The sequence below is a fragment of the Eretmochelys imbricata genome, chromosome 1, assembly GCF_965152235.1.
Source record: "Eretmochelys imbricata isolate rEreImb1 chromosome 1, rEreImb1.hap1, whole genome shotgun sequence".
Classification (NCBI taxonomy): Eukaryota; Metazoa; Chordata; order Testudines; family Cheloniidae; genus Eretmochelys; species Eretmochelys imbricata.
The window spans coordinates 133,880,464-134,168,821 of record NC_135572.1 but is presented as its reverse complement, the minus strand read 5'-3'; the positions used below and the strand labels follow the sequence as shown (position 1 = coordinate 134,168,821).

At 42.3% G+C, this 288,358-nt stretch overlaps 2 protein-coding genes across 3 annotated transcripts; both read right to left on the bottom strand.

Moving 5' to 3' along the window:
* Nucleotides 1-55,117: 55,117 nt before the first annotated feature.
* CLCN4 (chloride voltage-gated channel 4) lies at nt 55,118-86,615 on the bottom strand. 2 transcript variants are annotated; one of them, XM_077807164.1, is made up of 11 exons: nt 86,472-86,615; nt 83,347-83,446; nt 78,292-78,479; nt 72,567-72,689; nt 70,879-71,085; nt 70,705-70,785; nt 68,944-69,489; nt 66,926-67,112; nt 64,184-64,582; nt 56,954-57,170; nt 55,118-55,208 (listed from the first exon to the last, which is right to left on the bottom strand). In XM_077807164.1, the coding sequence occupies exons 1-11, from the start codon at nt 86,613-86,615 to the stop codon at nt 55,118-55,120; spliced, it is 2,283 nt and encodes a 760-aa protein (XP_077663290.1). The 2 variants fall into 2 exon arrangements, with proteins under 2 accessions (XP_077663290.1, XP_077663291.1); XM_077807165.1 differs by lacking the exon at nt 70,705-70,785 and having other exon boundaries at nt 86,472-86,597.
* Nucleotides 86,616-111,026: 24,411 nt separating this feature from the next.
* WWC3 (WWC family member 3) lies at nt 111,027-278,625 on the bottom strand. Its single transcript, XM_077807163.1, has 23 exons — nt 278,423-278,625; nt 234,680-234,789; nt 230,022-230,225; nt 207,951-208,027; nt 205,349-205,428; nt 189,666-189,795; nt 185,344-185,493; nt 182,944-183,017; nt 151,847-152,089; nt 148,529-148,618; nt 145,726-146,300; nt 137,865-137,985; nt 136,586-136,663; nt 135,202-135,288; nt 133,573-133,765; nt 129,907-130,074; nt 128,839-128,990; nt 121,609-121,765; nt 120,275-120,439; nt 117,307-117,399; nt 116,044-116,274; nt 115,124-115,251; nt 111,027-113,384 (listed from the first exon to the last, which is right to left on the bottom strand). Exons 1-23 carry the CDS (start codon nt 278,623-278,625, stop codon nt 113,318-113,320), a joined length of 3,576 nt encoding a protein of 1,191 aa, XP_077663289.1. The 3' UTR covers nt 111,027-113,317.
* Nucleotides 278,626-288,358: the final 9,733 nt, after the last annotated feature.

Below are 288,358 nucleotides of genomic sequence, written 5' to 3'. Positions count from 1 at the left end.
TTAGCTGTTTGGGGTTTTTTGGAGAAAATATCAACATTTTTCTGATGAAACCACTTTTTTTAAAAAAAACTTTTATTTTGTCAAAACCTCAATTTTCCAATGAAATATAGTTTTGATGGAAAAATTTTACAAGCCTGACTATTCACTTTCTGTAAGTTAACAGCCCTTTTGGAAAGCTTCAGCAATTTCTGTAGAATTTTCCATTCTTTTTACTCTCCCATGACTAGCTACTTTGAGCTGAAAGAGTTACATGGCCACAGAGTAGCCACATAATTCCCACACAACTCTTTGAAGATGAGAGGACTATGTTGTCCTAGGCAGGAAAGTAAGAGTATGACAGGTTGAAATAGAAGAGTCTATTCATGGGCTGAGATTTACTTCTGGAAAACAAAGGTAGTGTACACTTGATGTGACAACTGAAACATGTCTGATTTCTCAAGAGATTTTGGTGCCACCATGTTGCTTCCGCTTCAGATCACAGAGCTTGCACCTGTGCAATCTCATTGGCTGTTTATGTAACACCGACAGACCCCTCATCATCAGTGGGCAGGATTGAACCTGCAATTTCTGGAGCTAAAGATATGAGCCTCTACTGCATGAGCTAAAAGCCACATGGTTGCTAGCTAAGGCTGTAGCAGACTCATCAATCTCTAAGTGGTCTTGGTGCCAGTAGATGGGACAGAGCACCACACCCAGGAGGTGTGTGGGTTACATATGTATGAAACCGAGAGTCCATAATGTCTACATTTTCATAAAGTATTCCTGAAACATCACAGCCCAGTTCAGATGCCTGATGAGATGTCAAGGGCAGTGTACATCTTGGACTATTGGGTCCCGGTGCTTATGGACAACTGGGCCAGTGATAATGAGACTGGGTTTTAGTTCAGCTCATGGTCCAAGATGGGTCACAACATGTACAAATGAAAAGGATAAAGATTATGGTAAAACTAGAGAGTCCAGACTACCAGGCACAATCTCTGATGTACCAGAGCTGCAAGGCTTCCAGTCTTTCAGAAGACCTTCTTATTATTTGTTGTATTTTATGAACTCAAACTCTGGGATGGGACCCACACTCAGCTATCCCTTGGCCAAATGCAAGGGATGCTCAGAGAGAATAAAAGAACAAAAATGGTATTTTTCCTCATCAAAAACAAAGCAAAAATGAAATTCAGTCCATTAATAATTTCCTTGTCTTTCAGTTCTGTGTCTCCAGCTTGAGTCAGAGATCTAGGGTGTGGGCAGCCTACCTAGTGGGTAGGACCTTGCCTGGTGGTTGCAGTGGCAGTTTGGAGTAATGGTAGGTCCAGATCCAGGAGTCAGGTACTGGGCTCAGGGTGAAGCCAGAGTCAGGGTCAAGGAACCAAGCCAAAGCTCAGAACCAAACTCTGAACTGGGGCAGGGCTGCAAGGCAAAGACGGGAACAAGGGGCTGAAAACAAGAGCAGGGCAAGCACAGCTGCAGGCATGGGACACGGTCAGGTGATGCTGTGCTGCGGCCACTGCAAGGCTCAAGTAGCTGTCTGTGGCTTCCTTTCCCAAACGGGAGACACAAGCATTTGGAGAAGGTCTCACTGAGCCCAGCTGAGCTTGCTGGGTCACCTAGTGGATCACCCAGGCTCAGGCCAGCTCTGTTCCTGATACTACATGGTTATAGTTGTGGATCTGTCCAAGCTGCCGACCCTCCTTCCTTTCAGTCAGAAATCTTCATTAGCTATTCACCTGATCACAAACAAGCATACAAGATAAAATAAGCTTAAAAAAACAGCCTCCAACATACCAAGCCTGAGCTAGAGAGCAGTGATGGATGAACCTACAAAGTGTCAGAGGTCCAGTTTGGCTTGGACATTTTCCTGGAGCTTATTTGGCCAGGGAGTCAGGTTAAAAATCCAAGGACAGGCTTTTGTGTAAAATTTCTAGGTCTTCCTGACATTAGCTGTTTCTGATTTTTAATGTGAGGATAACTTTTCTTGTGGTATTTTGATATTTCTGCCTCTGGTCTTAGCCAAACCAGAGTCATTGAAAACAGCCCAAGCCTCATGGTTTTGAATTTCAAAAACTCCCATTAAGTCCCTTTTACTGAATGTGCACTCTTCCCCCATCTATAATTGAACTGGCTGCAAGTTGTCGCCTAATCATACAGGCTCAATGCTTCAGAGGCTTACTGGGGCATCAAAATCCCCATTCAGGTGCTTAGTTTGAATCCATGTGTGCTCCTGTCCCACTCCCAGTTTTCAAAGTAGGTGTATGGGATTGCACAGTCAGTTTGTGCTGGAAGAGGTATGTGAGAAAATGAGCTGGGCTGTGAAGATGGCCATGGTAATAGATGTGCATGAACTATGTTTTCAGACTTGTGCAGACAGGCCCATTCAGGTTGATTTAGACATGTGCAAATGGCTCAAGCAAAGGAGTAAGTAAGGAGATTCGGGCAAGGTGGATTCCAAGCAGCTCTCTGACCACAGCTCCAAAGATGCAGCAAATGACGCTGAGTAACAAGCAGCACCAACAGACATGGCCAAGTTATCAGGCATGTGTAATAGATTTATACCTAGTTCTGCTACACTGCTGTCATGAGGGTAAAGTGCTTTCCAATCTACTCCTCCAGATTAGCCATGAGATTAATGAACACGGGCCCTTGCCATGGCACTGGTGTAGCTCCCACTGCCTCTCCACAGCTCCATGGTATCAGCTGGCAAGATCTGTTTCAAAAGTTCCATGACAAATTTATCTGCAGACCATCAAGTGGCACAGTTTGCTGACTGAGAATGGCACATTCAAAATGGTGGTATCTGGTAGTGCGTTCTCATTCAGGGCATGATACCCCCATCGTTTGTCTGGCCCTGACCTGATCCATATTCATATCTATCATGCCCTTCCCTCCACCACGGAATGGACACTAAGTACTCTTAAAAGGTTGGAGGGGGAATAAATTTTAGGGGACTATATTTTACTGAGCTCCCTGGCCAAAGATATTTTATGTCTGGTGTGAAGTCCAAGAATGAGTGTATCTGTTCTACAGACAATCAAGAGTCAGTGCACGTATGTGAGGTGTGTGGTGTTACTTTTCAAAGGTACTGGACTACCCACATTGGTTATCTCTACACATATGAAAACTTGCAACATTTGACCTTTATGTGATGAAAACTGTCTCCAGTATCTCACTGTTATCATCCACTTGTGCCGTGTAGTAAGGTGCCCTCTTGTCCCGCTACAGTATCTGTTGCAAGCAGCTGCAAAATGAGGTGATGCAGATAGTCTTATTCTTAGCTGTAACTGTCCTGGAGATACTGGGGGGAAGTGTGGGCAGTAGTGCCAAATGGCACACAGGAGCTCATTTTCAAAATCCCAGTGTGGTGCATGCAGCCAGGATCTGTATGAGCAACCACATACATTTTGATCCATTGTGTCCTCTTTTTTCAGACTGCCCAAACCTGCATGTTTCTTTTTGAAAAGAATCCCTCTCCTAGGCTGCAGAAAGGAAATAAAAGTTCAGGACTCAAACTTATTCTGGTGCCCATGGGCACCCATGTGAGATTCTTTGAAATTCTGAAGTGGAGGCTTCTGCAGCATTTTGGCTGCTGTTCAGAAGTGTGTGAGTGTGTGTGTGTTAAAAATACCCCAGAAGGAAGTTCCTTCAAATACAATTCTGTTGTGAAAGGAAATATATATACACACACATACACTATCTCTCTCATATATAAATAATATGTACACGTACACGTACACACATACACACACTTCCTTTCACATAAGAATTGTATTTGAAGGAACTGCCTGCTGGTGCATTAGAGGGTAGAGGAAATCTTGATCAGAGGCTTAAAAACTCATAACACAGGGTTTTTTTCGTCTCTTTTTTAAAATATGATACTGAAAGAACTTCCTAGACTTTCCTGTGAGGTTTAGTGAAACATATTCTGGCACTGAAAATGGTTTATGGATTCCCGCAACTTCTGTAATATCTTTGATCTGGAATTGGGACTATTCCAATAAATACATTCTCTGTGTATGATGCATTGTATTTCTTTTTCACCTGGTCATTTTCCTTCAACTCTTTCTCCCTTTAGACAATAGTTTTTATTTAACTCATGGATAACTTTATTCTGGTCATCTTGAAATGTTTTGCAGCCAACAATTTCTTTCATGCCTTGCTTCTCTTGTCTTATCGAATGCAAGAAATTAAATCCAAAACTTGGTAGATAGGGGCACAAAACAGAGAGGTTTGGAATATTTATTGCTATTGTCTGTTGAGTTGGGGATGAGGAGGAGAGCAATGGGTATAAGCCTTAGGGCATGTCTACACTGGCAGAGTTACAGCACCGGGAGTTACAGCGCCGCTCAGAGAGCACTGAAGGGAAAATGCTGTTGTGTGTTCACACTGTCAGCTGCCTGAGTAATAGCGTGTTCACACTTGCGGCATTTGCAGCATTATTCAGAGTGGTGCATTCTGGGGAGCTGTCCCACAGAGCAGTTCTTCCTCTTCTGCCACTAAGAGTTGTGGGAAGATGGAGGGGGGGTCGCAGGGCATCATGGGTACTGGCCCAATGCCCCGTGATGCATTGCTTTGCATCCCAGAAATCCTTGTGCTTCCATCCACATTTTGTGCCATCTTTCAACAGTTCGTGTACTGCGCACCCTGCCTCTTCGGGCTGCAGGAACGGATCCCAAACTGTTGACCAGTATGCTGCTCGCCCTGACCAACAGGTCACAAGTGGCAGTGGAGTTATTCCTTAAACTACAAAGGTAAGGTGAGTGTGACCACGCGTAGTAGCTATGACACGAGATTGCTTGTGGCATTCATGGAGGTGCTGACTACAGTGGAATGCCTTTTGGGCTTGGGAGAACAAGCACTGAGTGGTGGGATCACATCGTCATGCACGTCTGGGATCATGAGCAGTGGCTGCATAGGCGATGACTTCTAATGGCGCCAGTGGGTGCTTGACCCCCTCTGCCCCCGACCCCACCGTGATTCTGCCCCTTCCCCTCCAATCCCTTCCCTGAAGTGCCCACCCCAACTCCACTCCCTCCCTGCTCCTCTTCTGACTCCTTGCCCAAATCCCCACCCCAGCCCTGCCTCTTCCCCGCCTCCTCCCCTGAGCGTGCCACGTTCCTGCTCCTACCTCTTCCTCCTGGAGCTTGCTACAGCTGTTTGGCAGCAGCAAGCGCTGGGAGGTAGGTGGAGGAGCAGGGACGTGGCATGCTCAGGAGAGGAGACGGAGGCGGGGGTGAGGTGGGGTGTGGCGGGGAGCTTGGCTGCTGGTGGGTGCAGAGCACCCATTAGTTTTTCCACGTGGAGTCGGCGCCTATGAGTGGCTGCAGAACTTTCGGATGAGAAAAGCTACATTCATGGGACTACGTGATGAGGTCACCCCATCCCTGCGGTGCAAGGTCATGAGAATGAGAGCTGTCCTGCCTTTGAAGAAGCGCGTGGCGATTGCACTGTGGAAGCTGGCTACTCCAGACTGCTACCAATGGGTCGCTAACCAGTTCGGAGTGGGAAAGTTGACCATTGGACTCATGTTGATGGAAGTGTGCAGGGCCATTAACCGCATCCTCCTCCGAAAGACCGTGACTCTGGGCAACATGTGTGACATTGTGGATGGCTTTGCACAAATAGGCTTCCATAACTGCAGAGGGGCGATAGGTGGCACACACATTCCAATTCTGGCACCAGACCACCTAGCCACCGAGTACATTAATCGCAAGGGGTATTTCTCTATGGTTCTCCAGGTGCTTGTGGATGACCGTGGGCATTTCACAGACATTAGTGCAGGCTGGTCCAGAAAGGTGCATGACGCACGTTTCGGAACACTGCCCTGTTCAGGAAGCTGAAAGCTGCAAGATCTTCTCGAAGCAGAAGATCACCATAGGGGAAGTCAAAATACCCATTGTGATCCTGGGAGACCCTGCCTACCCCTTAATGCTGTGGCTTATGAAGCCATACATGGGGCAACTTGACAGCAGAAAGGAGCAGTTCAACAACAGGCTGAGCAAGTGCAGAATGACTGTTGAGTGTGCTTTTGGCCATTTAAAGGCCCACTGGCGCTGCCTCTATGAGAAGCTGGACCTGGCCAATGACAATATTCCCTATGCTTATACTGTACTCTCCATAATATTTGTGAAGGGAAGGGTGAAAGTTTCACTCAGGGATGTACCAGAGGCTCAGTGCTTGGAGGCTGAGTTTGAACAGCCAGAGATCAGGGCTATTAGAGGGGCACAGCATGGGTTCCCTAAGGATCAGGGATGCCTCTAGGCAGCAATTTGAAGCTGAAAGCCACGAATATTTGTTGCTATGCTTGGGACTGCAGTACTTGTAATGCTAGAAGGTGATTGTGATTGGTGCAGATGATGCAATATGAAGGTTTAACTTAATTATCTGTTGCTTTGCAGGGCTCTGTTTGCTTTCAATTAAGTGAATAAAGATTGCTTTCAAACCCACACAATTCTTTTATTAAAAAACAACAACTGCAGCAGAGAGTCAAACAAAAAAACCCATCAGCAGTGAGGGGCATGGGGGAAGGGAAACTCCCAGGAGGAGGTGGAGTCCCAGGATGGCTAAAGATTTGTGTATGTCCTGGAATCATATCTAGCCTTCTCCTTTGGAGTACAATGCAGTGGGTACTGTACTTCAACAAGGCTAAACTGCAGAAGGACAGGTGTTGAGTGCAGTGGGTAATGGGAGTCTGCAGGGCTGGACTGTGATGGGGCAGGAGTGGAATGCAGGGATACAGACTGGAGCCAGGAGGTTGATAAGAGTGTGTTGGCAGTGTCTGGGGGGGCGGGGAGCATGGGAAAGAGTTTTGTGACAGTGGCTGCAGGGGAGAGCAGGTGTGGAGTTGCTCAGTTTGCAGAGCTAGTATCTCCTGGAGCATGTCTGCTTGGCGCTCCATAACCTTTAAGAGCCACTCCATGGCTTCACTCTGGCATGCTGCATTCTCCTTTTGGTCCCTCTTCTTGCTGTCCTGCCACTCCTTCAATTCCTGTTTCTCGGCGGCGGAGTGCATCATAATATCACACAGAAAGTCCTTAGTTCTTCTTGGCTGCTTTCTAATTCTGTGCAACTGTTCATCTGCCAGTAAGAAAGAGGGAGGCTGGGCTCCCAAGGTAATCTCTGTGAAGTTTAAATGCAACATTTTACAGAAGCAGTGTTGTTTGCAACACACAGAACACTGAAGGAAAATAAGATATGGGGATGACGGTTGGTCATCTGAGGGCAGGGCAGTAGAGGTCAAACTGATGACCAGAGAGGCGAGAACAGGCATTGTGGGACACCTCCTGGAGGCCAATGGCAGTGCTGTAATCGACCAGGGTGTCTACACTGGCACTGCAGCACTGTAGCCCTGGCGCAGAAAGCTCTACGCCTCCCGTTGGGGTGGGTTTTTTAAGTGCTGCCACTGTGCAGTTTCTGCGCACGAAGTGGCTTGGCAGTGTGTACGCCTCGGGAGTTACAGCGCAGAGAGCTGCTTTACTGCGCAGAAACTTGCCAGTGTAGACAGGGCCTTAGAATCTGCTTTAAAGATGTTAGCACACATTGTTTAATAACAATTACTATGTTACTAAAACAGTGTATCTCAACAACAATACAGGATGCTGTTTTAGTGATCATTATACACCCATAGTCTGTGTAAGGCCCTTAGGAATGTCCCCTAGCAGTATAAGGGCAATCAATGTAGCTTTAGAATACAAAGCTGTATTCTAAATGTAAAAAGAAATATTCCATGCCCAAAATGGTGTCTAATGTATCTAGCAAGTGACCTTCTTTTACACCAGACATTCCCCTACCATATTCAAATGCAGGGCTTTAAAATTAGATTTAATAGAAATGGCAGTTTAGATCATAAAAGAGCAAGCACAGAATGGCATAGAACTGCAGGAACATAACAAACATTAGGTGGGATTTTGATAGGTGCCTACTGTGACTTGGGAGCACAAGTCCTATTGATTTAGTGTTTCTAGCTTATTTGAGCTGAAAAGGATTTTCCTCTCAGGGCCTGCCACAAAGGATTAGATGTTCACCTGGATAATGAGAATGCTCACAGTTAGGGTAAAAGAAAATAAGAAAGGATATTAACCTCATGCTTAGGGGCATAAGACTTGATTTCAACATGACGTGTGCTCCTAAGGGCTTGTCCACATGAACACTTAGTTCGTAGCAAGCTGAGGTGTAAATCTACCTTGCACTAGCTTGCCACGCAAAGTGTTCGACAAGGCTCTTAAGCAAAGTAAGCGGTTATGGGTAAGACGGAAGGTTCTCACATGGATCAGTAACTGGTTAAGAGACAGGAAAAAAGGGTAGGAATAAATGGTTAATTTTCAGAATTGAGAGAGGTGGTATCCCCCAGGGATCTGTATTGGAACCAATGCTGTTCAACATAGTCATAAATGATCCGGAAAAAGGGGTAAACTGAGGTGGCAAAATTTTCAGATAATACAAAATTACTCAAGATAGTTAAGTCTAAAGCTGACTGCAAAAAGTTACAAAGGGATCTCACAAAACTAGGTAACTGGGCAACAAAATGGCAGATGAAATTCAATGTTGAAAAATGCCAGGTAATGAACATTGGAAAACAGAATCCCAGCTGTACATACAAAATGATGGGATCTTAAATAAGTGTTATCGCTCAAGAAAGAGATCTTGGAGTCATTCTGGATAGTTCTCTGAAAACATCTGCTCAATATGCAGCGGCAGTCAAAAAGGGTAACAGAATGTTAGGACCCATTAGGAAAGGAATAGATGAGACAGAAAATATCATAAGACCACTCTATAAATCTGTGGTATGTCCACATCTTGAATACTGCATGTGGGTCTGGGTGCCCCATTTAAAAAAAAAATATTGGAATTGGAAAAGATAAAGGGGCAACAAAATGATTAAGTATATGGAACAACTTCCATATGAGGAGAGATTAAAAAGATTTGGAGTTTTCATCCTGGAAAAGAGATGACTAAGAGGGCACATGATAGAGGTCTATAAAATCATGAGTGGTGTGGAAAACGTGAATAAAGAAGTGTTATTTATTCCTTCACATAACAAAAGAACCAAGGGCCACCACATGAAATCAATAGGCAGCAGGTTCAATATAAACATAAGGCAGTACTTCACACACCACACAGTCAATCTGTGGAACTCATTGCCACGGGATGTTGTGAAGGCCAAAAGTATAAGTGGGTTCAAAAAAGAATTAGATAAGTTCACGGATGCTAGGTCCATCAATGTTTATTAACCTAGATGGTCAGGATGAAACCCCATGGGTGTTCCTAGTTTCTGATTGCCAAAAGCTGGGAGTGGATGATAGGGGATGGATCTCCAAGGATTGTTCTGTTCATTCCCTTCCACTGGAAGACAAGAAACTGGGCTAAATAGAGCACTGGTCTGACCCAGTATGGCCATTCTTACATTTTGCATTTTTGTGGGTTCAGCTAAATGGAAAGAAAAGGGAAGGGAAAGGGGTGAGAGGCACAGAACAGGGGAGAAGAAGATAAGGGGACAGGTGTCAAGTAAAGCTAAGGTGAAGAGACAATATGGGAGAGTTTGGAGAAAACAGCCACCATATAAAATACATTGAACTAAAACTTATTTTAGAGGGTGGGGATGAGGGGAAAATGGTAAATATATTGTTTATTTAAAAACAGGGATTGTCCTTTGAACACAGTCAGTTGATATGGATGCTTAATACATTTAAATCACATTTAATTCTGAGTCAGGGTTTAGCAATTTCATTGATTTTTGCTCTTTTATCAAGTATGGATAAAATAATCCAAATGCAATTTTTTTACATTCTAAATTTAATAAAAATTAAGCTCTTTCCAGAGGGTATACCATGGCTATTTACTAAACCACTACCATAATAATTTTCTTCATTTTTTGTTTAGCTCTATTTTAAATGGGAATAATAGTTTTTCTAATCTGAAGGGTACCAAAATAATTATGCAGGTCTCAAAATACCACAATATTGGCTTAAATGTTTAAATATTTTTCCCAAAAATAATAGGTCTGGTGTTCTTTTTATTTGCCTTCTAGTTTCTGAGCCTTTCAAGCGCAGTTCAGTCATACCTTCAGATTTTTTTTCTCTCTGCAACCATGAGGGTGAAAAACTTTTTTTTAAATGAAAGCTGAGTTTTTTCCCATAATCACATGGTCCCCAAGAGCTGGGTCTTTAAGAAAAAACAAACATCACAAGCCTCACTATAAAATTGTGGGAGATAGCACTACTATTGGGAGGGATAGCTCAGTGGTTTGAGCTTTGGCTTGCTAAACCCAGGGTTGTGAGTTCAACCCTTGAGGGGGCTATTTAGGAATATGGGGCAAAAATTGGGGATTGGTCCCGCTTTGAGCAGCGGGTTGGACTAGGTGACGTCTTGACATCCCTGATAATCTAGATTTACAGGTGATAAAAAAATTTGCTAGTGAAACCTGCACTAGCATCAGACATAGAGGACTCCCTCTGTCTCTTGGTTTCAGTTGGGATGAGAAAAAGGTTGAGCTGGATTTTTTTGGTTTGCTAGAATGGACTTTATTTTAGTGGCTTGTCCTGTGCATTGTGTTGTCTTGACCTATTCTCTGTAATGTTTTGGTGGGTTTCTTATTCCTTGTGTTTGTGTCTTGCTGATTGAGTGAGTATTTCTGTGTTGGAGTACAGGGTTTCAGAAGACAAGAGGAGATAAAGGACACTCTTGGCCCTGTTTAGACTAATGGCTGTAAACCGGTTATGAACTGGAGCCTTTGCTTAGATACTGTGTGGTCAGTAGCGGGATCAGAAACCACTGTTTAACCAGAAAAACTACTACAATCATTCATCCAGGCTGTCACCAGTCAAAGTGCTAGGAATCCTATATTCCAAGGTATGCTAAGTTTGAAAACTTCAAAAGGAGCTTCTTCCTTGCCTAGACTTCAGCAAAAATTCAGGTCAGAGGTTGAGGGTTTGTAAACTAATAATCCCTAGATGACACAGGAAGAGCCTTTACCAAAATTCATTTTTCCATCTTCTCTTCGTTAGGAATATGTTGAAAAGTGGTTTGGAAAAGAAATTGTTTTTAAACATGAACAACAATTCTGGGAATATACTGACTGAGCGACAAGGGCCCAGAGAGAGCTCTGAAAACTATACATTTTCACTTAGCTGATACAAAAATAAGAGTGTGCATGAACTCGGTCATGACTCAAAGCACCATGCACTATGCAACATATCAGACCTAAAAACTGCAACAAGGTTCCCTATTCCCCCTCACCACACTTACTCATGAGCTGCCCTGAATTCTGCAGCATGCTGGAAATTATTGGAACATGACTGGACGTCATATGATAACCCTCAGTTTTAACGAGCTTGTGATGCTGGCTGATCAGGTCATGCTACAGTGTATTCAGGCCAATTCATAGAATCATAGAACTGGAAGGGACCTCGAGATGTCTTCTAGCTCAGTTCCATGCATTCAAGGCAGGACCAAGTATTACTAGACCATCCTGACAAGTGTTTGTCTAACCTGCTCTTAAAAATCCAGTGACAGATTTCACAGTCTCCCTAGGCTATTTATTCCAGTGCTTAACTACCCTGACAGGAAGTTTTTCCTAATGTCCAACCTAACCCTCCTATGCTGCAATTTAAGCCCATTCTTGTCCTACCCTCAGAGATTAAAGAGAACCATTTTTCCTCCGTCCTCCTTGTAACAATCTTTTATGTATTTGAAAACTGTTATCATGTCTCCGTTCAGTCTTCTCTTCTCCAGACTAAACAAACCCAATAGATCACTTTTTCTAGACCTTTAATCATTTTTGTTGCTCTTCTCTGGACTTTCTCAAATTTGTCCACGTCTTTCCTGAAATGTGGTGCCCAGAACTGAACACAATACTCCAATTCAGGCCTAATCAGCCTCAAGTAGAGTGGAAGAATTACTTCTGGTGTCTTGCTTACAACACTCTTGCTAATACATCTGTAATGGGGTCAGCACCAACCTCTTGCAAGTGTTCCCCCAGTCTGCCGATATGTGCCTGCAATCACTCAGTTTTGAACAGAGTGACATCCACCTCTTGCGGGCACCTCCTTTCTGGCCAGGTGTGAGTTTGTTTTTCTTTCAGTTCTTACACTGGGGTGGCACCCACCTCTTGCAAGTGATCCCCTGGCCAATGGTTGTTTGGTGGGTCTTCAGCGACTCAACCCTCTGGCCAAGTCACACATGCTGTCCCCCATTCCAGATATACAGTCTCTAGTTCCTTCTCATAGTCCTGGTATGGGGCCATTGCATCAAGGCTTCCTCCCTGGAGGCACTACCTACTTTAACAGCCCAACAGAGGCCCATCTCAGTACCCTTGGTCGGTGTCCTTTCAGCAGCCCTCCCTGGGTGCAGTCTTCACCTACACCAGCATGGCCCATCATGGTACCCTCACCCGGTCTGGCTAGGTTCTGGGTTCAGTCCCCTGTGCTCAGCCTGCCTGCACTGACCTGTCCATGGTCCTGCTGCTCTTCCAGCCAGCCAGGCACCCAGTTCTCCCTCTTTGAGCTCCAGGGAGCAACTGATTGTTCTGCCTTTTCTGCTTGCTTTTCTATGGCCCTGATTGGTCACTCCAGCAGCCCATCTGATTAGCTGCTCCCTGGAGGACTTCTCCTCCCCTCTAGGCTACCTTGAGGAATTCTCCTCTGTGTTTTTTTTTTGGGCGGGGAGGGGGTCAGGCCAGGCCATGAGGCCTCCAGAAGGGGGCCTCCAGACCTAGTCCACCCCGTCACAACATCCCAGAATGAGGTTTGCTTTTTTTGCAACAGTGTTACACTCTTGAGTCATATTCAGCTTGTGTTACACAATGACCCCGGCCCCCTGATCCCTTCCCGCAGCACTGCTTCCTAGGCAGTCATTTCCCATTTTGTATGTGTGCAACTGATTGTTCCTTCCTAAATGGAGAACTTTGCATTCGTCCTTATTGAATTTCATCCTGTTTACTTCAGACCATGTCCCCAGTTTGTCCAGATCATTTTGTATTTTAATCCTATCCTCCAAAGCACTTGCAAACCTCCCAGCTTGGTATCATTCACAAACTTTATAAGTGTACTCTCTATGCCATTCCCTAAATTATCGATGAAGAGATTGAACAGTACCAGATCCAGAACTTATCCTTGTGGGACCCCACTTGATATGCCCTTCCAGCTTGACTGTGAACCACTGATAACTACTCTCTGGGAATGGTTTTCAAACCAGTTATGCACCCACCTTACAGTAGCTCCATCTAGGTTGTATTTCCATAGTTTGTTTATGAGGTCATGCAAGACAATATCAAAAGCCTTACAAAAGTCAAGATATATCACATCTACTGCTCCCCCCCCCTCCACAAGGTTTGTTACCCTGTGAAAGAAAGCTATTCAGTAGGTTTGATACAATTTGTTCTTGACAAATCCATGCTGATTGTTACTTAATACTTTATTATCTTTTAGGTGTTCGCAACTTGATTGCTTAATTATTTGCTCCATTATCTTTTTGGATACTGAAGTTAAGATGACTGGTCTGTAATTCATCAGGTTGTCCTTATTCCTATTTTTATAGATTGGCACTATAATTGCCCTTTTCGAGTCCTCTGGAATCTCTCGTCTTCCATGACTTTTCAAAAATAATCACTAATGGCTCAGATATTTTCTCAGTCAGCTCCTTGAGTATTCTAACTTGTTCTTTCCCTATTTTAGTCTCTGATTCTATCTCATTTTCACTGACATTCATTAAGTTAGATGTCCAATTGCTACTAAATGTTTTGGTGAAAACTGAAACAAGAAAGTCATGCAGCATTTCTGCCATTTCCACATTTTCTGTTATTGTTTTCCCCCGCCCAGTTGAGTAATGGGCCTACTCTGTCCTTGGTTTTCCTCTTGCTTTTAATGTATTAGTAGAATGTTTTCTTATTACCCTCTATATCTCTAGCTAGTTTGTGCCTTGGCCTTTCTAATTTTGTCCCTATGTGCTTGCATTGTTTGTTTGTATTCATCCTTTGTAATTTGACCTAGTTTCAACTTTTTGTAGGACTTTTTTTTGAGTTTCAGATCCTTGAGGAACTCCTGCTTAAAACAGGGTGGTCTCTTGTCATACTTCCTATCTTTCCTACTCAGTGGGATAGTTTGCTCTTGCGCCTTTAATAATGTCTCCTTGAAAAACTGCCAAGTATCTTGAACTGTTTTTTCTCTTAAACTTGCTTCCCATGGGATCTTACATACATTCTAATTGCCACCCCAAGCACCTGCTTGGAAAGCTGGTGCCTGGAGCCGGCCCTGCATACATACCAACTCCCTGAGTTTGCTAAAATCTGCCTTCTTGACATCCATTATCTTTATCGTGTTATTTTTCCCACCTACCATTCCTTATAATCATGAACTCTACCATTTCATGATCACTTTCACCCAACTTGCCTTCCATGGGAGGCAGATATAATAGGCCAGGGAAAGCTGAACCTTTCCTGGTGCTTCCACCCACCCGCCGCCAGACACCTGGGCCACGGTGGCCCCACCCCTTCCCCAACTCCCCCACTACCTGCTGCTGCTCCTGCTGCCTGCCTGCCATGTCTCCTCCACTACACCATCCTTCTGGAGGTCCCCATTGCTCACCACATCCCCCTTCCTCAGGGACGGGGGCGTGAGGAGGTTCGGCCAGGTGGGTTCAGTGCTTGGAGGGCTGGCCAGGCACTCGGGGGGATGGTGGCTCAGCCCAGTGCTGGGGGTGGGGCATCAGTGGCTCAGCCAAGGGAGGGCCTTCAGGGGCAGGGCGGGGGCCGGCAGCTTGGCCCAGCTGGCCTGGCACTGGGGATGGCCCGACAGCTCGCCTGGGTGCTGGGGCTGGCCCAGCACTGGCAGTGGGGGCCAGCCACTCGACCAGGGGCTGGCTTTCGCAGGGGGGGGAGAGGCTGGCGACACGACCTGGCACTGGGGCTGAGCCAGTGCTCAGGGGTTGGGGGGGTAGCGGGTTCTGGAAGCTCAGCCCAAGTGTGGCTGGGGCAGGCAGGGTGGGGCTCCTCCGGCTCCGGGGAGGCCCTCAGGGCTTCTCCTGTTGGGATGGGGTTCAGGGCTCTGCCGTGTGGGGGCGGGGCCATAGGCAGAAGGGGCGTGGCTGGCAGGCTAGCCTCTCCAAAGCAGGGGTTCACCCACCGCCCATGATGCCTTCCACTTTCAAATTCTCAACCAGTTCTTCCAATTCATCTAAATCAAATCTAGAACAGCCTCTCCCCTAGTGGCTTTCTCCACCTTTTGAAATAAAAAATTGTCTCCAATACATTCACTTGTGTATTAGATCAAAGCAATTGTAAATAAGTAAGTGTTTTGGGTGTTTACATTTCATAAAACTATGAGATGTTACATGCCTTGTTTTCACTTATCTGTTCCTGTCATAATGTAATAGCAAACATTTACATAGTAAATACCCTTGTAACTGAATTACACATAAAAGAAATCTTGTGAAATGCTAATGAAGGATTTAAGGACTTTAACAGAGCAGTTCTAATTTCAAAGTGAGTGGTCAATGTGTTTGATGATCGGAGGTCAAAGACAAAACTGAAGGGGAAGATGGAGATCTCCAGAGTTATTCTGGGTAGCCCTGAAGACCTTCGGGAAACTGGCAATTTATTATACTACTGCCACCATTTGGAGTTATAAACTGATTTGCCTGTTATTAATGTTTTACCGGCTTTAACCTCTCAATAACACTCATTCTTTTTCTTAGCTAATAAATCTTTGATTAGTTTACTATACAATTGGCTGCCAGTATTGTCTTTGGTGTAAGATCTGGAGTATCAATTCATCTGGGGTAAGTGACTGGTCTTTGGGACTGGGGGACATTTGATGTGGTGTGATTTTTTGTTTTAATAACCTCTTGTCACAAAGTCCAGTTTGTGTGGGGCTAACGGGACTGTCTGTGACAGCCTGGTAAGACTGTTACGGTGATCCAGGAGTTCACATTTGTTACTGGATTGGTGAAATCTAATTATAGAACATACCACCAGTTTGGGGTGTCTGCCAAGTTTTATGACAGTCTGCCCTGGGGTGGGCACTCACAGTTGTGAGCCACTCCAGAGAGTGTGAGAGAGCTAATCCAAAAAAAAAAGCATCACAAGGGGACAAGACATAATCAGTGCACATTATCTGTTCGCACTGTAACAGAGAGCACAGCAGCAGTCTGTTCCCTGCGTGGCTGGCTCGGGGAGTGAAAGACCTGGAGTTACATGAGGTGCTGAATATGAGTTAACAGTAAGAAGCATTCACCATCCAGCAATCCTAGACTGCACAGGAACAGAACTCCACTCCAGCAGGGCTCAAGTATGCCAGATGGCTTCCCTGATATGCAATTCTTAAACTGTTCAGGGCTCCAGCATGAATTAGGAGTGTTGGGTGGCATTCACTTCCTCCTGCAAGCTTCCCCTCCGATCTCTGAGAAAATGTCAGGTAGGGCAGTTTGCTCTTTGAGCTGTCCTTGTTTACATGAACTGCAAAGGAGTTCCCTCTCAGGGCCATGCACAAAGGATCTGATGTTTGCCTGGATAATGAGAACATCCATTGTTACATTAGGTAGGGGAATAAGAAAAACAGGAAGGGTTAAAAAAGAAAAGGAGTACTTGTGGCACCTTAGAAACTTAGAGAGGAAGGGTTATATATCCTTATGCTTCAGGGCATAAGCCAGACACTCAGGTTTGTTTAACAGTAGGAACTTATGTGCGTACAACTACATCACTCAGGGGTCTGAAAATCCACACCCCTGAGTGACATAGTCATATTGACCTGACCCTGGGTGTAGACAGTGCTGTGTTGACAGGAGGGCTTCTCCCATCAACTTAGCAACTGCCTTTCAGGGAGGTGGAGTATCTATGTTGATGGGAGAAGCTCTCCTGTTGGTGTAGTAGCGTCTTCACTAAGTGTTAAGAGTTAAAAAGACCTCTTTGACATCATATGAAGCATCTGATACTTGAAACTGACTAGGTGGATCAATGGGCTGATCTGCTATGGCAATTACTATATTCTTAGGTATGATAAATCCAAAGAACTCAGGGGGAAACAGAAAAAAACAGATGTGGAGAAGGAAGGCAAAAATGGTGGGAGGAGAAGCTGAAGAGCTGAAAGAAAAAGGCATAAAATGTATTTTATTCTATAGCTCAAGTAGATTTGTGCTATATCTGGAAAAAGTAAAGTATGTATCCACTTGTATGCATCAGACACAACATTGTTGTTTCTGTTGGAGTACCCTTTATTCATTATAAAAAGAGTGCTATTTTACCCTAGAACAAATCACACGTCTTTTATTCCAAGCAAAATATGTTTCATTTTTGCAGAAAAATAGTTTCGCCTGCAAAAAAATCCCTTTTTGTTTCTTGTGAAAAAATGCCAAAAAGAGTGGAAAGCAAAGCCACAGAGTGTGTTTTATTTTTGTCTTCTCCCACCCCCAACAAAAACCCCAACAAAAAATATGGTTTTCCTTGAGCTGCACAAATTTTGTCACATAGCTCTAGTTATTCTCTACACATGCTCCATGTTGCCTGTCAGTGACTCTGCCAAAAAGGAATGAAGGGAAAAGAACTAAAGTGCTTAGTATTACCAAATCAGCGGACCTTTGTTTCTGAATCACTTAAGCAGTTTATTTCCTCATCTAAAATTGTATCCTTCTGCATGAATATATACAACAAACCTCTTTGTGGGATGAGAAAGAAGCCGATATTCTTTGCTGGTAGGTTCTAGGAAAAAGCCTGTAATCAAGTACAACCCTGGTCTCCTCCAGTGACATCAACATTCATGTTGTTTAGTATGAAGGTAATTTTACCTCACAGAGTGGATTCTTTTTCTTAAGGTAGATAGTTTAGCTTCTGTAGCTAGGACAATAGACACCAGCCCATCTTCAATCCATCTTTGCATAGTGTTAACAGTACAGTTATTTTTTGTGGATTTGGGGTGTGATTTCTTGTAACTTTAGGAAGCTTTTTATGAGAAATTGGATGACTTGATTGAAAAGTAATTTTAGTTTTGGTTTGACTGGTTTCTATGGAAGAAACAAACGAAATTCCCATCTCTTAAACTGATCAATTATATTACTGCTTGGATTTAAGGCACCCAATATTTGATATAGCTATTATCGCCGATTATTTTTCACAATATATCAGTCTAAAAATCTTCTCTGTTTGTTTTTCTTTCACGAGTATATGAGAGAAAAATCCCATTTTGTGTGAATGCAGCTGCTGCTAAATTCAAACATAACTGAACAACCTACGCTTGATTTATTTTTTTAAATGTTCCCACTAAGGTTCCAATCCTGCCTCTTGTAGCATGCAGGTGGACTTCAGTGAGGCTCAGTGTGAGACCAAGGGCTTGTCTACATTACCTGCTGGATTGATGGACAGCGATCAATCCAGTGGGGATCGATTTATCGCGTCTAGTCTAGACATGATAAATCGACCGCCAAGTGCTCTCCCATTGACTCCTGTACTCCACTGGAGCGAGAGGCGCAGGTGGAGTCGATGGGGGAGCATCAGCAGTCGATTCACTGCAGTGAAGATGCCACGGTGAGTAGATCTAAGTACGTCAACTTCAGCTACGTTATTCACATAGCTGAAGTTGCGTAACTTAGATCGATCCCCTCTCCCAGTGTAGACCAGACCCAATAGTCCATCGGTGCACTATACACTGCAGGATTGAGGAATAAAGCAACATCAGAGATAATGCAATATGTCTTTGGGGGATTTTTCCACCATTGACAAATTTACAGTCTTAGATTAAGGACAAAAATCTGCTCTTACATACAGTCAACCAATCCACTTGAAGTTAGCTGAAACCAAAGGGTTGACACAGATATAAGCAAAGGTAGAATTTTCCTCTAAGGATGGGATCCACAAAGTGATTTAAGAGCCTACATTCCTGTTTTAGGCACTTAAATTCCAGTTCTGGCTCCACTGCAATTCACAAAACTTTCACTGAACTCTGTAAGCACCTAAATTCACTCAGTGCCTAAGTCTTTTCAACATAAAAGTTCCTGCGGCAGCTATGTTTCTGCCTCTGAGCGTGTGCACTGCTGCCTAACTCTAGGAGTCGGGTGTGACCCCTGGGGTGCCACCTGGAACTGGGGTACCACTGATCCCCCTGAGTCACCAGCCTGGGCTCCCTCTCACACTGTACTGCTGTGACAACCTGAAAAGCCCTCAAGCCTGCACCTTCACCAGCATACATACAGGTAGGACACACCCAGCTGCAGTTATATGCAGGCTCTCTGACCAGCCCTTGCATAGGAAGGCTACAGCCAAGGCAACTCCCAGCTCCTCAGGCATGTACCTTCTCCAGAGTATAAACCCAAAATTATACTGTCTTGTGCTGCACAGAAACTGTACAGCGTAAGCTCATAAAATTCACCCTCTCCCTCAATGTGGAAGGAATATGCAACAGCCTTTTGACCCCTGAGCTAAGATTCCCATACACTTCACTCCAACTCACTGATTTCGATAAAGCAAAAACAAGTTTATTATCTACAAAAGATAGACTTTAAGTGATTATAAGGGATAGCAAACAGATCAAAGCAGATTACCTAGCAAATAAACAAAAAATACAAACTAAGCTTAAGACACTAAATAAATTAGATATGAATAGCAGATTTTCACCCTAAGAGATTATACAAGCAGGTTGCAGATTCTTAAGGGGCAAACTGCACTTGCTTTACAGCTTGGACTCCCCAGGTGTCTCATTCACAGGCTAGAAATCCCTTTAGCCTGGGTCCAGCACTTACCCCAGTTCAGTCTTTGTTCCTCAGGTGTTTCTAGGAGTCTTCTTCTGTGGGGAGCTAAGAATGCCAGATGGTGTTACTCCCCGCCTTATATAACTTTTACATATGGAGGGAACCCTTTGTTCCCAAAGCTTGGTTCCCAGACCACTCTGTGGAAAAATACTGACATCCCAAGATGGAGTCTAGAGACATGTGGTCTTATCACATGTCCTTTTAGAGTCATAGCAACCACTATTTGGAGCCTGTCTGTAGCGTTCTCAGAAAGGCTCATCAGGTGGGGGATAAGCTTCTCCTAAGGCCTATTGTTTTTTCCTAATGGCCCATTGCCCTAAATAGACTGATAGTACCCACTGTCTAGACTGAAAGCAACTTGTCTAGTGGGGGTAACTACATTTGAACCCAGGTGTAACTACATTTGAAATACAGATACATAGTCAATATTCATAATTTCAGATACAAAAATAATACATGCACACAAATAGGATAATCATATGCAGCAAATCATAACTTTTCCAATGACACCCCACATGACTTATCTTGCATAAAACGCATCATAATGGTGCCATACTCATATCATAATAATATCACTGTGAGGACGATGGAGTGCAATGTCACATCATGCCCATCTCCATGAACCCGTTGAAGCTATTTCACTGTGGTTAAAGTTTTCCATCTCCCTTTCCGTCCATCTTTCAAAGTGATCTTCTAAACTGGTGCTACCGTTGCATAGGCAATTGCTAACTACAGCTGGTCAGAAAATTTCAGACAAAATGTTTTTTGCTGGAAAATTCAGGTTTGATGAAACCAAAACTATTGTGGGGAAGGGTCAGTTTTGCCAAATCTCCCAATTAAAAACAATGAATTTTTTTTGACATTGTTGAAATCGTCCATTTTTAGATATTTTTGTGGCTGAAAAGTTTTGGTTTTCATTTTGATATTACTTTTCATTTCAAGAATTTAATTTGTACTAAAAATAAAAAATAATTTAATATGTCCATTTTAATGTGACATTTTGAAGTTACAGAAACAAAATGTTTTAACCTGATCTGAATTTTCTTCTTACTATTATTATCTGTTTACAAAAACTTTTCAGATTTCAACTTTTTGTCCCAATTCAGGACAGGAAAAACTTTTGAAATATCAAGTTCTCACAGGACAACTTCCCAGCTCTATTACTAACATATATATTTGAGGGAAACTCGGTGAAATTCTGGCTCCACTGAAGTCAATGGCAAAACTCCAATGAGTTCAATGCGGTTGGTATTTCATCCATTGCCTACACACACACTGAGTCTGTTCGGGAAGCTAATTCTCCACTACCCAGTATTAGATGGGATGGTCCATCCTATAGTGGGTCGCGGCATACACTGTTTATGTTGGTACCGCTCAGGAACAAACTGCATTGCAAATATGCAACAGCCAATGTACTGGGCCATGCATAGTTGCCAACTAGAACAAAATTTCAAATGCCAATTCTCCAAATAAATCTGGGGATGCTGGGTGCTACTAGGCCCCGGGTATTGTAGAGCTTGAGTGCATTCTTGTGAATTTTATCACACCTATAGTAGAGGTTGTGACTTCCCTAAAGCCAGAGGGAGCCAGCATTGTAGGTAGGACTGAAATGCAAGAATCCCTTGCTGTCAATTCCATACTTAGTCCACTACACCACCCTGTCTTCCCATTATTGAGGTGCCTCTCCTAATGGCTAGAGACTACACTGGGTGATCAGCAGAGGAGTATTCTTGGTTGCAATCTGCTTTAACAGCTGCAAGGGATCTGGCACACATCTAGCATCTTGGTTTGAAGCACATAATAAAATCAAGACCTCTGTGGCTGAGGATTTCAAGGGCCCCAAAGGCCAACTCTGTGGTATTGTAAGAGATGCATGAACAGTGCATGTATATTAGGAAGAATCACAGAGACAAACTTTTTTTTTATACTAGTTGACATTCTCAGTTTACTGCTGCAATGAAAAGGACTAGAAATTCTTTACGTGCCTGATGCAAGATCCACACAAAAAAGGTAAGCTGACTCAACAGAGAGTCCAGTAATAATTATACACAAAGTGAAAGATGAGAGAAAAAATATTTTTCTGTTTCCTCAGTTATACTCTTAAGAGTAACTTACAATGGTAAATTTAAAAAAGTTCAGAAAGAAGTATCATCTTTTTTAAGTTGATGGTGTCCCTTTTAAATCAAGTCCAATGACCTTTAGGTGATTGCATTGAACTCTGCTTATTCTGTTATAGGTCACTATAACCACCATAAAAAGAAATACACCACCACATGTTATTATCTATGGTGACACATTTATAATCCAACTCTTTTGAGGCTGATCTTACCAATAATTGTGTAGCTTGTCTTGCTAATAAATGTATTACAGTTGAATCAAACTGGAAAGTGACATTATGCTCCACGCAGCCATACATCAATGTTTGCTCTGAGGCTCTTTCACTATGAGGCAGAATAAAACCATACAAATCCTTTGCCCTGTAATAGCTTAAGTATTTTCACAGGACTATAAATCCTCAGATTTAGTGGCAGATACATAGAATTCAATTATCAGTTCTTGGTGACCAGGTAAAGACCCTGATCCTGTAAACACTTAAGTACATGCTTAGCTTTAAGCATGTGAGCATAATTCCATTGATTTCAACAGGACTACTCATGAGTTTCATGTTAAGCGTGTATGTTTGCGGAATCAAGGCCACAATGAGCCAAGGAAAAATGTAGATATGTCTTCTAACCTTCCTTTAGTCATTCAGCTCCTACAAAGATAAATATCTGCCTACCCATGGTGTACAAAACAAAACAAAAATGCTTTGGCTGGACATTCAGGTAAGTTTTATTACTGGAAAATGAAATACAAGGGTTGAATGGCATCAATAGGAAGGAGACAGAAATACTAGAAAGCCTGTTGTGGTTAAGAGAAGAGTGAATTTTCACTTGGTCTTGACTTGCAGCAGTGTAAAGACAAGGCTGACCTCTCCTAGTTCCCAAAAGGCTTCACTTATAGCTAAATAGATCCTCAGGGCACTGCGCTCTCATCGTCCTTTTCTGTATAAACAAAAATGAGAGTGGATGAGCACCAAATTGCTCCCTCTACATTTCTGTTAGTCACCGTTGTTACTGTCCCTCTGGTCAAAATCTGGAATCAATAACCTTTTAATGGAACCACCAGGGGGTGAAGGATATGCTGGGCATGTGTCCTCCATTGGCCCAGTTGGAGTTGAGCCTATTGAGTTTAAAAATTTACACAAATGAGTCATATCAAAAGACAACCCCCCTGGAGGGCTATATCAGCCAGGAGTGTAATTGCATGCCTAAGTGAGAAGCTTTCATTCTTTGCCTACCCTGTGGTGTGCTGTGCTCAAGCTAATTGTGTTCTTTAGAATGAGGGTAAGCATTTGAAACATTATCTTGAGCTTGTTAAAAATGCCCTCCTGTTGTACCTTTTTTTGCATAAATAAACTGTGTTTACCTGCCATTCATCTACAAAACAAGGCTGATATCTAGGCATCTGGTAATTCCCTCAGGGTATTTATTTTAATATACTGGCCTTTCACTGCTGAAGATTATGGATTCCTCTGGGGGCAAAAGAACCTTAACAGTGAAATTCAAAGGGACTTAAAATGTGTTTAGCATGGATTCATTAAATACCTTGTGAAAGGGTTCTTTTCTGTTCAACCTCTGTTCATTTTTCTAGTAATATAAATACAAAATTCTGTATTTCTAAACAATATGAGAACCGATACATTTGACATGTTAAATGTACAGTTCAATCACATTAAGATGTGTGATTGAGCAGATCAGCCACATTAGAAAATGCAAACAGGACATAATTAAGTCTCATTTGATTCGCCGTTTCACCTGCTTAATGCAGAGTTTGATGTTTGCAGAAGGGGAACCGAGTTAGTATTAATTAGGGTTAGTTTAGGCAATGCTGTGTGTGTAACATACTGGAGAAGCATCTCTTTCCTCTCTAATAGCTGGAATGTTAAAGGATAACAGCATAATATCCCATCAGCATTTTCTTAGGATTTACTTCGGTTGTACGAGACCCTACCACCATCACCATTGAGGGAGAGGTTTGGGGACAGCCAAGGATTTGGGTTTAATTGACACAGTAGTAAAAACGCTGGCTGCTATGGGAACCTTATGCACACTGAGCTACCAGGGTTAGCACAGGGCAGGATTTTTTTGCTCAAATTCTCTACTGTAAAATGTCCAAGTATTGACAAATATTATTGAAAGAAAGCACTATGAAGAACTCTGAATAAATGATACAATTCATTCAGCATCTGTAGTTACTATCTTCAGAAATTAAGGCAGCAACTGCCACTGATAGGCTACCAAGTTGGTCTTGAGCAGGTTTAGTCACATATAGAGGTTCCGTTACCCAAAGAAGGGAACACACGTTGTCCCCAGGATTCAATAGATATATGTTAAGAGTTACAGGTAAAAATAACAAAAAAACAAACAAACAAAAATCTAAGAGCTAAACATTTAAAATGTCTGTTCCCTAATTCTTACCTAATTCTAGAGACCTCAAACATTTCTTGCAAATCTAATTTATTTTCTTCTTCAGTGAAAAAATGAAGACTTTCCCCCTCCTCTCTTAGCTGTACATTTTCCTTGTCACTTAAGGCACCTATTAAAATGACCTTTAAAAAAAAAGTGATCTTTAAGAAATTAGAGTCAAGATGTAGACACCCATTTAATTTATTTATTGACAATTTTGGTTTAGATAATAGTAAACACCAAAAAAATAGTTTGGCTGGTTGTTTGCATGGGTGAAAAACAGCTATTTTAGAACCACTTTGATTGTATTTTTTTACAATGGAAATGGTTTTATGGATTAAAATTCAGAGTGAAATGTAAAGGATTGCATTGCATTGTCTATTGTGAATGGCTACTTTCCCCTCAGTTCAGGTTAGTGCCAAGTCACACTAGATTGATGAAAAGCGCCCTGAGCAATCTTTTATTATGCAGGCTGCGCAGGATCTCATGAGAGGAAATTGAAGGTATGGGACAACAGCATAGCCACACTTTGCACTGGAGGAGGGAAGAGAAGGGGAATGTACAACAGGCACAACTTGCTTTTGGTACTCTGATTTCAATTGGGATAGTTGACTAGGTCACTTGCTAATACTCAGCTGCTGTTGGCTGAGAGAAATTTAGCAAGGCAACAAGGGACAAACAGAAGGAGAGTTGTGTGTTTCTTTCCAGCCAACCATATTGACTGCAAAGAGATATACTAATAGGGTGACCAGATGTCCCAATTTTATAGGGACAGTCCTGTTGTTTGGGTCTTTGTCTTATATAAGTGCCTATATTACCTCCCACTCCCCGTCCTGATTTTTCACACTTACTATCTGGTTACCCTATATACTAATATTCTAAGAAAAAGCAATGTTCTTCTTTCTATTGAAGGAAGGAAGGAAATTCTGCTATCATTTTGTCAACAATTGTGTTTTGCTGAGTGGTAATTGCAGAGGGTTCTCCCAACTCATTTTTCATCCTTTCTTTGAAGAGTATCCCTAATACACAGCACAAGGATTTTGCTTTCCTTTTCAGTTTCCATCTGTTTTTAAGATAGAGAAGAAAATGGTGATGCCTCCATCTCTTATTTATCTGGAGGGCTTTGACATCCTTTTGATATCTTGTGAGCAGCAGAAGCTCAGAAGAAAAGAGCTCACATCCAGTCTAAATTTGGACAGAGGCACAAAGCCAGGAGAAAAATGCAGAACTTCTCCAGGAACTATGGCTGCTTAGAAGTGTCATTTCAAAGAATTTGTTCAGGAGAGAATAAGCTAAATTCATCCCTGGGGTAGTTCCACTGAAGTCAAGAGTAACACAAGGGATGAGTTGAACCAATTGTCTTTGCTATGAGCTTTGACCATGCAGGGAGGATAGGGGGGAAAATTTTCCTTTTTCACATCTGTTTGAAGCATTTCTATTTAGCTGTTGGATAACATGCGGCCCAACCTAAAGGGCTCAGTGCTGATGCCCAATGGGAGTTTTGCCCAAATAAGACACTGGAGATCAGGCTCAGTGTTACCAGCTCTTTTCATAGGAACAGGCCACTTTCAGAACAGATTGAGGGGTGGACTTTGTGGTAAGAAACACAAGCAGAATTCTTGTTTCCTCAGTAGTGGCATAACACAACAAATTAAACCCAGTTTTCATTTTCTAGAATAGCACTAGAGCCTATGAAGAAATGAATTGTTCAGCTGGCCACTTAATCTAGATGACAGTTTTATTACAATTAAATATCACCCCAAGGATGCCCTTTGTTTGCATTGGACAGATTTTATTGTGTTTATATGGACTAATGAAGCAGAATGAAATTATACAGTTTATATTAAATTTAAATGACTGATTTATTGTATTTAAAGCCCAAAATTATCATCTATACTCTTTAATGCCGCACAAACCAAATTATTACTTCTGCTGTTTTTTATTTTATTTTACTAAGTTGCCCGGTGGAATAAAAGTGACTTTCTGGATGCACTAACATTAGGTTATTTCATGTTCCTAATATTTAAAACTACTACTTTCAAACATCATAACTGTAGAAATGCTTTGATTTCCATCATCTGTCCTGTACTTCAAGTAGGTGGGTCTAATTTCCTAAGAGTAAAATTGCATTTCATATGTTTTTGTCGATGACTCTGAGGAAAACTTTAGAGTTGGGCCCCAGGGCATCAATGGGCTGCACGTGGTCAGACCTCTGTGGTTAAGCGGGGCCTCTTTGAAGTCAAATGGGTCACACAAAACAGCTTGCAGGAACGGAGTTAATATCGCCCCTCTCTTCACTTTCTATCTTTTCTTTTTTTGTTCTTTATCTGTATTGTGGTAGTACCAAGAGGTACCAGTACTAGGCACTGTACAAACATAACAGAGATGGTCCCTGCCCCCAAAGAGTTTACAGTCTAAGTAAACTTACAGTGTGGGTATATAGTTTTACGTGTAAATATTAATCTGGCTGCTTCTTGTTCACATGCTCAGGGTCTAACTGATTACCATATGTGGGGTCGGGAAGGAATTTTTTGTTTCTCACTGCACAGACCCTTGATTTCTGAGCCATTGCTGAGTTTCAATGGCTTCTGCAGTCCAATGCAATGAATGGATTTGTCTGCTCAAGTGATGGAACCTGACAGTTTAGCAACAGCATGCTTCAATGAGTTTCCAGGATTCAGCTCTGCCAATATCAGTTTCTGTTGGGGATAAGTAACTGTCAAAAGAAGCAGTAGTTTGGATGCCTCCCCAAACCCTATTTGAACTGTAATAATGCAAGCCTGAGGTGGAAATAATGTGAGGTTTTTGTCAGATCTCTTCTACTTGCAGGGCCAGATTTAGGGGCAGGCAACTCAGGCTTAGGGGGCACCAGGCTCAGGGAGTTGTCAGGGAGTTGTTCAAAAGTTTAACAGTGGAGTGGAGGGGTGGCACCAAAGATGCTCCTCACCTCGGGTGCCATTTGGTCTAGAGTTGGACCTGTCTACTTGTGGCATCCAGATGGTTCAGCACTAGGAAGCGCAGAGGCACTCCCTGCAAGATTCACTGATAAGGTACCTGCCGCTCATTAGAGCTGAGACAGTGAATAGTTCAGCAACGCAGTTGTCTGATTCCACTCAGGAAAGTGATTCTCCTTTCAAATGCCAAGCCTCTGATTCTGGATGAGTAAACTTTTACATGTGAGGAACAGCTACCTCTTTTCTATCTTTACACCTCCACACCAGTGTTCCTTTGCATGGGCCACTTGGGGGAATATCACTTCTCTCACTGAATTTTCAATCAGAGAAAAAAACACAATAATTTAAAACACTGAGGCCCAGATCCACAAATAAGTCTCTGCTTTAGACACCACTGCAATCCACAGAACCCCCAGTTGGCTGATACCAAATCCTGTAGGCACCTAAACTCACTCAATGCTTAAATTCCAGAAGGGTAGCCATGTTAGTCTGGATCTGTAAAAGCGGCAAAGAGTCCTGTGGCACCTTATAGATTAACAGATGTATTGGAGCATGAGCTTTCATGGGTGAATACCCACTTCATCAGATGCATGTATCCTACATAAAGAGATAAATGGACACAAATCAGATATTAAGAATGGCAATATACAAAAACCTGTAGGAGAACACTTCAACCTCACGGGACACACAATAGCAGATTTAAAAGTAGCCATCCTGCAGCAAAAACACTTCAGGACCAGACTTCAAAGAGAAACTGCTGAGCTTCAGTTCATTTGCAAATTTCACACTATCAGCTCAGGATTAAACAAAGACTGTAATGGCTAGCCAACTACAAAAGCAGTTTCTCCTCCCTTGGTGTTCACACTTCAACTGCTAAAAGAGGGCCTCATCCTCCCTGATTGAACTAACCTCGTTATCCCTAGCCTGATTCTTGCTTGCATATTTATACCTGCCTCTGGAAATTTCCACTACATGCATCTGATGAAGTGGGTATTCATCCACTAAAGCTCATGCTCCAATACGTCTGTTCGTCTACAAGGTGCCACAGGACTCTTTGCTTCTTTAATGCTTAAATTGCTGTTGTAAAAGTTCTCTAGGCACCTATGTTTCTGCCTCTGGGTAGATGCCTAATTCCAGACAGCCAGGTGTTTATCTCACACCTGAGCCCCAGAGCAATTCACAAACCAAGGAAAGATAGGCATTCCAGCTATGAGGGAGGAATACCACCACATCTTCCATCTACAAAGGAGGCACCATCTCCTCCAGCCATGTTGTGTCGAGTGAGGCAGGTGCCTAACTCATTCTTGCAAGAAACAGCTTAGAGTCCATCTATATTATAATTAAACACACACAGCTGGCCCATGTCAGCTTACTTGGCTTGCAAGGCTCAGGCTCGTGGGGCTCAGGCTATGGGTCTGTTTAACTACGGGGTAGATGTTTGGGCTCGGGCTAGAGCTTAGAGTCTGGGACCCTAGGATGGGGGAGGATCCCAGAGCGTGGGCTCCAGCGCGAGCCCGAATGTCTAAACTAGTGGTTCTCAACCAGGTATCTGGGGTCACCTGGGGGCCAGAAGCAGGGGTAGCATTAGCCTTGCTGGGGCCCAGAAGAGAAAGCCAAACCCCTACTGCATGAGGCTGAAACCCGGAGCCCAAAGCCCCACCACATCCAAGGCTGAAGCCAAAGCCTGAGCAAAGTAGTTTTGTGGGGACCCCCTCTGGCCTGGGGCCCCAGGCAATTGCCCTGCATGCTACTCCCTAACGCTGGTTATGTGCAGAAAACCAGTTATTGTAGCACAGCTGGGCCATGGCGTTTTGATAGCATGTTGGGCAAGCTTCAGAAAGAAAAAGGTTGAGACCCCCCTGATCTAAACCATAATTAAACACCCCTGTAGCCAGAGCCCCACAAACCTGAATCAGCTGACACTTGCCAGCTGCAGGTATTTAATTGCAATGTATAGATACCCTTAGGCACGTTAGTTGCCTGACTCCAGAAGCGGGACTCCTAGTTTGTGGATAGCAAGCAGCAATAGGCACATCCCTGCAGCTCAGAGTTAAGTGCCTAACTCTGGGGGGTTGGGGCTTAGAACATACCCCTCATGTCAGCATCCCCCATTGCTAGGTTAGGCAACTTCCTGCTGGCTTTTGGGACGCCCAGTCTTAGGCACCTCTCTCTCTCAAATCATTATGTAGGTGCCTAGCTCAGGCTTTGTGGATCCCATTGTTATTCCAATGATGTTCTAGGTGCCTAAAAGTTAGGCATTTTGCCTCTCAGTGTTTCAATGCATAAGTCCTTTTGTGGATCTGGGCCTTAGGGCCTGATACTGCTGATCCTTGTTACATCTGTATACCAGGAGGACTCTCTTTGAAGTCAATGGGCCAGATTGTGCCTCATCCTGAAGTACAGACTAACAAGGGAGGACAATTCCATGAGACTCCCCACCTCACAGAATTCCTCCCAGATGTTTCCATCCTTGGATGGAACAGGCTCTGTCCACAAACCTCAGGAAGTGACCATGTGCACCAGCAGCTCTAGAAACCCCACTAGTCAATTGCCACTTGCCACAGCTACTTTTAAAAGGGGAGAGAAGATACTGCAGTGGACATGAGGACAATATGCTTGCTCCCACCCAGGGGAGGACTGCCCATTCCTCGCTCTCCAGCCTGTCCAATCCTTGTCCCTTCCTCTGCGTGGATCTCAGCCACACAGGTAGTGCTGCCCAGATTTATGCACAATCTGGCGCACTGGAAAAGTCACGCGTGAAGTTACTCCTGTACATTAATTTGCAGCCTGGGCTCTTGAACTGGAAGATGTCATAAGAAATTATATATAAAACTTATTTTGCTGAAGCTAAGCACTATTTTCACGTGTGTCCACCTCTTTACCCAGCTGCCTGACTGTTGGATAGTCCCATAGCATATGTATCGGGGTTCTTTTTTCTTTGTCCTAGTGCCAACCAACTACAGAGGATAAAGCCTTCATTGTGTGCAACCACTTTTGTGTCCAAAATTATATCCCAGGTTATTTACCTGCTCCGTTTGGTTTAAGTCCCCCACAAAGACTGGTTCTTGAGGACTGTAGTGATCTCCAAATGCATGATTTAACAAAAATGGAAGAGCAGGCTTATGCCCAGAACTGAGCAGTGATATTCAGACCTGTCTGAGTTAGCAGCCAAAGAAAAAATAGCTTATTGATATTGAGACCAAGTACATGAATTCAAAGAAATGTGGCCCCCCATTTCTAGATACAGTTGAATAAAATATGTTGTGATGGCTCAAAGAATGGCAGGCCTCAATTCCGCCTAACCCCTCATCTTTTTTCCCTCCCGTCCTTCCCTAGTGCCCTCCTTCCCTGTTCTGCCTATTCATGTCTTCTCCTATTTTATTACTGTTACCACCACCCGAATGATATATTTGTGTTGTATTGTCTGGTTTTGTATTGTCTGGTCTTTCAGCTTTCACAAGTTGTAAAACTGCGTAATTCTATGGATAGCCTATGAAACATGCAGGTTTTGGAAGTATATTCAGGTTGTAAGTTATTTACCTTTTTGTACTTTCATTATCTTATTTCTTCACGAAAATCAATTAAAAATTAATCACAAAGAATAAAAATGGTTTTGCCAGAGATTTATTACAAAATATGTATCAATTGATCATCAAGAACAATCAGTAACAACCAACCTTAAAACAAGTGACAATGAGTGACTGCAACTTTTTTGTGAGCTTAGATAAAAAGTATCTTATCTCCTGGTATCAGTTACATAGTTGGTACTGCATTTTGATCAGGTGAAAATGGTGTACCTCCAAAGGAATAGAATTCTTTACTGAGGGTGACCTATTCAAAGTGGCCTGCAAGGCCGCATGATTCATTTGGTGATATGGCTGTTCTGTTGTCACATTTGGCTATGTTATGTTCAGGGAATCCACAGAAAGGTTAGATAAACGCATAAAATACTCTTGCTGGGAAGATGCAATGCAAATACCCAGTACTAGAAAGTGTTGTTTACCATAAGTAAATAAATAATGGGTCATTATTAAGGTCCTACTCGAATCATGGGATGACTGTCAAATAATTGCAGCAGAGTTGCGGACAAGACATGGAAAATTATGGAAAAGTAATAATGGACCGTTATTAACTGCAGTCATTTGGAAATGCTGGCTGCGTGAGGGGCTGTTGGCCGGCGTCCCAGCCACACGTGGGGCTGTCAGCCAAAGCCAACTGTTAAAATGTAACATACATACACAGCATCAAAATGGCAGTGGAAGCCTAATATTGTGGGAGCCACAATTTCCACAATATTGCAAATGAGGTAGGGCCTTAGTTATTATTCCTTGCCAGATTAAAAACTACTTTAAAAATGAAAAACTCTTAGAATTCAGAACCCTAACACACGTAAGCACCAAAACAAAAGATAGACAAAGCAGGCTGCTCCGTAAAGCAGAGAAGAACAACTCATCCTACCTTACTCTAGGCCAGAGAGGGGGGCAAACTATGGCCCCTGGGCCACATCCGGCCCGCGGGACCGTCCTGCCTGGCTCTTGAGCTCCCAGCTGGGGAGGCTAGCCCCCGGCCCCTCCCCTGCTGTCCCCCTGCCCCCTCAGCCATGCCACCGCACGGGCAGCCTGGCTGGCTCTGGCCGGTGGGGCTGCGAGCTCCTGCTGCTCTGAGCGGCATGGTAAGGGGGCAGGGAGTGGGGGCGGGGGGGTTGGATAAGGGGCAGGGGTTCCCAGGGGGCCAGGGAGCAGAAGGTGGTTGGCTGGAGAGGAAGTTCAGGGTAGTCAGGGGACAAGGAGAAGGGGGGCTGGTTGGATAGGCGTGGGAGTCTGGGGGGGCCTCTCAGGGGGTGGGGGTGGGGGTAGGGGTCGGGGGGCACTCAAGGGACAGGGGGGATTGGATAGGGGGTGGAGTCCCAGGGGGCAGTTAGGGGTGGGGGGTCCTGGGAATGGGAGATCAGGGGACAAGGAGTGTGGAGGGGGAGGGTTTGGATGGGTCAGGGGTTCTGAGTGGAGCAGTCAAGTGGTGGGAAGTGGGAGGGGGCAGATAGGGGATGGGAGCCAGACTGGGGAGGAACAGCCTTCCCTACGTGGCCCTCCATACAGTTGCGCAACCCCGATGTAGCCCTCAGGCCAAAAAGTTTGCCCACCCCTGCTCTAGGCTCTCTCTCTGCAGACTGACTCTGCTAGACCCAAATTAATGTTTCCTTATGCTGTTTCCTAGGCTGCAAGCAGGAGCAGGAAAAACTCCTTAGCATTTGAAGTGATAGTTTACAGTTTTCAATACACCACTGGCTAGGATTAATAATATCTGGGGTGGGGTTCTGTACTGTGTTTAGCAGGTTTTTTCCATGTCTCTGGGGTGTATAGTATGTGGCTATCTAATTTTTTTTCCATTATGAAGACCCTTTTGGGGGATAAGAAGAATCTCCCCTCATCCCGCCCCCCAGCAAAATCCCTCACTGCTTACTTATCCAAAGTGGTTCAGAGCATAAATCACTAAAAGCACCTCTATGAACCATTGGTAGTCCATGGACCATAGTTTGAGGGTAATTTAATGGGCTGTGGAGCCCAGTGTAGAAAAAAGAGCCTTTAGGGTTTGTGATATTACACCCCATAGTCTTCATAGAAATATGGTTATGATATGAATATGGAATAACTAAGATATTTTATGCAAGATGGCTCATGTAAGGTTCCACTGTAAAGGTTCTGATTTACTGAATGTGATTCCTAAAATTAGGAATATTGACTATGTAATAATTACAGCTGTGTGTGTATTGGGAAACGCCCACCAAACACTAAGCAATGAGCCTTAATGGGCCATTAGAAAAAGACAATGAATCTTTGAAGATGTGGATCTCTCATCTGCCTGGAGTTCCTGCCTTTGGACATAGCAAATAAACCTGGTTTCATAGTTGCTTTGACACTGCAAGGTCAGGTGATAAGATCACCTGATACAAAATACCATCTTGGACACTGCTGGTACTTTTCCTCTGTAGGGGGAGGGAGATCAAACAAAGGTTTCCCACCTTAGGTAAACCCTTTTTAAGGCTGCAGAGGGGGTTAATCTGGACTCTCCTCCATTGCTTACCCAAGAAGAAAGACCGCTGAAAGTATGAGGAGGGACAAAGGAACTAACCTGAGGGGAAAGGCAGGAGTGAATCCAGACTGAGACAGGGGTCCAGTCTGTAAGAAGAAATAACTGGAACTCTAAGCTACAGAAACTCTGTAACTTGCCTAAAATAACATTTAGGGTGAGAAATTACTTCTTGAAACTAGTCTCTTTAAGATCTTAAGCTTAGTATGTGTGTTTTGTTTTATTTGCTCAGTAATCTGCTTTGTTCTGTTTGCTATCCCTTATAATCACTTAAAATCTGCCTTTTATAGTTAATAAATTTGTTTTGTTTATTATTAAATCCAGTTTGTGCAATTTCTAACTGGGGGGACAATAAGTTGTGCATATCTCTCTTCACACTGGGGGAGAGGGCAAATTTGTATGAGCTTGCACTGTGCGGATCTTTCTATGCAGCGCAATACAGTATCATTTTGGGTTTATTCCCCAAAGGGGCGTGCATGTGAATGCTGGAGGAGTCCTCTCACACAGAGTTCACTTCAGTCTGTGTCTGCAGCTGGGTGTGGCCCTACCTGTGTGTGTGTGTGTGTGTGTGTGTGCTGCAAGAGGCAAGAGAGCCAGATTCAGCAAAACAGGGAGAGGGAATCCAGGCTGGTGGAACAGGGGGGACTCAGTGAAACCCCAGTACAGTAGGTGGCATCCCAGAAGGGGGGGGGTCCAACCTGTCACAGTTTGGGGGCCATTTAAGAGGTTATGGAGCCTTGTGTAGAAAAAAGAGCCTTTAGGGTTCTGAATTTTTGCTAGCTGGTGAAACTCAAGCTGGCAGTGATCCAATCCTTCTATTTTTGGTTACAGATGGATTGGGTCTGGGGAGAAGAGGGTTACAGGCGTCGGTTTATTTACAGAGCTCTGCTATAAAAGAGGAGTGATTTGAATGTACAGTATTTTGGGGTGCTCAGAATACAATCAAGACAGTATATGTTAAGCCTGTATGGAATGGAAGCGAATCCATGTGAGGCTCCTGTTTGAAGAGCAAAGTCAGCTGAGGGAGGAGGTGTTAACATTTCTTCCATTCTAGTAAAAGCTCTCTGGGATATGCGAAGCACATTCATTAAGCACTGCTGAAGAGTGACAGATGCTGACACATAATTTGACAGCTGCAAATACCAGGTACTAGGAAGTGTCATTTCCCATAAGTAAAAAATAATGGGTCATTATTTCTTGACAGATTAAAAGCCAGCTACCATGAATGTATGCATTGGTAATCCTGTTTAAATAACACATTCTTTTCTCACTCAGAGGTAAAGGTGATTCCTTTTGTCTTTGCCCTACCGGGCACACACGTGTGCATATGTGTCTGCACGGGCTACAGGTCCCCATCTGTGCCTGTCCACAGACGATGTGATTTGATTACATCTCCAGGTCTGGAGGCTTGGCTGTAGCAGCTCATGAGTTTAGCTCTGGAGGCCTTAGGTTCAATCCCTGGTATATTGGCCAAGAGGGCAGCTGTCACCGCTCCATTTGATGCTTAGGATACTTTGAGATGTCTGAACCCATGATGTAGATATTGTCGCCCCTTTTTGACCTGAGCGGCTAGTCAAAGTTAGGGGCCATGGGAATGCTCCAGTTGGAAGTAGAAATTGATGGAGTCTGGTATTTTCTTTGATGCAATCTTGTTTATTTACAAGGAATGTTCAAAGTCCTGCTTCTCTGAATGCAGGAGGAATTAACAACAAAATGACCCGTTTCTTAGCTTACAGTTCCAAGCACCTTTAGCTAACAGACTCAAAAATTCTTACCCTAGCTTTTCCCAGGGCTCGTGCTTGGCTTTCTTGCTTTTTACTTTCTTGTCTTTTTTAGTCTTTTGTCTCTTCTGCACGTGCACGTGTATGCACACACGCATGCATGCTCACTCCTCGGCAGGTTCATTCCTTTTCTCTTCGGTGGGCATCTTATGCTTACAGTCATGTTAACTGAAAGGTGAGTTCACATCTATCAATCTCAATAGGGTTTTAACTCAATCCATAGCAAGATTTAACCCAGCTCATACCAACATGTATGTCTGTTCCTTTAGTATTCTATAAGGATGTGTGTCATGGGTTTTTAAATCTTATGACTACAGCTGGTCAGACAAATTCCAACTGAACAGTTTTTCAGCAGAATTTGCCTGTTCATGCAAATCAAAACATTCTGTGGCAGGTTTGATTCAATCAAGTTCTGCTGGAAACCAGGCAGCTTTTGAAACCTAACTCCCAGAGCACGTTTCCTGCCAGAAAGGCTACCAAGTAGCCTAGACTTCCAGAGTCCACCAGTCAGGGGCAGCCCACCAGACTGACTGTTTCTCTGAGTTTCTCTACAGACTAGGGACCGAATGGCTACAGACTAGGGACCGAATGGCTAGGCAGCAGTTCTGCAGAGAAGGACCTAGGGGTGACAGTGGACAAGAACCTGGATATGAGTCAACAGTGTGCCCTTGTTGCCAAGAAGGCCAATGGCATTTTGGGCTGTATAAGTAGGGGCATTGCCAGCAGATCAAGGGATGTGATCGTTCCCCTCTATTTGACACTGGTGAGGCCTCATCTGGAGTACTGTGTCCAGTTTTGGACCCCACACTACAAGAAGGATGTGGATGAATTGGAGAGAGTCCAGCGAAGGGCAACAAAAATGATTAGGGGTCTGGAACACATGACTTATGAGGAGAGGCTGAGGGAACTGGGATTGCTTAGTCTACAGAAGAGAAGAATGAGGGGGGATTTGATAGCTGCTTTTAACTACCTGAAAGGTGGATCCAAAGAGGATGGATCTAGACTATTCTCAGTGATAGCAGATGACAGGACAAGGAGTAATGGTCTCAAGTTGCAGTGGGGGAGATTTAGGTTGGATATTAGGAAAAACTTTTTCACTAGGAGGGTGGTGAAACACTGGAATGCGTTACCTAGGGAGGTGGTGGAATCCCCTTCCGTAGAAGTTTTTAAGGTCCAGCTTGACAAAGCCCTGGCTGGGATGATTTAGTTGGGATTGGTCCTGCTCTGGGCAGGGGATTGGACTAGATGGCCTCCAGAGGTCCCTTCCAACCCTGATATTCTATGATTCTATGATTCTATAAGTTGGGAGGTTCTAGAACTTTCCCTTCTATGGAGAATTTCAAAAATTTGAATCAGAATGAAACCAAATTTCAAAATATAGAAATTCTCTGTACAGCTCTATCTTCTCTTTCTCAAGAAGAGAACATGGACTGAGTGAGACAATTTACATGTTCAAAACAATCAAATTAACTTACACCACCAAGTCAACTTACCATGTGAACTTACTGCTGTTACCCTTCTTCTCCTTCCCTCTTTTCTCCTATAGTTATACTCGCTCATTTGTGTCTTGTTTCAAAGTAGATGATCAAATCCTTGGGGCGGGGACTGTGTCTTCCTGTGTGTCTGAACAGGGCCTAGTGCAAAGTGGTCCACATCCTGAATGGAGCTTCTAGGTACTACTGCAATATAAATACAACCAAGGAGCTAACTGATCTCAAGATAAATCTATTCCATAACAAGTTGCTTGCGATATGGAGGCTCAGATCTTGAGCTGTGCTCAGCGTAGCTCAAGATAGGGAGGAAAGAGAGAGAATGGTGTAAGTATGGCTATAAACCAGCACCACCACCAAGCTGGTCAGTTTGTGAGGCCTGTCCCCACAATAAATTAATTTACACCAGATACTCATGGTACCAAGGAGCTGTTCTCATAGTGAATGTACAGACACAATCCAACCACCCTAGCTTTTCAATGGCCACACCCCACTGCACCAGCATCTGGGAAGGGGGCAGTGTAGGAGCTTATTACATTTAAGGATTCCCCTGAACAAAGTGAATCCTCTGGCGGCCAGGTAGGCAGGCATTGGCACTGTTTTATATCAGCAGAGCAGTGCAAAGCAGCCTTAGTGCACCGAAGAATCTAATCCTTGTAGACTTTTCCTGTATGCATAATATACTTACAGAAAGAAGCATTATATATTTACTTATTTCTGTTATTTTTAAATCTGCATGTATCTGTAGCTATAGATTAGATTTATATCACCAACCCTCCTGCATAACACAGGCTATAGAATATCACCCAGTAATTCTATAATGGTGGGGTATATGCCTTCTGTTTTACACAAGTGCAATTGCATGCATTAAAGTTGCATGCCATCCATGAAAGTATAATATTTACCGAAGCATAAACTGTATCCACAAAATCTTAAACATTTCTACTGCATATTTTAATCATAATTATCTTTTATGCTACATTAATAAAGAGATATGTAGCTTTAGATATTTTAGCATCCTTGCTATGCTTAAATTCTGTTAGCATTTACCTTTAACAAATGATGTTTGTTACTGTCTTTGTAAATTGTAGATAATTAGAGACTCAATAAGATGAACAAACAAAACAATCTCATTGGACAAACCACCAGTGAGATCATTATAGGATCTTTGGGGCAGGGACCATATCTTTGTTCCGTTTGTACAGCATCTAGCACAATGAGGTCCTGGTCCATGACTTGAGCAGGTAGGCCCTGTACAAATGTAAATAATGATAATTGGATACATGTTAAAGGCTGTACTACCACTCCAGGGTATTGATCAGTCGAAAGGAGAGGAGCCTGAAATGTTGTAATGATCATTTGTTTACTTCCCATAGGGAAAAAAAAACCACACGGCGCGGTGGGGGGGGGGAATGTAAATTAAATGTTCAATTTAAAATATCTCATTACACAGCTAATTATCAAATCAACGGATATATTAAGAAAACTTTCCACTCCAATCTGCCAGTTTCTTCTCCCCCATTTTGTAACTGGTGGTTGTTCAGCAATTTGCAGCTTTTTCTGTCTATCAGTGGGAGAAGATTACCTCCTCAGGATGACTATCAAAGGTTGTCAAACAGGTAGCCCTATAATCTCAGGCACCTGGCATCAGCTGGGAGCTTAGTTTTTGTGAATTCAGTGTCATGCTATCCAGTCTTCTAACAGTCTAGGTCTAGATACAAGTCTTCTAACAGTGCTAGGTCTGTTTAAAAACAAATTCTCCTCTGGCTGCCCACCAAGATTTTGACATAATCTCAATCACAATGGCCATTCAGGACAAGAAGCTGAAAAGCATTGAATCAAGACTACAGGTGGAATAATAGACCACTGAGACGGGATATGTGATTCGCAAGAGGTAAACTGGTGCAGATAAAATGAGTGAACAAGCCTTCACCAGTGCCTCTTAAACTCCACCCTAACCAAGTCTAGTGTGATAGAATTATTAAATATTTATAAGGCACATACTATTATTTATTATCATTATTTATTTACATAATGCCAAAACTTCTCTAGACACGTTACTGCACATCAGAGGCATAGTCCCTGCCATGAAAAGCAGACAGGCTAAATAATTTGTCAGTGTGTCTTGAGAATATAAGTCTCATTTTTCAAAATCAGCCATATCATAGAAAGATAGTGTATGCATCCCTTTCCTGCATAGGGCCATGTTTGTCCAAAAAAAAGGAGCCCAGTGTTAGGCTCCTAAATCCATTTAGGCACCTGCCTGATTTCCAAAATTGCTGGTGACCCAAAAATCCCAAAATTGTCTAAATATGGATTTGGGAACCTAACGTTAAGTGGCTGTATTTGAAAGTTAAGCACATGCATAAGCCTTAGTTTTCAGTTTCACTTTGACCTTTAATGTTCTGGATAGAACTGAGTGAAAATTTTTGTCAAATAATACATTTTTCAGAAAATGTAGATTTGGAGCAATCAAAACTATCCCCAAATTCACGTCAAATTTGGCCGATAGTTTGAGCCAAATAAAAAATGAGGAAAATAATTTCAAAAAAGTCAAAAGGGTTCATTTTGATACTTTCACCATGAACAGTTTCATTTCAAAAATGTAAATTTGAATTGACCCAAACAGAAACGTGTTTTGTTTTGTTTTTTGTTTCAGCAAGAAAAAAATCATTCATTTTTGGTTTGAAACAAAGCACGTTTGGGATTTTTTTTTTTTCAGATTTTTCATGTCAGCCACCAAAAAAATAATTATTCACTCAGCTCTTACGGATCAGGAACCCAGGTTTACTTTTATACATTAATAAACTTCTCAAATGAGAAATAATCTGATGGTTATTTCTCAGCTCTTGTGTTCAACAGCCGTCTAGTGCTGGTTTTATCAGTAAGTCAGAAAGAGGTTACAAAGGCAGTTAGTGAGGAAGTGTTACAGAACACCAGTAAAGAGGCTGACGGACTATTGGCAGCAGGAGCCTACTAGGAGACAATCATATCAGAATGAAAACAGCTGTCTGCCAGCACCATAAACCTTTAGGAAATGTTATGGGTGATTAGTTGTTACACTTAACGTGTGAAAGTTGGCTTCTGTCTGACTATGGACAAAGTAAACCCCTCCTTTTTTTCTACTTACTTCTACTCCTCTAGAGAAACAACAGGACATGATGGGATGTTTTAAAACTCATAAAAGCCAGGACATTCAGAGTTAGAGCTCAAACCATGGCAATGACTGTCTCTTTCTAGTTGGGTACCTTTGTGTGAGCAGGTCAAGTGAAATGAAAAAGACCAGGAGGCAAACTGAAAATGGGTCAAAACTCTAATGGGAAAAGCATCTCAGTCAGGAAGGAACACTCAAGCATACATTATACAGCACCTGTCCTCTTTGAGATTTGGCTGAACTTGCTTTTCTTTTCAATAGTTTTTAAAACCTTGCTGGCTGCTGAACAGTGACAAAGGAATGGTCCTATGAACAGACATTCTGATACATGCTATATTGTCTTCTTCCCATGCAGATGTGTCGGATTGATTTCCCTGCCCCCGCCTTCGCTGAACATTTCAGGGTGCTTTATAGTGTCATGTTAAACAAAAAAAGAGCGCTGAATAGTAGCTAAGATGACATTCTGACTTCCTGATCTTGAAACACTTAGTTCATATGCACCCAGAACCAGGTGTTCAAGGTAGGCATTTGAAACCAAATCAACTGTGACTGTAAATGTGGGTGTTCAACATGGATTAAACCATCCTCATTCTGTTTAGTAGAGTAGTCTCAAAGCTGGCTTTGTGGGAAGGATTTTACCCGATGCATTGACTGAAATGGATTTGAAAATTAGGTGTTTTGCTTAATGTTTTAAATTGAGCCTACTGCTTTCAGCAATCATATCAATGATTAATGTTTACATAGAACCTTTCAACCAAAGATCCAAAAGCACTCAGCATATGCATACCGATGAATACTTTGCACAACACTGGAAAAAATAGATCGTTCTAGGGTGAAAGGTAGCTGCTAGCCTATTGCAATGCTGCAAAACTGTTCAGAGCAGAGAATAATGATTTTGGCGACGACACCAGAGTTAATATTGCTGCTGTTGAAAAATATGCTATAGGACTTCTACGGACCAATTTTGCAAGCCCTCAACTTCCAGGATGGAAATCCTCATCCAATTGGAGACAATGGAAGATTTGCCCATTTACTTCAATGGGGTCCAGATTTCATCACCAGAATTCAATGGGATTTATACTCAGAGAACTTGTAAGATCTGACTCTAATTAACCACAAGTAGTTAAGACCTCCTGGTTTGTATCTTATTCAAGAGAGAGCTTGCCAGCAACACAGTTCCCATAACATGACGCAGGGACATTGGTTTAGTACTGACATATAGATGGAAATGTATCAACTGCTGAGCCTCTAACATCAAGTAGCCTGATGGTTTTTCCCTGAATGTTTCCCACTCATGTATGGATCAGGCTTGCTAAAGTATCATTATTTGTGATGGCAGCAGTATAGGAAGAACAATCCAGCTTCTGTCCTCCTTTAAATTTGATTTAACATCAGAGGAGGAACTTCCTTTTGCAAACATAAGACATTTCTTGGAGTTTTAATCTAGAATTAAATTAAAGCAGAACTTCTCTCTTTTCACCTAAGAATCCTTTGCTTCAGCTGCATTGGAATCTAGAGATCCCAAAGACTCTCTATTGTAAACAGTAGCATGCATGGTGTACTGTAGAGATTCCCTAACCTTAAACTTTGAAGATGTTATCAGCTCTTCCACTTCAATACAAAAGCTATTGAATAAAAATTGTTACAGATTTGTATGGTATGGTCCACTCCTCTTTACCCTTTTCTCAGAGTTATTTAGCGTATTACAATACAAGGCTTTTAATTCAACGCTCTCTGACCATGTTGATGCTGCAAAATAGCAGGATCTTCTAGGATCATGATGCATTTATCACATAGATTTTGAAGCTCTAGGGAAAATGAAGCACTGAGAAAGAAGTTAAGTTGAAGAACATAAAGAGAAAAATAGAAACAAGTCTCCAAATGTTGAAAATATAACTCCATTTTTTCTAACTTCATCAGCTGGGGGTGTTTCCTTCTGATAGCCACTTTGAAATGGCAAAGAAATGCTTTCTTCAGACTCTTGGGGTGGGATTCTAAAGGGGGGCTTAGGCACTGCAATACTGAGAGTTGCAGCACCTAACTTTTAGGTGCCCAGAAGCCAAGTGGAATGCACAGCCCTGAGTTAGGCACCGTGGCTACCCATGCCCCAGTGTGCACTGTTGCAACACTCACACTTCGAAAAATCCTTCTGTATTTGGAATAGTTTTATTAATACAGTTAGCAAAATCACCAACACTGTAACTCAGCAAGGTAGCTAGAATGCAGAATGCACAGTCGAACAGTCATATACTCACACCATCCCACTTATAGCAACCTGAAATGTTAGCCATGATCTTCCTCATCACCACCGCCAGTGACCATTGTCCTGATACCTCTCAAGGGCTACATTTCTCTCTTCCCAAGTACACAGGCTGAGATACAACTTTTATAATATGTTATGCTGACACCACTATGCCTAATGCATATTCAGTAGAAGTCTCTCCCTTCTTCCTTATTTGTATTTCTTCACCCTACTAACATTGGGGTGTCTTTATCCTATAGGTTAGTATATTACTGACCTCAACTTATCATATATGTCAATTCGTTGCCAAGGCACTCTTGTGGTCACATGTATGTGGATGTTCCTATCCTAAAAATATGCAAAACCTGGTATCAGTTCAAGGTTTTTGTCGTTAAGTCATATAAACTTCCCCCTTAAACACAACTTCTACTCTTTCCCAAAATTCAGGGTGACTGTCAGGCCATTTATCTGTGTCAAAGTTTGCAGGCCTCAAAGCCTTATGCTAACTGCTTACGTCAATGTCTTACAGGACACAGGCCTGTAGGCTCATTGCTCTACTCCCTTAACTTATGCCTATGGCTTACCTAGCAAATTCCTATACCTCTAGGCCACAGGATGCGCATTCCAAACCAGCAGGTGCTGCCATCCAAATATAATTTTGTGAATTGAGACTCTGTAGCCAAATTCACTGACAAGTTGCCTGAATCCTTTAGGGAAGAGTTCAGGGCATTTATCGTGGGAGTCCATCTGGTTGCCAAGGCATCATTACAATAAGCACTGGGCATAACTGATACAGCTGACAGAGTTATGGCATCAGTGGTTATCATGAGAAGGGCATCATGGTTGCAAAACTCTGGAATAGCACAAGGCATCCAAAGAGTGTGGGAGACCTGATAAAATGGATAAGACTTTATATTCGTTGAAAACTCACAAGCAACCCTGCACTCTTTGGGGATTTATACCCCAGCCATGAAAAGGGGTCCCTTCACAGGTCAGCAACAACAGCAGCAATACTGGCCCCAATGGTATTTTAGACAGGTACCATACCATTTGAGGCACCAGACTACTTCAGAAAGAGGAATAAGTCCCATAGGAGGAGGTCTTCTGGATCTACTTTCACTCAGCGAGCCCATTCCCCTTCCACCTTCAGCCAGACTTGTACATTGATCTTAATACTATGCTGGCTGTCCTTGTGAGTCCTCTGTTTGAGCCCAGAGCAATCTGCTCACTCTCTCTCCTCTCCCAAAACACAACTTTTCATCATCTTGACATTCTGTCTCCTATGCAGATTGGATGAAAACTCAGCCAATCACCACACAGATGGTCTCCAGGTGGATACCACAGCTTATATACGGTAGCTTAGACTATGCCTCTGCAGGCATTATGGGCCCATTCCACAAGAGCTCAAGCAATATCAATCACATTTCTCAGTGATGTCTTGATGTTGGACATTTGCAGGGCTGCTACCTGGCCTTCTGTATGCATTTTTGCTAGACAATATGCTGTTACCATGGCATCTAGATCAGATGCAAAATTTGGGAAGATTGTTCTGCAGTCACTGTTTAAATGGACTCCAAGCCCTACTGCCTAGCAAAGCTGCCTGGGAGTCGCCTGAGTGGAATACATCTGCGCCCACCTGAAGAAGAAAAGTTGGATACTTTCCTGCTACTGTAACTGTTCTTTGAGAGGTGGGTAAAGCCATGGATTCCACCACCCACCCACCACACCTTCTGCATTGGAGTCCCGAGCCTTGGATTTTGTTGTGAAGGAACTGGGGAGAAGGGCCAGGGTGGCATCACCCTTATGTAGCCATGGGAGAGGCCAGGGCCATAGAGCATGAGCACCATGCCTGTGGGTACTGCTAGGCAAAGTTCTCCAGCTTCCTTATGCTGGGTGCACACACGCACGCACGGGGACATACACACACACGCCCCTGAGTGGAATACGCATCTGCGCCTACATCTTGGAGAACAACAGTTACAGTAAAGGTAATGACAAGTTTCAGAGTAGCAGCCGTGTTAGTCTGTATTCGCAAAAAGAACAGGAGTACTTGTGGCACCTTAGAGACTAACCAATTTATCTGAGCATAAGCTTTCGTGAGCTACAGCTCACTTATGCTCAAATACATTTGTTAGTAAAGGTAAGTAACCATCTTTGACTGGGGGAACGCAACCATCTTTTGTGTGGATTTTGATATGCTCTCAGCACACCTTGAAAGCAAGATAGGCGGGGAATGCCTCATTTGTTAATCCTGCTGAAGCTTAGGTGTTACACAGGTGCTCAGCTTCTGGATAGGGTCAGACTTAGGTGTCTGTGCACATGCTCAGCTACTGAACTTTAGATGCTTCAGAGACTTTAAAAGTGGAAACACAGGCATGGAGAGAGGTTAGGTTCCTACAGGCTTAGGCAGGGGCTGAGCAAGGGGGTTTATGAATTCCATCATCTCTGTGAACTGAATGCACGACTAATGGAAATGCATTGGTTGCGTGAACCGCCTCAGAAACACCACCAGGAAGGAGGTTGCAGATTATTTTTTCCTCTTTTTTGCCACTATGTTTTCACAGCTGTGACGTGTGGATGAACAAGCCAAAGCCAATAGACATGCTTTGCTCCTGCCCCAATAGTCCAAACAATGCAGAGATTTCCCCCCACCCCCCTCCACAAAGATCTTTGGCAAACCTCAGTCTTTAGAAATAAATAAATAAATAAATGAAAATGACAAATATTGAGTGTATCTAAGGCAAATCAAGGATACAATTTCAGAGTTAAAAAAATAAAACAAAATCCCTTACAAATGTTAAAAGGGAAAAAAACAGTACAGGCATGACTTGCAGGCATTCTGAGGCTGGAGACTTTCCTATAGTGGGTATTTGAATGCCACCTAGTGGGCCTATGTAACTTATAGCCAGTGGAACAAAGAAGTTAACTCATGCTCCCTAAATTGACACCATTGCATCCTACCGTGCCTGTGGCATTTTATATGCTGCGTCACAAGGAGTGCCATAGTATGTGCAATAGTGTATACATAACAAGGTATATTCTGCATCCCTAGCAAGCTCCATTAATGTTAATTGGAGTTACACAAGAAGAATGCACCCCAGTGTGTTGCTAATAAGTCATTTGCTAACTCAGTACTAGCTAAGAATATTGCACTGATGTAAGTCCTATATGCTTAAATGCAGAAGAGGACATTGGCCAGGACACCCTTTCTGGTACAGTACTTGAATGCTCTTATGAGAACGTAACAGGGAAAGATTAGATCTCTCTTTGAAGCTCACAGAATATATAACTATGAGGTCAAACACTCGGCCTTCTTTGGGCTGCTGTACAGAAATAAGAACAGATTAATGCTGACTGCTCTGACAAGTTGTAGTTTGCCGTGCTTTATGCAGACAGAGCAGTACTAGCTGCAATAACAGATTTGGTTTCCATTGTAAGGCAGATTGTGTTTATATGTGGGAAAATAAACTGATGGCAATTCCTACTACAGATGCGTATATGGCAATTTAGTGATGACTCACTAAGTCCATACTCCTCCCCTGGCATGTCATAAAGGGTACAGGATGAAATGACAGGAAGGAAATGGCACTTGGCCAATCAGTTCACCTGAGGACCTTTTAAAAGGTCAGTCCCCAAAGGGAGGATTTGCAGCCAAATATCACTGTTCCTCACCTTTTTCTCTTGGCACATCTGGTCCCATGAAGCTTCAGAAAAACCTAAGGTAATAGAAGGAGGAATGGAGTCACTTGGTGAATGTCTTGAGGGACTGGGGTGTGGGAGGGAGGCCAAGGATGATGTTAGGAAAGCAGTGCATTGAGAGGCTGAGATTAGAGGAGAAGGGTAAAGGGGTTACAGGGGGATAATTACTATTTTTGTCCATCCTGCCCTTTCCTATATAGTATTGCAGTATTTCATTCATGGATGAGCAACTGGATCTAGGAGGAGCAGAGGGGTAGGCTTTCTTTACACATCCCCACCACCTTACACTCATACTCTGCCCGCCCCACAATGCATTCCTTTGATGTTTTCTCCCCCTTCACTTTCCCTCAGGATCTCCAGTGTTGGCCCAGCTTGTCTCTTTGGAACATATGATCAACCCCCCATTGCAGAGGGGGAAGGGTTAGGGATGCAGTAGAAATGGAGTTAGGCAGCTTGTGACCGCTTATTTGGGCAGCAGCTGCCACTGCACAGGCCCCTGTGTGTTAATTCTAATTCTTACTAAAAATAAATACTTTCAGAATTATTTAGACCGCTTGTATTTTGAGGTGTGTGCTAGAAAGGCAGAGTAGCCTGGGAGGCAAGAGCCCTAAGGGACATTCCTGGATTTGTCACTGGCTTGCCGTCTTATAATTATTTGTATTATGGTGGCCCTCTACAATGTCTGTGGTATCCATGAGATTGGACTACAGGGTCATAGTCGTCCCTTGAGACCTTAAAAATATATGACATCACAGTCCCTAAGCCCAGATTTTCAAGGTATTTAGGCACCTCAGGCTAGATGCCAAAAGAAACTGAGGATGATGACCACCACCCTCATCAATTTTAGCCTACTGGTTAGGGCATTTCCCCTGGGATACGGGAGATCCCCCAGTTCATGTCCCCTTCTGCCTGGTGGTGGGAGGCAATGGGATTTAAACAGGGATCTGCCACCTCTCAGGTGTGTGCCCTACCCACTAGGGGATGGGCAATTATGATGTGGGGTTCCCTCATGCTCACCTGCTGATGCTGTTCCACTGTGGCTAAATAATGAAAGGCTCATATTAGGTATATGAGAAAGAGAAAAAGCATTAAAATAAGGATATAGCCTTGGGGTTCGAGCACTCCCTTGGGAGGTGGCCAAGAGCCAGTCTTCCTGCTCCAATGACTTCTTTAATTATTTCTCCATAGTGGAACAGCTTAACAGGAGATCCTGAGGGTGCCCCACATCAACATATCCCATCGCCCAATGTGGGGAGGAGGATGAGATCTCAGTTAAAACCTTGAGCTCATGGGTTAAGGAATCCCTTGTCCTCATCAGGCAAAGCAGAGAATTAAATCACAGTCTCCCACATCTAGGGTGAGTGCTCTAACTATTGGGCTAGAAGTGAGGCTGCTGTTACTCCTTGCCCAGCCATTGTCTGTGGTGTTAGGTATGCTTTGAGACTTTATTGGATAAAGCCCTGTGGGGGAAGGCCTATCTTTACCTAGTTTGAGGCTCATGCTGGGCTGAGCTATGAGAGTGGCACCTAACATGAGGCATTGTACACATGTCCAGCAGCAGAAACTTTAGGGGACTTTTATAAGGGAAAGTTAGGCAGTGAGGGATTTTAAACACCTCCAGAATTGGCAGCAGCTGAACAGGGGTTTTGACAATCTCAAACTCCCAATATGGGAGTTAGGTGCCTAAGTCAGTCTTTTTGTGGATTTATACTCTAAAAATGCAAAACAAAGGGGGTGACAGGACAGTAGGAAAAGATACAACACACAAGACAAAACATGACCAGAGTGGTACCAAGCACAGGGGGTTTTTTTAAGTTACAGATGATAATATATTAGTTTTATTTCTGTTACAAAAACTTGGATGGGTATTTCTGTGGGGTACACGCGGTTAAAGTCAGCAAAAGGAAAAGCCTGATGGTTTAAGGCAGGGGAGTGGACAAAGGGAGAGGTAGGCAGGTAATTGGGCTATTGCTGCAGTTCATGTGGAAGAAGGATGGCATGTCCTGAACTGGCCTTTCTGAGTCTGGAAAGGGGGCACATGACTGCTGTGACTTATCTGCTGGTGCCCTAAGACTCTAGGGACTGCTATAGTCCAACCCCTGAAACCTCTTCCAGGCAGAGAAGAAAGGGAGGCTTTGGGGCCTGGTGTCCTAGGCAGATTCCTCTGGGTTTGGAATGGAGAGGCATAGGCCAGGATTGCATGGCACTGACTTACTTCCCAGGCCCTTGTAACTAGTGATTTGTGATGGCATTACTTAAAAGTTGATATGTGTCTAAACCATAACCCAGATCCTCAAATATGTGGGGCATTCAAAATCTGCAACCACGTCTCTTGACTTTGTGTCTACCTCTAATTACAATTTCACTTGAAGGGTGGGGGAGAGAGAGAGAGAATGTAACTAAATGGTTGCTTAGCAGCTCCATTGTGCACTCCTGGGATAGAGACACAAATCATGGATTAACATGATCAGGTCTGAGTCAGATGAGAGACGATGCAATAGTATAGTCAATAACAGCCGGTGTTTTTTCCTGCTATGACTATTTGAGCATTCAGTGTCAGAGAGGTGCCTTGAGATTCCCAAGGCTGCAGACCTATTTAGCAAGCTGGATCTAAATGCCCTTTATAGTGGGGAATGGTATAGAGGAGGCAAATGCAGCCTCTGGTTTTTTCAGTCTGCTCTCCTAATGGCTTCAGATAAATAACGATGAACTTTGTGAGATACTGAGGGCTGTGAAGCTGGAACAGCTAGTCGTCCGGGTTCTATGCCACCTCTGCCACACACAGCCTTTCTATGCTGTTTATAACATAAGATTGATAATACTTAGTATCCCTAGTACTATATGTGAGTTCGTAGTACTACTGTATATCTGAAGCTTAATTTATTAGCATGCTCCTTCTGATGGAAGTCGCTATGGAAGTGCAATGTATAATTGCCTGTGCTGTGTTAGCCTCCTCTTATTTTAGAAGCATGACAAATTATCTAAAAATATACAAAAATGGGAAGTTTGTACTTGGTTTTCTAAAGCACAAGGCTTCATCACATAATCCAAGTACCATCCGGAAATGCCTTATCCAGTGCCTGGAAAACTTTCTGTGGCTGACCTCAAAAATATGAAATTACAGCCATATTCAGCCAAAAGCCTTCATCCCCCTAATTATTTGGGATGGTCTCATTCCATGGTACAGTTACTCCAGTCAGTCCACTAATTTCTAGTCTTTCTCAAAAAGAATTCCTTACCACTTAATCAGTTGACGCTAGCATCCTACAGTACTGCACGTCAGCACTTTGTTAATGACCCAGTCCATAACCCAATCCAGCCTACTAACTGTTTAGGGAAAGGATTCATTCTTGATGGAAATATGTTGTCGTTTAGGAAACAGCAGGAAAGGAAAACAACAGTGGCTATGTTACCTGCCACTCCCCACAAAAGAATTTCAGATTTCCTTAGGGGAGCAATATGGGACTCATTCTTAGGAATGAAGGTAGCCAGCATTGAACAGGTGACATTCCTGTTGGGCTTTACGTGCATTTCTGTATAAATAAATGCACTTGACACAACAAAGCATTGTTCACTATATAAAGCAGTTGACTCTGCCTAGCCCACTAAGCAATCTGAGAAAAGTGAATTTAGTTAGATTTTTTTCTCTCCTTACTGAATCTGTTTGGATTAAGAAAAGCTGTTTAATCACTAAAATATGTGTTCCATAACAAAGTCTGGATTGTGCATAAATTGTTCATCTCACTGTGCAAGCCTGGAACTGACTCCTGAGGCTTTTGGAAATCCCCACAAGGTGCTGCGCGCTTATTGTTTCTTCTGCAGAATTATTTCTCTAATGAAACCTAACATTGAAGAGATGCCAAAAACTGGCTATCCCCGATCTGCCTTCACATATGGCAGTGTCTTTCCAGCCAGTTAACCACCTCTGGACTGGGAAAGAATTGTAACAGCATGAATTCTCTATTTTCTTTGTTCTTGGCTATATATACTTTGGTCCAGATCCTCTGCCTTGGCTAAACTGTACATCGTACAAGCTGGATTGGAGGAGGCAGGCAAAGATGACCAACAGCTGCAGCTCAGGCTACTGCCCCTGCACTGAAAGCTGCCTAACTTATGCTAGCTGCTAATGGCCCCAAGAGGCCAAAGCAGAGCTAGGAATCAGTGCAATATAAGAATGCTCAGGCACACCCCCTTTCTTTTAGCCAAATCCCCCTCCCCTTGCTGTGCCAGCAGCAGGAAATGATGCAAGACTCTATAGCCCCCCAAAGGCTCTTCATTACCCTGGAATAATTTTCCTTGGGCAGGATATCCTGTCTTTAAGACTGTGCTTGGATGGAACCTGCCCCAGCATGGGTAGAGCAGACCTGGGAAGATACCACCCCCGTTCTCTGTTTGGAGCTAAGCCAAGAAATCTGGGCAGGAGAGGGAAGTAGTGGTGTCTGGAGATTAAAGAAGAGGTTGAAAGGGTGAACAATAGGGAATGGGGCTGTCACCAGGCCATGTGGCAGCTGGCTCGTCTGGGCCTTGAACCAGGGCAGGCAAGGTTCAGGGAAGGAGGAGAGAACCTGGCCCAGGGCTGGTGACGCACAGGTGTGAGAGGAGAGTACCAGATCTCTCACACATACCTTGTGCATTACCTTTCAAGAAAGGCTCTGCTCTCACAAGTGGTGACTGACAGCTTCTGGCACTAAGACTGCCACCGTACCTGGAGGTAGCTCCAAGGCTCTATGATGGCCAGTTTCCGTTTACGGGTCCTGCTGTAATTTTTTATAGTCTCCTGGAGTCTTCTGCTATGATGATTCTTCCTCTCAGCTTCTGGACACCAGTGTAAGCATGGGAAGAGCCAGCAACACCAAATGGGTTGGCAGCAATTTATGGTCCACTTACAAAGTCTCCAGGGACTTCGTCGTCTGCTTCTGAAATACAACCATCTCTCAAAGGTGTTTAACAATACACAGCTCAGCTGCACAAAAAAGGAGGAGGAAATGAAGAATACTGTATCCAATGGAGACTGCAGGGAAACACTTAGGCCAGGCACACAGCAATTAGTTTAATTGGAATATTGCCAAGATGTCAGGGTTAACACACTTACTTTCTGGAAAAGTGCCATGGTATCTTTAAAGCCTTTTGTGGTCAACCCCTTGATTTAGTGTCACATCAGCATAAAAACATAGTGAAATATCTACCACTGTGTGGGATATTAACCAGGAAGAGCCCAATCCTACATTCTTTCTCCTCACTGAAATCAATTCTCAGGCACAGAATTAATGGGAGTTTTTGCCTGAGTTACATATGCAGGATTAAGTCTACCATTTTCATTCATTGAGCTAGCTCCAATCCAAAAAAGTAATCATGATCCACAACCAAAAACTGAACTTGCCCAGAAATTTGAATGAGCAGCCTTAAACTAGCTTAAGGAAGACAGCAAACAGAACAGACTTGAGGGAGAATAAATTATCTTCTTTCTTTAATTGTTTTTTAAAAATAAATTAAGAGTTCATGTTATCAAGACAATGTACTGCAATGTTGATCTCCAAATACAGTATAAGACTATTTGTCTGAAGTTCATTGTTTGGGGTTGACTAACTCAATATGTAACTTTAGCAATCACGAAACTGAATTAGAGATATCCCAACTCATCCAACAAACTTGAGTGGTCGTATGTGGTGAAATCTAAAGTCATACTGGTACACATGATATAAATGCTTCTTCTCTTACTTAACAATATGTTCATCTTTGTGGGTAGAACTGTAAGCTTGTTTTATTTAAAAATAAACTCCAACATAACTTTTTAATAAGGTGCAACATATAGACTGCTTTCTACAATTAAAAAACAAAGCAAAACAATATTCATTAGTATGTAGTCATTCCAACATGGAATTAAATGGGATCTTCTACAATGCTTGAATGGTCTTATTTTCTGCTTCACGAAAACAAAAAGCAGTTATTATTACAGTGACAGTCAAATAAGGGATTGGGGCATGTTAGCTTTGTCCTGTTCTTTAACAGAAGGCCTCCTGGTGCAGAACACTTCACATACATGTCAGAAGCTAAGCCTAACTCAACACAGTCCATGCATAACAAATTTGTAATACTGAACTTGCATCATTCATCATCAAAGGTTTTATTCACCCATTTGGTTTGACATCAGCCTCAGAGGTCCAACAGCTTGAAAGCAAGTATTGAACTGTAGTTGCATTCATTGAGTTATATACTACAGTAACTTCCTCACTCTTAAATTAACCAAGCTCTGTGAAACTTTTTAGGTTCTGCCGAATTAATTAAGGTTGGGATCTATACTTCAGGGTTTGTCCAGTAACTTCTGAGATCCATGTTGATAAATGCAAAGTAATGCACATTGGAAAACATAATCCCAACTAGAAAAGGAGTACTTGTGGCACCTTAGAGACTAACCAATTTATTTGAGCATAAGCTTTCGTGAGCTACAGCTCACTTCATTGGATGCATACTGTCTGCATCTGATGAAGTGAGCTGTAGCTCACGAAAGCTTATGCTCAGATAAATTGGTTAGTCTCTAAGGTGCCACAAGTACTCCTTTTCTTTTTGCGAATACAGACTAACATGGCTGTTACTCTGAAACCTGTCATAATCCCAACTATATCTATAAAATGATGGGGTCTAAATTAGCTGTTACCACTCAAGAAAGAGATCTTGGAGTCATTGTGGATAGTTCTCTGAAATCATCCACTCAATGTGCAGTGGCAGTCAAAAAAGCAAACAGAATGTTGGGCATCATTAAGAAAGGGATAGATAAGAAGACAAAAAATATCATATTGCCTCTATATAAATCCAGGGTTTGCCCACATCTTGAATACTGCGTGCAGATGTGGTCACCCCATCTCAAAAAAGATATATTGGAATTGGGAAAGATTCAGAAAAGGGAAACAAAAATTATTAGGGGTATGGAATGGCTTCCATATGAAGAGAGATTAATGAGACTGGGACTTTTCAGACTGAAAAGCGACAACTGATGGGGGATATGACTGAGGGCTATAAAAACATGAGTGGTGTGGAGAAAGTAAATAAGGAAGTGTTATTTACTCCTTCTCATAACACAAGAACTAGGGGTCACCAAATGAAATTAATAGGCAGCAGGTTTAAAACAAACAAATGGAAGTATTTTTTCACACAGCACACAGTCAGTCGGTGGAACTCCTTGCTAGAGGATGTTGGGAAGGCCCAGACTATAACAGCATTCAAAAAAGAACCAGATAAGTTCATGGAGGATAGGTCCATCAATGGATATTAGCCAGGATGGGCAGGAATGGTATCCCTAGTCTCTGTTTTCCAGAAGCTAGGAATGGGTGACAGGGAATGGATCACTTGATGATTACCGGTTCTGTTCATTCTCTCAGGGGCACCTGGCATTGGCCACAGTTGGAAGACAGGATACTGGGCTAGATAGAACTTTGGTCTGTCCAAGTATGGCCGTTCTTATGCCTTTTGGGAATACTGTATGGACATAAAACACTGATGATACCATAAAGTGCTTGTGCTATGGGCATTACGTAAGACATATTTTATAGCTGTGATAATCACACTGGGTGCCTAATGTTATCGGTGACAGTCTTCAGAGGCAGTCCTTGCCATGGACTGAAATTCTAATAAGACTCTAAAAATAGCCTCCTCTCTTTCAGAGATAGAGGGTGTAACTGATGACAGCATTTGGCCTTCTGCATTCAGACTATTACAGTCTACTAAAACAAAAAATACCTACATTCTGCATCCCACAGAGCACCTGAATAGGAAGGCTTTAGGACCAGGTTAGCATCATTACCCCAACATACCTGGAGTTGTTTCCTTTTAAACTTCACATTCTGGGGACATAAGTGACACAAGGTAACAACAACAATTGCTTTCTTGCACCCTTGTCCAAGCTTGGTGCTATGGAGGGTTGCAGCATGAATCCTGTACATGGTACAAGCAGCTTAAAGAATGAGAAGCTCTGCTAGAAAATAAATATTTCAGCCATTCTATTGTAGCCCACATACCTCCTGGGTGTGGTGTTCTGTCTCATTTAATGGCACCGAGACCACTTAGAGATTAATAAGTCTGTCACAGCCATAGCTAATAGCCATGTGGCTTTTAGCTCATGCACTAGAGGCTCATGCATTTAGCTCCAGAGATCCCAGGTTCGATCCTGCCTCCTGGGCCAGGGTCTGTCAGTGTTACAAGTGAGGGATCATCCAGGATTTCAACTGGGAAGTCTCTGAAGCTCAGAATGCGCTTCCTCAGCTAAGGGAAGTATGTAACCCACACAACCCCTGGGTGTGGTGCTTTTTCCCATCTAATGGCACCAAGACCATTACGGAGAGATTCATGAGTCTGCCCTACAGCCTTAGCTAAAGGCCATGTGACTTTTGGCTCAGGCATTAAGCTCCAGAGGTCCCAGGTTCAATCCTGCCTGCCGATGACTGGGGTCTGTCAGTGTTACACTATGTTAATTTAAGTGATTTCTTAGAAAGTGCAAACCATTGCCAGGGAGGAATAAGGAATAAACTGGAGCAGGGAAGAAATCACTGCAGAGCTTCATTTGTCTGTTTTTCTATTTACATGGTGGGAGATTGGTGCCCATTGATTTTCAGTGAGAGTTGGGCACCTAATTGTCCTTTGTGCCTTTGAAAATCTTCCCCGAGCTTTTTACGGTTTTTCCATAGTTATAGCAAACTACATCATACTAAATATTACAGTACCAATTTGCCAATTTTTGCACAGAGAAATAAAGAATCCTTACAAATCAGTCTCTTCATTTTAAAAATAACAGAAGAGAGCTGATTGACAAAACTGCTAAACTGAGTAAACCTGAATGGCTTAAAGCAGGAAACAAAGGACAGGATGTTTAAAGTCAACAAAAGTGTATTCTACAGCTTTAGTTCCACTCCAGTCTCAATTAACTTTTACAAAAATAAATGAAGATGACAAACTTCTCAGTAAATAGGACAATTTTTTTCCATGAAAATATTTTAGTATAATTCAGTAGCAAATAAATAACCATGACATCAGTAACAAGTAAATCAATGTGAATCATACATGCTCGGTTATCTAGTTTGGAACACAAAGGTTTACAGTTGGTACTAACTTATTTATAAATATCTGCTAGTCTTCGCACCTGTCTAATAAGTTAGTGTGAATGTTGGTGTGTTCTCCAGTACTCCTGGCTCCTTGTCTTCAAACCATATCATTTAAACCTATATCACTTCAAACCATATCACATATACCAGCAGAGCTGTTAGGAAACTCACTGAAGAAATATAGCTTGATGTTTGCAGCTATAGACAGCGTCTAACCTGACTACCTGATTAAATAAGTCTCATCCTGCATCCAATCCTCTCTGTTGTAGCTTAGTTTTGGGCCACTCCTCATCACTGTATTTTTCTCTTTAAACAAAACAAAATACTGTATGCAGCCTTTGTGTTAATCTAGGAGAGATTCCTTCAAGGTTATTTCTTCCCATCTTCTGTTACCAGTCTAGTTAAACATGATAGATTCAGGGTCCTGATTTGCCATTTGAGCCATATGTCTTAACACATCCTTTTTAGTTATGATGCCCAGCAGCCTTCTAGAAGAGAAAAAGAAAGCAAAGGTGAATCATCTTATCTCTCATCTATTTTTCCTGTTCTGCTGCAGGGTCCTGTTTCGAAAGCTTCCATATGCAGCTGTAGATCTCCAGTTTGTTTTTAATCATCATTTTGGAAACTAAGCAAAACAAAAAAACTATTCCCACCTCATGACCACCACCAAGACAATAAAAATCATGTCCATTATAAAAATGAAGTGCTTTGGTTCTCTCTCTCCTTTTGTGGAGAATCTATTCCACACTGTGTTCAAGTGAGAACTGTAATTAATACAACACCATTTTGTTTGAGAAAATAATTAAATTCTATCAGAATAAAATTCACTCCCAAGCAGAGGGCCACCAGTATAAGATCTAGGCAACACAAAACCATTTAAACCATCTAATCAGGGGCTAAGTGCGGCCTATGACTTGTCCTGGCATTCTGCACAAGGCTGAATTTCAGGGAGTGTGTTCTTTTTAAAAATTCTGATGCCCTTATTCATCACCGCACAGCGCCTTACTCCCATTGACTTTAATGGAACTAAACAAGAAGTTACCATCCAACGGGAGTGAGAGTTTTGGAATCTGCCCCTTATTAAGCTATAACTAGCAATGCAAGTGCTGGTTGTGAGACATTTTTAATATCCAATATCTCACGACTCCTCAGGGGCCAGAATACTTCCCTTTCCAACTCTTGAAAATAGTTAGATACTGGACTTTGGAACCCCATCATTCTTAGAACCATTTGCCTTTCAATTCAGTTGTAAAATGATATTTGTGGCTGATGCTTCAAGAACTGCTAGAGGTAGAAACCAAAACCAAAAGGTTCCAAGACAGAGTGCCTAATAGTAGGCACCTAAATCCATATTTCAAATCAGAGGCTTTATTTTCACAGATGTTGAGCACCCAGAACTGAAATTGACTGTGGATACTCAGCACCTGTGAAAAAGCAAGCAGGTTTTATTTAGGTGCCAAAACTTTAGGCACCCAGATTTATCAGGAATTGGGCCACTATATTATTCTGTTTATTCCGGTCACTAAAGCCCACGCTAGACTGTGTTTCCAAAAGGTTTTAAAATCAGTTTGAGCTGTTAGGAAAATTTCCCCAGTGCAGACAAAACTGTTGTTTCACACTTTTGATTCAGTTTCTGTTCCTGATCATTTTTTGTCATCTGGCTCTCATAGAGTTTTAACTCACTTTTCCTTGCTTTCAGACAAAACTGAGCAGATTTATTTTCCTCAGTTGTCATCCATATCATGCTTTTCATGAGCACTTCAGTCTGGCTGGAAGCCTAGGAACAAGCAAACCCTTTACAAACAGTGATATTTTGCCAACTCTGCATTTGCGCTTGCTTAAAAACAAAATATATTGGGACATCAGCCTGATAGTATTTGTATTTTATTGTCCCCTATCCTAGATATGGCACCTAAATTACAATACACTACAGAGAAGGGAACATGGTCTGAGCATGAACTCAATGGCAGCCAATACATCTTTGCTTCTAATTCAAGCTCTGCCACTGATTTTTTCTGTTGCCTTGGGCAGCCACTTGACCTGTCTATCTTAGTTTTAGAGAAAATAATAATACTTATCCAGCTGACTTCATAGGCTGTTGAGAGTTAGCTACTGTTTATAAATTCGTTTGAATAGCAAAAGTGCTATATATATTACAGCCACAGCAAAGCTGGTGTGGCACTTTCCTTCCCTTTAAGTACGTAATCGCGTTGGTTCATCTATATATACCTACCCACTGCGTGTGACAAGACATTGTCTGAGTCCAAGTTTCCGAAAGATGTCTACCACCGTCTCCATTGGTGTGTGGTCAGTTACTGTGAAAGGGCTCAAATTGAGAATGCGCCGTAGCTTCAGTGGGTGAGGGCTGTTGGCTGGGAGCTCTGGTGGATCTTCAGTGAAATACATGATAGAATTGCTCACCACCCCATCCTGACGCTGCCTTGCGTTCTCTGGAGGACAAGGAGATCAGACAAATGGCAGACCAAACTCATGTACATCCCTACTTGGAAATGAACGGTTACATTTGCTTTTAATATGCCAAGATATCAGAACATGGGATTACAGAGCAAATCATTTGCATTTCACAGGGCCACCACAGTCATTCAAAGAATCCTATCCCAAATCAAATATAAAGACAGTCCCCGACCCTTTTATTTTGCTTAACATATCTTTACGAACATGCTATTTCTTGTATTGGGATGTTCATTGTCGTCATTCTCCTTAAATTCAAATGTTTTACACTATTGGTTTTAGCAGGTAGCACAATGCAGTCTCTGTATGAAATTCACCCAGGGCATCGAGGTATGGAAGACCTCCAAGATAATGGAAATGTGGAACTTCTGCAGTACATGTGCACCTGGATTTGGACATTGTGACTTCTACACCACCACAGAGGGGCAGTCTATGGGCATGGTTACTCGGTCTGTGCTCTGATCCAGTGACAAACTCCCATTCAGGGTGTGTGTAGGAGACATAGCCATTATTTCAGGATTGCTGAGCCACCACATGCCCTGCCCAGAGGTGGGGGGGGCAGATTCGGTCTCCTGAGCCTCTGGATACTTCTTCATATAAAGCTTGTTTACCTAGGCTTCATGTTGGAAGGAGATGTGGTTTTGTCTTTAAGGAAAAGGAGCTATAGCGGGGGAAAAAGTGCTGAGCTAAATGAATTTGATCACCTCAGTTTTCTCAACTGTGCATATTTGCCCATGTTTCAAATCAAAACCTCTCACTGGCACCTTGATCAAGCTGCGAAGTGAAGTTTACTCCTTGCTTTTATGACTATTATTACAAGCCTGTCACTTAACGTGTACCCCTAGCCATTTGCTTTACAGTTATTGTTAAAGTGGAAATGGCTGGTTTCCTTTGCACTTTTCTCTTCACTGGCTGTTCGTTTGTACTCTGCAGTGTATGTTGCTAACAACAGATGAGGTGAAATCTCAAGAATGATGATAGACACATCCCTTCTCCCTAGTACAAACACATCTTGGGTTTTTGTGGGTTTGGTTTTGTTTTTTGTTTTTTTAAAGAAATCATAGTTAATTCTAGCCATTTTCCTTTTTGATTGATTCAGGTTGCTTCTGTTCTTGAGAGGCACAGGAAATTGGAGACAGTCAGTGCAAATATATATATTCTTGGAGCTCATTTCCATCAATCAAATCGCAGAAACCTGCTCTGTGACTTGTAATGTGCATACAGTAATGATTTCCAACACATTCCCACCACATTACTTTTCTCTTAAAGATCATTTTGTTGTAATATCACTGAAATCAGAACGCTCCAGTTCACACCTAATATTACCTTGTCATGTGACTTTCAACCATCTCACCCCATATATTACACATCCTCCTGAAATTTACAGGAATTATGCTAATCTTGTCTTTTCTTGTCTTGATTTATACATCTGACTTTCAAAAATGAATGTGCGTGCACAGGTCTTTGATATATTATGCTATGGGTTTACATCATCTAGCTGAAGGTGGTTCATTTAGTCTGACCCAGGTCAAGAAATGTTCCTCACATAACTAGCTGATTTATTCATGGTTCTTTATTTTCCCTCCTTTATCTACACAGGAAGCAACAGGCAATGACATTTTGGTTACTATTTTTCCAAAAGTACTACTCACCCCAAAATGACAATGACACTGGACAACACTGATAAGCCCATGCTATTATTTTACTCCTGGATGTAAAATTTGTGTCTCTAGAGACAGTACTTTTGCAAACGGTACATTAATATTGATCTAAATTCAGTAGTACCATAAATAGGGTGAAATTTATACATAGGGTATAAATGGGTTGGGAAGTTTGAGAGATGATAAAATATAGTAATTGCACAGATATATTTCAGTCAGTGAGTGTACAAAACTTAGTCCAAGGAGCAAAGCAGCCCCAAAGGAAGGGTGACTATATTTGCTGACTCCCCTGAACCAGAGTAATCCACAGAAGACGACTCCTGTCAGATTTAAAGGTGAATTAATCCCTCCAGATATGGACATGGCCTCTCAGATCCAAGTTACGCACATGAGCTTCAAATCCCAGCTTGTCTAACCTAGGTGGCGCTTAAATCCCATACTGAGGATTTCGCTGTAGTGGAAAAGTGCACTGAGTTAGCCAACCTGTTAGTTATCTTGTTTGAACTAATATGGTGTTCAACATTGTTTGCCCTGGTCCACAAGAATGGTTTAAAAACTTGTTAGCTAGTCACGGCTAGCCTTAGGTAATGCAAAATCAATCTGATTATACCATTTTTACATTAAAAGTGTGCATTTGTCTCCTTAGCTAGACAGACTAATTTGCCTCTCCTTCATCTTTTGCTACCAGAAGAGAAGCATTATTTCTTCAGGGTATAGCTACACTGGAGAAATGCGTCCCACGATAAAATAAGTTAACTGTTTTAACTAACATGATGTGAAACACAACTGTTGCTGTAGGTGTGGACAAGGTCAGTCGTATTTAAACGTGTATTAGGAGGCGGCCGCTGACGTGGATAATGAGATATTGCCTGAGGGAAGTCCAGGGGACTGCACTAACATGGCTTTAGTCCTTTCTGCAGGAACACTCTCAAAGTGCAGTGACAAGCACCAACACCCTCTGCCACCAGTATCCTCACTTGGAGGCTCAGTTCTCTTGCCATCCTTATTCATATGCAGCCTAGCAGAATTAGTAAGACATTACATGCTCAAATGTCAACAGTATGCAGATGACATACAACTCTATCTATCCTTTGTACTGTCATTAAGTTAGCTCAGTACTTGGCTGAGATCAGTTCATGGACAAAGAACATCTGGTTGAAGTTAAATCGATGAAGAAGATGGAGGTTATGTTGGTTGGCAGAGGAGTTTACAGCCACAGTGAAGTCTCCTGTGGTTGACAAAACACACCCAACAAGGGTTAAGCTCTTGGAGTTTAGGAGTGCTCTTGGATTCCTTACTGACATTAAGCTTTCACATAGTAGTGTTCACAATTGTCTTCTACAGCTGGCTAGAAGACTCCATCCAATCCTGCTGGCTGAAGACCTGGCCTCAGTAATATCTACTTTTGTTACTTCCAAATGGATTTCAGCAATGCAATATTCCTGGCATACAACCATAAGTGCTCAGTATAGAACACAGCAAAACATCTCTTCAGTATCATGGGCCACCATGAACTCATCCAACCAGTCCTCTGCTCACTACACTACATTCCCATTGAATACTGATTTATGTTCACAATCTCTAATCTTACCCTCAATGCGCTCATGGGCTCAGTTTACTTAAAAAAAACAACAAAAAACCCCAATCTGTCTGTAGCTCCAGAACGTGAACCACCGCAAACCTCATCACCTTCCCTTCCAAGTGCAAGGTGCAATTCTTCAGCCTTGCCTTCACTAATAGGCAGACATGGCACAGTGTATATGTGTATATACATAAAAATATGGAAAAATAAAATAAAATTAATAAAAAATGCCAGAAAACATGCAATTTTTTCCCTGTGGGGAAGAAGAGATAAAGAAGGAGAAAAGACACACATGATGTTTGTTATAGCACTTCATGCCCTCTGGAAGGCTCTCCTATACCATGGTGCAGGGCCTGAATAGAATAGAATAGAATCCTATTGAGCTATAAAATTTAAATCAGGATTTTGATTTATAAAAGACACACATTAAATCATATAGAATCACCATGTACCATGAAAATTAACAAGAGAGACAGTTTATTGCAAAACTGGTGTAATATGAGATCAGAATCAGTCATATGGTTTCCAAACAGTTGCCATTACTCCCAATTGCAGCCCACTCTCAGCGGAAATGGGTGGAAGCAGAGTCCTATATAGCCAACGAGTCCTGGCTGATTTTTAATTCTTGATTCGCCCCAGGCCTACGAGAAGAGATTTTAATTAGAGCTCCCCGGAAACCACACATTTTTTCCTGTGGAAAATTTGGATTTCACAGAAACCATTTTATGAGAGGAAAATATTTCAGTTGAAAAATGTGGACCAGCTTTAATTCTTAATTAACTCTGCACTAGTAATAAAAAGCTTAGAGACAGGACCACACATCCATGTGCCTCCCTGTGAACAAACCAGCCTTGTTGCTGTTTAGCAGGATCATCAAAAAGTATAATTCTCAGCTTTTTATACCAATTTCAGCTGGTGTCTGATGTCTCTACCTTTAAATTAACGGGTCTGATCCTTTCCTGTTTGCAGCTTGCTGGTCACTGATGTTGGGGTCACATTAGTGCAACAGGCCTGAAATCCAGCATTGTAACTTGCTGTACACTCACTGCATGACAACATAAGGTACAAGACAGACAAGGGTCTGGCCCAGTGTATCTAATTTGTATTTTCAAGTTCTCACAAGGGAATTTAGGGAGTTGGGGATGGACGGCACCTTAAAAATAGTTAGAAAGAAAATTATATAAACTGCAAACTTCGTACATTTTCTAAAAAGTACCAACTCTTGGCCTTTATATCTTTTGTCAACTCTCTAACAGCTGGTGTATTTTGCCCTTCTGACCCTACCATATAGTGTACCTTTTGTATCTGCCGGAGGAAGTGACAGGCTGGAGGTAAAACGAAGATTTAAAGGGACACTGTCACAGTTGTTGGCTTAATTATCCTGTAAATGACTTAACCATTGTCTCATATTGAAGTTATTACTTTGAGGATTCCTTCCTCCTGATTTTTTAAGGGGTAGGGAAGAGAAGGGGTAGTGGGGGGGCTATTGAGTTGATGCTATACAAAAAAGCAGATTCCCTTGAACTACTTGATTGTCTTTTACAGTTAGATGAGCCAGGTACCTTATAGTTTGAGGTGTGTGCACTTGCCTATTTTTGATCATTGCAAAACTAGTCTGAATTCACAAATAGAGTTCCCAGGCATCTGGTTTTCGACAGGAACACCCAGTCGAAAAGAGACCCTGGCGGCTCTGGTCGGCGGCACAGCGGGGGCCCGGAGCTAAGGCAGGCTCCCTGCCTGTCCTAGCTCTGCACAGCTCCCAGAAGTGGCTGCTAAATCCTTGCGACAACTAGATGCATGGGTGGCTAGGGAGGCTCTGCGCAATGCCCCCACTGCCAGTGCCAACTTCACAGCTCCCATTGGCCAGGAGCTGTGACCAATGGGAGCTGCGGGGGTGGTGCCTGCAGGCACGAGGCAGCGCAGAGCCACCCTGGCCACCCATGCGCCTCCAGGCTGCAGGGACCCGGCAGCCACTTCCTGGGAGCCATTGTAAGTGCTACCAGGACCCCGCACCTCCCATACCCCAACCCCTTGCCCCAGCCCAGAGTCCCCTCCTACACCCAAACTCCCTCCTGGAGCCTGCACACACACCCCAACACCGTGCCCCAGCCCAGAACCCCATCCTGCACCCAAACCCCTCATCCCCAGCCCCACCCTAGAGCCTGCACCGCCAGCCAGAGTCTGAACCCTCTCCAGCACTCCGAACCCCTTGGCCCCAGCCGGGAGCCCCCTCCCAAACCTCTTATTTCTGGCCCTGCCTGGAGCCTGTACACCCATCCCAGAGTCCATCCCTTGCCCTGCACTCCAGCCTACTGCCCCAGCCCAGAGCCCCCTCCCGCACCCCAAACCCCTCATCCCCAGCCCCACCCCAGAGCCCACACCCGCAGCCACAGTCCTCACTCATCTCCCACACCCCAACTCCCTGCCCCAGCCTGGTGAAAGTGAGTGGGGCAGAGAGCGAGCGACGGAGGGAGGGGAAATGGAGCGAGTGGCGGCAGGCCTTCAGAGAAGGCGCGGGGCCTTGGGGAAGGAGCGGGGCAGGGGTGTTCGGCTTTGCGTGATTAGAAAGTTGGCAATCCTATTCACAAACCATTTAAACCACCCACCTCTCAGTCATGCAGTTAAAAACAAACATACTTGTAACTTAAGGGAAGGCTGCAATATGTATTATAGCTAGAAAACCGGGCTCTAGAATTATTCTCTCATCTGCTCCTCAACACCCCCTCCCTATGCAGACCATGAATCCGATACCTTTTGAGTCTATGGCACTCTGTTAAACCTACAATGATGAAGTGGATTCCAAAGTAGGCACAAAGAGTTTTTCCATCCCTTCTGCTTAACCTATATAACATGACGCCAACTATCAGTTTTGGAAGAAGGGAGATGGGAAATTAAATCATAGACTGACACCTGATGGGAACAAGTAATTTAATTTTAGGTCTAATTTTACTTAGGGATAGATCCACAAAAGGATAAATTGAGAGGCAAGGCTCTGAGAAATTAGGTATTACAAAGTTCAGCATTGCAGCACTTACTTCCCTTTGTAAATCTAGGCTTTAGGTAGTATCCTTTTAAGTAGAGCAGCTTAAAATGTAAAGAGTACATGGTTTACAGAGCAATTTTTGCTTCATGAAAAAGTCCCTGTAAGCAGGAGAGGCTGTCACCAAAATAACTGTTATTTTTTATTTATAAATTTTATTTTCCAAAGAACTCAGGAGCTTCCCCTCCTCCAATCACCTGAAAAATCATACCACTGATCTTTCAGGTCACCAAGGTCTGCAAGATTTAAATGCTTACAAATTAGAACAACTATGATGCGATAACAGAAACTAACACAGTGTGGCACCAGCACTTTGCACGTTGTTATGTAGTGGCTGGGGTTTACAGATATCTCTGGACTTTTACTGCTGAGAGTGACAAGAGATTTGGTTGGAGACTAGAAATGCTACTGACCATGGTCTGATATGACTTTCACCAATTTGAAACTGGTTTAACTCCAACGGCTTTAACAGAGTTACTTCAGATTCACCTCAGCATAACTGAGTGAGGAATTAAACCCCAGAGGTTGGCCGAAGGTATGTTGCAGTGGGGAGGTTGCTTGGTTCTCAGAAAGGGTAGAAACAGCCTTCCACATCCTTTGGAGTAAACATTCAGTTTTGTTCTTATTTACCTATTCGTACATGCTTCACAGTATCACTCTAATACCCTTTATGTTCCCATTAAAATCTATATTGTACTCTTTACTCACTTATTGCAAGAATCAGTTCCCGTCTCTGTGCAAAACCAATGAGACGCTCCGAGTCTTTGGAAACCACCACCGGAAAACCATTGTAATCGGTCTCTTTGATTAATGTCTCCACATCTTCCACTGTCATACTATCCTGTGTCAGAACAGAGAGTGGAGGCTCACCACGCCTAGGCCTCATGACATCTGTTGCTAGTGTTCGGTGTGTGAACTCGTCCTTAGCATCCAGAAATGGGTAACCATTCAAGTGGATGTGTGCCTCGTAGATCCCTTCTTTCCCAAAGGCATCTGCTACCCACTTGCTGGTCACAGCTGCAGCCATTAGAGGTACAATATACTCCAAGCCTCCGGTTAACTCAAACATAATAACCACCAGGGAGACAGTCATTCTGGTAACTCCACCTGCCAAGAAAAAGATCATTCAGGTTCCCCCCTAAAAAAAAAACAACAACAACAAAAATCTATAAATGTACCAACTCTTTGGACTTTCTAGTATCTTATATGCATAAAGGCATGAAATTATTCAAACCCCTCACTGTCTGTCGTTCACTGAAATTACAGGCTTCCATTTCATCTGCTGTAATTTTGAACAGAAAAGGTTACAGTGACACGCTCAACCCAAGTTTATTAGCATGTGAAAAGCAGATAATTACGGACTCTGGTACCTGCATGCTTGGAGATTACCTTAATTAAATAATCTGGCACAACAGTAAAGCCCACACACGTCTGAACTATATTTGATACATGACATACCAAAACTCAATGGATTGGGGTCAATCTAAATGCCTAGGCCCGTATTTCTGGGAAAATCAGTGCTAAAGTGTAGGCGTAACTACTGCAGACATGTTTAATTTCATTATTGACGTCTTCATTTATATAAAATTGATCATATTGAAGGTTTAATTTGAAAACATACTTGATTAAGGATTACACTCTTAAAGAAAAAGAAGCATTAAGGGAACTGTATTAAATGTAGCCCGCTCCTTGATCAACCTCTGTAAATTGCTTGTCATAATGTAAGCAGCTTCCATGAAATGTGTTCTTGTAGCTTGGTTGTGATGCCTTCTGTGCATAAATCAGTTCTAGTATCAACATTCTCCACTGTAGTTTCTTTGTGCCATTTTATAATCAGTTTACTGCTGCAGTTTACATTACAGGATATAAAGAATCATATAATCACAGTATAACGATTGTATGTGTTTCTCCGGGTAATATGTCTGAAAAATAATTGTGAGAATTTGATATTCTTAGATCTCCAAATACAGTGCCATTGTTTAGATTAGAGAAATAAGAAAATAGGTTATTAAAAATTTGTTTTTATGTAATGGCATGGGTAATGCTATGCAGTTACAATTATTACATAGCTAACTGTGGCTGTAAAAACAGAATAGGATTGCCTGCTAATGGATGCACAGTAAAGAACTTTTTTTTAATATAAAGGAAAAATGTCTGCACTGATAAATTCTGTTTTGGAATGCTAAAAAAAGCATAAAAAAGGACAACTGAGGCTGGTTTACTATTTCTGACATTAGGTTCCTACCATGACTGGTCTCACAAATCATCCTACTTATCTGCCAGTGCTCCTCTGGATGCAGCTTTCATTGGAAGCCTAGTCAATTACACTAAGGCCTGGTCTACACTTAAAATTTGTGGGCATAGCTATGAACATAGGGGTGTGAAAAATCATACCCTAACTGACATATCCATGCCAGCAAAAGCCTGAGTGCTAGACGCAGTTATACTGACACAGGAGTCCTTTTGCCAGAATAGCTTATTTCGTTCGGAGCGCTGGTATAAGCTATATCGGCAAAAGCACTCTTTTGCTTGTACAAGATACAGCTACATGAGAAGGTTTCGTTGTAGACAAGGCCTAATTTTGTGAGATATGTCCATTACTGCATAGTCCAAATACCAAGCAGCACTGGAAATTATGTAAGATACAGGTCAAATAAAAAATGAAAGAAGAAATAACATGCTTGGAGTTGATGTTTTCACATTTCATTTCCATGTACAACTTGGCATTTGATGTATGAGATTTAGTTTATATCAATGGCCTTGCTTTAACAATTAGCATTTAGGACTGAATGGCAGTCCAATTGAAGTCAATAGCAAAATTCACGTTGAATTCAAAGGAACCAGGCTTTGACCTATACTCAGGGATGAAAGACTGAATATAGCCTGTGTGACTGGTAATGGGATACAGACCTTTCACGTCCAGATCAATGATTTCAATTTGGGCAAAACTGGTAGTGATCAAAGATTGTTTTCCTTGGCTTAACAGTAGAATATTTTAAATCAGTGGGTAATTCCAGTTCAATTAGGGTGGAAATCACAGCCATCACAAATGAGCAAGCCTCTTGGGAGGGATACCATTTTCCTGCTCTTTATAAAAAAAACCCTCATGTTCTTTTTATAACTCTCCCCCCACCCACCCCCCTATGGTTTGCAATTGACATCCTTTTTGGCAGATTCGACAGAGAGGACCAAGTGTAACTGGGCAGGGACAACTAGCTACCCCTCTCCTCTAGACCATGTTTACGGTGGAGCAACGTAAGGAAGAGTTTAGTGTTACTGCCTGTGCTGTGCCCGGTGGAACAATTTGTTCCCAGGATTGTCAAAGCGGCAATCTCGCCTGCTTCCACGAGCCTGAAATTCTCTTAACAATTTAAAAAACCCCACAGTACATCTGGAAAACATCTTGTAGCACACACACGCACAAAGAATAAAGACCGCCGCTTACTGTACCGAGACATGCTGCAGCTCCCACCATAGCATAAAGCCCTGGAGTGACACAGTCTGCTCCTGGTCTACACCAGTTCCTGAAGATGATCCAGTCATGATGATGGTAGGCCAGCTGCTCTACTCCAATTCCAACCATTCTACCAGCCATGGCTCCCACAGCCATGCTGGGAATAAAGAGACCTGAAGGGATCTTAAATGAAAACAGACAAGTGACTGTTTTGACCAAAAGGTCTCCACTATGCATGTAAGAAATATGGTACCAGAGTACCAACATCCCCTATCGGAGCCAGTGCCAGACCCCACAACTCTCTGGAAGTCTCAGTGGATCTTCTCCTTGGTCTGAGATGGTCCTCTGCAAATACTGGAACTATACAGGAACTTAAAAAGTGATATATAATTTAAATACATGCGTATCTATTTTACCTAATCCTAGTTCCTGAATTCACACCAACTTTATTTCTCAATATTGGTATGAGCAATCTTCTTTTTTAAATTCAAAATTTGCACATTGCATAGTTTTAATTTCTCCTCTTCTGAAGGTGTAGCTTTTGTGTGTGTCATAAGCAGGGCTTTGGAGCTGTGCTCTGGCTCCACTCCAGCTCCAGGCAAAAACCTGCAGCTCCACTGCCCTGGAGCTGCTCCGCGCTCCAGCTCCAGGCTCCGCTCCAAAGCTGGATCTTCAGTTCAAGCTTATTTTGCAAGATAGACTTAAACGGTTGTTGCTTAGCATATAGCACTAATACCATATTAAAGTCAGTGGCTCATTAGAACTTGATTCATTCTGCTATGGACAGGTCCTAAATTAGACATTGAGAAAATAGCAGTTGGTTAGGTTAGCAAAATAATCAAACTGTTGGGTTTATTTCAATAGTTTCACTTTTTGGAATAAAACCATGAATTTATTTATGTGAATGCGAGCTACTAGTTTGTACAGACAAATGTATGTTTACAAATGGACTCCACCAACAACCATATAGCTACAACTTGCCTCTGCCCACTTTGTGTAGTTTGGGCTTGGATAAAATGGAATCTGGACCACAAAACCCCTATTTGTTTGGGGTGGAGGGGTGTTAAACCAAAATAACCCTTGCTTGATGTAGGTTCACCTTCAGACAGCACTTTTTTTCTTTTAGCCATTTGGTCTGATGTACTGAACTCTATTTCCCCTTTCTTTCTAAAAAGCAAAACTTGACAAACACAATGAGGGGAAAAAATAAAACAAGCCAATAAAACCTGCACGGATGGAATCTTACAGCTGAGCTTTTATTTCAAATGTTGCATATTTGCATAATCTCGTGATCTTTTAAATTAATAAATAGTCAGTAAATTCAAACGTATGGTTCCCACAATCAGTGCAACTTGGCTACACTGCACTGTATTAAGACAAGAATATACAGCAATATAAAATACTCCATATTTCCAAGGGAGCTGAATTTCATTTGAAGTGGGAATCATGCTTTATTGACTTACTGGCAATAGTGAATGTAAATGCTCAACAACAATACTGTATCTTTTTTTTTAAACCAAGAAAAATCAAAGAAACCTAGCAGATACAACAAGGGGGCTCAATCCAATACGGTCGTCTTTGTATCCAATGCAAGTTGATGAGAAGCAGGGGAAGTGAGACATACAAAAACAGATAGCATGCTACAGCTAAATTGAGTTACTCTGTATATTACTACGAAATACAAACGCTGAATGAAAGACCATGAGATGGTTCTGTGATAGCATCTTACAATTCACCCTGATACCAGGAGTGTCTGTGGAACTCTTGCTAATTTCTGAATCTTTAGATGAATCTGTTGCCATCAAAGCAGAATCCTAATTAAGCCCTAATTTTCTATTGCCTTGTGCTTCAGAATTTGCATGTTCTCACACACATCCCTGGTATTATGCTAGACGTATGTAACCTGAACATGACACTCTAAGCTCTGATATTAACCTGGTCTTGTCATGCAAAAGTCTAGCTTCAACACACAATATGGATTGCAGCAATGAACTTTACACACCCTCCAACTTACCTTCATGCCAAAAGTAAATATTGTGATAATAATTTTAAAAATCAGAGCCAGGGCCAGCTGCCACATTGCAGTGTAGACTCCAAAGCCAGCAGGTCTGTCAGGGATGTCATCTACGGGCCTGGTCATGTTTGGGTCATTAATATAGTCACAGAGTTGTGAGGACTCCAGAGCGCCACAGTCATTGAAAAGCTCAGAGATCAGCTCACTGGTGCTCCTCCGAGTGTATGGATTAGGATAGGCAATGATGGCAGTGATAGCAGTTACCACAATGACCTCTAGGACCGGATACTTCCCAAGCCTGGTTGTTTTGCGCCTCCGGCACCAGGCAATGTTGCAACGGATAAAGAGCGTCCCCCACAGACCTCCAAAGACCCCAAGCAGAATGAATGGGAAAAGTTCAGCCATATACCAGGGGGTGTGGTACTCCACATAAAAAAGAACCAGTCGGCTGTTTCCAAACGGATTGATGGACCTCAGAGTAAAGGCAGCCACAAGAGCAGCAAAAAATGACCTCCAGAGGGTTTTCAGGGGAAAATAATAACTAACCTAAAACAAACAGAAACAGTGAATGCTTAACTGAGTGGGAGGTAAGGTGTTTTGATTTAGTTACTCTCTTTTTTGTTGCACCACAGGCCCTACTGCAGAGGTGGGAAAAGTACAGCCCACGGGCCACATCTGGCCTGCGGAACCATCCTGCCCAGCCCTTGAGCTCCCAGTCCCTCCCCTGTTGTCCCCCTTCCCCTGCAGCCTCAGCTTGCCATGCTGCGAGCTCCTGCCGGGCAGCACTGCAGTGTGGCTGGCTCCGGCCATGCGGCACAGCTGCCAGTCTTGCTGCTCGGAGTGGCATAGTAAGGGGGCGGGGAGTGGGGGGGGTTGGATAAGGGGCAGAAGGTCCCGGGGGGCAGTCAGGGGACAAGGAGCAGGGGGCAGTTAGATGGGGTAGAGGTTCGGGGGGGGGTGGTCAGGGGACAGGGAACGGGGGGGGGGCTTGGATAGGGGTTCTGAGGGGGGCAGTCAGGGGGCAGGAAGTGGGAGGGGGTGGATAGGGGGTGAGGGCCAGGCTGTTTGGGGAGGCACAACCTTCCCTACCTGGCCCTTCCTACAGTTTCGGAACTTTGCTGTGGCCCTCAGGCCAAAAAGTTTGCCCACCCCTGCCCTACTGCATTCCCTCTGTTGGTTATTGTGACTTTACATACATGGGTGTGTCTGTGACCAGAACATGGTCACACATCTGTAAGGAAAGGCATTTTCAGACTTGAGGAGGAAATTGCGAACAATGGAAAATGAACATCAGATGAATCATAAAGGAAGCTGTTGAACCGTGATGTTTTAAACAGACACACTGGAGTTATGATCTCTAGACATGCTGTAGTAAGTTTCTGTAATCTTTTGTTAGAATGCTCAAGGCATACACCTTTTCTGTATGGAGTCAAATGCTGAACACACACACACAGCACAATCACACCTTTGGTTATCTCCAGGAGACTATTACTCCTCTTCTGCCAACATTATGCTAATCTACAGGGTAACTTCTCATTGGTAACAATTACAGATTATATATGCTTATATATGGCATAACAATATTGGGAAAATAAAAAGGATTCGTAAGGAAGGAATGAAGAGAAAGTATTGTTACTGATGCAAATGAATTCTGGATTCGTAAGGAAGGAATCAAGGGAAAGTATTGTTACTGATGCAAATGAAATTCTGCAAACATATATCATGAAAGTGAAACACAGCTGATTCACTGGTAGCTCTTACCTCTTCCAGGCTAAAAAGTACACCACCAATTGGAGCACCAAAAGCAACAGAGACTCCTGCAGCAGCTGCAGCTGAAAGCACCTGCAACACAAAGATTTGCATACAAGGCATGAGCCCTTTGAGTTGTTGTCATTTCGTTCCCCTTAAATATAGTCAATCTGAGTCCAAGCTCACCTCTCTCCTCTTTCCTTCATTCTTGCTGTACTTTGAGAAGAGGCTGCTGAAGAAGTTACCACAGCAACAAGCCACATGCACTAAAGGACCTTCTTTGCCGAGGCTGAGGCCCGAAGACACCACGAGAACCAAGGTGACTGTTTTGATTAAGAGTGTCCACTTCCCCAGGTAGCCCCTAATAATGAAACCACTCAGGATGGTTTTTATCTGGAAGGCAGGAAGAATAGGTTGAAGAACTAAATAAACTTCTGCAACTTCAATTTTGCAAAAATGACTTAACGACTATAGTAGACAAATCATTGCTTGAAAGAAGCCACTGATGCACTCAGCGAAAGATTAAGACAACTCTTCTACAGTGATATCGTACTAGTGGTTAACATGAGTAGTGGGTAGACATGGCAACAATTTTGCAAATTCAAAGTTTTTCATCCAAAAGTGGCCTTTTTTGACTTCTGACTTCATTATCAGAATTTTTATCCAAAATGTTATCAAAACCAGTAGACATTTTCATTTATTAAAATCCAGGTTTTCTGTAAGTCAAAATGTTTGATAATATTTTTATTTAAAAAATTAAAAAGTTATAACAAAAATTGAAAAAATAAAATAAAAAATAGCTTCATATTGACACCTGAGCAATGGAAACAATGTCAATATTTCAGGAGGGTTTTGCAATTATTTTTTCCAACCAGTTCCAGATTTTTGGTTAATCAGTTTTAGATTTCTTGGGTTGCTCTCCTAGGGGTGACGAAAGGAGCAAACAGATCTGTACAATGAATTAAATTTGAAGGACAAGGATCAGACTTTCAAAGACTGAAGCTTAAATTTAGACTCCACAATCCATATGGAGGCTCTTAATAATACCCAGCTGTTATTTAGCCTCCCCCCCCCTTTTTTTTTTTAGCGTCTGACATGTTTTATTAAAGTATTAAGTAACCTGTAGCTCTTCTTGATTTCAAGGTCACTAATTTAAGAACCCAAAGATGGATTTAGGGCCAAATTTTCAAAAGTGACTGGTGACTTTGGTTGCCTGAATTTTGGGCACCCAGCTTGACACACCTGGTTTTCAGAAAATCAGATCTTTTAAAGGAATTCCAAATGGTGGGCCCCCCAAAATTGAGGAGCTCAAACTCACTAGTTACTTTGGAAAGCTTGGTCTTGAATCTTCCTCCCTTCCCTTTTTTTGCGCCCCCCAACCCTTAAATCTTGGCCTAAACTTTTATCTTCTCCCTTATAACTGGAACATGTAATTGTATCTGGTGGACTTCCAGGCAAATATTCATGTGTAACCCACTGATGAGTATGCACTATGGCTCCCCCTCTGTGTCCAATCCACAGAGAATATGAATTGTTACAGCCCAGTTAGGGAGCCTTGGATCTTTAACTCAGGTTCTAGCAGTTCATGCTTTTAGCTCTGGAAGTGTCCAGTTCAGTCCTTGGGTTGTTGACCAAAACAGCAGCCATTGCATATGCCTTTGAGTGGAGTCTAAGATGAAGAATTTAGACAGGAAACATGAACACAGCTTAGGCAAAAGGCATAATATAAAGACATGTCAGGTGAAAAAAAAAATATTAAAATGCCTTGCTTCTGCTTGTTCATATGCCAAAGGCATAGCTATATGATGGCACAGGTCTAGAACATGAAATGACTTTTCAGGTTTTAAATATGCATCCATCTGGAAGAAACTCACCTCTGGAATCCCAGAACCACAGGCGTAAGGAGCAAACACCCTGACCAGGGAGACTGCCAGGAAAGCAAAAGATAGAGCCCACATAATGTACAGAAAATAGTTTAGAATGTAAGCACTTGCACCCTGGAAAAACAACAGCAAAAACACTGTTAGACAAATGCAATGAAATAACCTTATGTTCCTATTAGGATTTGGAGTGGGGTGGAGCAGGTTCTGTTCAATTACTGCAACACTAGTGGTATGATTGAAGCTGCTTCTGCCTCAGTAAGTGTGAATGTTTGCACATTTTTGTGCTCCGCAAAGATACATAGATGCAGCATCTTAGTTTATTTAAACCAATCTACATGGTGCCTTTTGTAAGCTTCTCACGCACTATACAAAATACCAAACTAAACACTTAAACAGTTGAAAGAAAAGCTGAGCACATATACACAGTCCAAACAACATCAAGCAAACCTAGCACCGGGGCAAACCCAGTTACAGCCAGAAAAAAAATACCCCAAAGGAGGGATTTGCAATGTACTTTAAAGCCAGCCAACGAGAGACGGCGGTGGGCCTCTCTGGGGATGCTGGCTGAGATTTTCAAAGCCGGGGATTTAGCAACACTTCTCCATTAATTTTAATAGAAAGGGCAAGACCAGAATCACCCCGGCTAATTGTAATGATCAGGCAGGAACGTAGGATGCGAAGTGATCAGTCCAGTTCTGAGGGTTTAGATTATGAAGAGGCTCTCCATGCTAACTCTGATACCTTAAATTATATTCTTTGGTGTATTAACAGCCAGTGCACTTCACAGAAGATGGGTATAACTGAATTCCTCACTCCTATCTGAAGGTATAAGGTACAGGACACATTCTGCAGTGGTTGCGGCCTCCAAAGCAATTTGAAAGGATGCCCAATTATGAATGTATTACAGTCGTTTACCCTGGATATGACAAAAGCATAAGCAATCATGCTGAGGCCTGTACTCAAGATAAAGAGATGGGCTTTCCCGACAGGATGCAGATGGTAATGGTAATAGACACTCTAAATCACTGTTGTAACTACGGAGTGAGCAGTCAGTGGTTACCTCCAAGTTCCACACCCATCTCTAGTGATGCCATTCTCCCTGGAATGGACATACAAAAACTGCCCAAGTTTTCCTCAAGACACTCTTCCCTACCCACAAGCATGACCTTGACCTTTTTGGGGTTGAGTTACCATTGGATGTGTCCCCTCCAAATAATAAAGCCACTTAGACAGTCCAATAGCCAAAAAAGAGCCCATAATGGACTGATCCAATCGGAGGCATGGAGCTGTGATTTATCAGTCTAAAGATGACAATATGATGCATACCTTTGAAGGTTCTCCCTCCACTGCCTGATGGTCCAGAACAGAGACAAGGGAAGCCTCAGTGAAGACTAGTAGTGTCCATAACCTGTATTTGAAGCACTGAGAGTGCTTTTTCAGATGGCAGAGGATTAAGAGAACACCATGCTGTATGTGTGACCATCAAGGAAGTCTGTGTCAACTACTCCTATTCTGTTCCAGTTCTCAATGCTAAAAACCCTATTTTCCAATCTTATGAATGACAAAGCAGGCAAGGTCAATGTGATGGTCCCCGTTTGCCAAACATGCCATAACAATAACTAACTCTAGCATATCCCTAGATATTTCTATCCGAATACGATATCAATGAGTGGCCTTGCTGATAACAGCAGAAGAGCAGAGTCTTATCAACCCCCATGACCCAAGACTTAAGTAATAAATTCCATACTTATCAAGGACACCCATCCATAGTCATAGTGGAGTTTTATTGTTCCAACTGAAGAATGTTTATTTCATTTCCCCATGAATGTCTTCTCCCTAGTGCTTTCAACTAGAGACTCAATGGTAATATTCACTATTCCCTTAGAACAGTGGTTCTCAACCAGCCATCCGGGACCACAAAGGCAGCTGCAAGCAGGTTTCAGGGGGTCTGCTAAGCAGGGCTGGCATGAGATTTGCTGGGGCCCAGGGCAGAAAGCTGAAGCCCTACTACATGCAGCTGAAGCCCAGAGGCCCAAGCCCCTCCACCCTGAGCTGGAGCTGAAGCCTGAGCAACTTAGCTTCATGAGGCCCCCTGTGGCGTGGGGCTCCGGGGAGTTGCCCTGCTTGCTACCCCCTAATGCTTGTCCTTGCTTTTATATACAGAAAAAACAGTTGTTGGAACACAAGGGGGCCATGGAGATTTTTAATAGGACAGTGGGGGGCCTCAGAAAGAAAAATGTTAACCCCTGCCTTAGAGGACAGTCTGCGTTTGCAGTCCCAGGGCTACATTCTGATCTCAGCTACACTAGTGTGAATCTGCAGCAGTTCCAGCTCATCTGGTGAGAATTTGGCTCTAAAACATTGAGCTAAAGCAGCTATTTTGCTTCTTAATTCAATTAAGCTGCACCATATTCATTTCTTTTGACAGACTCCTTTTTCAAATCTCAGATGTAAAGACTGCAGATCTGTTTTAGGTATTTGCTACAGACACACATACTACATCATACTGGGTCAGACTACTGGGATCCCACTTTTTTTGCACAACTATGTCCCTAGGGATAACATTCATCCTCACATTCTCCAAACATTTGACATATGAACATAAGAATGGCCATACGGGGTCAGGCCAAAGGTCCATCTAGCCCAGTATCCTGTCTTCCGACAGTGGCCAATGCCTGGTGCCCCAGAGGGAATGAACAGAACAGGTAATCATCAAGTGATCCATCCCCTGTCGCCCATTCCCAGCTTCTGGCAAACAGAGACTAGGGACACCATTCCTGTCCATCCTGGCTAATAGCCATTGATGGACCTATCCTCCATGAACTAGACACGTGGTCACAGGCAAGATTGAGTTCTTTTTTGAACACTTATAGTCATAAACTTTTGGAACTTTAAATAACAGTTTCTAAAGATTAATAGTCTTTCAGAAGGGAAGTACTAGTGACTCAGCCACACCTTTAGCTGCCATCACCAAGACCCTGATTCAGGAAGGCACTTACTCACATGCTTACATATAAGCCTACAGGTCTACTGTTGGAGTCAACACTCTAGGCCAAAACAGATGGCTCCAGTGTATTACCAGAGGCAAGTTTAGTCTCCACAAGGAGGATGGCGCGTATCCTACTTTTACAGCATCCTCTGCTGGCTGTTTTAAGGAATGGCACTGGAATAGGATAGTGGTTCTCAGCCTGGGGTATGTGTATCTTTGGGGTATGCAGAGGTCTTCCAAGGGGTACATCAACTAATCTAAATATTTGCCTAGTTTTACAACAGGCTACATAAAAAACACTAGCAAAGTCAGTACAAACTAAAATTTCATACAGTGACTTGTTTATACTGCTCTATTTACTGTACACTGAAATGTATATACAATATTTATATTCCAATTGATTTATAATAATATGGTAAAAATAAGGAAGTAAGCAATCTTTCAGTAATAGTGTGCTGTGACACTTTTGTATTTTTATGTCTGATTTTGTAAGCAAGCAGTTTTTAAGTGAGGTTTTTAAGTGAACTTGGGAGTACGCAATACAAATCAGACTCCTGAAAGGGGTACAGTAATCTGGAAAGGTTGAAAGCCACTGGAATAGAAGAAGGAAAGAGCACAGGGTTGAATGGATGGCCAACACAGGTAACCTGTATAATGAGGAATCGGGAAGAAAACATGATCTGATGCATAGACTGATTTATTTTCATGTTTTCTCTAAATCAAATCTGCTTTTTGGGGGGGAGGTTTCATAGAAATACTATAATTAAAAGAATACTGACAGATCCCATAGGATGTGTCAGAATTCATAGTGGCAACATATTTAAGGGGCTGAAAGGAGCCATGATGCCCAAAACCACAGGGAAGAAATGATTTTGCAAACAATATCTATGTACATCTAGGGCTCCAAAATGTCAAATTCAGTTAGACATGATAAGCAGAGCCACAGCTGTGCATAAAATAGAAGAGTCTGAACACATTACATCTGGGAAAAATCCTCCAAGAACTTTTTATGTAAAATGTTCTGTGAACTGTTCCCTCTGCACACTCAAGGCAACCAGTTCTTTTCACTGTGCTTGTGTCTGTTGTTTGGATGTCTTCTGCAAGGTGTAGTAATTTATGAATGGGAACAAAAATCTCTCTGTGTACTGACTGTAATTAAATCAATCTTGATTGTTCTTAGAAATTCTACAAGGCTTTGAGAAGCCTGCAGAGTTTGTACAGAGGTAGGTCTGACTTTCTGATGTATGTGTGTACATTTCCTGTGGGGCCCTGGTGCCTGATTGGGGTCTCTAGATGCTACCATAATATAACAATATTAATACAGTTAGATCTACTGACTGTAGAAGTCAGTGAGACAGGGGAAGACTGCAGATCTTAGAAGCTCCGTTGGTCTGGGGGAGTCGCCAGAATCAAGTCAAACTAATAGTTATTTTCACTGTAATCCTTAAGGATCAGAAACCTAGCTTGAATATGGTGAAAATATTAACTACGTGTGAACTAAAACACCCATCCAGCTGTTATGCTTAATGCAACGCTCCTTCCTTCCCACCTCTTCTCCATCCAGGGATTTTCTAATAATCTACAACTTCACTCCAGTTCAGCAATTTATCCTGGGACAATGTTTATTTAATGTTACTAAGAAACAACTAGTACTTGTGGCATCTCAGAGACTAACAAATTTATTTATTTATTTATTTAGTCCCTAAGGTGCCACAAGTCCTCCTTTTCTTTTTGCGAATACAGACTAACACGGCTGCTACTCTGAAACCTAAGAAACAACTATCAGTCTATAAATACTGACTAAGACAGTTGAAATGCCATGCAAATTGCATTGCATTGTGTACCACCCACTGTACAGGAGAGATTCTTGCTTGGTATCAAACAGCACGGCATGTACACACAAGTGCCAGTGAAGTCAATGAGACATCCCCTCTGGAAAATTAGGCCATGCATGTCCACAGACAGTGCAGTCCAGCTAAAACTAAAACAACAGCTTTGGGGTTACTGTTAAGAATGACCAACCTCTTGTTGTACAGCAACAACAGGGTTCTTAGAGACTGTATGGAGTTCCAGGTTAAAATTCCACTGCCAAATTAAAGTGAAGGTTGTGGCGTTCTCCCTAGTGGAGTCAAACCTTCTGTTTATTCCGCTAAATCCCTTAAACCAAAGATGACTTATCCAGAAGCCCGTAACAGCACATCCAAAACACTTTTTTCCTGAATGGATGAGATTACAGCAAGCATCAGGTGTTTTTTTAAAAATGGCTGGTGGAGGATACTCCCATACTCTGTTCTCCACAGAGAAAGAGAGAGATTGGAGAAAGTTTTTTGAGCCGAAACTAATCAGGTCAAATTTGTTAATAGTTTCAGGTTGACCACAAGCGCATTTTTTAGCAAATAAATAACTTGTCTGAAAATTTTCACCCAGATCTAGTTATGAGGTAATTCTTTTATTCTAGTAAGGATACAAATAAGAGATTTCCCCATTCTCGCAGACTTTGTCTCTGCAGCACACACGCACACACACGAGACCTGGGGCTTATAACAGGCTAAGCAGAAAATGTTTGTGGGAACCCCGGTAACAATATTGGCAGTTCATAACTCTACCTCGGGGGTTGGGGGACAGACTGTTTGAAGAGAATATCACAGAGTAGTGCGGGAAGGGGGGAAGAATAATCTGGGAATGGTTAGTATTTCCCAGTCTACAGCCTAAGCAGGTCTTGCATACCTCAGACCGGTTTACCAGAAGCTCGGACCATTTCTGCCACAGGGGACATTTGTCCCGGTCATCAAATGTGGTTTCATTAGATGTCCAGCAGCACTGCTCATGGCTGTACCAGAATGCAGATAAGCAGACACCCTCTTTCAGATCTGTCATCCAGTCTACAGCTAAATCTATAACTCCAGCTAACGTGCCTTAAAAAAAGATCAGGAAATAAAAAATAATGTTAAGTGGAACACATATTAATCTAATTATATTGAAACAAAACACATGATCTGAAGGACCAGTTACAACAGGAGCATAAAAATGGGCCAAATAATTAGACTGAACAGCTGTGAGTTAGTAGGGAGGAACTGAGCTTCTCCAAAAATGTCCTCTCTTCTTCTACATTTTATTGTGCAATGCTTCTTTTGAACACCATAATTCTCATCTTGGCTCTGCCCCGATAAAATGGGACATCACATTCCAAATACAGACACAGGCCGCAATCCTGCAAGCTGATCCATGTCAGCATGCCATTTGACTGCTGGCATACCAGTGAAGTTAATGGGACTTCACACATGCAGAGAAATCAATGTATACATATCAGACTGCAGGATCAGGGAAATTGTTCCTCATGGTAGATGAGAGGAGGGGCATATGCGTGCACGCACAGACACACGCATTTCTGTTGGTCCCAGTACACAGATCTTTAAAATGAGCAATTTAAGTAATACAAATAATGTAAGGCCCAATCCTGATTTACTGAATTTTATGATAGTTTAGTCATTAAGATCAATGGGACTACCATTTAAACATTGATGTAGATACCTAATAGTAATTCAAGCCTGAGAATAAAAATGTCCTTAAAATACTTTCTTTATGAACTTCATCCTTCATTGCCGGAGCCAGCTTTTTCAAATAATTATACAGAGCAACAGTGACATCCAGTGGCCAAACAATGCTTGAGTATATGCCCTATGCTGTGGATTCCCAGAGAAGATCTTGACCTTCCTGTACAATTCCTAATCAAATATCATAATCTGCCATAGCTCTAGTATTGTGAAAACAGAGAAGTCACCTTAGCACCTGTGCATTTGACTGTGCATAAGACTGTGAAAGCCTGTCCACTGGTGTACAGTAGAAGCTCAAAGTTATGAACACCAGAGTTACGAACTGCCTGGTTAACCACACCCCTCATTTGGAGCCGGAAGGATTCAATCAAGCAACAGCAGAGACGGAGGTGGGGGGGGGAAGCAAACACATTACAGTACTGTGTTAAACATACTAAAAAAATAAAGGGAAAGTTTAAAAAAAGATTTGACAAGGTAAGGAAACTGTTTCCATGTATGTTTCATTTAAATTAAGATGGTTCAAAGCAGCATTTTTCTTCTGCATAGTAAAGTTTCAAAGCTGTATTAAGTCAATGTTCAGTTGTAAACTTTTTGAGAGAAGAACCATAATGTTTTGTTCAGAGTTATGAACATTTCAGAGTTATGAACAACCTCCATTCCCGAGCTGTTCATATCTCTGAAGGTCTATTTTGGACTTATTCTACACTGATGTCTCCAGATGCTGTCATTGACAAACTGTTAAAATCGTATTCAAAAGTTAAATTAGAAACAAACTCTTTAAAGACAACTGAAAGGTTCTGCAATAACTTCATAAGTACATCACATTTATTGTCACATCAGCAAGAGGGATAATACTTGTCACCACTATAAGGCCATATGACAACAATGAAGGATTTCATGTGATATGGGAAGAATCTGTCTCCAAACTGAAGGGGAACACAGATATGCCAATGAGAGGTATGCGAGATCATTAGGGAAGCAAAGGGGAAAGCTGGTGTAGCAATCCAAGTTTTTGCTTTTGTAAAGAGTTAGGTTTTGTTTGTTTGTTTGTTTTGGGTTTTTTTGTGGCTTGTCATTTCTAGTTGCTCAAGTTTCTATAGAAACAGTGGGCCATATCCTGAGTTGGTGTAAATCACCATAACGCTACTGACCTCAATGTGCCTAGCTAAGTGAGTTTCTCTGTAAGCTCTATGATTTTCTGAAAAACCTCCTACTGATCAGAATCTCTAACTGGTTCAAGGAAACACAAGACCTGGGATTGGCCCAAGGAAACCTCTGCCTTGTCCAAAATGTGCAGAGTTCAATCCCTCTCTCATCCTCTGATGGACCTCCATATTTATCGACACTTCCCAAGCTTCGCTTAAGGTACATCTACCCTGCACCCTGCTTTTGGCAGCATGTCGAGTACATACACTATGCACACACCCCAGCATGGGTATAAATAGCAGTGTAGACTAAGGCACCGCTGCCTCCCCCCGCCCCCCAGAGCCTTTCACTGATACATGTAGCTACACATCTCAGTGTGGATGCCGCCTGCTTTTTCACTGAGGCATGTAGTTACACGTACCCTACATGCTGCTGCCCGTGATGTGCCGTATAGACAGATCCTTAGTGAAGCCTTCCACCATGCCCTGTCAGGTAAATCAATACTCATGTCACTTCACAGGTGAAGTAAATAAGGACTATATCGGGGTGGCCAAACTTACTGGCCCTCCAAGCCGCATACGACAAGCTTCAGAAGTTCAAGAGCCGGGGCACACCTGCCTCAGAAGGTACTTGATGACCCCCAGCAGGTGCATCCTGCAGGGCTGAAGCCCCAAGACCCTCCTCCCTGCCGGGCAAAAGCCCCTACCCCATCACCCCGCTGCAAGGCAGAGGCCCTGAGCTTCCCCGCCCCAGTCTGGTAGGTGAAGAATGGGAGGAAGAGGGCTCCGCAAGCCTCACTTAAATGGTAAAAGAGATGCGTGTGGTTTGTGAGCCTCAGTTTGGCCACCCATGGACTATAAGATTGTTTTTAACCTTATAAAGTGACTTGCCCAAGGTCAAGAAAGTTTGAGGCACAGCTGGGGACACACGTCCAGGCCTCTGACGTGATAGGCTCACATTTCATCCATTACACTATGGTGCCTCTGAGGAAACTGCATAGTTATGCCAGCTGTAAAATGAGGCTGCTGGGGCCAAGTGCTTTGAGACCTGCTAACAGATGAAAGTGCTACACACGTAGCACCATTTTTCAGATAAAAAAACAGACGTGGAAAGACTGAATGACCGCCCTGGGCAGTACTATGGGCTAACAGGTTAGGTAGAGACCTGTGAGCCAGAAAACCATAAGTGCTGAAAACTCACCGCTCCAAGAAAGTCAATGGAGATGCAGCTGCTTGGAAACCTCAGAAAGTCAAGCTAGTTTAATTGACTTTCAGTGAGACTTAGGCTCCTAAGTGCCTAAATCGCTTTTGAAAATGGAACTTAGCCATCTAGATCCCTTAGGCCTTGCAATGCTGAGTGAAACAACACCTAAACACCTTTACCAATCAGGGCTCTCCCAAGGTCACACAAGAAGTCTGTGGCAGAGCCTCTTGGGCTCCAGGCTAGTTCCCTAACCACTGGTCTTTTCTTTCTACTACCTCAGGCCACCACCGTGATGAAGAAGTGTGCAGAAGACAATCTTGATGGGTAGTCTGATGTGTTGGGACAGGATTGTTTGGTAAAGGGGATACTGGAAGGCACATTTCCCTAGAGGGGCAGAATTAAACGCGTTGTGTGTTGTCTGTGGTGTACGGTAGTCAAAGAAGTGGTAAGGTGTATGTCTGTGAGTAGTTCATATCTATTAACTAAGCCCAACCTAACTACAACCTTTTCCCTAGCATAGGTGCAGAATAACATATTTTATTTCAATGCAACCAGTTGAGATAAAAGGTATTAACCTTCCTCCACATTAGGGAAAAGGGTAGAGTTAGTTAACATGTTAACTAGCTCCAACCTAACCTCAGCGTACCCATACGACATACCTGAAGGCCAACAATTCCATTTGGCATCAAATTTTGAGGTTTCAAAATATTTTGGTTCCACATTGGCATGAGAGAGTGAACGAGCATATGTTTTCACTGTATAGCTGTGAAATTGGGGTACTGTCTTGGAATGTGGGGGAGACAGGTTCAAGTCCCTGATTCAGAGCAGAGCTATTTCATCCCAACTCAGGCAGAGCACTGACTTGAACATTTCCCAGGCTGGTACTCTAATCCCCAGGGGTGGGTGGGTGTGGGTGTCTCATATCTCATATCTTCCCAACAAAAGTTTTGTGTAAATTTATATGTCTCCATGAAACAGCATATTTTGTCAAAATTTCACTTCAGCAAAAATGCTCCAGATAACTTTAGCCATAATGTTCCAGAACAGCTTCCACTCGCAGTTCTAAACACTGATATTAAATATACTAACTTTACATTTGTTAAACCAGGAGATTCACACTAGTTTTGGTGAGAACATGGTGTGTAAAACTTGGCATCATGCTATTTCCTAGCAGTCATAATCACATTGACATAATCGAGACAGCATAAAAACTATTCAAGGCCGCTGTTTTAGGTTGGTAACATGAGAGCAGCTTTCCAAACTGGAAGACATGCTAAACTGAGCAGGAGACAGGAGCAACTCAGGAAATTAATGAATTTCCCATCTGAGTTTGTTGTTAAATATGTAATGTCTGTCTGGCTTGTGAGCAGATCTGGAAGTCAGTCTGAAATTGGTTGTGTGTCAGGTCTCCCCCCCCCGCCCCGCCTTTTTAGGCATGCATAAAGAGATAACCCCGTCTACAATTAATCTAGTGCATTAGAGAACTATATTTTCATTGTACTCTAATAGTACTCTCCTCCTGCATCAAAATATCTATCCCTGGAATTAAATTCACAAGATCAAGAAAGGAACAAGTGAATCAGAGGCTGAGATAGTCAAAACAGTTCATCAAGGGTAAGGCACTTTCACTCAGAGGCATGTTTTCAAAAGCAATACAAAAATCACATTACTTGTTAATAGCAATTTTTCTAGGTCAGCACTCAGTGTGAGATTTTCCAAGCGAAGCATTAAAGCTGTGTGGGTGCATAACTATCTCTTTATCTCATCCATCTCGAAAAGTTGGGGACCAGACAAAGTAAGTAAAACATAAGCAGCTGGCTCTGCAGGAAGACTGAGAGAGAGAGTTCCTGACGCAGCACTGCTGCTATTATGCACATACCTGCCAGAAGTCCTATGAGAAGCATTACAACCCATCCTGACCAGGCATCCAACAAACTCTTGATGAACTCCCATATGGATTCCTTACTTTTGCTTGTAATCTGAAAAAATACATACCCTGATTCATAAGAGTCGGTTTTGTTGTGTCACATCTACAAGGCAAGACTCTTATTTGAACACAGATGGACTGAACACTAAAAAGACTGATTGTTTTTACAGAGCTCGGGATCAAGTGAATTTGTCCAACCTTAACAGTTTTACTTATTATTTCAGCTCTAATCCACCAGATTCAATACAGTTTTTCTTCTTTTTTTTTCCCCTCATATTGACAGATGAAATCATGAGCAATGAAAGGCAAATTATGACCATCTTTTTGTAGGTCCTGCTCAAGAACCGGGGAGTGCACAATGAGCTGAGATACAACAGTTTTGAAAACGACATTTTCCTGCTTTACGGATGGCTATAACTTGGGCTTTTGTTGATGAGTGCATTTGTGCTTGAGTCTGCATCTCTTACATAAAGTCATACAGTTTTAGGCCAGAAGGCACAGCTAGATCATCTAGTCTGACCTTCTGTATATTACAGGACACCAACGCCACCCACACGCTAAACCCAACAACTGAAATTAAACCAAAGGATGACAGCCCACAGGAGACTAGACTCTTGTGTGCCACCATGAAAGAACAGGAGGGAGTGAGATGGACCAATGCCCAAGGCCTCTGCAATGGCAGGAAATGGATTAAGTGAGATATTTCCAGGTAATTCTGGCAATTGACTTGCACCCCCGTGCTGCAGAGGAAGGTGAAAAAAACCCAATAGGCACTGCCAATCTAGCCTGCAGGGAAACTCCTTTCTAATATCACATATGGCAATCAATTAGACATGCAGCATGTGAGCAAGAACCAGCCAGCTAAGTACAAGAGAGAGAGCATTTTTGGTACCATCTCAGAGCCCTGGCCCATCCCCAGCCAGGCCACCTTCTGATGCTTCAGAGAATGGAGATTAAAAAAAATGCTTCCAAAATACATTTTGGGAGGGCGGAATCTCTTCCTGACCCTTGCCAATGGCTTGCTGAAACCCTGATGCATGAGTAGAAGTGAGCCTCAGGGCTATTGAGCCCTACCCCCCTTCCATCACTCTTAAATTTGTCCATCTCTCTGTTAAGACTAGTTCAGTTGTTTGCCCCCCACAACTCCTACTGGGAGGCTGTTCCAAAGCCTCACCCCACCAATGATTAGAAACCTTCTAATTTCCAGCCTGAATTTGTTCCCGGACAGTTTATATCCATTTGTACTTGTACCAACATTGTCCTTTAGCTTAAATAGCTCTTCACCTTGCCTGGTATTTATCCCCCTAATGAATGTATAGAGAGCAATCATATCCCCTCCTAGCCTTCGTTTTACTAAACAATCCAAGCTCTTCCAGTCTCCTCTCATGAGATAGGCCCTCCATTTCCCTGATCATCCTAGTAGCTCTTCTCTGCACGTCTTTCAATTTAAATTAATCTTTCTTTAACATGGGTAACCAGAATTGTATACAGTATTCCAAGTGACGTCTTAGCAGTGCCTTGTATAATGGCATTCATACCTCTCTATCTCTACTGGAAATGCATTGCCTGATACATCCTAGGATCGCATTTGCCTTTTTTACAGCCTCATCACATTGGTAGGTCATAGTCATCCCGAGATCGACCCACATACCCAAGTCTCTCTCCTCCTCTGTTGCTTCCAACTGATGAGCCATCAACTTGAAGCAGACATTCTTATTATTAGACCCTAAGTGCACTTTGTACTATTGAATTTCATCCCATTTCTATCACTCCAGTCTTCAAGGTCATGCAGATCTTTCTATGTAATATTCTGATCCTCTTCAGTATTGGCAATGCCTCCCAACTTTGTATCATCAGCAAATTTCATTAGCACACTCCTACTTCTTGTGCCAAGGTCATTAATAAAAATATTGAATAAGATTGGACCAAGGCTGATCCTCCAGGAACTCTACTAGTAACCTCCTTTCAGTCCGATAATTCATCTTTTAGCACAACCCATTGCCTGCTCTCCTTTAGCCAATTCTTATCCACCTTACAATGCTTGTATCGATCCCTAATTTAAGAAATAATTTCCCATGTGGCCCAGTGCCAAATGCTTTACTGAAGTCCAAGTACCGGTATATTAGATCTACTGCATTTCCCATAGCTAAAAAGTCAGTTATTCTGTCAAAGGAGGAAATCAGGTTAGTCTGGCGTGATCTACCCTTGGTAAAACCCTGTTACACTGCAGCCCCTTTACTTCTATGACTTTAATTATTCTTTCCTTCATAATTTGTTCTGAAACCTTGTATACTACTGAGGTCAGACTAACAGGTCTGTAATTGCCCAGATCACTGAAAAGATAGATTTATTACAAATCCTTGCAACTGGGCTAGCAATCTCATGTGCTGGTTCTTTCAGTATTCTGAGGTGGGAATTGTCTGGTATGCCTGGATTTGAGCACATTAAGCTCTTTCTGTTTTTCTTCCACCTCAGATGTGGCCGTTTCTATTTCTAGACACTCATTTCCATCAGCCATACTGCATTCATACCCACGTTCCATATTATCATCATCATTGAAACCGAGACAAAGTATTCATTTAGTTTTGGGGCCATACCTTAATTATCTTTCAACTCCTTCCCATCCACACTGCATAGTGGCCCAACTTCAACCTTCCTTAGTCTACTTCTAGTTATATAACTTAAAAACCTCATTATTTATTTTAATTTCCTTGGAAAGAACTCATTTAGCTTGACTTTTAGCAATTCTCTCTTTATTCTGGCATTTTTGAACCTCCGTAGTGTAGTTTTCTTTGTTAACACCTTTTCCAATTCCTTATAGACTGTCTGCTTATTCCTAATAACCTTTTTGAGGGGATTATTTATCCAGGTGGGTCTACAACCTCTCTCCAAGTTTCTCCCCCTTACTTGGGATGCAAATTTCCGATAGTTTTTGTATAGTTGATTTGAAAAAAATTCCAGCCCTCCTCCATATTTAAGCCCTTGAGCTCCTCAGACCAGCTGACATTTTAAAATAATTCCCCAAAGTCTGACCTTTTAAAATTAAAGATCATAGTTGACGACTTGATTTGATTTACCTTCCTATGTCTGTCGGTGTCACGTGATTTCTCTCTCAGCCAATCAATGGTGTGGAAGTCCTCATATGTCCCAACATCAGGGAAAGGCTCATCCAGGAAATCCATCAGATTACCAGAACCATTCATGTCTCCTGCATTAACCATATTAGTACCTGTAGGAGTTAAAAACACAAATTTAGAAAATTCATGCAACATTTCCAGATGTTTCAGAACAAAATTATTCAGAAAACCCTCGAGCTGCCACTACACACACAATGCAAGAATGGTGGGAGCCTAAGACAACAGTTCTTGTTTAAAGGAGCTTAGTATGTATGAAAAGTAATGGTTTCTAAAGCTTGCATCAACAGAAAAAATACATTCACCCTGAGCAAAATGTTTGCATAGAATTCCTAATCCACTAAACCAGGATGGTTTCAGAATTCAATTGAAATGGTGCACATCAGACCATGTCTGAAAAAGCAAGCATAGCCTTACAAACTAGCTGCTTGCAGGACACTTTATAGTCAAAGGGGCCACACTGGAAAATAAGTGGTGGTGCTTACCTAGAATCCCAGCTCTATCTATCCATAATGGCAAAACAAAATGTCACTCAAAGCACATCATACAAATCTTCATAACATGATAATCACTGAAGATCTCGGGGATTTACTAGGATTGCCAGGTATCTGGTTTTCAACTGGAACACCTGATTGAAAAGGGACCTTGGAGGCTCCGGTCAGCACCACTGAACAGGCCGTTAAAAGTCTGGTCGGTGGTGCAGTGGGGCGAAAACAGGGTCCCTACCTGCTGTGGCTCTGCATGGCTCCCAGAAGCAGCAGCATGCCCCTCTCCAGCTCCTAGGTGTAGAGGCAGCCACGGGCTCCGCATGTGGCACAAGCCCCAAGTGCTGGCTCTGCAGCTCCCATTGGGAGCTGCAGGGGCGGTGCCTGTGAACAGGCAGTGCACAGAGCTGCCTGGCTGCGCTTCTGCATAGGAGCTGGAGGGGGAACATGCCACTGCTTCCGGGAGCTGCTTGAGGTAAGTGCCACAAGGAGCCTGCACCCCTGATCTCCTCCCGCACCGCAAGCCTCTGCCCCAGCTCTGATCCCCCTCCCAACTTCAGAACCCCTTGGTTGCAGCCTGGAGCACCCTCCTACACCCCAAACCGCTCATCTCCGGCCCCATCCCAGAGTCTACACCCCCAGATGGAGACCTCACACCCCCCTGCAGCCCAATCCCCTACCCCAGCCCAGAGCCCCCTTCCACACCCTGAACCCCTCATTTCTAGCCCCACCTCTGAACCCACACGCCCAGCCCAGAACCCATAGCCCCCAACCCTCTGCCTCATCCCAGAGGTCCCCCCCATACTCCAACCCTCTTGACTCCACCTTCCAGCCCAGAGCCCCTTCCTGCACCCCAAACCCTCATCCCTGGCCCCACCCCAGAGCCCACACCCCCAGCCAGAGCCCTCACTCCTTCCTGCACCCCAACCCACTGCCTCATCCCAGAGCCCCCTCCTGCACCCTGAACTCCTCATTTCTGGCCCCACCCCGGAGCCCGCGCCACCAGCCAGAGCCCTCAACCTCTCCCACACCCCAACCCCCTGAGCCATCCTGGTGAAAATGAGTGAGTGAGTGAGGGTGGGGAGAGCGAGCAACAAAGGGAGGGGGGGAATGGAGTGAGCGGGGGGTGGGACCTCAGAGAAGGAGTAGGACAGGTGGTAGGGCAAGGGTGTTCGGTTTTGTGTGAGTAGAAAGTTGGCAGCCCTAGGAATTACAGAGGGGCCACCTGACTCCAGGATATAAGTGACAGGACTCACCCAGCCCCGAGAAAACATTTAATGGTAAGTACAGGGCTTGGGAGGAGGCTGCAGGGTAGAGGCTGCCCTGGAGGACTATAAGCAGGGTGGGTGGTTTCTTCAGCCCAGCTCCACAGAACTTTCACAGTTCTGGGCTGATGGTCTCAGTTACCTTCCAAGGCAGGGTTTTGCCATACTCTTTACTACCAAGCCCTCAAACCATATTTGATTCATGTAACCCACACAAGCCAAGCATAAGGTTCACACAGCACTACTGCACATCTCTCTCCCCAAGTACATATAAGATGCAAACTCTGTTGGAAGTGCAGGTTCCTATGTGGCCACTCAGGTGATAGATCAAAAAAGACTGCCCCTGTTCCTGATGAGGTCTGACAAGTGGTGGGGGCGGTACCAATTAAATAAACTGCTGTAGACACCAACTGCAATTTACAAGGAAAAATTGGAGATAAATATGGACTTTAAAGATCCTTAGGTAACCTGACCAAAGCCGTTCTGCAGCATTTAGAATTCCTTAGCAGAAAGAACGTCCTTTTGCTATAGATAGATAAGGTTAATAAAATCCTAAACACCTTGGATCATATTCTGCCATCAGACATCAAATCACAAATCCCACATGTGTGTCAATGAGAGCTACACATGTGCAGGTAAAGACAGAATCTGGCCTCCATGAATTTCTTAGGAAATTTACTGATTCCTTTTATTAAAACAGGCAGAAATGTGGCAGACCTGTCCCTGGTGCTGTGCTCAGCTCCTTCCAGTCCACCTGCTTATATTTTAAACTGTATTATTTTAACCCCTCTTTTTCTATCCCTTTAATTCTTTGTGGTAGGAACATACAGGACATAAGTACCAAAGCTCACTTTTCTGAGTTTCTGTTCCTTTGAGCACTGCCAGTTAGGGACTTTTATACTAGATTGACAATCTGCTCTGATCAGACAACTGAAAAAAAAAAAAAAAAAAGCATAATCTTACAGGGAGTGCAGCAGGTCACCATGACAAATTTATAGAAGGTCTTTTAAGTGCAGTAATTGAATAATCTTCCAAGCACCATGGCATGTTTATCTGAAAATGAATCAACCTAGGGAGTCCAAAGCTTAGGAAGGACATGAAACCCAGACCAGGTGTCCAACATAGCAGTGCAATGCATGAATAATTTGCTGCTGGACTGGCTTTTTTAGTAAAAGTAGCAGTTAAACAGTGACACTGAGAATAATGGCAGATAACCCAGCAGATGGCAAAGACTCTCCTGCACATACTTAACTCTTATCTTAATCTATCTCAGGTACTTATATGCCCCCATCATCATAGTATTAGAGCACCTCACATTTTTTAATGGATTTAGCCTCACTACACCCATTAGGTAATACCACTCTATTATCCCCATTTTACAGCTGGCAACCTGAGGCACAAAGACTAAGTGACTTGCCCAAGGTCACACAGGACCTTGTGGCAGAGCTGGGAACTGAATCCAGTTCTCTAATGTCCCAGGCTAGTGCCCTAATCACTGGACCATCCTTCCACTCCTCATCCAACACTGATCACTTCATAACCAAAGACCATGTGTTTTGTGACTTGGTAATGGCAGAGTACAATTTTGGATGTACATGACCTGCCACAGTTGTAAGGATGATAAACTGGATGTGACTCCAGTTGTAGATTTCAATGTGTTTTTGTTTTGTGATCACATTGTTGGCCATGGTCAAATAGTTCCACGCCATTATTTACTGTTACCTGTAAATGTGTGCCTGGCTGCTAGAGATTCTCAGTGCTGTATGTCAATATCACACTCACAACGAACACACAGCTGTAAGTATTTAAAAAAAAAAACACATTTTGCCCACTGTTTCAGCTAGTTCACCACATATAATCTATTCATAGACAATCAACACTCCATCTAACCTGCATGTTTATTCTCATTGCCTGATTGCTGGCGAGTGTCATGGTTTCAGGTCCAGCTGCACCTCTGTCTCTTCCCTGTCTCTGTGAATGCATCCCCTCAGGAGGCAGGCTTTGTGCTTTTACCTAATCTGAGGGCAGAAGTCCACAGTTCTCTCCCTCTTAGGCTGCACCCTGAGCTACAATGTGTATCAACTGTGCTTGCCCAGCAGGTCTGACTGGAGTTAGTGCCTGTGATTTTTTCTCTCAGGAGTCTGTGTACACAGTGACTCAACCACCTCCTTAAACCAAAGTATTGTTTATTTTGACAGTAGGAACAAAGCATAGACAAAAAGGATTTTAAAACAATAGTCTACATGCACGTATCTTACCTAAAGCCCTATCATCCTGTGATGGCGACCGAGGTAGGCCTAGTTTCTTCAGATACCCTAGCTGGGTCCATATAGTACCTCCAAACAACTGCTCCTCTTGAGTGTGTGTTCCTTTTTAAATTGATATACTCCTTCTGATCTTCTGGTTTTCAGGCCTTTTCTTATCCTGGCATTATCTCTTAACAACCCTTCAGTGTTTGCTTAGGGGTGGCTTATCTTATTCTTTTCCCTCCCTGTTTGTTTTTCCTTACAGCTCTTATTAAACTAAACCAAAATATTTATACACTGAACATCTCAATAATCACGTCAACATACTGTAGTAATAAATTATTACAGCATAGAATCACAGAATATCAGGGTTGGGAGGGACCTCTGGAGGTCATCTAGTCCAGGACCAATCCCCCATTTTTGCCCCAGATCCCTAAATGGACCCCTCAAGGATTGAACTCACAACCCTGGGTTTAGCAGGCCAATGCTCAAACCACTGAGCTATCCCTCCCCCTTAGCTCCACTTCCATCAGAGCGAGACCATCAGACTCCAACAAAATGCTCTTAGATGTTTAGAGAAGAGTGGTGGTCACCCCATTCTCAGCATCACATCTTTCCTAAAGCATGGCACGCAGGATTGAACACAATACTCCAGATGAGGCCTCACCAGTGCCAAATTGAGCGGGAAAATTATCTCCTGTCTCTCATGTATGACACTCCTGTTAACACACCCCAGAATTATATTAGCCTGTTTCACAACTGTATCACGTTGTTGACTCGGATTCAATTTGTGACCCACTCTAACAGCTCCTTTTTAGCAGTACCACTGCACCACTTTCTCTCCATTTTGTAGTTGTGCATTTGGTTTTTTCTTCCTAAGTACTTTGCACTTATTTTTCTTGAATTTCATTTTGCTGATTTCAAACCAATTCTCCTATTTGTAAAGGTCATTTTGAACGCTAATCCTGTCCTCTAAAGTGTTTGCAAACCCTCACAGCTTGGTGTCATTTGCAGATTTTCTTCACTCCATTATCCAAGTCATTAATGAAAATATTAATTGCACCAGACCCAGAACTGAACCCGTGGGACCCAACTAGATACATCCTCCCAGTTTGACAGTGAACCATTGATAACTACTCTTTCAGTACAGTCTTTCAACCACTTGTGAAGTCACCTTACAGAATTTCATGTAGATCATTTGTTTCATTCAGCTCTAAAAACAATCCATGAAGGAAATCTGCATGCTCCGATGAACTTCTGACCTCAATAAGTGCCTACTGTGAATTTGACTGGCAGCATTTCCCTGGGGATGTTCTGATAAACCAGACTATTTTTAATAATTAAAAAAAAATTAAAAAGTCAGAAGGCCCCATTATGTAAAGCTGACAAAGAAGAGGTCAGTGCCTGCAAACAAGCTGACAGAATTCAAGACACCTGCACAGCAATGTTAAAAAGTGCATTCTGGGTGTTGATATGCAAATGAGCACATCAAATTCTGTGTGTATTGTACTCATCATTTGTTAAAATTTTGTTTTATAAAACCACATGGAATTTTTGAGTTTTAAGATGCTTTTCTGCACTCTTAAGTGTGTGAATTCATCTTTCTGTACTCCAGAAAAAGCCAATTGTATACTAAATTGCCATTTGGTTGGAGCAAAGTTTTACAGATGGGTGATAAAATTATGTTTAGAGTGGAAAATACTGACAAACTCTCAGCTTTGTAGCATTGTTACAATATGTGCTAATGTAGAAACAACACACAGCTAGAAGGGACGTATCAGTGAAATATTGTTCTAGGTAGGATGGTGACTGATTTGATGCAAAGTATATTTGCTCTAGCAAGGACAGACTAGTGTCTTGCAGCCCAAAGCAAACTGAAAAGCATATTGACTGGAAACAACTAGTTGAAAAGCCATCAAAGGAAAATGCTTGGCTGTAGCTTATTGCAACTAGACATGTTAGTTCCATGGTACATTCTCTTCATCCTGTTTTCTGTTTTAATTGGCCAAATCAGAGAGAAGCAGACAGTGGTTTTATTAATGAAATTCCAACAAGTTTCGAGTTACTTTCAACATATCACAGTAACTCAATTACTTCTCTACCTACAATATTGCTATCAACTACAGAAAAGTCACCTTTATGCTTTATTGCTTCAATTGTTATCTTATTTGTCTTAAAGATAATAATCTGGTTTTGCTGTATGGAATTTGTGCCCCTTGCAGATTTTGAGTCATTATTATCTTCAGTTAATTTTGTGCTTTAACAAAAGAAATAAATGAGACTGAGGGGAGAAGGGACCTGGCTGGTGAAGACTGAGGTGGCATTGTAAACTCCTGCTGTTTATATTTGTATGGATCTTCTTTTCTAAAGCATCCAGAACCCTATCTTTGCCCTGTGCCAAAGATGGCACTGTACTAGTTGGCTATCATGCAGAGTTTGCCCTGGGATTTCTCCACGGTATGGTACATTGTATTATCGAAGTAGATATTCTTTGAAGTGAGATGGCTTGGCCCTTGGAATGGCCACTACAGCCAGAAATAATTGAGGAGACAGCCTCAATTATTTGGGTCTGTTGACCTAAGATTCTGGAAACATCCAGTGTATGTAACTTCTTTTCTCCCAGTGTAGTGTAGGGCTCCAGGAAAAGAAACAGATAGGATAATGGATTGATTTCGGTAGAATACTGAGACCACACTGGGGATGAACTTGGGGTGAAGTTTCAGCACTACTTCATTCCGTGAAAGGTCATGTTGGGAGGGTCAGCACTTAAGTGCTTAAAGCTCATTCAGTCTCCTTGCTGAAGTGATATCCAGTAGAAAGACAGTGTTCAGCCTGAGATGAAGTAAGGAGCATTCTGAAAGGGATTTGAATGGAGGCCTATGAGTCTCAAGAGGATGATGCTGAGGTTCCAGGAGCATGGTTCTCTAACCAGTGGGTATGTACATAACAGACTCTTGCGGAACTTTGATACTGCCAGTGAGTGAAGATGGAGCATGACTGTACTGGTGGATGGCATCCTAAGATCATTGCGAACTTGATGGAGCAGAATGATTTGCCAGAGTGCTACAGATGCAGCAAGATCCATGGTATCAAAGCATACGTGGCTCTGCTGGGCCAGCCAAATTTAGAACCTCATCCATTTTGATAAATAAATCCCTCTGGTGGATGTCTTCCTGCTCTATAGCAGAATCTCTAGGACTTGCCTATAGCAGTTCCTATCCATGGTAGTTAATGAGCCAACACCCAGAATGTCAGGTGCAGAGACTTCGGCTCTCTATGGAGTATGTGACCATAGTGCTGTGAGATCAAGCCTGTGCAGTGTGAGAACTAGATCAGCTGCTGAACAGACATCTGCATCAGGTCTGTCAGCCAAAACTGTCTTACCTAGGATGGAGCTACACGAAAAATTTCTTTTGATGTTGGAAATCACCCTGGGGATCGGGAATCACAGTGACAAGGCATAAAAGAGGTGTGGGCTCCACTGCAGAACGAAAGTGTTGGGCAATAAGCCTGGGCTCATGCTTCCTTTAGAGCAACAATTCTGCCACTTGGCATTAACCTCAGTGATAAACAGTCTGTCCTGGGAACCCCCAGCCATGGGATATTGGTTCTATGATGGATCTCTGTAGGGACCACTTGTAAGCAGTTACCAGTTGTCAGGTCAGGAGGTCTGCCAGGTTGTTGCTAACTCCTGGGAGGGAAAGAGCATCTCTGCTATCCTGTGTGGTGACACCATATCCATAGCTTGATGGCTTCCAGAGAGAGTGGAGATGAATGTACATTTCCATGCTTGTTTATGTAGTGCATTGCAGACGTGTTGTCTGTCAGGATCTGCACTATGGAGTTTTGAAGAACAGGCATACTAGCCTGATGGCTCTGAATTCCAGGACATTGATATGGACCAGACGTCTTCAGGTCCCTTGCTGGGCTCAGATGCGTCTGTGATTAAAGACATTGAATAGAAAAAAAAGCAGGGAATGGCACACCTTCCACACACATTTTTGGGTTCCTTCCACCATTTCAGTTCTGCAATGATGTAAGGTGTAACCAAAATCTTCTTGCTCATTTGGTGTTTCACAGAGGCATAGATTTGGGGCAGTCTCAGGTGAAGTCTGGCAAGTGGAGTTATGTATGAGCACGCCAACATATGACCTACCAGCCCCAGACATGTCCATGCCATCGTAATCAGGTTTGATTCTAGTCCAAGTAATAGTGACTGCATCAACAGGAACCAGTCTTTGGGGTGGTACGCTCCTGCCACCATGGAGTCAAACAAGGCTCCTATGAACTATCGTCTGTGATAGCATTAGAGACCATTTTTCATAGTTCACCAGGAGCTCTGAGAGAACAGGATTAGGGTATATTCTAGGCTTGTTGCCATCTCCTGCAGGGATCTGCCCTTGATCAGCCAATTGTCCAGGTAAGGATAGATGGGAATGTCTTTCTTCCTGAGTTGTGCTGCTACTTCTTCATGAAGACTTTCCGTGTCATGGAGAGTCTGGATGGCTGTACCTGGTATTGGGAACGATTTGGTCCCACAATGAGCCTTAGGTGCTTCCTGTGGGTCAGGTGGATAGCTTTATGGAAATATGCATTCTCCAGATCAAAAGCCATGAACCACTTAGCTGTAATGGCCAGTCAGGCCTGGTGGAAAGGAACAAGGTGGTTCCCAAATGGGGGTGCAGGTTCCAGATTGACTCCAGTATGACTTGAGTGCTCCAGTCAAATCTGCTGCTTCAGAGGGAGCTGGGTTAGACGAAGAGGCAGAAAACTGGCACTCCCTAGAGTACCTGGGCTTCTTTCTTTGTGGGTACTGTGACTGTCGACTTCAGGAGTAGGAAAGTGTCCTCTGGTAATTCTATGGTTTCCTATAGAGGGCCAATGGGTAAATCCCTGAGGACTGTAGTGTGGCTCTTGAGTCCTTGAGGGAGTAGAGTGCTGTTTGTTTTCTGTCGGAAGAGCTCCATCTCCTGAAGGGCGGTCCTTTGTAATATCCTGTATTTCATATGCCAGATACCTGGTGCCATGAGACCAGTTTCACAGTGACAGCTGTAGCCATCAACCTTGAGAACACATCAGATGCATCAATGGCTGCCCGTAGAGATGTTCTCATGACCAACTAACCCTCCTTCATGATCTCCTTTAACTTACCCCTGTTCCCTTGTAGGATATAAAATAGGAAGCGAGTGATCCTCTCCAAGTGAGGAAATTCTATTTGTTAAACAGAACCTGGTAGTTCACCTACCCAAAGCTACAGTGAGTACGACAAAATGTGCCTTATATCCAAAAAGGTCAAATGTTTTGGGATTTCTGTCTGTACATGTCTCTTGTGTGGGTACTGATTTTTCCTCAGCTGCCAAAATAGTCAGGGAACTTGGGTTTTGGATAGTTGTAAAGTGCCCCTTTGGGGGTGCCTGATCTCTCTTTTCTGTTCCTTTATAAGTGGGAGGAAGAGTAGGGTTTTACATGGTCCTTTGCCCAGTTCCAGGATACACTGTTAATAGGGAGGGCAATTCTGGCCGATGTCATGTAGCACTCAAAATGTCAAAGAGTTGGTGAGGCTTCTCTCATATAAATGTAGTCTCAATATCCAGGGTCTCCATAATATGGGACAGGAAGTCATGAAAAGCTTTCGAGTTGTCCATCCCAGTGTCAGGGATGGTGTCATTGCCTCATCTGGCAGTGAGGACCACTCCTTGGGTGGAGACAAGGTTGATGCAATTCTTCTGTTGCTTCTTGCTCCTGGAGGTCCACATCTGATTTTGGCACGAACAGCCTGGTTAATGATGCCACTGGGGAATGGGATCTCCTCCTCTTTCTGGAAATGTGAGAGGGGTGATCTGCTCCTGGATTCATGAGATGTGGCCAAGATGGCATGCCATATGGGCACTGGCTTGGTTGTGGCTGGCCAACCCAATGCCACTCACATCCCATTTGGGGTGCAGCTGTAAGTAACTGCTCCCTGGTGCTTTCTTTGAGGGCAGAGAAGATAGATTTGTGCTTGACACCAGTAAGAGCGAGTACACTGGTGACAGTGAGGAAGGGTATATCTTCTCTACAAAACAGTGGTGCCATAGGGCGATAAAATATCAAAGGCCATCTCCAGCACCATTCGTCTCTTTGGCATAGGAAACATTTCTGGACATGATCCAGTGTTCTCCAGGTGTATCTCAGAGTCTTGCTGGGTTCCATCACAGATACTGGTACTGAGGTCGGTGCCTGGTCTTTTGTTCTCTGTGGCATTCCTGCTCTGATCAAGAACTCAGAGGCTCTGTACTTTGAGAAGTGATCTTGTGGGTCCTCCTTCGGGGACTTTCCTTCACATTTGATGCTATACTGGGCTCTGCCCAGCTCTGTGAAAGAATGTCAACTTTACGTCTGAGCACAGATGCTGGCTTTACTCTCTGGGATGTTGGTGCCAGGTTCGTCCATACTGAGGTTTCCAGTGCTGAAGATTTCATTGATGTTGAGGTGACTGGTGTTCAAGTCACCAGCACTGGTTCTGCCAGTGCTCTCTTTGCCTTGTTTCCAGTGTCCAATCCTAGAGAATAATGTGTACTCAAAGGAGCACTGGCTGATGCTGATTTATCTCGCCTTGATCAGGAAGCGATGGTCACCTCTGGGTCTGAAGAAATCCAAATGGACTGCACCTGCAGGCGTAGCTTGAGCCAAGCCTCCCCAGATTTGTGGGTCCTGGAACAAAAGAACTTACACAAAGCATATCTGACTGGGCAGAAAAGCCACTGTGCCCATCTTTGACAGGGATCAGTTGACAATAGGACAGGCAGGGTTTGGAGTCCACCATGGGGCATGGTAGCTGGCTTGAAGTGGCTGGACCCCTGTACAGCGGAGTTGCTGATAATGCCCTAATGAAGAGTGAAGGAAGATTTCTTCACAAAATTGGTGAAAAAAATATTTTAAAGACTCTAAGAGTAGTAGCAGGTTGAACACTTTCCAAGTTCTGTCTTGTTGCCATGGGGGAAGGCGGAGGGATTGTGGTGACTCTGTCCTTTATAACCTCACACTGGTGCACAAGGAGGCAGAGGGTGTATGTGCAGCCCTGACAGACACAGCTAGTCAAAAAAACAGACCTTGCATGCATGTGGTGCATATGCACCTACGTTGGAGTACACACTGACATATACTTGACAAAGAAAAAGTCATTTCTATATTTAATTTCTAATATTTTATGAACACCTTTCATACTTGCAGGTAAAGATACTTACTTTACTCTAACCTTCAAGGTATCATGATGATGAATTGGCCCACAACCCTGACACAAGAAATATCTCTTTCCCCTTTTAAAAAAATCTTTCCATATCAACAACAAATATACAGACAGGAAAATGACATTATAACAGCTACATGATGCTGCATCACTGTCAGTGCACCTGAAGGTAATTAAAAGGTTATGGAACATTCTTCTAAATATTAAAGGAAAGGTAGTGAGTGATGATTTACAGGATATGTTTAGCAAAGGCATGATTGAACCATTGGCATGTTAAACTGCATTTTAATCATGTTTAAAAATATTCACAGGCAATTTAAAGCTGTTGCTTCTCAAAGTCATAAATGAGCATATTGATTGATCTATTGACCTTCTGTATAAACTTAAAAAATTTAAAAGGTCATTTAATTAGAAAAGTGCGCCCCCCCCCAAGAAAACAGTACAAGCCTGTTTGGAAGCATGATATAGCATAAGAAAGTAGAGTCCAGTTAGATTGGAACAACCCAGGTTAAAAATAGGAGATTAAAACTAACAGTATTTTTATTATTATGTGTCTGGGACTATCAGATAGACCTCTTTCCTAAGGAGAAAACATACTGCTATATTCTACAGCAGTCACTTAAAACAGCAGCATCTCTACAGAGGGATGAAGCAGTTTGAAACATTACTTTAAAATATGGTGTTACGTTTGCATATGGGCCGGTTACCACATGTAAAGGAGTCTCCTGCTATGATGCTGTGGGTCAGCTAAATGCAGTATATCCTTGATGTATAGTTTTAGCCAGAATAATCTCCATGGAAAAAAATGTGAAGCTGAAGCAGTAATGAAAAAAACATAGGGCATAGCATCACATGGGAGAGATTCTGGAAGAAAGGAAAAACACATGGGATAATCACTGGGAACTTAAGGCACAAAGGGAAAGAACTGCTCCAAATTAAATCATGATCTCCAGCCATTAGCACTCAGGTATTCCACATACGGACAAAAGCATAGTGAGGGTAATAGAGCTGGTCTTAAGAACGAGTGAAGCAAGTATCCACCTGGCACCTCGGAATCCATGGACACTCTGAAACTCACCCGCCAAAACAATCTGCATCTTTGGCAGCATGAATGGATGCGGAGGCGGTCTCTCACTGCCAGGCCTTCACTCCCCTTTGCCAATGGGAATGGAAGCAGCAAGAATTTATGGCCCGATTTCCTGTCTTCTAGCTATATAGTACTCCTCTTGCTAGGCGCCCTTTAAATCATAAGGCTCGCCCTGCTAATGCTAAAACACAGCCTCACCTGCGATGGTAGCACCCACTATATTTAAGGTTGACTTCTAGCTTTTATCCTAAGCTTTCTCCCTGCACCTCCCCCCCTTTCAGTTTAACTGTAGGTCGTCTTTTTTCAAACAAATTCCTTTTGGTCTGAAATGCTGTGTTTGGTCACAGCTTGAGTTTTCTTGGAAAGTTTGAGCAAAATTGGTTCAGCTGTTGAATTATGTCAGAAGAAAAAAAAAACAAAAAAACAAACCACTTTCCCCATATGTTCCACGTGGAATTTTTGCACTCACATAACTCAAAATCAGCTCAAGCTAAAAATGCCAAACTCAGTTTGTTTTGTTGTTCCCAGTGAGACTTAAATATCAGCCCAAGTCTGAAGAAAACTGGTTCTGTAGATCTCAACTTAATGTGCAAAGTCAGCAATTTCATACCCAGATTTTAGAATTATTCTATTTGGGTTTTTCTGGTTGTATTATTCAAGCTTCTTAATAAAGAAGATCTCTCAGTTAACTTTTGTTCAATTCAGGGAAGAGAGCTCTGTAGTTTAGCATTAACTTCCTCCCTTTTGTCTTTTAAAGGAAACAGGGAAATTTAATTAAACAAAATCTGGAGATGATGCAATGTTGTGGTCGAGAAATGAACACTCAAAAGTCAGCTTTCAGAAGCTAGGATTTCTGACACACCATTAACTCTTACACGATACACTTATATTATTTTCTAGTCTTGCTTTCTTCATTAAAATTGATCTTTATTCATTACTGTTTGGAAGAAACCATCAGTTTCAAAAGGTCTGCTTTTGAGCTCATTGATTTATATTGCTTTTAATTTAATACTTCAGTTGGCTCTCTCTGCAAAACTACCTCAGTTTGCATGGAATCCTCAACATCAGGATTCAGACACATGAGCTGAGCACAGTGGAGAAACTCCCACTGCAAATCTCTGTACCATGAGCAGAGAAACTCTGTTTCCAACATTGTTAGCAAGGAACCTTTAATTAAATTGATTCCTCCCTTCCCTATAGGATCTTTCTGAGTGTACTCTGTCTATTGCACATGAGTATCTCTTTATTCTTATGATAGATTTCCCATGTCAACACCCCCCAATCTGTAGCCAAAGAGTACATTCAATGTCATTATTGAATCAGTTCTAAGCATTGTTTTTGAGCTATGTATGATGACCTCTGCCCTACTCAGGCCACTGCTTCTCTCTTTGGACGGAGCTCACTGCTTCCATGAAGCTTTTATCCAAATGAGCAGTGGGTTGCAGTCCACATTCTCACGAGTCACCTGCAAGACAATTGCCTGGAATCCATGCAGTATACAGTAATCAAAATGGGGCTTGAAGAGGAAAGAGTTCCGGTTGACCCTCTTTATGGAAACAGATTTTGGTGTCATCCATCAACAGACTAGTGTGCTGAAGCCAAAGGATATTACTGATGAGAGGTAGAATGACCCCAGGACTCCTGCAGTCCAGAAACATAGGTACTGGAACTAGGAGGGCTGGGGGTGCTGCCGCATCCCCTGACTTGAAGTGGTTTCCATTATTCACAGGGTTTACAGTTTGGTTCAGTGGCTTTCAACACCCCCCCTAAAAAAATTGTTCCAGAGCCCCTGTCCAGAAATATCAAATTTGAAAATCATCCTTTTTTATTTTAAACAAACAAAAAAAAAAATTGGTATCTGAACCTATGGCATGATTCATTTCACTGAACAGCACTACACTTGTGGGTGCCCTACACAATAGCCAGGCTCATTTGAAAGCAAACAAGGATTTTAAGAATTATCATCATACTTAAGCCCTTCAAAATAAAGAGTACAACTGAACTTAGGCAGCAAATATTTTTATCAAAGAGAGGGGACTAATGGATACAGTCACAAAGGAAGTATTTCAAATTTAGCAGAGACATGTTCTGGTGTAGCCCAAGGTCCAGCGTGCTTCAGCAGCAGCAGCCGGGGGAAATACAAGCTGTGGACTACAAACGTTGGCATGTTGGACAGCTTCCTGGTTCCTGGCAGGAAGTCCTCTCTGCCCTCCCAGCAGGAAGTTTCAGGACAGACTGAAACTGGGAGCACAAGGCAGATGAGCAGAGAGGAGGCTGCTGGACTTGAATGCTGTTCTGTGTTTCTTTACAGAATAAAGCCTTGTTCCTGGTGGTTTGTCTGAGTGGGCCTGGTCTGAGGAAAACACACACTGACACACAACGCAGCGCACACTGGGGAGCCTCAGGCCCAGTTTCCCAAAGTTGTGTAAAAAAGGGCACAAGGCCTTTTACTTTATCTTGAACAACCTCCTAGTGAGCCAGTGAATAGGAGGGGGACTACACTGGTCAAGAGACATGTCTCTGGGCAACATACTCGTCTTCATATTAATGCTAAAACAATTGCACCGCTGTGACTTTTTAAAAAGTAAATTTTTACCACCACCACAACCCGCTCCCCCCCACCATGGCTGTGGAGAAATGCTTCAGTATGTGGCCCCTGAAGGCTTGAAAACCCAGAGGCACCCCCACAATATTTATTATTTTAAAAGCTTGTGATTTTCAAACAAATTCATGATTGTTGCACGCTTGGGGATAGCAACGGTAGGTCAGGACTGTAAAACATCTGGGCCCCTGGCTACATCTGGCCCCAAGGACCTTCTCTCCAGTTGGCAGCTCGCCCTGCGCACTTCTAGGGTCCCCAGCTTGCAGCTGCTTGCTTTGCAGCTCACGTGGCTGGAGAGAGTGGGGCTGGAGTGGGCGGAACCGAGGAGGAAGGTCATGCCTGATTGGGCATAGGCAGCTGAGCTGCCGCCCCCTGCTGTTCAGCAGTGGCTCTTTGAGCAGCTGCCACTACTGCCACAGTGCTCCCAAGCCAGGGGTCCCAAGAAGAGGTTGTTTTCCAGCCTCCCCCTCAGGCCCACTCCCACAGGCTCTGCCTGGTCTCTCCTTAAATGCTTGCTGCTGCTGCTTCTCCCTCCCGCATCTGGAATATGCCCAAAGTGAGGGGAGGAGGACAGTGGTAGGGAAGCGGCCAAGGGAGGAGTAGGGGAAATTCCCCAAGTGTTGGGGAAAGAGAAAAAATTCACTATTAGGTTCGGGCGAGAGGTTACCTTATCAATGGACAGAGGAAAGGAGGTTTCATAAATGCATTCACTTTCTAAAAATGCCCTCCTTTAAATGCAACATTTACCGTCACTGCAGGCCGATGGCAAAGTTAGCCTCCCACTAGAGAACTTTTTACCCCCGGCCCAGGAGCTCTGAGTGAAAGGGCTCTTCAGCCCTCAGGTTTGACAGCCCTGCACTAGGTAGGCCACTGCTAGACTGTTCTGTTCTTTCAGCTCTTCTGATTCGAACAGAAACAGAGACAGGGAATGAACAGAGTGTGCAGCAAATCCTTTCTACTCAGTCATGAGGAGACAACATGGGCCAGCGGCATGGCACCAGAGTGGGAGTCAGGGGCCTGGCTTCTATTGCTGCATCTCTCACTGACCTGCTGTATGACCTCAGGCAAGTCACTTCACCTCCTTTTTGGGTTCAGACTCATGATTTTAGAATGCTTAGGGATGACAACACTGAGCACCAGATCAGGGCTGTAAACATACGAGTCATTGGCCACACACAGCCTCTGGGAGCTTACACTCCAGGTTTCTCTTCTTGCACCTGTTCCTTATCTGCAAGCAGAGGGCACTTTCCTTTGTGGAGCACTTTGAGGTTAAGAGGTGAGAACTGCTATATAAGAGCTGAGCTTCATTCTATGGATTTTTTGCCAAGATCTGGAAGTTTTGCATTCGCCGCGAGTCATATCATAGAATCATAGAATATCAGGGTTGGAAGGGACCTCAGGAGGTCATCTAGTCCAACCCCCTGCTCAAAGCAGGACCAATCCCCAATTAAATCATCCCAGCCAGGGCTTTGTCAAGCCTGACCTTAAAAACTTCCAAGGAAGGAGATTCTACCAACTCCATAGGTAACGCATTCCAGTGTTTCACCACCCTCCTAGTGAAAAAGTTTTTCCTAATATCCAACCTAAACCTCCCCCACTGCAACTTGAGACCATTACTCCTTGTCCTGTCCTCTTCTACCACTGAGAATAGTCTAGAACCATCCTCTCTGGAACCACCTCTCAGGTAGTTGAAAGCAGCTATCAAATCCCCCCTCATTCTTCTCTTCTGCAGACTAAACAATCCCAGTTCCCTCAGCTTCTCCTCATAAGTCATGTGTTCCAGACCCCTAATCATTTTTGTTGCCCTTCGCTGGACTCTCTCCAATTTATCCACATCCTTCTTGTAGTGTGGGGCCCAAAACTGGACACAGTACTCCAGATGAGGCCTCACCAATGTCGAATAGAGGGGGACGATCACGTCCCTTGATCTGCTCGCTATGCCCCTACTTATACATCCCAAAATGCCATTGGCCTTCTTGGCAACAAGGGCACACTGCTGACTCATATCCAGCTTCTCGTCCACTGTCACCCCAGGTCCTTTTCTGCAGAACTGCTGCCTAGCCATTCGGTCCCTAGTCTGTAGCTGTGCATTGGGTTCTTCCGTCCTAAGTGCAGGACCCTGCACTTATCCTTATTGAACCTCATCAGATTTCTTTTGGCCCAATCCTCCAATTTGTCTAGGTCCCTCTGTATCCTATCCCTGCCCTCCAGCGTATCTACCACTCCTCCCAGTTTAGTATCATCCGCAAATTTGCTGAGAGTGCAATCCACACCATCCTCCAGATCATTTATGAAGATATTGAACAAAACCGGCCCCAGGACCGACCCCTGGGGCACTCCACTTGACACCGGCTGCCAACTAGACATGGAGCCATTGATCACTACCTGTTGAGCCCGACAATCTAGCCAACTTTCTACCCACAATTTATAGTGCATTCATCCAGCCCATACTTCTTTAACTTGCTGACAAGAATACTGTGGGTGAATTTCCCGGTCTGCAGTCCAGAAACATAGGTGCTGGAACTAGGAGGGTTGGGGGTGCTGCCGCATTCCCTGACTTGAAGTGGTTTCCATCATATCCAGGGTTTACAGTTTGGTTCAATGGCTTTCAGCACCCCCACTATAAAAATTGTTCCAGCGCCCCTGTCCAGAAACACCAAATATGAAAATCTTTTTTCTCAAAATTTTTAACATAAAAATTAATTGGTATCTGAACCTATGGCATGATTCATTTCTCTGAACAACACTACACTCGTGGGTGCCCTTCACAATAGCCAAACAATACAGCACAAGGAGAATCTAAGTGAACGGAAAGTGGAATTTAATGGCAATATTCTGCTTCTGTTATGCACACAAAACATCTGCATGGGTCATTGGAATAAAATGTACTTAGCCTGGTATCTTGTCATTTTGCTGGATGGAAAATGCCTGACTCAGATCAGCCTTGACAGCTTTTGTTTCCACCAGATTTTGTTAATGAATTCCAGTGTTACCACTGGAAAAATAAATTAAAGTTCACCTTTAAAAGATCAGGGATGAAGTCCTTGCGCATTTTTCACACAGGCAAAACTCCACGCTAGTGGGAGCCAAGCACTATGGTCTATATTAAACAGGAACATATTAGCACAGTTTAAGTGTGAGAGAGAATTCATACAACTCTCTTGCTGAGATTTCAAGGAGTTTGGACAGATAAACCCAGTATTGGAAGCAACAGAATGCAGCCCTTAGTGCAATCTCGTTAATATGGCAATTGGAAATGTGTTTGCATTGCTTTTAGTGCCTACGTGCGGAAAAATGAAAGATCTCTGGAGATGCTTTTTCTCTACCAGATTTGATTTTGTCTGAAATGTTTTTTAAAAAAAGGCTTATAGAGCTGAAGTCTCTTTAAGACACATCTGACCACATAGCTTTTAATGCTTTCTGGTATTTTAACCATTAGTGCTAGTGGTATATTAGTTCTTCCTTCACTAGGATGTACCATACATTTAAAAACATGACACAATCAGATTTCGCTCACCGGGACGGACAGATGTAAATGCACACCCACAAACACATTTTTCATGGCATGTCTTTTCTTTCATTTTCAGTAGTGGGAAAAATATGTATGAAGAAAGAGAATTTCAAGCATCAGAAAACTTCCTGCATAATCTGACTAATAATTAATGTGACCATCTCCCTGCTGCTGCTGCTGATTCATCATCCATTCTCTGGCAAAGACAGACAATTATTCATCAAGGTTCTTACAAACGAGTGAAAGCAGAATAAATTCTCTTCTTTCACAGTGATGCTTGTAAGCGATTTTGATGTCTTGTCTCCTAAAATTCCCAGCATTTGCCATTATTTTTAGTTTGCTACCAACAAAATACATTTTTAAAATCAACTAGAAAATAACAGAGTAGCATTTCCCCCCATCCTGAATGATTTTTCTTCACGTATTTTCATTGTGTGCAATTACAGCAGAAGGGGAAAACATTGTGGAATTTAAAGTTTTGCTCTATCGGATGACAAAATCCTTGCAAACAAAAACCGTCTGACATCATGCAAATTAATTATGCAAGAAACTACTATACTAGGTCCTTAAAAATACTGTCAGCAAACAAATAAAAATCCTCTCCATTAAGATCTGCTAACAGCTAGTCCAATTTTCATTTCTTTTAAAAGACTAGAGACATTTCATCTCTATACTAATTTGCTTTGTGCGTGGGGGGAAAACAGGGAACATAACCAAGACAATATTGCTATGCCTCTCTGTATTGATCCAGGCTGATGGCTGCTAATGTAAATACATAATTTGGCACTTACAAGAAGGGCCCATATTAGGATACAGGGCCCATTTCAGGACAATGGGCCTTCTTCAGCTTTAAAGCTCCATCTGCCAGCATTGCTGCTAGAGATGTCAGCCGGAAGAGCTGTAAAGTGCAAGGAAGCAGACCCTGTACCTGCAAATCCTCTGCTTGCACAGAAACTGCTCTGCTCCATTTTCTAGTGTAAGATCTGCCTAATAGAGGTTGAGCTCTAGGATGACAACACAGAAAGAGACTGGCAAATTAGCTTTTGGAGAATTGTCTCTTACCTGCAAAGCAACATTTAGCCCAGTCCCACAGATTTTGATAGCATCCTTTCCTTACTGGTATGGCTGCAAAAGCAATGATGTCATGGGGAGGAAGCAGTTAGTCATGTGACTGCATCCTCCCACTCTAGGGTATCAGCTGGGGGAGAGAGAGAGAGACAGTCTGTAATCCTGCAAGAATCAGTTGAGGCAGTGAAAGCTCGATCACCCTTTTCTACACATATGTTGTGATTTACAAAGCTCTATTAATTAAAATGGATGACTAGCTATTTCATACCCAGGTTGCTTTTCTAAAAAGGATTATGATTTTGTCATAGCAGTAATAAATCATTGTTAATGAAGAAAAGTTAAGTAACTATGAACTCATGTGTCCATATGTTATGAGCAATATTTCTGTATATTTCACAGCAGTGCCCCAAGGCCTCGTTACATATTTCATAAAGATGAAAAGTTACTAATCACAGTAGTTTGAAAATGGCACAAACCACAAATTTCATAATCTCTTGCTATCCTCTGACATGCTTCTCACCTTACCCCTTACCAAGTCTATCAAAAAATGCAGCTGCAAAAAACATCTTTTTCTCCCACCATTTCACACTCTCATTATGTTGGATCATATTAAAGAAGTTCTGTATTAAAATCACAAATGAGTTTGATTCCCCATAGTTTAAATTCCAGGGTATTACTAATTAAGAGGTCTCTTGGTTTTTGGTACTGTTTCTCTCCCTCTCTATGTGAAACTTGCAAGCTGCTAATTCTGTTAGTACATTCTAAGACAGAGTCTGTTCTCAAAGCAATTCTTTGTATCAACAACTGCTCACACAGAGAGACTCAAAGCAATACTCTGTAACAACAGAAACAGCACACAGAGACTCCCCGCCCTTTTGTTGTATTCATCTTGCTTTGTTAACAATTGTGATTAAAATAGAGATAGAGGATGTATGTGGATGGATGCTTGGTGTGCATAATAACTGAATGATCAGGGAGGTGCCAGCCTAAGAATCCAGTGTCCATCGGCTGAAGAAGGCGTCAAGTGGAAATAACCAGAGGACCCCCGGAGGGCATACTGGAATCCACCCAACAGCCTCAAGAATGGGAGAACCAAAGAACAAGGTAACATCTGGCAGCACGGAGCCGTCAGGAATGTGCCATCTGCTGATTGATTCAGCAACAGCATGATGAAGCAATTCCCATAGACTGGCATAGGAAGAAATTCCTATAAAAATGGACTCTAGAAAGTGAGAAATTTGGGGTTGATTCTGCAAACCAACTTCCAGGAGCATCAAGTGTGCACCTGACAAGGCGCTGCTCCCTCCTCATGTCCAGGCCACCTGGCCAGTGGCTCGGCATGAGCGACTCTAAGGCTGGTAACTATGATGATAACCTTGCAGAACCTGTGTGTGTATGAATGAATGTGTGAATATATATGAAATTGAATGGAATGTTATAGCTATAATTAACTGCTTACTATGATTCTTTCTGTTTTGCCTTGTTCCCCTTTAATAAGATCCTGCTGGTTTTTATTTTATTGGTATAAGAGTTGAACCCTTTAACTGCCTCCCTTTATCTTCCGCATCATGTTCAAGCTTCCTATCCTTACCTCCAAAGTTCAATACCTCCCTCCAGCTATGTTCTGATCTCTTATTCCCCCATTTTGCTTGCCCATGCCTAACCTCTCATTTTTGTATTCTTCTCCTACTCATCTTTCTCCCCTCTCTCTTCCATGCTGCCCCTTGTACTTGAAATTGTTCTTTTACTATGTGCCACATGTTTACCCTCTTGTTTGTCAAATTTCTGTTTAATTATTTTCCATGGAATCTTTTACTGACAATTCACTAAAAACACATTAAATAGCTTAAAAAAACCCCAAAACAAAAAAACCCCAAAACCCACAATCTTCATTGCTCCGACTTCCAAATCATTGGTCATCCAGCAGATCACATTTAGAACCATTCTCTAAGGAAAAGTTTGGACTGAGTTTTAGTCTAATTACAGTACTATTCTGAGCACACTGACAGTTCTCTAGTTCTAAATAAACTTTTTTTTGGTAAGAATTGTGTACGCCTCTAGATTTACCTTTCACAGTACATAGTTCCCAATGAAATTTTACAAAATATACTGTATATACATAATTGTGTAGGAGCATGTTACCAAATTTTTTGTTTTATTATAGCATTACGCTCACATTATTCATCCTCCCTTATTTGAATATAGCCTTAATGATCTTCAGTGAAGACTTTTTCAATGCCAAACAGGAGAGTAAACACAGCAACATTTAAGGTGTTGTCTTAAGTATTGCACTTTTATTACAATATTCTCTTTGTATCCTCCACAAGTCTCTCACTCACTTGGAATATGCATTTTGAACTGGTCCTCAAGTCCACTAGTCTCCTCATGGTCAAAGCCTTCCTCAAAATCCACTTCTATTGTGATACCTATGAAAAGTTAGCTACCTAACAATAGGTAGGCTAGAATAGTATGTTTGCTCTCAGGGAATCATTAGCAGGCTATAGGGGGGGCACACAGGGGGATTCCACCCATACCTTTTTGGGTTGACAAAACAGTTCTGCAGCAGTTCTCTTTGCATTCATGTAGAACATCTGAGGCAGGCCAAACAAATAGCCAGCAGGTCCATAACTATGTATACCCAACTGGGCCAAATCCTTAGGTAGGGACTGCATAGCAGGAGTTACTGTAAATAGCAAACTGGATTAGTGACTTCAGAATGGCTACACAGCTGCTCCAAATCTGGGCTCCAGGTTGAAGGAAGTGCCTGTCTCCCTGGTTTCTCATGCAGATCCTCTGACGAAAGTCCATTTACATGGACTTTGCATAAGAGCAGAGCTTGGCACTTAGTCTCCTATGTCTGGGTTTTCTCAAACATTTTCATTGCGTGGACCACATCTTAAGAGAGAGACTGGCTTATGATCCACCTCCCTGCACATGATCAGGCAGATCACCTCTCCCCCATCCTCATTTATAATCATGAAAGAGCCCTGTGCCAATTACAACAATTGTGACCATGGAAAAGTAGCAGTAGGAAAGTTTTTAGGGTAGGACGTTCAAAAGAGCTCAGTGCTATCCTAACTCTGCTCTACCTGGAATCAGGAGTAAAACTCCAATTGATTTCAATGGAAGCAGCTAGGCTGTCCCATCTCTTGAAAAATCCCATGATTAAGGTACCTGGAGTTTCGTTTAATGGAGTTTAGCAGTTCAAAATAAGGAGAGCAGGTACCATGTGACCCATCAGCTCCTTATGGGCCACAGCTGAGGAACATCCTATTACATACAAAATAATCCTAGTACCATAACCCTGGCCATAAGCAAGGGAGTGGATGGCTCCAATCAAATGAGCATACACCAAAGGGCTCTCTGTGTATAGAGAAGCTTCTACATTAATGGTCTGATTCTTCCCTTCTTCTGTATTAGTCTCACTGAACTCATCCCAAAGTTTTATTCTCTGCCTATCACATCCTTGATGTGTATTTTTAGTATGATGGGCTCATTACTAATATGCTGAAGGATTTAAGGGGCAAAATAACTAATTCACCATAAAAAATAAAATTCTACCAGCTAGATGTTTCTGTAGGTTACAAACACACATGCAGCTAAAATATCCTGTAAAAGCTTTAAATAATCTGCTCAATTTATAGTCTCATATTGAATGGTGAAAAAGCAGTAGTACTGTATACATAATGTTTTTTCCTTTTGGGGGTGCGGTAGGGGATAGTTTTGTTTTCCCTAGACCAAAAGTTCTTGAGTATTTTAAACCTTCTACCCGTAACTGGAACCTTTTAAAATCTCTCCAGTCTTCTACTTGTGAGGCTCCTCTACACTTAAAAAGTATACAGGATTCGTAAGGAACATAGTGTTCTTCCCTGGGATAAAATTTGGAATTTTATTATCCTCAACAGGACCTATAGTTAACAACATACATAATCATCTAAGCCTTAGAAGAACCTTGTCATCGTTATTTAACACTTACCTTGAACGATCATCTTGCAATATATTTACCACTGTTTGAGTAAAAGAGATACATAAAACTTTGTTCTCATACCATGTTGCAGTTCCAACATATCCCCTTTAACTTTGTTGTTGATCTTAATGGCAGCAATGAGTGAAGGCTAAAACTTCCAAAGGCTATTTCCAGTAGACAGGTTAAAAATAGTCTAGCTCTATTATACCCATAATGCCTTGTAAACAGTGAACTGAGAACAGCGTACGTCCAGTGCTATAAATCCCCTCTGTGCTTATGCTGCCCATGGTTACACAGATACAATCAGGTCCCCACGCTTCTGCAGCATAGTGATCCACTGTCTTCCATGTGTATTGTATATTCATTTTCAAATTGAATGCATATTCTTCCAAAGAAAATGTCCTAGTGTGGCTTAGTAATAGGTCTGTCAAGCTAGGAATGGAACGCAAAAATTAACTTATCCTGTAAATCTTACTTCTGTTTGAAGTGATTTCCATCTAGGAACTATGATGCTCAATAAGTTGTTAAAGAAGTAAAAGTAGTAGTAAGTAGTATGATGACGCTGTCTGCAGAGCACAAATTAAACCTTAGCAAGGAAATTTTGAACAGCCTTTTCTCTTCAGAGAAATTGCTCATCATAATACAAAAGTAGCAAATAAGCCCAGAAAAGATCTTAACCGTGACCCTCTGATGCAGATGAGAGCTTGTTTTCAAGGGGAGGTATTAGTGCTAAGGCTTCAGGACTTTATTCCCATACATGGCACTCTGGATCCATTTCAAGCCTTCAGGGTAACCTTTCTGGACTGATTGGTTTAACTATTAGATGAAAGTTTATTATAGTGATGTCATCTAAATAATGCTCTACAGCCCACGAAATTGCTTTGTAAAGGTATTATAATGACTTATATGTAATTATTTCAAAAACATCTTATATTGTGGGACATAACAAAGCTCTATTTGTATTTATAGTAAATTATTTTATTCTGTAAAAGAAATACTTTCCAAATAATACAAATGACACAATTGTACAAAACTGTGACAAAAACAAGAGAGATGAATACTGAATATTATAACTGATTACCACATCAAAAGAGTACTCGTTACAGCAGTCAATCTTGGACTCTCAAAACATTCTGGTGATACTATACCATTAAAAAAAACAACAACAGGAACATTCGCCATTAGATACCGCACTGTTATTTCCTAGTCTAGGTATAGGACAAGTCTGTGACATCTCAGATATCACAGTGCATACCTGTTGGTAAATACTGCCTTTTTAATGGCAATCACTGTAAAGGAGACAGATCTATTCCCTCTCACGCACTGGGACATTCAGGTAATGAGCACTTAAAGAGTTGGTGTTCTCAGACTTTCATCCCAACACAGACTAAAACATTGGTTTTTAGTTATTTATTTTAGTAAGTATTTATTTTTGTTGGCTTATATTCTGTTCATTTTTTGAATCTCTCTTATTCAGGCTTGAGACCCTTATCTACAGCTACCAATACCACTGTGAAGAAAAGAGGCTTGAAGGCAGTTAGTATGATAAAGCCAAATATTCTTTTTTCATGCCAAACTGGATGAATAGGAAGCTTACAAACACTATGTCAGGTAAAAAGGAATATAATTTAAAAACACAAATGTCTGTGTTACTAATAATGTTCAATTACTAATCTGTTTGGGTTTTTAATATAACATACTTTTGCTATTTATATTCTGCTTACTTTCCACAGCTTGGACAATGAAAATAGACCCAGTCAGTTTAACTTTTACGTTCTCATACTCTTACATAATGCTACAGTACATGAGTCCTAACACCGCAGGGAATGTTTACTTGTTTCTAAAAATAAATGAAAACAAGCTACTGGTCAGAGATTTTGCAATTTTGTTAGCTTTTTACAAAACCTAAATTTGGGGCCAAATCTGTCCTGACGATGTCCCTTGAACCGAGAGAGACCTTGATTTTCACACTGGATGTTCCAACATTAGGTTAAATAAGTCTTGTGTGGGGTGCCCTTCTCCTTAGGTAATGTACATTAGAAAATATTAGAAACTGCCTATAGTAGCTCAGTAAGAAGCATTTTTACATACTTGCAAGATGCAAGGACACAAAACTGGCATTGTCGGGAATTTAGGGTGACAGTCCTATGTTAAAGCAAATGGTAACAAATAAAATCATTCCTGGCCAAGTTGTAGTTGGCCCAGCTGCCAACCAAGTGAGCTATTTCTTCCAGAGTTATAAGCCCTGTTTCTGAAAAGCATCAGGAAAGCAAAAACTTACACATGTGCCTAACTCAAAGCACCTGCTTAAAAAGCTATGCATGTGTTTAACCCCGCTTCTGAATAGGGATGCTTTCCAGAATATAGGACTTAAGTACTTCCTGAATGGGGCCACAATCTTTAAAACTACTCGGATGCTATATTCTTTTACTGGTTTTATTAATATGGGAAGTCCCGTCCCCCCCCATTTCCATCTTTATTAAATCATAGCAAAACAAAGACCTGCCACCCTTTTCCTTTCCCCCGTTTAAATTGAGAATCTAATTAAAAATATAAAGATACATTAAACACAACTGAAATGAGAACAATCTGTTAGTGCACAGTAAGAACATGCAAATGAGTTCTGCAATGTTGAATGGCATTTTTAATCAGTATTAAAAACATTGCAGGTGATAATATTTTGCTATAACACAGACAGTGCTAAAGAATACAATTTACATGATAGGATACAGATAGTAAAGCTGATAAAAGTGACAAATTTAGAACATAGTATTTTCATTTCAGGTATCAGAAACAAAACCAGCTCAATGGTTCCATTCTACTGTATGACGAATACTGAAGAACAAAATTTCAGTCTTAAAATACATCTTAAAGTAGGTATTTTCCTTCAAGGAAAAATGTGCTATAAATAAATTACAATACAGTGAATTTGCCTGAACTCACTTTGTTTCTGTCTTCCAGCCTTTAAATCAAATAAAACAGCATAAAAACTGTACACACTCTTAACAGGATAGCTGATCTTTTATAAAATAAGTTGTCTTCAGAGATGTCAATTTCACAACAAGGAAAAACCAAGCCTTGTTGCAGTCACTATTATAAAATATATATATGTGTGTGTGTGTGTGTGTGTGTGTGTGTGTGTGTGTGTGTGTATATATATATATATATTTATATATTTTTTTACTTTTACTTTTTTTACGTTTTTATTTTTTACAAAAGGTGTATATTAATAGTATTTTGCACAAACTTTTTAAAAGAAATTTAGCTAGTCTAATAATTTCATTAAAATAAAACAGACAGATAAATACTTCATGTTTACAATGCAACCTGTTACACATCATCAGCTGGCAGAGGAGGTATGTTAATCCTTGGTCTTGTAAAAAATGCTATCTTCTCTCTGTCATTGAAAAAATAGAGATAAAAAGTAGTCAAACAAATGCTTATATACAGACTTCAAGAAACTGAAATTGTTTCAATCTTTATTTAGCTCATTAAATTCTTCAGATCAAATATTTATTGAGGTGTTTATAAACATAGTAAACCAGGCTCATATTGTATAGCTATAATAAATAAATAATAATAAATACCACCTAGCCCTTTATATAGCACTTTTCATCAGTAGCTCTCAGTGCTTTGCAAAGGAGGTCAGCATCATAGAATCAGTCTTTTGGAAGAAAAAAAAAGAACTAGTATCCACTACTAGCTATACACGATTGAACTAAATGGGGAATACAGACAAATTCCTCGACAATATAAACCACAGACACTATTACTTTTTGGATGAAAGCTGCCCCAGAGTACACAGAACCACACAAGGCTCTACACATCAGCTAAGCCTTGCATAGTTCCTCTTCACTGGACAAAACTGCACTGTTTCAGTTTTTACTGACAACTCATACAGAAAGTAACAGACTATTTCTGGATGCATTCATATCTAAAATAAGGAAATTCTTATTCTTTTCACTTTTTTATTGAGCAAACACCACAGACAGCAGATTAAATGCGATTAGAAACTATCCATGGTTTCATCTCTGCATACCAGCCCGTATATTTGATTTATTTCCTCCCTGCCTTGTGTTCCCCAATATGCAGGATTTAAGTTGGCTTCATTATTGCGGGAATTAGAGAGCTATCAAAAACCAACCCTGCAATTTCTGCTCTCCTGAGGTCCTGCCTGTCAGCCTAGGAGAAAGGGATTTTTGACAGCATCTCCCAAATGAAAAATGAAATTAAAGACCTGATTCATTTAATTTTCATTTAAGCCTTCCTGTTACCATTATAGCACAATTTTTCAATAATTACAATCAATAAAAAGAGATTCTAACAACCAAAGTGTTCTGTGAGCATCTGCCTAATATGAAACACTAGCTGTGTTTTCCTACACAGTCATTGCATTGCAAGCATTTACTCTTAAACACTTCATGACATGGAGTACACATATGAATATACAAAACAAACTGCTATTTTAATACTAACAGTCAGAAAAATCATCATCTGAAATGCATGTTAATATTTACCAAAGTCACTGGTAAGCAAAGTTTAAAACTGTATATTTGACATAAGAACTGTAAGCAGAGGAGGAAGGGATGAAGAAGGATACAAAGCACAGAGATTTCTGGAAAGAGCAGTTGGGAAACAGGACTTTGGTTTGAATAGTAAGAACAAACAGTTATGGGGACAATGCTGTTTACTAGAGTACATATAGAACATTAACTAATTGACTGTGCATATAGGGATGCAACTGGTTCCTTGGAGAACTTAAACCATGTTAGCTTGGAGCCCAAAGAATATGGTGGTGTTAGTAGCTGCCCGAATTAGAATTATAGCCTAAAAATGTGTGTACATAAATTTGGACATTCTCTTTTTGTACTACAGCATTTTTTTATTTGCACGTTGGGTGACAGCGCTTCTTCACTTCGGTTTTTAGTCTTTGTACCATGAATTGTTCAAAAGAAAAGCACTCTAATGAAGACAGGCCCACATCAATATATAAGTAAAGGTTATAGATACATAGGACACTGCACAGTGAAGCTAGGTGGTTTGGAGCTACTATAGTAATACATTAGTACATTACAACCAACAGAGACCGGTAAAGATTAAACATGTGCTATTTTCAATACAGATGTTATTGCTTACCTAAAAGTCTGCACCTGAATAGGCTCTTTCTGGTTTTGTCCACGCAGTAGGTATACTTCTTTGGATGCTTTCTTTAGCATTTTTTCAGCTACTTGTTCTTGGTGATGTTCAAATTTGGTCTGTCTTGTCTGAAAAGTATTAAAACCAAACTAAAAACGAATAGCTGGAAACATATGGAAATGAAGACATCTGTTTAAATAATATGCTTTCCCACTTCATCTCAGTGAAACCAGCCAAACACAAGGTCTGAAATAGCTAGACTCCCCAGAGCCACAGGACTGTTTTAGTCCCTAATGCTCCTGAGAAAGATGTGTTAAATTCCACGTAGTTTACTGTATATCGATCTTTCAAATGAGACCATAAACTAGACATTATGTGTGCTCTATGTGGGCACTGAAAATCCAATGGCAATTTTTTGTAGTTTGCCCCAGCATGCTTTGGTACACTTCCCTTTCCCATCAATGGCAATTACAGTATGCATACACAGTAAGAGGAAATTATGCAGAACACTCATTTATGATAAAATATCAAATCAGTGGATATTCATCCAGAGGCCACGTGGGGAAAAATGCATTGCGATTCCCCTACTAAATATCTATAACTTACAGAAATATCAGAAAATGCTTTTAAAAATACCAGAAAAATCAAACTTTTGATGGAGAGTTTTAATGTCTCAGACACATTAAACAGTTCCATCCTCCAGTAATTGTCACCAATGTGGTATTCAATAATAATCAATGAACTGATGTTTTCATGAGGGTAACAACAAGGGCATCTGGGGTGAAATTGTTTATTTGAAATCATGTAACATTATAGAGGTCCATTCATTCAACTTCAGCACTTCCAAGGTATACTTACCATCAGGCAGGCTTTAATCAAGGGTTCTGAGTATGCCCAACATAGAGCCCAAGAAACCATACCTGTCTCTCTGCTTCCTTCAACAAATTTCGGAATCGTTCGTCCCGAAGGACCCAGTGGGGAAGATCAGTTTGCCCTCTGAGTTGGGCATCTTCCAGACGTTGCTTCAACTCTCTCAAAACACATATCTCCTCATTCAGTTGTCTCTGTCTAGTTCTGGATGCCTGGAGATCCAGCTCCAGGTCTAGGGATGTCCTTGCCATAAGCTCAGCCAAAGAAGATCTACAGGACTGCTGGATTATTATAATTCAAATAAAACACACAACAGAGATGTTATTCAGAACATGTTATATTGATATATTCTTAGCTGATTCAGGCAGACATTTCATGCATGTCTTTAACTCTTCTGGCATGGGCATGGAAGTTTTGGAAATAACGTACCAATCTCACTGTGACAAGACTAAACATATTTTGTATTTCAGGTATACTATTTCAATTCGTGTTTGATGGTAGATCCAAATTTTGGTCTCAAAAAACTAACCACCTTTTCCAAGTAAGATGTCTTAGTCCATAAATATGCATAGGGTTGTGAACCAAGTGTTCTTATTTACATACCTTCTGCTGCCATCATGAAATTCTTACTGTTAAATGATGACTTCAGGAATAGCTTTCAGCAAAGGGTGATGTACAAACTACACCACTCAGGAGTAAACTCAAAATGCATTGTGACTCAGGAGACAAATCCTGAGTAAAAATTCCTTCCAAGCTTCCTCCTTGCTCTGAAGGTGGTAGCAATTTGCTACTCATCTCTTCCAGCAATAAGTTACGACACCTGCACTGGCCAGAAAGTATGAGGGATGAAAACAAGGCTCCACACACTCCCTGCCCCCCTACTCTGGTAAGAGACTAAAGGGGCACTTAACCTTGCTTACTTCTGAACACCTAGGACCAAGGTCTAGGTGGACCACATAGGGTTGTGACCGGGATTTCTAATTGGTCTCACCGCACTTTGTGGGTATGCAGCCAAGCACAGTCTTACCGATAGCATTTTAACACACTGTATAATTAAACCAATCCATAATCAGAATTGATTTAAATTGGTCATTAGGTGACAAGCAAGTTTTTGCAGTTGTTTATGACTGTATCTCAAATATCTGTCTCTTCTCCTAAAAAAAACCCAATTAATTTATTACATTACAGTATCAGATGCTTCATAAAAATTGTCTTAAATACACCTTTGAAATCCAGGTCAAAGTACTGCTGCTTCACTTTGTAAAAAAGGTCTCAGCAGAGAAAAATCCACATGCTCATATACTGTAGTATACCTGCTTATAGCGCAAAGTACGCCTTTCCAATGTATTGCGGATGAAGGGTGATTTCCTTGGCAGGGTTGAACTGTCACTGTCACTACGATACAGCTGATTAAAAAAGATATTAAACATAAATGGACATTTATTCATGGTTGCTTTGGAATCACAAATGTTACAAGCTTTTAATTGGAAACAATGCTAGACAACAGAATACTTTTCTAGGACACTTGGGATTTACTTACATTAATGGACAAAAGTTCTCAGACTGCATCATAAATTCATACTTGCCTTCACTTTAAAAAAATTCTGTTGTGCAGTTTCTGAACAATGTTTATTTGTTAAAAGACGGTGCACGTGCTTCACTATGATTCTTTTTAAATTGCCAACAGTTTGTTGTGGTTGGCAACAGTGATCTACCATCAAAAGTGTTTATTGTTGTGTATAACAAGCCAATCTCCTTAGTGTATTTGCAAGAAGGTGGCATGTGACCAGGATTCATCACTGAATTTGGTCCGCTGGTGTCATAAATATAAAGGGAAGGGTAAACCCCTTTGAAATCCCTCCTGGCCAGAGGAAAAATCCTCTCACCTGTAAAGGGTTAAGAAGCTAAAGGTAACCTCGCTGGCACCTGACCAAAATGACCAATGAGGAGACAAGATACTTTCAAAAGCTGGGAGGAGGGAGAAAAACAAAGGGTCTGTGTCTGTCTGTGTGATGCTTTTGCCGGGGACAGAACAGGAATGGAGTCTTAGAACTTAGTAAGTAATCTAGCTAGGTATGTGTTAGATTATGATTTCTTTAAATGGCTAAGAAAATAGCTGTGCTGAATAGAATGAATATTCCTCTCTGTGTGTTTTTTTTGTAACTTAAGGTTTTGCCTAGAGGGATTCTCTATGTTTTGAATCTAATTATCCTATAAGGTATTTACCATCCTGATTTTACAGAGATGATCTTTTTACTTCTATTAAAAGTCTTCTTGTAAGAAAACTGAATACTTTTTCATTGTTCTAAGATCCAAGGGTTTGGATCTGTGGTCACCTATGCAAATTGGTGAGGATTTTTACCAAACCTTCCCCAGGAAGTGGGGTGCAAGGTTGGGAGGATTTTGGGGGGGAAAGACGTTTCCAAACTACGTTTTCTCAGGAACCCAGATAAAGTTTGGTTGTGGCAGTGGAAGTCCAAGGGCAAAGGGTAAAATAGTTTGTACCTTGGGGAAGTTTTAACTTAAGTTGGTAAAAGTAAGCTTAGGAGGTTTTCATGCAGGTCCCCACATCTGTACCCTAGAGTTCAGGGTGGGGAAGGAACCTTGAGAGCTGGTTAGATCATTAGCTTTCCCAGCCAAAGCTGGGTACTGACAGCGAGCGCGACATGAACAGTGATCCATGCCAATGTAAGGGGACTGTTGGCCCCTTACTGAAAGTGGGTTTTTTTGGCCCTCTCCCAGTATCAAAAGAAAGGGCCAATGAGAAATCAAGACCCTGAGACAGACAATCCCCAGGGCCAATGCTCCAGGTCAGTCTGATTGACAGGGCAGGCCAGCCAATGAGGGAGTTGGGAGTCCAGAGTCCCGTCCCTCGGTGTGAGCTTCCAGGAGCAGAGTGGGTTGGAGGTAAGGAAAGAGCAGCAGCCAGAGCCAGAGAGATCCAGAGAAGCAGCCCAGAGAGCAGAGCTGGAGGCAGAACAGCAGCTGTGCTGAGGCAGAGTGGAGCTGCAAGTGGAGCAGTCCGGAGCCGGGTGCAGTGAGCAGCTGGGGAGAGTGAGGGGGGACCCTGGGCAGGGGGCCCAGCGCAGGGAGACACCCGTGGCCAAGAGGCCTTGCAGGCTGGACTTGGGAGGGGATTGTAACCCCGACGGGGGCAACGCTGGGAAGAAGGGTCCTGCCACCTAGAGCCTGAGGGCGTGTGGCCGCTCCAGAGCAAGTGTATCACCACAGCACAGCCACGGCCTGGGAAGGCGGCCTTGGACATGTGAGGAACAGACTGTGAACTTCCCGGACATTCCAGGGATAGCTATTTGTGGTTCCCCCATACTCACAGGGTAGGGTTATAAGTTTTCCTTTAACCTTTCCCATATTTTTCCTAATTTTTTTTAATTAGTTGCTATTTAATAAATTGTATTTGCTTTGAACTATATGCAATGACCAGTGGGTCAGGGAAGCACCCAGTGCAGAGAGAGCACCCCGGTGTGGGGCACTCTATCCCCGGTCCTAAGTGAGCACAACAAGGTGGGGGGGGGGGTTGAGCCCCCCAGGAAACCTTGCCCCGGCCTTGTTGGGGTTATGGGATTCTGCCGCACAGGAGAGTGGAAGCGGAGATAAGGCAGGCCTCTGTATAAAGGGAGTGGGAGCGAGGACTCAGACCTTTTGCTCACCAATTCCATCAGGGTGGTGTATGAGCCAGGAAAGTTCCTCACAATAGTGGGACTATTCCCCCACTTACACCAATGTCACTAAATTACTAGCTTTTCAGATTCAGTGAGGTGCCTGCTTTAAACAGTATATATTAAAATAGTATCTAGCATTACATAGTGCTTCACTTTGGATAGAAATGTGCAGCAATTTTATCTGAGCCTCTTGCAGAATGCGATAACAATGCATTTTCAAGGCGTGTCAAGTGGCTGCTATGTGAGTTATTATTTGTATTATGGTAGCAAGAAGGAATTCTGAACAAGGATCAGAACTCCACGATGTTAGACACCAAATAGACAAAAAACAAAGAAGAGTTATGTTATGGAAGTCAGCAGTATCTAGCATAAGACCCCAAAAGACTATTCTATCATTTAATTCTTAGTATTTTATAGAGAAATAGGTTCCTATCAGTGAACTCTTTCCAGTGATGATAATTTAATGCAGTGTAGAATTTTTGGCTGAACATTAAAAAAAATATAAATCCTAATTCGTGTAAATATTATGTAAGTATTGAAAAAGCACACTTTAATACACTTTCTGCTTCTGAACGTAAAACCACAAAAAATTTCTACTCACTCTGCAAACATACTGACTTCGTGCTCCAGGTGAGAAGGTCTGTGATCGAACAATAGTGCTACTACGAACAAAAGCAGAACCACGGGGCCTTCGGCAGGTTCTCTCTTTTGGAAGAATAGCGACTTCTTCTGGGAAGAGATCTTCTGTGTTAGTTTCTTTATCCACCTAGAATCACAGCCAAAAACAGTACTTTTACTCCACTGACCTCTTCTACAACAAAAGCAGAAAAACTTGTTAGTTATGATCTAGTTGTAATTAATATGTCCAGTGCATGAATCATCTCTCATTTAAGAAACCATAATTCTAAAACCACACAATTCAAAATAGTGGGACTGGTTTGCAAGTGCTAACAGCCTTTCTGCTGGGCCTTAAACCATCAAGAGATTAACATGTAGCATTCTGTAGCCACATCACCAAATCTGCTGGACTGGACAGCTGCCTAAGCTCTTACCTCAATGGACGGAGAGAACTAAATCACTTTTCAGAAAACTGTGCTGATTCTCGGGAAGGGAGCAGCCCCGCCACTAAGTCAGTACAAAGGTAGGGAGAGGAGTCAATCACGAGGAACCCGGAGACTTTGAGGATATCACAGAAAAAATCAAAGCATTTGGAGATTCTGAACATGTAAGTTTTGAACCAAGCCTCCAAACTTTTAGATGGCTCACTTAACTGTTCTGTATTACCCAACCACAATGTGACACTGAATGGTGCACCACACTCTGACAGGACAAGTTTCTCAGTACGTGTAAATAGATGTAGTTCCACTGACTTTCTGTGAGTTTCCAGAAGCTGATTTAAATGACGTACAGCCTTCAACACACCAAATTTGGTCTGAAAACCAGCTACGTTTATTTTAACACAGTGAAAGCAAGGTAACAAACTTAACCTTTCAGTTTTTACATTTTAAAAATCTTCCACGAATGCGACATTGGTATGAGTATTTGCATTTGGGAATGGCCTTCTCCAAAACACTTCTAGGAAACACAGTTACTGAGTGTAAGTCTATACTCACTCATTATGCAGGAGCAAAAATATTTTACCTTACGAGCTGACAAAGTGATTCTGTTCAACAAGAAACTGGACAAGCATCCCATTATAGGAAGTAAAATTAAGAGACAACACGCAGTTTTCCCCCAAAAGTAACTAAAAAGAGTAAGTTTAACAACTCAATATAGATTATGATTTTCAGCATTGCACACAACAATAGGTCAGGGTTCTTGATGCAGCTCTGATTTTATTTTCTGACCAAATGACACAAGTTCAGCTAGTGCCAGTAATGCACAGTGCGCTAGGCATTTGCCAGTCTTCAAGAGTATAGTGTTTTCTCTTCTTACCTTTAGGGGTGGAGGCTGCACTTTACCAGAACTGTATTGACCTGCCTGAACTGCAAACATATGTCCACGTAACGAATCGCCACAACATGCCTCTGGATAAGGTGGGCTGGTCTGAGTGCAATTACATCCACTGTCAACAGATTCTGCTTGCCAACTCCTAAGGACAGAACGTTTCAAGGAACTTTTAAGAAATGTGATGGAACTGTGTAAAAATATATGCTGTGTTAATGAATTTCAACATCCAAATCTTCAAGGATAAGTTGCCTTTTAAAAAATTTTGTTCCTGCCGTTCTGATTCATTCCACTTGAATGAGGTGATTATCCTATTTGGACCTCTAAGGTACACAGACAAACTATTAATTTCAGATCTTTCATGTAAGAACCAGCTTTTCTAGTCCTCCCAGCCAGTCACTTCCCAGCCTTGAAAAGAACATTAAAATAAATAAAAGGACAAAATGCCTCTCAAACAACAAACTAACAACATGAAAAACAGTGACGTATAAAATAAAAGACTGCAAAGGTTGGATTATTTAGCTTGTAAAACAGAAGAGCAAGAGGAGCACTAAGTGAAGGTATTCAAAATTATGAACACCATAAAGAAAGCGGCCAGTTCCTCTTTTTAAAATCTCTCTTATAACATGAAAAGAAAGGAACATTGTGTAATTAAAAGGAAGAAGAATACAGAACTCCTTAGTTATGCAGTTTATGAGGGCATTTTGTGATGTGATATTCAATATCAAGACTCTGTATAAAGTGGGCAGTGGGAGGGTGGTATCAAATCTCGCTGTTTGTTTTCTGAGGGATTCATCACACCATGTGGCTAGCTTTGGGGGAACAAACTTCTTTTTTTTTAAATGGTTCAGGTCCATCTTTCCGGGACCTACCCCTTTTCTTAAATAGATATAGCTGTACCAGATCAGGCTGCTGGTACAGTTAATCTGGTATAATGCCTCCAGCAGCAGATCCTTAGCCAGTTGGAAGTTGGACAATTCTTGACGCTTGCAATGTACACCCGATAGTATGAGATTTGGTTGCACGTGTCATTATCTTACCTTGAATAACTCCAAGTATTGTTACTAGATCTACAACTATGCAGTCACTTTTTAAAGTCCAGCCACAATGTTTTTTGCTGAGAATTTCTGCATCAATAAATACAGGTTGATCATGCACTGTGTAATGAAACAGCCTCCCTCGTGCAACTTTTATCTAAGACAATACAACCCTAACCTAAAAATATCTTTTTAATACAAGCCAAAGCAAAAATAAAAATGGATAAGCAATATTTAAGGGCCTCTACTATCCTTGGCATTGGCAAAAGCTTTCTTTTCTTAAAAGTGGGTCATTCCAGGAGGTGAGACTGAAAAAGTACTTGCTATATGAAAGGAGGTCCTAGTTTTGAAAATAATGTTAAAGACTAACCTTTATGGTTAATTTGTTGGTAGGAAAGGTGAAAAAAATATAAGGTTTCTATAAGACGAAGCTAGTAACCTGCACAACTTTTTGATGGGAAAACAGTAATACTAAAATAAGTTGTTCACTTACTGACTCTTGAGAAGTAAGATTCAGCTTTAAAGTAGCTGCGCTGATCTAACTGGGATTCTCAGCCCATATGTCCCTAAAGCAACTAAAAGGGCAGAGGTCTTACAGACCACTCACATATCTCCTGCTCCCAAGAGGAATTTCAACGTTGTCACAATGTGTTTCAAAAATTGACAACCCTGGAACTCATACCACCTATCAGCTATGTTCTACACTCATATATAAAAGACAAATGTCAAAGCATGTCAACATATTTAAGGTGCTAACTTCTGAAATGCCCTTCTTTCAAAAGCCATGGAAAAATAGCAAAAATCTTCATATAATATAATAGCAATAAAAATAGCAAAAATCTTTGCCCATGGATATGATGCCCCATTCTGCACACCTGATGCAGAATGTTGATACCCATAAATCTGAATGAGAAGCAAATACTGTACCAAGTACTAACAACAGAAAAAGCTGTGTGAGCTTGTGAAACAGAAGCATGATCTCATGAGTTTGCCATTTGAAGTGCATGACCAGATGAGTCACTCAAAACATATCAGACTGCACGTTGCACTTTAATTCTATTAAATTGCTTACCTTCATTTAGCAATGATTTGGGTTATCCAAAAGCTAGCTCTCTATTTTGAGGACAATTAAATGCAGTTTAACTTTACTCCATAACAATCTTCTTGGTATTCCCCTGTTCCCCAAAAAGCATAGTAAATTTTGCCCTCTACTGCAAACAAAATCTTACCACAATTTTTGAGATGTGAGAAGTCCTCAGAACCAGATCTGGATGGATTATCTATTTCTAAAATGAGTTCTCTGGGAATTTCTAGGCTCCACCTCCAGGGTGTACTGATTTAGCAAAGTTGTGGGTGGCAGAGAGTGAAAGGATCCTGCTATAGTAATATATGCCTGGAAAAAGAGTCATGATTTAGCACTTTCTAGCAGCTGGTATCTCATCAGGACCACAAAAGAACTGAACAGATTAGTCTGCAATGATGTAAAAGCAGAATGGAGCTGAAAAATAAAAGAACTAGCAGATGAAGTAGCAATTCTGGTATGAAGGTCCTTAAATCTGAATGGCTGTCTAAGAAACAGAGGATTAAAGTTGGAACAAGTCTGCAGTCAAGAAAAGTGGTAACAATTCAAGAAAAAAGTACTCCTTTTGTTAGAATACAGAATCTCAGAGAAGTAGGACTCCATAGTAGCAAGGAGAATCATAGAATCATAGAATATCAGGGTTGGAAGGGACCTCAGGAGGTCATCTAGTCCAACCCCCTGCTCAAAGCAGGACCAATCCCTAATTAAATCATCCCAGCCAGGGCTTTGTCAAGCCTGACCTTAAAAACTTCTAAGGAAGGAGACTCCACCACCTCCCTAGGCAACGCATTCCAGTGTTTCACCACCCTCCTAGTGAAAAAGCTTTTCCTAATATCCAACCTAAACCTCCCCCACTGCAACTTGAGACTATTACTCCTTGTCCTGTCCTCTTCCACCACTGAGAATAGTCTAGAACCATCCTCTCTGGAACCACCTCTCAGGTAGTTGAAAGCAGCTATCAAATCCCCCCTCATTCTTCTCTTCTGCAGACTAAACAATCCCAGTTCCCTCAGCCTCTCCTCATATGTCATGTGTTCCAGACCCCTAATAATTTTTGTTGCCCTTCGCTGGACTCTTTCCAATTTATCCACATCCTTCTTGTAGTGTGGGGCCCAAAACTGGACACAGTACTCCAGATGAGGCCTCACCAATGTCGAATAGAGGGGGACGATCACGTCCCTCGATGTGCTCGCTATGCCCCTACTTATACATCCCAAAATGCCATTGGCCTTCTTGGCAACAAGGGCACACTGCTGACTCATATCCAGCTTCTCGTCCACTGTCACCCCTAGGTCCTTTTCTGCAGAACTGCTGCCTAGCCATTCGGTCCCTAGTCTGTAGCTGTGCATTGGGTTCTTCCGTCCTAAGTGCAGGACCCTGCACTTATCCTTATTGAACCTCATCAGATTTCTTTTGGGCCAATCCTCCAATTTGTCTAGGTCCCTCTGTATCCTATCCCTGCCCTCCAGCGTATCTACCACTCCTCCCAGTTTAGTATCATCCGCAAATTTGCTGAGAGTGCAATCCACACCATCCTCCAGATCATTTATGAAGATATTGAACAAAACTGGCCCCAGGACCGACCCCTGGGGCACTCCACTTGACACCGGCTGCCAACTAGACATGGAGCCATTGATCACTACCCGTTGAGCCCGACAATCTAGCCAGCTTTCTATCCACCTTATAGTGCATTCATCCAGCCCATACTTCTTTAACTTGCTGGCAAGAATACTGTGGAAGACCATGCCAAAAGCTTTGTTAAAGTCAAGATACAATACATCCACTGCTTTCCCTTCATCCACAGAACCAGTAATCTCATCATAGAAGGCGATTAGATTAGTCAGGCATGACCTTCCCTTGGTGAATCCATGCTGACTGTTCCTGATCACTTTCCTCTCATGTAAGTGCTTCAGGATTGATTCTTTGAGGACCTGCTCCATGATTTTTCCGGGGACTGAAGTGAGGCTCACTGGCCTGTAGTTCCCAGGATCCTCCTTCTTCCCTTTTTTAAAGATTGGCACTATATCAGCCTTTTTCCAGTCATCCGGGACTTCCCCCGTTCGCCACGAGCTTTCAAAGATAATGGCCAATGGCTCTGCAATCACAGCCGCCAGTTCCTTTAGCACTCTCGGATGCAACTCGTCCGGCCCCATGGACTTGTGCATGTCCAGCTTTTCTAAATAGTCCCTAACCACCTCTTTCTCCACAGAGGGCTGGCCATCTATTCCCCATGTTGTGATGCCCAGCGCAGCAGTCTGGGAGCTGACCTTGTTCGTGAAGACAGAGGCAAAAAAAGCATTGAGTACATTAGCTTTTTCCACATCCTCTGTCACTAGGCTGCCTCCCTCATTCATTAAGGGGCCCACACTTTCCTTGGCTTTCTTCTTGTTGCCAACATACCTGAAGAAACCCTTCTTGTTACTCTTAACATCTCTCGCTAGCTGCAGCTCCAGTTGCGATTTGGCCCTCCTAATTTCATTCCTACATGCCCGAGCAATATTTTTATACTCTTCCCTGGTCATATGTCCAACCTTCCACTTCTTGTAAGCTTCTTTTTTATGCTTAAGATCCGCTAGGATTTCACCGTTAAGCCAAGCTGGTCGCCTGCCATACTTACTATTCTTTCAAGAGAGGGTGGGTCATGGAATGCATGTGGACAATGAATCTCAAAGAACCACAATTATCGTAGGGTAAGTAACCGTTATTTGTTCTTTGCGTGATTGTCCATATAGATTCTATTCTTGGTGATTAACAAGTCATTATCTGTTCGTTTGGAGACCTACTTAACAGTGACTGTGAGACAGCCCTTCCAAAAAACATGCATCTGATTTGGAGGCTTCTACCAAAGAATAGTGTCTTGTAGAGGCATGGACCAAGCTCCATATAGTGCTCTACAAATTTCATGTACAGGGACATTGTTCAAACAGGCAGCAGAACGTGCCTGAGCACTAGTGGAATAAACTCTAATATGATCAGGTGGATCCAACCCAGCTAACTCCTAGCATGTCCTTATACAGTTGGAGATCCACTTAGATGACCTCTGTAAGGATATAGGATATCCTTTAGCTCTACTTGCAAAGATGACAAATAGTCTAAGTATGTTCCTGAATGATTTTGTCCTGTCAATATAAAGAGACAGTGCTCTTACTACATCTAGTATGTAAAGGCTGGCTTCCTCCGGGGCTAAGTGAGACTTGGGGGGGAAAATGGGAGGTGAATGGATTGGTTTATATGAAACACGGAGACAACTTTGGGCAGTAACTTGGAATGAGGCCTGGCAGTGACCCTGTCCTTATGAAACACACTGTACAAGGAGAACATGAGGGCCTGAGTCCACCTTACCCTTTGAGCTGAGATAAAGGCTATTAAAAAGGCATTTTTAATTGATAGGTGGTACAGGATAGGATTGATAGGAACAGGTGGGCGGTGCTCCTTTCTGCCTGTCAGAGGATGCCAAGATAGCGATAGACTCATGAAAACTCTGAGAAGATCTGGCCTGAGAGCTCAGGGTGGAATCTTGGCTCTCCAGGCACTAACAGAGAGAGACTGACCGGATGGCTGAGGCCTTACAGTAGTCTTCCACTCAGTGTCTGAAGAGGCTCACATTGATCTCTTGAGGAGTGCACTTGGAGAAAGACTGACAAATGGAACATTGCCACTGGATGTGTCCCTCTCCTCTGCACAGTAGACACTGGGAGTGCCCGTGTCAATAGACATCAAAATATTGTACAAGGGATAGGTCTTGAATCCTAGAGATTTCGCTTCTGCCACATTTCTATTACATATCGCTAGCCTAACTGAAGTTTTCTAGCATATGTGAATCTTATCTAAGAAGTCATTAACTTTTAATAGTATATATATTGCCAACAGGCAATTAACTAAGATAAGTAACACTAGCTCAGTGTGCAGAGAAAAGGGGTTCCATCTCACTGCCACAGGTGATAAGAAAGAACTAAGGGATAGTTGGGCCCACTCTGCCCTTTATATCCTCAGATGGAGGGTGTGAGGACATCTAGGGTTGATACAGCCTGTTTGGACACTGCTGGCAAAAAGAATCCAATCTCATGTACACGGGGTATAAGCGTGTCAACAGTGGAATCCATGTGGACAACATATCTTCAGTAAGAACTTAAGCCCTCAAGTCACTCAGGCACTTCCGAAATGTTACCTTACATATGAATAAATTCAGGATCAGTTGAGTACTTCAAAAAGGAATCATCATAATAAGAAAACTCTCAAAAGCATGATGACTCTCTGCTGAGAATTGTAATCCAGCCATGCTGCATTTTACAAGATAGTTATGGGGTTTTATAAAATTCATTAAAATGTTCCGTGGAATCAGTGTTGTGAATGTCCTTAATTTTTGCACATTTCCCACCCTGTCCAGTTGATAGCACTGTATTGTCTCTAGTGTCCAAACTGGATCTTTTTGCTCTTATTGTAAGTGAGAGTAGTTAGGAAAATAGAAGACTGTGGTATTGTTAATGTATAACAAAATCAATCCCTCCCTCTCCCTTCCACCAGAAAATGCATCCTTTTATAGGATAAACAATTCATTTCTAATTTTTGTACAAGGTCATACATAAACAATTTAAACGTATAAATGTGTATGGCCCAATCCTGAACACACATGTATAGGTGTTTGCAAGGTCAACACATGAACTATCTACATTTCAATTTTGTTTCCTCTGCAACATGCAGTTTTATTTCAACTTTCCTTCATGAATACAACAGAATTTTAATTAAAGTGCAAATTATATTCTAGAAAGTGACTGTAACAATGGCACTACAGGGTTCCCTGCTTTCTGTTTCACAATATCTCCATGTAAAAGGTACTCAGTTTGTAACAGTCATTTTCTACCCCCTTCCTAGCTGCCATCCCTGCAAACTCAACCTGGGATCTGAGAGGTAAGTTGGGTTCCCTTCTACTTGCACTGATGATAGGCTATAATGATCTGATACACTGAATACAGGCAGGGAGCAGAATTCAGAGTAAGATCTGTTGTTTTTACAGTCATATTTGAGGACAGAACCACAGTGTAAACTTCAGCCAAGATCTTACAAATTCTTTTTGATCAGGGTTTAATCTAATATTTTTACCTCTCTGATACAGCTTCTGCCTGATCTTCCTTTCTTTCAATCTCTAGGATTTCCTCCTCTGTGTACTCCAGTTTCACTCTCTCTTCTGCCAGCTCTCTCTCCACTGCTTCCAGCTGAGCTGTGGTCCTAGCTAATAGGGCTGTCACTGCATCCTGAAAGAGAAAACGGGTTTCAAATGAAACAGCTTAAACCAGGACTTAGCTTTTATGGAGTATTCAGAATAAAAGAAATGTGTCCTGAATCATGACTTTATACTCACCAGGTGACCAAAACAAAAATGCTGTTCAGTCACTGGAACGCTCCAGAGAGGTGGCAGCCTTTCATTGGGAAAGGGTGAATGTTTTACATTTATTTTAAATAGCAATAATAGGATTAGGGTTGAGCACTAGCATAAGTGCTTGCAGGATCTCAGCCTTTATTCTAGCAAAGTGTGGAAAACTGGATAAGATTTGTGATTTCTTTTAAAGATACTGCAAAATGTAAGATATTTTCAGATTCTTGAGGAGTATCAGTGTATACAATTGGAACAAAATACAGCCCAATATTAGTTGTCCTTCACAGAGAAAGGAATTAACCAATTACAATGCAGTGTTCCCTACAATGAAAACGTAAGTTTGATACTTCTATTTTATAAAATACTTTCAAAATACTGTTTTTTAAATCATCATCAAATACTGCAATTAACAGAACACAAAGCACTCTCCCATATTAGAAAGCTATATTTTCTACTAAAATTCAGTGGTTCTGAAACTTTGTATGACCACCCATTTTCTGCAGCCTAAATGCTGCAGATTAGTTGAACAATTAAGCGGGGGGGGGGGGGAATAAGACCTCTTTTCAAGACACACATTTCTTCTGCTTTGATTATTCGTGCACATATGATGAGCATTGTATTATAACAGAAGAAACATTCATTTTTTTCTTTTGATGGTAACCCCTCCAACAAAAACAAAGTTAAAATTTCACCTGTGTGTGCAGATAGTATACAAATTCCACACAGGAACAAACAAACAAACTTGTAGAGGATGAGGCTCCACTTTAAGTTAATACCGATTTCACTGGCCATACCGATTTCACTGTAGCTGTATTTCCAGAACTCTGTGGAGTGCTTTCTTCACACTGGTTTTTCTCCTTCACCCTTTGTGGGTCTGAACCAGTGAATATCTGGACAGGATACCAGTGAAGCTGCATCTCAGTGGAACTCTCATGATCAGCCAGGCTAATCTGAGCGATGCCCTGTAAAAACGATAGGCCAAAATGAGCAAAGAATATACTTCCCATTCACAGAACTCTCTCATTTAATAGAAATACTGCATCAAAATAGTACACGTTATGGGTGACCGGCAATGGAAAAAAGTATAAAGTCTCCCTTGTTTTTCTTATTTATGATGTATACCAAAAAAACAAACAAACAAAAACAAAAAACACCTTTCTTCCCACACCCCAACCCCACAAAAGAGAAGTTTGTTTTTTTTTAAATTAAGAATCTAATTGCTAAGTTTGATGTTCCTGAGGTTTACTGGATACTATGTTAGAAAGCTCAGCTCTTTATCTTTTACAAAGACAGCTTTTCGCTCAAGTGTTAATTCATATATTTGAGTTAAATTGTCATTAATGAAAAAAATTAATCTGAATAAAAATCACTACTGTTCTCAGTGAATCGAGTCTTCCAGGGGTGAAAAACAAAAAAAGATAGATAAGACCAGAATTGCTATGTAAAAAACAAGTAGTAAAAGCTTTCAAGCTTTCCTTATACATCATAAAGAAGCCAAATTAGAAATAAACCAAATTTGTTTCCTTTGTAAGTCACCTTTAGAAGTCCCAAAATTCAAGGGGGCAACAAAGAATGAGGGATGAAGTGACCCTAATTAAATGTTAGCCTAATTCACCCATCTGCAACTTATGCCTTTATCTAGCTAGCCATGGGACTTCATATTTCTATGCTATGAACCTACCAGCAGGGGTCTCTTTCATTGAAATGGGTTATGTAAAAAGTATGGCTTAGATCTCTCACAATACAGGTTGGCTGAAGAAGTGTATCTAACAGTACAGTAAGTTAGTAAATGTGTTCAGAAATTGTAATTTAACTTTAAGCAGATTTTAAAAAAAAAGACTTAATTAGAAAATGTGTAAAGTATTTATTTTATTTGTTTCCATGCCAAAAGTTCCCTAAGGCTCTGTTTGAACAGGTGGACAAGGGACAAATGATTGCAATGAACAAAATAAAATAACATATTGGGAAATAAATTATGGAGACTATAACAATTTTATGTCAATATTGCATACCACAAAGTAAGACACGATTCATTTGGTATATTTGTTGCATCATCCAAAAAAAAGGACTGTCTTGTTCCACAGCTGATATTTATTTTGGCTCAATATTAGAGAAAGAAACATCTTTTGCAGATACTGACACTAAACATCAAAAGGTGGAGGGTTCTATTAGAGAGGTTTGTATTTGTTTTTTAAAGACACAAACATTCCTCCAGAGTAAGCTCTGATAGAGACAGATTAGTTAAGTCAAACAAGGACTGCAAGATGGAAGCTATACAATAACTTTCATATCTTTACTCTTTCCTATATCGGTGAAACATAGGGCTACTTGGGAGAACATTTCTTAGATTCTCTCTCTTGCTTAATCAAGGCCCAATTGAGCTTTGAATCTTTTCTGTGGGAAAATCACTAACTGGGGTGGTACAGGTGAAGCGAAGGCAGCCATCAATGGTGGCACAGAAAGATGAATAGGATACATGGATCAAAGGCATGGAGAAGGCTGTAATCTTCTTCTTGGAACAGTTTTCGGAATGATTACACAGGAGATCACCACTATGAGTATGAAGGACCAGTTCACAACGAAAAGAGTATATAAGAAAATCCATTTTCAGGCCACTAAGAAAGGATGACTTGTATGCAACACTTTGAACTGTTCCTTTGTCAATCTTTGGTGGCAGCAGCAACTATAATTCTTTTACTTTTTCCAACACAATAACTTTCTAAGTAATAATATATTATTAGTATTCTTAATCGACCAAGTCTCTCAGGAATCTGTGGACCAGCATTCTATTCATTTTAATAAGGCTCTGCATTGAAAAAGTGATGAAATACAGGCAGTCCTCGGTCTTATGACACAATTGGTTCCTGAACATTGCGTCGTAAGTCAAAACGTCGTAACTCGGAACCGCAATCCACACAATTGCGGGACCAAGTGTTGTAAAGTATTGTCGTAAGTCAAATCAGGGTGTCAATTCAGAAGTATTGTAAGTGCCGTTCGTCGTAAGTCGAATGCTGTGAAGTCAAGGACTGCCTGTAACACCACAAATATACAGCAGGTAATATTAAAATTTTGGCATTCTCCAAGACAGGGGTGGGCAAACTACAGCCTGTGGGCCGGATCTGGCCCATCAGGGCTTTGGATCCGGCCCATGGGATTGCCACCCCATAGCGTCGCGGGCCCCACCACTGTTCCTGGAATCGGCCGGCACCACGTCCCTGCAGTCCCTGGGGGAAGGGAACCAGAGTGCTCCGCGCGCTGCCCTTGCCTGCAGGCACCGCCCACCGCCGCTCCCATTGGCCAGGAACAGGGAACCATGGCCAATAGGAGCTTGGGGGAAGTACGCACAGGTGAGGGCAGCATGTGGAGCCCTCTGCTACTCCCTCCCCCAGGGGCCATAGGGACATGGTGCCAGCGGCTTCCAGGAGCAGAGCAGTGCGGGCCCAGGGCAGGCAGGGAGCCTGCCATGGCCCTGGTGCGCACAGCTGCTACCCCGAAGCTGCTCCAAGTAACCGGCGCTGGGTCGGAACTGCACCCCGAACCCCTGCTGCAGCCGGCATCCCAACACCCTGCCCTGAGCCCCCTGCCACACCCCTCCTACACCCCAACTGCCTGCCTTGAGCCCCCTGCTGCAGCCCACATCCCTGCTGCACCGAACCCCCTGCCGCACTCCTCCCTGCACCCCTGCCCTGAGCCCCTCCCGCACCCTCTCCTGCGCTCCAACCCCTTGCCCTGAGCCCTTTCCTGCGCACTACATCCCAACCCCACATTCATGGCCCTGAATGCAATTTCCTCATGCAGCTGTGGCCCTCGGGCCAAAAAGTTTGCCCACCCCTACTCCAAGATCTGTAACACTCTATTTTTAGCTAATTTCTTTGAACATTTAGAGAGGGATTTTCAAAAGTTCCTAAGTGAATGAGAAGCACGAGCTCATTGACTTTGAAAATGGCTTCTGAAAATCCCATCCTTAAATTATATTTAAATTACAGGCAGTCCTCAACTTTACGACGTTCAGCTTATGACGAACGGCACTTATGACACTTCTGAATTGACACCCTGATTTGACTCATGACAACTGGTTTTGACTTTACAACGCTGGGCCCTGCAATGAAATGGATTGTGGTTCCAAGTTATGATGTTTCGACTTATGACACAATTTTCAGGAACCAATTGTGTCCTAAGTCCAAGGACTGCCTGTATTTCTTGTTAGTTAGACAGACCTCAGGCAGACAATTATACCAGTTATTCTTGTTATCTACATGGAAAAATACCCCTGATGATGACTACTCCAAAGAGATGCTCTGTATCAATACACTCCCTTCAGATTCCAGCTACATTTCTCTTATGCTTCAGAAAAAAATTAGTCCTTTTGGTGTCCTTTGCTGATACGGAAGTGACTTTTATTAAGGAACTTAGAGCACACAATACCATTTTTTTTTTTCCAGGAAAAATGGACCATTTACCAAGAGTTCTTCTTGCTGCTGGTGGTCAACTGAACAAATATACAGCTGCAGCGATTTTAATTTCAATGCACTTGAATGCACCGGGATTCGGAAAACGTCATTAAATATTAACGGGGTTTGGAATTCCAAAGCTCTAGAGCAGTAAGTGGTAGGTGTGCCTGACTCCAGTGGAGGTAAGTAAACTCGAACATGTCTGGGAACAGAAAAACAAGCAAAAACCAGCACAACTGAAATAAAGAAAGCTAGGTTCAAATTATTTTTTAAGTTTCTAAAATTTAAACTGAACAATAAAAATAAATGTAATTTCTACATTACCGACACACGCCTGCAACTCTTCATTAATGGAGTTTAGTCTTGCATTCGTTAAGTGAAAAAAACACAAGGTTGAGCAGTTCTTCCACTTTCCAACTCTACTGATTAACCCGGAGACATTACAATATAGCTCTTGTTATTGTGTCCTGTTGACCCCCCCTCCCTGCCCTCTTGGAGTTTTGCTGGAGAAGTGAGGCAGGAGGGGAAGAAAAGAAAGGTCACGGAGGGTGCCTTACGATTGACAATCCCTTACCTGCTTCTTTCACCGATGAAACTCCAAGCCCAAATTAGTAGTCACTACCTTTTAGGATGACCGTCACTAGAGACTATGAAAATCTCTCTCATTACATAGGAGCATGCGTTAAACAATACAAGATGATCCTTACATCCCCTTCTATTCCCAAGAAAACCAAACCTTTGTATTCTATGTATGGCAGCAGACTAACATTAGGACAGTGACCCAGCTTATTTTGAATTATTTTTAGCTGTAGCTTGGAGGAGAGGGGAAAGAACAAGCTTTATGATCAAGAGGCCTTATGTTAATTTAAGAATCCCATTGGAATGATTTACTTTACAACGCTCATAACAGTTCTACAGTACTTAAACTTTCCAAAGTTTTCAGGCAAGTTCATTGGGCAGAAATAAAAGCAGACACCTAATTTTCATGGTCCCGATCGTTTGTCATTAATTTAGAGATATATTGTCAGCTAAGTTTCATCTGATGTTTAAATACAGAAATATAATTTCTGTAACTTTGGGTAAGAAATATTGTAAATACACCGAATTAGAAATGTAGGTATATGTTCTATATATTGTGGCAAAGAAATGGAAGGGATGAATTGTCATACTATTAGACCAGATGTAGAGAGACTATAATTCCTCATTCTGAGACTCTGTCAGATAATTTCTTTGTTAAAATTAGTTTATCTTTATGGATTCTATCCCAAATGGTCTTTATAGCTGCAAAACCTACAGAAGTACACAGTGCTCCTGGGTTTTACAGCTGGATTATTACAATTAGCTAACGGTCATAAATCATTACTTATGCGAGTAAAGGTTGCCATGACTGGGCCTCTAAGACAACTATTTCCTTAATGGTCACTTGTTAATGTCCCTGAATATTAACACAATGCAACCTGCCCTCCCCACACTCCCCCAACTAGATGGATATAAAATTACCAAAATTTTCACGCTTCCCCAAATATTGTACCATTTTATACAAACAGCATGTAGCCAGATTTATTGCACATTTGTGGTTGGGGCACAAAATAAGCAACGATCTGTAATAATCAGATCTTTAGTGATATTTGAGCTTACATTTTGCAGCCTTCTTTCACAAAGACACCAATAAAGTTCTTCAGCTGTAACACATGGACTAGGAGACATTCACATCCACCATCATGCCTGGAAAAATAAATTACCTGAGTAAGTTAGCAGAACTCAGTGTTTAGCTTGCCAAATTTGGAGGGAAGAATAAAAATGTTACAAGGAAGAAAAACAGCTATGTTCAGAGTAAGATAAATCTTTTCTGTATATGCGGTTGAATGAAGTTAGTTAAAATTCTGTTGACATCCAGTGTGATTCTGGGTATCACATTCTGGTAAGAGAAACACAATATTATTACAATACTACACTAAAGAACCTATTAGAACCAACAGCATAAGAATCAAGTACTATTAAATTAAAAAAAAAAATCTCATCCATGCTACCACCCCTCAGCTACAACTGGGGCTTACCTATCCACAAACATGGTATTGCTTTCATTATACGGCTATAGTTAGAGCAGTACAACCCCCTTCATGTAGATGAGGTTGTATCAGCATGAAGGTGCGTTATGCCACTAGAGCTCTTTTCATATGGGAAGGGGAATAAGCTAACACAGCTGTAAGGCACCTTTATACTGATTTAACTGCATCCACACTAAGAGTTGTACCAGTGTAACTAGATTGATAAAAGCATCTGAACATCAGTTGCAGTTTGCCGTGGTCTACATTCTTTCGCTAATTCATGCGCTGTATAAATAAGAGTTAACTTTTTCATGTCAACATTAATTTGGAAACTGAACAAACAAGTTAAACTTACTAGCTGAGGATCTGTGATGCACCTCTTAGAGAGACGGAGCAGAACTCATAGCCTCGGTGCAGGACTGCTCTGCGGGCTGACAGGCCCCTGGCATAACACAGACTTGGTGGCCTGTCTAGGTGCCTGTGGCTGCCATACAGGTGGCAGTGCTACCTGAAATCCCTTCAGCACGGTGTGCTGTGACCAGCCCTCCCCCCAGTACCAGGGCTTGCAAGGGGATACTTGAGAGACAGCCTTAAACCGGTCTTCCACTGTGCCTTACATGACACTAAGGGGCCAGAGAAAGGGTGATGATCTCATGTACTGAGACAAATCCTCATCATCTTACTCACAAAAGAATTCCAAACAATGAAAAGGATACTGTTGAAACAGCTGGAAGGATGGAAAAGTGCGGCAAACCAGGTGCTCCTTTGCCAACCAAGGTAGAGGGAACTGAATGGAATGCCTGATGGTAGTATTTATATACTTCAGTGGTTGGTACATGATATCCAGTAAGGGCGTGGGTCATGCCCACACCCAGCTACCACTGCCCTCAGTGTTCAACGCTTAACAGATAAGACCCGAGAAGGAGAATCCTGGTGGGCAGTATCTACCGAAGAACCCAAGTAGCATTACTTACAGGAATCCAACATGTATTTGTGGTTCTTCACTACTAGCAACAACATCACTGTAAACAGGGTCTTCAACATCCTCATTCCTACATGGAAAAAAAAAGCCAACTGTAAATTACACGCTGATTTGGAGGGGTTTATTTTATGATTAAAATGGATATATCCATTTAAAATGCAAAAAATGGATACAAGCTTTGTGACTTGTTTTGTGACCTGAAACACTGCAAATCAGAAAACATGGGAAAAGCTCATTAGGTAATCTAGGGTATGTCTACACTGCAATCCAACACCCACAGCTGGCCCGCATCGGCTGACTTAGGCTTCCAGGTTTCAGGCTGCAGGACTATAAAACTGTCGTGTGTATGTTTGAGCTTGGGCTCCAGCCCAGGCCCTGGGACCCTGTGAGTGGGAAAGGTTCCAAAGCCTGGGATCCAGCCCGAACCCAAACTTATACACTGCAGTTTTATAGCTCTGTAGCCCAAGCCTAAGTCAGCTGGCACAGGCCAGCCACATTTGTATTATTGAGATGTAGACATACCCATAGTTAGGCTCCTGCCACTACAGGACATTCAGCTATATGTTCTACAGTGGTTACGCTAGACCAGTGTTAAATGATTCAATGGGCCTTCTACAGCTTCTCTGGAAAAATTATTTCACAGTCCAAGAGATGTCACTTTTAGAATGATTTTTTTCCAGATATTCTTTCCTTGATTGCTGTTTTACAGTGTTTACACACTTGTATATTGTTATACATGCTCCCCTTAATCATCATTTGGCCAAGCTATACATTTTAGTTTTACAATTTTCCACAAAAATCAATTATTCCTTCCTTTTAATCATTTTTGTTTCCCTTCTGTTTCCAGAACTGTAAATAGTATTTTGTAGAATATTGTTTTCATGTTGATAAAATACAAATAGAATACATGATGACAGATGCTGAAATCAGAAAAGTGTTAGGATATGATGAGACAGCCAAAATAATTCAGCAAGAGGAAAAAGCAGAATTTTACATGTAAAAGGGAAAAAAATCTTATTGGTTGTTAGGAGAGGTGGAAGGTGGAAGTGACATAGAACACCTGTGAAGATGACAGTGGAATGGCATGTAGTCAGCCTCCATTCTTTCTAAAGTGTTTTAACCTAATATTCTTACATTATTAAATATTAGGCATTATCACATATCCGGTAAGAAAAAATGATACCTATTTCAGAAATTTACAAACTATTTTTGCAGACTTTATGTGGTAGAAAAAGGACATTTCCAATTTATTGTGCATTTATACACCTGACCTTTTGCTTAAAGCTTCAAACACGCCACTGTCACTAGCCAGTGAATAATCGGATAGACATGCTGAGACTCGCCTGGCTCGCCTCGCCGACCTTCTTGCACTGTCTTCGCGTAGAGTTACGGCTACAATGGACGGCAAAAAATTAAAGAAAGTGTCAGGTTGCGATAATCCCTCACAATGCACTACATAAAAAGCAAATTTAATCCCTCTTAAACAGCCCAAACAAACATACAGTTGATGTAAATACAATTACACATGCTGGAACATTACTGCAACTTAGAACAATATATAAAATGGATTGGAGTTACTTTGCTGGAGAATTTAGGAAGGATGTTGATGGCTAATTTCTCCATGACAAGATAAAATAGAAACTGATCTCCTCACTATGGAATGTATTCCTGAGAGAACCACCACCACCAATGGGGTAAGCCTTAAACTGCCTCAACCCCAGCATGTATACACACACTATAGCCTAATATTAGGATTTACCTATTAACCATCCATTTATAAATGTGTGACACACTGGAAATATCCATAATGCATATTTCTTTTAACCTAGCTAAAAAGTAAAGATTTAGGAAGGAATTTGCTGTTGGCAGTATGGGGATGTTATTTGTTTTTAAACATTAATTCCTCAATCACAAATCAAACTGCCTTAGTTAGACCATAGTAGCAGCTTCTACTTGCAGTATGAGGCACACTGTCAAAATGGACCCGAACCTGACAAGCAGAGGTGGGTGACCTTTTTTTAAAATAAAAAATAAAATTTAAAAAAAAGAAGATGAATTTTTTTTTAAAAAAATTTGACATTCCCCTTCTCCTCACCCCTTACAAGCTAACTCAAACAAAAATAGTATGGACAATCACTTTCATATCATAAGGTACATAACAGAATGTATGCAAAATAGTTTTGCATATACAAGTGAGTATTGCAGTGTAGAACCTCAAATGGGCATGCACAAGTGACAGTGCTCAAGAACTGAGTGCAAAGTTATGCACATTCAAAAGGCCCTGTACGTTCTGAAATTCCATCTCTTGAGTCTCTGAGAGATTTACTTAAGTGTTTCCTCATTGCACAGGTATCGCACATGATCTTTCCAAATTTAATTTCCCTTCCCTCAAAGGCAGAATTAAAACAGAAAACAGGAAAGCAACTAAAAATGTTTTAAGGAAGGTGAGTAGTGAGATGTGGCATTCACAAGTGGGGTAAAACAGAAACATATAATTCCCCTGTCTATCCATGCTGTGATATTTCAAGGGGCGGTTTTGAGGTGCATCAAACTGCAACAAGCAACCCTTTCAGACAACTGTGTTTTTGCACATGCATGGATGGTAAGGGACAGTACATTGGAAAAAAATGACTAAAGCATACAGCCTATTACTATGGAGAAAGTACACAATGTATATCCTATGACAAACAGAAAGCACAATTAGTTAATAGGTGCATCCTAAAGATTAATTATTTTAATGAATGGCAGTAAAACATTAATATTCACGATGGATGAAAAGCACCGCACAGTGCAAAGGGCCAGCACACTGCTGGGCATACGTGATGCGCAGGCCTTGGGCAAACCCTCTGCACTAAGGTGAATCTCAGCCCCTTTTGAGGGCAATATGAAGAGGACCGCGTAATTACTTATGTCATGCTCACGAAAGCCTTCAAATTACTGCATGTGTGCAGCTGCTGGTTTTCAAATATCAGTACCTGCTGTCACCAGAAAACTTTGGTCAGGATTAAATTAATCATGTGTTTCAACCTTCTACTGGACCACTTCACAATGGAGTTTAACTGTCACCTAGATCAATGGGTCTCAACCAACGGTACATGTACCACTGCGGGTACGCAGTGGTCTTCTAGGGGGTACATCAATTCATCAAGCTATTTGCCTACCTTTACAACAGGCTATGTAACAAGCACTAGTGAGTACAAACTAAAATTTCATATTGAAAAGGACTTGTTTATACTGCTCAATATACTGTACACTGAAATATAAGTACAATATTTATATTCCAATTGATTTATTTTATAAGTATATGGTAAAATGAGAAAGTAAGCAATTTTTCAGTAATAGTGTGCTGTGAAACTTTTGTATTTTTATGTCTGGTTTCATAAGCAAGTAGTTTTTAAGTGAGATGAAACTTGGTACAAAAGACAAATCAGACTCCGGAAAAGGGTACGGTAATCTGGAAAGGTTGAGAGGCACTGAGCTAGATGACTTACCTCATTGCAAGCCTGATATACGTTTCAAACTCAAATGTTAAGAAAACAATGTGTTTTGATACTTGCAAAAAGTGAAAAGACCTGTGCAGAATCCAGAATTCAAACAACTAGATGCAAGAGTATCCAAGTGTTTGCCTTTGTGGACTGATAACAAGCCATGTTTACCCTCCTCCAAATCTAATGTTTCTAGCTATCTATATCTACTTAGGAAATTTAGACCTTCAATCAGGAGCGTCCCAATCTCTTTCTAAATCAGTAGAAGTGTCTTTGAGCTTGAAGAAAGAATTAAGCTCTCCTGGATCATTGCTTCCCATCTTAATCGTCCAGTAAAGATCATCATGCAACAGAGTGCATCTCAACCTTACCAAAAATACAAGCAAACTTCTCATCTCCAGTTAATTAGAGGTAGCAAAGGACTGAAGAAACGATATTCAAACTATGATGATGTTTGCATAATACCCCAATATGAGGCCTTCAAGATGGCGTGTGACAGTTGAGATTTTTTTATGCTACTCATTTCATTTTTTCGCTTGTCTACGTGAAAAAGTAGCATCAGCATAATTTAAGGTGTGAAATTAAAGTAGTACATTTTAACCGGTACAAAAGGCTGGATGGGCACTCTTATTTTAGTATAAGAGCAGCTTACTTTGGATTAGTTTAAGTCAATTAGGAACAGTTTCAGCTAGATTGATATAAGCCACTTTTACATCACAAAGTGTCCAAAGAGCCTTTTGCACCAGTGTAACTGTATTAGTTTAAACACCACCTCAAGTTACACTGGTGCAATTTTTCACTACATGGATGGTTTGTGTGGATATAGGAGACGAAAGTAAACCCTGCAACCATAATAGGCACTTTGCAAGCTCTCTGTTTTGGGCTGTCATCTTTTGGAAATCTGTCTGATACAAAAAATTGATCTCAAAATGCAACATGGTGAAGTCATGAATAAGTGATGTTACAACAATGTTGCAACTTACTAATGTTTTGCTTGCTGCCTGGCGGCCACGGAAACACCTGATAATATTAGGAAAATCCCACAGAATTTGGGATAGGTAGCAAATATCAGAACATGCCTTTGATTAGAAAATCAACGTGAAAAACAGCTTGACAACCAGAAAGTAACACCTCTGGTTTTGGATCTCATGTAATGGGATTTACCACTAGTTTTAGTCAAAGTTGGAAACTGGAAAGTTTTATTTAAAATAAAATTTGGTATTTCTACTGTAGAGGCAGCATTTCATCTTTTACTATCTAACTCCATATCTTAGAAATTTGGATACAAAATACTGACCTACACTTTCAGAAATGACTCGTGATTTTGGGTCAGTTGATACACCTTAAACAGGCCTGGTTTCAGAAAGTTCTGAGAATCCACTATCTGAAAAAGTGGACTTTTTAAGGTGTCTCAAACTAGCAGTTAAATAACTGAGGCACCAAAATCACCAGCTACTTTGGAGACTGTAACCCATGTTTTATGAACTTGAAGCGCTGTGTATCAGCTCAAAATGCATTTTAATAGCAGAGTTAAACAGTCTCCAGAAAATAAACTTATAATGGAGACACAAACAGACCCTTATCTGTAATGGTACTGTTGGGTATTAGCAAGATATAATAAAGCTGAAGCTTACAGAAAAGTTTTTCTGAGAAGTCATCCGCAGCCATGAATATAATGTTTAGTGGATATAGCAAAAACGTAAGTATCCCATAATAATTAAACATATACAATGTGATACCAACTAAAACCAAATGTAGCACAGCCACCCTCTTCTCCACATGCAAATCATAGAGAACATACACACCACACACAAAAAAACACGCTAAGCATTACAGGCAAAACCAGCACAATAAGTAATTCCAGGTTCACTTACAGTGAATTTTTCTGCTGTGTGGCATGAGAAACAAGATATAAAATGAAAAGCACACGGTGATAAATCATTTTTTTATACAAAAGATTAGACATTAAATGGAAACTTTATACCTAAATAATTGTATCTGGATCTGAATTTTCCCCAAGTTTGGTAATGTTTGGATCAAGGAGTTTAACTTGGCCCATTGTAGAGATAAGGGCTGGCTGTGAAATTTGGATCTAAATCCAAACTTCCCCAAAGTTCAGGGTTGTAGATATGGATTTTCTGTTTGGTTCCCTCTCTACAAGAAAGCAAAATATTCCTCTATATTTAAATGAATATATAATTTAAACTAACAAAAATCATATTAATGATGGAAGTTCTTTAAATTAAAATTCCCAGAAGAGGAGACAGGAAAAATGTAAAAGTTTAAAAACAATGTTCTATTAAGATGTGATTTTTCCCCCTGTGATCGTTGCAAGCCTCTTCCTGCAAGTGAGATGAATTCCATGGCTCAGTCGGGTTCTTTTTGTACACATCATAAAATCACCATATATTTTAGCACAATTCTTAGTATATTCTCAGGAGAGATGCCAGACTGGAGGAGCAGCAGAGGTGCCGGTCAACACTGAGGGGCATAAACAAGACATTTTGTGAAGAAATCTTGCATGCTGGCTGCATGCAGTAAACAAGGGACTGTTTGCTGGGACTGTTAGTTTCTCCCCCACTTCCACGAGTAATAAAGTTCATCAAAATTACTACGCACTTTATTTTATTTGAATATTTAAGAAAGTTGTTTGAAGTGTCAGAATTAAGATTTGTTCCCTGTGCATTATGCTACAACACCAGTAGGTGGCAGCAACCAAACACTTTGAACAAGAACTTAAAACCAACAAGCTAGCTTTAAGCCCCAGAGTTCCAATCTGTGGTATATGTACCCTGTTGGTACGTGAGCATCATGTTCCATCAGTTCACTTCACAACAGTTCTTCAGGTGGTATGTGAACCAATAAAGTTTGAGAAATGCTGCTTGAAAACAGCTGCTATGAAACAGAATACAAACTATCCAAGTCAATCAATTTACAGAGTGCAAAAGAGTCAAGAGCCTTGGCAAGAAATGTAAAGGGGAACCATTTTTTCCTAAATAATAATTTTAAAATTCACACATTAAAAGCAGCTCAAGAGAACACCACCAGAATAATTCTTTGGCCTTGTACTGTTTTTCTATTTCCAATGTAAACATTGCATGCTATACACAGCGAAGAAATAGGTGACCACAATGGAACAGAAAGCGCTCTAGTGACAAAAGCAGAAGACAATGTTTAAATGAAAGAAAAGAGAAAAGACAGGAAAGAAAAGTTCATAGGGGGTGGGGAAAAGAGCTTAACTGAAGCAGCATCCCAGCCCCACTACAGCCTTCCTTATCTCAGCACTCAAATCAGGTCTTAATTTCTAGGAACTAAGTTTAAGCAGGGCCCTACCAAATTCACAGCTGTGAAAAACACGTCACAGACCTTGAAATCTGGTCTTCTCTGCGAAATCTGGTCTTTTGTGTATTTTTACCCTATACTATGCCATATTCTTTTACCCTATGCCTTCAGAGCTGTGCGCTGAGAGCACGGTGGCTGATGGCTGGGCACCCAGCTCTGAAGCCAGCATCACCGCCAGCAGCAATGCAGAAGTAAGGGTGGCATGGTATGAACACATCTGCAAAATTTGCCATTTATGCTGTGACCAACCCACAAAAAAATGACAGGTTTCAGAGTAACAGCCGTGTTAGTCTGTATTCGCAAAAAGAAAAGGAGTACTTGTGGCACCTTAGAGACTAACCAATTTATTTGAGCATGAGCTTTCGTGAGCTGTAGCTCACGAAAGCTCATGCTCAAATAAATTGGTTAGTCTCTAAGGTGCCACAAGTACTCCACAAAAAATTGTGTGATTTCTCCAAGATTTAATATACCCCTACATATTCAATTTGTGATCCACTATAGCCTGCAGCTCCTTTTCACCAGTGCTACCCCAGGGCCAGTTATTCCCCATTTTGTAGTTGTGCATTTGATTTTTCCTTCCTAAGTGTAGTACTTTGCGCTTGTCTCTACTGAATTTCATCGTGTTGATTTCAGACCAATTCTCTAATTTGTCAAGGATGTTTTGAATTCTAATTCTGTTCTCCAACGTGCTTGCAACCACTCCCAGCTTGGTTTCATCTTCAAATTTTATAAGCATTCCATTATCCAAGTCAGAAATGAAAATATGGAATGGTACCAGACCCAGGACTGACCCATGCAGGACCTCACTAAATATGTCCTCCCAGTTTGATAGCAACCATTGATAATTACTCTTGGAATATGGTCTATACCCACCTTAAACCAATTTAATCTATACCATATTTCCCCAGTTTACTTACGAGAATATCATGTAGGACTATGTCAAAAGCCTTATTAAAATCAAGGTAGATCATATCTACAGCTCTCCCCCGTCTCCCGTTCCCTCAATTCTAATCCCTAATGCCCCACTAATCCCTCAATTAGTGGCCCCCACTAAGCCAGTAACTCTGTCAAAGAAAGAAATTAGGTTGGTTTGGTCTGACTTGTTCTTGAAAAATCCATGACGACTATTCCAACTCTCGGGCCCTTTAGGTATTTACAAATTGATTAATAAATTTGTTCCAGTATCTTTCCAGGTATTGAAGTTAGGCTGACCGGTCTATAATTCCCCAGGTTCTCTTTGTTCTCCATATTAAAGGCAGGTATTATGCATGCCCTTCTCCAATTCTCTGGGACCTCACGCATTCTCCATGAGTTCCCAAAGATAACTGGTAATGGTTTATATGTGGGGAGCACCCATAATGAATGACCCGTTGTGATCATTTGCAATACAAGTGGAATAGTACCTTTTTCAGGACAAATGGTATATATTTTTGAAAAGTGTGTTGTGGTAACCACAGATTTTAGAGTAGAGTTATTGTAAGAGTATAACTGCCCTTCCCTTCCTACACTTCAAGATCTGGAGACCCCTAATAGTCTCAACCAGCTCACTTGTTCGTTTTCCCCCTAAATTCCTGTATGCATGTCAGTTCATGTAAACAGAATAAGTACTGGGTGGCACCCATCCACCCCAATTCTGGCCCAGATAACACTCACACATAGACATTACATACTCTGCCCACACAAATCAAGAAATACAGTAACATCATAGACTTACAAGCCAGTTGTGTTTGCCTGCCTCATACAATTGTAAAACAAAAGGGTCTGATCTGCATGAACCAGGTAGATTTCAAAGGGGTAGTTACTGCTGTTACTTATGTTCTCTCATTGTTTGTTCCTAGTTCAGCCAGTTCAGGTTGTATCCCCATTTTCCTCCATCAAACTTACTGCTATTACTGAGTGTGTTAGGCACACAAAGAGAAGTGATATCAGCTGGGGCACAGTCTAAGACTCTTCAGGTTCTCTCATTCGGGAATTTTCCTAAGAAGTAAACACGCAGGCCTGGATTTTTTAATCAACAAAATTGGCATATTTTCAGAACAGTCCTGAAGTTTCCATTATCAATTTATGTTGAAGTCTAAAAAAATTACTACACACACACATTCTCTGCACTTCACCTTTGAACAAAAAAATTTTTTAGTTAACATCAGTTGTAGAATTGTTTTTTTTTAATTAAATTAAAAAATAAATCAAACTGATAGCAGATGTGTATCCTCTATTATAATGCCATGCGTACATTTTTCTTGTGTTTTTCATTATCCCTTGAAGATTAAAAGAGACGAGATGGTAATGAAGAAAACAAACTCACCTCCACCAGTTTGGATATTTGCCAGGTGTGGTCCCATTTCTTGCAGTCCTTCATCATCCGCGGGGTAAGCAGGAGTCTGTGATGAAGTTGTTCCTTGGGTATCATCGTCACCCAAAACCGAGGCCTGAGCTCTGCGCATTTCTAGGGCTCCTACTCCCGCTATCTCCTCAAATCCTTCTGACATCTGGGCAAGTGGAGAATCCCGAGAAGCAGAAAGGAAGGGGGTGTCCAGAGGGGAACTTGGAGGGGACAGCGATGACAAAGAGGACCGTGATGACAGGGATGCCAGGGATTGAGGAGTATCCAAGGACCTCCTTTGTTTATTGAAGTTACAATGCCCAGTGGGATCAGAGTACTGCACATCTTTACTGAGAGAATCAAATGGGATCAGGTCAAAGCGTAGATGTTGTGCATAGTCAGTAACACTGTCTGATTTGTCATACTGTGGGAGGCCATATATGTCCGTGAAGCTGACAGAGCTTAGAGACCCTCTGCTGGACGCCAGTGATCCTCGGCTGGATGCCAGTGATCCCCTACTGCTGCCAGAAGACATTGTGAGGGTGCTAGCAGACAAACTAAAACAGAGAACGATCCATTAATATATGAATTATATAGCTAGGAACACAACATAGATAGAAAAATAACCCTTGTTAAGGTAGAGGATTTTACATGCATTCAGCATTGTAATACTTAGGTTAAGGGCCATCTTTCTTCTCCTCCCTTGCCTTTAGGCATAAAGGTGATGAAAGTAGTATAAATGAGAACCAACTTAGGTCAGCATGCCTAAAAAGGAGAAGTGGAGCAAGAAGGATCACCACATCCCTTTCCTCAAATCTGCAGATGGCTCTCTGTGGGTTTTGGTGGAAAGGTGGCCAGAGAGAGGACTGGTGAAGGAAAGTCATAGATTCATGGAGTTTAAAGCCAGAAGGGACCATTAGCTATCTAGTCTCAACTCCTGTATAACACAAGCCATTTTATTTCAATCAGTCGCTTCTGATTTGAGTCCAATAACTTGGTTCAAGGGGAGTGGGACAGCAGCAGAACCAGGAAAGTGTCATTCTTTACAGCAGGGATCGTCAACCTTTGGCTTGCGGCCTGCCAGGGTAAGCCCCCGGCGGGCTGGGACGGTTATTTTACCTGTCGCGTCCACAGGTTTGCTGCGGGGCTGCGGGAAGCGGCGGCCAGGACATCCCTTGGGCCGCATCACTTCCCACAGCCTGCATTGGCCTGGAGCGGCGAACCATGGCCAGTGGAAGCTGCAATCAGCCAAACCTGCAGATGTGGCAGGTAAACAAGCTGGCCCGGCCTGCCAGGGGGCTTACCCTGGTGGGCCGCATGCCAAAGGTTGACGATCCCTGCTATACAGCTTTACATCCAAGCAAACTCACAGAATTCCCATTTGAAAGCTCCCATTTGTGGGAGCTTTCAAGTTGCAATTTCAGCACGAACCCCATTCCTCTGCCACTCTACAAACGTGGAGATAAGAGTATAGCAGTGGTTAAAGTGTGAACCAGCAGGAGCTAGACTCCTGCATGTGGTGTGCTGGTGAGATAAGGGGGTCCTCAAGAGGCTGATCCTTCACGGAGATACTCTCAAACCTGTAGGATTTCCCTGTAGACCTCAGGGCATCTTCATGTTTACAGGGTGACATCTTCTGTCCCCGCCATAGCATGCAAACTCCTACTCTGGGTGACTATTGTCTTGGAATGTCAGAGTAGTAAATCTCTCAGAATGTTCCGAGCACATTTTATCCTCTTGCATTTTATCTCTTTCTCACTTCTGACTACGCTGTTTACCCTTTCATACCAGAAGTGAAGCCTGAGCTCATTTCTCTCTTCAACTCTTCAGCGTTTGTGAGGGAGAGGGGAGGTTGTTCGGACTGTGGGTAGTGGAAGTAGTGGCTCTTTTGCTGCTACTGCTGCTGCCACTGTACTCATGCTTTTCCTCCAGCTGAAAATTATAAGATTTGCATAAAACAGGCAGTCTGGAAAGAGCCAGTTCTGACAGTGGATGCTGGGAAGACACATCACAACCTTTTCTGTTTCTTCTTAGTCCAAACTCCAGTGCATCAAGTGCCTATTGTTTCTTCTTTCACATCCCTCCTCAGAATTAACTTCTCCCACAAAACACAGCTCATGTCAGTAAAATGCTGCCTCCCTGATTATATATTGACTCCTCATTTACCTTCCTCTTGTTACCTAGGAGTTGTGTGTCTGATCTGTACTGTCTATTTAGCCTGTCTTCTGTGTTGTTTTCCGGTACAGCACCAGAGACCATCAATGCTTAAGAAACAAGAAATCACTAATATGGGCTTAAGAATGGCACCCTGAATGTAACTGAATTTTCCGTCTTTTGTTATGTGTAGTTTAAAGGCTTAATCTTGTTTGTGTGTAAATTTTTATTTATAAACAAAAACAATAATAAAATGGGCTCATCTGTATTTCTCCTTTCCACATATTATACAGACAGATCTCACTAACTTTCAAACCAGGCAGTCCAGATAGCTATTATTAAAAGTGAAAAGTACATTTCTCCTTTTTAATAACACTCTATCCAAACCACTGAATTTACGACACATCAAATACTTTGCTAAACTGCAAGCTGTGAATGCCTTTCAGTGCCCAAACTGTACTTAAAGAAAAAGATCAACAAAGTAGAAACCAATGCCCATCCTTTACTTATATTACAAACATACAAAAGTAGTATGAAAAAGTAAAATGGTCTGTTCTGTTTGTACTTTTTCCTTTTTCTGTGCAATTCAATTTTTTTTTTAAAAAAATACTATTTTCTCTAAAGAACTCACCTTTTTAACTGGGAGTGTAAATAGGAGGCTAAACGAGTAGCTTCTTCCAGCTGCAAAAGCAAACAATTCCTCTTCTCCTGTAACAGTATCCTATAATTAAAAATTGCAATTATTATTTTTCTTCTTTTGTTTATATTGCAGTAGTGTTCAAAATGTGCTAAGAGCTTTCCAAACACAGAAGAAGAGACCGTTCTTGCTGTATTAGGAGTATTCAGTGAATCCTTTTTTAACAAATAGAATTAGTTCACTTAGGGCAATACACAGTGTTTAATCCATGACGGAACTCCCATTGAGAGCATAGGAACTGTGAGCACTTACAGAACTGCAGTAACTGAGGAATACGGAACCAAAAGAAAACACAAGAGCTCTGGTGGTGAAGGTATATAACAGAAATTGCCAAGGCCTACCGTAAGGTGACATGTAAGAGGCAGGAGCAGCTGATTAAAAACAGTAAGACTTCTTTTCTTCCTGGTGTCAATATTATAGCTCAAGTAATACAGAGAAAACTACGTCACTTAACTGTGTCACTTAACTGCAGGAAAAAGTACATGGAAGTACCTCAATTACCCATACAGATTGAAAGTCAAACATCAAAAGGAAAAGACTTTTTTTTTTGGATAACTTCTGTTCTGTTAAGCAGTTTATCACCAAACTCTGTGATCCTGGCTTTCATTCAGATATACTGTGGCAGGAGAGGAGTGAGGAAGCACTGGGAAAACAGATAAGTATCGATTTGACCTTTAAGTAATGCCTCAAGAGTGAATTTACTGTAGTAAACTGTAATTATAATTTTTTAAATGTTTGTTAATGTATTTCTTGTATTGTTCTCCTTCAAACAGAAGTTAGAGCATTCAAAACATTAAACTATGATAAAAACTTCTTTCTGCTTTAGGAAAAAAAGTGACCATTATTGTTTCTTTACTGAGGCAAAAGCAAATTACTCAGCATTACTGCCCGAACAAAAACAGAGTCGTCATAACTTTGCCTGTATTATATGCTTGTAAAGTACTCTGATTACATTTTGAAATTATTAAACTTTATTTTAAAAAGGTGCAGCATTTGTTCCCAACCCCTTCCCCTCCCCCCCCCCCCCATTTATTCTCTACCGGAAATATAGAGTTCTCTTTGTTTTTTCTGGAGTTTTATTCTTTTAACTCCAAATTAAAACCTCTCTCTCCACCGATTAAAATCAAGGGGGGGGATTTTGTTTTGTTTCTTGGCATAATATGTCTCCATGCTGCAGCCCAGACCTGATACTTCCTCAGTCCTCAACGTTCCCAAGCTGGCTGATATTTGGAATGCAGGGGAACAAAGGGGTGGGTGTCCAGAGCTCTCAGGCTTAGCCAAGGGCAGTGTTAACTGGCTCCACAGACAGTCCCATCAAACCCTCCTTGACTGGAAAAAACAGTTAATAAGATGCAGGGGGTTTGACAGAGAGGGTAGTAAAGGGGAATCGTTCAGATGAGTGAAATTAAAAATTAAATGTCAGCCTTAACCACTCATATTATAGCTATTTAAGAAACAAGAAAAAGCTACCTTCTCTACACAGCATAATCTTGAAGCCCCAGTGTAGTTTACTGTATGAGTTTTAAGTTATGCCAGCTCTTTGTGTGCTTAACGTTATATTTTAAAATCAGTAACAACAGAACTCTTATTAAATGTGCTTAAACATCAACCCCTTTTTGCAAGCTGGGGGAAGAAGAGGGGATGTGGTGGGAGATCCTCCAGTGATAAACGTTTTTTGTCTCAGACAGAATAATTAGTCTCGTCTCTGGTGTTGATCTCTCTCTTTTATTATAAAAAATACAGCATCCTTAAATATTGTGCTAACTTTTGCTCAATTTCTTGCTAGAATCTGAAATATCAAATATCACCCTGGAATGTTGGTTTCCACAGCACAGACTACAACATGGAAAAAGAGCTTGCTCTTTTTGCCAGCAGAAGTATGTGCTACCTAACATGAGATCCCAAAAACAACAAATAAAATTTACTACACTGCAGTGTAAAGTGAACTCCCTTCTCTGTCATTTTCTAGGCTGGAGTGCCAATATTGCAAAAATCACAAATAATGTCATACAAAACATCAACTGTGAATTCAGCTGTGAATTCTCAATCACCATTTGGATTTACTGCCTGAAGTAAACCTTTTCAAATCAAAAAGAGTTCTACAAACTCTGATATGGGGCCATTTTCAAGTATAAAGATCAACTTAATCACATAAGTGTTAATGTTAGACAAGATTGTATTAACATTGCCCAGTGTAGTGTCCTCAAGTGTCAAAGTTGGCTTTTTTCCATTAATTCATGCCTCAACCTGTGACAAAAACCAAAAGAATGCACAGAAAATCTGGGAAAACCTCTCACAGATGCTAGCTGCTTGCATGGAAGAACTAAGTGGGCAGAAATATTTCCTCTAATGTAAGAAAAAGTTCACCATAAAGCTTGGCAACGTTATTAGAGTATTAGGAGAAATGAGTTTTAGACAGAAGCTCTGTCCCTCTAATTGAAGGCATTTTATAATATGCACAGTTTATTGACATATTTGGCTGGAATTATAGTCCATTCCTTAAATTCGGATGACAATTTATGGCATCTTGAAATGAACAATACGTCCCCCAAGTGAAGAATGTTTTCATTTCTAATAACAGAGAGCTTCATATTGGTTTTAAATACAGAAAAATTATATACAGAATCTCAAAAAATCTTAGGGCCACATTTGGGTCCAGCCAAACTGTACATTGCACAGGTCAATGGGAAAGATGTGTGTACAACTACAGCATAAAGATCATCTTTAAACTTCCTAGGTTCTGGGGCTACTGCTGTGTGCAGGGCTGATCTCTGTTCTGGTGTCTCTGCTGTTTCTGGGGACGTGACCTCAATCACTCTAACTTAACCCCAGGTGCCTACCAACTATCCCCATCATCTCAGGTCACCATTGTTTGGGTCCCCATTCATCCTGAGTAGCTCAATGGCATGTCTCTGCAGCTCAGAGCTTTTCCAAAGATAAGTGAAAAACTGACATGATTCTTATCAGTTCTGCTGCACCCCCAGTCTGAATAGGAAAAGGGAAAGTGACCAGTCTTGTCGATTTCACTCTAATACCACTTAGAGGAAAGCTTTCAGAAGATTGGATCTAAACAGTGGCATGGTCAGGAAGTGCCGACTGGGACCCCAGTCCCTTTTGTAAGCAAAGTGCACAAATAACCACTGTACTGCTTTGATCTCATATAAAGCTGGTAAACTGCACCAGCTCTTCACTTGGAATCTATGCAGCTGCATCCTATGGTAGATAAGAAAATAATTTGTTAAGTCCTCAAACCTTTCAGTGGCCCCCTGAGCAGAACTGGCCCGAGCCTGCTGAATTTCATCCTCCAAGCGCCTTTTTTCTTCCTCCAAACGAGCAATGTATTCTGGGGATCGTCTCTGCTGACTGATGAGCTGCAGTTCCTGAAGGAGAGCCTCTTTCTCCTTGATGAGCTGAAGACGGTCCCTGTCCGCCTCAGCCATTCCTGGCCAAGATTCATTATCTAGCAAGGCCAGCTGCTGCTGTACATTGGAAACTCTTGGGGGGAAAAATGAGAGTGCGCATAAGAAATGGATAAGTAACGGGGGAAAAACACTGTGGAATAACTGTTGAGGAAAATCACTCCCAGACCACTAGCACTTAGCTACCTTTATTCTTAAAACTATTTGTATATGTGAAATAAACCACAAAAACTTGCAAGCATACATTTATAGTCTCACATAAGTGAATATGTTCAGAGCTATAGCTTAACATCTTTAACTTACACATACACCCTGTTATGTTGGGCATTTAAAAGATACTTAATGACTTCTTCCACACTGTACCATATATGTTGCAGACAGATTCAAAAGATGATGTAAGGATACAATTGGGGAGTTTACTCTCTGCTTCCTCTCTTTGTTGGCTTTAAATTAGACCCTAATTTATATCTGAATTTTTTTAAATAGCAAATGAAGAATTAACAAAACTAATCATCACAACTATCATAATTAATTAGAGTGGACAATGTCTGCCATGATATTTTAGCAGTTTTGAGCTGCTATAATTCATATTATAAAGATGTGAATAAAGTGACTATTTTTAAGATGACTAGATGCAGTTAACACGAAACTCGTTGACTGCTGTTCTAAGGAAACAGTCTGAGTGCTGTTTGTGTAGCCTAAGAAGCTGCCTTCTATTCTGAAGGAAATAGTCCCCTTTATTTCTTATTCTCCCCAGTCAGGATTTTGGGAATGCTTTGAGCCATCAACAAGTTCCACAATGTCTAGAGCCAAGCTATTCTCCAAGTGACTGTATATCATTCAGCTGGGAAAAATCTTTAAGGGACAGAAAATATTTGGCACTCCATGGCTGACAATTCAAGGACAGGAATAAATAAGCCATGAGTCCAAAAAATATGGGACTGGAGCAGAACAGTTGCCGCCAGAAGAAGCCATTATACAAGTACGACTGGGAAGAAGCCAAGCCCTCCCATACACACCACTCCAACAACTTATTTCTTTTGTTTGAAAACAAAACACAAGCCATAACAGCCCATCCGCAAACCAAGAATTATTCAAGAGAGTACTGCAACCTTAGGGTGGTATGGTGATGGGCAGAGAAGTAGAAATGAACAAACTTATCTTGAATATTAAGAGTTGAGGAATGCAGAAGTCATGGAGTTTATTTGCATAAACACTACTCCCCTCAGAGCAGAGTTCTTTTGAGTTTCCTAACAAATCAAATCAAGTTCTTTGAAACTTAAATTCAGTTTGAACAGTTTCCTTTTTCATTCGGACATGCCTCTGAACTTCCTCATCCTACCCAGGCCTGCAAGACCCAAATTCCCATGATCTCAAAGGCCTAACGGACAAAATCTTCCAACCACACTAAGTTTGTCGACCAAACTGTCAGCGTAAGCTATGCTGGCCAACCTCCAGTGTAGATGCAGCTATGTCAACAGAAGAATGCTTCTGTTAACATTGTTAACTTGATTTGGGAAGGTGGCATTCCTATGCTACCCCTTCTGTCAGTGTAAGCTGCATCTACGTTCAAGGGTTGTGCCGACATAGCTATGCCAACATAACAATGCAGGTATAATCTCTGCAACGTAGGCACAGCCCAAGGGTGGCAAAATCTGGTCCTAATTTTGTAAAGTCAAACAATTCTGAAAGGCAACTAAACAGAAGTAAATATCCTGACGCTGAAGTTTGTCCATCACTTTGGAAAACATGTCAGTTTTAAGTTTATGTATATGTAACAGGAGACAGCAGGAGTACAGAATCAGGGTTAGTGCACCTCAGTGGGACTATTTACCTAAGTAGAGTTTCTATGATATGACCCTAAAGGTTAAAATCTAAAAAGCCTAGCCCATATTATTAAAATAATTAAGAAACACAAAAACCCAAGAGACCTTTTTATTTTAGAGTGTGAACAAAAATTCTTCAAAGCTACATGATACTATTTGTTTTATGCACTCAAATTAAAAAAATGTCCAGAAGTTTGTTTCAGTGTGTGTTCCCTCGTGAAAATCTGGAATGACATGTCTGCAGGAGACCTGATGTAAACAACCACATTCTTGTCAATCAATTACCAACACTCTGACAGCTCTTTCAGTAAAGTGGACGTATGCAAGAGGAAGAAAGTTTTGTAGGTGCAATATAAAATTTGCCATAATTTTTCCTCAGTTCTTAGGAATCTTGGCAATTAACCAACAATACTGCCATGCTGACTAACTTAAAAATGTTCAGTGGTTTCATTTTATTAAAAAGATGTTAACTAAAAATGTTTGTAAGTCATATTCATGAAACAGATTCAAAACTGATAAAGCCTAACAGGGACATATTCATTTTAATCAGAGTTAAAAACAAAAAAGATCATTCTATGTTCATCCTGATAAAATAAAACAAATTACATGCAATTTTACAAATACAGTAATTAATTGTATCAACTCTGCTCCTGAAATCCAGATTACTTCAATGGTACTCTACGCAGGCCCAGAAGTCCATCAGTGAAGATCCAATTGCAATACCGGGGTCTACCAAAGGATTTTAAATTCTGTCAGGTGAATTTGCGGAAAGGCTATTGACAGACAGCTGAAGAGTAGTAGTGACTGGGACAGTGATCAGATCTGAACCGAGATTTTTTTTTTTTTAAATGTAAACTTACAATAAACTATTATTTTTAAAAAATTCATTAATGAAGTGGGGCAAAAAGAATGGTATGGAAACCTATAACTAATTATTGCATATTTCAAGTCTAATATGTACGCAACTACATTCCACATGTACTTTCAAACATTGTACTGAATGTCAAGAGGTGTATTCACTGCAACACAATTATGACCAGCACATTAGGGGCAAGGCCCATCTTTTAAATAGGAGAATCACTTCTTATCACAAACTACAGTTATACCAGTCCCAGGAAAGTTTTTCAATAGGTAGTAATAGCACTACTTATCATCCATCTCAGTCACTCTTTGAAAGGATTCCATTCATCCCGTTCGATAGGATATATATATATTTTTTTTAATGTAAGTGAAAACAAGGTTTCCCTTGAGCTGGATGTTCCTCTTCATGGGAGCTAGCTAAAATGTTTCCTCCCTTTTTGTGCTGCTTTCTGTAGATCACATTTCAAAAAATGTGAAGTTCCTACATCAGATTTTTCATGTAACCATTGTTTTGATAGCCCTAAGGCAAGAGATTTAAGCTACTGTTTAAACCAGTGGTCTCCTTCTTGCGTTACTCAATGTTGACAATCGTGCCTTGTCTTGAAAAGGACCTCTAACTACTTGAAGAATGTTTATTTGAGAGTCTAAAACTTTCTTGTGAAGCATTTAGGGTTGTTACACCCAATATACCTGGCATCCATGAAAACAATGAAACGAAAAGTTAGGACATTTAACTTCTATTCCTCCACCCAGCAGAACATACCTTTCCATTACTAGACACTACAAGCCACACAGAACAGCCTTAACTCTGTTGATTACAATTTGGTAAAGAAGTCTTCAGAGAAGTATTCTTCTTTAAGGCTAGTATCCTTAGGAAAGCAGAGTTAAAGTTATAATGCATGGCCTATATTGGGTATGGTAGCTTTAGTAATGGTTAGGTGTGGCCTGTGGATAAAGGAGAAGTTACTGTTAAGTTATTTAACGCTTCATTTCTTTGGCTTTGTGAGTTCTGTGAGTTGTCTCAAGTATGTTAGGAGTAGAAACTCTAACAGCTTCACAATGAAGTTTGGGTATTAATTTCCTAGGTTTTTGGGTTATTTTAAATTCTTAAGCAGGGCAAGCGTGGGACAGAGGAGATGCATAAGTATTGCTGCAGCTGGAGAAAATTTTATCTGTCAGCAGCTGTGCATGAACCTTTGCATGTCAGCAGCTATGTATGAAACTTTCTCTGGTGTAGGATAAAATCTAATAGAATGTGTAGCTCCTGACAGAAGAATGTGTGCAATCTATCAGGTTTTCCTGGCCCCGCTCAATTAGATTTAGTCACACAGCACAGAAACTAGCAGCATGATTATAGCCTAAAAATGACCCCTCCCCACCCCCCCACCCCTTTTTTTTTTAAATAATGAAAACTACTTGTTACATCACATCTACTTTCTATCAAGTTTGGGGTATCCAGAAATTTTTTTTCTTTTTTTTTTCTTTTTTTTTTTCTTTTTTTTTTAAGAAAGGTACCAGTCAAAAAAGACAAGTAGAACTTCCCTGGAAAAAGAGCCAAATTCAAGCCAGAGCCTAAATTCAAAACTACCCATTAAAAATATATTAGGAGAAACCAAACACACACTGTACAGAAAATTCAAGGGGCATAAAAAACTAACCTACTATGGCATTTCACACTAATTGGCCACATATTTGGAAATGCAGGAATTTATGCCCCACTTCAAACCCATTTCAAAATGTAACCCTAACTATGGAGTCGGTATCAGGCACCTCCTGATCATTTTTTCAATGTTTCTTAGTGCTTGACCTTGCAACATAAATAATGTCTTTTAACAGTTTTTTTAAAGCAATAGTACATTAAAGACAAAAAAACACTTAGAGGTGAGATGAGAAATTTTCGTCTCATTCTTATTAGGGCTGTCGATTAATTGCAGTTAACTCATGCAATTAACAAAAAAAATTGCGATTAATCACAGTTTTAATTGCACTGTTAAACAATAGAATACCAATTGAAATGTATTAAATATTTTTGGTTGTTTTTCTACATTTTCAAATATTTCAATTACAAGACAGAATATAAAGTGTACAGTGCTCACTTTATATTATTTTTATTACAAATATTTCCACTGTAAAAATGATAAAATAAATAGTATTTTTCAATTCACCTCATAGAAGTACTGTAATGCAATCTCTTTATTGTGAAAGTGAAACTTATAAATGTAGATTTTTGTTACATAACTGCATTCAAAAACAAAACAATGTAAAACTTTAGCACTTACAAGTACACTCAGTCTTACTTCTTGTTCAGCCAATCGCTAAGACAAACAAGTCTGTTTACATTTTTGGGAGATAATGCTACCCACTTTTCATTTACAATGTCACCTGAAAGCGAGAACAGGCGTTCCCATGGCACTTTTGTGGCCGGCATTGCAAGGTATTTACGCTGCACGTATGCTGAACATTTGTATGCCTCTTCGTGCTTCAGTCACCACTCCACAGGACATGCTTCCATGCTGATGACACTCGTTAAAAAAATGTGTTAATTAAATTTGTGACTGTACTCCTTGGGGGAGAGTTGTATGTCTCCTGCTTTGTGTTTTACCGTATTCTGCCATTTATTTCATGTTATAGCAGTCTCGGATGATGAACCAGCACATGTTGTTCGTTTTAAGAAAAATTTCACTGGAGATTTGGCAAAATGCAAAGAAGGAAATCTCACATTGGTACTAAAGATAGTTACAGCACTCGACCCAAGGTTTAAGAATCTGAAGCGCCTTCCAAAATCTGAGAGGGACGAGGTGTGAAGCATGCTTTCAGAAGTCTTAAAAGAGCAACACTCTGATGCAGAAACTACAGAACCCAATCACCAAAAAAGAAAATCAACCTTCTGCTGGTGGCATTTGACTCAGATGATGAAAATCAATGTGTCGGTCTGCTCTGCTTTGGATCGTTATTGAGCAGAACCCATCATCAGTATGGACGCATGTCCTCTGGAATGGTGGTTGAAGCACGAAGGTACATATGAATCTTTAGTGCATCTGGCACATAAATATCTTGCAACACCGGCTACAACAGTGCTGTGCAAATGCCTGTTCTCACTTTCAGATGACACTGTAAACAAGAAGCAGTCAGCATTATCTCCTGCATATGTACATAAACTTGTTTGTCTGAGCGATTGGCTGAACAAGAAGTAGGACTGGGTAGACTTGTAGGCTCTGAAGTTTGACACTGTTTTATTTTTGAATGCAGTTATTTTTTGTGCATAATTATACATTTCTAAGTTCAACTTTGATGATTAAGAGATTGCACTACAGTACTTTTTTTTAAGTGAATTGAAAAATACTATTTCTTTTGTTTTTACAGTGCAAACTTTCAAAATAAAAAAATATATAAAGTGAGCACTGTGCACTTTGTATTCTGTGTTGAAATTGAAATCAATATATTTGAAAATGTGGAAAACATCCAAAAATATTTAAATAAATGGTATTCTATTATTAACAGTGTGATTAATCACGATTAATTTTTTTAATTGCTTGACAGCCCTAATTTTCATTACTATTTGAATGTACAGATACTCTTCTTTTTCAATTGAACGTTTCTTGACTCAGTGGCAGCATTCCATCCAGTGCTGTTTCAATCTCCACTGTTGGAAAATGGGTGTTCCATCTGCATCAGGCTCAAGGTACCTTTCCCATGCATTTGCAATTATTTGCGAAGATGTCTTGTTGGAGGCTTTATATAGGAATAAAATGATCTCACATCTGGTGTATACTCCAGGTTTTTTGTACTGATGTAGCTACACCAGTGCATGGTCAGTTACTGGTGCCCCATTTTGCACCAATGTAGTAAGTCTATACTATGTGGGATTGCACCAGTGTATTTATATCCCATTACCAAGGTTACTTAGATGCAAATTTCCCTACTCAAGAAAAGCCGAAAATTGTATTTAAATCCACCTTTGGTGAGATTCCTTTTTGCTTTACTGAATGTGAGAAACATTCTGAGACGTACAGTAAATTCAAATAAAGGTTGTAACACAGCAGTACACTTATATTATGTAAAGGATTAACACAGCAGTAGTTCTATACATAACAGTGAATAGCAGTTACTTCATTGGAAGCTGTATGCTGCCATCTTAAATCTGTGTTCACTTATGAACTACAGTGAAAGGTTTGTTTTCTCCTCTGTGAACCTCCCTTCTCTGCACTTTACAGGAGCACTTACATTTTTTCAAAGTACATTTTGATATTCAAATAAGCAGCAGTCAGCCTGTTGACCCAGAAAGCAATAATTTGATACCACCTACTGGAGTATTGAATGCAAGCCCATCGGTACTTGTTATTCATGGATGGGAATGGGCAAAATGCCTAGAACACTGTTCGATGTTTCAGAAATTTAGTTTTTTCAGAAAAATGTTAAATTACTACATCAACAGAGACTTCTGTTTTTGGTATACAGCCTAATGAAAGTATTACTTTTTAAGTTTAGTCACCGAAAAAAACCCATATATCTTCAAAAGCTTGTAGCAGGAAGAAAAAAATTATTTCTGAAAAACTGAAGTTTTACACAAGACTTTAAATGTGTATTTTGTCAGTTACGTCTCTGTCAATACATTCATTAATTGTAAGAAGTTTGGGAAACCTCTTGTAAGAGGTGGTTAGGGAAAGCAAATGTATTCTCTGACCCTGAAAAACAAAACAAAGCATACCCACCCTTTTTGGAACAGGCCAAAAGTAAAAAATGGCTGAATTTAGAGGCTGAAAATTAGCACATGCACATTCAATAGGGAACATATACTTAGCGACAGTAGGTTTGAGAAGTGTGGGATGAGAGAGAAATACTATAGGCAATTCAAAAACACTTCTGAGCATGCTCAGTACACTGAGCATAAGGGTCAGCTTTGAGAAGAGCTGAATGTACTGCCCAGCCTCACATGCATAAGCGCAGCTGCTCTCAGATTTGCTTGAGGGAGAATGCAAATATGCCGATGATAAATACAAACAAAAATGCTCCAAAAACCCTACAGAGACCAGAGAAAATGTAAACTACTGAGCATGTGATTTTTAGAGTCTCATCACAGTATGCAATATTAAGCAAGTTCTAAGTTTTCCTTTTTTAAAAGAAGTGTAGTTCTCATGACCAAAGCTATATTTTAATTAATGTAATGTTTGTTATCATAAAGGTCTCATTTGGGGTTTAGGGGCTTTTTACAAAAAAATGTTATTCTCTGCCTTCCAGCCTTTTCCTTTACTCTGTAGCTGAAGGCAGACCAATGGTTGTTGCTCTGAGATCATGAATAGGGCCCTGAAAACAGTAACAGGGAGCAACAAGGCAGGTTTAGCAAATGGTAGTTATTTACCTGTAATGGGAGGTTCTTCGAGATGTGTGATCCCTATTATATTCCACATGTGGGATACACATGCGTACCACATGACTCAGTCCAGAGTTTCTTGCAAGTAGTGTCTGCTGACCCACATATGCACAGTACCTCTCCTTGTGCTCCCAACCAAGGCATAAAGGCTGGGGTGGGCCGACACATCTCCAATTTCCCACTCTTACTGCAGTGTAACCAATTCACAGCACAGAGGACAGACGGTAGGTAGCGGAATACAGATAAGGACCATGCATCTTAAAGAACCTCCAGTTTTGGGTAAGTATCCTCCATTTCTTCTTCAAGTGATGATCCCTATGTCTTTTCCACATGTGGAAGATAAACAAGCAGTCAAACAGGTGATGACTGTAGTATTGCTGTCCCCAAAGCCATAGCCACAGCTAACGACTGTACCAGGCCGTAATGGCTTGGGAAGGTGCACGAACAGCTCCAAGTAGCTACCCTCCATATCTGTAATATGGGTATGTGTCTCAGAGATGCAGCTGAAGTGGCTTGCCCATTGGTGGAATGAGCCTTTACCCCTTCCTGGGACAGAAAGGGATGCCAAATAGCTGGTAAGAAAAAGGTAATACAACCCGAGATCCATTTTGAAAGTCTCTGCACTGATACAGGTTGATGACCTGATACCTCTGCTATGGAAATAAACAGTTTAAGGTGTCTTTCTTATGTCCTTTGCTCATTGCAGATAAAAGGCCAAAGCCCTCTGGGCGTCCAGAGAATGCAGTTCTCTCTCCTCGTCTGCGACATGTGGTTTAGGACAATATATAGATGACCTGACACATAGGAAATGGAGAAACTACCTTGGCAAAGCAAGACCTTTTCTTTATAGAAGATAGTATATGGTGGGCCCACCATAAGCGCTCCCAGTTCACTAACTCTTCTGGCTGACTTTGTAGCTATCAGAAAGGCCACTTTCATGGACAGATGGGACATAGATCATGTAGCCAGCAGCTCAAAGGGAATCTTAGTGAGAGATGATAGAATAAAATTGAGGCCCTACTGAGGTGCGAACTTCACCACTGGTAGAAAGGATCTGAGCATCCTCCTCAAAAATCTAGTTGTGACAGGGTGCATGAAGATTATACGGTTAGCCACTGGAGGATGGAAAGAGTTGACTGCTGCTAAATGCACCCACAGGGAACCAAACGCAAGACCTGAAGACTTAAGGGTAAGTAGACACTCTAAAACGTCAAGGATTCTGGGGGACTCTGGAAACAAATTGCGTTGATGAGCCCAAGCAGATAAGTGTTTCCATTTAGCTGAGTAACAGCTTTGTGTAGAAATCTTTTTAACTTTGGATTACACCCTCCTTGAACATGAGCATTCGCTCTCTGATGGCCATCCAAATATACACAGCTTTGAGTCGCAGTCGCTCCTGAATTGCTGTGCGTGACCTTGCCCATGTTGTGTTAGCAGTTCCAGCAACAAGGGGATGCTCACAGGTGGTTGCACTGAGAGTTTCAACAGATCTGTGAACCAGAACTGTCTCGGTTCTGAGGAGTTGAGCATGAGGAGGATGACTCAAGCTGTCTCAGCAGATCTTCCATAGAACTTGTGTGATCAAAGGAATTGGAGGGAAGACATACCCCAAGTGACCCTCTGTGACATCAGGGGGCAATGAGCTGCTCTAAAACAGTATAGAGGAAGCTTCCTGTTTACCTGTGATGCAAAAGGGTCACAAGCTAGCATTCTCCATTAAGCAAAGACATCACTGAGAATGGAATCAAGACTCTCCCATTCGCGATTCACAGAAAAGTGTCTGCTCAGGCAGTCCAGTAGGGAATTTTGAACCCCAGGTAAGTAAGCTCTGATAAGGCTATGTGATGTTTGATTCACCAGTTGCAGAGTGTGACTGTCTCTATGCACAAAGAAAGGGCTCTTGTTCCCCTTTGCTTACTTATATAACTATTATTACTATTATATTATATTATATATTACTATTACATTGTCCAACATTAACTGAACATATTTGGATTGGATGAGTAGGAGAAAAGCATTGCAGGCCTGGTGGACTGCCCTGGATTCTAGTAAGTTCATGTGCATTCTGGTCTCTCAGGGTATCCAGCTGCCTGTGCCACTTGATTGCCCATGTGCACACTACAACTCATTCCTCCTCCTCCTCCCCTCCATCCTCTCAGCTCCCCACCGTGAGATGCGGGGAGCTGAACACTGGTTGCAAAACCTGATTGTTATACTGAGTCAGAAGATCAGGATAAGGAGGAAGGGGTATGGGAGGCCGAACCGATAACATGAGGAGGTCAGAGAACCAGCATTGTTTTGTCCACACTAGAGCAATAAGAATGAGCTTTGCACAATCCAATTTAAGCCTGAGAATGACTTGTGGGATGCAGGAGAGTAGAAACCTTCAACCTTTGTGTGGCAATGAAGCACTGTTTCTCTGAGCATTTCACTGTAGGGGGCAACAAAGCTGGGGTATTCTAGAGGGCCTTTGAAGGTGCCAGGAAAGACTCATTTATCAGGACAGCTACTCTCCCCTGGAGCTGATGGTTGGAGAATATCCAGCATCTTATGGATATTCTCCTGCAGGAATATTCTGCCTGGATACCAAAGGTAGCAGCCATACACCTCAGGAGGCCCTGATGCAACTTAAAATCCTTGGATACTGAGGGAGAGGAAGATTCCAGCACAGTACAGTCATCCAGGGAGGACAAAGAGGCAGTTAGGTGCGCCAACAATGGATCCTGTTCTTGTACCACAGGATCCAGCTGGAAGAACCCTGTAGGTCTCGGGGAATGGACTAAGTAGTTGCTTGCAGTTGAGAGGTACAGCAGTGGAAGCTACTATTGGGACTGATGACCTCACTCTGAAGTGGGTCAAAGAACAGGAACTCAGGGACCGAGGAGCACTCCAGTGATTCCAAGGAGGCTACTGGGCAGAAGGAGAAGGCGTTGGTGGCCAGTAGGCACTGGTCCAAGAGCCCCGTCCTAACTTTGGGACAGATGCTGATCTTGGTATCAATAATGGTCTGAGAGCAATCTTTGGCGCCTATCCGGGAGGACAACCCAGAGGTTCTGTAATGACAACAGGAGAGCCAACCCTGATGGGGGAAAACAACTGATCAGACTCATATGAAGCCAAATAAGAAGGTAGCATTGGTGCCGAAGAGAAGTGAAGTGGAGTGTCGGCACTGGTGGCATCAAATGGGACACACTTGCCCCCACTACCAGGAAAGGTGTTGGCACCAAGGCCAGTACCAAATTCCAGGATGGGATCTGCCGCCACGATGCCACCACTGCCGAAGGATGCAGCAGTGTCAAAAGGGTCTTCAGTGCTGGACCTGGCCTAGACTCCCTAGTCTACAACTCAGCTGGTTTGAGCTGCAGTGCCAATGAACCCGACAGCTCTGTGACATGACCAGATATTGTCCAGGGCACTCTGGAGGACGAGCCGGTGGAAGCCATAGCACCAGAGAACTCCTGAACTAGCTGAGAGTCTGGGACTGAGAGGCAAAGTAAGTCTGATGCCGCCTAGTATGCTATCAGCTTGGAGACAGTTGGCACTGGTGCCAGCATCATCAGTACTGGACTCAATGGACACCCCACGGCTGGAATCAGAGTTGACAGTACAGGCCCTTGCTGCTCACAGCACGATACCGGGAGCAGTTGGAAGGACCTGCTCCATCCCATGTGACGGAGGGAGTAAAGTGCCAGTCAGCACTCCCCTTCAAAGAGAAGTCTCCCCGAGCCCTGGAACAGTCTCAACACATTTAATGGGCCATCTTCTGCACTGCACTGGAGACAGTTGAAGGACCCCTTTTCCTTTTGGGGGAAACGCCAGAGCTTGAGTGTGCAGTAGCATCACCTGCCAGATCCAAAGGTGACAACTGATCAGATGAGGGTCTCGGTGGCAAAGCGGGCTTCATGGCCTGTTCCAGAAGGTGCTGCTTCAACCACAAGTCTCTCACCACCTGAGTCCTCTTTGTGAACGACTCGCAGATGGAGCATCTCTCTTTAATATGTCTGTTGCTAAGACACAACAATCACCTTGTGTGGGGGTCGCTGCTGGGGATGGCCCTCCTACACAGCAGGCAATCCTTGAACCCTGGTGAGAACATCACACAGGGCAACCAGCTACTCTAACACTAAACTAACACAAAACTAAATCTATGGTACAACAACCACCATATACAAAAAATTCTCAGAAAACAGAGCAAAAGTGTGAGGTGAAGACACCATGCACAGCTCTGAATCTAGCCTAGTCTGTGACAAGGAAGGTCGGGGCGGCAGGGAAGGGGGCCACAAAGCATGAGCGTCACCTCTATGGATACTGCTAAACAAAGTTCTCCAGCTCTGGTGCGTGGGGCACCCCCACACCACATGCAATACAAGGCTTCATCTACTCAAAGAAGAAAGTTAAGGTTGCACAACAATATTAACTCTGCCATGGCGCACACAGTATTATTCCTAATTTTTTTTTGTGTGTAGTTTAATATATTATCTGTTTCTGCTGTTAAATGTGCCCATAAGCTAACAAAACTGGAGACCAATATGAGCCAACTATTGTTTTGTGTTTTGAAACCATAACTGTAGCATATCTTTATTTTTAGGGGCTTCTCAAACACAGCTACATCAGTGGTGGAATCAGACAGCTTTCTCTCACAGCAACTCAGAAACCCCAAACCTCTCATGTAACGTACAACCGCTGTGATTAGGAGATGAGATGCAAAACAATGTGAGTTTGTAAATCACCCATGTGTGCTAACTGTGGAAAGTACTTAGATACCACAGTGATAGATACAAGATCCTGAATGCAACTGTTCATCATAGGGTTGCCAACTTTCTACTCGCACAAAACCGAACACCCTTGCCCCACCCCTCCGCCAAGGCTTCGCTCCTCCTTCCCGGTCAATGGGAGCTGTGGAGCTGGTGCTCCGGGTGGGGGCAGCATGTGGAGCCCGCTGGCTGCCCCTATGCCTAGAAGCCGGAGGGGGGACATGCTGCTGCTTCTGGGAGCCTGCCTTAGCCCTGTCAACTGAACTTTTAACGGCCCGGTCAGCGGTGCAGAGCGGAGCCGCCATGGTCCCTTTTCGACTGGGCATTGCAGTCGAAAACCAGACACCTGGCAACCCTAGTTCATCAGCTCACAGCACACAGTGGAACAATTGTGGGCAGGCAGTGAACAATAGCTAGTTTGAAACTAGGAGAATTGAGGTAGTCAAAATGTAAATACCCAAACTGAAATTTGGCCAGGACACTGTGATACATGGTCTTATATGAGCAGAACTTTGTTCACGTTAAAACTAAAAAAAAAGGGGCTTGTCTACACTAGACATTTTTTCGGTTGTACCACTAGAGTTATGCCAGTGTAACTCCCCTCTTCCAAAGCACTATAAGCTACCACTGAAAAACCCATTCTTATACTAGAATAAGACTGTTCACATGGGAGTTACGCTACAGCCATTTAAATATAACTACACTATACAGCCATTTAAATTCACACCCTACATTATAGCAGTATAACCTCTATGCATCTGTGCATTTGAACGAATCCTAAAAGATCATGGGCCTGTTTCTAAGAGCTGCTGAGTCCCTGAAGTTCCTATATAGCTTCATTTGGCATTTCTGGTGCTTGAAAATTGAGCTGCATATGTCATGGGAAATGTTTGCTGAGCCTTTTCAGTGCAGAACCACATACCAATGGATGTCAGGGAGTGGATAAACACTAATTTTGCTGATTGTTCCTGGTTCTGAGATTCCACTTAATGGTCTAGAAGTTCTTCAGGAAACCACAGCTGGAATACATGCACAATAGCTGAAGCACAAAGTACTGTATATACTCATTCATAAGCCGAATTTTTTTAGTGAAAAAGGGAAGCATCAGAGAAGGGGGTCGGCTTATGAACAGGTATAGAGCAGGAGAGGTGGTACACAGCCCCTCTCCCCAACGGAGGGAACAAGGAGAGCCAGCACAGCCAGCAGAGCCACAAGGGAAGAGGCGGGGCCAAAGTCTCTCTGCTTCTGGCCACGCTGCTCTTCCCCCAGCCTCCGAAGCAGCTGCTGCTCTGGGGCTGGCAGGCTGCAGCCGCGCCGCTTGGCCCCGTCCACCAGAGCAGGCTGCAGCCCTGTCGCTCAGCCCTGTCCACCAGAGCATGCTGCGGCTGCGCCGCCCGGTCTGGCCCACCGGAGCAGCTCCGGCCAGGCCAGAGACATCCTCCCTTGGCCCTCCCCAGATAAGGTGGGAAGGGATGGGATGGGGAGAGTATGGGGGTCCTGGGCTAGGGGTGGCGTCATGCAGGGGGTGCTCCCCTGACCCCCAGCTTCTCCCCACCCAAAAATTTCAACAGCAATTGTTGTCCCGGCCCATCAGGGTAAGCAGCTGGTGTGCTGGGACACTTTGTTCACTTAGGTTTACCTCCGTGCCTGTGGACGCTCGAGGTAAACAAACCATCTCGGTCCACCAGCAGCTTATCCTGATGGCCCAGGAGCCAAAGTTTGCTGACCCCTGAATTACAGGGTCAGCTTATGAATGGGTCATAACAATTTTCCATTTTTACTTATCCATCTTCGGAGGGTCGACTTATAAATGAACAGGCTTATGATCGAGTATATACGGTATTTAAACTATACAATACCAATTCACAAGTGTGCTTTCATTTATATTGCATTCACATTAAAAGAAGGAAATACTATTGACTGGCTCAGTAAAATATCATATTTCATTTGTGCATGGAGTATTTTAGTATGAAACTTATTACCTGCATTAAAATGAAAGCTACAAAAAATAATAATTTTCCATTACTAAAGACTCTGAAATATTATGGTTTAAAAAAGGTAAATGCAATGCTATCATATCATTGGTATATGGCTTGTAATATGGCTTACATTGATACTTGATTTTATTTTTTCCCCACCTGACATTGCAGATGACCAAATTCTTTCCAGATGGCAGTATGAAATAAACTTTACATTGGGTATTGTTTCTGTTGGGAGAAGTCCTTCCTGGCCATACTTAGTACTGTTTTTTCTCAGGAAGCTGAGAAATGTTATAATGTAGTGATTAACACTGGCTGTGGAGCTGCTGTTTCCTTGCCAATAAAGGGCAGAGTCTTTAAAAAACACTCCATTCATTTTTAGCCTCCCTTATGTTCCTTTTTAGGTTCCGTTCCCCACTCCTGATCTACGTTATGAAAAGACTGTTGTTTAAAGAGACATTTAATTGCAATGTGCAATGAAAGCATATGCTGGTTTGATAGGCTGCTTTGAAAATAATGTGATTTTTAGAATCAGAAATACCTTTATTAATGAATTTCGAACACTAACATACCAAATGAAAAACTTGGTGAAGATAAAGCTAAGGCTACAAATACAGATTTATTAATTACATCACTCATTACTTTAGTTATAACAAAAGAACAGATGTTTGAATGTCAGGAAACTAGAAGGTTATAGTTCAAAACAGACGAATGTCAGAAAATCTCAAGTGCCCAAGTCCTTTTTTGAGATGGCAAGAATACATCAGAGGGCTTCACTAAAAACGAAATATTCACATATTCACTCAATGCACATGTCTCAAACAACCCTGTTTTATATACCCAGACTTTGCCAAAATAACTCTTTTGGCAGAAAGAAACACATTTGTGAAATGTCAAGCTATAGGATCTTTACTGTGGAATTTAGGAGAGCTCAAAATTCCCTTTAATGGAAAGTTTCTTACAACCTCAACTGTGGAGTCACTGTTGTGCCACCTTAACACTGCTGCTCTGAGTGTTTCAACACACTGAGCCTTTATAAAATACCAGGATTGCTCTCTTAATTGCCTGACTGAGGCAATGGCAATGGAACAATCTGAACCCACCTGCAGGATGCAACCCATGTCCTTTGCATAAATACAATCTCCAAATCCTGAATTGTCTGTTGACAGCTAATCTAAGATTTTTGGAGTTTGGTCTAATGTTTCCTGTCATACTTAGAAAGGACTCAGCAAAATGATGCTGTCTAACCTCAGACTATAGAAGAAAGGTAGAAGTTATTGCTTGTGCCCTCATATGAGATCCCTCCAGGCAAGGAAGCCTTGATTTGTTAATTAAAGACTGAATTAAAAAATCAGCTGGTATCAGAATAAGTTAAAACCACTGGGCAAAATTCTTTTCCATTTTATTTAAGGTAACAGATTACACATCTAATGACTTATGGGCATCTATCTATAATAAATGAATGGCATCTTGATCACAGGCAATAGTGCAGAAGTGCGCACACACAAATACCTAGCAGTAGTAAAAACAGATTTTTCAGATGCACATTTTTATTTGCATTAATTTAGGCTTTCACAGAGCAGGATTTCACATGTAAAGCTCCTCAGCATTACCCATGTTACTATTTTAAATCTCACTATTTCTCTTTGTGGAAAATGAATACTTTCTTTCTCTACAGCTCTTGGATTTGTTTTTTCATTCTGGCACACATACAACAGTTAAATCATTTTTGCACCTTTTGACCTTAAAGCTAGCCACATGATCAAGTATTTCACTGAAACTCTTTCACTAATACTATGATCAGTTCAGCTGTAGATTCATGCTAATCTCATTACAGTTAAACTGTGTTACTATTCAAATTGTATTTGACCAACAGCAAAGGATAAGAAAACTGAGCATTCTTATTCATGTTCTAAAATTTCAAATAGCTTTTTCCTATTCTCTCTGCCAAAAAAACAGAGATTTGCCCAGGTTATGGTACTACGGATGAGCACTGCACTGAGAGATCATTTTCTTTTAATGTGCACTTGGGTCTATGACTTTTTAGATTATTAGCTGAAAAAAGGCAAAATGCATTATTTCTAATCTGCATCTTGGAAAGATACTGTGCACTTTCTTCAGCGAAGAAACAGCTAGCAAACAGGAGAGTTTTGCGAAGGAGTTCTGCTGGTGAAGGAGGAGCGATTACATGACCCTTGGGGTAAGTTTGTCTGTAATGCGTGTGTTTGTGTTGTGCTTGCTGCTTGACTGAAATATACCATGTGGTGTGTTTGTTTGGGGGACTGTGTGCTGAGCCTAGCAGCCTGCTAAGCAAGGCTGAGAGCTTCTTAACGAGGCTTTGATCCCTAAGCCCTTTAGCACCCATCAACCCTTAACCGGGGGTGGGGCTACTCAAGAAGACCAGGGCTTTCAAAAGTGACTAGAGGACCTAGCAAACAGGAGAGGCTAACGGGGGAGTTTTGCAATGGAGTTCTCCAGGTGAAGGAGGAGCAATTACGTGACACTTAGGGTAAGTTTGTTGTCTGTAGTGTGTGTTTGTGGTGTGCTTGCTGCTTGACTGAAATATACCGTGTGGTCTGTTTGTTTGGGGGACCGTGTGCTGAGCCAGAAGAGCTAGTGAACAGGAGTTTTGCAAGGGAGTTTAGAGAGGGAGTGTATGGGGGGGGAGGGGGAGGGTGGGCTACATACACTTACCATTCTTTAAACTTAAAGCCAAAAACACACCCTTGTAAAAACAAAACATCAACAAAGGACCGAGCTGCAGGAGTAAAAAGAGAATTCAGGCAGAAGTCCAACACCACAGTGGGGGCTACCCAGTTTATTGCACCCAGTGCAGCATGTATGATTACCTGCCCTATGGGCAGCTGGTGTAGGTGTACATTCGGTGCAAGAAGTTCCCGGCCCTCAGAGACCATGTATGGGCTTTGGAGACCACAGTGGCTAAACTGGAAGAGCTAAGGGAGACAGAAAGGTACATAGATGAGACTTTCCGGGACACAGTTGAATGGTTCCACCCCCTATCTGACAGTCTCTGTGCAGTTGAGGGAATGAAAGTCTCAGGGAAGGACAACATCCAACTGGAGCAGAGGGAAACAATCCCATAGTTGGGATTCTCCTTCCAGATGATGTTGTGGTATTCTCTCGCACTAAGAATACCTCTCTGCTTGAGGGAACTCCAGTTATTAGGAAGAGACCGGTAATAGTTATGGGGGATTTGATCATTAGAAACATAGATAGCTGGGTTTGCAATGACTGGAAGAACTGCATGGTGACTTGCCTGCCTGGTGCGAAGGTCTCAAGACATCTAGATAAACTTATGTGTAGTGCTAGGGAGGAGCTGATGGTCATGGTACATGTAGGTACCAAGGACATAGGGAAGGACAGAAGACAGGTTCTGGAGGTCAAATACAGACTGCTAGGTAAAAGATTGAAGTCCAGGACCGCCAATAGTAGCATTCTCTGAAATTCTTCCAGTTCCACGCACAGGACCAATTAGACATGCAGAACTGCAGTGTCTCAATGTGTGGATGAGACAATGGTGTAGGGAGGAGGGGTTTAGATTTATTAGGAACTGGGGAAACTTTTGGGAAAGGGGGAGCCTATACAGGAAGGATGGGCTCCACCTAAACCAAAATGGAACCAGATTGCTGGCACTTAAAATTAAAAAGTTCATAGAGCAGTTTTTAAACTAAGGACTGGGAGAAAGCCGACAGGTGTGGAGGAGCACCTGGTTCGGAGAGGCACATCCCTTAGGGGAGGATCTATTAATGGAGATTCTCTATGTCCTAGTAAGGAGGAGAGGATGGAAGATGATAAAATACGGGTAGGATCTGATGAGAAACAGTCAAATTAAAAAGAGTCGCATTCAATTACATCATGTAATGGCAGACAGCTAAAAACTGACAAGTTTTTAAAGTGCTTATATACAAATGCTAGAAGTCTAAATAATAAGATGGATGAATTAAAGTGCCTCACATTAAATGAGGATATTGATATAATAGGCAACACAGAAACTTGGTGGAATGAAGATAATCAATGGGACACATTTCAGAGTAGCAGCTGTGTTAGTCTGTATCTGCAAAAAGAACAGTACTTGTGGCACCTTAGAGACTAACAAACTTATCTGAGCATAAGCTTTCGTGAGCTACAGCTCACTTCATCGGATGCATGCAGTAGGTCACTCGATTACAGACCTAAAAGTCACAATATTACAACAAAAAAACTTCAAAAAACAGACTCCAAAGAGACTGCTGAATTGGAATTAATTTGGAAACTGGACACCATTAAATTAGGCTTGAATAGAGACTAGGCGTGGATGTGTCATTACACAAAGTAAAACTATTTCCCCATGTTTATTTTTCCTCCCTACTGTTCCTCACACGTTCTTGTTGACTGCTGGAAATGCCCCATCTTGAATATCACTACAAAAGGTTTTTTTTTTTTTCTCTCCTGCTGGTAATAGCTCACCTTAACTGATCACTCTCCTTATAGTATGTATGATAACACCCAATGTTTCATGTTCTCTGTGTATATAAAATCATCCTACTGTATTTTCCACTGCATGCATCCGATGAAGTGGACTGTAGCCCACGAAAGCTTATGCTCAAATAAATTTGTTAGTCTCTAAGGTGCCACAAGTACTCCTGTTCTTTCAATGGGACACAGTAATACCAGGATACAAAATATATTGGAAGGACAGAACAGGTTGTGCTGGTGGGGGAGTGGCACTATATGTGAAAAAAAGCATAGAATCAAATAACTTAAAAATCTTCCATGAACCAAACTGTACCACAGAATCTCAATGCCTAGTAATTCCATAATTCATAAATGATCTGGAGGATGGTGTGGATTGCACTCTCAGCAAATCTGCGGATGATACTAAACTGGGAGGAGTGGTAGATACGCTGGAGGGGAGGGATAGGATACAGAAGGACCTAGACAAATTGGAGGATTGGGCCAAAAGAAATCTGATGAGGTTCAATAAGGATAAGTGCAGGGTCCTGCACTTAGGACGGAAGAATCCAATGCACCGCTACAGACTAGGGGCCGAATGGCTAGGCAGCAGTTCTACGGAAAAGGACCTAGGGGTGACAGTGGATGAGAAGCTGGATATGAGTCAGCAGTGTGCCCTTGTTGCCAAGAAGGCCAATGGCATTTTGAGATGTATAAGTAGGGGCATAGCGAGCAGATCGAGGGACGTGATCGTTCCCCTCTATTCGACATTGGTGAGGCCTCATCTGGAGTCTGTGTCCAGTTTTGGGCCCCACACTACAAGAAGGATGTGGATAAATTGGAGAGAGTCCAGCGAAGGGCAACAAAAATGATTAGGGGTCTGGAACACATGACTTATGAGGAGAGGCTGAGGGAGCTGGGATTGTTTAGTCTGCAGAAGAGAAGAATGAGGGGGGATTTGATAGCTGCTTTCAACTACCTGAAAGGGGGTTCCAAAGAGGATGGCTCTAGACTGTTCTCAATGGTAGCAGATGACAGAACGAGGAGTAATGGTCTCAAGTTGCAGTGGGGGAGGTTTAGATTGGATATTAGGAAAAACTTTTTCACTATGAGGGTGGCGAAACACTGGAATGCGTTACCTAGGGAGGTGGTAGAATCTCCTTCCTTAGAGGTTTTTAAGGTCAGGCTTGACAGAGCCCTGGCTGGGATGATTTAACTGGGAATTGGTCCTGCTTAGAGCAGGGGGTTGGACTAGATGACCTTCTGGGGTCCCTTCCGACCCTGATATTCTATGATTCTATGATTCCATACTCTTAATAATAAGAATATAGCAGTAGGGATCTATTACTGATCACCTGACAAGGATGGTGATAGTGACTGTTAAATGCTCAGGGAGATTAGAGAGGCTATTAAAATAAAAAACACGATAATAATAATAATGGGGGATTTCAACTATACCCGTATTTATTGGGTATATGTCATCTCAGGACAGGATGACTGCTTCTTGGAGCAGCAAGTCCTGGAACCCACAAAAGGAGAGGCAGTTCTTGATTTAGTCCTAAATGGAGCATAGGATCAGGTTCAAGAGGTGAATATAACTGGACCACTTGGTAATAGTGACCATAATATAATTAAATTTAACATCCCTGTGGTGGGGAAAACACCATAGCAGCTCAACACAGTAGCATTTAATTTCAGAAAGGGGAACTACACAAAAATGAGGAAGTTAGTAAAAGAGAAATTAAAAGGCACAGTGACAAAAGTGAAATCCCTGTGAGCTGCATGGAAACTTTTTAAAGACACCATAATAGAGGCTCAACTTAAATGTATACCCTAAATTAAAAAACACAGTAAGAAAACCAAAGAAAGTGCAACCATGGCTAAACAACAAATTAAAGAAGCAGTGAGAGACAAAAAGGCATTCTTTAAAAAGTGGAAGTTAAATCCTAGTGAGGAAAATAGAAAGGAGCATAAACACTGGCAAATGACGTGCAAAAATATAATTAGACAGGCCAAAAAAGAATTTGAAGAACAGATAGCCAAAGACTCAAAAAGTAATAGCAAAAAAATTTTTAAGTACGTCAGAAGCAGGAAGCCTGCTAAACAACCAGTGGGGACACTAGACAATCGAGATGCTAAAGGAGCACTCAAAGATAAGGCCATTGTGGAGAAACTAAATGAATTCTTTGCATCAGTCTTCATGGCTGAAGATGTGAAGGAGATTCCCAAACCTGAGCCATTCTGTTTAGATGACAAATTTGAGGCACTGTCACAGATTGAGGTGTCATTAGAGGTGGTTTTGGAACAAACTGATAAACTAAACAGTAATAATTCATCAGGACCAGATGGTATTCACGCAAGAGTTCTGAAGGAATTCAAATGTGAAATTGCAGAACTACTAACTGTAGTTTGTAGCCTATCATTTAAATCAACTTCTGTACCAAATGACTGGAGGACAGCTAATGTGACACCAATTTTTAAAAAGGGCTCCAGAGGTGATCCTGGCAATTACAGGGCGCTAAGGCTGACTTCAGTACCAGATAAACTGATTGAAACTATAGTATAGAACAAAATTGTCAGACATATAGATGAACATAATTTGTTGGGGAAGAGTCAACATAGTTTTTGTAAAGGGAAATCATACCTCAAGCTACTAGAATTCTCTGAGGGGGGTCAACAAGCATGCGGACAAGGGGGATACTGGGACAAGGGGGATATAGTATACTTAAATTTTCAGAAAGCCTTTGACAAGGTCCCTCACCAAACGCTCTTAAGCAAAGAAAGCTGTCATGGAATAAGAAGGAAGGTCCTCTCATGGATTAGTAACTGATTAAAAGATAGGAAACAAAGGGTAGGAATAAATTGTCAATTTTCAGAATGGAGAGAGATAAATAGTGGTGTCCCCAGAAGTCTGTACTGCATCCAGTCCTATTCAACATATTCATAAATGATCTGGAAAGAGAGGTAAACAGTTATATGGCAAAATTTGCAGATGATACAAAACTACTCAAGATAGTTAAGTCCCAGGCAGACTGCAAAGAGCTACAAAAGGAGCACACAAAACCGGGTGACTGAGCAACAAAAATGATGGATGAAATCCAGTGTTGATAAATGCTAAGTAATGCACATTGGAAAACATAATCCCAACTATACATATAAAATGATGGGGTCTAAATTAGCTGTTACCACTCAAGAAAGTTCTTCGAGTCATTGTGGATAGTTCTCTGAAAACAATCACTCAATGTAAAGTAGCAGTCAAAAAAAGCTTACAGAATGTCGGCAATAATTAAGAAAGGGATAGATAATAAGACAGAAAATATCATATTGCCTCTATATAAATCCATGGTATGCCCACACACTGTGTGCAGATGTGGTCACCCCATCTCAAAAAAGATATACTGGAATTGGAAAAGGTACAAAAAAGGGCAACAAAAATGATTAGGGGTATGGAATGGCTTCCATATGAGGAGAGATTAAGAAGACAGGGACTTTTGATCTTAAGGGGCGGGGGGGAGAGAATAGGATAAGAAGTCTATAAAGTCATGACTGGTGGGGAGAAAGTAAATAAGAAAGTGTTATTTACTCCTTCTCCTAACACACAAAGTAGGAGTCACCAAATGAAATTAACAGGTAGCAGGTTTAAAACTAACAAAAGGAAGTATGTTTTTTTGTTGAAGAATTGCCACTTTTAGGTCTGAGATTGAGTGACCAGAGAGTTTGAAGTGTTTCTCCGACTGGTTTTTGAATGTTATAATTCTTGACGTATGACACAAGACACTGCTGAATTGGAATTAATTTGCAAACTGGATACAATTAACTTAGGCTTGAATAGAGACTGGGAGTGGAAGGGTCATTACACAAAGTAAAACTATTTCCCCTTGTTTATTCCCCCCGCCCCCACTGTTCCTCAGACGTTCTTGTCAACTGCTCGAAATGGCCCACCTTGATTATCGATACAAAAGATTCCCTTCCCCCCCCCCCCCCCCACTCTCCTGCTGGTAATAGCCCACCTTAAGGGATCACTCTCCTTACAGTGTGTACGGTAACTCCCATTGTTTCATTTTCTCTATGTATATAAATCTCCCCACTGTATTTTCCACTGAATGCATCCGATGAAGTGAGCTGTAGCTCACGAAAGCTTATGCTCAAATAAATTTGTTAATCTCTAAGGTGCCACAAGTACTCCTTTTCTTTTATGAAAATATACTTCCTTTTTTCAGACTGGCAGCCATGTTAGTCTGTATTCGCAAAAAGAAAAGGAGTACTTGTGGCACCTTAGAGACTAACAAATTTATGTGAGCATAAGCTTTCGTGAGCTACAGCTCACTTCATCGAATGCATTCAGTGGAAAATAGAATGGGGAGATTTATGTACACAGAAAACATGAAACAATGGGTATTACCATACACACTGTAAGGAGAGTGATCACTTATGATGAGTTATTACCAGCAGGAGAGCGAGGCGGGGGGGGGGGAGGAAACCTTCTGTAGTGATAATCGAGGTGGGCCATTTCCAGCAGTTGACAAGAACGTCTGAGGAACAGTGGGGGCGGGGGGAATAAACAAGGGGAAATAGTTTTACTTTGTGTAATGACCCATCCACTCCCAGTCTCTATTCAAGCCTAAGTTAATTGTATCCAGTTTGCAAATTAATTCCAATTCAGCAGTCTCTCGTTGGAGTATGTTTTTGAAGTCTTTTTGTTGAAGAACTGCAACTTTTAGGTCTGTAATTGAGTGACCAAAGAGATTGAAGTGTTCTCCAACTGGTTTTTGTATGTTATAATTCTTGACGTTTGATTTGTGTCCATTTATTCTTTTGCATAGAGACTGTCCGGTTTGACCAAGGTACATGGCAGAGGGGCATTGTTATTTTCTTTGTTGGGCCTGTCCTGTAATAGGTGACTTCTGGGTACTCCTCTGGCTCTGTCCATCTGTTTCTTCACTTCAGCAGGTGGGTATTGTAGTTGTAAGAATGCTTGATAGAGATCTTGTAGGTGTTTGCCTATGTCTGAGGGGTTGGAGCAAATGTGGTTGTACCGCAGAGCTTTGCTGTAAACAATGGATCGTGTAGTGTGGTCTGGATGAAAGCTGGAGGCATATAGGTAGGCATAGCGGTCAGCAGGTTTCCGGTATAGGGTGGTGTTTATGTGACCATTGCTTATTAGCACCGTAGTGTCCAGGAAGTGGATCTCTTCTGTGGATTGGTCCAGGCTGAGGTTGATGGTGGGATGGAAATTGTTGAAATCATGGTGGAATTCCTCAAAGACTTCTTTTCCATGGGTCCAGATGATGAAGATGTCATCAATGTAGTGCAAGTAGAGTAGGGGCATTAGGGGATGAGAGCTGAGGAAGCGTTGTTCTAAGTCAGCCATAAAAATGTTGGCATACTGTGGGGCCATGCTGATTTGAAGGTATACATTGTCCCCAGTGTGAAATAGTTATGGGTGAGGACAAAGTCACAAAGTTCATCCACCAGGTTAGCCGTGACATTATCGGGGATAGTGTTCTTGACGGCTTGTAGTCCATCTTTGTGTGGAATGTTGGTGTGGAGGGCTTCTACACCCAGAGTGGCCAGGATGGTGTTTTCAGGAAGATGGATTGTAGTTTCCTCAGGAAGTCAGTGGTGTCTCGAAGACAGCTGGGAGTGCTGGTAGACTCCCTCCTCAGGCCCATCATTTGATGATCACCTGTTCTATTAATTTCCTCTGGGGCACCTGGCATTGGCCACTGTCGGAAGACAGGATACTGGACTAGATGGACCTTTGGTCTGACTCAGTATGGCCGTTCTTATGTTCAGAAGCATAATCAAATACTTCATGGGAGATGTGGCATAGTTACTAGAATATTTCAGAATGCTTTTGCTGATGGAACCTCATATAAGGCATTAAACTATTAGCACCATTCAGAGTTTTGAAAGAAGCAATTTTGCTTTTGATTTCTCTTGCTGTGCAACAATTCTGTCAGAGCAGTGGTCTATGGTGGCCTTTCCAGCTGCCACCAACTACCTTCTGAAGAGGTAGGCTCTCACTGATATAGCAACTGAAGCCAATATCAGTGCTCCAAGAAGGTGCTTGGGTCACTGCTCCAAGTGAGACTGTATTAATGTGACCACAGTTCTGTAGGGCGAGACTGCCAGGGCTCACAGACAAACAGTAAATCCCATGGCGTAGAATTCAGCTGATATTTTTTAAAAGGTGGGGAGGGCAGAGTAAGGGGTGGAAGGAAATAGATGTAGCTTCCCAGGGAGCTGGACTGAACAGTAACACACGTGAATTATGAGCTTCATGTATCCAAAGCAATGGATTCAATGTGGGAGAAAGGATGTTTTCTCCAGAACTTAAAGGCGGTCAGAATCCCCAACTCCATCCTGCAGAAGCTGCTCACAAGAGGAGGCGAATTATCCAATATGGGAAACTGTAGAAAATCTCTGTGCATGTCTTAATTTATGTAAATGTCAAGTCACGCAGGATGGTACAGGATGAGAATTTTTGAAAGAGGGATTTCAACTCAGATCACCTTCAATGGGAAGGGAGGGAGTAGAATTAGCCAAGGGAAATTTTTCTACTACTGGGTCTTTTTCCCCCTAGGGAGCTCAATCTGAAATCTCACACTTGCACTTCTCTGCCAAGAGGCTACGCACACAACATGTAAATCAAATAGAAAATCGTATTTTTTTTTCTTTACACATGGCAAAGCCAAAAGGTTACTGCTATCTGAAGCTGCTCTATCTCCCTGACTCTGTAGGAGTACAGATAGGATATGGCATGCCAAATATTACCACTCTTACTTTTTTCCATTTTTTTACAAAGAGAAAAGCGAGGTGGTTTCCACCCTACACTGTGAGTCAATTTTAAATATTCTGTTAACTTTTTTTTCTCCGAATAAACAGAAGAATTTATAGTGTACTGATTCACTGTGTGCTACCAGCATAACAGATTGATTCCATGTTACATTTAAGAAGCAAGGAGTCATGTTAAAATGTTTTACAATTATTATATACTGAAGCATTTTAATTTTCTAGTTTGTAGATTTTAATCCAACATAGCACATTCCTGCACCCACGCTGTGCAGTTACAATAGATGTTTCATCAGCCAAGCGAGGCTGAAGACAAAAATATTTAATGGAGACAAAAGCTCTACAGAAATGCCAGCAAGCTAAAGGGAAGGAATGCATGATAAATGAAGAATGTGACCAGAGATAACTGGTAGGGGCATATTGAGCTTTGTGCAGTTCCACTCAAAACTTAAAATGCCGATTACTACTGTACATTATACTGGGCAAAATAAAGACTTTTTAAAAGCAACTAACACACTTCTGTTGAACAACAGTTCATTGTCAAAGCTGTTATCCCTGGATAGCAAAATTGTATCTTTGTGGCAATTTTAGAAAAATATTTTTAAAACAGAGAGCCTTTTTTATTCGATTAAAAAAAAGTCTAAATTTAGTTCGTAGAGAAAGGTTTTAACCAGGTCACTTATTGATGTTCAGATAACACAAGTACCTCACACTTCGTGAAACGCTCAGCATTTCCCCTCTATTTATGCTTGTGCTACATGCTACAACAAAAAGAAGCAACCAATATGTTTTTCCTGGCATCAAACAAAAAAACTTCTGTGAAGGACATGTAGAATATCTGATTGTACCTCAGAAAATCTAATTAACACTCCGTCCCACATGATTTATACAGTAAGATACAAATAACCCCTATTATATTATATTGCACAAACCACACTTCTCTCCTCCTTCATCCTTGATCAACGTCACATCTCTCCTAGACTGTAAATATGGGGCAAGGCCTTTGACTGATTTCTCTGTACCATGTCACATGGCACTATATATATGAGTGCATTTACATTAGTTATGCAGTGCAGGCAGTGTACGATGCCAAGCGAAGATGGGCGGGTCATGTAATCCGCAGGCAAGACAATAGATGGGCAACCTGCATCAGTGACCACAAGCAACCGCTGGGCAGACCCGAGCGGGCAGATCCCATGACAAAACTCTGGACAGAAATGGAAAGAACGTGCTCACAACAAAATGGAATGGTGTGGCGTTGACTTGCGTTCGTGAAGTTACGAGGACAAGCCGGACAAAGGTGATTTAAAGAAGTTGACTGTTTTAGCATGGTCTTTCACTACTGCCCAAACCAAGATCCTTTCTCATTCCTTTGGCCTTCCCTCTAGGTTTATGACCGCAGTGAGCTGCGCTATCCAGAGTGCCAATAGGCCAGTGTTTTTAGCAGGTTTGTAACCAGTGTGTTAAAAAACTGTACATTATAAATGTATATCTTTTGAATCATTCCTCAGTCATGTTTTCCCAATTATATAAAAAGTAATGACCCAGTGAAATATATTAGTTTTTCTCTTCCCTCCAAACTCACAATCACAGTTGGACAATTAAGTGGCATATGTGTTGGCCCTAACAAACAAAACAGGATTCCTTAACTCTTTGAAGTAAATGAAAAGGAGCAACAACTTGAAAAACTTTTAACCAGATCAAAGAGTTAAATTTCTAGCTCCTACCCCCTCGAGATTTCAGATTAAATTAGGTCTTATAAAAACAACAAGGATGCCTTGTGGCACCTTAGAGACTAACTAAAACACAGTGTTGTTTTTTTTTTAATTAAATAGAAGTTCTTCCAACTACCAGCCCTGAAACAAGTGATTTGACAAGCATCACACAGGACTTCTGTGACAGAGGCAGGGACAGAATCCTGTTCTCCAGGGCAGCATTTAACTACTTTAACAATGACACCCTCCAGTCTCTTCCTGCAATCCACTGCCTAATTCACTACACACCTCCCAACTTCTGGTACACGTGAAACAGGTCCTGGAGACTATAGCCTCCCTTTCACTACAGGACCCTGATTCATTTCCAGATCAGGTCCATACCATGCACTGAAAGAGGGAGGGGATCTGTGGAAAAAAGGTGTGTGATTATGTTATTAAAGATTGTATCACATTGCTTGTATGCACAAAGGGTGCACAGACAGCCTTAATTCTGGCATTTCCTAACTTCTAAATGCTTGACTTTGTAACTGTAATAGTGTTCTTTTAACACAGTTTTTGTGTAAATTCCTTGCTTTTAAAAAAAAAAACTGAAAAAACAAAAATTCTATCAAATAGCATCATATTGACACCTATGTGGATGATTAGTAGCATTGGAACCTTTAGATCTCCCACACAGACTTCTGCCATTTGAACTAAGGGGTCTCCAAACTGTGGGATGTGCCCCCACAGGGAGACCTGAGGAATGTTCAGGAAGTTCAGTAGGGCCAGGGCCAGCCCCCAAAAGGGAGAGGGGTGGGTAGGGAGCGCCACCCAGCCCCACTCCAGTTCCGGCCCCAGCCCCAGTTCCACTCCACCCCCTGCCCAGCTCTGGCCGCAGCCACAGTTCCACTCCATCCCCTGCTCATCATCTAGCCCAGTTCTGCCCTCATTCCCTCTCTGCCCCCACGTCAACTCCGTCTCTGCCCTAATTCCTCCCCCATACCCAGTTCTGCCCCCAGTTCCTCCATTATTGGTATGGAAAGCGACAGGAAAAGTTTGGGCACCACCGCTCTGTGCGGTCTGGCAGTAGAGGGGGATGAAACACACCCTCTGACAGTAGGTTTCAGTGATATTTGATGGCAGCAGAGGAAGCTCAGGAATCTTAAGTTCCACTCCAGCCTTTGGAGGGACTGTCTCTGGTGGACACAGACTCTTCTGTCCATTCCATCCAAGACTTCTTCTGCTCCGTGCCTTGCAACATGCTTGTCTGTTTCCCACCCCTGGCTCTTTGTCCCAGTGCCATTCTCCCCACCTAGCCAGTCCCAGCCTCCACTCCTCAGGCTTCTAATCCTAATCACAGTCTCACTGCCCAACAAGTCCTTGTCTCACCCCCAGGACTCCTCCTCTCATACTCCTTGCTCAGCTATTCCCAGTTCCTCCTCACCCCCTTGCTCCTCATCCACCCAGTCCCAGTTCCCCCACTCTCAGAACCTTGTCTAATCGTTTTTTCCCCTTTTCCCCCATCCTCCACTACCCATGTTCTCCATCCTCACTGGCTCTCAATCCCAGTCTCTCTCCCTAGGTTTCTTGCAATATGTCTCCCAGTCCCAGTCTCCTTGTCCAGTCAACTCCAGTAACCCCTGCTCAATTCTTTGCCCCAATGTATTTCCTCCCTCTCCCTTCCTCCCACATCCAGCTCTTGTGCCCCCTGCATTCACATCAGACCGCTTCCTGCTGCTTGCTTCCTGGGTCCAGCAGCAGTGCACTGAGAATGGATGAGAGTCAGCCTCCCTGCTTTCAGTCCTGGTGCTTAGCTGTGGCAGAGCAAGTCCTGGTTAGCCTGGGCTGGAGTTATACTCAGTATGGACAGAATCTTCAGAGAATTTAGATGTGAAGTTCTAGCAAGTCACCATCAAGCATGTGTGAAATGCAATTATTCAACCTTGGCCAAGATTATTCTGATTTTCACAGGAATGGAGAAAAGAAAATCCCTGACACAGTGTTACCCTCACCCCCTGCCAAATGTCAAGACTCTGCTCCCAAGCATGGGGGTGCTATAGCAACCAAAAGAAAAGGTCACCAGAATTTTTTATCATGAGCAAAGGATCTATTTTTTCTAGCCTCATTCTGAGAAATGCCTGAACCGCTTTGCTTGAAATGTTGAAAAATTTAGGCTAAGGCAGACACCTGGCTTGGAAAATGTCAGACCCAAAGGTTAAGTTTTGGCAAAGTTATATGCTACTGAACACATGGTTGTGGGAGGTGTCAGGCAATCTTAATGGTGCTACCAACCCCACCTATAAAAAGCACAGTTACAGCGATGCAATCTCATTGTCCTCAAATTACCATTTATACTAGTGCTACCCTATCACCTTCAATTGCACAGGTGTAACTGAGCACGTAATTTGAGGAGAATAGAGCTGCTAAGTAGCACAGCAAACAGAAATTAGTTAACAATTTTCTTGATGCATAAACCAGAAGAGTGTCCAATTTACTTTTACATTGTTATGTTCTGCAGGATTGATACACTAATGCAAAAAAAAAAAAAAAAAAAAGTCAAATCACTAGGTAGGCAGGTATGACCGAAGGAATTAGTGAAGGATGAACAAATTTCAAACATTTTGTTTTTAAAAATAAAAACCACCCTTTGTTAATTAGAGATCTTAAAAGTTTAAAAGCACTGCTGTTCAGTTAAGAAAGTTTTGTTTTCACTAGCTCGCTTTGAGTTTTAAGCCTTATCTACACTGATTTAGTTAAACTAGTGCAAACCTTTATGCAGTCATACTTATATTGACTTAAAACTGGTTATATTGGTTTAGCTTGCCCTGTAAATTTACCAAAGAGCTAAACAGATATAAACTGGATTTAAATTAATTTAAGAGTGTCCACACAGGGTTTTGCGACAGTTTAACAAAGCCACTTTAAAACCACAGTTTTAAACTAGTGCAAGTGTATATGGGGCTTCTGATATGTCTGACACTTGGATTTTCCCCTGAAAACAAGTATCGTAATCTTACTGATAATGTTATGTTACAGCAAACCTCAACTACCTCTGGACTAAGCACTAGCAAATTCAGTTAATTAATCTTTCTAAAATTGTTTCAGGAGGTAAACTGAAAGTGATATCGTTGCTTTGCTTCAAATCTATTTCCAAAGCTGTAGTCACAAAGAAGAGACAACAGGCTTAAGTTTACTTACCTCTTTTTGGCCTCTTCATATTGCCAGCTCAGTCTTACTTTGTCCACAAGTCTTGTTTTATCATCAAAGCAAAACTTTTTTTTGGAGTTGAGGACCAGGAAGAGAAGGAAAGGTGGAGAAACACAACACACATTAGTAACAAACATTTTAAAAAAAGACTAAAAATAAAATATAGTCTCCCCACCCAAGCTTACTAAAAAACTGTCAATGTTTCAAATAAAAATGTGTCCGCAAGAGATCGTTTGGATTCTTAAGATATGAAATTGGGTTATTAATAAATTATCTAAAGGTGCAGTAAGTGTAAAGTTAGCCCTCTCAGTAAAAACAGCCTTTCTGGAAATTAAACGAGTTAGTAACACTTAATTATGCATTGTCAAGACCTTCCTAAGTCAGAGTTCAAAATGTAAAGTACAGGATATATCAAATGAGTGCAATATTTAATTGCTTATCACAGTAGTATTCTTATTTTATGGGAAAATTCAGTGCAAAGTCATTGGGGTTTTACTTCCAAAGCAAAAAGAAAGATGTTCCCTATATGTTGAAGCATTACTCAGTATTTTAGTCCCTGGAATCCATGTCTCTTTGCTTAAATTTATCTAGAAATAAACAGATTAAACAGTTTTATTCCAATGTGCTACAACTGCTTCTTGAATCAAAAGGTTTCAGCATTGTCACCATGCTGCAATTCTTACTGTAGCAAAGCTAGCTCTCTTCTGCAAACCCTCCTCGGGCAATATGCTCTATCACGTACAGCTTTAGTTCCTCTCCCAGCAAGCCACATACAGCTTAATAGCTATAACTTCTCTAGATCCCCATACACACCAGATCACTGAGCTTCCAGTCCCTTGTCAGTTGCCTATCCTACTCTATGCACCTTCAGGCACAGGTAACACAATCCACCAATTTCCCACACTCAACCATCAGCTGATACTAATTCCCCCACTCCAGAATATTTTTCAAATTCAGGAGTGCAAGGGTTATCCTTATGCAGTTATACATTTATATTTTCTAACCAAATGTATACTATACAAACTTAGTCTTCAAAAGATACCGTAGTTGGTTTGTCTTGGATGGTATTCTGTATGCATTCTGAAGCAGAGGATATGGCTATTATCCTTTTGGTAAACTAGGAGCCTGCAGTCTGACCCACCACCAGTTTCAACAAATGACTTTCCAATTGTACCACATGACTCTCACTTTGGACCATGTGAGAAAAAGTTAGTGCCAGATAAATTCCTTCAAACTCTTCACAGACCACAATCACACGTCGTATTTATAAAAAATTCCCTTTCTACTCACCCATCACTCATGGGTGAAAGGGACTAGAGGGAAAACGGACCAAAGAAAAATGCATGGTATACAACGCTCAGAAAAAGCGGTTAACTTAAAGATCTTGAATTGTAACAATCTTTGTATCTGAAGTAACATTCAAATTCTTATACAATCTCACTGTGAATGGGCTCTCAACTACACTTCTAATTTCCTCAGATGCAGTTGCTTACTTTTTGCCCATGAAAACCTAATTCAAATGACCAAAGTAGCAGTGCATGGTAACCACTTTAACAGGCATGCACATCACAGTGTAATTCACATTGTGCTGTTTAAGTGTGGTGCTCGTATACTTTTCTTGAACATATTTTTAAAAAGGACTTGAAGGAAATGACAGCGAAAGCCTGACCAACTAGATCTAGAAGGAAGTGGATTCTTATTAAGAAAAAATATTAGACCCCTAATTTAAATTGTAAATTTCTCTCTATCTTGGAAGAAAGGAGTGGAAATCAACTTAGATCTTGGATCTTTTAATCCAGATGAAAAGATGAAACCATTGTGATAAAGAAACATGACAGCTCAGAGGGTAACAAGTCCTTGAAGCAAATGTCAAACTGGGCACCTACAACACTTTATTTTTTCCCCTCCAGCATGGCTGTAATACTAGTAAAAGTTTGATGCTTGGTGCAAACAGCTGGCAACAATTGCACTATAAAAAGGCAAAACCATAGACTGGGAGGCTTGTGAACACTCCTGTGGGGAACTATTATTCAAAATCTACTTTGCCATCTGCCCATTAGTCATGGCGATGGTAAGAAAGTGATCACTTCAGCCCAGACTGATGGAACTGAGGAGCAGATTCCTTTGCAAACACATTTCACAAAGGCCTTTTGCATGTTTGAGGATTAGAATCACAAAGCACATAACTAGTGAACATTATTTGCATACTATTAAACTAAAATGGATTCTTTTAAAAAAATGGAGAAAAAAACAAACAGTATTTTCTTCCAAGCATCCATTCCACCACAGCCAAAACATCTTTGAATTAAAATGGAAAACGAACCATAATCATGTGACTAACATAAAAGCAGCTTATTTTCCACAGCAAACATCTCACTTTGGAACACATACCTCTCCAGTGATGTCAGTTTGAGAACAAGCATCACAGTGTTGTTGAGGTAAACAGGAGTCACTGAGTGAACCAGAATTGTGCTGGAGACCTCGCAGAGAGTCTGTAATACAACAGCTATTCCTGAATCCATCCGTTAGCTTCGCCAGGCTCTAAAAAAAGAACATTAAAAAAGTGATCTAATAGAATCTAATTTTGGTTGTCCATTTTAAAAAAAAAAAATAGGAGAATTATTCCACCCACTACTTTTTCTATTATTGGGATATAATAGGAGGTTTATTAAAAAAGCTACCTGTAAGAAAGTCAAATTTATCATTTCATTCTGTGAAATGGGAACTTTGTTTTGAAAACTCCATTTCCAAAACCCCCCAATGATTGTATATTGTATGTAAGTGTTTATTAAAACTAATGTAGTTTAAATCCAAGAACAAGAAATAGCTAAGAAATATCTGTCAAATTTTCCAGTTTTCAGAGGTGTGATTAGCTCTGACTTTAATACACAGCAGCTGCCATCTTCCACGACAGACAGCAGAGCCATGTCTTACCTGCCCCTGCATCAAACACATAACACTCCTCAGTGACTGATCCCTCACCCATCCTGAAAAAATATCACCCATTGCTTCAATTTTAAATCACAGTTAATTCCATCCCTGGATTCTATAATCACAAGGTCCATGCAGCCAGAGAGGTTTTTCACTTGGATTGCAGGAAGGACAGCACTGTGAAATCTGTGGATCTGAGCAGACTGTGTTGGTAACGGTGCAGAACAGCACAGAGGGAGAACGACAGGTAAGACACAATCATGCAAAATAGCAACTGCCAGTAGGAAGGCAAGTTTTCAATTTGTTAAAATTAAATGTTAATTAAAAGAAGAAAGCAAATATTTTTATACAAGCTTAATCAACATGATTTGGGGTTTTTAAAGTTCCCATTAAGCAGAGTTTCTCTTCAAGATAAATAGCCAATTTTTAATTTCATGATTTGACTATTTGATTATTCACCCGGTCCTGCAAACTTTCAAAAGATTTTTTCTTTTGGCACAATTAAAACAAAAACCATACAGTGTGGCATGCATGAGAGAGACCACTGGCATCCACCACTGTGAAAAAATTAAACATAAAATATTTAAATAAACTTCTCCCACACATTCCCAAAAAGAGATAAGCCACACTAACAAATCCTATCAAAAATTAAGTTAACCTACTATGACCATACTGACCAGCATCAGGTAGAAGACTGTTACCTTACAAAGAACTAATCGGATTCTAAACTACAGAGGCTCAGTGCCAGTGAAACACAGTTTGCTGATTTTAGATTCCTATGGGGATTGCGAATTTGCAACGACCTTTAGTTATTAGGCACACCCAATTTATTAAGAAAAAAAAGACATAATACAGCTCAGTGGTTCTCAAACCGTAGTTCACAAAGAGCTGCAGACAACATGGTACTTCTGGCATCTCCCCTTTGCTTACAGTTGGACAACTACAGAAGCAAGAAAAAAGCCCTTCCTGAAAGCTAATAGAGGAGAGGGGCTTAGTGCCCTCTGATTCCCACACATGCTCTACCACACGGTGTGGTCCCACTTTCATCTATCCTGCCCGGCTCAAAGTCATTCGTCTCCACGAGGTACAGGGAAAATGGAGCTGTGCTGGGTGTAGGGCAATGGGGGTCTTCTGCCTGAAACTTCTCCCACTTCATAGTTCTATCCTGGGGACACTATACCAAATACACACACACATACTATCAGATACTATTTTGGGGCAAGAGACCTGTACTTCATGTTAGATAGAAACAACTCTTCAACTTCAATATTTCCTACTCAATCCCCCAACCCAGTAAAAGAAAAAGAAAATCTCCCCAGGGCTGTCAATGGCTGTTAAAATTAAAAAAGAAACACACACACTGGCGCAGACAAAATCAATATAAATCTACACTTTGGAGGCACGGGGGAAGAGTAGCTCTCAGAAGTCTAACCACGCACACAAACTTTTATAAACATTCCCCCATCTTTTTGGAGCAATGACACCACATATATGGCACTATTTCTAACCACAGCACCCAGTTTAAATCTGTCCCCCTCTTCCTTCCTTGCCTCAGACTTCTCTCCCGCATGTCCTCGTCCAATTATCATATTTCTACAACAGCCACAGTTTTCTGAGCACCTACAGAAGACTGAGTCACCTCTGCTATGTTTAGGTCCACTGCCTACACCTTACAGATTTAGATTAAGAGGTAGTTATGAAGGTTTCTATTTCCTCTTTCTGGAATAATTTACGAAGTGTTTAAACATAAAACTCCCAATTCCTCCATAACCACTGCTTTTTCCAAAATGTGTTTATTGTGAGTGAGATTTTTTTTCCCTTCTCCTGCTAAGCAATGTTTTTAAAATGTAAGAGTAATATGGAAAATTTTAAACAGACTTCATTCTGGTTCTACATGACTGATATACTCATATTTTGAAATTTAAATATTTTTATTTTGTTAAATCTTAAAATTGGGTCAGGATTGTAAAGTATGCCAAAATTGAATAAAATATGTAACTACTAATTTTGAAACAAATGAATATTAAAAGACTATTGCACCATAATACGCACTGGAAGAAATATACAATTGTGACAACTTCAATTCTCATCAGTAAAACAGATCTAAAACCAACGACCAATATCATCCTAAATGTCTCATTTGTTCTGTATGACTTCTTATTCCAGGCTTGCCAGAGGACCCATTTCAGTCCAGGATATTTAACTTGATTCTAGATTTGTAATTACTTAATAGTACTTTTTAGGCCACTGCTATCACTCTTAAAGTTTGTTTTAAAGGTCCAGTTCTCAAGACTTCTCAGTCTTTCAGGTGGACACTGTGTTGCTGGGTTAAGACATAAGAATAAAAAAAAATAGTCTAGTGGGAGAGTTAAACAAGGTCAGTAGTTGAGCTGATCCAAGATTTCTCACACACAAGTCTTTAAACTGCCAGTTACTTTCCCCAAATGTGCATTATGGAATCCAGGAAGAATTGCTTTTCTAATTATTCTCACTAGCCATGGCATGTGGAAGGCTGAAAACCATTTTAAAAGTTGGCCAATACAAAATAGCAAATATACTGAAAGTTGCCAAGGCTGAAATTTTTAATAGTGACTTCACTGTTCTGCCTACTTAGACAATGTTTTGTAGTCCATCAGCTGACCTTTGGGTAATGCTTCAGAGACTGAATAATTTTTAAACTATGGAAACATAATATAAGAAGATTACAAGATACCCAGATAATTAATCAAACAAAAGGTAACAGAACATGATGAAACTACTGCAGAGAGAGATGAAAGATGCATTTGAAAGGCTATGTTAACTTACTAGGCTCCTAAAAGTTAGCAGCCAAGATATTCCCTTGCACAGCAGAGGTGATTTAACAGAACTATCCTTGTCATCTTTCCGAGCCCACAGGCTCTCTGGGTTTTTTTAATAAGGTGTATAATGCTAACATATGGTATGTAGTTGAGACTTAAAAAAAGGAAAGGGGAGAGGTTAATGCCTAATGATAGTGAGATAGGGATGAAGAGGCTTCATACAATCATATGTGATTACATTCCAGTTATCTGGACTAGTACATCATAGTACTACTAGTCCTCCGCTGGAAGTTGAAGCCAAAAAGGTGGATCACTGAATTTTTAAAAACCATAGGACAAGCTGTAATGGTCAAGAGGGGCAAAAATGTTATTAGAGGCCTGGATAGATTCTAAATGAGGATAAATTAATAAAATAAACACTTCATAGTTTAAAGAAGATAGGAGGAAACATCGTATAGAGATATATAAAATAATAAGTGGGTTAGCACATTCCCTGTTTCATTATACAAACAAAAAGAGAACATAAAATGAAATTAAAGACAAGTAATGTAAAACTGATCAAAGAATATATTTTCTTATGTAACGTAATTACTCTGTGAAACTCAAGGTATCCGTGAAGTCAAGAGTTTACATGGATTAAAGTAAAGATGAGACATTTATATGAATAATAAGATTTAGTTATACTATCTAGGGTATAAACGATTCAGGGATATGAACTCTCAGGCTCAGGACATAGGCCAACCACTAATGGATAGGGATGAGTAAGTAACTTTCCAGATAAGCATGTTACTGCATAATCTGTCCACGATGTGGGTTTTGCACCACTCCTCTACTTCTGATCAATGTCAGACAGAATATCAGACTAGATCAGACCACTATCTGATTCAGTTTAGCAATTCCTATGCACCTACAAACAACGGAAAACAGCAGAGACCAGGGGAAGCTACATTTTTGCAGCTATTCATCCAGTAGAAAGTTTCTTACCTGCATAAGGTCCTGCCTTTCTTTCTCACCCATACAAATAGCTTTCTTTATGGTTCGGAGCTCATTCATTATGGCCTGGGCTTCATCCAGTTTATAATTTGTATGAGCATTTGACATTTTACGATCAATCCTGTTGGCAAAAATTCAGAGAAATTTAAAAGTTAACTAATTATGCAAAAGTTCCAAAAGTATTGGTTGCTAATATGCCACTTCATTTATAAGAATAAAATGGTATATTTACTTTGAATTAACAAACACCAAGTATTTATAATATTCTGAAGTTATCTGACCATAAACCAGGAAACTGAAATGGCAATGCAGTTGGCCCAACTCCGCTTCCCCAGAACTGACAAGTTTCCTGTTTTTAACCTCCGGAACCAGAGTTCACAGTTCATGCAACATAAACATACACTCTAAAGGCAGTTTTATGTAATAAAATAAAATTAACTTACAAAGTAGAATTACAGATGGTTAAGTTGAAATAGACCCCTTAGTGTAAGCTGCTCCAATACCCTGCCAATGCAGCATTGATTCATAGATTCCAAGGCCAGAAGGGGCCATTGTGATCATCTAGTCTGACCTCCTGTATAACACGATCCATAGAACTCCCCCAAAATAATTCCTTTTGATCTAGAGCATATCTTTTAAAGAACATCCTATCTTGATTTAAAAATTGTCAGGGATAGAGAATCCGCCACAACCATTGGTAACTGGTTCCAATAGTTCATTACCCTCACTGTTAAAAATGTACACCTTATTTCCAGTACAAATTTGTCTAACTTTCTATCACTGGATCTTGTTATACCTTTGTCTGCTAGACTGAAGAGCCCATTATCAAATATCTGTTCCCCATGTTGGTAATTCTAGACTGAGATCAAGTCACCCCTTAACCTTTTCGTTAAGTAGATAGACATTATTGAGTCTACCACAATAAGGCATATTTTCTAATACTGTACTATAATCATTCTTGTGGCTCTTCTCTGAACCCTCTCCAATTAATCACCATCCTTGCTCTTTACAGCATATTTCCTAGGACTTTGTTCAGTCTTGTTTTAAAAGTTTCTAGTGATGGGACTCTCACAATTTTCCTTGGGACAAGAAGTTCTGATTGATATCCAGCCTAAACTAGGAATAATCAATACTTATTCTTTCTGCTGAATTTCAGTGTTCACATCAAAATGGGATCTCATGGCCAGCTTGAAATCACAGGACTGTCCCACAAAATTTCCAACTCAATCCATAGCAGGACACACTCTGGATCTTATCTTTGGTCTGTGAGTTGGGGGTCTGAAGATAACATCTTTATCAAAGCCAGACCACTTCTTGCTCAAGGTTAAGGTCAGCTTCTTTCAGGGGGAAGATCTGTTAGGGCGCTGACGGACCTAGTGCAGGTCCAGATATCTCTGGTGGGTTCTGCTGCTCAACCATTAAATCATTCTGTCAACAGTTTAGCTGATTATGGTAACTTGTTATCAGTAATCATTGACAGACCAACACCTACATACTCTCTCCCATTACCTCATCCTCACAACTCACGTAGAGATACCAATTAAAAATAAGACCAGAGTCCCTACAGATCTTTCTAGAATAAACACTCCGATTGAGATTTCAAAGCTGACAGGGGGATTTAGCCAGCTACTCACTAAAGTTAATGTTAACCTCAACTTCTATGCCTACAGTAGTGTAAAAGAAAGTGTGTATAGGGGGAGAAAGCACGCATAGGGGGAGAGCTAGTAAGAATACTGTTATGGGCTATATGCCACAGCTAATAAAGGAAATCTGTCAGCAGAAATCTCATAATTCAATACAAAGATTGAGTAATACAAAGTGAGAATACTCACAAACTGTATTTACTTGACAATACTATGGATACTAAGAGCTCAAAAATATTCTTTCTGGTAAGCTGACAAGAGTATTGTCAAAGCCGCAAGAGTATTATAAATTAAAAAAAAAAAAAAAGGACAAGGATTTGTGGCTTAGATAGAATGAAAATTATGACAAAAATATCAAAATGCGAACAAGTATTTATGATAGGGAACAAGCATACCACAGGAAATTATCTTTCATATTCTAGCAGAATGATACAAGATAAACAGAGAGAGAAGATTTATAGCCACCGTGAGGCTGGCAGACCAGGTGCCAGCTTATGACAAAGCCCCAGGCCTCACTGAACACTTACAAGTGCATAGTTAGAAACCAGTCTTGCTTATCTGTGTTAGCATTATCAAAATAAATAGTATATGTTAAGATTGTAAGAATGTGGTTAGTGGTTTATAAAATGCTTGTAGGATGCTGCATATATTGTTCTCACTCAGCTGTACCCCAAGTCAGAACATAACAGCAAACATCTGTATTGTATATAGCCTTATAACTAAGTAACCCATCGAACAAGAAAGAATGCAAATGCTGGTTTCTTACAAGATGTTTTAAATCCTGTTCATTAAACAAAAATGAGCCATTGTGTGAGATCAAGGATCAAAGACTTTGTAAAGTGCATACCTCCCCACCCTCCGGAAGAAGGGGCCTGTGTGGGAACTGCTGCTGTCAGCTTGGTTTGTGTGAGAAGAGGCTATAAATATGTTTACAAGAAAGAATTCTTCATCTCTGGACTGTTTGGATTCTAACTGAAAGAAAAGACTAAGGTCCCCAGAGTTACTCTGCGTAGCCCTAAAAAATTTTTGTGAACTGGCAGATTACTACATCTTTGCTACCTTTCAAAGTTATAGACTGTGACTCATCCGTACATATATTTTCATCTGCTTTAACCTCTGAACAACTCCTTTTTTCTCTCAACTAATACACCTTGGCTGCCAGTGTTGTATTTAATGTGAGATCTGGGGTGCAAATTGACCTGGGTGAGTGACTGCTTTCTTTGGACTGGGTGCAACCAGAATATTTTGTGATTTTTTTGTTGTAAGTGACCACTTATCACATAGTCCAGTTTGCCTGGGTGGCAAAATAGACTGGAGTGTCTAAGAGGCCTGGCTGTGACTCCATATAAGACTATTACAGTACTTTGGGAGTTCACATTTGTTACTACGTTGGTGAAATCGAATTATAGAACATACCGCCAGTTTGCGATGTCTGCCCTAAGGTAGGCACTCACGGTCATGAGCCACTCCAGACAGCGTGACAGCCACCACAAAAGGAGGACAACTAGGTTCCTGGAGTCGATTAACAAAGACTTACTTTTGATGTCCTATCTAGCAAGATGTCATTAAGCTACTCCAAGCTAGCAGAACCCTGACACAATCTTGAGCTACTCAGTGCTGACTAGCAGAAACTCAAACTTTATTGAAGGAGAGAGGCTGTTGAATTGCAATACGGAAGGAGGAAAATGATAATAAAAATGATAATTTGCCAAATACACTGAAAATACTAAAATATGACACTGAATACACTACTGTATAAGAATAACTTTATATATAGCCTGAAGAGACACGTCTCTTGCCCCATCATACAGCATGTGCCTACCACCACCCACTTTCCATTAACTAATCTGATGAAACTCCATTTTCAATGGAGTCTTATCGACATAAATAAAAATAAATTGAAAAAAAAAAAAAGGAAAGGAAAACTATTACCAGGTAAATAAGCCATCAGTGAGTTTAGCAATTATGCTAATTCTGGTGATTCTATTGAGAGTCTTGTGATATTTTGATCTACTGAAAGACCTAGCTCCTGGAGTCATGTCACTAACCTCCTTGCAAAGAAAAGGTGGGAAACATGAACCCTGAAATTTCAAACACCAGAGAGGACGTAAAGGTGTTACTTTTAACAATCTCATGATTCTTTTGGGCCTGACTCGTGATTTTTGAATGATATGAGCTGGCAGCACAGGTAAGATTCTGACCAGACTAGACCAAACCACAGTAGAAAAAGTGACTTAAACTCACTAAGAATTGCATATGATACAGAAAGTATTTGGCTTTAACCCAAGGTCACGTTAATATCAAGAACTTGGATTCAATTCAAGTATTAGGCCAGAAAGCCCCCTTCTACCCTCCTGTTGCTTGACATCTACAAGAAGACATCTAGAGAAAAGAAAGATATTTAACTTCAAGTGGAATATTCTACAGGTAAGTATCTGCTAATTCATGTTCTGGGGGAGAGTTGGAGGCTGACTAGTGAGTTTTTATTTTCTCAGACAAAGGGTCACAGCCAATTATACTGTAAACAGTATGATTGACAGCCATACAGTCAATCCAAGCTGACCTAATATTCTAAGGCTGTGGGTCCCAAACTTTTTACTAAGGCGACCCACCAGGGATCTGCCAATCATCCATCACCCCCTCACTCCTGGTGTGTGTGTGTAAAAAAATAAAAATACTATTTTTTTTAAATCATGTAATTGTGCAACAGACATTTTTATTTTGTTTGCAGCTACTCAGCTCCTCTGCTTCCCCTACACTCAGTCCTACAGCTCCCTGCTCCTCCCTCCCCAGTCCATCCTAGCCCCCAAGCCAACGCTTGGCTCTCCCCAGCCCCCTTGCCCTTGGTCTCCCAGGCCTGCTCTCCCCCTTACCTCCCAGCTGGCCCCTCTTTCCCCATGGCTGGGCTGCGACCACTAACAGGCTGCTAACTGTCCATTCACTAGCTCCGGCCACTTCCTCCACGCTGCTGCTGCAACTGCCCAGACCTTGCTCCCCACATCGCTGCCTCCTGCCCCAGCCCAGCAGAAGAGAGAAGTCAAGATTAGTGCTTCGGGGCACACATGGAGGCGGGACCTGATTGGAAGGGTGACAGGTGACACACCCAGACCCTTCCTGGAAGACATCAGTGGCTTATTACCAATTATTTGGGAAACATTGTTCAAAAGAATACACAAAGTTACTGTCAAGGTTCCTTCCCCACTCTGAACTCTAGGGTACAGATGCGGGGACCTGCATGAAAACCTCCTAAGCTTACTTTTACCAGCTTAGGTTAAAACTTCCCCAAGGTACAAACTATTTTACCCTTTGCCCTTGGACTTCCACTGCCACCACCAAACATTTATCTGGGTTTATTTTTATTAGGAAAGCGTCGTTTGGAAACGTCTTTCCCACCAAAATCCTCCCAACCCTTGCACCCCACTTCCTGGGGAAGGTTTGGTAAAAATCCTCACCAATTTGCATAGGTGACCACAGACCCAAATCCTTGGATCTTAGAACAATGAAAAAAGCATTCAGTTCTTGAAAAGAAATATTTTAATAGAAGAAACAGTAAAAAGAATCACCTCTGTAAAATCAGGGTGGAAAATACCTTACAGGGTAATCAGATTCAAAACACAGAGAATCCCTCTAGGCAAAACCTTAAGTTACAAAAAAGACACACAGACAGGGATATTCATTCTATTCAGCTCAGCTTAATTTTCTCAGCCATTTAAAGAAATCAGAATCTAACGCATATCTAGCTAGATTACTTACGAAGTTCTAAGACTCCATTCCTGTTCTGTCCCCAGCAAAAGCATCACCCAGACAGAGAGAGAGGCTTTGTTTCTCCCTCCCCCCAGCTTTTGAAAGCATCTTGTCTCCTCATTGGTCATTTTGGTCGGGTGCCAGCGAGGTTATCCTAGCTTGTTAACCCTTTACAGATGAAAGGATTTTTCCTCTGGCCAGGAGGGATTTTAAAGGTGATTACTCTTCCCTCTATATTTATGACAGTTACTATTAATTAATATTCTTCCAAGTCATATTCCCATTCATAAATTGCTAGTTTTGAAGGCAACACTAAGAAGATATATCCATATATTAAAAAAAAAGTAGCAGCATTCCTGCCCACAGGATTGCCCTCCATGGTGCCTCAGGCCCCGTGCCGGCACCACATCCCTGGGGTCCCGGGGGGCCGGGGGGAGCAGGAGGGGGTAGAGGGCTTCGTGCGCTGCCCTTGCCTCCAGGCACCACCCTCTGAAGCTCCCGTTGGCCGGAAACAGGGAACTGCGGCCAATGGGAGCTTTGGGGGAGGTACCTGGAGGGCTAGCAAGGGCAGCATGTGGAGCCCTGTGGGCCCCCCTCAGCGGCCACGCAGGGACGTGGTTCTGGCTGCTCCCCAGAGCGGTCTGGCGTGGGGCCAGGACAGGCATGCAGGGAGCCGGCCCTGGCCCCGCTGCGCGCCGCTGCCACCCCGGAACCATTTTAGGTAAGTGGCACCGGGTCGGAACCCGAACACTTCCTTCACCCCAACTTCCTGCCCTGAGCCCCCTGCTGCACCCTGCACCCCTGTGTACCCCAACTCCCTCCCCTGAGCCCCGTCACACCCCGCACCCCTCCTGCATCCAACCCTCTGCCTTGAGTTCCCTTCCGCAGTCCGCACCCCTCCTGTACCCCTGCCCTGAGCCCCCTCCTGCACTCTGCATACCTCCTACACCCCAACCCCCTTCTCTGAGCCCCCTCATACACTCCTCTTCCCCAATCCCTTGCCCTGAGCCATTCCCGCACCCCCTTCCACACCCTGCACTCCCTCCGGCACCCCAACCCCTTGCCCCGACCCTGCATACAATTTCCCCACCCAGATGTGTGGCCCTTGGCCCAAAAAGTTTGCCCACCCCTGCCTTAGATACAATAAAAAATGGGTAAGGCACAAACTGTTGGTCATCAAGGCATAATCAAACCACTAAATAACAGGGGACAGAAATAAACTGCCCCTTTGAGTACATTATTGTCCATTATGGAGATTGTTCCGTCTTTCTTTGAAATATCTGGTATTGACCACTGTCAGAGACAAGATTTTGGACTAGATGGACCATAATTCTGATCCTTCTTAGCAATTTCTATGATCCTAACTTAATTTTTCTTCATATTTCTTCAAATACTTGAAAGACGTTTGTCCCCATTGAGCATTAGGCCCATAGCATATTTTAAGTTTTAAAATTAACTATTTAATTATGTGAGCATAAAAAATGTTTTGCCATTCTTTGCTTGGCATTTTTCCTCCCTCCCTCCCAAAGATACATTTTTCATGAGGCCCTCAATCAACAATACTCATTAGTTTTGATAAAACAAAAATCCCTCAATACTTGGGTGAGCCCAAGTAAGACAGTTTTTTGCCCACCAGATCCATTTTTGAGAAGGCTACATGAGAGTGAAAATACAGTTTGAAAACAGAATTACTTTTTTAAAGTTATTTTACTGTGATTGTGAATTCATTCCTTTTAGCAAAGAAATCAGGAAGTCTACATCCTGGATTTTTTAAGAGAGTGGGATGGTATAGATTGTCTGTTTCTTAAGGTACATCTACACTGGCAGAATTACATCACCGAGAGTTACAGCACTGCTCAGAGAGCGCTGAAGGGAAACCGCTGAGGACAGGGCAGCAGAGTTCACACTGATGACCAGAGAGGCGAGAACAGGCATTGTGGGACACTCCCCGGAGGTCAATGGCAGTGCTGTAATCGCCAGGGTGTCTACACTGGTGCTGCGGCATGGTAGTCCTGGCACGGAAAGCTGTACAGCTCTCGTCGGGGTGGGTTTTTTTTTTTTTTTTTTTTTACAGTGCTGCAACTGTGCAGTTTCTGCACACTAAGTGGCTTGGCAGTGTGTTCACCTTGGGAGCTACACCACAGAAAGCTACTTTACTGTGCAGAAGCTTGCCAGTGTAGACAAGGCCTTACACTACAATGCTAACCGCATCTTTAAATAAAAACTTTGTCCCTTCTTTTGGGCCAAGGAGCTACAGAGCTCTCCAGGTTGGGCATTTGGGGAATCATTTGTCCCTAAGAGAATTCAATTGTATGAGCCCTCATTTGGGAATTAAGGGTAGGATTTTTAAAATCACTCATCACTTCCCTAATTCTGCTCCCGTTTAAACCAATGGGATTGACTTCAACAGAAGCAGAGTTAGACCAACGCTGAGCACTTTTGAAAATCCCACCCTAACTGCCTTTTCTTTGCAGCAAGACTTTTCATTTTGACTTTTGATGCACAGCACAGAGAATTATGCTAGTGACTGACTTAAAGTGACAGGATTCTGCATGGAAGCCTCCTTCATCTGTAACTTGAGCTGTACTTGGACACACACACATACACCCCCCCCATCCTTGTTCTCACTTCTACATCTCATATATTAATTATCCATTCTTTATTACGTACCATTTATAATTTAGTAACACCTAGAGGCCACAACAAGATCAGGTCCTTTTGTGTTAGACTCTGCAAAAAAAATTCTCATTCCCTTTCCCCTCTTGTTTCGGTCTGTTCTTCCGTCTTCAAGTTTTTCTTTTTATGCATTTTGGTGATTTTTTTCTTCCCACTAGCTTTCTCAGAGTGCTGTCCTATTTTCCTCTGCCTCTTTCTTCCAGTCTCTGCCCCTCTGTGAAGCCCCCCACTCTTAGCTTCACAGTGTTCTTTCCAACATTTTCATTCTTTAGCAGTTTATCTCCCTTTCTCTATGCTATTCCCCTTGCATTTTCCCCCTCCCAGATCCTTCACATTCAGTCTTTCCCATTTCCTTCCCCACTGCTTTTCTCCTTCCTTCCCTCTCTTCTCCACATTCCCCCACAACCCCTGCTGTTGCTATACTTTTTTCTCTTCTCTCCCCCACTCTCCTGGAGTTGGCAACAATTCTCCAAACCAGCAGGAACCCAGGAGCTGCCAGACCCCCAACTGAAGGACATATTTGTGTAACCTCTGAGCAGGTTATTTTCTTCATACAACATGAGAAAAAAAGGAAAGAGAAATCCTCTCAAATTCACCAGAGTGCACATGGAACACTCCAGTAGTTCCCAGACCACTAGTTGATTTAAAATAGCATACCCTGATAATAACACTGCTCTGATTTTTTTCCTCTTGTCCATAACCTCCCCTCATAACTTGAGACATCTATCCCCTGCTGACTATTTTTGCTCCCCCAAAAGCGTGCAGGCTTCTTTCCCTGTTGCTCAGTCGACTACTACCTACTGCATGTCTCTCTCTTCAGTGCAAAAACCTGGCCTCCAGCTCCTTGTTCAGCTGGGCACAGTTCTACAGGCAGCTGCACGAAGCCAGAGCTAGGATCTAGCTGTCTGCACCTAAGAGAAGCAAGCTGGCGAGGAAAAAGGTATGGGCTTTTGCGTAGCTGCTTGCCACAGTCCGGGATTGCAGTTTCCCAGAAGAAGTTTTCAAAACCTGGGAATGTTACAACCAAATCAGGACTATTGACAGGCATGCACTAGTGGCTTTCCTTCTCTGTCCTTTGCTCCCACTTACCAGAGGAATAATGGTAGGATCCTTTGATGCATGTGTTCTCCTTTGGGAGCACAGAACAGAATGAACATCTGCTCTAAACAACGAAGCTTAAAAGGAGCCAGCCACCACTCTTCTGCTCTTTGGCTTCAACTTTCAAGCTAGGGAGCAGGTCTGCAGTGCACGCAAGAATCTGGGAGCTTCCCAGTTACCACAGCTCCTCAACTCCAGTATCTTTTCACCTGCTACATACTTCCATCTCCACAGTTAAACAGGCCCATCAAAGTTGGGTAGGAGCAGAGACAGACGTTACAGTTAACAGTCACCATGTTTATTTTTTTGTTCTACTACCTGTACTGCAGGCTGAGTGGCCTCAGTGACCACATATACCTGAAAGAGCTGTATCCTTCTAGAGATGTCTTGGGCTCACATACGTGAGGAGCTGCCTCACAGGTTAAAGAACCATTTGCTGTAAATGGTGAGATTCATTGTTAGTGGTAGCAAAAGGGCTTATCAAATTCAACTCTTGAGTAAACTGTTGCTGCAAATTTATCTTGTATGATATTTCTGAGGTAAAAGAGAAAGAAAATGTGTGATCTTTATTAAAAATAATAAACTTATGAATTTTTTTTCCAAAATTAAATTGGCCCCTATAAAAATGTTTTGCTTTCAACATGATTTTTAAGTTGTCAAGAGACAACAACTAATAGGATAAAATTGAATGTGCAGTAATACAATTTACTGTCTATATTACTCCTTTTTACTCTACATACCCTGAAAAAACCACTGCCCAACCCTACCAGCTGATTTCCCATATCACACAATAGATTACATCCTAAAAGAATGGAAAGTTGTGTTACATCATCTGCATTTTACATCACTGATCCTGGCAGCAGGCCTTCAGTTAACCACAGAAACTTTTCTGCAAGTCTTTGGTCAACAGCAGAGAAAGAAGACAGGTTTTCTGCAGAAACCATCCCATTACCAGAAACAATACCTTTTTTATTTTCACACTATTTTTATATCTTTTTTTTCCTGTTATTAGAGCGCTAGTCATATCTGGTGTTTTCTCAGGGACCACATTTGCTGTAATTTTATATCTACATTATACAAGAAAACTACGTTAAAAGAACATGATTGACGTTGCCAGGTCAAACACTCAAAAACTGAAAAGTGCTGGAATTACGTTTACCTATGCAACCTTAATTTGGCCACCTTGTGCCTACAGATTACAATGCAGCCTTTAATTACATAATCAGATTCTATTTTGTCAACAAGACCTTCCTTACTGAGCAGGTTGGATGATGCTCACTTACGTTGTTTTCTCCTCATTGTTCAATGCTTTATTTACCGCATACTATTCAAACCCTCTTCTTAAAATTGAATTATTAATTTCCTCATGGGCCTTTCTCCAGCATTCATCACTATAAGATTTGTGTACTTCACAAACATTTATTAATTTACCTTCACAACACTGCTCTGAAGTGACACGGCGGTATTATCTTCATTTAATATATGGGGAACTGAGTCATAGAAAAATGAAGCTTAAGTTTCCATTAAATTTGAATGCTCAGTTTTAAACACTTCGGACCTAATTTTTCAGAGTCCTTAGCTCTTTATAACTTCAAAGCACAACTCTCATTGACTTCAGTTGCAGCTTTGAGAGCTCAGCACTTCTGTAAATCAGACCCCAAGGTCTCAAGTCAGGCAACCAGAAAATGAACAACCACCTGTGAAAAGTTTAGTTGATGTGATTTGCCTTGCATGCTAAAGAAACCCTGTATCAAAGGCAGGGATAATATCCAATTCTACAGGACAGCATTCAACTGCCTTAACCATGAGATCATTCTTTGTCTTCTCACAATCTCCTACCTCATTCACTACACACCACCTGACTTCTGCAAAAAATCAGGCAGTGGTCCTACATGCAACAGTCTCCTTTTCCACAAATCCCTGAGTAGGGATCCCTAGACTAGGTTCATCCTGTGCATGGAATGAGGCAGAGATCCTGAGGAAGAAGTATTATGTAATCACGTAATCTCTGTCCCAGGTGAAGGGGGAGTAGCTGCCCTTAGTGGAAGAGTTTAAGTATCTAAGGGTCTTGTTCATGAGTGATGGCCAGTGGGAGCAGGAGATTGACTGGCAGATTGGTGAGGTGGCGACAGTGATGCGGGCTCTGTGCTGATCTGTGGTGGTGAAGTGGGAGCAGAGCTCTTGGATGAATCCCTTGGTTTACGGGTCACTCTACATCACCATCCTCACCAATGGTCATGAACTTTGGGTAGTGACTGAAAAGATGAAATCACAGGTACAAGTGGTGGAAATGAGGTTTCTCCGCAGGGTGGCTGGGCTTACTCTCCAAGACAGAGTGAGGAGCTCGGCTATATGGGAGGGCCTGGGAGAAGAACAACCATTCCTCCAGATCGAGAGGTGCCAGTTGAGGTGGTTCAGGCATGTGATAAGGATGCCCCCTGGGAAGTTTCCGTTGGAACTCTCCTGAGCACGTCCCACTGGGCAGAGGCCCCGAGGCTGACCCAGAACATGCTGGAAGGATTCTGTCTCCTGGCTGGCCTGGGAACGCTGGGAAATCCCCCAGGAGGAGCCGGAATCTGTTGTGGAGGAAAAGGGGGTCTGGTCCTCCCTACTCTCCATGCTGCTGCCGCAACCCACACAAGGAAAAACAGCATAAAGGAAAAGTAGTAGTAGTAATAATTAAAGACTATATCATATGCATAAGGGGGGTGAATTATGGTTACACAGGCAACCTTAATTCTGGCATTTCCTAACTTTTGAGTGCTTATATTTACAACCTTAGCAATATTCTTTTAGCATAGTTTGTGTGAACGTAACTTCACAGATTTGGAAAAAAAAAAAAAAAAAAGTATAGTGAAGAGACAGAAATTGACAACATATTGATGCCCCCAAGATTCATCAGCAGAGTTAGAACCTTTAGATCTACCACACAGACCTCTCCACTTGAGCCAACGGAGTAAATAATAGCAAGCATAGGATGTCATCCACTATGCAAACCAGGATTAGAGAGGGATGAAATACACACACACACACTTTGCCAGTGGTCCCATTCCCTCCAAGACTGACCCCTTTTGGTCAGTCACCTCCAACCTGCCTCTTTCCTGTATCTTTCCCACCCCTGGTTCCTTGCCCTATTCTCCCACTCTCCACGCCTCAGGCTTCTCAGATCAATCCCAGTCTCAGTCCCCACACCCTATTCCAGTCTTTTTTTTTTTTTGCTTTCCTAGGCAGTCCCAGTTCCCCACTCTTGGCTCTTCCTCCTATCTGTCCATCCCCTCATCCACCACTGGCTCCCCTGGGGTTCTCATATAGTCAGCGTCCATCCTCACCCCCTTCCTAGCTCCAAAGCCCAGTTTCTCCGCTTCTTGGCTCCTGGTCCTAATCTCTTTGCCCCACCAGTCCCAATTCTCTTCCCACACCTCAGCTCCTTGTCAGATCTGTTTCCCTTCCCTCTGCCCCTTCTACCTTAGTTTCTAGTCTCAGCCTCCTTGTCCAGCCATTATCAGTCTCCCTGCCCCCCCAGCTCCTTGTTCTATCTCAGTGTTCCCTCCAACCAACTGATCTGGCTGGCTTTTGTCCCCTCTGCATTCAGATCAGATGGCTTACTCCTCCACACTGCATGGGTGCCAGAAGGGGGTCACTGAGCACACAGGAGAGACAGCCTCACTGCCCTGGGGTCCATTATCTGGCCCCACCCTTGCCTGGAGCAGCTGGGAGCAGCCATTAAAGGGAAAGTCAAGCTTTGTCACTGTAGCCCTGGGCTGCAGTGTGATCAGTCACGCTGTGGAGATGGGCCATGCGCAATCTGGGCAGCACAAGGAGCAGTGACGGACCAAAACATGGAATCTACAGAGAAGTTACCTGCTAAAATCAAAATCTCTACCGAGCATTCAAAAAGTGTGTTTTTTCAAAGGCTTATAACTTGGCCAGGTTTTCAAAGGGATGGCAAAATGCATATCCCTCACACAAAGGATCCCCGCTGCTTCGTCCTGCTCCCACCCAGCCAAATTTCAAGTCCCTGCTCTGAAGGACAGGGTCAGTGGAGCTATTCAAAGAAAAGGTCAACAGAATTTTTTTAATATAGGCAAAATAATGTATTGTCCCCCTAGCCTCATTATCCAAAACATCTGAACCATTTTGGCTGAAACCAACAAATAAATAAATATATAGCTCAGACTGAGAAAGACATCTAGCATGGAAAATTTCAGCCCAAGTAGTGTAAGTCTGGCAAAGTTATAATAAATTGAAAACAGGGTCTTATAATGGGAAGTGTCAGGCAATCTTGACAGCACTACCTGCCCCACCTATAATAAAATCTGTCTGATCTTCTAGGTCTCAGTCCAGGACCATTGAAGTCAACAGGAGTTTTAACACTGACTTCAGTAGTATTAGGTTCAGGCGCCTAACTGCACATAATATTTTGCTGTTTGGAAGCTGTGCGAGGGTTTTAAAGACCTAACATTCACTCAGATGCAAAGCTCAAAACACAATGATTCCTACCACTGCTTAAAACCAGACTTAAAAATGAAAGGAAACACATGATTGCAAACCAAACAATTAAGACTTCACTCCTGCTATTTTATACTTGGTAATTACTTGAAAATGTAATTAATAAAATAGTTTTGACATAGCCTAGCGAGAAGGCAGAAAGCAGCAGTGAAGACTGAAGTTTTTAAAGAAATTCTACAGCAGAAGAGGAATTAACAAGGTGACTGAGCTTAAAGCACCTGCAAAAAACTTAAGTTTTCCATTTTAAAAGAATGGGGGAGAATATCTACTTGGCTGTCTATTTTGTGACAATGCAGTTTCTCTGTATGGATTGATACAACAAAATGTCAGATTCACACAGGATTCAAAACATATATCCAAAAAACAAGCCTTCCCAGAGCAGCCTTTTTAAAAAAAAACAAAAACAAAACCCACATATCTCCTGGCTCATAAGTCAAGAAGTCACTGTGGAGAACATACAGAGATCAGCAAAGCAAGAGTGCTCTAGAGAAATTCTTGAAGAAAATTCCATCACAGCTTCAGATAATACACTAACAGACATATGGCTGCCTTCAATAAACAATAATGGATGAGAAATGAGACAAAGCAGGAGCAATATCATGGCTTCAGTGTCAGTGATAAATAAACATTAAAGCACTGAAGCACAGAACAGTTATGTCTGAACTTTTAAATCCAATGAAGTGAGCTGTAGCTCACGAAAGCTTATGCTCAAATAAATTTGTTAGTCTCTAAGGTGCCACAAGTACTTCTTTTCTTTTTGCGGATACAGACTAACATGGCTGCTACTCTGAAACCTCTCTCATCAGAGTTACCTAAAGAACTATTAGTTGATCAGATTCACAAAATCCTACTTTAAAAGTAATTATTGGTTTTTTCTCCCTAATGTAAGCAATTTAACTTAGACTAAAATCTTAGACATTAATATTTAGGTTCACAACTACTTCTCAGGTTGTTTCCCCTACCCCCACAAAACCATACAAGAGAAAGGTTTGAAATTGCCTTCAAATCACTTTCTTTGTTCTTGGATCTTCCTAGAGAGGTGACTAATCCTTCACAGACCAGAACAGAGTGTTAAATTGGAACCCTATCATCTTCATTTTAAGTTAACCTCATGTCATGGGAAAGAAGGGAAACTTTTAAAACTAAGACATTATTAAGTCACTGTGTAAGGCATAAATTTTTATGTGTGTATGTGCTACCTGTCATGTGAATACAGTATTCTGAATTATTGTTTGTCTTGAAACAGCCAAGGTCTTTTCACTATATTAAACAGTTTCTTTGTGTGTTACTACATATTTTCCATTACTTTAGTATATTCATAATTGGTCTTCTATTTTATACCTCTGACAGTTTTTAGGCCTCGCAGTTACTTGATGTAGTCAATTTAAAAGACATTTGTGCATGAGGATGTCTAGTTAATATTTGCCAGTGAAGTACTTTGGCCTGACGAGAGTTTTCGTCTCTTAAACTTTTAAGTACGAACTTTGTTGTTGTTTACTAAGTACCATGTTTAGCAAATGGAAATTAAAATGGAAAAGAAAGCAGCTACCTGTTTTTAGATTGCTGCCTGAAAGTCAGAAATTAAGGACAACACTCATTTGTAATAGTAAGCAAACACCACTTCTACAGCAAGCTTGAAAGGGAATTACTATAGTCTAAAACACAAAAATTGATCAATTTTTGCATATTTTGCCAATTTTTCATAAACTTGCTGGCACATTAATCAATGGACTCATCATCCAAAATAATTCCAGCCAATCTTGCTTACATCCGTTTGCCTTATCAATGAGAGCACATTGTTAGCACCATCCGCGGTTGTCTAAGTAGGGACAGTAAGAAAAAAACAAAACAAAAACAAAGGACAATTCCTATACAAAAATAAAAACTTGCAGCAGGAGTCTGTGCATTAAATAAAGCTTTGCAACACTTCCAGTTAGGTAACAAGAAAATATGGCAACAGGAAGAAAAAGAAAAATTCCCCCCTCCCACAACCTCCCAACTCACTCTTGTAGTGTTTCCACTCCTTTTTCTTTATACTGCAGTTCTTCCTTCATATGTGCCAACTCTCGTTTTAGTCTAGAAAGCTTAAAACAAAATATTTTTTAAGCAAAAATACATTATGGCAGCAAATCACTGAGTAACTATTATTATTCTTTCAAATAATTCTTCTTCAAATAATTGTTCTTTCAAGAATTTAAAATTACTGTGCATTGTTCAAAGACTAGTATTTTCAAAGTGAAAGGTGATAATCTGTTTGGTTTTTTAATCTACAGAAAAACAAAATCAACAAATGCTTTATAGAAATATTAATAAAAACCAACCCAACAATGCTCACAAAGGAACAACACTGCCAAATGTAAAAGGCAGCTGCTTCTTTGTATAATCTTCTACTATGCTATCTGCTATCACTTGTTCTGACAGCCAACAAGTCTCTGTCTACATGTCATTTCCCATCTTCCCCGGAACAGTGATTTCCCATCTAACCCTGTAGTAGACAGCCACCCAAAAACCTGCCCAACAATACTGAAAACTATACGTCAGGCAGCCGGGAAGGGGAAGAGGTTCAGCACTATGGCTTTTTCCATGGGAAGAATGTTCATTTAAAGTCACTAGAGACTGTGATGATTCATCTGCCCACTTTTATTTCTGTATTCTAAAACAGAAGTACAAAGTGACCCTTCAGCAGCAGTAAATAGTGAAAGTTGCCTGGTGGATCATTTATGTAATGTAATAATAAGGAGCTGTTCATTATAATCTCCCCAAAATTTGGTGCATGTCTGCAGTGACATTTACGACCAGGTTTCACGATTTTAATAAAGGTGCTTCTTAATTGATGCTTATTTTGTAACAGATATGAAACCAGACATAATTCTGTGTATGGATGTGTTATATTTTTGGTTAAAAAGGTATATATATGTTTTGGGACAGGCTCTCCTTTGTTTATATACGCATTTCAATACATGATGCCATCAACCTACTGCCACAGAAAAAAGGGAAAATGTGAGTTTCATAAACAGAAAAACTGAGTCGCCCAGAGATTTAGCAGATTTTCTACGATGTATCCGAAACACTGATAAGACGTATATAAATCAGTAAGTGACAAAATGATTAACATGACGTCTTCCTCATGCCCCGCAAAAACAGAAATCACATCATCATCATATCAAAACAGGCAGTATATAGTGACTTCTTGGATTATCTAGTCCAACCCTATAAAATAAACTCAGCTAAAATAAGAAAATATATCACTAATATCTTCCATGTTTACATATTCAATGGTGTATAGTATATTGCACTCTTTATATTAATTCCATCTACATGAGCATGCATAACACAGAAGTTCACCCTATGCAGGGAAGTAAAAAGGTGTATTTCATGGTCACTTTATTGTTCGACTACAGGGTGGGGGGGGCGGGGAGACAGAGATGGTAATCCATATGCAAGTAGAAAAGTCACTTATTTTCTTTAAACCTTGTTTAGACAAATTGAGTGACATTTTAACTTGCTATATTTTCTTGTTTGGTTTGCTGCATTTTCTAAACATTAGGTCTATCACATACACTATGTTGTAAATGCATGCTGACAGAATACATGCCTTTGATGGGTGGTGAACATAATTTATTTTCCAGAGCTACTCCTGTGAAAAGTGGTCACTAAATCATGAAGTCATAAACAGGACCACCACCCTTCAAGGATATGTATTTTATTTATTTCATGAATCCAGCATCTGGCATGCTAAGTCCCATTTTATCCATTAATAAAAGGAATATGCAATTTAGATATATGGTGGGCCTTAAGTTCTAAGTTGTTTTATTAATTGTGGACCTCTAACTAGCTTCCATTAAATGTGTAGAATTTTACTGTTCGTTAGGAACACTGACAGATTTTGAAACAAAAGTATAACTTTCCCCTCTACCACTGTAACTACTTCAGAAAAGATAATATTCAAAATATGGTTCTAACCTAAAAATGGTTAAGTAAAAATGGTACTTTCTTATACAACAGATGTGGTCCGTATGTGTTCAGAGTTATATATGCTTACCATAGTATGTGATGGAGTGGTGGGCAGTAGGGGGAGAGGGTTTATTTGTCACTTTTTATTCTTTTATAGATGCAGCCCTGGGAAAACGATCTATTCTGGATTGTGCATCAACTGAACTGATCACTGAGTTCTCAACACAGAGCCACATCCTGACCTCAGTTACATCTATAGAACCCTATGGAACACAATAGCAAAATCTAAAGACAATTGGTTTTGACAAGTGTTGCTGGGGACAGAATTTGGCTTGCAGCATATTTGCTACTAGTGGTAATGCTCGAGACAGAAAGGAAATTATTTTTAAAATACAAGTTGAGTTTGTGTGTCTGTCATTCAGAAAAAAAATTCTTTACACTTATAAACAGAAAAAAAAAAATATTTGGAATCACTGAGACATAGTAAATATGGAACCACACTGCTATTTTTATTAAATAATTGTTCAAGAGTAGAAGGGCACTTTAAACATGTGTAGTTTTAAAAAGTATACATACACAACTTCTAAGTCTAATGGTGTTTGCGTGGGTACAGCATTGTTTTAATCACGTAACATCAAAAAAGATTACTCACTCTGTCACGTCGGCTTGCTATTTCTGCTTTAATCTGATATGGGTCATACTTGGTATTAGTTGAAAATCCAGAGAATGCTAAACAAATGGAAAACAATGGTATTTTATAATAAATTTTTCACGTTTCCAATGTGTTAAATGATCGTGTGTGTGGGTTGTATGCCATGTAAATTGTACCAATAGGCTACCCAGTCCAAACATGTTTCTAAAACTTCAAATCCCCAACTGAGCAAATCACTTAAGCATGTGCTTAACTGTTTTGTGGGATCAGGGCCAAAAAAAGTACATACTTGTCAAAGTGTGGCTACACGTCATTCAGGGTTCCCAAAGTTGAGTCATTCTATTTCAAAGATGGAACAAGCTTATTTGTCTACAACTTCCAGACGTCTTTGTAGGATATGACAATCATTTGTGGCAAGACTTGCTCAGTGTAATTATTTTTGAGTATAACACAGAAATGTTTGTAGCCAAAATGATTTCTTCTAAACAGTAGTTGACAGTACGTTTAATGGATTTTTCCATTTATTTTTCTTGCAGTTAAGGAACTTTAATACAAATTTAACAAATTTAATGTTCCTATGGTAACACAGTTTTTATTTACAACCTCCTCAACATGATTACAGATAGAAGTCATTTTTGGCTGTTAGTTAAGTGTATGGTATTTATATGCAATAAATATAAGAATTTATTTAGCTGGACAGAATTTGGACTGAACCATCTAATAGAATGTGAATCAATCTGGTACCAAATACATATAAAGGAAGTAAAATCACATCATCACAAATTTCAATTTAACAAAGCCCTTGTAAGAACAGAAAACTAGGAGAAATTGTTCCACATCAGTTTCCAGCTCAACCACCCCAGACTGATGAAATTCTGTCTGCTTGCAACTAAGTTCATTCAGTAACCACATCAAGTTTACAGTTCAAAAATGTCCTCACTCTCAGAGTTACAACCCCTCAACAGTGAGTGTTTTAATAATCTCATCACAACTTCTCTTAAGACAGTTATTTAAAGACACCTTTGTGTTTTCTCTTTTGGTAGACTGAGGTTTTCCAAGATGCAACATCATTTCATACACGAACATATATTATTTCTTTTATAACAGTACAAGATTTCAAAAGTCAATCTGGGCTGAATTCTAACTGGGAAGTTATCTTGTGTGTACCTAAAGTTATTCATTATCTATCCTGAATTGCTATATAACAGCACTGTCTGTTGATTAAAAGCTGCTACCTTCCATTCCAGTGTAACTGTCAGGATCATCTCCGGAGCCTTTTTTAAAAATTGTCAATGCATTAACTACCTTCCAGTTATTTGCCACACGGGCTTGTTTCAGTGTTTATTATTGTTCAATGTATCAATTTGTTCCAAAACCTCCCTTTATTGACAGTTCCTCAGATTTGGGACAGTTCCTCAGATTTGTTGCCCAAAAAGGATTGCTCTGATGTGGGTATCTCCCCCACATCCTCTCCAGTGAAGACAGATGCAAAGAATTAATTTAGTTTCTTTGCAATAGCCTTGTCTTTCTTGACTGCTCCCTTAACACCTTGGTGGACTATTGGCCTCCATCCCGGTTTTGCAGGCTTCTGATGTACTTAAATTCTTACTGTTAGTTTTGCATCTTTAGCAAGTTGCTTCCCAAATTCTTTCATGGCCTGCCTTATTATATTTTCACACTTAACCTTCCAGAGATCATGCACCTTCTCATTTCCTTATTAGGATTTGACTTCCAAATTTTAAAGATGCCTTTTTGCCTGTTACAGCCTCCGTTACTCTGCTGTTTAGCCATAGTGGCATTCTTTTGGTGGTCTTCTTGTCTTTTCTGATTTGGGGCACACATTTAATCTGAACCTCTATTATGCTGCTTGCAGGCATTTAATCCTTCTGACAGCTCCTTTTAATTTCTATCTAACAAGCGTCCTCATTCTTGTGTAGTTCCCCATTTTAAAGTTAAATGTTACTGCAGTGGGATTTTTTGGTATTATCTCCACACAAGGATGTGACATACAATGTCTCTTCATACTCTAGGAAAAAGAGAACTTAATGTGTGCAGTTTAATCCAATACCAAAGGGGAACATAATATCAAGTAACTGTTTAAAAAAATTGAGAGTTGGGAAAATTATTTTCCATCACCATCCCAGGCATAAATGAGTAATAATGGCCTTAAATTATAACAAGAAATGTTTAATTTTAATGCCCCCTCATTCATTCCGTCATGTGGATCTGACCAGAATGCCTGTTTTGAGATTAGAAAGGATTTTTTTTCCTTTGGGGCCAAATTAGCAAGGTGTCTGGGGAGGGAGGTCTGGGTTTTGCCATGGAAGTCCTGTTGGTTAAAAGGAATAGTTAATGTTAAGAAGTAATACAGGAATATCTAATTCGTAGCAATTAGCAGCCAGTGTCTAATGTGGATAAAAAGGCTAAAAGGGACAGCTCCCAGAAGTAAATGTGGTTAAGAGTCCCAGAAAATGGCTGGCGGACCTGTTAGAGTGTACAGAAAAGAGGAGACCTGAAGCCCTTGCAGACTGAGGTAGTAAAAGGATTCTGAAGTGGGCTAAGTCCAAGAGGTTAGGTTGGAGACTGCAAAATCTAATTTGCTGGTTTTATTGTGTGAAGCCATTTAGCCCAGCACTGGGCCCAATAAAATGCCTGGTATTTCAGGAGAGTCCCTCTCTACCCATTGTTAATGAAGTTGTGGCCTGACACTTTATAAGACAGCTCAGCATTTCATTCTGCTGTGTGTCTTGATCAATTGTGGAAAGAACTTTATAATACTGAATAAACCATGCAGTAACTTGCCAAAAGACGTCGTGCAATTGCTATCAATACATGAACTGAAATTCTCTAATCCAGAATTTCATAAACTTTTTCATAGTGTTGATCACAATTTAAGAGTGAAAGAGTTTCATGGACACCTCCACTTCCACCTGTAAACATACAGATCTCACCTTCCCCTGCTCATGAACACATAGCCTTGATGAATTTACAGCATATGTATACATAGAAAGGTCTATGTATTTTTAAACTGTCTTTTAATCTGATTTGACAGATGGAAACAAGAAGGATTATATGATCATCGTTCGACAAACCAGCTCTCCACAGATCCAGAACTGCTCTAACTGGTCAGAGACCAATACTTAGAAATGTTTACTAATACTGAAAACATTTTTACTGGTCTAAAATGTTTCTAGATCTTAAAGCACAAGTGAAACAGTTTATTACGAATATTTTTCCAGTATTTTGTTAGGCTTCTGATTCTGGGGAATGCCAGCAACACACCTCAGTAGTTCCAGAAACTTAAATTAGTTAGTATTTGTACCTTTCCTATGGATACTCTCCCAGCAAAGTCTGAGTAATTGTTTGTGTCCAATTCTGCTGCTGTTATATGCAGTTTACCTTTTCTGGGTAGAAGAAGAACTACAACAGTCCAATCACATAAAACAGTAAAATAATAATAATAAAAAAATCAGACCTTATTTCCCCAATATTTTCTCCACTTATATAAAAACTGCCCTGTGCAAAATGATAGGAAATAGGTTATCAAAATTAGTGGAACTAAAGTCTTGTGGAACTACTAAAAGTCTTGAAAAATAAAGAAAAATATTTATAAATTGGATGACTTTCCTATTTTAAAATTACATCAAATTATATTAATTTGCTTTTTTTCCCCATTCCAATTATGACATTATTTTCGCAGCTAATCTTGCATGCCAAAAGAGCTGAGATATAAATGCTTCATAAAGCACCAGTTTCAGCCTGTTATAGTTTTTGCAATACCAGCAACTAAAACTATGTTAGACTATAAGTGGGAAGAAAGCAAGATGGCAATCTAAGTAGTATGACTTTGGTATCCAGTACCTCAGAAACCAAAAGGGCCAAAACCAAAAGCTATTTCTCAGCTTTCCAACAGTACATACCACTAGTGGTTTGATAGACTTTGCCACTGATCCCTTGGCCCAACAAAGTTTTTTTGGCCATTGTTACATGAGTAAACATTATTAGATCAGGGTACTTTTCAGAGAGTTGGATTCACACCAAGAATAGATAAAAATTTAATAAGGATGTTATTGAAATCTATTAATATTATTCTGGGACAACAGGGAGGGAAGGACAAAGACTCAAAAGTTCCTTACAACTCCAATATCTAAAGGAACTTAGTTTTATTTATCAGCTCACTGATTATTTCAACAAAAACAAATTCTCAAGTAGTTGTTGCAGGAAACAGCAGAGAAAAATGTAAGATGGTTTTTGCACAGCTCTGAAAAAACATTTTTGATTTTTAAACAAACATTAACCCTACAGTGATAGATTTTTTAAAATATTCTGAAACCAGAGGGCATACCATGTAAAAATTATTCACAAATTATAGGTGTTAGGAGGGAACTAAAATAGTGAAGCTGGAAAGAAGGACAGCCAAACATAGCTTTTACTTTAGAGGAAAAGAGACATATGCACTTGAGAAAACAGTCAAACATGAATTAATTTACTTTGCATTTGTCATAACTGCTACTGCCACGATAATTATTAAAGATTATTATTAAAGATAATTATTAAAGATAAATACTTTTTAAACAAGGTTTTTTGTTTCGAGTCTATTTTCATTACTTGATCCCGCACTTAAATTTATAATGCTGCTATTGTTAATATCATGTTTATTACCATGTTAACATATGACTATGATGTCACAAAATGTTACAACTAAAACTTAAGAAAGAGAAGATCATAGAATATCATGGTTGGAAGGGACCTCAGGAGATCATCTAGTCCAACCCCCTGCTCAAAGCAGGACCAATCCCTAACTAAATCATCCCAGCCAGGGCTTTGTCAAGCCTGACCTTAAAAACTTCTAAGGAAGGGGATTCCACCACCTCCCTAGGTAACACATTCCAGTGTTTCACCACCCTCCTAGAGAAAAGTTTTTCCTAATATCCAACCTAAACCTCCCCCTACTGCAACTTGAGACCATTACTCCTTCTTCTGTCATCTGCTACCACTGAGAACAGTCTAGATCCATCCTCTTTGGAACCCCCTTTCAGGTAGTTGAAAGCAGCTATCATATCCCCCCTAATTCTTCTCTTCCACAGATTAAACAATCCCAGTTCCCTCAGCCTCTCCTCATAAGTCATGTGTTCCAGACCCCTAATCATTTTTGTTGCCCTCTGATGGACATTTTCCAATTTTTTCACATCCTTCTTGTAGTGTGGGGCCCAAAACTGGACACAGTACTCCAGAGGGGACCTCACCAATGCCCAATAGAGGGGAACGATCACATCCCTCAATCTGCTGGCAATGCCCCTACTTATACATCCCCAAATGCCATTGGCCTTCTTGGCAACAATGGCACACTGTTGACTCATATCTAACTTCTTGTCCACTGTAACCCCTAGGTCCTTTTCTGCAGAACTGCTGCTTAGCCGCTTGGTCCCTAGTCTGTAGCAGTGCATAGGATTCTTCCGTCCTAGGTGCAGGACTCTGCACTTGTCCTTGTTGAACCTCACAAGATTTCTTTTGGCCCAATCCTCGAATTTGTCTAGGTCCCTCTGTATCCTATCCCTACCCTCCAGTGTATCTAGCTCTCCTCTCAGTTTAGTGTCATCTGCAAACTTGCTGAGGGTGCAATCCACATCATCCTCCAGATCATTTATGAAGATATTCAACAAAACTGGCCCCAGGACCAACCCTTGGAGCATTCCACTTGATACCAGCTGCCAACTAGACATGGAGCCATTGATCACTACCCGTTGAGCCCGACAATCTAGCCAGCTTTCTATCCACCTTATAGTCCATTCATCCAGCCCATACTTCTTTAACTTGCTGGCAAGAATACTGTGGGAGACCATGCCAAAAGCTTTGTTAAAGTCAAGGAACAACACACCCACTGCTTTCCCCTCATCCACAGAGTCAGTTATCTCGTTGTAGAAGGCAATTAGATTAGTCAGGCATGACTTGCCCTTGGTGAATCCATGCTGACTGTTTCTGATCACTTTCCTCTCCTCTAAGTGCTTCAGAATTGATTCCTTGAGGACTTGCTCCATGATTTTTCCAGGGACTGAGGTGAGGCTGACTGGCCTGTAGTTCCCGGATCCTCCTTCTTCCCTTTTTTAAAGATGGGCACTACATCAGCCTTTTTCCAGTCGTCCGGGACCTCCCCCGATCGCCATGAGTTTTCAAAGATAATGGCCAGTCGCTCTGCAATCACATCCGCCAACTCCTTTAGCACTCTCGGATGCAGCGCATCCGGCCCCATGGACTTGTGCTCGTTCAGCTTTTCTAAATAGTCCTGAACCACTTCTTTCTCCACAGAGGGCTGGTCACCTTCTCCCCATGGTGTGCTGCCCAGTGCAGTAGTCTGGGAGCTGACCTTGTTCGTGAAGACAGAGGCAAAAAAAGCATTGAGTACATTAGCTTTTTCCACATCCTCTGTCACTAGGTTGCCTCCATCATTCAGTAAGGGCCCCACACTTTCCATGACTTTCTTCTTGTTGCTAACATACCTGAAGAAACCCTTCTTGTTCCTCTCAACATCTCTTGCCAGCTGCAACTCCAGGTGTGACTTGGCCTTCCTGATTTCACTCCTGCATGCCTGAGCAATATTTTTATACTCTTCCCTGGTCTTTTGTCCAATCTTCCACTTCTTGTAAGCTTCTTTTTTGTGTTTAAGATCAGCAAGGATTTCACTGTTAAGCCAAGCTGGTTGCCTGCCATATTTACTATTCTTTCTACACATCGGGATGGTTTGTCCCTGTAACCTCAATAAGGATTCTTTAAAATGCAGCCAGCTCTCCTGGACTCCTTTCCCCCTCATGTTATTCTCCCAGGGGATCCTGCCCATCACTTCCCTGAGGGAGTCAAAGTCTGCTTTTCTGAAGTCCAGGATCTGTATTCTGCTGCTCTCCTTTCTTCCCTGTGTCAGGATCCTGAACTCGACCATCTCATGGTCACTGCCTCCCAGGTTCCCATCCACTTTAGCTTCCCCTACTAATTCTTTCCGATTTGTGAGCAGCAGGTCAAGAAGAGCTCTGCCCTAGTTGCTTCCTCCAGCACCTGCACCAGGAAATTGTCCCCTACACTTTCCAAAAACTTCCTGGATTGTCTGTGCACCGCTGTATTGCTCTCCCAGCAGATATCAAGGTGATTGAAGTCTCCCATGAGAACCAGGGCTTGCGATCTAGTAACTTCCGTTAGTTGCTGGAGGAAAGCCTCGTCCACCTCATCCCCCTGGTCCGGTGGTCTATAGCAGACTCCCACCACGACATCACCCTGGTTGCTCACACTTCTAAACTTAATCCAGAGACTCTCAGGTTTTTCTGCAGTTTCATACTGGAGCTTTGAGCAGTCATACTGCTCTCTTGCAACTCCCCCACCTTTTCTGGCCTGCCTGTCCTTCCTGAACAGTTTATATCCATCCATGACAGTACTCCAGTCATGTGAGTTATCCCACCAAGTCTCTGTTATTCCAATCACATCATAATTCCTTGACTGTGCCAGGATTTCCAGTTCTCCCTGATTGTTTCCCAGGCTTCTTGCATTTGTGTATAGGCACTTGAGATAACTCGTTGTTTGTCCTGCTTTCTTAGTATGAAGCAGGAGCCCTCCCCTCTTGTGCTTTCCTGCTCGTGCTTCCTCCCGGTATCCCATGTCCCCACTTACCTCAGGGCTTTGGTCTCCTTCCCCCGGTGAACCTAGTTTAAAGCCCTCCTCACTAGGTTAGCCAGCCTGCTTGCGAAGATGCTCTTCCCTCTCTTCGTTAGGTGGAGCCCGTCTCTGTTTAGCACTCCTCCTTCTTGGAGCACCATTCCATGTCAAAAAATCCAAAGCCTTCTCTCCGACACCAACTGCGTAGCCATTCGTTGACTTCCACGATTCAACGGCCTTTTCCTTCCACGGGGAGGATGGACGAGACCACCACTTGCGCCTCAAACTCTTTTATCCTTCTTCCCAGAGCCACGTAGTCTGCAGTGATCCGCTCAAGGTCATTCTTGGCAGTATCATTGGTGCCCACATGGAGAAGCAGGAAGGGATAGCGATCCGAGGGCTTGATGAGTCTCGGCAGTCTCTCCATCACATCGTGAATTCTAGCTCCTGGCAAGCAGCAGACTTCTCGGTTTTCCCGGTCGGGGCGGCAGATAGATGACTCAGTCCCCCTAAGAAGAGAGTCCCCGACCACCACCACCCGCCTCCTCCTCTTGGGAGCAGTCGTTGTGGAACCCCCATCCCTGGATGGAAATGTGTAGGAGAACTCTGTCTTAAATAATTGTTATTTAAATAAATCACTTGCCATATAATATAGCTGAAAGAAAGAAATTTTAACCAAAGAACAACTATTTACCTTACAGTAACTACAATTCTTCAAGATGCTGTAGTCACTGTGGACTCGTGTGCGCACATGCGATTCTCACACACAAGATCAGTTTGTTTGTTTTGTAAACCGCAGAGTCTGTCAGAGCCACACACATGCCCTCTGCTTCCTCATGCTCCCATGTGAGGGCATAAAGGGAAGAGTGCCATGACTCTCCCTTAATTCCCTTGTAATTGAAAGCTTGGGTAGCTGAAAAACCAAAAAGCAGAGCTTGAGGGCGGGTTGTGGGATCCACACTGACATCATCATCTCAAAAGAGCCATAACCATTTGTAGGGTAACAAAGAAGGACCGGGGAGAGCATGTGTCAGTGTGGACCCCACTTTAGGTGGCTGGCAAGCAGTAACCCCTCAGGATGGTAGGAATGAGGCGTTCCAATTGCGTGAATTGAATAGGGATTGTAGTATTGCTCTCCCAAAGTTGGTATTTGGCCTAGCAAATAAGTTCAAGGAATAGTGCTTGACAAATGTCAGAGGGTTATTTCAAGTCACTGCCTTATCAATCTCTGATATTGGCAAAATCCTGTAGCAGGGAGAGGATATTGTTTGCACTCTGGCAGAGTTTGAATCTTGATGTTTGGTGGGAGAAGCTGACAGGCAAGTGAGGAACTTTGTGTTATCCATTTTTATATCCTTTGAGAAGAAGAGGATGGACCCTTCAAATGATCGGGCTACAGTCTGAATAGTTTGGTCCTGTCAGTATGATAAAGCAAAGTCCTGGAAATGTCAACTATATGTATTTTCTTTCCTCCTTGAGCAGAGTGTGATTTCAGGGAGAGGGCAAGTAGGATGAACAGATGGTTTAGATGAAAATCAGAGACCACCTTCAGAATAAACTTTGGGTGTTGTCTCAGCACCATTTTGTCACTATGGAAGGTCATATAATGGGGGACAGCCATAAGTGCCTAAAGCCAGTTCACTCTCTTGGTTGAAATAACATCTTCCAAGTGAGTTAGTCCAGGAAACATTCTGAGAGAGGTTCACACGGAGGTTTCACAAGTTTCAGGAGGACCATACTAAGGTCCCAAGCAGGAGCAGGTTTTCTGACCAGTTTGTATGAGTCTCTTGAAAATCTTTGATACTATGGGATGATAAAAGATCAGGCACTGCAGTACAGGCAGATGGCAAGCTGAAATCACTATGAAGTAGACCTTTATAGAGCTAAATGGAAGCCTGCTGCTTCAATGGTAACCCCGTAGTAGAAGATCCTCAGTACTTAAGTCTGGGTCATGTCCAGACCATGATGGGCTGCCTATATTGGAGAACCTCTACCATTTGGATGAGTAGGTCCATCTGATAGATATTTTCCTACTTTGAACCAGAATTTCCTGGATCCTATCCATGGTACTTAACCCAGTCAATGGCCACGCCGTTAGGGGTGGCAACTCTGGGTCTGGATGGAGTATCTGAGTATGGTGTTGTGAGATCAGGTCTGGATGGTCCATGATTTGGATCAAAGACTGAATGAACATTAGTAAGAGACCTGTCAGCCAAAACCATCTCACCCAATCCAGGAACAATGAGAATGACCATGGTCTTGTCGCTCCCAGTCTTGGAGATCATCAGGGAAATCTGTGGGACAGTCTATTGAAGAATGCATCCAGTAACGATCCTGGGCTCAGACCTCCTCTGGAGCAAAAGCAGTGACATGTGGTGTTGTCCTTTGTGTGAGACAAGTCTACTAGGGATTTCCGAACATGGAACAGCTCTTCTGCAATGAATCTATGCAAGGACCATCTATGGTTAGTCACAGATCGCCTGCTCAGGAAGTCTGCCAGGTTGTTGCTGACTCCTAGGAAGTGAAGAGTCATCAGAATCACCCCATTCTGACAGCATCAAGTCCGGAATCTGATGGTTTCCAGGAAGATGGACAAGGACCAGGTGTCCACTTGTTTGTTTATGCAGTGCATAGCTGTTATGATAGACCCAGGCCAGTTGCGTACAGCAGAGTAGAAGGCGGCAGATATACTGGCCACTGGATAAGTAGTTTTCTGTTCCCTGACTGACCAGAGCAGGGGCTGCTCCAGGCTAGGGTGGACACATGACTCCAATTAGCCTGCAAAGAGTCAGGTGAGGCCGTTAAGCTAATGCAAACACCTGACTCTAATTAAGGCCCCTCTGATACTATAAAAGGGCTCACTCCGGTCAGGCCAAGGAGAGCCAGGGAGCCAGAGGAGAGGAAGTGCGGCTGAAGGGCTGGGTAATGAAGACATCCTCAAGCCATTGGAAAGGGAGCCCTAAGGTAAGGGTGAAGAAGGCATTAAAAGAGAGAAACAGGAGAGCTGTGGGGAAGTGGCCCAGGGAAATGTAGCAACTCTGGCAGTGAAAGGTCAGCTGCCAACAGTTGTTGCCATTAGGGTCCCTGGGCCGGAACCCAGAGTAGAGGATGGCCCGGGTTCCCCACAACCCAACACTACAGAAACACCTCCTGGGAAAGAAAGACAGGACCCTGTCAGGACAGGAGGCTAAACGGTTTGGGAATAAGCCCATAGGGACAACAGAGACTGTGGGAGTTCTCTCACCAACCTCCTTGCTGGCTTATGATGGAAAGGGCTCAGTAGACTGTGACCCTGACCCTAGAGAGAGAAGGGTTACACGGAGGGTCGCAGTGAGCCTCTGATGCTACCATAAACCGCCTGGAAGCTCGGGACCCATGGGGACAAGGTCAGAGCTCTGCCACACTGTCTTGTCCATGAAGATTTGCACTTCCAATTCCGGAGGATCTGTAGGAACATCACACAGACCAGTCTAACGGCTCTCAGCTTCAGGACTTTCATATATAACTCCATATCATCTGAGGACCAGGTCCCTTGAGTCTGCAGTGGTCAAAATGAGTTTCCCTGATTGCTCCTGACACATCCGTGATCAGCGTAACTTCATGAGGGACTGAACAGGGCATTTGTGGAATCCAACCACTAAGCCAGCTCAGCAGTGACTGATATGTGGGGCACAGAGATTTTCCTGTCTAGCCAATGTTGCAGAGAATAGCCTGACCTGAGCTAGAGCTAGAGGAATGTGATTGCCTTGCCTTGCCTTACCCAGGTGGGCAGCCACCACTGCTAGAGTATTTACAAAAAGCCTACATGCCCTGGAGAGTCCAAATGGAGTACCTTGTATTGGTAGTGATTAAGTTTCACCGTGAAACTCAAGTACTTCCTGAGGGCTGAGTGAATATCTATATGAAAGTACACATCTCCCAAGTCAAGAGCCACAAACTAATCTTGAGTCTGAAGAGATGGAATGATGGATGCACATGTTACCATCCTGAATCTGGGGCAGTGTATGTATTTGTTCAGTCTCCAGTCAAATCTGCTAGCTGGATGACAGGGTGGGACGAATGCCAGAGGATCCATAAGAGTGGCATCTTTGAGTATCATGATCATTTTCAGAATGGTACTCCAGCTGTCTGCCCTGGGAGTATGGATGAGCCCACAGTTTTCGTTGGGGCTGGTACTTATAGAGCTTCCTGTAGGGGGTCGGTGTGTAGATCCCCAGCAGGGTTACATGGGACATCTCCAATTTAAACGCAAAATTGTCTGTCCCATACTAAGTCAGTATGGGATGCATTTTATCCCATATTTCAACTTGGCACATGGGGTCTCAATGCCACTCAGAGTCATGCCAGAGGCTCCGACTGTTCCCAGCACCTGCATGGAACCTTAACAGGTGCCTTAGTGGCAGCACCCAGAGCTAGAGAAAGGACCCCTGGGAAGAATGGGAGACAAGAAGGGACTTTCCCCCAGAGATGCAAGTGAAGACTAGGCACATCTGAGGTTTGTCCCATACTTTTGAAATTTAAAGTTGGCAAGCCTAGTCACCAGTGATCTCAGGGTGGCCCCAGTGTCCTTTAAGGAATTATTTTGCCAATTCTCTTTTTGAAGCGCTCCATGCCACAAACAGCAAATCTTGTTTGGTATCCTGGACTTCTCTAGGTAGCTCTTCTGATGCCAGAGCCAAGAGGCCCATCTCATGTTCATGGTCATGGCCATCTACCTTCTGGCTGTGCCAGAGGCACCCATGTCAGCTTGTGAGGCTGTTCTGGCCACTGTCTGGTCTTCTCTGATGACCTCCTTTAATTCCTCCCAAACATCCTGTAGCACATTTGTCAGAAAGAGTCACTCTTTCCCATATCAGGAAATTATATTTGGCTAACAGTGATTCATAGTGTGCCACATGGAGTTGCAGTGAGGCAAATGAGTAGACTTTGCACCCAAACAGGTTCACACAGGCACCCAAAAAGCTTTTCAGGGTCTTTGTCCTTGGATGTGCCTTTTGTCAATTTTGATTTTTCCTGCACTGCTGCAGCTACCAATTAATCTGGAAGAGAAGTGCTCAGTGGTTTTTGGAGGCACCTGATAATGCTTCTCCACCAGTCTGCGCGTGGGCTGGATGGTTGCTGGGGTATGCAGAGCCCCTGTCCTGGTTCCAGTATGCCTGCAGTTACAAGAAACACAATTCTGGATGGAGCCAGTGTGATCAAGAAATTAAAGACTTTGTGTGATTTCTCTTGGATTACCATAATTTTTCTTTCCAGAGTCTTCACTATGTGAGTTGGAAGATCCTAGAGTACTTTAAAGTCCTGGGTCACCAGGGCTAAAGATGGTATGACAACCTAGTCAGGAAACAATGAAGATGCTTTGGATGGAGGCCAAGGTGCCATTGTTTCTCCGGTGTCCCTACTTCTTGGAAATAAATGGGTGGCTCTGGTGTCAGTGGTCCAGGTCACGATACCGCTGGGGAGCCTGATCTCTTCATCTTCCTCTACCTACAGGAGAGGGATCTGCTATGGGATACCAGAGATGATTGGTCCCCAGTATGGCCGGAGTAGCCTGGTATATGGTTACTAGCCCAGGAGCGACTGGTTGACTCAGTGCCACTCCTGTTGTCTTTGTGGCTGCACTGCAACAGGGACCGCCCCCCAGGACATCCTCAGGGCCACTCGCAGATGGTAACAGGGAGGCATCCCTGCTTGATCCTGGGGAGGAGGCATAGCTCAACAATGATGAGAAAAAGTAGTCCTCGAATGGTGGACAATTCGCTCCAGGGCTCAGTGCCACTTCAGTACTAACAATGACCCTGGAGGGAATCCTGGCAGTTCCACAAGGGTATACATCAGTCCTGTGGCATGGCTGATGCCTTCACTGGTGTCAGCTTAGTCAGTGCCACCCTCCATGGTAGAAGATTTGGGCTCTTTATCCTTTGAGGAGTGATGCATCTTCTCCTTTCTATAGGGCGATGCCTCCCTACACCTGGGGCCATGTCTGGTCTCAGTTTGTCCCTTCCCATCCTTATGTTGGGTGCTGGCTCCAAACACGATGTTGTGTATGCCAGAAGAGCTAGTCCAGAGGTCAGTTGGTATTCATGCTGATTTTGTACCCAATTTCAGTCCTGAGGTAGCTATGGTTAGTGTAGATGACCCCAGTACCAGGGTACTCGATGTGCATGCAATGGTGCAGTTTTCTTCACTTCCTTCCTTTCATTACCAAATCCTGGGTTGTGGTGCTTGCTGGTACTGTGGGGTCAGGGGTGGGAGGGAAGGAAATGGGGAGGCAGTGATTAAGTGCAGTTTCAGACATACATTCCTTGACTTGCTCATCCTCACTGAGGAGAATGTATACACCGAGCAGGTTATCGGCAAGTGGCTGCCCCCCGACAGAAAAGTCATCAGCTCCACCTCTCAAATTGGGGGATGAGTCCATTACAGATCAGGGAGGGCTAAAACCCTAGGGCTTAAAAGAAAAGCTCGAAACTTCTGACAAGTAGATTTCATCAAAAATTGAAAGGATGGAAATATAAATCTAATATGGAAGGCCTTTGAAGGAAAGTACCACAGATTTTTGTAGTATCCTGTTTTATTTATACTTTGATGCAACAGACCAAATATATAATACATTGAATGTACGTTTAACATTTGTGTTAGCAAATCTGTCACCTTATTGTGATTAATATGAACAAAAGTATTGTTAAACTAAAAATGAACAAAGTTATTGTCAATGTTGGGCCTCAAACTTCTGGAAGCTTCAAAAAGCAAGATCGGCAAAGTTAAATTGAAACTTGAGGTCAGGATGCGCTGCAACCAGATGACACTTTAGGCTGGCTCATATGTATGAAGATAAACTATGCACTCGAGCATAGCTTATAATATTAAAGTAACCACATTTGAGATAATTGGCTACATGAAGATAAACTATGGACCCGCCCATAGTTTATAACATCAAAGTAACCACGCTAAGAATTTGGCCCACCCTGATTGGTAGGTCTGTTTTAAACAAGGCCGACAGATAAGATAAAAAATACAAAGGCACAAGACTAAGGTGTGTGTGTTTGATCATAAGGGGACCCCTCTGATAGTGAAAACTGACTCATACCCACTGAACCAAAGGGACGTGTACTTCTCGACTGTCTGTACCTGGCCAGTGCGGAAAATGGCCGACTGAAGGGTAATGTATTTTTGGACGAATGCAGGGTAAGATTATGTAGTAAAGAAGCCTGGTTGCTCGAGCTGAATTGATCTCAAGTTTGTATCGCTACTATACTGTTAAGAATAGTAGTAGCTAGTTGATGAATAACTTAACATGTACTTGTGCTTGTCTTCAGTATAACTTGCCATTTATATTAACCCTTATTCAGTGCTGGACTTTAATCTTTCTTTTCTTGTTTTGTCTGTGTTGCTTTTATAGCCGGAAATCATTAAAAACCTTTTTTGAGGAATAATTAGTAGTTTTAATTTCTCAATTAAATATGGGCTCTACTCAACCTCATTACATCTGTGTCGGGTGGTGGGAAGTAGCAATCACCCAGGGCACAATTAGGGCCCTGATGCAAGTCCCCTTGTTCCTTCATCTCCGCACTTATGTAAAATTCTGTCCTATAATTGCAACTTAAAGTTATCAAAATAAGTTCAGCCATGAAGAAGAACCACAGTGATTTGGACAGAAGATCTTTGCTTTTTCCTAACAGTGTGGTTCCATTCTGAAATAACTAAAGCATTTATGGCTAATACTCAACACCCTTCGTAATATTTTTTGCCCACCAAGAGTGGGGGTGGAGAGAGGGGGAGGGATGGAAAATCACTGAGAACAGGGGGCAGAAGAATCAGAGAGGGAGTGATTCTATACTCAGGGGTGAGAGGGTGCAGCCAGCAACAGATGGAGAAGGAAAGTTCCTGGTGTTCCTACCTGCTCCCATTGCTGCCCTGCTAGGTCCCGCTCCCTGCTCGATCCCGAGCGCCACAGCAGCCACTCCCCCCCCCACGTCCACCAGGCATGCACTAGTTTTCAAGGCAGCAGAGTTCCCCACTCCCAATATTTCCATTGCAGGGCTGTATCTCTGCCACAATATCTTAAAAGATTATTTTAAAAATACCTGGGTTTTTTTAGGTTTAATTTTGAAAACCATGTAAAAAAGAATCAATGAGGATTATGAGGTGGAGGGATCTCCAAGGTAAAAAGACATTGAGTTTTATGATATTATGCATGAAACAAGAACAACATCTAAGAACTGGCTAAACAAAGTAGCCTTTTAGTAAAGGCACACACAATTATTAAAAGGATTTTTTTACACAAATTATCTAGTTGTGTACTATATAAATATATTAACTATTTGGACACTCTGGCACTGAGCCCTTCAAAATGCCAAAGTCATGCATCAAACATCTCTGTTCCTGGCTCTGAATATCAAAGTAAATGTTACATTTAAAAGCAGGCACTAATAAAAAAGAATAAATTGTACTGGGATTGGACAGTAAGTTGGACTGTGAAGGCAGTCATCTGTAGAAACCTTTTATGTCTATTCCACCACAGTCACCAACCAGTGGTTGGCCATATGAAAGGAAGCTTTCTCTGGTACTCACATTATAAAGTCATCTCTCATAAAATGTCCAGCTTGGCTCCTAAAGCCACTTCAAAACCTACTCTCAACGAGTGATGGATGAACCTCAATGGGTTCAGTTAATCATCCACTGTGATCCAAACTTTTTTGGACTTTCACTCATTTCATCCTTTCCTAATAGCCACTTTGCCCTTTCCCCTTTTGGTAGCCCCCATTCCTCCACAACCCACACTAAATACCATTTTTTTCCCCTGCAACATGCTCCTGTTTCCATGTACGACATACAATGAACCTCCACCTACTCCTCCATTTGTCCCTCATTCTCCTTTAGATATTTGTTGCGGGGATACAGTTGCCTCTGTGCTGGACCCCAGGAACTTGTACTTTTAACTATCACAAGGTCTGGCAAATCTTGGTGTGACTTAACCCAAACTGAACTATGTAAGACACAACGTAAGAGATTTTAAAGTTGAGGCAGCTAGGTTCTTCAACAGACCTTAAACAGTATTAAATAACATAATGGAGAGATCTGAGGGGGGGTGAGGAGTTAGAGTCTGTTGGAGACTCCAGAGTTAGGGAGGAAAAATAACTAGAGGCCTGTGGGACAGTAAAGGAGCAGCAGAGGACAACTGAATTATAGTGTAGGGAGAAGTGAGTGAACCAATTCTTATTAGGTGATACTATTTTTTCAAGTAGCACTGACCAAAGAAATCCTTAGCTGAGGTAATACATTTATTAAGAACTGTGTATGGAGTTAAGGAAATTTTTCAATTTTCTAAGTTAGCTTAAGGCAAGTAAATTTGTCACCTGCTGGTACAGAGTGTTGCAAATTAACACAATAGATTGCCATTGTGCAAAGGACAGTGCCTTCTGGACTGACAATCCATTAACACAATGGATTGCCAGTGCAGAAGGCACTGTCTTCTCTAGAGCAAACAGTAACTTTAGAAAAAGACAGTTACCTTTTCCGTAACTGGTGTTCTTTGAGATGTTGCTCATGTCTATTCCACAATAGGTGTGCGTGCTCGTCACGTGCAGCAGTGCCGGAAGTTTTTCCCCGAGCAGTACCCGTAGGGGGGAGCGCCTCCCCCCCACGACCCCTGGAGCAGCGCCTGCCTGGCACGGTATAAGGGGGGCTGCGCTCCCCCCACCCTCAGTTCCTTCTTGCCAGACAACTCCGACAGAGGGGAAGGAAGGCGGAATGTGGAATAGACATGAGCAACACATCTCGAAGAACACCAGTTATGGAAAAGGTAATGGTCTTTTCTTCTTCGAGTGATTGCTCATGTGTATTCCACAATAGGTGATTCCAAGCTATATCTGTTGGAGGTGGGTAGGAGTTCACAAGTTCTCGGGACGGTGCACTGCCCTGCCGAACCTGGCATCATCCCTGGCCTGAGAGACGATCGCATAGTGCGAGGTGAACGTGTGAACCAAAGACCACGTGGCAGCCCTACAAATGTCCTGGATGGGGGACATGGGCCACGAAGGCAGCCGACGAGACCTGCGCCCAAGTTGAGTGTGCCCTCACAATGGGCGACGGGGGAACCCCCGCCAGCTCATAACAGGAACGGATGCATGAAGTGATCCACTTAGAAAGCCGCTGAGCAGCAATCGGCTGACCCTTTGCGCACTCAGCCGAGGCGACAAACAGTTGCGAAGATTTTCTGAATGGCTTGGTCCACTCGAGGTAGAAAGCCAGAGCTTGCCTCATGTCGAGCGTGTGGAGACAGCATTCCTCACTAGTCACATGAGGCTTGGGGCAGAGGACTGACAGAAAAACATCCTAACCCATGTGGTAGGCGGAGACCACCTTCGGGAGGAACGCGGGGTGTGGGCGGAGCTGGACCTTGTCCTTATGAAAAACCATATACGGTGGTTCACAGGTTAGGTCCCTGAGCTCCAAGAACCGCCTGGCCAACATGACAGCTACCAGGAAGGCCACCTTCCACGAGAAGTGAGACCAGAAACACGTGGCCAGTGGTTCAAACGGGGCCCCCCGTGAGATGAGCCAGCACCAGGTTTCGGTCCCACTGTGGAACCAGGGGCTTGGAATATAGGTAGAGATGGTCCAAATCCTTAAGGAAGCGGCCATAGCATGGGAAAACACTGTGTGCCCTTGCACCGGGGGATGAAAGGCCGATATGGCTGCCAAGTGTACCCTGACTGACGAGGGAGCCAGTCCCTGGGCCCTCAGGTGGAGGAGGTAACCAAGGATAAGCTGGATCGGGGCAGCCATCGGGGAAACACCCTGGACTGCTGCCCACCTTGAAAACCAAGACCACTTCACCACATAGGAAGCGGCAAGTGGAGGGCCGTCTACTTTCGAGGAGGACATGCTGAACCTGTTCTGAGCATGTCCTTTCCTCGCCACCTAGCCACTGAGCAGCCATGCCGTGAGGTGAAGCATTGCTCGGTTGGGATGGAGGAGGCGGCCCTGGTCCTGAGAGAGCAGGTCTGGGCGGAGTGGCACTGCCATGGCGGAGCTACTACCAGCCCCAAGAGGGTCCCATACCAGTGCTGCCTGGGCCACGGCAGGGCAACAAGGAGAACCCTGGCTTTGTCCGTCTTTATTTTCTCCAGGGCCTTGCTGATCAGAGAAAACAGGGGAAAGGCATAGAGGAGCTGACCTGACCAGGACAGGGTAAAGACATTGGAGATAGCACCCCTGCCTAGGCCCCCCCGTAGCAGAACCAGTGGCATCATCGGTTCTGCCTGGTCGCAAATAGGTCCACCTGGGGAGTGCCCCACCTTTGGAAAAGCTGGTGAGCCACTTCCAGGTGTAGAGACCACTCGTGCTGAGAGGAAAGATTCCTGCTCAAGTGATCCACCCTGACATTCCGGGCACCCGGCAGTTGGAAGGCTTTTAGGTAGATGTCATGGGTTATACATAAGTCCCACAGACTGAGCGCTTCGTGGCAGAGGGCAGAGGATCAGGCCCCACCTTGCCTGTAGATATAGAACATCGAGGCCATGTTGTCCATGAGGACCCTGACTACCTAGCCCTCCAGCTGCGAGTAGAAGGCCATACATGCCAGTTACACTGCCCTGAGTTCCTTGATGTTTATATGAAGGGATAGGTCTTGTAGAGACCACAGGCCTTGGGTCTGAAAGTTCGGCACCCAACCCAGGTCCGACGCGTCGGACACCAGCTCCAACAACGGGGCCCTGTCCCTGAATGGAGCATGTCTTAAACTCTTTCTTATCGTGCTCCTGAAGGAGTCCTCAAACTTGGGAAGGGATTCCCAGAGGTTAAACTCGCAGCGACCCAGGAGAGCCCGATGGTTTGCTACTCATAGCTGAAAGCTTGATGACGAATAAACTTTTCCCCCAAAAGTATCCAGCCTCCGAGAGTCTTTGTTCTTGGGGGTCGGGGCTGGTTGCCTGACTCGACCACCAAGGAGTTAGGCGCCGGGTGGGTATACAGATACTCATGTCCCTTCGTGGGTACAAAGCACTTGCGCTCTGCCTTTTTAGAAATGGGAGCCAACAAGGCTGGTGTTTGTCACAGGGCATTTGAAATTCTTGCCACCCCTTCATGCCTGGTGCTGAAGGGGACAGCATATTCAACAGGGAGTCTGAGGGCTCTTCCATCTCCTCAGCCTGGAGATGGAGACTTGCTGCCACCCTATGTAGGAGGTCTTGGTGGGCCCAGTAATCCTCCTGCGGGATGGTGGGGGGGGGGGGGGCTGCAATCAGCTCCTTCGGACAGGGCAAGGCCGGTGCAGTGCTTTGGGGTGTCGTCCGGCACTGGAGGATCCACCACCTGATCAGACTCCGGGCACGGTACCGAGGACACAGGTCCCACCAACCTTTTTTCTGGTGGTCTAAAGGTGGACGCCGACGGTATTTCCGAGGCCCGGGCCACCGAGCGAGCCTCCACCTGGGGGCTGCACCGTAGGCCAGTGCCCACTGGTACCACTGGGCCAGCCACGATGCTTGGTGCCATTGCCTTGCTGAGGAACCGTCGGGGCCGGCTGTTCAGGCTGGCTAGCTTGGCCTGTAGACAGGCAGCTGTGAGGAGAGGCCTGGCTGGCGTATGATCCGCTGGTGCCTCTGGACTGGGACTATCGGTGGTGCCAAGATCTACGTTGGCCACGGGACCGCGATCTCTAGAGAGGAGCGGCACCAACCGTAGTAGCTGCTCTGCAAACGGCCTCAAAGGGCAGACCCATGTCGGCCACACGCCAGCAATCGACACCCTGGGCTACACTGCCTTGGCGGAAACTTGGAACGGAAGTCCGAGCGGGAATGGCGTCGACAATCATGCCATGACTGACTTCGGTATCTCCTGCAAGACGAGGATCGTTGGTGACGTCTGCCACAGTCCCGTCGGTATTCGCTTCGCGAAGACGAGCGGTGCCAGGAGTCCCAGTCAGACGGCACCCATCCGGACAGTCTGGCTGGCATCAAGGGCGATCCACATGGACTGAGCCCTGGACGGTGAGCGGTGTTGGGAACGCTCCCCCGACCGAGACCGGTACCAGGCCAGTGGCGACTGCAGTGATCCCAGCGGCAGCTTGCCCCTGGAGCGTGAGGCCGACATCGGCGGACCTCTGGGCACTGGCATGGACATGACGTCCCTGGCTGACTGGAGGGCTTTGGGCGTAGATGGCATCCAGATATCCAGAGAGGCCTGCTCCAAAGGGGCCAGGCTACTCCACTCAACGTGAGTCGGAGGCTTAGGGCCTGATGGGAGTCGAGGACTACCCGACGTGGGCCTAGACTCTGTCCCAGACTTCCCTGGGTGCCGTTGCAAAGAGGGAGTCTTTCCAGTCCTCTTGGCATGCCCCATGGACAGAGAGCGGTGCTGACTGGACGATGGTACCAGAGGGTCTTCACGTACCAATGCTGCGGTGCCGGGTACCGGTTTGGAGCGGTGTGCTGGGGTCGGGGCCAACGCCGATTCCATCAGGATGGCCTGGAGCCTAATGTCCCTTTATTTTTTGGTCCGGGGCTTGAAAGACTTGCAGATCTTGCACCTTTCGCTGATATGGGTTTCTCCCAAGCAACACAGACAATCCGCGTGTGGGTCACTTCTTGGCATAGAGCGCCTACAAGAGCCGCTTGACTTAAAGCCTGTGGTGCGGGGTATGCCCCGGCCGGGGCTCAATGACTAACTAAACTACCTGAATTAGCTAACTGACTTCAGGTTACTACTGAACAAATGAAGAGTTCTGGGGACGAGCTGCAGCAAAGCTGGAGCTAAGCAGTTCCGACGCACCATCACTGGCGGCAAGAAGGAACGGAGGATGGGGGGACAGTGCAGCTCCCCTTATACCGCGCCAGGCAGGCGCTGCTCCAGGGTGGCAAGGGGGCACTCCCCCTACGGGTACTGCTAGGGGAAAAATTTCCGGCACCAGTGCACGTGGCAAGCACGCATACCTATTGTGGAATACACATGAGCAATCACTCAAAGAAGAACTGGAGTGCATGCACGTAAGCAGAATCCAAACATACTTTAAAATATTCCAGTGAAGTAGGGGCTTTTCATTAATGTAACACATGACTTTCACATTCATAGAGCCTGAGAAGGAGAAACTAGGGTTGTCCTATTTCTACTCTCATTGCTACAATAATGCTTTCAATATTCTGCAGATGGATAAAAAGATTAGCCTTCTGCTCTAAGTAAAGATAGAACTTACTTTTCAAAACTACAAGTTCATTAAAATGAAACTGCTAGTTATATTGCAGGAAACTGTCTTTGGAGAGGGTTATTTTCTTTTAAGATTGCAATTTCTTCCAAGAATCTCAGCAATTTCATGAGTAGTTTAAACTTTTACATCACTAAAAAGAGCATGATGGAAGCAAGCTCTCAGATTGTGTGTAAAAACTGAATAGTGGAAAAAATGTATTAGCAAGAGAATGAAAGTAAACTCACCACTTGCATAGGAACGGCTGTCATCCTCACACAATTTATGCAGCTGCTGGTATTCTTCTTGCGCTAGCTCAAAACGCTGCTGTTTAATTTGGTAAATCTCTTTCTTGGCATTAAGTGCCTCCTGGGCAACAATTAAATATTCCTTTAACATGCGTTCCTGTTCTCTTCGCCACTGCTCTCTTGGGTCCTCAATTTGTGTGAGCTCTGAGGAGAAAAACTTAAGTCCTGTTACTCCACTAATTACAAGTACTTTCTCAATGTCAAATCTCAATACCTACACTGATAGTTCATGACCACAGGAAATGTGCTCAAAGAATCCAGGTGAACTCTGTCTCTAAACCATCTAGTATACTCAATTCAACACGAAGTTCAACATCACTCCAGCAAAGAGAGAAAAGAGTGACTGCACTGTCACTTATATTTGAGTCTTTTATTCTTAGAGATGAGGTTAAAAAGGAAACTAATTTTTCAGCCCTAAATGATCTTACTCAGTCAACTTGTTTTAAGATGACAAATTAGACCATTCTGATGGCCTAACCACAATACAACCCACAGCCAACTAAGAGAGCCAAATCAATATCCCAAGCCTTAACTCAGTGGGTGGTAGGAACAGTTCAGAGATTTCACATTTAGCCTCCAGAAAGGTGCAAGAGAAACAAAACATCCTGAAAGGCTATTTATGTTATCTTTATGCCTGCACGGTCAAACAGTGAACAATGAAGTTAGCTACCAAGATTAGTGTTTTGGGCCCAGATTCAGGAAATCACTTTAACACATGCTTAATTTTAACTTTCTTCTATCCTAACAGTCATAACAAGATCCTTGATGTTCTCATCACTACCCTTTAAACGTTTGAGAACAGCTAATGTTTACAGTCACAGACTGAAAAGTAAAGCTTGTTTCTAGTATCAAGAAACTCTTTCAAATATATGTTTATAGTATAAAAAAGTTTTCAATATGTTATGTTCCTGCAAACACTTCGGTGGCCCACAAATTCAAAAAATAGAACCAAAAAACCCTGAAAAAAATATTTTTCTGGGGTGTCCGGGGGGGGGGGGGGGGGGGGGAAGAGAGAAATTTTACATCATCCTGCCTGTGCAGAGTCCGCTGCATATGAGAATGCCAGCCTCCTATGGCTGTGTTTACAAAAATCAGATGCATAAATCACCATTACTGCAGCTCCACTGTTGGTAGTAATTGTGCAACCTGTACTACAGCCAGGGGGCATGCATCTTACCATCATACTTCAGAACAGGGTTAGTCAGTATGGTAGTAAAAATGCTTATACCTTATCTGCATTGCTGTTCCATTGCCACCACATAAATCAATCTCTGTGGTTCAAGTTATATCATTATCTTAATGTGCACAAGTGCAGTAAATAGTTGTCAAAATCATTTAGTCCTTTTTAAAAAAACTTTAGCCACAGTAAACCCCGCAGTAGGGTATTCCACAGGTTAACTATACCATAGGAAGTATTTCTGTTATGAGTTCCAAATGTACTAATAAAGTGATTTTTGAAACATCACACCACAGGCTATTTTGAGGAATGTAGAATAAGCCATAAGACAGATACTCAGTACAAGCAAAGAAGATGTTTTCAGTTAATTTTCCCCCCTAAAAACTCTGATTTTGCTGTTGCTATGACAGGAAAGGGGAAAGACAACTCTTTTGTTGGTACTAATAATAGGACTTAAAGCTATTTAAATATTTCTGTTTGTGCTGTGAAATCAGAGACTACAGCGATTGAGCCCCCAAAAATAAAAACTGCATACAAGCAGCTCTGTTGTTCGCAAAGCATTTGAAAAGTAATCGCCTAAACAAAAAAGATTTTCAGGAATTAAAAAAGTGAAAATATTTAAAGTGGTTTAGAACTATGATTCCCCAATAAATGGCTCTTCACAATGTTCCAATTCTAATCCCAGGTAACAGGAAAGGTTAAAATGCATCACACATAGCCCTTGAGAATAGGAGTCTGTACATTTTGAGGCACTGCAAAACCTGCTAAGTGACCAAAAATCTTCATCATCATCTTGTATTCCATGCAGAAAGAGCAACACTTCCTATTAAGTACAACACTGACAGTCTTCCGTGGAACACTGCACTGTACTCTGGCCTGGAATAAGTGCATGGAGCACAGACTGTACCAGTTACCATAGAGAAACTGAAACTGAAGGTGTTTTAGATTTGGATAGCTACTAATTTAGTTTCTTTAGAGCTGACTGAAATTTTTATAGTCATTCAAGCACAGCCCTGGCTGGCCAAGAACATGGAATATGTTATTCCCAAAACTGGGAAATGTGCAACTGGTTAAAGGAGACTTCAAAGGCTCTGAAAACTCAGAGGAGGAGGGGAAAGGAATTCTGTGGTTGGCAGCCACTGAAGCTTCTTAAGAAATGGTTGGATAGGCTCCAACACTAGCTCACCGAGGGTGTCAACCAAGTCCAGAATTAACAGGACGAGATGGAGATCAGGGCTGGCTCTGAAGGTAGCTCTGTGATTTACAGAGGATTGCTTTTCCTCTTGGGTTTCCTAATGTAAATGGAAAGTCATTGACCAGAATCCTTTACATCACAGCCCAGCTTGTGTTCCTCTTTCTTGGGTAAAGCTATCAAGACAGGAGGCTTACAAGAGTGATATGCACAGCTGCTCTATTTTGAAGAGTGGAAGGAAAGAAAGGATTTGGGTGTACATAGCTTGGGAGGTTTCTACAATGTGTGGACTTTAAAAAGCACTGATTTGAAACCTCTCTTGCATTTTCTCCCAACATTTCTGTAACTATTACATTAATTTCTGCCGCGGTGTCTACTGATACACTAAGCTCTAGCTGCTGGAGAGGGCATATAACCAGGCCATCAGGAAAGAAGAATGGAAAAAAGCCTAATCAAGGAGTGATCCTGTTCTCCTACTGGATACTGTTACCTGATAGCTACTGTGGCAAATATTTTAGGTAGATTCAGAACCCCCAGAGTAAGAGATTCTTTCCACTAGAACCTCTCCTTGATTCTTATACCATCAATGCATTCACCTGTCATTGCATCCCCAATGGTTACTGAATAATGCCCCCATAAATTCTACCCCTGCATTAGGATCAAGCATAAAAAACTGAAACAAAAAAATAACAGATCTTTATACCATAGCATGGAGAATTTAGTTCCTAACAAAGGAATCCTATTAATTGGATGCTTTATTAGCCTTTTTAGCCACAGCATCCCAATGGGATGTTGTGTTTAGTTCATTATCTACTATACCGGTAAGTCCTTTACAAAGTAAAGAAACCTGTGACAATATTCAGAATTATTGACACTGTGTTTATATGTACAGTGTGTGTGTTTCTATGGTGTTCTATTACGGTCTGAAAGCTCTATCTTCTATAAAAGTTGTCCTGACAGCTCAAATAAAAATTATATGAGCAATATTCTTAACAGTAAGTACCTTAAGAATTACACAAGCACCTGCACTATGATTTTTCAATGTATCCTGAAATACTCACTAGGTTATTTATCCTTCCAGTGACTGCATTAAAATCTCTTTAAAGGTTTTTGTTCTTAGAGGGAAGAAATGTCTGTGTATGGATCTTTCACACACCAAAATCAGGTGAAAAATGTTTTTGTGAAAACCACAAAAATATGCAGAGCAGTTCAGAAGCTGGTATAACACCTGACACTATTAGTTTAAATTAACTAGATTCCGAAGAGATGGTTGAAATTGGTTTTGCAGAGAGTGCTATTTACCACTGATGTTACTGCTGCTACTGTACCTTTCTTCTTTTCTTACCAGCTAGCTGCCAATTTGCACAATTCTGAAAGCATTCGCTCATTAGTGATAAGCAGCTTAATGATGGCAGCACAATAGTACCAGTGGCAATAATATACAGCTATAAAGATAAGATATATACTTTAAAAAGTATAATTGGCAAATGTGCTAGACAGTGGTTATATGAAGCTCAGCAACAGTGCATAATGTATATATCCAGTTGTTGTTCTAAGCCCACTGATGTACTATGTGGAAGCATAAAATATGCAATGCGTAAGACAGGATGAGATTGCCAAATTAAATAAAAAAGATATAATAAATATATCAATCAATAATCTTAAAATTATGCGAAATAGCTGCTACGATGAAAAACACCACACACTTACTCTCAGTCTGTTTTGGGCGTTGTGGGTTCTTTTGTAAGGGAGCAAACTATGGACTACTGGAAACGTATACAACACACACAAAATGCAGTCTGAAAATGCTGACACTTCACCAGCATTAGCATTTGTATCACTTTTTGACATGCTCCTTCGATACTCTTTTGTCAAAACGAGAACCTGAAGTACTGATTAGGAATATTGGAAATTCTTGCTGAATATAAATATTAAAATGAAATTATAAACTTGACTTATTTCAACAAGGGCTGTTTAGATAACCCTTTACATTACATCACAACAGTAATAATGATTTTACATACAACCATTTTTCAGCCATAGATCTTAAAAGCACCTTACAAAAGGAGGGCATTATTGCCATTTGACATATGAAACACTGCAAGAAATAACTTGCCCAGGACTTCTCACAGTAGCTGGAAGTTCAATAAATGTCATCTTAATCACTCTTGGTTCAACTATAGATATCCGCTTGTGAATGTTCATAAAACCAATTCCACTTCTACTCACGATTTATATGGTCCATGTAATAAATTCCAATCTGTTGATCATAAACAGTTTCCCATCCTAAAGGAAGTTCATCGCCAACACAGTCAGCAAATGTTAATGGCTTTGTAATCCTGTAAAAATATAAATAATGAAAATAAACTCAAAAGATGCATAGTTTACTATGCAATTAATGCTATTTAGTATGTGCTTTGACTATATCAAACCTCTGATTTGACCAAGATTAAATAGTTATAACACTTGGGTATGCAATAGTAATTTTAAGTAAATGAAAACTAAAATGTACAAAGAAAATGAACATTTAATTTAGAAAGTATGCTGACAGCTACTCCCAAAACAGGTGAGACAGCTTCTCCCTTGAAGTTCTGTGTTTAACTATTTAATTATGATGGCATGCAGTCCTGCCAGTCCCCTTCCCCCCCCCCCCCACCCCCGTACTGCAGTAACTATGTGAGAACAGAGCTGGAATTCATTGCTGTTCACATTTATTGGAAACTTTATAGCATCCAAGTTTTTAGAATGTCAAAGCAGTATAATTTGCTATCCATAGCAGCTCAAATGTAAAAGAAAAAGTATCTTTTTCAACTGCCAATGCACAACTGTTCACGAAATTCTATTATCTTAGGCCAACATAAATTACCCTGCTCTGCCCGGAAACAGGCAATCACAATAGGTTTGTGAAGCATTTTGATATTCCTAGAATGAAGGATACACACAAGTAGCAGTGGCAAAATTACTAACTGAGTATTTTGAATATCATACTACTTCTGCAGCAACTGCTCGACAAACTAATACGCAAGTGATAACATTCAATAGAGTACTGGTAAATAGCCATTCTTTCTACTATTCACTGCACCAGAGCTTCTTGACCTTTTTATTTCTAATACCCTCACCCCCCAAATTTGCTATAAAACTCCACAGCCCAGTTGTGCCACAACCGTTTTTCTACATATAAAAGCCAGGGATGGCATTAAGGGGCAGCAAGCAGGGCAATTGCCCGGGGCCCCACGCCAAAGGGGGCACCACAAAGCTAAGTTGCTCCAGCTTCAGCCCTGGTTGGTGGGGCTCGGGGCTGCAGTCCTGTGCGACGGGGCTCTGGCTTTCTGCCCTGTAACCCTAGCAATTCTAATGCCAGCCATGCTTGGTGGACCCCCTGAAACCTTTTCATGGCCCTTGGTTGAGTACCACTGCATCATGGATTCAACATTTGTATTGCTCTGGAACATCAAAACTACCAAGAATTTAAGAAAACCAATACAAAGGCAAAAGTAACCCAGACAGAACCAAGGGTGTAGATTTTTATCCAGTTTGACTTCCCACAGCATCATTCCAGCAGTTGTTGAAACCCTCACACAATGTATTCCCTAATAGTTTCTAAATGGCTCAAATAAAAAAAATATAACTCAATGTTATATGTAATGTAATGTAATCAACTCAGTCACAAACGTAAAGTTAATTTTATAAAGATAAACATTAACTAAATATTCACAATACAAACATTAGTTAAATATAAACAATATAAATATAAACAATTCCAATATAATATAAGTGATCCATAGAATCATAGGCTATCACGGTTGGAAGGGACCTTAGGAAATCATCTAGTCCAACCCCCTTCTCAAAGCAGGACCAATCCCCAATTTTTTGCCCCAGATCCCTAAATGGCCCCCTCAAGGATTGAACTCACAACCCTGGGTTTAGGAGGTCAATGCTCAAACCACTGACCTATCCCTCCCCTGATATCCGTATCACTACATACAGCCTAAAATCAGCTTCCAAATTTGTGCACAAATGTGCAATATCTGATGTACAGTCTCCTATAAAAGATCAGAATTTGGACAACATTTATAAATGCATACATTTTATGGCCAGCAGGAATCCTAATGGTCATCAGTCTGACCTTCCATATAACACAGATCATTGAACTTCCTCCAGTAGTTCCTGCAAAAACTCCTATCTTTTTAAAAAAGACAGCCTTCTCAGTTTAAAGACTTCAGTTGACAGATTATCTAAAACATCCATTGGTGAGTTGTTCCAATGGCTCATTACCCTCAATGATAAAAAATGTAAGCCTTAGTTATCGTTTCAATTTAATTAGCTTCAACTTTCAAAAGTCCAACACTGAATCTTTTTAAGCCTTTGTACGTTGGATTTAAAAGCCCTGAAGTATCAGATATAGTCTCTCGGTGTTAATACAAACTTACCAACTTGTCTCTTAACCTTTGCTTCATGAAACAATCTACTTAGTTTATTAAGTCTCTCACTGGAAGGTGTATTCTCCAGACCTCAAACCAGTCTTGGCTCTTTTTTGTACCCTCTTCAGTTTTTCAGGACCATCTCTGAAGTACTGATACGAAAATTGGCCAGAGCATTCCAGTAGTGGTTTCACCAATGCCATATATAAAAGTAATATCAATTCAGTATTCCTACTCAATGTTCCTTTGAGCATCCAAAGTGATCTTTATCCCTTTTAGCCATCACATCACACTGGCAGCTCATGTTTGTTTCGTTATCTACCATGACTGCCTATGTTCTTTTCAGAATAAAGAAACTAGACTTACTGTTAACTGTCCCCAAGGTGGCCTGCAAGACATTGCTTATCTTTTTACATAAAAACAGTGAAATCTTTCATAATTTCCCAAACCTTTAGGCCCGATGTCAACTTTACAAATACAAATGGGAAAATATAATGACTCTATAGTAGTATCTCGGTCTTGCTCTCCTCAAACCCTCTCTCAACTTAAAAAAAAAGTATTTTTCACACTTTTATAGCAGCACTCTGCATTATACAATACTTCTATGTGAAAGTGTTCCACTCATTTTCAAAATGCAGGGAATATAATACATTACCATGTTTGTAAACATGATGGGAAACAAACTAAGTTGGGCAATATTCAAAACAATATTAACAAAATCCTAGTTTGTTCTCCTACTTACTTGTGGTCTAGATGTTTCCCAGAGACACTGATTATTTCTTCTGCACAACAGGTAGAAGATATGCACACACAAAAAAACCCAAAAGTTTTGTTTTAGTACCAAACGAGGTTTTGGTTTGAAGGAGATAGGAAAATTCTGACTGATCCAATTAAAAAGCCACTGCATATTTAAATTTATTGAACACAAAATAAAGTAGCAAAGAAAGATTTCAGAAGGGGATTCATTTTCTAACCAAGAAGGGGTGCACAGCAAGCACATGTAGAATGTTGTTAAATTACACCCAACTTCACGACAGATGCAAGAGGAACGCTTTCTGTTGCTCAGACTTGTTCATCGACGTCACATGCAGAAGGCATGGAAAGCGTGCCCCTCAAAACTATCTACATACTTATAAGACTCTCATTAGCGCATCTGAAAGTTAAAAGGTCGAGACTAACACTTCTCTCTCCTCTGGTCTTGAAGCAGTGCCTCTGTGTTGTCAGTGCTCACCTTAGGGGAAGTGCTCGCGAAGAGAGCATGAAAAGCCGCTGCCATTTCCACGCTAGCACTTTCGTCATCACTGTCACAGGTGGCACAGCATCAGTGGTGAAACCACACTGAGAGAGATCACAAAAATTCCATACATAGGCACATGCACGCAAACGGAACAACGATATTTACTTATCTCCCAGGATTATTTTAAGCATTTTTAAATGCCCGGAGAGTGCTTTAAAACTGTGAATTACTTTGGAAGTACAAGACAGTAATTCATAGTCACAATCGCATACAATCGTGCGGTTTTGAATGTGCCTAGTACAAGAGTTAGTGAACCGTATGATCAGTGCAATCATGTCCTTTTGTTTTTAAAGATAAAAATGTTAAATTAGGTTTGATAAAATTTTGCAGATTAAAGAATATTTTCAACGGCCTGCTAAAATGAATGTTATGATAGCATTACGAGGTATTGTACACAATACTTACCCAACAGGAAACCCAAACAATTGGGAATAAAAATAGGAAGGTTTATGAACTTTAGGAGCTACAGAAATATATTTAGACTAAGTGATTAGAGTTTACTAATGCTACATGATTTGAGATTTGAAATCTAGTAAAATAAGGGAGGAATTTTACAGATTAGAGCTATTGTTACAGTTACACTAACAATTAGAGTATTGTTACAGTAAAATTTTCTCTAGGACTACATATACAGTACACCTACCTTAAAATTTTCCATTACTGACAACTTGTATGATACTTCGTGTAGAACTGTCCATTTGAACCAAAAGCTGCAGTCATTGAGAAGAAGCTTTATTATAGAACAGCATAAGTGTTCTTCCAGGACTTTGTCTAGTAGTTATGCAGGCAAAATACTGCCACATTAGTTCTAATTTCTCTTGACTTCTGTTACAATATTAAAAATACAAGAGAAGGCATAGCAATTGATTTACCTCTGATGATTTTGTTCTAGACACCACCGTGTTTGCAATTACTCAAGATAGTCGAGACATTGGTTCCTACCTAAACTGCCACATTATCAACAAGATTTTCTTTGGAATGGATAGTGAGGCATGCTTGCCCATCACACATACACATCCCTTATTCGTAAGCAAAACCTACACATGCAGTATTCTCCCTTTGCATGCCATAAGAACCTTAATCCAGCATCCTTAATGATCCCACCTCTCTCACTTAAACTTCTAGAACATAAACAATATTAACTTTCTGGGAACAGACAGAGCAAAAGTGAACAGTAAAGAAAGGGAATTAAGTAGATGCAACAGGTTTTATACCATTTTTGAAAAACCTGTTTAAACTGTGGAATGATAGTTTGTGTATCCAAAGGAAACCTTAGATCTGTTAAGAATTCATGTCAGCATTCTAAAAAGAAAAATGGAAATAGAATCAATGATCCCAGTCAACAACTCAGTTATTTAAGTAAAGTTTTTACTAAAGAATTGTCTCTATTCAAAGTTGTACACATTTAATTTTAATTCAGTTTAAAACTGATTTCCTTAAGCCAATACAAAACAGAGTGGGTGTTCTTCATTTGATTTAAATCAAATTTATATTAATGTATCTTATTGATTCCTTATTTAATTAAGCTAAATCAAAATAAGCAAGGTTTAAATCAGATTAAGGTGTTTACACTGTGTTCGCACAGGTCTAACTAATCAGGTTTAAAGTTACACCTTTAGCTAAACTGGTACAATTCTGAATATAGACGAAGTCTAGAAAAATGTTTTTTCTGCTAGGCAAACTACAGGCTCCCATAATAATAAAATGTAAAATTGTAGAACAGTAACATACAAACAGACACTGCTGCAGCAGGTCAGCCAAAAAATATATCAGGAGACTACTGAAATTAAACGTCCTCTGGAAGTATCACACCCCTTTCTCTGATTAATTCAACGGCTACAAAAAAATAGTAGAGGTCTCTTTTCCTGTTTCTATATAAGGAATTGTACATGGAATGTGTACATCTGTAAAAACACTTTAAGATCATCAAAATTAGGAGCTAGGCAGCAACAGACCAAGAGCACTCATTTTTTACCTTAAAAAGGAATTCAATAGGTTCTTGTCTGAAGTCACAAGTGAAAACAACCTTTGGTGGTCTTATTCTATTCCCTCATCTGTTCACAGTATAAAACCAAAACATAATATAGCACAATTCACTCTCTCTGCATATGAAAACACTAGTACTTGAAGAACAGGGGTAACTGAAATACTGAGATGTGCTGAAAGAACTATTGGATGAAACTTTCATAGATTCAGAGAGTTGAAGGCCAGAAGGGATCATTTATTCCTGTTTATCACAGGCCATTACATTTCACCCATTTCCTTCATATTGAGCCAAATAATTTGTTTGGCTACAGCATATCTTCCAGAAAGGCATCTAAATAGTGATTAGAGATGGAGAATCCACCACTTCCCTTAGTAGTTTTTTGGCAATGATTAATCACCCTCACTGTTAAAAATGTGTGGCTTGTTTCTAATTTGAATTTGTCTGCCTTCAACTTCCAGCCACTGGTTCTTGTTATCCCTTTTTTCCACTAGTTTAAAGAACTTGTACAGTGCCTGACTGCTCTACTTGGATCAGACCAATGGTATTCATCCTTCATGTTGATGAGAACAAAATTCATTCCAGTTGCAAGGAAAAGCCAACTAAATAACGCCTGTTGTGCACAATCTGAGACCTGTTTAGTGCTCACTGAAAGACACAGACTCCACTGTGGCCCCTTGACTCAAGTCCTCTAACATTCTGCAATGAGCACACGAAAAAGTACTTGGTAGGTTCCATGTAAACTTTTATTAAAGACCGCCAGATTAAGTTTCAAACCAGTGATACGGTGAGATCACTCCACACTGGCTTTTTCTGTCTCTCTTATCATCTGTGGTGTACAAGCTAAAAGTGTAAATTTTAAAATGGTACATTTTTATATAAAAAGGTTTTGGTCTCTCATCTAGGGACCATACTTCACAGTAGTCAACGAACTGCCATAACAGTAGTCTACCAGTATTTTTGCCATTATTCATACCATGATTCAAATCAAGATTAAGCTGTTTCCTCAGCTCTTTGATTTAACTTTACCTTTTCCAAAAGTAATACCAATCTTCTGACATCACAGCCATTTTTGGCTATGTAACTCTTCAAAGGTTTAAATTTTGAAGCACATTAGAAAGCTTCTGGAATCTGAATCCCCTTGGTTTAAAAATAGAAAAAAATCTTTAAGAACCATGATATTTTGTTTTGAGGGATTTTTTCCCCACCTAAATTGTTTTGAGTAAAAACATTTTTTTTAAAAAACAGTCTTGTATGCACGTGCAATAAAGCAGATAAAAATATTCCTATAATGCCTAGCTTTACTAAATATTTACTCTGCCAATTTAAAAGCCAAATTATAAGAACAGTCCAATTACAAGATTCGAGGCTTGACATGAACATGAGACAGTGTTGCCACCTGATTAGATTCTGATTGAATCAGAATGGATTGCTTCCCATCCTCAATTTGTGTAGTTTACATTATCATCTGTTGTAGATGCATAAGAGACGCTCCCCTGGATAATGTAAATGCTTCTAAATATAGTCCAACATCTTTGCAAAAGTAGTTCCCAAAAAAGTATTAGCTTGGGGGGGCGGGGGGGAAAATCAGTATTTTAGGTGAATACACAACATTTTAGCCCTAACTTTAACACCCTTTATAATAGAATCCTGTTTTTTTCGTTTTAAAAAGGTGGAAATCCCCTCTTGGGATAAAAACAACACAACACAAAAAACTCAAAGGACCTTTGTATAATAAGAAAACCTTTATGGGTGCATAACAAGTGACAACTACATGCCCCTGCTCCTTTCAAGAGGGCTGAAAGCAGTTTGGTTGTTAGTACAGACACCCGGTACAACCAGTGATGAGCTGCCAACAGCTGAAGAACCAGTTCCTTCAGTCGCTCCAGGTCTTCGGCAGCACTGAAGGACCCACCGCCGAAGAAGTGCCGCTGAAGACCCGGAGCACCGCCGGGTGAGTAAAAATTAAAAAAGGATTCTCAGGGGAGCCTCCCCAGCAGAGAGCTCAGGCAGGCCGGACAGGACGGTCCCGTGGGCCAGAAGTGGCCCGCAGGCCGGAGTTTGCCCACCCCTTTAACAACCAGTTCTAAACCGGATTCAAAATTTAACAACCGGTTTGCGCAAACCAGCTCCAGCTCACCATTGGATACAACCAATTTTAGTTACTTCCAACACCCTACTCAGAAATTGAGCTAGACCAGGGGTGGCCAACCCGAGCCTAGGAAGGAGCCTGAATTTACCAATGTACATTGCCAAAGAGCCACAATAATACGTTAGCAGCCCCCCATTAGCTCCCCAATATTCCCAGTGCCTCCCGCCCACTGGCAGCCCCGCCGATCAGCGCCTCCCCATCCTTCCCTGCACCTCCTGATCAGCTGTTTCATGGCGTGCAGGAGACTCGGAGAGCGAGGGGAGGAGCGAGGGCATAGCAGACTCAGGGGACGGGGTGGAGTGGGGGCAAAGCCAGGGGTTGAGCAGTGAGCACCCCCCGGCACATTGGAAAGCTGGCGCCTGTAGCTCCAGTCTCGGAGTCGGTGCCTGTACACGGAGCCGCATATTAACTTCTGAAGAGCCGCATGTGGCTCCGGAGCCACAGTTTGACCACCCTTGAGTTAGACCACTGGGAGAACAAGAGACTGGAACATGTTGGGTGAGACTTTCATACCTGCTATGGCCCCTTTACAGCCAGTAGCTATGTCTTGTCAACATAGTGCTTTCTACATAGGGGATTAAGTGAGTATAACCGTCAATCGGGGTGTAGATTTTTCACAAGGTCACAGGATGTTGAACGAGAGTGCGCAATTTTACACAAGAAAATGCTATTCATTATCTTATCCTTATTCATTCTGATAGGGCTAATGCTGGTCCACTCACAAAGTGAAGGCACTGTTTTAAACACCATACTGGCAGTTGCTAGGGAGAAAAGGAATGAGAAGTGGAGAGGGTGAAATGAGGAGGAAAGCACATATCTAAACTGTTTTTGTCAGATGTCCGACTTTTCTCCTAATGTTTGTTTGCCTTTCATACTATATGTAATTTCTAGCCACTTTAATAAGTTTACGCTTGTACATTAGCCTGGTATTTTAGCAACTCTTTTTCACAGAAAATATACAGTTAGGAAAGGGAAACATTGAAGAGGGCTTTTTTTGTTGTTTCACAAAGCCATTCACAGGAAAAGCTGTTTACAGCTTTTTTTAGTCACATTCCAATCTTGAAGAAGCTATAATGACTTCCTTCACCTTTGTAGCTACAGGCTGGCTAGGAGTACATTCCAAAGCCTGCAGGAACTTCTTTGAAGAAAGCCAGTCTGTGACCAATGAACTGTTCAGCTATATCCCTCCTGCAGCCCTAACCCTCACAGCTCCTCCAAACAGTCTAATCCAAAGAGATCAAACACACTCTCCTTAGAGATGCCACCTCCCTCCCAGAAGGACAGTACAGTATTGAACAAATAATGAATGCACTACCCTGGCCGTGAAGGAATGCGCTTTTTCAGCAATATTTCTTGTCAAAAATATATAGTCTTTTTTTAAAAAAGCTAGGACACCTTTAGCAATGTGGCAGCAAACAAGATGACACTCATTTCTGTATGTCAAAATCTGTAACAAATTACATCATAAGCAATGAACCCTATATTATGGTACTTTTGGATATTATCACATTTGTCCAGCTTACATAAAAGCATCCCATTCTACGAACAAAATTCAGAACATGCTAAATATTCTGCTCCTGGGGGAATTCTGTGCCACTGCGCAAGCACAGAATTAATGTCCCCCACAGATTCCCCCCCCCCCCGCATACAATAATTGATTCTGACGGAGAGGCAAAGGGAAGCTGCAATTACACCTTTCACCCACAATGGGCTGATATGGCACTGGAAGAGAAGGCAGCTGGCTTAGGGGATGGAGCAGCCAGTCACAGAGAGGAAGGGGGCAGAGGCTGCCTTCCTCACAACGCCCTGCCCACGGGACTAGGTGAGGAGGCACTGGATATGTGGGGACAGACAGACAGGGCACACAGGGCTCCTGGGAGGTGTCACAGAGACATGAGTTCAGAAGGGCTAGTGGTAGTGGACAGACTGGGGTTGGGCACAGGAGCTAGTGAGGTGACAACATTGAGCCAGGGGCTGAATGGGAGTGGGGGTGCAGGGCCACATGAGGACGGAGGGGGGGGGGATGCAGGGACAGACAGGGGCAGCTATGACTGGCTGAATGGGGAGTGGGGGCTCAAGGATACGTGGAGACAGAGGCAGCTACGCCTAGCTGAGTGAAGGTGAAAGGACACAAGGAGGAATGGAGGTGTGGGGCACACGGGGACAGCGACAGACATAGGCGCCGACTCCAGGGTTGGAGCACCCACAGGGAAAAAATGGTGGGTGCTGAGCACCCACCGGCAGCCCCCCATCAGCAGCTCCTCCTCCCCCCAGGACCTCCTTCCCACCGACAGGCCCTGCCAATCAGCGCCTCCCCCTCCGTCCATGCACCTCCTCCCGCCCACTGCAGACAGCATGCAGGAGGCTGGCGGCAAGGAGGAAGGAGCAAAGACGCAGCAGGCTCTGGACGGGGAAGCGGAAGAGGTCAGGAAGAGGTGGGGCAGGGTGGAGAAGGGGCAGGATAGGGCGGGGCAGCATGGGGCACAGCCTGTGGGGGCAAATGTGAAGTCAGCACCTGTGGGGGCACCTGTGCTTGACTGAATGGGAGAGGCTGGGGGCAGCCAGGGTCTGCATGCAGGAGGCTCCCCAATTCCCTAACAATCCCTCCCACACCCACAAAAAACCTGTTCTATACTTTTCCCACCACACCCAGCAACCCTCCAAGATTCTCTCCCAGGCACCTTCCCAGCAATACTTCCTTATCCCTCACCTCCTCCGTTACCTTTGATTCCCCCAAGCCTTTGCACTGCTTCTGAGGGATACAGGAAATATGTTTCTGTATTGCTGTTTAAATGAATTATTACTCAAAGTTCTGTATTAATATACCTAGTAAGGAATCTATTGGTCAAAAAAAAACATTTCGTGAATCTTTTTCGTCTGTATTTTTACAGATATACTTGCTGACAGGTATTTTGAAATAAATTACCAAAATAACTGAAACTGGCATGATTATGTAGTGTTACTTTGACAAATAAAATATGCAGAATTTTAAAATATTAAGTGCAGAATTTTTAATTTGTTGGTGCAGAGTTTCCCTAAAAGTAATGTTCAAATCATAGAAGATGGTTAGCATTTTAATATTCCAACCTTTTTTTAAAGCCCACATTCGCTACTTAGAAATATGGGTAGCTCAGAGTAATATAGGCTATAAATACACATTTTTTTAAAAAAAGATAAAACCTTAAGGTAAAGTCTTCCCTCAAATAAAAGTGCACATTTGTGTACAAGTGCCTGACTGGCTAATTGGATTTCACCCTTGGAGAACGGCAGCTCAAATATAACCTTAATTTCTGAAATAAAATAATTTGGTACACATCAGCTCAGGCCCTCATGGACATAAATCCACAACATAAATGACCACACAGAAATTGGCACAAATAAAGCTCAGTGCTCAGAAGGACAGTGTTAGCACAGAAAATTTCAGAATGCAATATATCCTAGCTTGAGGTCACTGGGAGGAAAATACAGAAAGAGTCATACTAAAAGAACCTGCACTGTGCTCAGCAAACTACACAACATTCAGTGCCAGTTGCCTTAGTTCTTTTATTTATATATAAACTCTTATAGTAATTATAAAATCAATATATGAATTATCATATTTTGAATTATTGCATATTTTAAATTACAACTTGCATTAAAAGCAGCCTCTCACAATGGATTTTTCCCCCTCAGAAATAAAACATTACTTCAGAATGAGAAAAAAAAAAAAGAGCATCAATTCAAAGGTCAGTTATTTTTATGGTCCTCTAGAGTGCTTCCTGCACTTTCCCAAACGTAAAAAAAATTAACATAAGCAGGTTACATTGTAGCATTATTCCAAAGGTATTTCAGTAGCATAAAATAGAAGTAGCACAGTGATGAATCAGGCTCATTGTGCTTAAAAAACAATGGAAGAGAACTTTTTTCCACTGACTACCAGGTATATAATATTTTTTTAGCCGAAGTCTCTTATTGGTCTCTAACAGCATGAACTGCAAGTTGTTCTGTATTTATAAACCCTTGCAATTGCCTAGGACAAAAATTATAGGATTAATGCAAAGATCAGACTGCAGGACTGGGAATTTAGTGCCTAGTATTCTCAGGATGAGCAAATCATTTCATATTATTTAATTTGGCAACTGTTACAAAATACATAAAAAGTAGAAAGAAAAGGAGTACCTGTGGCACCTTAGAGACTAACCAATTTATTTGAGCATGAGCTTTCGTGAGCTACAGCTCACTTCATCGGATGCATATCGTGGAAACTGCAGCAGACTTTATATACACACAGAGAATATGAAACAATACCTCCTCCCACCCCACTGTCCTGCTGGTAATAGCTTATCTAAAGTGATCATCAAGTTGGGCCATTTCCAGCACAAATCCAGGTTTTCTCACCCTCCACCCCCCCACACACAAATTCACTCTCCTATTACCAGCAGGAGTATGCATACACCAAGAGGGTAGAATCTCTTCAGGACAGCAGCTGTATGTTGAATTTGAGCTGAACTGTAAAACCCATAACAAACAATCCTGTACATTAGCAAAATAAGAATAAATAACAGTAGTTCATAGTCTCAATCTTGAGAACCTGTATACCTAAAATTATGGTATTATCATAAAATTATGATAGTTATACACTATATTTTCTTGTTTTTCTTCACAATCAAATTCAGAAAAGACAGCAACGCTTAGAAAAAGTTGTTTTATTCCATTACACCTTAAAAACTGTAATAGTCTCTAATGGAAATTACAATAAGTAAAAATAATGTAAAAAGCAATATATAATTTGTTTTAGAACTCAATAGTCATCTAGATATTTAAAAACAGAAGAAAAAAAACTTCAACATATTTTCTGCAGCATGGGTACATTTCCTTTTCCAGATCACCAGAGTCTTTCCCCTAACCTCAAAGTTAGAGGGGCATGTAACTGCCCAATTTGTGTTTCTCTCTTTATGGCATGTCAATTTTTACTTCAATTAGTTGATATTACTTGCAAATTATGTTTTATTTTATGTATTTAAAATCTCCAGGTACACTATAAAATACATACAAAATATTATTATAAAGCTTCATAAAACAGGTCTCCCAAATGTGGGCTAACCCAGCAAATCTTAAAAGATACAAGGACCTCTCCCAAACTCTCCCAAACCCAAAGGAGCTTTCCCCATCATATCAGCCAGAGTTCTCTTCCACTCATTCTCCTAGTTCTCAGAAAACATAGTGCTTGTTTTTCAGTTCTTCAGAACCTCCCAATAAATGTGTGTAGTCCCTACGCACATATGCCTATAAAGCTCCTACATGCTCCTGTATGCCAAAAATGCATATAACCATGCTGAATTTACAGTGATTATTACTTTAGGTTTAGTCATCAAGCTTAATATTCATCATATATTTTTCAGAGGTAACAATAATGATATCAAACCTTATAATCTTAAAGGCGGCCAGTAGTTTCACAATACTTTATATTTAAATTTAAAGAAAGCTAGTGCAATTTAGTGCTTTAGAGAAAGTAATAAAACAGTTGCTCATAACTTCACTCTCACTCTTATGTGGCGTATAGTCACAGAATTAACAATGTTCTGTGAAAATGTTCCATTCAGGAATGCTGACCAAACAATACATTTTTAATGAACACAGACCAGTGGGAAAATAGGAACTTGCTTTAGGTAACAGAAACACTTAAGTGGAACCTGCATAAATATGGTATATTAAAGAAATAGATCTATTAGAAAAAAAATTGCATTTTCTGTGTACCAAATAAATACAAATAGTGACACAGTGATGAAGCCCTTTAACGTGAGTAAAACAGTACTAACAGAAGTTATAAAATTTGTTAAGAGTATAAAATTCCAGCGCACTCAAAAAGCAAAAGAAAAACTATCAGCTAAAACAACAGAGCTGTTTAACATTTGCTTTGCACCGCAGCCAACTCTATCTGATAAAATAGCAGAGTGCTCTTAAAATAATTGTGAAAGGATTAGACCCATAAAAATAATAAAGTAATTTTGCAAAAATAATCATTTAATACGTTTCCACAAAAAGCAGTGCAAATTTTAAATACAGTAAATTCCTGGAGCGACAAGACATTCAACAGGATGCGACAAAGTTCCTCCTCTACCTTGGTGGGTCTTGCGCTTATTGGAGGATTTGCTCACCTTGGAGCTTCACGGCAGCCCTCAGCTTGGCCATTTTTCTGAACCCACAGTCCAGGTCGACTCCTCCTGTGTCTGACCAGGAGTTGGGAGGTTTGGGGGGAACCCGAGCCAGCCCTCCACTCTGGGTTCCAGCCCAGGGCCCTGTGGAATGCAGCTGTCTAAAGTGTCTCCTAACAGCTGTGTGACAGCTACAACTCCCTGGGCTACTTCCCCATGGCCTCCTCCCAACACCTTCTTTATTCTCACCATAGGACCTTCCTCCTGGCGTCTGATAATGCTTGTACTCCTCAGTCCTTCAACAGTCCACATTTTCACTCTCAGCTCCTAGTGCCTCTTGCTCCCAGCTCCTCGCACGCACACCACAAACTGAAGTGAGCTCCTTTTTAAACCCAGGTGCCCCGATTAGCCTGCCTTCATTGATTCTAGCAGCTTCTTGATTGGCTGCAGGTGTTCTAATCAGCCTGTCTGTCTTAATTGTCTCCAGAAAGTTCCTGATTGTTGTGGAACCTTCCCTGTTACCTTACCCAGGGGAAAGAGACCTACTTAGCCTGGGGCTAATATATCTGCCTTCTATTACTCTCCTGTAGTCATCTGGTCCAATCCTGTCACATATCCCCCCCTCTGCTCAACACTATGGGGTTGGGCAACTTGGGACATCAGGCCGTGTACTCGTGACAAGCCATCTGCATTACCATGGTGGCTTCCAGCCCGGTGAAGTATGGTGAATTGGAAAGGTTGTAGGGACAGGAACCATCTGGTGACCCTTGCATTCTTCTCTTTATTTTGCTGCATCCACTGGAGGGGGTGCATGGTCGGTCACAAGGGTAAACCGTCGTCCCAGAAGGTAATAACGTAGTGTTTCCATGGCCCATTTCACAGCAAGGCACTCTCTTTCAACCACGGCATACTTCTGCTCTCTCAGGAGGAGTTTCCTGCTCAGGTAGAGGATTGGGTGTTCTTCATCTCCAATCATCTGCGATAGAACAGCTCCCAATCCTACTTCAGATGCATCTGTTTGTAAAATGAATTCTTTGTTGAAGTCTGGGGCTATAAGCACAGAGTTACTGCAGAGGGCTGTCTGTAGATCCATGAATGCTTTCTCTGCGGCATCTGTCCATTTCACCATGTCTGGACCCCGGGCTTTTATCAGGTGTGTCAGGGGACTCGTTTTGGTAGCAAAATGGGGAATAAATCGTCGGTAGTACCCCGCCACACCCAGGAATACCCGGACTTGTTTTTTCCAATTCGGCCGGGGCCAATTTTGGATAGCCTCTAGTTTGTTTAGTTGGGGCGTGACCATGCACCTTCCTACAATGTAGCTAAGGTATTTAGCCTCGGCTAGCCCTATAGCACACTTGGCTGGGTTGGCTGCGAGGCCAGCCCGTCTTAGTGTGTCCAGAACCGCTTCCACCTTTTCTAAGTGGGTTTCCCAGTCGGGGGTGTGAATAATCACATCATCCAGGTATGCCGCTGCATAATTGGTATGGGGCTGTAGGAGCTTGTCCAAAAGACGCTGGAAGGTGGTAGGTGCCCCAAGCAGTCCAAAAGGAAGAACAGTATATTGAAACAGACCCTCTGGTATGGAGAATGCAGTCTTTTCTTTCGCATCTTTGGCAAGGGGAATCTGCCAGTATCCCTTTGTTACATCAAGGGTGGTCAAAAATCGGGCATTGCCCAGGCGGTCAACTAACTCATCAATATGGGGTATGCATCGAATTTGGATATTTCTCATTCAGCCGGCAAAAGTCATTACAAAACCTAGTTGTGCCATCGGGTTTGGGCACCAACACAATCGGGCTTGACCACTAGCTGTGGGACTCTTTGATGACTCCCAGCTCCAACATCCTTTTTACCTCTGCCTTGATCTCCTCCATTTTTGCCGCTGGGACCAGATAGGGCCTTAAAGTTACCTTTGCCCCAGGGTCTGTGATAATGTGGTGATATGCTTAGGTGGTCCAACCTGGTTTGATTGAAAACACATCCTGGTATCGGCTGATCATCTCAATTACCTCCTTCTTCTGGTTTGGTGTCAGATCAGTGGATATCCTGATCTGCTCCTGCATGTTATTTCCCTGGATTGGGGTCTCTTGGCCCACTACACATGTTTCTCATTGGTGCCAAGGCTTTAAGAGGTTAATGTGATAAATTTGTTCTTGTTTCCGGCATCCTAGCTGCCGCACCTTGTAGGTTACTTCCCCCACGGGTTCAACCACCTCATAGGGCCCCTGCCATTGGGCCAAAAGCTTGCTTTCTGCCGTGGGTACCAACACCATCACCCAATCCCCTGGTTGGAACTGTCGGACTTTTGCCTGGATATTGTAATGGGTTCGTTGGGCCTCCTGCGCATTTTCCAAATGTTCCCGTACAACAGAGGTGACCCGGGCTATCCGTTCTCGCGTCTGCAACACATGGTCAATTATATTTCTCCCCTCATTGGGTTCCTCTTCCCAGATTTTTTTTGCAACATCTAGTATGCCACGGGGGTGACATTCGTATAATTCAAAGGGGGAAAACCCAGTTGAGGCCTGAGCTACCTCCCGCATTGCAAATATAAGGTAGGGTAGTAGGGTGTCCCAGTCCATCCCGTCCCGACTTTCCTTATCATTGCCTTGAGGGTTCAGTTAAACCTTTCTACCAGCCCATCGGTCTGCGGATGATAGACTGAAGTTCTCAGGGTATGCATATGGAGCAGCATACAGAGGTCCTTCATTAGCTTCAACATAAATGGGGTACCTGGGATTGTTAATATCTCCTTTGGTAGCCCCACTTGGGCAAAGATCCGCACCAACTCTTTAGCTATCGTTTTAGAGGCCGTGTTCCACAGGGCAAGGGCTTCTGGGTAGCGACTAGCATAATCCAGAACGACAAGTATATATTGGTGGCCCCGGGCTGTCTTCTCCAGGGGTCCCACTAGATCCATGGCTATTCGTTCGAAGGGGACCTCTATGATGGGAAGGGGTACTAAAGGTGCCCTCAAGTGGGGACGGGGACTGTGCAGCTGACACTCCGGGCAGGATGCACAATACCTCCGCACTTCTTCAGGTATTCTGGGCCAGAAGAATCGTCACAGGACCCATGCCAGGGTCTTCTCTACTCCCAAATGCCCCCCAAAAAGATGACTATGGGCCAGACTTAATACAGCATTCTGGTGTTTTTGAGGTACTAGGATCTGCTGTACCTTCTGCCCCTGTACTGGTGCAACCCGGTATAAGAGATTCTTCTTCATTATGAAGTAGGGTCCTGGTCCCTGGGTTTTCCCTTCCATGGGGACCCCATCTATTTCGGTCACCTCTTTCCTAATTTTGTCGTACCTTGGGTCTTCAGCCTGGTCCCGTCCAAAATTTCCTCTCCCGGGGCTAATCTGCCCGAGATCTAGGGGGCCAGTATCTGTTGCCTCTACTGGTTCAGAGGTGTTAGGGTGTGGGTCAGACTCAGGTGCTTCTCCCTCCTGGGTGGCCTCCTTTTCAGCTGCTCGGGTCCACCTGCCTAGGAGAACGGATGGGCCAATATTCGGGTTCCCAAGGCCTTAGCTGCCCTTCTTTCCCTTTTCGTCTTTCTATCCTGTCTGGGAGTGGAGAAAAAATCTGGGGATATTTCAGAGAAGATTGGGGGTTAACAGTCTACTGTGGATGCCTCACTAACTTCAGGGCTTACCCCTTTCCCCCAATTCCCCTACCGGGAGTAAATCTCCAAACCCTGGGAAGTCCCTCCCTATGAGCGTCAGGTATAGGAGTTCAGGGACTAACCCTCTGCTACCTCTGTAGTGTTCCCCTGAATCTTGATTTTTCCTGGGATGGTGTGGTAATAACCAACTGTCCCATGGACACATATTATCCCCGTACACTTAGGGGGGATTTGATAGCTGCTTTCAACTACCTGAAAGGGGGTTCCAAAGAGGATGGATCTAGACTGTTCTCAGTGGTAGCAGATGACAGAATGAGGAGTAATGGTCTCAAGTTGCAGTAGGGGGAGCTTTATGTTGGATATTAGGAAAAACCTTTTTTACTAGTAGGGTGGTGAAACACTGGAATGTGTTACCTAGGGAGGTGGTAGAATCTCCTTCCTTTGAGGTTTTTAAGGTCAAGCTTGACAAAGCCCTGGCTGGGATGATTTAGTTGGGGATTGGTCTTGTTTTGAGCAGGGGGTTGGACCTCCTGAGGTCCCTTCCAACCCTGATATTCTATGATTCTATTTCCTCCGGACTCTGGGACTCAGTTCGTAACCACTTTTGTGCGAGATGGATGAAGTCATATAATTGGGACCGTGGGGTTTTGTTTTCCTGGTACCTCCACTCATGATATTGCTGGGCCCACACTGCTCTCATTACCCCAGATCTGATCAGGATCTCTGCTTTTAGCTGGGGGTAGTCTTCAGGCAAATCATAGTAGGCCTTCTGGGCCTCCCCACACAGGAATGGAGCGAGGATGCCAGACCACTGTTCTGGGGGCCAAGCCCCCCACAGGGCTGTCCTCTCAAAGGCCAGGAGGTATGCCTCTACAATATCCTCCCGCGTCATTTTCTGCAGCCAATTGCTGGCCCGCATGATCTGTGTCCCATCATGGCCACGGTTCAGCTCTGTAAGGGCCTTTACCTGGTTTACCAGTTCCTGCAGCATAGCCCGGTCTTGAGCAGCCTGGTCCATCAGTAGGCAATTAGTCTCTTGCTGCAGCCGCACTGCCTCCTGTTGGGCAGCTGCCTGGACACGGGTAGCTTCCTGCTGGGCAGCCATGGCTTGTATCAGTGCCTGCACTACCTCCTCCATTGTGGTGAAAAAAAAAGAAAATAGACCCTCTCCCGTCCCCCTCCCACCCAACACCCTCCTTCTTCCGCCGCGCTGTGTACACCAGATCCCACTTCTCACACCAGCTGTGACAAAGTTCCTCCTCTACCTTGGTGGGTCTTGCGCTTATTGGAGGATTTGCTCACCTTGGAGCTTCACGGCAGCCCTCAGCTTGGCCATTTTTCTGAACCCACAGTCTAGGTCGACTCCTCCTGTGTCTGACCAAGAGTTGGGAGATTTGGGGGGAACCCGAGCCAGCCCTCTACTCTGGGTTCCAGCCCAGGGCCCTGTGGAATGCAGCTGTCTAAAGTGCCTCCTGAAACAGCTGTGCAACAGCTACAACTCCCCGGGCTACTTCCCCATGGCCTCCTCCCAACACCTTCTTTATTCTCACCATAGGACCTTCCTCCTGGCGTCTGATAATGCTTGTACTCCTCAGTCCTCCAACAGTCCGCGTTTTCACTCTCAGCTCCTAGCGCCTCTTCCTCCCAGCTTCTCACACGCGCTCCACAAACTGAAGTGAGCTCCTTTTTTAAACCCAGGTGCCCCGATTAGCCTGCCTTCATTAGAACACCTGCAGCCAATCAAGAAGCTGCTAGAATCAATCAGCCTGTCTGTCTTAATTGTCTCCAGAAGGTTCCTGATTGTTGTGGAACCTTCCCTGTTACCTTACCCAGGGAAAAGAGACCTACTTAACCTGGGGCTAATATATCTGCCTTCTATTACTCTCCTGTAGCCATCTGGCCCGACCCTGTCATAAGGGCTACAGTATAAACAGCAGTGAAGACACACACTGTGAGCTTGACTACAAAATTACATGCTACTGCACATCTACAAGTACCGAAACCAGCACCTGGCAGCTACAGAACAGAAGGCAACTGCTGCTGGTGAAAAAACCAGTTCACCACAGGACAAGAGACAAATCCTGCCACTTCTATCAATGAAGAGGAAATGTACACAGGTAACATACTCAAATCCTTCAACACTAGATAAGGATCCTCCTCCTCCTCCTTCCCTCAAAAAACAAATACGATTAAGAAAGTTAAAAATAGATATTTCCGTTTCCTAAGATTATTTCCCTTTAATTCCAGTGCTCTGAGAAAGTTTATCTGGTTTATCAACTTCCCATGTTTGTGTTTGAAAAGGAGGAGTGTTAAAGCCATACTTCCATCTATAACAACTCTAGAAACTGATTTTATAAGCTTTGTATTACTGTATTATCAATACTACTAAATGGCATCTTATTAGCATTTCTCTCCAAGTTCTGCAGCTCTCTTAGAAGGTCTGGCATAGGGGCAATTTTAATTATGAAATCACCTCTTCACTCTCACCCCCCAAAAATCTGTTAGGTGTTCTTCAACACGGGCTTATTTTTCTACATTTAAACATTCCTTTGTGGTCAGGGGAAGCAGATGTGAAGGTCATTTCCACTACTGATACACAGACTTTGATTCCCTGTGATGTCTAAGCAGCACTCGGAGCAGAATGGGGCCCTGCGGAGAGCCAACCACTCTCAACCACGCAGTCCTGGAGTAAGTTAGAGCCAAGGGGTTGGGGGAGGGGAATGGTATATCAGCACAAAAAGGGAGGAGTGGCAGGAGATAGATAAGAGCAAAGGGAGGACTCAGCATGAGGATAGGACAGAGAGGGACAGAAAGCCTTGGGAAGAGGGACAGGAGAGAGGGACAGGCATTAGAAAACGCTGCCCTACAAAACCTGGAATTGAACCCGAGTCCTCAGTCTCCACATTCCTCAGCTCTCAGCACATAATTCTGAAACCCACTGAAAATGTATGTCTCTCTTCCCCCTTTCAAGGGACTGATACACAGAGAATAACAGCTTACTACTACCATTAGTTATTCCACTAACACAAGAAGTAGAGGTCTGTATTCTAGGTCTAAAGATCCAGATCCTGCTGTGGCATGGGTTCTGTGGAAAAAGTGCATATGATCATGTAATTAAAGACTACATCTCCCACTTTACCCCTTATTCGGGACAAGATCTAAATTTTAATATAGCATAAGAAATAAGAAAATTATAGTCAAAGATGTCAGGCCCATATTTAGGGGTTGTTGTTTTTGTTTGGTTAACTTTCTTACGCCCACTTAAAAAAAAAAGGTAGTCATCAATCTAGCATATGTCAGTAGTATTATAACCCGCAGTTAGTGTGTAGGCTTAATAGGGAAAGCAGGGGGAGGAAGGAAACAGACTTCTGTTTTCAAGGAGGCTGGCACTTACAAACAAAACAGCCAGCACATATATCGGACAGATTTATTCTGAAAGGCAGAGTGGCCAAGTGCAAAAGACTGGGGACTGCCATATTAGAGAGCTCAGTTCAATTCCCAACTCTGCTAAAAGAGACCTGATGTTTTTTTCAGTTGTACAATGTAGATAATATGATTGCCTGACTCATAGGGAGGGACACAAAGCCTTGCTCAATAACTATTCTGTGCACTTCACAACCCTTAATAGTCAATAGAGAAGTCAAACATTGAACTCGTCTCCTTGCTCCCAGTTCAATGCACCTTCTACTAGGCTACAAAATATTTTCTGTGGGCCTACCCCTCTGGGCTTGTCTACACTACCGGCCAGATCGATAGGCAGCGATCGATCCAACGGGGGTCGATTTATCGTGTCTACTATAGATGTGATAAATTGACCGCCGATCGCTCTAGCGTTGACTCCGGTACTCCACCGCAACGAGAAGCGCAAGGGGAATCGATGGGAGAACGTCTCCCAATGACACACTGCAGTGAAGACACCAAGTAGATCTCAGAAAGTCGACTTCAGCTACTTTATTCACGTAGCTGAAGTTGCGTAACTTAGATCGATCCATCCCTACCCCCCAGTGTAGACAAACCCTCTCTCTCTCTCTCTGTCTCTCACTGGAATTTTGACCATCTTAGATCTAAGCAAGATAGATGAGCCAGTCTTCAGGGACTGTCCAGCAAAATTTGAGACAAGAGGCAGTCGTAGGGCAACAGTTCCTGATTACTTAAAATCCAGTTAAGTCAAACTCGCAGCAGTTCATGAGAAGAAATCTGCAGGCTTAAAAGCTCTGTAATGCAGAGCAGTGCGTTGTTCTCTCAGATGAACACAGAGTAAACTGGAGTCAATGTGCAACGCTGCAGCAGTCCAGCAAAAGGAGTCTGAACTCAAAGGAGAAATGAAGGGTGCGGGGGGAGAGTAATCTTCCTCCACTGCGGTGGAATTAGCGGGGGGGGGGGCGTGTAAAGGGCATACCAGAAAGATCCAAGTGTAATGGGGTTATGATTCTTGCCTACCTACTGTCCCTATACACTGCCTGAGTTCTGTTATTTTTACAAACATTGAGATACCTATTAAATAAATTTTGAAGTCTAGTTGAAAGGGTAGCTCTCACTCTTCCCCCTGTGCTACGCCACAACCTAATGATTGTCTGAGGGGCAGAGGGTTTCTCGGTTATGCTGACCGCTTCCCATCGCCTTGCAGCTGCCAAATAGATGGCTCTCCTCTACTATCCCCTTCCCCTGCCTCCTTTTGCAGGTCCTATTTTCCCATAAACACAAATTGCCCACATATGCTGCTGCTTATAGCTTTCCCAGGTACCTGCAGATTTAGATCCACAGGATTCTTGTTCACAGGGTTTTAAATAGAATTAATGAAACTCACCAGCATTTTATTAATTTCCCTCTGGCACTGCTTGAGATAGCTGAAGTAGTAACACAGGCACTAGAGTAGTGTCTGCAGACTCAAGAAGACAGCAGTGCATTGGTACGTGTGTGTGTACCCAGCTCATGATGGTATTTGAAAGTCTGATCCTGCATCATTAGTGTCCATCAGAGTTCTGCAAAAGACTGCTACTGAGTTCAATGAGAGCTGAATAGGGCCACTACTGACAAAACAAATCATCGTATTGTAATCCTGTGTGTGATTTAGTTTCTTCCCTCCTTCCCCAAGAAGATTGTTCCCTGCCCTTCCCTGCCCCCCATTCAAGGTTATCTTTGGAGCCATAAGGATTAGAAACTGGGTAACAAACAATCCTTAAAAACAGGTTTCAGAGTAGCAGTCGTGTTAGTCTGTAGCCGCAAAAAGAACAGGAGTACTTGTGGCACCTTAGCAACTAACAAATTTATTAGAGCATAAGCTTTCATGGGCTAAAGCCCACTTCATCGGATGTATGGATAAACCTGGAAATCCTAGCCACCCCATCATCTCAGGCATTGGCACCCTGAAAGCAAGATTGTCTGGCTCTGTAAACTCCCTCCTCACGCCCTACACTACCAGCACTCCTAGCTATCTTTGAGACACCACTGACTTCCTGAGGAAACTACAATCCATCAGTGATATTCCTGAAAACACCATCTTAACTACTATGGATGTAGAAGCCCTCTATACCAACATTCCACACAAAGATGGACTACAAGCCATCAGGAACAGTATCCCCAATAATGTCACGGCAAACCTGGTGGCTGGACTTTGTCCTCACCCATAACTATTTCCCATTTGGGGACAATGTATACCTTCAAATCAGTGGCACTGCCATGGGTACCCGCATGGCCCCACAGTATGCCAACATTTTTATGGCTGACTTAGAACAACGCTTCCTCAGCTCTCGTCCCCTAACGCCCCTACTCTACTTGCGCTACATTGATGACATCTTCATCACCTGGACCTATGGAAAACACGCCCTTAAGGAATTCCACCATGATCCTCAGCCTGGACCAGTCCACACAAGAGATCCACTTTCTGGACACTACAGTGCTAATAAGCGATGGTCACATAAACACCACCCTATACCGGAAACCTATTATACTTACCTACATGCCTGCAGCTTTCATCCAGACCACACCACACAATCCATTGTTTACAGCCAAGCTCTACGATACAACCACATTTGCTCCAACCCTTCAGACAGAGACAAACACCTACAAGATCTCTATCAAGCATTCTCATAACTACAGTACCCACCTGCTGAAGTGAAGAAACAGACTGACAGAGCCAGAAGAGTACCCAGAAGTTACCTACTACAGGACAGGTCCAACAAAGAAAATAACCGAACACTACTAGCCATCACCTACAGCCCCCAACTAAAACCTCTCCAGCGCACCATCAAGGATCTACAACTTATCCAGAAAGACGACCCATCGCTCTCAGAGATCTTGGGAGACAGGCCAGTCCTTGCCTACAGACAGCCCCCCAACCTGAAGCAAATATTCACCAGCAACCACACACCACACAACAAAAACACTAACCCAGGAACCTACCCTTGCAAACAAAGCCCGTTGCCAACTGTGTCCACATATCTGTTCAGGGGACATCATCACAGGACCTAACAACATCAGCCACACTATCAGAGGCTCATTCACCTTCACATCTACCAATGTGATATATGCCATCATGTGCCAGCAATGCCCCTCTGTCATGTTCACTGGCCAAACCGGACAGTCTCTTCATAAAAGAATAAATATACACAAATCAGACATCAGGAATTTTAACTTTCAAAAACCAGTCGGAGAACACTTCAATCTCCCTGGTCACTCGATTACACACCTAAAAGTTGCAATTCTTCAACAAAAAAACTTCAAAAACAGACTCCAACGAGAGACTGCTGAATTGGAATTAATTTGCAAACTGGACACCATTAAATTAGGTTTGAATAAAGACTGGGAATGGATGTGTCATTACACAAAGTAAAACTATTTCCCCATGTTTATTCCCCCCACACACACACACTGTTCCTCACATGTTCTTGTCAACTGCTGGAAATGGCCCATCTGGATTATCACTACAAAAGTTTTTTTTTCCTCTCTCCTGCTGGTAATAGCTCACCTTAACTGATCACTCTCCTTATAGTGTGTATGATAACACCCATTGTTTCATATTTTCTGTGTATATATCTTCCTACTGTATTTCCCACTGCATGCATCCGATGAAGTGGGTTTTAGCCCACAAAAGCTTATGCTCAAATAAATTGGTTAGTCTCTAAGGTGCCACAAGTACTCCTGTTCTTTTTGCAGATACAGACTAACACGGCTGTTACTCTGAAACCTAACAATCCTTAATCACCATTCAATAAAACTGAATTTCACTGCATCCAATCCTCCTCCATACTTTGTCTGTACAGATTATAAACCCCTTGAGTCAAGGAGCTTGACTTCACACCTGTCCGTATACACCAGTGGTCTCCAATCTTTTTACACACAAGATCACTTTTGAATTTAAGACCAACCCAGGATCTAACCATGCCCCTGCTCACTCCATCCCCCCTCCATCGCTCACTCTCCCTCTCACTCACTATCACTGGGCTGGGGCAGTAAGTTGGGGTGCAGGACGGGCTGCAGGCTCTGGGCTGGAGCCAAAGGGTTTGGAGTGTAGGAGGCAGCTCCGGGCTGGGGCAGGAGGTTGGTGTGAGGGGTGCAAGCTCTGGGAGAGAGTTTGGGTGCAAACTCAGAGCAGGGGGTTGGGGTGCAGGAGGAGGTGCAGGGTCTGGGGGGAAGTTTGGGTGCAGGAGGGGGCTCTGGGCTGGGGCAGAGGGTTGGAGTGCAGGAGGGGGTGTGGAGTGTGGGCTCAGGGCAGGGGATTGCGGTGCGGGAGGGTTGTGGGGACTGGGAGGGAGTTTGTGTGCAGGAAGGGACTCTGGGCTGGGGTGGGGGGTGAGGTGTAGGCTCCAGCTGGGAGGTGCTTACTACAGGCGGCTGCTGGTCAGTGGTGCAGCGGGGCTAAGGTAGGCTCCCTGCCTGCCCTAGCCCCACGCCATACCTGGAAGCAGCTGGCATGTCTCTTAGGCCCCCGGGGGCCGGGGGGTGAGGCAGGCGGCTCCGCACGCTGTCGCTGCCCCCACCCCAGCGCCAACTCCACAGCTTCCATTGGCCGGGAACTACAGCCAATGGGAGCTACAGGGCAGTGCTTGCGGGTGTGGGCAGCACACAGAGACCTGCTGCCCGCAGCCAGCCTCAAGAGATGCCCCCACAGCTCCCATTGGCCACAGTTCCTGGCCAATGGGAGCTGTGGAGTCGTCGCTGGGGGGTGGAGGCAGTGGCAGCACGCAGAGCCGCCTCCCACCACCTGTCCTCCCTCAGGGGCCGCAGAGACATGCCAGCCACTTCCTTTGAAACCCACTATTAGACTGGGGTGATCAGTTCCATCAACTCACATGCTTACAACATTCAAAGCTCCTGGCTTTAAAGTTAGTTCAGAAGGGCTTTAATGACTGTTCTCCACTATACAGTGAATTAATTTGCATTGTAGTGGTGTTTATTCATGAATGTGTGTTAGAGTTTGTTGATACGTCCACTTAACCAGTGCTGGTAGAAACTGAATGTGTACAAATACACACACACGATAAAGTACCATATCTCCTACCTTTTAAAAAATTAAAATAAAAAAGTAGGGCTGTCAATTAATCACAGTTAACTCAAACGATTAACTCAAAACAAATTAACTTGATTTAAAAAATTAATCGCGATTAATCCCAGTTTTAATCGCACTGGTTAACAGTAACAGAATACCAACTGAAAATTATAAATATCTTTGGATGTTTGTCTACATTTTCAAGTATATAGATTTCAATTACAACACAGAATACAAAGTGTACAGTGCCCACTTTATATTTTTTTTATTACAAATATTTGCACTGTAAAAAAGATAAACAAAGAAATAGTATTTTTCAGCTCACCTCATACAAGTACTGTAGTGCAATCTCTGTAGTGAAAGAGCAACTCACAAATGTAGAATTTTGTTTACATAACTGCACTCAAAACAAAGTAAAACATTAGAGCCTACAAGTCCACTCAGTCCCACTTCTCTTTCAGTCAATCGCTAAGACAAACAAGTTTGTTTACACTGCTCTGCAACACCGGAACTCCAATAAAAAGGAGAGTTGTTGTGCAATTTAAATAGAAGGCTAATTCATTTTACATAGAACTACCAATAAATAAAAACATTACATAAATTAAGTTCAAATCAAGACAGTGCAGTCAAGAAGCTTATATAGGAAGTCAAATGTTTCCTTTCAGTTCTGGAGACAATATTGGTAAGTGCAAAACAGTATGCTTAGAGTAAAGTCTCCACCATAAAGTTCTAAATCAGAAGCATAATTTGAAGAGTCACTAATACTGCCAATTTCTTATGATTGCAGTTTTAGGCAAGGAAGTGGTTAAGATTTTAATCATGTGTATTAAGGATAAATTTGCATTTAGTGGACTGAGTACTAAAAGCTGGCAAAAGGCAAAAAGTGTACAGAACACAGACATACATGTGAAAAACAGTAACATTTTCTGCATAACTCCTGCCACATGATTCTTTCAGAATTCTCTGAATAGAACCAAACATCAAACCCAGTATTCTGCAATGGACCTCCCACCCTGTCCTAGACATTCACATGCAAGTTACTCAAATATTTTCCCTTCCAAAGCTATTTTCTTTAAAAATACATTAAATATTTCCTTTATAAATCCACAACAGGTCCTATTTATGTGAACAGAGCTAGATGCTGAGCTAGAAATACCGTAACAGCTGAGTATTTTAACTGGTAACACTCTTGTAGTGACATACCTGTGTGTCATATCAGCTATGGAATCCATAACTTTAAACATTTGAAATATCATGGCTTGAAAATTTAATTCACTTAGAGTGCATGTGGTATTGTTACATACATATTTACACACACACACAAATACGTGTGTTATATGTATGTGTTAGAAAGTTTATGCCACCATGAGTTTGCAATAGTCATATTATTCATTATGGATGGCAAAGCTATGAGCAAGTTAGGTAGGTCAGTCCAAAAAAGTGCAGAAAAAACCTTGATGATACACCATCATTTATTCTGGATATGCCATATATGGTATAGAAAAACTACTTTAAGATTTTTTTAGATTTTAAAATAAGTTGAAACTGTATTTGTTACCTCCCCATGTAATTCCAAGTGCCTATAGGCCTAAGTTACCTGAAAATAAATTTATCACATAACTTTCCACATATCTTGGGACCAGAACACATGTACATATATTAGTAATGTTACGATAAGGAAATCTGTTTAAGCATACCAGAATTACACACATTAAAAGATGCTACACTTATGTATACATCTAAGATAGATTTTTTTCTTTGTTATTTTAAAACAGGTTGACACAATTAAAGACCATCCTAATGTTTATTCAAGGCAATCACCAGGGGTGCAGGAGAGCAAAGCACCTTCTATCCACAATGTTGATATTTCCTGACATCTGAATGCTTCAGTTTACAACTTTAATACAAAGTTAAAGTCGTTTTATTGCATTTAACATAGTTACAAGGGAAGGCAAGAAAACAATTGCTGGTAACACTGAATTTCATGCCCCAATAGGCAGGTAAAGTTCTTTTTAAAAATAGCTGTCCTGATTAAAAACAGCCTGCCATGGAGAATCAAAGAAATATAAATTTGGGGACCTGAACATTCATACAGTAATTGTGTTTATTTGTTTTCATAAATATTTAAGAAACAACTTATGGTATTTGCTATTACTGAGTCCATTGTAGTAAAATCCCTCTCTTCACAACATAAGCAAATACAATCAATTCTTATTTGTTATACTTCTCTTCAATATTCAAGGCTAATCTAGTTTTAGGTCAGGAAAAAGACTGTGGTCTATCATTTTAAACAAACCATTGTAGTAAAATGTGAACAGGAAATTCCAAACTATGCTACTCAAAAAACAATGATTAAAAAACCCTTAACTTACAAAGCATAAAGAACCCATACATGTATCACATTAAATGGGAACAAAAGAAATGTGTAATTACCTCTGTCATTTTTTTTTCCCATTGGGGTAAGGGCTTTTTATGGGTTTGCTGAGAGAGAAACATTCATATCTGGAGAGAGAGAGAGAGAGAGAGAGAGAGCACGCAACTATACAGCCCTGTCTGATACCTTGGAAATAAACAGCCTGTGGGAGTTAGAGAAGGCATGCCATTCATTCTTCACCATATAAACACCTTCTTAGAGTCTCATCTGAGCAGCAGTTTCACTTGGACCTTGAGGCACAGGTCTGACTTGTTTTTCAAATAAGAGAGCTAATTTTTATACTCAAATATATTTTTTAAAACATGCTTGCTAACATATAGACATTTATATAAAGCCTAACCAAAACATGGGGTCAAGGATCTGAGCAAAATCTTCCCAGTTAGAATCACACATCTATGAGGTACTCAATTTTTTTCAAGAACTTGGTCTTACAAAAATGATGCATGCCATATTTACTACTTTTAGATTACAGAAAAAAGGTATATTCTTAACTTGAGCTAGCTAACCTGAGGTACAATCAAAGGGGGGAGGGATGCACATATTCACGCAGGCACACACCTTTATCCTAGTGAAGACACAGCCTACTATAGAAATTGAGATATTACCATTGCTACTGAGTTTTCCAACTACAATACCAAAACAGGTACCACAGATCAAATACAAGGCTAACAAGAGAAATTATTTTTCCCCGATATAAAACATGATCATCTTACCATCCGCTAAATACATGACTGACAAATTTACAAACGCATATTCTGAAGGACTCCATCTACAGAAAGGAGGGGGTGGGGAGAGGAGAGACCTTTCCATGACAAGGACATATTTTCCATGGTTCTTTTACATGGCACCAGAGATTTTTAAATAAAATAAAATGTTTCTTAAGTTCCATAACTTCTTTCCCTTAAACAGAGGCACAGGATTCCCTTTTCATACATCTAAAAGGTGATCAGATAGACAGACAGACAGACACACACTCTCACTGTACTTCCCTAAGATTTACCAGTTGACTTCAGAAAGTATAAACCAAGTATCTGAACAAAGTATTTGTTTTAAAGAAATCTGGGAAATGGTTAAATGTGGAAAATCTAAAAAAATACAGGCATTTTTGTGTATTAGACATGATACATGTAGCAAAAATGTCAGTGATTTATTATGGCAAAGTTGTAATGACAGAATGGTTCACAGATTTTATAAAAGCAGAATACAGACTGCTGAAACTTCTTAGCCAAAATTTTAAATCAAGCCACATTAGAAAAAAACCACACATAGCATTCTCCTTTAGTTTATACTGACAAGCTAATCAAGTATCTAATGGGGGGAAGCAATACATAAGAGAGGGCTTTGGCAATGAGATTAAAACTTAGGTCATTAGTCTAAAACCAGAACAGGTCAGTGGTAACCAAAAGTCGATACAATCTAAGAGCTATTTGGTAGCCTATGTGAAATAAAACGGAAGCCTGAGCTAGTATGCAAAGGACAGAGGCCAATGAAACAGAAACTCCCAGTATAATCGCTTCTACATGTCATCAGAGAGAGAAAGTAGAGATAGTTTGGTGTTTGTGGAGACTGGTTATTTAGCTAGAAGAACTCAAATAAATAAGAAGAAATCAGGGCAACATTTCATAGGAGAATATTTCCAGATTTCTCCTGCAAGTTGGTGAATATCCTTCTAAACTAATGACACTGAAGATTCAATTGTCCAATGAGGAGTTATTGTACAAAATACAGAGAGTAAATTCAGGTTTCAGAGTAGCAGCCGCGTCAGACTGAATCCACAAAAAGAAAAGGAAAAGAAAAGAGTAAATTCAAACACTTAAATGTAAAACAGAGGAATTTTAATGCTATTTAAGCACCAATCTCAAGGCAACCTCAACCCTGGAGACACTACTTGCACTTCTGCAGTAAACACGCAATAAGCCTTTCAAACTTTTTCTTACATAAATTATGCACTGACGGCGAAAACGAGGAGTGCAATTCAAAATGATTGTCAACATGCCTGTTTCACAAAGAAGAATACATAACTTTTAAAACTTGCAACACTTAAGTTTAGCCTTTCACCCTATGTTGCTTGAGAATGACAGCTTGATTTAAGGATATTACTCTGCATATTTTGCATGTGATGTTGACAATATGTTTAACAGTGACAAAGCTTTAACTTTTTGAATCTCAACATCTATGGTCATTAAATAATTATTGTCTGACACTCCCTCGAATATTTTCCACAACTGTGAAAATTTAAATTGATAAAAAAAGGAAACAATTATTAAAAACAGACTGATATTATCCACTGAAATTATTTTAAAAATTAAAATTAAATTCTGCCAAGCCTACTGCTGCATATGCTTAACTTTACTCAAGGTAAGCACATGTGTAAGTAGTATCAGGGCTTTAAGTTTGGCTAGAAATTAGACAAATTATCTTCTGGTAAAACCCTTACATTCATTCTGAGTAATATTCATCATAGCTTCAGGGTAACTATAACTGCATCCCCTGACCCGCATGGTCCACTCAACTGGAAACCCAGTCAGGTTTCAGGTCTGCTGCCATCACCTATGTCTGGGTAAGGACCTTTCTCCACTCCCTTCTGACCAGCAGGTTTTAAGGCTGCACATCTCCCTCCCATACACTGTGACAGGCAGACAGACTTGCTGGTGCTAACAGCCAGCACCCGTGAATTGTTTTGTCTCCAAGAGCAATGAACAGCGTATTACTAGCAGTTCCCAGTTACTACACAACTCTTTCTAAGCAAGGACATTTATTCTTAAGGTAAAAGCACTACAGAAAAAAACATATAAAACACTAAAAATTCTATTTGCATGCTTAAAGCTTACCAGAGGTCTTATGGGGCATAGGCCAAAATTTTGCGGGGCCTTAGTAAGATGAAGTCTTCCAACCATTCCACAAGGGCTAGGGCCACCCATGGATAGAAGATTCTGTCCATTTGCGGAATCAGAAAGAAGGCCCTGGGTCTTTTAAACTCAGCTTTTTTACGTCAAAAGCCCTTTCTTTGTTTGAGTCTCTGGAAAACCCAGCCTGAACCAATACATGCAAGCCATTCCAAGGGGTGGTACCTCTCTAGGGTTGCCAACTTGGTAATATTTAAAAACTGGACACTCCAGCCCTGCCTCTTCCCCCGAGGCCCCACCCCTGCCCCAACTATTACCCCCAAAGCCCTGCCCCTACCCCCAAGCTCCCACCCCTGACCCGCCTCTTCCCCTGAGGCCCCACCACCTGTCCACTCCTCTTCCCCCCTTCCCAATCACTTGCTGCTTTTCCCCTCTGACCCTCCAGGCCAGGACGGAGCTGCCTGAGGGGCTGGGCTGGAACAGCTGCCCAACGAAGGTAGGAGGCAGCCCCAGCTGACTAGGGGCTGTAGCAGGTGATGACCAAGCGCATCCCTGCCTCCCCTGCTTGTAGCAACCAAACTTGGGGTGTCCAGTCAGTAGAGCTGACTGGACACTGTCAGGTCCACTTTTCAACCAGACTTTCCAGTCAAAAACTGGGCACCTGGCTACCCTATACCTCTCTAAAGTTATTTAGTCTCAGTAACTCACTTTAATCACCCCTACACACACGGTTTTAGTTCCTGGATGAGCTGTAGTAATCCTCCCCCATGTAGCAGAACACAACCATACAAAAATTATTCATAAATTTATTACAGTGGCCCCCCCAAGATACTTTATGGGATTACAAAATCTATCACAATATTAACAGTGAATTGTCAATGTCAGCTCTCTCCAGCACATGATGGAAGCCTGTTGAACTACTAAAGGTTTCTTTTGTATTTTAAAATCCGAGTACCCTACAACATTAAATACCCACAATTATTGCATTCTGAACATATTTTAAATTGCTATATTGCTTTTAATAGTATGTTTAAAACCAACTAATTTTAATAGAAGTAATTTTACTATTTCACTATTTTTTGAACCACATATAACATCCACAATAACAGATCTTGATGTTTATATGACTTCACCTTCAGTCAGGGAGGCATAACTCCTTTAGTTATTGGGGAAACAAAAGCTGAGCAACTGGAGATTATTGATTAAACAAACGCCTACTTTGTTTTCTCAACATCAACTAAATGACTTATCTCTACACAATCTTCCCTTTCATATAAAACTTTAAGTTCATTTTTTGTTTTAAAGCTTTTTTTAAAAAATACAATCTAAACAATCCTTCATATAAGCATCTTAAATTTCAAAATTGAATTCCAATTCAAAACACTGCTGCCATAATCCCTTTTCTATACCGTGCCACACACATTGTCGGTGCTATATAAATAACGATGAGATATTGCACTAGTCTTTGCTACATGCACAAACCACCCTTTTATTGTAGGTTTAAAAAAAAACACACCTTAATATACTATCTCAATGGTGACATGAAGAGTACAGGACAAGAGCACACAATGGATGACAGAAATGACTCAATGGACTATTAAAAGTGATATGTACTACAACTTGTTGGTAGAACCGATTAAAATTATCTACCTAGAAAGGGTGAGGACACAACAAAAATCAGGTCAGAAAACTATCCAGAATCTCCAGACATGGCTAACCAAGATCTACTTTCATGTTCAAGTTTCCTCACTGATCCATGGCCCATTGTTCCAGAATCAGAAGTACTCTCCTTGGCATGAAATACTCCTATTACTAGCAATGAAGCAAACAAAGACATCCAGCCCTTTTCTCTATTCAGTGCATCAAAGCTTTCATCTATCATCTCGTGCCTCGATTATTGTAATCGCATCCTCTCTGACCTTGAGTATTCCAATCTTGCTCCATACAAGCCCACACCGAAAAATTTTGAAAAATTTCAAGCATCTAATTCAAATTACTACTGCCAGAATAATCACCTTAGCCTACCACTTTGATCACAGTACCTCCCTCTCCTCACATGAACTTTAACTACTTCCATTGGCTCTCCCTTACAAACTTTTGGTCCCTACCATCAAGGCCCTTCTTCTATCTCACTGTATCACACACACCCTTTACTCTGCCAAGGATATCCGCCTCCATCCTTCACTTGTCCACTTTTACTACACACTCCTTCATGCCTCCTTCCTTGCTAACCTCAGTGACTGGAATGCCCTCCCCAAAATGATTCACACACGCAGTACCCTGCCCTTAAAACCCCTTCCAAAGATCCACCTTTACCATGATACAACTATCTAATGATAATTACTAAGCACATGACCTATTTAGTGATTCATTATTATCCCTCATACACCCATCTTATTTTTATTCAAAAACTTAAGCCTCCATATTATACGTGATATAAGACTTGTCTTTTTTTTAAGATCAGTTTAGTTAGACTGGTATCCACATAGGGATATCTTAAATTAAGATAAATTGATGAGTCAATTTAAAACGAAGTCAATTCCTTACCAACTTAAGCTCAATCGGTATAAGCCATTTTAAAATGGATTTACACCAGGTTTTTTAAGTCATTTTTAAAACACACCTTTAGTTAAACCAATGCAAGTCCATGTGTAGAAAGACCTTAAATAGGATATCTAGCGTTCCTAATATTTCAACCTCTTCCCCTGCCCCTCTACCTCATTTTGTTTCCACACACCTCTGTGGCATCTTGTCCACATTTAGACTTTAAGCGCACTCAGACGGGAAATGTCTTTGATGTTTGCACTGCACCTAGCAAAATAGGCCACCAGTTTTGTTTGGGGCCCCTAGGTGCTACTGCAAACAAAAACAAACAAGAATCCTACTGCAGAAACATGAGAAACATTATTCCCTGTAGGCTAGCCCTAATCCAGCCTTTTTGCAACTTTTGTTTCTCTTTTTATCTTGCTTCGACTAGTACAGATGCTACCCTAGTCTATATTCGATTGGGAAGATTGAGAGAGATGAGAAAACACCTACATTTCTATTTTCATTGGTCAGTGCTGCAGTCAAACTAAAGACCCAATGTTAAGAATCTGTGGCACTTGCTTGCTCTGCTGAAGAATGCAAGTTGTCACATCTTAGCAGACATGATATTCAGGAAGTTCTATTTTTAAACTGTAGGCAAAAATAGTAGTTTTATTTTGTTCTGCCAAAAAAGCAATTACATGTATTTCTGTAGAGACCCATACATACCTTTATAAAAGTACTCCCCCATACACTCCCACCACAATATTAGAAGCCCCATGAATCAAGCATTATATTTAATAGTTTCTGAAGGACAGGGTAAATATAGTGGGGTTTTATCCACTATAGACAAATTCCTACACTTTTTTTCTTGCCTGTAAAGGATTTGTTCTTCTGTTTGTACACTGTTACACTTCATACTCTAAACAAACTACATTTTTGGCTCTAACACAAACTAAATTGATATCTATGGTCTCTAAATCTATACTAAAGTTTGCTCAAGACGACAGAAACCTAAATCCACATTTTATACTCAGGACTGAAATCTCAAGTCACTCATTCTTAAATCAGCTAATCATAGAACCTGAGAAGCAGAGTAAAAATGTTCTTTTATATGACATATGCATTCTAGCTACCATTTTTTAAAAAGCTAATATTTAAGTTCCTGTTCAGTAACACCTACATGCGTGTTATTTCTAAGTGCTTCTGGAGCACATTGCATTTTACATGCAATTAAAGAGACTTAGGGCTTGTCTACACTGGCAATTAACAGCGCTGCAACTTTCTCACTCGGGGGTGTGAAAAAACATGCCCCTGAGAGCCGCAAGTTGCAGCGCTCTAAAGCATTAGTGTAAACAGTGCCCTGTGCTGGGAGCTAAGCCCCTCCTTGAGGTGGGGTTTTTTTTAGAGCCACTGTGACCACAAAAGGCACGTTAAAGTGCTGCTGCGGCAGCGCTTCAGCATTGCCAGTGTAGACTAGCCCAAAGTCCCTACCCCTTGCAGCTCACACTTTTAACAGCATCTGAAGTCCCATCATCTGAGGACAACATTTCTCTGAATTTGCCTTACCTTAAAACTCTTACACACATTTGCTATTAAAGAAAGCATCCTCATTTTGTCCAAGATTAAACTGCATTACCTTTCATCCATCAGTACTCAGCAGTGATAGGTCTCAAATTCTCAAGAACAAATATTTTCCAAAAATTCCTTCTGTTCAAAACTTGGCTGCTCAGGGCTAGATATTGCGAGCTGCCTAATGCCCTCAAGTCCAACTCAAGGGTGCTCACCACCTCCCCACAGACAGCCAGGACCTTCTAAGAGTAAGCACTTATCATACATTCCTGCATCATTGCCGTAACACTGCAAAGCCCTGAACTCTACGAACATTTTTCCTGATAAATATATTTGAGCAGCAGATCATCTGGAAGTGCACAACTGCATGGGTTTATCAAGCGCACAAAATAAAATCTCATTTCTGTGAACTCTGACAAAACATTTAGCAGCCTATCATCTTTCTGCTTGTTAAGGTTTCACAGCACTCTAATTTTTTTTTTCCTTCTTAAACTACTGCAAAAATTGGCTAACCTGACCACAAAGTTTAGTGTCACTCAATCTAAACTTAAAAATCTAATGTTCTTTTTAATATACAAATCTATCATTTGTACTGTACCGTAGGGAACAATCCTTCACTTTTTGGAGAGAAATGGTCTGCATAATCTAGAGAGAAGCTTCCATCTCTACCTTCTACGATTCCAGAATACTACTCTCAACACTTTTTAGGCCAGTAATAGTTAGAATCTTCTGCCACAAGAGGTACAGCATCAGTGTTCAACAAGGCTGGATAAACCATAGGATTTCAAAGCTATTAATTAGGAAACAAGTGGACATGGAATTAACACGTAACTACTTTTCCCCAAAACAGGCATATAATTTGGGCAAAAATAATACTGTAATCATCTCACTTGTTTCAAAGTATCTAAACGACAATGCACTGAGGGTTAAAAAGATCATGTTCAAATTATTACCCATGAACTAGATTTCAGTTATCAAATAAGAGTAACAAAGAAGCTACATTTTTTAAGTAAACATTAAGTTTAAAAAAGTACCCAACACTGACTAGCCTGACATCTCTGGCCCCAATCCTTCAAACACTTAAGTCACTCACAAGTATCAAGTTAAGCATGCGTGTGTTGGGAGAATCAGGGCCCAGGCCAACAAGTTGGAGTAAAAAATATTTGCACCTATACATCTCCAGCAATTTAAAGAAATAGATTAATATAGTTTAAAAGCTAGATGGGACAGCTGTGATTATCTAGACTGACCACTTGCATAACACAGGTCATAAAAAGTATAATTCCTGCATTCAGAGCAAAAACGAGGGACGGGGGACGAAGGAAACCCAGGTCAAACTGTCGAAATCACCAGGCAAATCACCTGTTCTCTAGAATGTTCGAAGAGCAACTCTCACTGACTTCAGTTGCAGCTGTGAGTACTCAGCACTTCTGCAAATCAAACTCCAGGGTCTTAAGTCAGGCAGCCAAAAAATGAGGAATACACAATCAGTGATCACATGTGAAAAGCCTGGTTTAAGCGACAGAACCTGGGGCAGAGGGAGAATAGAATCCAATTCTCCAGAGCAACATTCAACTGCCTAAAACCATGAGAACCTCCTTTCTCTTCCTTCAATCCCCAGGCTCTGCAAACCTTCCAACCTCCAAACCACTTCTACAGAACATCTGTACATGCTCATCCTTCACACCATACACTTCCCTAGCCCTCGCATCCCACCCCTACACCAAGTGGTGGGATCTGCTGCCACCTGAGGAGCGTAGGTGCTGGAACCAGAGGTTCAGGTGGTGCTGCCACACCCCCTGGCTTGAAGTGGTTTCCATTATACACAGGGTTTACAGTTTGGTTCAATGGCTCTCAGCACCCCCACTATAAAAACAGTTCTAGCATGCCTGCTGAGGAGGGGGAGGAACCTCAGTGGGCCAGTCTGTACTGCACTTTGGTTCAGTGGCCGAGAGTCTGGTGGAAAGAGTGGCTGGTGCCCATCCATCCAAGTGTGATCCCGTTCTTTTCTGCTCTATCCCTCCAAACATGTCCTGGTCCTGTCTCTTCCCAGTACCATTCTCCTTATTTAGCTGGTCTCTACACCTCAGGCTTTTCATCCCAGGATCACCAAGCCCTAGTCTCACCCCGCCAAACTGCTCATCCCAGTCTCACTCTGCCACTCCTACCCAGTCTCCTGGCCCAATCTCTCCACTCTTTACCCAATCTCTCTCTTCTCTCCCCCCCCACCACCCTGACTCCACTCACTGCTCCCCTATCCATGTTCCCTGTCAGTGGCTCACAATCTCGCTCCACATAGGCTCCTAATCCAATCTCAGTGTCCCTTCTTCCCCATCCCAGCTCCTTGTCCAACTAGTCCCATTTCTCCCCCACACCCTAGCTCTTCTGCAGATGTCTCCCCACCCCCTCATTTCTTTCCCCCTCCCCTCTGGTTCCGGGTCCCAGTCTCCTTCACGTCCACCTCTTCCCCTTCCCAACCCCCCTTTAAACAGCTTCCATTCTCAGTCTTGGGGTTCACTCCCCATTTCCTTCAGACTATTCCCCCTCCAAATCTAGCTTTTGTCCCCTCTGCATTCAAATCAGGTAACCTTCTCCTCCATGCTGCCTGAATGGGTGCCAACAGGGCATCACTAAGAGCACAGGAAAGGTAGACCTCCATCTCTCAGTTTAACTTTAGGTGCCCATGCCCAACACAGCCTGCAGCAGCCCAGATCTGCAACTGCAGAGCACGTCCAGCTCAGCTCCAAGTCGCAGCACACTCAGTGCAGACAGAATCTTCAGATAATTTAGCTTCTAAAATCAAAATCTCTACTGAGCACGTGCAAACTGCAATTTTTCAAAGGCTTTTTCAAATTTCAACAGTTTTCACAGGGACAGAAAAAGGCACATCCGACACAAAGTCCACCCCCTTGCCAAACTCAGAAAAAAACGGTCACAAGAAACGTTTGTATTACCACAGTATCTAAGCGCCCTAGCCACTGATCAAGACCCACAGTGAAGAGTTTATAATCTATGGCCTTGGTCTACACCACAAAGGTATGTCAGAAGAGCTATGCTGGCTAGGAATGTGGAACAAAAAAACACACACCCTGAAGATAATTAGGCTGACAAAACCACCAGTGCAGATGCTTCTTTGTCATCTTAACTAATGTCATTCAGGGAGGTGGTATTACTATGCTGGCAGAAGAACTTCTGTCAAGATACACTGCATCTACCTTTGGCCAACATAGCCCATGTCTATGCTACAGAGCCCAGGTATAATAAATACAGAGGGAGAGACAGACAGACAGATGGGGGAGTTCAGACTCATTGATGATTATCCATTAATAATTTTTGAGATCTAATCATTTATAATCCATTTAATGCATAGCACATTGATTTTATATAGTGCTAAGAAGTCTAAATACAACACAATTATCTTTGTCAACCAAGGCAGTGATCCATCTCAAAGATAAAATACTCTCTAAAACTGCTTGGCTGACTGTGTTGGGACGTGCTCTCCACAGCAGCCCTGAAAGAATTGATTAGGCTAGGTGGGCCCCATCAACCAATTAAGCTGCAAATGGCAGAGATTTAGGCTGTGTGGAGGGCCTAATTATAGGGAAGCTCACCTATGAGGGCACAGGCAGGGCTTCTATAAAGGTAGGAGGCTGGCAGTTGCAACAGGGTGGGAGGCAACAGGGATGAAGCCTTCAGCTTCTCTCCCTGCAGTAAGGGAGCAGGAATGGGAGATAGGACTACTCATGAGGAAGGGTTTACTTAATGGGGCTAAGAGAAAGGGGTCTGACTAAGAAGGCTGATGAAAAAGAAGAGGGCAATAAGATTGGTGAAGTCCCAGACCAACTGCTTACCACAGAGCCCTGAACAGGAACCCAGAGTAGAAGGTATGCCTTGGTTTCCCAATCATCCACTGCAGAGTGGTTTTGTTAAGGGCAGTTGATACGAAGACTGCTGGAGACACTGCAGGAGTGACATAGTCAGGGCAGTCGTCTGAGGACTGCCTGATGCTGTGGGTGCAGAAGGACTTTGAAAGACTCCCCATGAAGAGGAAATTATAGTGTGATCTCGCTGGAGGGCCGCGTCATGCAGTAGACATACGGTGACTTGGTGAGCAGGAGAAGAACTGTACGGGGGAAGACCAGAAAGGGGTTGCTAATCTAGGCAGAACTAATCATCATGAGGCACCACCCAGTGGCAAGCAGACCACCCTGTGACACTGACCTTCCTTACTTCATCTCTCATATTATTCCTTGTTTTCCTTCCTAACTTTACTCCACTTTCTTTCCTATAAGTGATCTAATGTATTTTTCCTGAGTTGTATTCAGTTTCCAGTTCTCTTCTTTCTCTTTCCATCTACCATCATCTCATCTCTCTTTTCACTGTGTTCTCCTCCTTCTCTCTCTTGCATTTCGTCCTCACCTCTGCCTCCAAAAAAATCTGTATACATACTGCTTTCCTAACTTATCCCATTAACCTTTGCCCCTCTCCCTCCTACCCACCCTGACATAGGGATCAATTTGTTAACCAAACAACTGGTGGTAGGTTTAAGTTTGTACTCAAACAAAAGATTGAGACACACACCCCACGCCACACTGTCTGGAGGCAATGCCCAAAAGAAGAGCCACGCCCCAAACTGCTGGGAATGGGGAGCATGCTGGAATGCCTAACATAATGCTGTCCCTGATGTGTGCTTGGGAATTGGGCTCCATCTTTCCTATCATTCTCTAGTTAGTAGATGGCTGATAATTTGAGGTGCCTGTGGGCCAAGCTTCAAATTTTTCCTAATACCTTTTGGCTGCTAGATAGTAAAAACATACTGGGTTTGTCCTCCTCCACCCCCCCCCCCCAAAAAAAAAAACAAAACAAAACAAACAACCCACCACCACCTTTTGGCTGCTTCAGGAATGGGGAGTAATTTCTGCTACTTTACTCCTCCCCCAATCTCCTGGTTGATGTGATCGGGGGTGGGGGGGATAGATGTACTATTGCTACCCTGACAGGTTTCAGAGTAACAGCCGTGTCAGTCTGTATTCGCAAAAAGAAAAGGAGTACTTGTGGCACCTTAGAGACTAACCAATTTATTTGCGCATAAGCTTTCGTGAGCTACAGCTCACTTCACCAGATGCATACTGTGGAGACTTTCACCCTATCCCTCCCTCAACTTGGTGTTAAGTCCTTTTCCCCAAAAAATGAATAGCTACAGTACATATGTCTCCTAGCTGCTTAGGGCTTTCCCAAGCATTGGCAAAATTGAGTTCTTATTTGTTCCACTGCCACCCAGAAGACTTTGAATAGCAGCAATGAAAACTGACAAGCCTGGTCAGCTTTCACTCAATAGTATTTCCAAAGAAACATCTAATCAGCAACATACTCTGAAGATGTCTATCTGTAAAATAACATAGCAGCAGTTTATCCTGAGTTTGCATTTGAAAGGTTACCTTTGCAACCACAGGGCTAGAATGAAAGCTTAAATTCTGCAGCAGTTGATGGCACCGGCCTGATATAAATAACCTTTGTATTTGCTTCAAGTTAAATGTGTCAATCTCCACTGAATAAACTGTACCACATATTCATGCATTCTTGGTGAACCAAGGGAAGATTAAGCTTTAATCTAAATTAGTATTTGGACAAAGCTATACACGTATCAGACAACATCCAAATTATTGATTATTTTAAAGAATTAAGGCATATGATAATTTGAAGCATAGTGAAGTAAATTTAGTCATAAATTCAATGGTAAAAAGAAAAGGAGTACTTGTGGCACCTTAGAGACTAACCAATTTATTTGAGCATAAGCTTTCGTGAGCTACAGCTCACTTCATCGGGCATCCGATGAAGTGAGCTGTAGCTCACGAAAGCTTATGCTCAAATAAATTGGTTAGTCTCTAAGGTGCCACAAGTACTCCTTTTCTTTTTGCGAATACAGACTAACACGGCTGTTACTCTGAAAAAAATTCAATGGTGTTATGCTAAGACTTGTTTAATTCTTTCCTCTGCACTCTATATATTTGCTCCATATATTCCGAAGAACCATATTGAAAGGCTTCCTCCTTCCATTACATTTCAGGTGAAAGCAAAGAGAGAGACAGACTACTGAGACAAACATACTTGCCTTCAAACACCCCGAAGGTAGCATATTCAAAACCAAAAATTGGGCCATTAAACCTCACCCACCTTGTCTCTCTAATATCCTGGGACCTAGATGGCTGTAACACCACTGCATATTCAGAATAAATGAACAGCATTAGAGTATACAATCAATGCAGAAAATTATATGCCAACTGAATACACAAAACTGCAGTACATGAACACAAAGGATACACATATACACAGTCAATAGAATACGGAAAAAGCCAAACTTTTGTTTTCAAATAAAACAGCTAACTGTATAAACTGTATAAATATTTACCTACAAAAACAGCAGTGTACCATTGTGCAAGAAAACAGGAATTGAACAAATTATTATTACAGTCTTTAAACCAGACTCCATTTAAATGTTTCTGTGGCCTGCTTAACATTCCATGCATATTTCTGGCAAGGTAGCTCTGGCTGAAGTTCAAACTGTCCTTTTCTAACTTTCACTTACTATAAAAAATTGTTTAATATAGAAAAGTATACAGCAAATGTTCTTATTTTACCAACACCTAAAATACTGACACTTGTGTTCAGTAACTCTACATGGAAACTTTTAGAGCAACTCTTCAAAGTGAGATTGTGTTTACCAGACCACACCATCTATAAATGTTACATACTTCCATAATCTTTAAACTGTAATAAATTCTTCATTTAGCTGATGCAAGTTTATAAAAAAAACTAAAAACCTATTTTTTAAAATTGATGTTTTTTCACTCATTGAGTTCATTTAATCTTATTTATTACATGCCACCAAGCCCAAAAGATGTGAAGTCATTCTGTGACAATGTAGTCCAAAGAAATTTGTAGTAGCCCACATGGTCCTCAAATTGATTAGAAAAACACTAATTTACCAAATTTCTCCCTAAATGTTATCTTCTGATAAGGTAATCTATCATATTATATAATTATGTCTCAAGCGGCTGTGTTTCCAATTTGTTCAAACCAGCTAATAAATCAGCATGGTCATGCTGCAAAGATATAGTGGATTCTATAATAGCACTTGAAAAATGAAAACACTCCAAGCTTCTAGTTATACACCACTCACAAAACTATGTATGGGCACTAACCACAGACAGTGCTGCTTTGTCTCCTAAAATAAGTTTTTACCGCTCAAATAATATTTACAAATTGGAAGTAAAAAGATACTTTAATACTATACAGCAATGACTGAGGACCTGATCCTGCAAACACACACACCTAACTTAAGGTTTCAGAGTAACTGAGTTGGCCCACTTCAGAAGTCAGTGTGATTATTCATGCAAGTAAAGTTCAGCATGTGCAAGTGTTTACAGGGACTGAGTACTGTATCAGAATAAAGCTATGCAGCTCAGTCAGTCTATCCACTGTAAGAGCCTTTATGCTCCATTTCTTTTAAAAACACAGCTACATCTAAAATAGTGCAGTTTAACGGGTGTGGGAGTTGTTTGGGGTTTCTAGAGCAGAGAAGCAAAGATTCCACACAGGGCCCCTTTAAGAATATTTAAATCGGGGGAGGCCTAAACATTTTTCTGTTCTTCTGAGAAGGAATGTATTAGATTTCAACAAGTGACAACTCCGTACTTCTAAACTACACCACCCTGCACCAAATAATATCTCCACTTTCACACTTCAGAGCAAAGTGATATTTCACTCGACTACAAATTCTTTAAAAGGCTTATGCTGAAATACAAACAATAGTTTGCAGAAGTTTCGATGAGAGCAAGAAGAGTTCCTTTGACTTCATATTGGGAATTGAGTTAAAAATTACTAGAGCAACCCGTGACTTACAAAAACCCAATCAAGCCTTTAAATATGTTGCGGGAAGTGTCCTTTCTGGATTTCCTTGGCTTGTAAACTTACACCATGGAACAGACAAACCACCACCATCGCCAGATCAATAAAATCGAGTGCCGCCGACCGGCTGCTCTTTCAGGTGGCTTCAGCCCATTATTGCAAGCTGAAACGCTGCGACAGTTTTGCAACTTGGAAGGTCTCTTTCTGTCCGTGCCGTGCGGGCTGAACCTGGCTCCAGCAAAGCGGGCAGCCCGGCGAAGGCGTGACGGCCCCAGCCAGCGCGCACACACCTCCCGACCGCTCGGCTGCGTGAGCGCGGAGAGGGCGAGCGGGCAGGGGCTGGATTCGAAACCCGGGCCCGCTAGCCTCCAAAAGCAAAGCTGAGGCGAGGCAGCCGATCCACCCTAGCCCGGGCTGCTGGGAGGGAGCACAAAGGGGCAATGGAGACCCCCCCAAGAGGAGGTGGGAACAAGGGGGCATCAGCCAGATGTGACCAGGGGCTCGCCAGGCTCCAACCCCATGTGCTCCCCCCCCCCCCCGCCCGGCTCCGTGCAGGCGGCGTGGGTGCCCGCTGGCCCCCTACCTGTCCCGGGGGTCGATCCACGAGGTCTGCCGGGTGTTGTGGTCGATGTAGAAGACGCGCCCGTCGAAGTCTCTCGCCTCCTCCCAGCCCGCGGGCAGCGGCAGCTCCGAGCTCTCCCGGCCCCGCGGGCCGCCCCCCGCCGCCGGCTGCCCGGCTCCCTGCTGCGGCGGCTGCCGCCGCCGCCGGCCGCTCACCCACGGCATGGCCCCGCCGCTCCCCGGCCGCCGCCACCCGGCCCCGGCCGCCGCCCGCTCCCCGTCCGGCCCCGCTGCCGGGCCCCGGCCGCCCGCCGCCGTCGCCGCCTCCAGCGCTACCAAGCGGCCCCGCGGGGAGCGGGACTCGGGCGGCTCCGGCAGCGCCGCGCCGGGCTCATCCTCCCCCGCTCCGAGCCGGGACCAGCCCCGCCGCTAACCCCGCCCGGCAGCGGCCCCGAGAGCCCGCGTCGCCCAGCGCCCGCCCCGCTCACAGCCCCGCCGGCTCCCCCCGCTCCAGCCCGGCGCCTGCCCCGGCCATCTTCCCTCCCTCCCTGCGCCAGGGCCGGCCCCTCCCGGCGATTCCCACGCTGGGGCGGGGAGCGGCGCTTCCCCTCCGCCTCCAGCCCCGGCGGCGCAGACACTCCCCTCCGGCCAGGGGAGCGGGCCCGGGAGCGGGGGTGAGGCGCGGCGACCCAACTTAGCTCCTGGCCCAGGTGGCACGGAAACAAACCCGGGCGTAAGGGAAAGGGGGCGAGGGGAGGGGATCCGGAGCGGTGGGTCCACGCGGGGCTTGCCACTGAATTCGGAGCCGGGTTCGGGTTACAGCCACACGCCCCCATCCAGGGCAGTGGCTCGGCCTGGGGCGAGAGAGCCGCCCCTGTGTGAAACCGCTCCAAGTTGGGGGTTGTGTCGTTCCCACATCTAACCCCTTCTAGATCATGCGAATTTCACCCCTCGCCTCTGTTCACACTGGCACTTGGCAGACTGAGGCGCAATTAGGGAGGGACTGGAGCGGCCACACGTCATGCCTGGATCCCAAAGCCCAGACCCTCACGGTACTTCGGCTCCTAACTTTAATTCATTTCGATGGAAGCTTGGAGCCTTTGGAAAATCTGGGACCACGTGTCCGTCAAAATCTGTAGCTGTCATTAAGATGGTAGGTAATATGTATGTTTGTGTATGGGGAATGTTTGACCCTTAGAGCCTCCAGGAAATAAGATTTAAAGGCGTGCAGAAGAGACCAGCTACACAACATCAAGGCAGCCTTAACACTGACTGCCTCCCGTGAGTTGGCAATAGCCACTGGGAATTATTCACATCCACTCTAGCTGCATATACTGTGTTAGGTGTAGCTGTACTCAGTGATGGACAGAGGAGTTGGAGAAGCTGATCATTGTGATATGAGATGTGCGGGGGTTTGAGCCTCTCTCCTTTCCCCCCATGTGTCCCCATTTCTCATGGTACACAGGCATCTGTGTCCTTTGATCAGCATCCCTCGTTTCAGTGCTGAATTGTGGTGTATTAGTAGCAACGCACAAGAGTCTCCTTGCCATGGGGATTGCCAGTGGTGAGAAGGGATATGAGAGTGGGGCATCACACAGAGCTAAGGTTGTGCTGGTATGTACTTTAACTCTTTCCGACTTCCGGAACTTTCTTTGCTTTACCTTAACCCTTTATTTCCTGATTTTCAAAGATCTGAGTTTAGCTGAACTTGTTGTTTCAGAAGGGCACAAGGCATCTCCAGGCAACTTTAATTCTAGGGAAAAGTTTTGCAGTAGTTAATTTTTATTTCTTTAAAAGTAATTTATTAGCACTTCCATGTATCATACCCAGCTCTCCCTTCCACAGCCTTGGGCTCCTTCACAGTGATTAGTCCCAGTGCAGAATGCACTGGCTGCATGTTAGGCCCTTCCCTGCCTCTGCATCTTCTCCATGTCTCTGCCAATCTAGAACAGCCTGGCTCTCCCTCCTCAACCATCCACTCCATGCAGAGGCAGGCAGCAGCATGGAACCTGCAGGTGGAGGGTTCAGGGTCAGGGACAAAGAGTCAGCGGGGACATGTTTTGAAGAGGAAACAGACATTGTGAATGACCAGAGAGGAAGGATGTCCAGGGGTTAGGACCTGAAACTTGGGTCCAATTTGCTGCTCTGTGACAGACCATTTGTGACCAAGTCAGTCTCTCTGTGACTAAGCTCCCCATCTGTAAAAATGGGAATAATAGCACTTCCCTGCAGAAATGGAGCCCTTCGGTCTACCTGCCTTAGGCCCACAAGCAGGTGGTTTCAGGGGCCGCATTTCCACGGAAGGGGCAACAGAGTAAATCAGTGCTCAGAAGTCTCCCAGAGAAGCCAAAGGAGGAAACAGCTCTGCAGCCTTCTGAGACGGCCTGCTTAAAATATCTAGGTGTCCAGAGGTTTGGATTCCCCTCACAGCTGTTTATTGAGTAGCCATGAGGGAGCACTTGAATGGAGCTGGTGTAACCCACACACCTCCTGGGTGTGGTGCTCTGTCCCATCTAGTGGCACTGAGACCACTTAGAGATTAATGAGTCTGCTCTACAGCCGTAGCTAAGAGCCAAATGGCTTTTAGCTTATGCAGCAGAAGCACATTTACTAAGCTCTAGAGGTCCTAGTTTCAATCCTGTCTGCCAATGACTGGGGTCTGTTGGTGTTACAAGTGGGGACTGATCCAGGATTTCAACTGAGAAATCTCTGAAGCTTGGGATGCACTTCCTTAGCTAGGGAAAGTATATAACCCCCACACCTCCTGGGTGTGGTGCTCTGTCCCATCTAGTAGCACCGAGACCACTTAGAGAGAGAATAATGAGTCTGCTTTACAACCTTAGCTAAGAGCCACATGGCTTTTAGCTTATGCACTAGAGGCTCATGCATTTAGCTCTAGAGGTCCCAAGTTCAATCCCGCCTACTGACGACCGGGGTCTGTTGGCGTTACACTGGCACACATGGCATCTGTGAAAAGACCCTGGCCTGGAGGCTATCTTGAGAACCAGACAACCCCCACCTGAGAGAAAAGTGGGAAGGGTTTCTCAATTGCCTGTCAATTACCCCACAAGAGCAAGGACTCTCTCAGTCCTTAACACACACATGCATAAGATGTCAGGGCAGGGACTTTCTCAACCACCCCAAGAAACCTGGACAGAGAACCAATCAGCTTCTGAACAGGAACCCCACCCCAATCGCCCTGAGAGGCCAGGCCACGTACCCCCAATCTTCAATTACCGCATCCTCCTGCCAGTTCCAGGGACAGGAGAGAACTGAGCACCTTGGAACCAATGGTTGTTTTTAAGGAGGATAGAGAAATCAGGCAGCACCACTAAAATTTTAATAGGAGGGGAGAAGCGTACTAGGCTCTGTGCCACTGCCCATTCTTTGCCATTCTCCTGTCTTTCGTTCTGTGGTATGTCTATTCTGCAAGTGAAGGTGCGATTGTAGCAAAGGTAGACAAACCTGCCAGGGACCTTGGGTATGTACCCTGGTTGGTAGCCCATGCTGAAGTCTGTGGCACTATGCCTACACTACTGTTATTACCACTGCAAGTATTTCTTCACACAGCTCACAGTCAACTTGTGGAACTCTTTGCCAGAGGATGTTGTGGAGGCCAAGACTATAACAGGGTTCAAAAAAGAACTAGATAAGTTCATGGGGGATAGGTCCATGGTGTCCCTAGCCTCTGTTTGCCAGAATTTGGGGATGGGCTACAGGACATGGATCACTTGATGATTACCTGTTCTGTTCACTCCCTCTGAAGCACCTGGCATTGGCCACTGTCAGAATACAGGATACTGGGCTAAATGGACCTTTGGTCTGACCCAGTATGGCTGTTCTTACGTTCACTGCTAGTTATACTGAAGCTAGCATGATATGCCTACCTGTACTACAATCACACTTTCACTTGCAGTGCATTTATGAAAAATGTAGTATCTCAGGCTGCGTGACAGCTCCCTCCTCCGCTCTTCAAAAAATACCACTGGCTCCTCTCAGCCAGCTCTACTTCTTGGAGGCCTCTCTTGTCTAACAGGAGTAAGGTACCCAGTATAATGCAAAATTTCTCTACATTAGGTAGAACAGGAGAAACAACCTGCAGCCAAACCAGAATGCTGTGCACAATGTATAGCACTTAAGTTTATCCTGAGTTTGTTTTGCAAGAAAGACAACACAGTTTGTACAGTACATGCATACTGCCAACATTTGCAAACAAAGAAAATAATTATTAATTAAATTATTATAATTACAATTATAGTTATAAAATGAATACATTTATTTTCATCAACTCATTGTCTCACACCCACTGCATGCATTCAGTACCTCTCAGCTCTCACTTATTTCACATATTTTCACTCCACACCCACTTTCACTCCACTCCAAGTCGTTACACCCACAAACACACACACTCATTCACTCCTGAGGCACATCTTACTTCACATCTACCCAAATTCATTCTACATTTACCCACCCACTTCTTCTGCATGCACACGCACCTTCCCTGTCATTTTGAACATATATATGTCACTAATTCTGCACAGCCATCTGCTTACCCTACATCTGCCCATTCCCTATGCACATATACCCACTCCCATGAATGCCAACCCAGTCCCTATCAACTACATAGTTTCTGGCCTTTCTACTAGTCTACAGGGAAAATCCTTTATCTGTGGGGAAATCTTTACCTGATTGACTGGCTCATCTTCATTCCTTACTTGTTTGGAAATGGCAGCCAATCAGAACTGGTAGCTGGGAGAGCTCCTGTTTCTCCAGCTTCCAGTTGTGAGCAGCTATTCTAAGTTCATCCCCCATATCCTGCTGTCCCCAACCCATCTGAATCCTCCACACACATTCTTCTGACGGAGGAGCACTGATGGATTCTCCCCTCCTCCCATATCATTGTAATCAGAGGTGGCCCGCTGAACCCCTCATCTTCCAGTCTTCAGGGAGCCACTGTGCGCTAATCCAGCAGAGAGTAGGAAAATTAAAGGAAATTTTAATTTCCCCGACTGTGCTCTGCCAGCATCATCCCCTGGGGGAAGAATAGCTTAATCCTGCTGATGGAGAAACCCTATTATGACTGAAAAACCCCTCCCATGGGACTGGAGCTTCCCTTGGGCTGCCTGCTCACTGTTAGATTAGAGATCAGTGGTCCCCTTTGGTGACCTCCCTAAAACACAAGAACAGGAGAGTTAGCTGATCAACCTTTGAAACCAATGGGTTGGAAAGAGAAGGCCATTGAAGCTCCCCAGAAGACACCAGTGATAAGTGGGGAGCCAGAACTTGGGGTTAGGTGTGTGGGTCAAAAGGGGACAGAGGGATATTGGGGTGACATGGGTAAATGAGGGGATGGAGTGACACAACAAGGTGACTGCACATGGGGGCAAGATGACAAATTTCATGTGGTGCTCCTATTGTATGTTATTAACATAACAAATGTCATCAAAAGGCTACCAGACATGGATTTGTCGTTGTCTCACTATGATTAGCAATGTGAAATTTGTTAAGGGTCCCTGTCTGGGACAGCACAGAAGAATCATAGGACCAGCTGTGTGTGTGTACCAGCTCAATGTGACTATCTTTCAAGAGTCCTCAAGGTGAATAACATTAACGTTGTTGCTCTGCAAGAAACTCATGTGGCAGACAATGAGCAAACTGCAAGATACAAATGCATGGCTGTGAACTGATTGCCCTCATGAATGATGCAAAGTATGGCCTTGCCATGTGCATCAGGCATGGTCTTAAAGATGTCTTAGTCCTGGAGGAATCCAAGACCATGGGAATCTATTGCTCCAATAAGAATCAGACAACTGACCATAATGGATATCCACAAACCTCCAAACCTTGAATGGTCAAATCTTGCTTTACCATCATTTCTCCACCTAGCTGTGTACCTTGGTGATTTTTAACAGCCACCATTCACAATGAGGCTATTGCAGAAATGATGCTGCTGGTGAGCAACACACAGATTGGGCCTTGCTCACAGATGTCCTCCTTCTTTAAAACCCCAAGCAACCGGGGCTTTTCACTTGGCCAAATGGAATACTGAACACAACCGAGACCTCTGCTTTTTGATGAAAGACAATAGCAGTGTACCCTTGTAAGCATCATGAACAGTGCTTTGAAATGTTCTTCACAGTGAACACTACCCCACTATTCTGCTTGTTGCCTTTGGATTACCATTGATTGAATCAATGCCAAAATGGTGCTGGAATTTCCGCAAAGTGAACTGGGTTGCATATACCGCAGAAGTTGAAGCTGGGATCTACTGTATCATATACCATATCTTTGAGACCATCCCAGAAAACAATAAGCACTCTGTTCACTTTCTTATCAAATCTGCTGCAAAACACATTCTCCACTGCTATTGCAAGGCCTATACTCTTTGCTGGCAGCTGGCAACAGGAGCACTCTTCAAAGAGTATGAGAAGAGTGGTGATCCAGACACAACAAAAGCTCTAGTAGAATCATTGAATTCTGCCCATCTGAAGAGATGGAACAAGACGGTGGAGGATCTTGACTTCGTGCTTTCCAGTCACAAATCTTGGGCACTCTTCCATAAGCTTGGAGTTGCTGACCCAGTAAAACACCATCAACTGAAAGTGATGGCCAGTGCTGTCTCTTCACACCTTGAAGACCAAAATTGACAAGCCAGTTAGACAGAAGGGTCAGAAAGAGCTCTTTTAAACATATGACAAAGCTCACCACTATCACCCCCTCTTCACTATAGAAGAAATAAGCAAGGCTTTTATGGCCACTAAAAGCAAAAAAGCTGTTGGCAAGGTTGGCATTTATCCTGAATTCCTTAAGAATTTAGGGCCAAAGAGACGAGCATGATTGGCAGACCCATTCATTGCCATACATTTGACTGGGAAGATCCTAAAAAGCTGGCAAGAGGTGAAAATCATTGCCTTCCCCAAAAATGGGAACCATTAAATGATGCTGCCAGCTATCGCCCAACATCACTCCTCTCAACAATTCTCAGGTTAGTGGAGAGGGTCTTTCTGGCCCATTTCATCCCTATCTTTGAGACCATCCTGCCAAAAAACAGGCTGATTTCAGACAAGGAAGAAGTTGCCATGACCAGGTTCTCACCATCACTAGTCACATTAAGGCTGGCTTCCAGCAGAATATAAGAACCAGAAGAGCAATATCTCACAAGCCTTTTTCGGATCGGTCTAAAGCTCTTAAAAAACACCTTCGTCCAATCCAGAGGCATACTGGAAAGAGTTCTGGGATAATACTAATGTCCCAAATAAACCCCTGATTGCTGGCCACACAGAAGAACTCTCAGGCTTCAACATACCCCAAAAACAATGTTCGTCACTGAATTATTTCAGAATATCACATGACAGATGCCGTCATCTCTTACACCTCTGAAAGATGAGAGATAATGCACAATATGACTGTGGACACTAGTCATACATGATGGACCACATTGTAAATCAGTGCCTGCTTTGATCATTTGCCAGTGGCATTTCAGACATACACCAACCCACTGCCATAGTTATTCACTAGCTCATTTATCTGGACTGGGCTATTTGAATGTTGCTAATCACCTCTATTACCAAATAAAATAAGGTAGGGACAGAGGGCTGCCTTTGCGGGGAATCAGGAGCAGCATCCAATGGGTGGAAGTGGTGGCTGCACACATAGGCTAGGCATATGGTGGGAATCCTGAGCAGAAGCTATCTGCTTAAGGGAAGCTGAGGACCATGGAACCTCATTGCTGACCTGGGGCTCATTGGCCAAGAGGAGAACTATGGTGATGGAGAGATCGGGGGGTTGCTCAGTGGCAGCATCTTCACTCTCTGGCCTGGGACTGGGGGAGTACAAGGGTCTGAAGAGCTGTCTGGAAGATCAAAAGGCTCAGTGCTGCATCTGGGAGGCAGGCCAGAAGTCAGACTCTGCCTGCCTCTGTACTGAGCAGCCAGGCTATCCCCTCAGCACATGGAGCAGCTTTGATTAGCTGCTTTTCTCCAGAAAGTGGGGGAATGGGGAGAAGCAGCTGGCTAGTGGGGGGAGGTGTTATCCATAGCCTATGGAATTTCCCTGTAGAAGGCTCTGAAAGCCCCTGGTCTGTGGGAAAAATTTCTATGGTTGGCAGGTCTGAATCTGAGTTGACATGAAAGCTTTCATTGGAGAAGGTTGTTTTATTAAGGAGGAATTTGAGTGAAGAGAAATCTAGCCAGTCTTCATCAGCAACTCAGAGAGAGGAAGGGACACAGTGGTGTGAGGAGCTCATAAGATAGAGATCTATTGTTGTTGTTGTAGTGGTGGATTTGAAACTGACCAGTGCAACCAAGGTCAGTCTCAGGACGAGTGGAATGAGCTTTGGATTCCAGAACTGAAGCCAGAGGTCAGAGCCAGTACTGGGGTCAAAAGACAAGCTATGGATCAAGCCAGAGTCAGGCCTGAGGGTCACTATCAGGAGTTCAGGAACAGAGAAGCAGGGCACGTGTAATAGCTAGCTAGGGATACTCACTGTTGCCTGGACACTTCCTGCTAAGCTCCATGGGTGTATGAAGGGCCAAGGAACCAACAGGGATCACTAAAATCACTATCGGGTCACTCCGTGTGGAACTTCCCATGACCTAGAACCTCTGCAGATTGTGGATCACAGAGTGTGCCTGAGTTACAGCTGCTGGTGGGTGGCAGTTTGGGGATGTTGGTTGTCAAGCAGGCCCAGATTCAAGTCCTGCTGATCTTATAGCCAGGAGGATAAAGGGAAAGGATCTATTGTTTTTCTGCTATTTGTATTTTATTTCCTCTTTTCTCTCATGCAAATATTACTTTCAAGGGGATATGGAGCCTTTTACCTCTGTGTCATTGGTTCAAATCCAGCTCAGGAAAAGACAGCAAGCTGTCACCCAACTACTGTTTGGTGGGCTACTCCTTAGTAACGAAATATCAACATTTAGAAAATCATCAATGTTACTCAATTGACATCTTCAGCAGAGGGTAGGAATGAATGATTTTTGCGACTGAATTACCCTCACTTTTGAGATGGTTCTTTCAGAACAGGATTGAGACAATTTACCATTAAAATATTATCCACCTTGAGAGTTGCACCTCCTCAGGGAGGTGCAGTTCCTCCCGCAAGCTCCTGGATGTGCATGCAGGAGTGTGCATGGATGATGCAGCCTGCTGTACAAGACAGTGCCTATGGGGCACCCAGAAAGAGCAGTCCCTGCACTGTAATGAGCACAGGGATTGAAACTGCGGTTAGCCTTTATGTGAGTGCAAATCGGGTATTTAAATGTTCAAGTGTAAGAAAATGTGTCCACAATTATTTTTTCTCACAAAATTGCACATACACTTATTTGAGAATCCAGAATTTGACACCACCTCTGTAAATTACAGCCTTAGGGTAGATCTATACAGCCTGGGTCAATAGACTTGGGCTAGTGGGGCTCATGCTAGCATTCTAAAAATAGGAGTGTAGACAGTGCTTTGACTTGAGGCTTAGGCTCTGAAGCCTAGGGAGGGTGTAGACTGGCTTTTACAGTGACCCTTTTCGCAATGCACACCTGAAAGGTAATACTATGAAATACAGTGTAGTCGGAAAGCTCTTAATGTATAGCATTTATTAGATGGTAACTTAAAAGTGAAAATAATTCAACAAAATATTGTAAAGAAACCAAATTAGGCAGAAACCTCAGTACATGATCTCTCTCTAGACTCATCTGCTTACTAACATGGATATAACTGCAAATAGGAAAGTTGTGAAATTTACAGGAGTTAGTAAAATTCATCCTTAAATAATCATAGCAGACTTTTTGTGTAGATGAGTTACCATGAGCAGCCAGCCATACTTGGGAGTTGCCTCTGTGTTTTTAAATCCTCTGTTCCTCTGTATAGCCCTTAGCTCTCACTCACTCTTCTCTGGGAGGATAGGGATAAAGGCAATCTTACTTCCTGTCTTGTAGTCCTTGCTGGCCATTTTCATACTATCTCC

What these genes read in the sequence shown, in the direction of transcription:
- CLCN4 (XM_077807164.1), bottom strand. Translation starts at nt 86,615, where the DNA reads ATGGTTAATGCAGGAGACATGAATGGTTCTGGTAATCTGATGGATTTC. An exon ending in ACACCGACAGACATAGGAAG is followed by an intron (nt 83,447 to 86,471) that starts GTAAATCAAATC and finishes GTATTTTTTCAG; the next exon opens with ATTACAAGCAAAAGTAAGGA. An exon ending in ATGAAGGAAAGAGGAGAGAG is followed by an intron (nt 70,786 to 70,878) that starts GTGAGCTTGGAC and finishes TTTGTGTTGCAG; the next exon opens with GTGCTTTCAGCTGCAGCTGC.
- WWC3 (XM_077807163.1), bottom strand. Translation starts at nt 278,625, where the DNA reads ATGCCGTGGGTGAGCGGCCGGCGGCGGCGGCAGCCGCCGCAGCAGGGA. An exon ending in TTACATGGACCATATAAATC is followed by an intron (nt 230,226 to 234,679) that starts GTGAGTAGAAGT and finishes TTTTCTCCTCAG; the next exon opens with AGCTCACACAAATTGAGGAC. An exon ending in TATGAAGAGGCCAAAAAGAG is followed by an intron (nt 152,090 to 182,943) that starts GTAAGTAAACTT and finishes TTTCCCCCCAAG; the next exon opens with AGTTTCCAATGTACAGCAGC.